Below are 288,358 nucleotides of genomic sequence, written 5' to 3' on the forward strand. Positions count from 1 at the left end.
CCTTAGGCATTAATCCTGCATGTACACATCATCACAGTCATAATCTTATGTGATGTGAATGCACTCAAGAAGAGAAGAGATGTGTTTCAGATGCCTTTCTACAGGGATAGCAGCATAGTTCTCTATTTAAAAGAAGATTTTCAATATAGAGATAGTCGTTGTTAATGGATCAGAACAGCATCTAGTTCAATGGAAACCTGCTCTCCATTAAGGCAATAGGCACTGCTGAAAAAATAAAATAAAATGACAAAAAAATCACAGAGTTACTTTTCAAGTTCCATTTCTAGCTTGTAGACTATTATGAGATGATGCATTATTGTAAAAATGTGGGAAAACATGGTCTTAAGCCCTGTTTGTGGTTGGGGAGTAAGTTGTGTTTCCAGCTAGGAGTCAGCTATGTATACATCTATGGTATGAATAAGCATAGAGAAGTTTTAAGTAACCTTCCACAGGGTTTGCATTGATTTTCAGAGGTTATTGTGCACTCACTGCTGAGAAATGTTGCATTTGATGTTTGTCATCTTGATGCTTTATTGGCATTACCGAGAAAATAATAGGAATGAATAATAAAATTAATAAAAGGCTTGGGAGAGGGTGACAGTTATAAGGACTATTTGTAAGTGATGGGTATATTGGTCTGTTGCTTTGTGACAGGTTAGTACCTTCATTCTGTTTCCAGGCTCTGTTAGCTGGAGGACTTTTGCTGGGAAGGGGCATGCTCTGCAAATGTGTGGATGTCAGCCAGGCAAGGATGAGCTCTTTCATTGGATGGGATCAGAAATATACTAGGTATACTCAGAACGCAAGTATTCAGGCCATTATGGCTTCCAGATATCAGTAGAAGGAAGGGCTGGGTAGTAGCGTAACAGGACCGTCTCCCAGGGTGAGTATACCTGGTCCAAGACTAGGGATTCAAAGAGCTGCCATGCTGCAACTAATTTAAAAATTAAATGTAACATCTGAAAGCCACATGCTTGCAATGGAGCCCCATGGTATGGAAGTCACCAACACAGCTGATGCTTGGCTCAGTTTTGAGAGATACGGATAACTGAATGGGCATATATAGACTGACTCTAAGATCTTCCCACCCTTACTGGTAATACAGAGGGATGGGATAAGGCATGTTAGAGGCTGTGTAACATACTGCCTCTGCCTGTTGTGTACCAGTCCTGTGAGCTTGGTCTTTTTACAAAAGGACTTCTGTCTGGATAGTGCACAGTGTTTCACCATAGCATATAAATTTATTAGGTTGTTTACTGTCTTCACTATATGCTCTGTATATGGTAGGCAGCCATACTTATACTTTTAATTACACTTCCAAGGATTTTCCATTTACACAGCTTGACTTGGGTTTCTGGCACCTCTTTGTATCTCTCTCATTATTCAGTTCCTAATCCAAGGAGCCAGCTGATGTGGAACCTTGTCATTTTGTTCGTTATAAATCTATCTGTAAGAATACAATGTGCATACGACTCCTTCTTGTCTAGCATGGCAGTGCTCTCCTCAGATAGTTTCAAAAGCTCACTGAAGCATGGCCCGCCTTTGCTCAAAGCTTGTGGGCTGTCTTTAATTAGCCGGTGCCTTTCCAAACACTATTTTGCCGTTTCCACAGAAGTGTTTATAGACTCTTGCAGAATGCCAACCAACAGTTTGCAAGAGTCCTCAGCTGCACTTCACAATTAGGAGGCATTAAGTTTTTCCTTAACTGTGTCAGTGAGGAGTATCTGCCTCCATTTCATTTTCTATGCTCTACATATGGAAGCAGTAGTCTGCAGCTAATGCAATACGCATCTATTACAGATTCGTTTTCATGTGTCAGGGGGTTTAGGAATGACGCAGAGTATTATTGGGATACAGCCTCCTAACTCCAAGGAGGAAAGGCCTTATCAGGGGCATTGTAAAATATTTAATTGCTCTGCCAACTCTCTCTCGCCCTGAAAATAATGGGCCTGGTTCTATTTGTGGGAGGTTGGCTACTAAAAGGACTGTGTCCAGTATTTATGCCAGGAGGAAAAAAGTGTGAGTTGAGACATCTCAGGCTATTTGGCACCCTGCAATAAGGTGATAATGGAATTACTGAGGTGTGTCACTACAATCCACCCCTCTCCGTCTCTCTTTCATAAGGATTTTTTACAAAATGGAAAGAATCTAATTTAATCATTTCCAGAGTCACAGGGTCTCCCAAAGCATGTTTAAAGAGGTCGCAGATAGGAACAAGTCAAAAAGGGCACAGAGAAGTACATGTCCTTAAAGCTGCAAAACCTCCAAGAGGGGCAGCCCAACTTTCCCACCCTATGGGTCACAGGTTGCTTTAGCACAGCTATCCACCAGTGTCCAGCTCTTCTCAAGAGCATTTGAATCCAACTTGCCTTGCAACATCCTTTTAATACATGACTAACCTAAGAGAGCCGGGTGTTACAGAGAAAGGTTTCAAAATACGAGGTACTGCACATCCTGGGAGAAACTGTAGTTGCAACAAAATGTTGTCTTTGCTCATTGAATGTCATTGCCCCAGGAGGACCATGGGACAACTATGGCAAGTGATCTGTACTCATTTGATTTAGGTCTTCTCTTCTGATAGGGTGGCAGTTGTGGTCAGTCAAGGAATCCAGCTAGAACCTGAGGTTAACTGGAAGGGCTGGCAGGGAGTCCTCTGGCTGCATCTGCCTCAGGAGGGAAGGCAACTTCCACAGTGACCACTACGCAGTTCCAGCCGAACCATAGAGAAGGCTAATATGTTTGTAGCCCTAGCCTTGCGTGCTCTCTCTCTAGCCAAACTCCATCTTCATTGATACACCAAAATGCACTCAATAGTACTCATGTAAGAAAGAACTGGATTAGCTGAAACCCATTATACAAGAGCAGATACACCTCTTCAGGGAACCTAACTTAGAGAACAGGTGGACCTTCAACTACAACCCCACAAGGCAATAGGTTGGGAAAATGTAGTTTAATGTTTTCCTTGCGTGCTCTCTCGGGAAAAAGCTTTGGGTCACTTGAGCAAAATATGATGCTGTGATTTCGGTTGAGCCACTCAAAAACATTTTGACAAAACTGGAGTCTTCCCCATGGGAAATTTCAGTTTTCCAGGAACTATATTTTCCAGTAGACAGTCAGTTTAATGAAGTCCCCAACCAGTTCTACCCCAGTGCATGCATTCAGACTGGCAGGATCTGAATTGTCCATGTTTCATCATATAATAAAATCAATTGTGCGGCATTTAAATAGAAGTAAATCTGGAAATGGACTTTTTGGCGAACTATTTGTGGTTTTCAAGCATCGTTTACAAGATGGGGAATGAGGAAGGAAGTAGGATAAAGCAGGGCATTCATCAAACAATCTCATTTTAATCAAATCACAACTATATCAGATATGGGCTCTGATGGACTGCTCCCTGTTTAACACATGAAGTAAATAATTCTATTACGTCTTCATGAGAGAGACACAAAATTCAAAATCAGATCACTGCAGAGAGAGACAAATCTACCAAAACAGGAAATTGAATCAAAAACAGTCACCAGCAACAAACAGGAAGTGTATGTATACATATATATTGGAATTAACAGTCAGGACATTTGTGTAAGCAGATACTACTGCATTGTTTCTTTTTCATTCAGCGCTGGTCCGGCTCCAAATAACACAGCTCTGCTGTGGAAGCCAACAGTATGAATGACTTTGTGTTAAATGTTCAGCCAACATTTTCAAAGCAAGAAGATGCCTAAAATTAGGTTCCTACACTTATTACTGGGAAGCTATATAAGGATCTGATTACTATTAGTCCTAGGAGCCAATAAACCGCATCAACCCCAATACAACCTGCAAGTGCTCGGTGTCTCTGACGAATCTATCCCCTTTCATTTTGGTACACAGAATGGGTGGACAGTTGCTTAATTATGAATTTGGATGTCTAATGTTAGGTACCCAAAGTTCATCTTTATTTCTTCTGGACTAGATTTGAGCCCCACTAATAAACATTCCTATTCAACTCCAGGGTACTAATATTCAGTACTTTAGTTTAAAGGTCACAACCTCATTAATGACATTAATAGACACATGCAATCAGGTTTTGTTTTGGGGTTTTTTGCTGACATGAAACTTTGAAAATGTGCAGCTTCAGCTTTTGGTATCGTACAATTAGTTAGATGACTCCTTTGACTTTAGTGGATGAGTGACTATAACCTATCAGGTTTGTACAACGGGTGTAGTTGACAAAGAATTGACTGCAAAATAGTTGTAATAAGTATCACGGTTCAATAAAGCGCCACATCCAAGAATAATCAAATAAGACTATCATCAGCGTGAAGTTAGAATTTTTTACGCAATAACACAGGGTGCTATCCTTTTTAGATGGAATGAAACATCATGAAGGTCAAGGCGAAAGCCTAGGGCAGGTATAATGCAGATAAAAAGGCTGACAAATGTCTCTCCCCCACCCTTATTCGCACCAATATTTTTCTGATAATAATGGAAATAATGTTTTTCAGTGTTAGAATGAATATGTCTGATTTTAATATAATATACCTCAATATTAGTCTGTGCGTGCTACATTGTTATGTTTTAATATATGACTCTGTGGGCACTTCTACACGAGACACTTAATGTGCAGTAGCTTAATAATACTGCGCAGTAGCGTGCTGGGCAAAAACCATGTTAATACACTACTGCACGGCAAGTGTCACTAAAAACCCGTGTGCTGGCGCAACTGCATAGTAACCTTAGTTACTGCACATTTAGTTAGTGCTTCATTAAGCAAGTACTAAACTAAATGCACAGTAACTACTGTGTGTTAATAAATGTGTAGATGTACCTGGTGACTGGAAAGCAAATACAAGGGCCTTGTTGCATGGGACAACTAATACAACTAGTCTTAAATCTGTGTAGATGTAAAGTTAGAACATGGTCTGAGCAGCTGCACAGTGAAAGAAGAGGCAGTGAAACCAGGCCTAAAAGGTGGCATTCTTCAATACAAGCTAGCTCCCACCACCTAGTAGTTAGGTGATATAATGGCGCACATTGCAGGGAGCTGCCTGAGGAGAGCAGGCCAGGTGTTTCCGTGCCACATTGCCCAAAAGCCTGGCAAAAGCTGGAGGAGCAGTAGCAGAGTTGGCATAGAGGATTATAGGGCAGTATTAATTGCAGGGCAGTGATGGGGGTAAGAAATCCTGCAGTGAAGGCCAAACGCTCACTTTGCACAGTAGCGCAATTTGGTAGTCTTGTCTCCTACAGACACCAGAGGGGTGGGGCAGCAGCAGCACAGATCAAAAGACACAGGTTTTAGAGTCTCACAACTTTGGTAGAAACGTTGTGGTTTTCTAGCATCTAACCTAGGGTCCTTTTAGCCCTTAGGGTAGGAAACTGCCAGGCCTTGACCCTAGAAAGGTGTCTTGCTTGTCTGTAAAGCTATAGAGCTATATACCAGTCCAATGCCAGGATCATAGGAAAGTACAGCTGAAGGGACCTCACAAAGTCATCTAGTCCAGCCTCCCCCTCCCACCCACTCAATATAGGGTCATCCCAGCCAAAAATATGTTGAATCTGCTCTTGAAAATGTCCAGGTTTGGAGAATACACAGCTTCTCTAGGTAGCCTCTTCCAATGCTTGACAGCCAGAAAGTTGTTCCTAATTTCCAACCTGAATTTCTCCTGCTGCAGCTTGAGGTCATTGCTCCCAGCCCTGTCCCCTATAGCCTCCAGATATTCTCCAGACCAAATCACTCTGGTTCTTTCGGCCTTTCCTCATAAATCCTGATTTTCAGGCCTCTAATCATTTTGTTGCTTTCTACCAGAGCCTTTCCAATCTCTCCACATCTTCCTTGAAGTGCAGTACCCAAAACTGGATATAGTACTGCTGTTGAGGCCTCCACCATGTTGAATAAAGCAAAAGAATCACTTCCCTTGATTCGCAGATGGCATGTCTGTTAGTACAGCGCAGTTTACTCAGTAGTGTAATGTGGGTTGGGCAAGTGGGGCACACATCCCTGGTAGTGTGCATCCTATGGATGGGAGCACCTCGCCTTGGGGCTACTGCTTGCCTTGGTGCCTGATAGCTTCCTGTTCACCTATATGCCACACGTGGCCAGCCCGGGGAACGTGTTCAACAGAGTGTAAGACTTTTTGAAAACTTTTGTATTCTGAATTACTTTGAGTGTAATTTTGTAGAGCAGCAGCAGAGCAGAGCTGCTGCTTGGAAGAGAAGTGAACCTCACTTCTTGCTGCTAAATTCAGCATTTGTGATGCCCTCTGGGCTTGGGCTTCAGTGACAAAAAATAGGGTGAACGTTCCCTTCCCCCAGCTGCAGCAGCAAACTCCAGTGCCTGTCTAGAGAACTATGATTCCCCCAACACCTTGCACTCCGTGAAACTGCCTGGCCTCTGCTCTCTCCACTTCCTGCACCTCTAACCAGGAAGGTGAGCACGGGGAGGAGAAAGGGTGAGAGATGACTGCTCAGGGTGCATTTTTCCCATGCAATGCCTCTGAGTCTATAGTTGGTTTTTTTTGCAACACAAGCCTACTGTAAGCCATAGGTTCCACAGGCAAAGGTTACACAAAGCACCTTTCAGCTTAAAAAAGGTGGCATCTGGCTCAAAGTATACCAAAGCCAATCAAAGATGAACACTCAAGAACCAGCAGCAAGTACTCCTCAGCCCCTGATGAAAACTTGGTCTCTAATTTCACCACTTTGCATTGACAACAGAATTATCCTGACACGCAGCTGTATTTCATTTTACAGCTCTAATGGTACAAAACAAACAAACAAAAAACCCTTCACATCTTCTATTCATACTCTAACCGCCGACCTTCAATAGAGAAATGACCTTATATTGAGTGGTATATGCTATTCCGTTTGTTTAACTTGAAACCCTATGGTTCTGGCTTGTCCTTGGAAAGCAAACAAAAGAAAATAACTTCTCTAAGCCAGAAGTGTTTTCCTAGAATTACAGTAACTAGATTTTTAAAAGTCCACACAGTGAGATGAGTCACTAAAAAGTGAATAATCAAGGTGTTGGTGACTCATGAAATGATTCCTTTGATCTCGGTTAATAACAGGTATACAATGCAAGAAGCAAGTATTTCTGTGGGTGGCATATTTCATTGGATCCACATGCATGGCTGGAATAAAAAATAGACAAGCTTTCAAAGGCAAGGCGTTCTTCATCAGGTCAGCTTGCATTCAAAACTTGTCTAACTAAATCCCCACGATGTAGTTGGTCAAATAAACAACATTACCCGCAAAGATCCTTGACTCCCCCTCAGCTCCCTGGACCCTCATGGCTACAGCCCCATTCTAGCATGACCATGTATATAATTTGGTATTTATACGGAGTGACACAGAATAGAAGAGAAGCTTTGCAGGTTATATTGAAACTGCCTTTCAAGTTTTGTTAGATCCTCAGGATCTGCAGAAGAGATCATAACAGAGCGAGCTGTCAAAATTACAGCAGCACTATGGGTGCAAAGGGATGGGACTGCAATCCACATAGCAAACCTATGCAACTCCACAATGGCATCCTCAAGCTGGGCTGCTGCTTCTCCAAGAACTGTGGGGTGCTTTGGGCCAACTCGTTGGCCCTGCTGACTGGTCACACCAGTGGACTCATTTATCCTTGCTAATTAACCCACTTACGGCACTGAAGCAGTGGAGCCAAGGACACTGAGCTGCTTCAGAGGCCGAGGACATGGGTTTGAAGCTGTTTACCATATAGATACGGCCTCAGAATACTCAATAGATGGGTTTTCAACCTCTTGGAAAGTGCCAGCTGTTAGTTTTCATTTATTTTTTGCTACAGAAAAAAAAAAAAAGCAATAAAGCAACTCATACGTGGCAAAGAGTTCATAATGTTAAAAATGTCCTGGCTTGTTGTGGTCTTTCTGTTTGAAATCTCTGGGTTTATCTTGTGAATCAGGTTTAACACCTCACAGTGCTAACATCCTGTGGCACCCTGCAGCACTCTTGAAAGGATCTCAAGGCACCCAAAGGTGCTATAGCACCGTGGTTGAGAATCACTGATCTAATCAGGCAAGGCTTACATCTCAATGCCATATGTGACACAAATAAGATTGTCAAGTTCTAGTCTGGCCAACAGAATGATTGCAACATGGTACTATATATAGTCCCCGTATATCTTCAGCAGATCTCTCTGTATTGATACAAACGTACTAACGTTATAGTGCCAAATACAGTTGCAAAGACAGAGTGGGAATCCGTTCTGTCCAATTCAGAAAACTACAAGTTAAGTTGTTCCAAGTTCAGAGCCTTTTATTTCTGAGATGAGGCGAAAGCAAAGACTGCCGGTACTGGCTTTCATCGTCCAGGCTGAAGCTGGAAGCTGTCCTTTTGGACAGTCTCTAAAGTGGAAAGAGAATACATTTGGTGTGAACACTGAAGGAACACAGAAGTGAGGCTTCATGAAATTCACCTGACAGTCACTTTTCTGACTAAGATTAGGAGGGGAAAAAAGAATTGTTAATCACACCCTACTATTAAAAGGTGGAGGATGCAACATCCACATTGAAGACCTTAGGACATATCCACCAGTCCTTATTTTATGTTTATCCAGCCCATATTAAGGATTCACTCCACCTGAAGTCAGGAAGCCTTTTGTCAGAGGTAAATGTAGTGGGGATGGAGTTGTCTACACCTTGCAGGGACTCAGCACTGCCCCTGGGGCCATGCAGTAATATTTTGTTAAGTACACCACTCACTGAAGTCAGATTCTACTTTAAAATGGATGGGATGCCTTGGCATAAAGCCTCAGTTGAAGCAGGGACAGGAGAACCTCAGCCAGCTCCGAGGGGCTTGTTCAAATAAGAAGCATTCTCATCTGAACATAACTTCAGCGTCTCAGGCCTGGGAACCAGGACTCAGCTTGCAGCTGGCAGAAGCTGGTACAGAATCATTGTCCTCAATTGACCAAGCCCCATAAACAATGAAACCTATTATAAGCCATCACTTAAAAAAAAAAAACCAGAAAACTTTTATTGCTTGGGGATGGGAGGCCTTCAAATACAGGCCAAATAACATTGTAACACCAATCTAAGGGATATTTTGAGGCACTCAGGCAAGTCAGGGACTGCCATTTGGAGATGGTATTTCAGCATAGCTTTTATGAAGCCTCTATGTCCTCTAGTGAAGAATGATTCTTGTAGCAGCTTCTGTTGTGATATTAGGTTACATTCACATCAAGCTTTGTTGGTAACCATAAACTCAGAATAAAAGATAAAGGACACATCTACATGTACCATAATTATGGTGCATTAAGTTTAGTACCTGGAATAACAAGTACTAAATGCACCTTAATTTGCACTACTGCGCATTAGTGCAGATGAATGCCTTTTGTGTGATGCTTAATGCCCACTGGACTAAAGCTACTGTGTATGAGCGCAGATGAAAATGTTTTGCATGATACTTAATGTCCACTGGACTTATCTACTGCACATTCGTGCATTTGCATGGTATTTGCCAGCTGCACTAATGTGCAGTAGAATTAGTCCAATGGCAGAAAACTGACTTTTGGTTAACAGGTGTTGATGTCTTAGCCAGCAATGCTTCATTTTTGACAAAACAATGATATTTCCTATTAAATATGGGAAGTTGACAATTTTTCAAAATACTGTCCCAAAGAAATAGTTTCTACAGTATTTCTTGACCAGTCCGATCAAGAAGGTTGGTTTGAACTGGTTGGTTCAAGTCTTAAAGAGCAGCAACAAGGTTTGAACTAGTTGGTCCCAGTCTTGAATAGCAGCAACTAATGGATAGGAGAAAGTATTTGGAAAAGGAAAAACAAAAAAAAAGTCAAGCTCTACTGTTTTCATAAAGGTTGTAGCAGTACAGCTTATATTGGTATAATAACGGATTGACTTTTATTAGTAATAATAAAATACATAATACAATAATCCATGTAAAACTAAGCCAAAAACTGTCTAGATTCTCTGTCCCAGATAACTTAAGCTTCTGTAATGCATTGTGTGAGCACCTTGGTGTTGTGCTGATAGAAACAACTAGTAATCTAAGGAAATACCTAGCTGGTACCAGATGGGGCTGTTTCACTCTATGCCACTATGATGGGTTTTTTTAAATAGACCATGGGTACTTATGGGGCAAAGGAATTAAAAGTCTCTGGGTCTAACTCACGTGGTTCCTTCCACATTCATTCATAATTCCTAGAGTTTTTCACTAGTCAGCCTATTTTTAAGCAGCTGTCAAGCAGCACAGGGGAAGCACCGCTTAGCACCATCATCCTCTCTACTGTCGATGCAACTAGAGTAATCCTCATGTATTGGAAGTCACACAGCTGGGAGGCTTTGGAGGAGATTGCACATCCCCAGTTTGTTTTTGCCTGGCTCCCTCCTCTACTTCCTCTCTGCAAAAGCAGGCTGGGGACATACAATCTCATTCAAAACCACCCAGCTGCACAATTGCCAATGTGTTGTATGCATAAACTGCTCTTTGACCAACTACCCTTGGAAAACTGCTGCTTCTGGGCTCAGCTAGCCAGCATGGACTAGTACAACAGGACAGTGCCTGGAACAATCAGTCTTAGTTCCAGAGCAGAGTTTAAAAAGTTACATACAAGGGGTGCCTACACGAGCTTTAATTAAAAATGTGCTATTTAGTCAATGTGCATGGAGACAAGCTAATGCACATTTTCCTAGTACAGCAAAAGCTGTGTTAACCAGTGCTTTATTAGTCAGAAAACTCTATTAACTGGCATCTGAGGGACATGGCAAAAGTGAAACTGGAAGTACCACTTCTGGGTTTTGCTGCCGCTGCAAGCAGAGTTCTTGCAGTTTCTGTGGCCCACAGCCCAGGGCAAAGCAAGCTGCGCAATGCCCCCCTCCCTGTCCCCCGGCATACTGACACCGAGGAGTGCATCAGACGATGCACATTTGACTAACTGGAATATTTGATTAACCGGCATCCCCCATTCCCGGGCGATGCCAGATAACAGAGCTTTTACTGTACCTCACAATGGGAGGTGCCCGTATACAAGCAGGGAGGCTGCTCCTATGTGCTGTAATTCCACTCTAGCAGCCTCCCACATCTCCTGTGTTAGAATCTGTGCTTCAAGATGTTGGTGAGGAGCACTTCATCTAAAGCTCGCTCGACAAGCTTTAGATAATGCACCCCCACCAACATTTTGAAGTGCTGGGACACTGCTATATGAGATGCTCTGGGTGCTTTAATCAGAGTGGCTCTAAGAGCCACTGATTAAAGCACCCCTTGCCCCCCCACCCCCAGAGCACATGTGTAAACACCCTGAGGTACTAAATTTAATGTGCATTAACTAAAGCGCATTAATGTGTGTGTAGACATGCCCACAGAATCCAATCCTGACTGCTTTGCATCACCAGAATTTCTGTTGGTGTTGATGACAGTAGAGAGGGGAAATGCAAACTGGGGACTTGAACCAGTTCAGAGAATGAGCTAAATTGAAATAAATGTGCATAGAGCTAAGGTGGTTTGGTTCATAAAAAAGATATTCGCACTCACCAGTAATGGTGAATGTTGAGGTTTACCCATCATGCATGTTCATAGTTTGCTATTTGGTCTGAGAAACTGCGAATTATGCAAATCGTCTCTAAGTGGGTAGTGCTAATCTCATAAAATATTATGCTCCATGTGCAACATCCAAGGGTATCTTTATTGGGTTGGGTAGCCTACTGTTTTAATGGGATAACCAAACCCACAGCATCAAAATTGCACACAATTTCAGTAATACCACACAGCTTCCTGCCAGATTTTCAAGTGGATTTTTTTCCTGATAGACTGAAGCAAGTGCTTCTTTATGGGTTTTTGTTTGTTTGGTTGGTTGGTTGGTTTTGTTTTCAGCAATGTACGATTGAAACAAACTTCAATAACTCTAGCAAAGCTGTTACTGCTTTCATGCTAATTTGACTCTGTGTAGCTTCACTAAATGGCGCCGGGGACTTAAGCACGTAACTTCCATTAGAGTTAGTGGGAGTTACGTCTGACAGTCTCCTCACGGAGCACAATCAGCTTCATGGAGGTTTAGGCACTTAAAAATAGTTATACTCAGGGAAGGGAAATATTGAGTCGCATGAACAGAAAGCCTCCTGGATTCTAGCTTTGTTTTGTTGGCTGAGTTTTAATTTCACAACAATGTTCTCAAAGCACCGATACGCTGTACCACTCTAGGCACTTGCAACTGCGAGTCAACACTGAATAAGAATGGAAATGGACAGTAAATAGTTAAGCAAGCAAGCAAACCAAAAAACCCCCCGAAAAACAACAAAGCAAAAAAAAGAAGAAGAAAACTACCCTCATTCTTAACAAACTTTATTCAATCCCAGGCGTGGTTCTGAGGGAGTGCTGCCTAGACTCCTGGTAGACTTGCTAAGAGAGCCTGCTGAGAAATAAGTTGGAGAGAAAAACTAAAACAGACAATATTTAGAGGGTAAGGATGCAGCACTTCAGAGAACTCTGTAAAGACTCTTCTTGATAGCTGATTGGGGGAAAAAGGACTATCAAACACAGTCTTTCACAATGTCTCTTTCTCTCCAGAAATATGAGGGATACATCAAGTGTCCTTATTGTCGCTTCCAAACTTCTTAAAATAACTCCCCCCCCCCGCAAACATATTTTTAAGAAGGTTGAATTCAATTTATTTCTAAATTCTTCATTTTAACGTTGTAACTGTGGGAGAAAAAAATAAATCCCAGGCTCTGCAACAGAAGTAGAAATGAGTGACTCTCAGACCATGCTGTAGAGGAAACAGCAGGCATTGGGGATACTCTTTTGGAGAATAACGCTGCCAGATGCTAGGTGCATACCACTGCTGCTGACTTCCACGAGCACTGAAGGCAGTTTTTAAAATCAAGTGCTCTCTGGGCAATCAGGAATCCATGTGGGCTACCTCGGGAAAACAGGATGACCTGAACCCTTTGGGATCCACTCAATTCTTTTATCTCATCAGCTCAGTTTGCTTGCTTTTCACACTTGTTTAAACACACAGTCATATCTCCTAAATACTTGAGGGTCAAGCTATGAAGAGGGGGAGGAGGCTTTTTCCATAGTGTTTCAGGTGATTATCATAAAGTCCGTTTCCTTCATTACCATGGAAATGGGAACCAAAAGGCAGCCCTCTGACTGCTGCCTTCACAGTTATCAAACTCATGTAACTTGTGTCACTTGAGGTCCTACCGTGTCCTTAAGCCCCTTTAACAGGCAAAACAATGAGGATGACAAAAATGGTGCTTTAAGATGTAGGCATTTTGGACTGAGGAGCCTATTCCCTTTAAAAACTGTGTAGTACTTAGCACAATCAAGTGTCCAATCGTGGCCTCTGTGGGCTATTACAGTTCTAGTAATCTCCTTCCTTATTTTTCTATGCATAGTGATTTCCTGCGGTAATTTGTCTCAGTTCGAATCTTTGATTTCCACTCAGTTCTTATTTGATCTGAACTTACTTATCCTTAATGGCAAGCTATAAATACCATATGCAGTTTTGTAGAACCACATCCAAAAGGGCCTACTGAGGCAGATTTGATCGTTGCCATCTTTAAAAGGCAAAAAGTATCACACGCTTCAAATCTGAAAACTGAACTTGCAACCATTACCATAAGGCTTCTGAAATCAAATGGCTGCATTAACAGCAAATAAAATGTAGGTCTCCTCAAGTTTTAAATAGCCAACAAAGGATCTTTGTCTGCTGAATATTCTACATTTAATACATTTCATGCCATGCCTTACAACAAATTGAGCTACCTTTCCTTTAACAGTGGAAGAGCAATAATTTTCTGGTACACTAGTACACTTTTTTCACAACAGGGACTGCTCTGTGCCTTCTGCAGGGCCCAACACAATGTCAATTCAAAGTGTTACTTTTTTGTCCAGAAGAGCTGAAGCCATCTATAACTGGTTTTCATTAGGTTTATGCATGGATGTCAGGGCATGTCAGTATTTTTTGTTTGATTGTTTTTTCTTATGGCTCATCTCAAGACTGTGCCCTTGAACTTGTTCCACTACCACTGATCTCAGTGGGAATCAACCATGCTCAACACCATTTCACAAGAGACCTTTACCATTGGCAGGATCAAGCCTGGTATACACCGCTAGTAGCACAGGATGAGAAGAAAAAAACAGACATGCAAATATTACTTTGGATTTAAATGTCAAAATACCACAGTTTGATTAGTGATACAAAGAACAGCTACCTGGCTCTAAAGCCAGTCCCTAGAGCCCGTTCTCAAATTTAATCCTGCCATCTGTCCACAGGCACCATCACCGTGCTTCCACCATATCACGAGAGCTTTAGCTTTGCAAGCTACAGATTGCCCAGCCAGCTTATAACCTCTGAAAATAAATTGGAGGAATCCCAAATACATGTTACTAAAATGTCCAGGCATTTTCAATCCAGTCTTACCAGTCTGTCTCCACTCTCAGGTTTACTTTTGGGATACTGGACTCTGAAACTTTTAATGACTGCTGCTAGGTTTAAACCAAAATAACTGTAGACTTCTGGGCATCACAAGTAGGTGCTTCCTTACGCTAAACACATAGGCCACATCCCTACGAGTGGGAACATGTGTTCTGCAGTGCCTCAAAGCTGTTTGAGCATTCAGCACTTGTGATTCTGTTTGCTGTGCTGCATATTTGCAGCATGGTAGCAAAATTAGCTAAAAAAACAGGCCAGAAAAAAAACAGGGCAGTACACATGGCTGCAGCATGTGCCACTTGCAACTGGAGCTTGGCCAGCCAGAGCCACACTGACTGCCAGCCAGGCTGCGTATGCCCAGATCACTGCTGCTGCAGCCCTGGGAGACCCCCATGTCCCCAGGTAAAGCTGTTGCGACCAGCTCAGGTGCTGGCCCCAGCTTCCTCTAGAGTCTACCCCATCTGGTGCAATTTGCCGTGTGCTAGAGAACACATGCAGGGATGTGCTTGGGAACAACCAGAAGCGGCACAAATATGTGCCATTGCTATTTGTCCCTGGAGAAATGCATGTTCTTGCTCATGCGGATATACCCATACAGTTTAACTGAAACCCAGTCTAGTCTATTAACCCAGCGTAAAACAGTTTGCCCATATGCGAACCACTGGGCATAACCAAATCCCAACCAAGCCACTTATCCAATTGGCTTTTGCATGGCTTTGGGAATCCTAGGAAGGAGCCCCTACCACTAGGAAAAGGGATAAGCTGTTATTTACAGGATGAAAGTTGCCTCTTCATTAGCATGAAAAGAAGGGTTCACCCCCTTCCGTAAGCACTAACTCCAGCAAATTATCCAGATCTACCATAAACAGCGACAAGCCTGGCAGAAGAACAAAAAATCTCACCCATCTCTATCAGGACTGAAGGTATTTGCATTTTCTTCCCGAGTCCCATAAGTCTTTCCTTGACTATCTCCCCTTCATCAGAAGAGAGCTTTTGGTTTCAACTCCATTGCAGCTTGTGCTTAGCGTACCCGACCTTTTGAAGTACGTCACTGTTTGTATGCAACCGTGCAGTTCCAGATTATTAAATGATACCAATAAGAGTGAATGAGAAGGAAAGGGGCATGGTGAGGAAATTATGCTTTCAGTTCTGCAGCCTAGCACCATGATTTTTGTTTGTAGCCATGAAGTAGTGCACCTTCCTTTTAGATAAAATACACACGATTCTCTTTGCCCTTCAGCTACTTCTCAATCCAATAAAGCAGTTTTTTCATTTACTCAGCAAGTTTGTAGCCTAGGTATTAACTTCAAATATGGATCCTCCCCATTTCCTAACTACTAAGTAAAATTTATAAGGTTAATTCTTAACAACACGGTATTTTGAGCTATATTCTCCAAAGAAATCCGAAGTGAATATCCTTTGTTGAAACGAAACAGGCTGTCCTCCAAATCCTGCTGAGTTTTTCGAGGGGTTCCCATATTTGATCTCTTAATATAGTTTCTAAGCATTTTTTCCCCAGAGCTAAAGTTAAACTAACTGATCTGTAATTTCTCATTGTGTCCCTTGGTTCTTTTTCACATGGTAAAATTACCTTGGCCACTTTCCAGTCTTCAGGGCATTTCTTTCCTGTGTTGACTGATCTTACAAAAATGCATGTTACAGTTTATTTCACCTGTTTCTACCCTTATTTCTTTCACCAACTGGTAACTTCTGTTTGCTCCCAGTGCTTAGATTTTTTTTCCCCCCATAGCATTTTTTTAAAATTTATTTCAATTTGAGAACCATTTCAAATGTTATTTTTATGATCCTTAATTCCTACTTCTCTGTCGCTAGATGCCTCATTTTTTTATTTAATCCTGTTAACTCCAATAGAAAAAACACATAAGTATGTGCCATTTCAGCTTACCTCTAAGTGTATAAGGTGCAACCCCAAAATATGTATATATTTTTCTTCATTCTATACTATAGAAATGAGGGTAAGAGCCACAGGAATAAATCCAGACCAAGTTATAAGTTGTTGCAAGGTTCTATATATGGATTACTAGGCATCATAGGCAGAGATGAATACATGAGCTAGATTCATTCATCTCACATGCTCCATTTAACAGACTACATTTATTTGGGTCATGACATTATACTTTTTTCCTGTTTTAGTCTAAAAATTCTAGCATTTTGAAAAACTACCTGTTGCCAGTGATGAAGTACACCCAGGACTCAATGCGATTAACTACTGACTGTATATTTTGATCTGCTCAGGGACATTTCCTCTTCACAATTTAGGGAGTGCTATTCCCAATACACGGTTCTTATCAATGCAGAATACACAGCATGAAGCAATAAATGCCTCTGGAGGTTGCTTTCACACCAAAGTGCAGCTGAGCCATTTGATAAAATCAATAGTAATTTACTGCTACCGTAAGTCAATGTTATGAACATTATTCTTCCCGCACAAGAGAGAAGACATCTTAAAAAAGAAAGAGAGAGAAAAAAGAAAAATTAAGAAAAATAAGAAAAAAATATTGCTCATTTCCCTCTCAAAGTGTTGAAAGGACTCATGGGAATTTTCCCCTGCGATACTCTATAGGGTACCATTAGGGTAAATATATTTCCTAACAAAGCTGTCTACATACAACAGCACCTGGCCCACAGACTTACTGGCCACGTCTACATGAGACGCAGACTGTGCAGTAGCTCATTACTATTGCCCAGTAGCACTGTGTGGCACAAAGCATGACCTGATGCTACTAATGAGCTACTACACAGTCAACATCACCAAAACGCCATTTGGAGAAGCTATTTCGCAGTAATTCCAGTTACTGCGCAGTCATTTGGTACTTGTGTATAGAGCCAAGCACAGAAGGCCTCTAGTCCGAGTAGGGAAAGAAGAACCGTAGATTTATGTAGATCCAGAGAGCCAGTGTAACCAGTATAAAAATTAAAATATCTCCCTGGCTTTGAGTAGGGAAGTTAGATAATACCTCTCCATTTCCACTCCCCGTATATGCCATCTATACAGACACTTAATAATTACAAGTTATGTGGGGGGTGATTTGAGTCTTATGTACACCACCTAATAAAGAGACATGTGATGAAATGATTGGTACGATGTTATTGACATCGCCATTATCACACCCCGTACCCCTCCGTTGCAGCCTGTCCCCTCTAGGAAAGGCTAGACAAGGACCACACAGACCACAGGATAGGTCTAGTGGAAAGGGAACAAGAAGCAGAAATAAATCCTAATGCTGAGTTTTCTCCACTTCTTAACCCTAGTCCCCAAGAGAACACATCAATGGACCGTTTGATCAAGCTCCATCAGATAGTATCAACTACCATGGCCAAAAGGGACAAAGATACACAAGATCCAACCATTAAAGGCTTCCTAAGTGAAAAGCTGTACCTCTTGCACAAAGTCAGAGCCAGAAGTCACAAAATTAGCCTCAAAGAAATGAAAACTCATGTGTTTCAGCTTCTACTGCACAGAACTGGTTTTGTCAGAGGACGGCACAAGGCACTGTAAGTACAGATAAGTATGATGAGGGGTTCTCTTGTCCTTTCATCTATTGCCACCAAATGCACTGAGAATTCGTGGCAGCAGCTCTAAATCAGCGTTCACCCCTTGTCGTATGTATGCATTCAGGAATATAGCATCAACCACTTTCCATTACACTTTAGATGAGCACAGAATTGTTTCTCTGCAGTGAAATCATATTTTTGCTTTCTAAAGTCCTACCCATCCTTTCTTGTTTTATCCATGGAGTGCAGTGTGGGGTCTGACCGCTTTGCAGGATCTAATAGCAGCAGTGTAGGTGCCTCTATAGTCCAATAACCATAGTTCTCAACTGGCTCACGTACATTTGAAATCAAAATTAATACATGCTCTCTCTTCCCTTGTAGCCAGTAGAGAAATAAATCATTTCTAGTTGTTGTACATGTGTGAGGGGCAAGGGTGTTGTATATCTGTCCTTTAAGCAGTTGCTGAGAAAAACTAGGCAAAAGAAGTGAGTTCTGTATTCAGCTCTGAGTGCAACACAGTTAGTGATAATAAATCCTTTCTCCTTTGATAGCAAGGTTTGTTTCCTAGAGGTTCGTCTTCCACGCAGGTGGGGAACTGTGGTCACAACAGAGAAGACTCAGGTGGCCGAATGCACAAAAGATCACGCTACGTACATTCAGAACTCAATACTGCACAGTTTTCTCAAGTAAAGTAGAGTTAGGTGGAAACAAAATTTTGTTTTAAAGGAAATTTTTAAATAAGAATCTTTCCCTGCCCCTCTTGTTTTTCTTTTAAAATACAATGGAAATTCCAAAACAGAAAAATCCATTTTATTGCCTTTTATGTAAATCCAATGAAAAACGTTGCGTTCCAATTCTGACTTTCTACAACACTGAAATGAGCAGTCATTTTGAAACAGAAAAACATGTTCAGTATGCTGTTCTGTGAAGGGAGGGAAGAAAAGGTTTCATCCTTATCAGAATGCACTGATCTGATATTTCCGCAGGACTGACATTTCTGCCAAATGTTTTGCTTTTGAGAAATTTGCATTGTCCAACAGGAAAAAAAATATTACATTGGAATATTTCTGACCACCGTTTCTACTACTACCACCACACACACACACGCATGCACACACGCACACACACAGGAATCTCTCTGGCAAAGCCACAATGGAGGTTCACTTATTTTGCTGGGCTTTGCTTAACATTTGCCCAGATCATGTCAGGTTGGAATTCAGTCCAGGCAATGAGGACTTGGAAATCTGCATTGTACTGCATAAACCCACCTATAGGGACTGAAGTGGAGCTTAAAGAAGATCAAAGCAGCTGGGACCCTCTTTGAACTTCCCTGGAGCTTAAACTCAAGAAAATTTCATTATAAGAATTTAAGGACCTGACTGGAAGGGAATATCTTTTGTGCTCTGAGGATCTGATAACAAGCACTGCCCAAACTCTGAGAGAGCTCTAAGTGGATTTTGGAGACTAGTAATTCTGCAGAGGTCAGCGAGTCACTTCTTGTTTTTTACTGAAGATTACATCTACAGAGAAATATGCTGGGTAGCTAACATCCCAATTACTTTCTTTATTACTTAGAAAAATGTCTAATGAATGCATTCATTAAATATTCTTCTAAGCCCAGAAGGCTGGAACAAGCCTGCTTCAAGGTGAAAGGACCCAATCCTTTTCTGATGAGCAAAATAAGAAAAGGATGATATTGGGTATCAAATCAGTTAGGGAAGTGAATATTCAGTAGTCTCATGAGAACTGCAATGAACTTTTAATAACCAGTAGCAGACATGGCTGTTCTTTACAATACAGGTAACAAACACATGCCACAGTAAATGCTATAAACAGACCCCAACCATCATTTATTCAGTCAGGACCAGGACTTCTCGCTTTGTATCTTGACCTTTTTAATTGCTTCTTTATTGGAGAAAAATAGCAGAACAACCATCATGCTGCCAACAGCTCTCATCAAAAGGCAATAGCTGGAAAAACACACTGAAGAAAATCTCCATTTCCTTATGCCTATTTCCCCAACCCCGCAACTGGATTTAGAAAAAAAGGGGATTAGATCCAAAGATTGGAAGGGTAGAAGGAAAATTATGAACATAATTGTGTCAAGCCCACAATTTGAAATATACTTATGGGAGGTTGCATCTTCAAGTTTTTTATCATTACTTGTAGACTCTCATCTTTTAGACACGTCATGGATCATGTAAAGCCATCTCGTAAACGTATCCAGCATTATTTAGCAAGATAAATATAGATACCTTTTAAAAATATCTATCTATCTATCTATCTAATCTCAATTTTTTCCATTGTACTACAAGATGTCCAGAATTTTCTGAAAATATGTGGCATGAATAATTGGAAACGTCAGGCTTATGAAGCCCCCAAACTCCGCAGGAGTACAGCTGCTTTGCAATATCTACTGAGTTTAACTTCAAACCTGTTGAGCTTATGCAGAGATTTTACTGCAGTCGGAGTAACTACATCAGGAGATTTCTCAAAATAGTGTAACAAGATTCAGTAGCTAGAAATTGGAGCTAAACAAGTTCAGCCTAGAAATAAAAGTGCACCTTTTTTTAACCTTGAGGATAAATTAACCACCAGAAAAACTTAACTAGACATCACTCGATGTCTCAAAACAAAGACTAAATGTCTTACTGAGACAAAAAAATTCTCTGGCTCAATTGGAAGTTCTGGGCTTGATGCAAGAACTACACAATGAAATTCTATAAATGTGCAATGCCAGAGGTCAGACTGGAGATCCTTTCTGTCTTGAAATCTATGAGCACTTCAGTGCAACCCTGTATTTTTCCTTCTGCAAAGTGTAGGCTAGAACTCCAGTCAATGCCATCTTGGGGGGACACATTCAATTTAGTTAGCATGGAAACTTAGCATTTACGTGCCTGGCAGCACTGATGTACTATGCATGCAGCTGAACTTTTCACGTAATCTTAGATAGTTGGAATTGGAAGACAGCCTGGTAAAGCCAATGACAACTGGCAGATTCCCTGCTGTGCACCACCCGCTCTAGTCTTGCATGTGAAAAAATGTATTAATTGTGTTAATTAACTTTAAACTAACACATTGGATAAAGACACTTTTAACCTTCAGATATTTACAAATATGGGAACTTCTGTCAAATGGATTGCAATAAGATGTGAATCAATGCATAAGCATAAAAATACAGTAATTACTTGCAAAGGTGCACAAAGTCGTGTCTTATTATGTTAACTCCTTGGAAAGGTAAAGGCCTCTTGTTGTACCTGTACTTCTGAGGCCCTGTATTACTTGGCTGACAATTATGCATCTACTTTTGGAATCTGACATGAGAGAGAGACCATATGTAGTGGTAATATTGGGCAAGATCTAATCTTTGTATCCAGGAATTTTCAATGAACACCAGCCGTTGATGATAGATTTTTAAGTGTTCTTCAATTTAAGTTAAAGAAAGTTTTACTCTGCAATCTCTTCCATATTTAGGTAAGGGATTATATCAGGGGTGGGCAAAACGATGGATCTACTCAGGGGTAGACTCCATTTCCCAGCAGCCCCTGCCTGTGTCGCTGTGGCTGGTTTCTATGGAGACCCTAGCAGTGGTGGCACCGTGACAGAGTTGGGCCAGGGTTTCCATGGAGACTGGCCCCAGAAGCACTGGCAGGGTTCATGGCTGTGCGGGGAGCTGCTCCAGCTGCTCCAGGGCTTGCAATGGTGACAGCATGGGCGGAGCTGTGATCTGCTGCCTGCGTCTCCTTGTATAAGGACCTTACAGACTGCAGACTTTTCTGAAGTCTTGTGCCTTCAGAAAGTGAGTAGTTCTCATGGGTGTAAGGACTGCAAGATCACATCAGTACTAAACTGTTACCAAAAGCACTCACTTTTCTGAGGATCTTGAAATGGATTCGGTCACACATTCAATTTAAGGCATGATACAAATGAACCACAAAGTAATTCCACATTAAGTCCGTTGCAAGTGTAGCCAACTACTGTTTGAGGCATGATTAACTTGTCAATCGCACCTTAAATGTAATGTGCGTCGGCAGCCTTAGTTATCTGAAGACCTATCCCTACCTTGGTTTCACATTCTCCACCAAATCCCATCTAATCTCATTGTAAGCAAAACTCAAATTAGAATATATTTAGTTTTATATATAAATCAATAGGAAGGATACATTTCTAGTGGATTCATCTCCACTGTCGGGAGGAACAGAGTTTGATAGAACAGCAGTAAGTCATAAGGATTACTGTATTTCTGCTCCCTTGAACCTGATTTATGGGCAAAGTAGCTCTACTAGGGTTTATGTATGTGGGATAAACATTACATACCTCATGGCCTCAACTACGTTTTACAGACAGTAGGGTGTTTTAGGAGTGAAGAGGCTCTGTTTGGCTCTAAAGGAGCTCCAGAGAGAGAGATGGACCCTCAGGACCATGGAATTGCTTTGAGTTCCTGATTTTGTGAAGGAACAGTTCTAGCAATTAGCACTTCTGAGATTTCAAGCACACAGGCATGTGTACTTCTTCCAGATATATTCTCTGAATGACATTCAAAGGGATAACATTCAGAGCAGCAGAAGCTCAAGTTTTGCTCTTTAGGATGTATAATCAAATCCTACTAATACCAATGTTATACGTATGGCTGAAGGGATGAGGGTGGTAGTGGAGGCATTGGCTCTTTAGGTCTTAATGTTCCTTTTCCTTTTCTAAAAGCTAGCATCAGCCAATAACAGAATGAGCCAATTGAATGTCCAGAGCAATTCCCAATGTATGAGCTCTCTTTGATGAAACTATTATTTATCCATCCAGGGTTCTTATCATCTTCATCATTCTTGCAGTCCTGCATAAGTTATATGTGTACTTATATATATTGGCTAAGTCCGGACATTCAAAAAGCCCCTGATGGAAGTGCTCTATCATGTTTTACTTAAAGTGCTATAAATTAGAGTGCAAGTGAGCTGATCAGATCTTCACTGTTCAATGGGGAGGGAGCTCAAAGCCTGCCTGCAATGGTCACTGGGGGTGCTCCTGCATGCCTCCCAGGAGACTGCCAGAGTGGCCTCTCTCCCTAGCCTGGGCCCCCACCCCCAGCTTTCTCATGGATCATGGTGACTGTCGGCAGCAACTGAGGGGGGACCCACTTCCCTGGAGCGCACTCAGCTGGGCAGCAGTGCACCATGGGGGCACAGCTGCCGCAGGAAGAGAGAGACCCTGGACTGCTTCCCATGCATCTCCCCTAGCTAGACAGGTGCACACACCATGGGGCCAGGGCTGCTGCGGGAAAGGAGACCTCAGACCTCCTCCCCCGTGGCCTCCTCCAGCTGGCTGCAGCTCACAGCTAGCCAGAGGGAGGAGACAGGGCCAGCCTGGTGCTCAGGCAAAGCAAACAAGCTCTGCCCGTGGCTAGAGTGCAGCCCTGTGCAACGCCATCTGGGATAGCAGCGATCATGCTTTAAGCACTTTAATGTAATACCTCATCCATCCATCCATCTGTGGGGAGGGGAATCTAGCTGCGGGCCAAGAGCCTGCAACCAGGTTCCCACAGCAATGGACAGGCACTCTGCCAGTGCACCCTGTTTTCAGAATAGCAGGGGGGAAAGCAGAAGAGAAAGTTCATTCTTGGGGCTTCCCAGCTGGTGCGAAATGGTGGCATGGGTGAATTGGAGCCCCCCCCCACCCCAGGGGGGGTCCAAAACACCCACCCCATCATTTCGGGGGGCTGACCCCCCCCCCAACTGAACTCTCTTTGCTCCCTTCCCCCCTCCCATCCTGAAAACAGTGACAGGCTGGGAAGTCCACGGACACAAGTTACAAAAGATGCTACATTTTGAAATGTCTGTATCTGATACCTCATGCAATGAAGAGTCAAATTTTCATCCTATCAGCCAGTTTTGAAGCCATTTGCAGTCATGCACCTGTGTTTGGTCACAGCTATAAGCTGCTTTCTGTGGCCAGATTGGGCAAAAATTGTCACTTCTTTCTGTACCCCTAAAGCACAATCTGCAATGTTTAAAGCACTCTAAAAGCCATGCATGTCTGTTTAGTTATGGCTTTAGAGCACTTTCTGCCTGCTTAAAGCATGGTAGGTGTAACACCTGTACCTCACCGTTATTTTCAATGCAGCTAGCCCCCCAAGGAAATGTGGTGCAGTGCTTCTAATGCAAGATTTACTTTGTCTCTTTTTCTAAAAAGAAAACTATCTTCAGAGAAACAAGACATCGAATTAAGTTGGTTCACTAAAATGAGAGCAGGTTGAAAGAGATGGACACATCATTTTCTGATTTTAAAATTTCCTGTTTTATATGAAGGTAATATTAATGCTCTAAACTAAAGTTAGGCTAAGAGCACTTTCCCTGCATTTATACAAACACCAGAAAAGAAATAGTATTTGAAAGTATTATATGAAGTCTCTCTCATCAATTTTGTAGTCTTTCCAAGTATGGGAGTTCCACTGAAATGAAGGTATAGTAGCTACATGCATGGGAACTTTAAGCTGAATTCCTTTGTGGATTTGAACAGGATTTTAAGGAAGAATTGGATCATGTTCTGTATGATTGATAAAAGTCATGCCATTAAATTACACGAAGATCTGGACTCCAGGGAAGTACTCACATAACTAAGGATTTAGAGCTAAACCATAGCACACACAAAAACCATATTAAAAAGATGTCATGTTACATTTATGGAGCAATTTAGAGATAAAAAACGCTAAACAGTCTCCCATTCTTCGTACTTTATTAAGCAAATAAAGTATGCTGAAAGTGAGATGTGATGCTGTTCAAATTCTGCATGCAGAAGAAATGAAGAAATGTCCTTAATTGAAGTTTATAGCTCTCTCTTTCTCATTCAGATGATTCTTCTTTAAAAAGCAGTTAAAAGTATGTTAGAAGATAAATAATGATGTGATCTAAAAAGTGCTGCATCAAGGGAATTTCTTAGTGTTGGAAGATGGCCTCAAATATAAGTCATAAAGAGAAAGTGTATTATATCCTGGTTCTTTGTTAGCTTTTTCCATGCTAAACTGTGATTAGCTGACTACCATCCAGCAGTGATACAGAAAAAATACTATGGAATACACTCTATCCTCATTACTTAGAATAGACTTGCTAGTTATTAGAAAAAAACTCAGAAAAATGTGTTGGTGTAATTGCACTGTGCCTTTTGGCCAATGCTTCAACTGGATCCACTTAGGCAGATCCCTGTGCTTGCAAAGAACCCCGTTACAGTCAGTATGATCAGACTATAAGCATTCAAAGGTGGAATCATTTAATTTTCCAATTCTGCCTAATTATTTTGTTTTTCTAGGGGAATTTAATAATTTAGCCCTAAAGTATGAGCCAGTATTTTGCTTTAGAGACAGTTTACAAAAGAGAAACTGGGCAAAAAGTGAACTCTTACCCTAACTTGTCCTATTTTTGACTTGGAGCTGGGTGTGCTTGTTAAGTTGACTCTCTAGTAAGGCATCCCCATAATCCCTTAATAACCACTTGGACTGTTGAATCTCCATACAAAACTTTCCTATTAAGGTGCATTTAGACATGTGTTTGTCATTTGGACATCTGTCTACTGAGAATAAGATTGAGGCAGACCCATTTCAGGTGGGATGCCTAATGGCCCGCAGATGGTGGGAATATTTGTTCACTATAAGTAAGTTTTTTTCTTAAAGTCAGCAACAAGACAGTTAAAGTCCCTGTGCCCATGTTGCTAATCTTCAAGGCATGCAAATCTCAATTTTAATGCATTTTTAATTGCAAAGAGGCTTCTCTGTGTGTGTGTGCATGTGTTTGACCCACAAACCATAAAGATTTTACACGCGATCAAGTACATTAACTTTAATGGCATCCTTTCCAAATTACCCCATTGTAAATAACAGAATCAGGCCTTCCGTTTAAAACTTTGCTTTGTAATTAGGTAGTCACATGAATGTAGCCAAAAACAAGATCATAATACTTCATGCTGAAACATATAATTGAGACTCGTACTGTTATGTATTCAAAGTATCCTTTTGGGGGGGTTTTGTACAAGTATTTTTAGATTTTTTAGTATGCAAATATACAGATGCACTTACATTGTTGCACTCTGCTGAATGAGTTATGTCAGATTTAACAAGTGTTGCATCTTTGTTAATTACAATATTTAGAAGAAAATTGTAAAGCATGCTGTCACACAGTTAATAGATGGGTAGAGAGCTCGTATTTGCACTAGAAGGATTGACTGTACTGACAAGACCAGTACCGCATGCATAAAGGGAATCGAGTGGCAAACCCTGGCCTTTCATGATAGTTTAGGACACTGGTGCATTAGCAACAGTAGAGAGAGAAGGAGACTCACATCTCTATTCAGGAGACCTGTTCCTCTTCTGACACCTGTTCTCCATCCTTTCCCACAATAGCACAGGAACGTAGCCGGGCACCCGGGACACAAGCAGTTGCGTTGTTCAACCTACTGTAGTTATGCCACTACTTTTGCCGTGGGCTCCAAAGCCAAGGCAACATTTATTGCTCCTTTCATCTTGGCTGCAGAGTTCCTCAAACGCTCAACCCAGATGTCTTCAGCTTTACCAGCCTGGTGATCCAAACACCGCTGGCAAGGGACTCCATTGTGCTCCGTCGGAATAGCTAAATGCCTTTAGAAGCCAGGGAGAGTTGGGGAGTGCAAAGAAGGCAGGGTTATTCTTACAGGTCTACCCGCTAAGTTGAGTTAGTCTATGAGAGTTTTACATTGTTGGGGCTTCCGTGCCTGTTTTCGTTTAGGTCTTCTCAGCTTCTTGTGGGATAAGATCAAGTTACCACCATGAAAAATAAGGACATTTTTTGTGCTGAAGTCGAGTCTCATTTTCCTGGTATACATTCTGGGTAGTAACACTGGCTTAAAAATGCCCATACGGCGAGATTTAGATGTTTAAACTAGTAACATGAAGTAATTCCATTCTTTTCAGTGGGATTACTTCTGATCCCTACAGTTGAAAGTTATTAGATCACCATATGCCCCTACATGCACCTGAACGCTAGCACTAATGAGCCTCAAGAGCCGTGCTTCTGAAATAAGGCGTCGGAGGGACACCATTCAGTTTGGAGAAACACAATTCAGTTTGCTCTTTGGTTTCCAAAGCTCTCTGCAGCATCACTCCCTGCCCTGCTCCTCTAACACTCCCCTGTTACCTTTCTTGAATACTGACTTCTCTGCATCTCCACACAAGTTCTCATCCAGGTAATGGAGCAAGAGTCCTCTCTGCTTCTTCCTCCATCTGGAAGCAGCCTTCCTCTTTCTTTTTACCTCATTGACTCTCCAGCCCACTTCTCAACCTTCAATCCTTTCTCCCTTGCCTACAGCTCTTAATTTCTTTCTCCTTCCATTATTCATTATTTAACTGTGTCAATGTATTATTTACAGTGGCTCCATCGAGTGATTTAGGCTGCAGCTGTGCAAAACTGAAGACCTGCTTTCTGCTGTTTTCAGGTGAAACTCTTTGAAGCCAGCTGAAGCTTTGCCTGAGTGAGGACTTCAGGTCTGAGCCCTAGAAGTCTATTGATTTTATTGCAACTCCACAGAGTATACTTATTTTGCATTATATTCAAGCTCCCCTTTCATAAGCACATGACCATTTGTAAAAATCAACCGCTGAAGAGATGTCTGCCAAGAGTATTAGCTAATTTTAGTAAATTACTTTCCTTATTGACTATCATATCATATTGAGGTTTCTTTAACATGGATTTTTGAATCCAGCTCCTTCATTTTTAATTGAAATGAGATATTTGGACATAATATCATTTCTGGGAAATATGTCTCTATATTAAACTTTAATAGCTTTAGGCTGAAAAAGAGTGGATTGTGTTGACTAGCGCTCCAACGAGCAGTTCATCAGGAATGCAGTCTCCAGCAAATGAATCCCACTAGGCTTCCTTAGATCAGGTTGTAAACTCAATGCTGTTCTCCTTAGGCATGGGATAAAATGCAAACGTGAAAGCTATCAATATGTTTATTTAACAGAGTTGTTTTATTTTAGACACAGAGGAAGAGAGACAGCTTTTGCATGAGGATGTATGTGCCCCTCACTCGTTAAGGTTTTAAAAGGTTATATAGCCTCATGGGTTTGGAAAACTATATATCTTTTTAAATAGTTGTTGTTTTCTCCTCTAGTATCTCAATGACATAGACACTGCCTTTGCAACATAATCATCTGCAACTTTAGAGCATGGTCCTTTAAAAAAAATACTAAAAGATGACGAAATAGCGGAGGTTAATCTGTTGAAGGAGTTCAACATCGGGTTAATTTGAGGGGTCTGAGGGGCACCTGTACTGATAACTTTGGGATAAGCAAGGTATTAAGCCAGAGCTGCTCAAACCTTGCTCTAGGTTATGCTAAAATCCTTTATTCAGGCTGCAAGTAGCTCACACAGGTTATAGGCAATGGAAGGCATTAACTATTATTATGGGATGACCAACAATAGTGTGCTAACTTTCTGATTACTCAGGACATAGTCAAGTAGCCCTGGACAGGTTCTCATTTTACTACCAATTATCCTACACGCAGTGGGCACATCTATGCATGCATATTAATGTGATGCAATAAATTCTGGTGCATATTGTACCGGAGTTTATTGCAACCAGGTGCTGCATTTATACGTTCACCAAGAACCATAGCACATTGAGCCAGGATGGAGCTGACTTAGCTGGTAGGGGGCCTGGGGTGGGGGATAAGCCTGCCAGCCTGGGGCTGCTCTGACCTGGCTCAGTGTGCTGTGGAGGGGCTGGCTGGGACAGGAGGGTGCTTCAGTGCAGGGATTAGCCAACAGGCAGCCCGTGTCCCCGCTAGTTGGGTCAGCATGTACATGCGTGTAGCTGCGAAGAAAAAACTCCACAGCAGGACAGTATATGTATTTACAAGTCCTACCCTGCTGCAGAGGTTATTGATTTACTGTAGCCTAACAGTTCTGCACATGTAGATGCTGAGACGTTTGACCGCAAAGCTAACTCCATGGTCAACGGCTTGTGTAGATGTGTCCGGTAAATACCAAGATGTGTTGGTCGTAAAACGAGGCATTAGGATGGGAGGCCACAGTAGTTTTTCTGGTTTTCTTCAGCCAGAAACTTGAAACAGATTCCTCCTTCCACCATACAATGCCTCAGCTGGCATTGTGCAAAAGCGAAGGGTCAAATGTGTATTCAACTACTCTGTTTTCTTCTAACTGGGCTCCAGCATCAGACTGCAGAAAACAATAAGCAGGATCTCATAGATTGGGTGTACAGCTGCTAAGCATGTGCTCGAGGGAGGAAACAGCACTCAGGAAAAATATAACCAATGTCCCTTTTAATTTGCCTGCCATGAGACCAAACTCTGCAGATCATCTTGGCTTCATTAAGTGATAAAACTAGCTGTTCTAATCACCATTTTTTTAGAGTATTAAATAACCCTTACTCTTCATGCTGTTTAGCATGGGGCAGTCAAAACCAGCTCTAAATAAGTAATTTGCTCCATCCAAACAAGCGAGGGAGGAATTATGACTGAGCCACAATTCACTTTTTATTCTGCTCCTGGGGTAGTTCAGCTATGAGTAAACTGTAATGTTGACTGTCTGAGGATGTTACAACAAAATCATTATTTTTTCCCCCTGAATGAGGAAATGCACTGCTATAGAGATTAATCAGAACAATCTGACAAAACCCCATAACAAGTAAGAACATTGTATTAGTCAGCAGCAATTTGAAAGGTTTCTTCTAGCATTTTTTTTCAGTCGATAGCCTGCATGGGAGCTTTGCTGTAACTTAGCTTTCATTTTAAAACAGGCATGTGTACAAGCAATACGAAGTCAGGTGCTACTGGGTATCAAGAGCCACATGAAATCTAAGGGATACTGTACTTTGATTCTTGCCAAAATCCTTCTGAATAAATTAAGTCATTCATCATGACTGGCAGTCGAAGAGGTTGCTGCGGCCAGATAAATGCTTTTTACAGACACTAAAATAGGTTTGCTATTAAGTTAATCATTTTTGTTCTCTGAAAATATGGCATTTAGAGGATGACAGTCACATTTTGGAAGCAGAAGAACTGAAGGGATAAATCGTAAAGCCTCTTCATATCTTTCATTCATCCTGTATTTTTGCTGTAAGTTATAATGATTATTACTATTAAATAAAAAAAGGCATGTCTGTTGATTCAAGTTGGAAAAAGTCCACAAGTATTTGTGATTGATTTGCATATATCAACTATGAGTCAATTAGAGAGCCCTTTTGGATATTCCTCAAGAACAGTAAAATATCTGGGGGAGACGGGACAACATCAGCTATTCTTTCCTACTCATATATAGAGTTACATCATCAGGTGTCATTTTAATCAAGATATCAGGAACTAGCTACCCTAAAGCAGCACAACAATCAGTTAGACACCCTGGATTTATTACAGGAAGAGGCACACATCCAACCCCTCTGTTGCTATAGGACAGATTAATCACTTAATATGTGTGTTTTCAGTTCTCAGAAACCAAGAACACGGGAGATAGACAAAATAAAAATTTTAGGCATTTCCTTCCGAAAGTGTGTTGAAAATGTAGCTTGGGACACAAGATAACTCATCTGCAGCAATAAGATTAAGAGAAAGTCTGGACTGGGGAGGAAGCTGGGATCAGACAACAGACAAAAAACATTCTCTTGAACATTTTAAAATAAAGGGGGAAAAAAGGAATTCCATGTTCATTCCTAGTAAATTTTGATTTGACCTCAGGATTTGACTTGTTAGGAAAGGGCAGGGAACAAGGTGTAGAGTTCAAAGCCTGCTTGTTAAAGACCCTAATACACATTACTCCATGGGTCACTCATCCTACGCACTCAAGGCATGTGTGCTATAGAGGCTTGATAACAAGGCAATACATCACTGGTGGGCACAGTGCAGCCCACGGGCCGGATGCAGCCCACCAGGCCAGTCTATCTACAGGGCCCCTAAAAATTTAGAAAATTAATATATATCTGCCCCTGGCTGCCTATCATGCAGCCCTCGATGGTTTGCCAAAACTCAGTAAGCGGTCCTCTGCCCGAAATAATTGTCTGCCCCTGCAATATGTACTGTTTTGAGCACTTCTCCTATTGTATCTTCTACCTTCAACAGCAGCTAAGATGCCATATTACTAGCACATCTGAATCAGTATTTGCTACTTTATTTAGATTAACTAACAGAAAACTGATGCAGATGATTTCTCCCACACAGTCTAATGGTAATCGCATCAGGCATCTGCTTGCATCTCTGTTCTGAAACATAAGCTGTCATCTAGTTGCAGCTGAGAAAGAGGACCTACCTACAAGTGTTATTCTCCATTCAGAGCAAGTTGACCAGACCAGTTTCCTACCCTGGGGGTGCATCTCCACAAGATGCTAACTGTGCAGTAGCCTAATACTGTGCAGTAGCATGCGGGGCAAAAACCCATGCATGCTAATGCACAGTAGTATTAGGCTACTACGCAGTTTGCATCATTAAAAAGCTATGCGCCGGCGCTACTTTGCAGTAGCTCCAGTTACTGTACACTGATTTAGTACTTGGTTAAACTTAATGCACAGTAACTACAGCACATTACTGTACATGTAGACCCACCCTGTGTCATCATTTTAGATCAAGCTGTGCAAAAAAAGTTAAACCATAGCTACACATAGGAACTGCGCAGCTATCATATAGATACTTAAAACAGCTAGATCAATTTTCAATTCTTTTAGGTAAAAAAATATATTTCCTGGATCATATGGATACTATGTTTCAGAAAGTAGGGTCATCCTCCAAACATGCATATAAATCTCAAACCTCATCTAACAACATTTACTGGAGAATATTTACTGTAAAACCTTGGTGCTAAAGAAAAAGTCAAAGAATCGAATTGGTAACTCACTTGTGTGATTTTTTCCTACAAGTGGATGAGGCTTTTCACGCAGGCATGTTTAGAAGATCCTGCAAAGTTAAACAAGCAAATCATTTATCCATAGTCAGGCACAAGCTGTCAACTATGACATGAACTCTCTGGCTAAGGCTCTGAACTGGTTCTGCTACAAGGGCAGTGTACGGGACTTGTTTGTCTGCACTTTTCTTTCTGGCCACTTAGTTGGTAACTTGACTATAAAGAAAGAAAGGACTCTCATAAAATTCTTCTTTCCCTAAAAGCTCCTGAATTATGATTTGTGCTCTGACCAAAGTAACACTGCAGGTCTGTCACTTTTCAGACATGCAAGGGTAAGATTTTCTTTTCCTGGTTTATCGAAAAAGTTGTTATATATATATACACTACCATCAAGCCCCAGTTCTGAGGTAATGTGATCTCTCTTTGGTTTAAGTTCAAAGGACCTGATCCAAAGCAGAGGCAGTGACGTCTCTGGACTCCATGGACATTTCGGGGAGCATTGCATGTCACTTCCCAGTTCCAGTTACCTCTGTCCTTCCAGGGCCTTCAGGCTAATAACATTAAGCTCCTAAATGCCATCTGAGGCCCTGAGCTTCTTTACATTTCTACTGGCTACTGCAGTGGCTGAACACCTCATAGAACAGGCTCTTTGATCACCACCACTGATTTTAAGTGTCCTGGCAGGCATACTCTTCTTCCGTCAAGTCTGCTTCTTTTCCGTTGTTTCCAGATTCGATGCCACTATTCTGAAAAGATGCTCCTTTCCCCTCAAGATAAAGTTAATTTTATATGCCAAAAACAACACACTTAGAAGTACTTTTGGATTTGTTTTTTACTAGAAATCCTAATATAAAGAGTTCCAGTACCTTGCTTGCAAGCGGGGGGGTGGGGGGGGGGGGGGAATCAAAACCCAGTTTACTAGCATGTTCCTTTCTTTTTGTCTACTTAACTATGCTCATATATTCAAGAGACATATTAATCACAAATATGCACAGAATATGGTGGAAGTCAGATGAAATAAAACACTAGGGAAATAGAGAGTGAATGTGCCTAGTCCATTCCTAACACTCTCCAGCGTGAATAGGGAGGGAACTGCTATAGGCTGCAAAAGCATCTGCAGCTCTCAGTGCCAATTTGGGCTAAGCAGCTGAGCCCAGAGCCAGGGAAAAAAAAAAAAGAAAGAAAAAGAAAAATCAAGAAAAAAGGGTGCAAGGGCCAGGGCAATTATTCTGCCCAGTTCCAAAATTCACTAAAGCTTTTTCCTAGCTTTATGGTAGATGGAACAGACAAGAAAAATAGATTTGTCCACATTGCTGCTCAAAACATTTGCAGAGTTTCCCAGTTCCAAGCAGTTAGCTAATGCCAGAGGGTTAGTATCCATGCAAGTGGTGGCCCTGTTAGAGCTGCCACCAGATGCTAGTCTAGTTTGAGTACATAGCATGAGACCAGTTGTGCCCACTGACCAGGGCTTACTTCCCAGGCCTCTGGAAAAATTAACATCCAATCCACTTCTCTTGGACATACTTTGCACATCGCCCAGGAAGTTCAAATAGCAGGCTTCATTCAGAGATTCTGGGCCTCTGCACCATGTCCTAGAAATGCAGAAAGCAGTGTGTGCAGTACATCAGTGCACAAAGCAGATTGTGCATTCACCTGCTAGTTCTTAATCCAAGAATTGAGCCTTTAAGGACCAAAGGGAGATTCCTCCCTGTAGAATTGACAACTCAACTTTTCTTTGGATGGATCATGGAAGTTCATTTACTTTTTTCTCCTTTTGGCACCAACACCTGGCAGCATTTAAGCACTTATTGAGCTTCAAGAAACTTGTGTGCGCCAAAAGACCTGACTCCAGAAAAAAATAAGGGCATTCAGGAAATTGCTTAAGTGAGCGTTAAAGTTTAAGTACGTTGGGTGTGACTACAAATACAATTAATCTGAAGCAATAAACTCCAGTGCTTACTGTGCTGGAGTGTATTGCTCCCAGGCATGCCGCTTGAACGTGTACTTGGGATGGCAGCATGTTGAGCCAGAGTAGAGCAGCCCCAGCTATCAGGGGGGCCTCAGGGTTCAGCCTGCCAGCTGGGGGCTACTCCAACCCACCACAACGTGCTGTGGAGGGGCTGGCTGGGGCATTAGGGTGCTCCAGTACAGGGGTAGCCAGCAGGCTGGAGGGTGCTTTGAAGGTGATGGATGAGGGCTTGGAGTTTGGGGGTGGTTCTTGGCTTGGGATGTCTCTGGGGCCTAGCTTGGGGGTGGACAACTTTGCACGCTGGGCTAGCTAGGTGCTGCGGTTGTAGCCAATGCTGATTGATTCCCCATGCAGCCCAGCAGTTGACCAAGAGGGCGAGGGCACTGTGCTGTGCACAAGGCATGACTGGTGTCAATCAGGGCCATGGCCATGAATTGAGTGGCCAGCCAGCTAAGCCTGTTCAAGGGTTAAGGATTTCATTCCAGGGCCATCTCCACCCCTGCCCACCATCCCCTGGCTACAGCCCCATGTGACCTAACCCCTCCAACACAGTAAGCCATGCCTGTGGACCCCATTCTGCCTTGCTCTGGATCCCAGCCTTGTTCCCCCACAATTCCCCCAGCCCTCCCCTCTCAGATTGGCCTATGCCAGTGGTCTCCAACCTTTTTAAGTAGGAGGACACCTTTGGCATTTAAAAGCAAACCAATATCTACTATGCTCCACTGCCACCCCCTCTCCCCCATCCAGAAGGTAAGTCTGTGGGGGAGGGAAGGGGGGGCAGATAGAGGCAGAGGGAGAAAACATTATTTGGGGGGCACACCTCCCCAGCAGGCAAGTCCCACCCAGCCGCAGCCCCACTCACCTTACCCCTGTTCTTGAATCAGAGGCATTGTCCCTCACTGCGGGGGCCTCATTCTAGCCCCCATCCCTTCTCTCCCCCACAGACTGACCTGCTGGGCTGGGGAGCATGCATGCATGCACACAAGCAACTCAGCCCCCCACCCCAGCCTCAGATTGACTCCAAGAGGCTCTGAGATCTACCTCAAGAGGCTCCAAGATCTACTGGTAGATTGAGATCCACTGGTTGGTGACCACTGGTCTATGCCCTGTGAACTAACTGGCCAGTTGCCATGCTGCCTGGAATGGCAATGGGAAAATTTCAATTAACTGAGGGTAATGGCAGTTCATTAAAACTGGCAAAGCTGTGTGCCAGCTTAGAGCACAGGGCTTGTTGGAGCCTGGACAGGTCTGGGGGCTTTCTGGGGCCAGCTGTGGCTCTCCTCTTCTCTCTGGGGCTCAGGGGGAGCGGGCTGGGCAGTGACCCCTGGGCAGTGGGCTTAGCACTAGTGTGGAAAGGTATCTATGCCCAGACAGGTTGCAGAGCACAGATCCAGGAGGAGCAAGGCTGAGGGCCAGATTAGGTCCCCATGAGCTGGAGCTTTCTTCCAGGGCAGGGGCAGTAGCTCCCCCACAAAGTGCCTTCCCTCACTGCTCCCAGCTACCCCAGGAAGCATGACCAGCACTTTCCATACCCCAAACCCAAATCTCATGAGAACTTTAGTTTACTACTTCTTCATTTCTTTTAAAATTCTTTTTTCTTACTACTTTTTATTTTATCCTTCAGTGGCTGGCTGATTTCCTTTCACTGCCCTTCCTTTACTCCCATTTCCTTTCTACCTCCTATTTCATTACCCACCCTGTTAACTCTTCACCACCCAGTTTCATGTTCCTGTCCCCCCACCAAGCCAAAACACCCCTACCTAAAGCAGGGATAAAGCCTGTCCTGGCTCACCAGCCCTATAGTGGCAACTCACAGCTACAGCTCCTAGTCAGGCCCAATCTCACCAGCCCTCTAGTAGCAAGTCACAGCTGTGCAGAGTCAAGGACAGTCAGAGAAGGTTTTTAGCTTTAATGTAGGACTGCTCCAGACTTGAGCTAGCACTAACACCAATCAACATTTGTGTGGCTCAAAGTACCACATGCAACAAGGCCCTGAGAAAGGTCACAAACTACCCATCTTACTTATAACAGAACCTCTCCTCTTCTCCAGACCACCTTCACACACCAAGAATTGTCCAAATTCCTGATCCTCTTCTGTGTGACATAAGATTTTGGTGAAACTCACTAGATCTTGGGAGGGACAACAGTGGGGAGCTGCGTGCATGGTGGGGAGCAAGGAGAGACATAACTGAAAGGAGTTGCAAGAGCCCCTATATTGGCCTGAAGTGGAGTGGGAATTCCTTGGTCTTTGATGTAATTGGATTCTGATAACTGAAGTTACCAATTCACATGTGTTTGTTCTTTTTTTTCATATAGTACCAAGTAAAGCACCAAGGAGGGGAGAAGAAAAAAATACACACAGAATTTAAAGGATCCGATAAATTTTTCAGCTGAAATTCTCTGTACGGCAGCACAACATGCCCTTAGAGTCTCAGTGACTGAGCACTGAACAAATCATTGAGACAAGGGCTCTTTCAAAGTTCATAGCAAGGCACGCTTTGGAAACTTTTAATAAACATGCCTCTACATGCAGATGAACTGTGCCCTGAATGTCATTGGGGTATTTCTGAATGAAATTAATTGCTAGGCAAGTGCAGTGGTAGTTATTTTCCCTCAGTCATTTTGGTTTTTGTTTTTTTGAATAACAAAGTCCAAAATAACTGACTGTAAATTTCATTTGGGAAATTAAGCCTTTTTAATATGACAGTACCACAAGGAACCTCTGACACCAACATCTTTTTTTGTTGGTGGTATCTTCCCATCAAAAAGAATAATAAAGAAGCAAACTGACAAAAAGCCAATACATTTTCAAGTCTAACTCATGGTCTTGGGTGCCCAGATTAAGGACCTTAATATTAGTTTAATTTTGGAAATGGCAAGACACACACCTCTAAAATTCATGCCCAATTTAAGGTGGCCTCAGGTTGGACTTCAAAGTCTTTTGAAAATCTTGGCCATTTTTTCTAAGTAAATCTAGAGAGGTTCTGCTCTTGTGATAAGGTCCTGTTACAGCTTTTCTTTTCAGAGTGTATTACAGGCAACTTATAAACCAACAGAGATAGATTCATAACTGAAAGGATGACAGACCTTTAATTACACACAGCATGAAAAGCAGTGCTATAATAAAAATTAGCAGAAAAATTCTCATGTGATTTGATCTAGTCTATGCTTCAAACCATCCCCATTATAGATGAACAAATTTGTTTGGTTATAGAAGTTCAAAGTAAACCCTCTTGAAATCTTCTGAAAGTGCAAATGGGTTGTAATGATGATAATGCACTGCACTTTGATGGCATCTTTCATCCAAGGATCACAACGTGTTTTATAAATCTGGAGTAGTTAAGTTTCATAATGACCCTGAGAGAAAGGTAAAGGATTTGGTAGGTATATTCTTTCACTCACCACTAAGTAGACCGTGTGCGTAGGTGGAAAGTAGCAGCTGTTTTTTAAGCAAAGTACACAAGGTTAGCAGTTTAGAAAAGGAAATGAAGAAAAAATATTTTAAGCAGAGGAAATGGCAAACAGGATTTAGAAGACAGATGGTGCTAGAGCTGGAACTGGCCAGAAAGAACACTTTTTGCCCTTGTAGAAATGGCAACTCATACCTAAAAATGGTATTTAGACTTTTGCTTTTCGGAAATGGCTTCCAGGTAAAGTAGATATGCATTAGATTACAGGGGTGGGCAAAATGCAGCCCAGGGGCCCAGGCCATTCTACCCAGCCCGTGGGGCCCCTAAAAAATTTAGAAAATTAATATTAATCTGCCTTGGGCTGCTTGTCATGTGACCCTCAATGGCTTGCCAAAACTCAGTAAGCTTCCCTCTGTCCAAAATAATTGTCCGCCCCTGCATTAGAACAATGGTCCAGGGCAACAACAAGAGTTAATAGATTTCTAAAAGCCTGTTTCTACAACGTTTCCTTCAAGGCCCACAGTGTCTGACACAGACACACAGGCTAGGAAATACAGACATGTACCACACTGTACAGACAATGTACCAAATGTACAGACAATACCACACTGTTCCATAACAGAGATAAAGGGACTCTGCAGCATTGGCTCCAGGTCACAATGCCCAAGTGCAGAGCCCTTGGGATTTCTGCTTTTGGTAGATGGACCAAATGAGGAGAAACCAGTAAAGAACCAGATTAAGACGTGTTAGTGTGATGGGTTTGTGAAACAAAGGAATATGCTGACAAGACAGAATGTGGACAGGGAGAACAATCAGTGATGCCCAGAGATGAAGAGTCATCAAAGGAGGAAAAGAATACAAAAGGAGGGATTTCAGAACAGAAAAGGGTCCCTGGGAGGGGAACCCAAGGCCACCATAGTCAGAGGGCACATCACCGGTCTATCTTACCCACCCCATGGGTCAAGAGAGAACCTAACATTCTCTTGAGAGGGTCTGACATTCAAGAGAGAACCTCAGTGTGAAGCTCGTGTACTGGCCAGACATACCTTGACTCTGTGAACCCTGGGCCTGGAGATATAGAATTGTTTGTATTATTCCTATCTGCTATCTCTGAGTATCAATAAAATTAGCCTATTATTGAATGGAGAGGTTGTAATCAGTCTGAGAGGTTGGGTCTGCCCAAAACAAAGTATCTGGATCATAAATCCAGTACCAGCAGCAACCAGAGTTTCAAAGACTGTACTTGATTAGGAACTCAATTGCATTGTGTCCAAATCTACAAAAAGGATCTTTAAGAGAAGGCTGGACAGGCATCTGACTGGGGTCTCTAGCACTCTTTCCTGCCCAGGGCAGGGGGCTGGACTCGATCTGCTGAGGTCTGTTCTGACACAAACATCTATTAATCTATAAAAACAAATTACATTTAGGATGAAAAGAGAAACAAAATGACACTGGAATCATAATTCCTTTTCTTTCTCTTTCCACTGTGGATGTATGTTTAAGAAGAAGGTGGCTTAAATGTTGTTAGGTTTCTTGGCATAACTAGTCTTCTTGGACATTTTTACGTATGCTCTGGCATGTGGTGCCGGGTGCTTTAGTTAGTGAGCCACACTAATTAAAAGTGCCTGCTCATCCCCACACTGAAAAAATGCTATCAGGGTGCTTTGAACTAAAGCTCATTGAATGTGTTTTATTTCAAAGCGCCCCACTGCCATTTTTTCAGAGTGGGGACACGTGTGGATGCTGACACACGTGACATGGAAGGCTGCTGGAGAGCATCAATTTCCATGCTTCAGCAGATGCAGTTAATCAAGTCTTCTCCAATACACTGGATTTCCAGCATGTTGGAGCAAGCTCCCAGTATGTCTATAGGAGCCCCTTGTTATCCTTTTTGGAAATGCCATGACCAAAAGAATACTTTCACAAAGGGTGGACCTGCCACCAGATCATGAGGAGAGCTTTACCCAGCAGCTCTGATGTTTGGCTCTGGAGTTTTGACCTAGTTATCATGAGGAAAGTACTCTACTGTACACTGTGACCTGGATTTGAATTTCTCCAAGCCAATACTATTTAACCAGGGGATTTGGGTTTTGCGTCTCTATCTGCCTCCAGGAATCATATCATATAGCCACAGAGATGCTGGTGCAGAGACTTTTACAGCTGGAAAGCTCAGAGAAGGCAATGGCCTTGAGAATCCTATTCATGTGCTGCAAGAATAGCCATAGTTATCAGGTAATGAAGTATGTGCTTCTCTCCTAATAATTGCTATGAAGTGCTGCATATAGAGACATTTAGAAGAGTTGATCACATAATTTTATGGCAGCTTTCTGTTGAGAGGGTCTTTTTATAGGCTTGTCAAGGTCACTGTTACCTAGTAACTGAAATCTCCATTCTTCAGTTGCAGTACTGAAATAAAACTACAGAATAAAAGCAGAGGGGACCCTGACATACCACCCACCCACAGGCCAGAGGGAAAAAAAGCCAGGAAATAATTTGGGATAAAGTTTTCAATCCTGCTCAGGAATTTAATCAAGTAATTTAGAGCTGCTTTCTTACCAAACAAATTTTGACACACGAGAGGAAGAAAATAAGGTCTATGATTTCCAAAGAGAAACTTCAGGTTTGCAAGAGAGCACGGAGCAGTTATTTGGTCCTTATTCTCCCCACTCTAGCTTTAACAATCTGAAACACCTTTTAATTGTATTTTAATGAAGCCTTTTAATTGCAGAACAGAGGGTTTCAACACATGTCAAAGACACTCCTAGATACCTAAAAGGTTTTGTCATCCACAATGTTTTAAGCCTTCAGGCAAAACCTACCAAGTGCCTAACCTCACGAAGACAGACATAATATTTCGAAGAAATATTATAAATGTCTTAAAACTTTGTCTCTATTCTTTTCTTTAAGGGTCTTTTGCAACAGGAGATTCCCAACTGCATTTTTCTACTCAAGTCAGAGATGAATATGTCTTTTACATGAATCATCATTTCTATATTCCCATTTCCCTTTGCCCCCCCACCTATTCTACTACTTCCAGTGGCTTGATTCACAACATCAAATAGTTCAGAAGTATCTAGAGTCTACTGAATATTGTCTAATGTTACACTTTGGATGTATTTATTTGTCTAACTGCCCCAATTCCTAGAGCCAAATGCGATTTTCTTTAAAGCAAGAACTTCAATAACCTTCACTCCAAAATTGTTTAGTCTCTCTTGAGTTCTGGGATAATGTTTTGGGGGTGGTAGAGGGATGGGGAGAAGGAGATGGGAGGTTGTCTAACTCATGATTTTAATTTTGAACGCTTGGGCTTGTGCTACTGCCATTGTGACATATTAAATCCAAGTGAATATGGACCCCAGTATATTTATGGCAACAATCAGTAAACGTTTATTGCTCATGTCATCTACTTCTTTTTAAAAGAAGGACTTTGCTCCATAGATCAAATCTAGGGCCCTTAAAGCTGCAACATAAAGTTGAGAGATTTATTACTCAGGGAATTATCAGTCGGTGTTAGGTAATTTGTAACAGTAATATGCAGTCCATGTAGGGCATGACGGAGACAGGTCCAGAGCACTAAAGGCGTTTTCCTCGAGTCACTCTCCAAAAGATCCTAACATTATATTTAATGCTGAAACACATGGGAAAAAAATAAACAGCTAGAGTGGGAGACAACCAAGTCATTTCTTCTTTTAGTCTGCATTTGTAACATCTACTTATTTAACACCTGGAACGTTTACCGAGGCAAGTACCTATAAAATAAAACCTAAAAGTATTATTGCAAATTCATTATAATCACAAGAATCAATATCATGACATTTTGTGTCTTCTGAGACTTTTCCAGCCATTTTATTACCATTTTAATGCCATATTCTTTAACTGATTTAATATGAATGTAGAAGGACAATAATAATGCACAGAGTTATCAATACCTTATAATGCTTATCAGCTGATAGACAAGATTACATATTTACACACTAACACAGGAGTTTAGTCCCTTTGATAAATCACTATGGACTAGACTGAATATGCCCCCTCCCCTAATACCTTTAGTTTGGATGGCTTTCTACAGCACAAAGAGTCTTCCTGAAAAATCATTGGGTCTGTATGTGGAGTAGGTACTCAATATTGGTCAAGATATCAGAAAATGCCCAACTGATATTTAAGAGAAATTCAGCTACCCTTAAGTCAAAGTGAATGATACCTTAAATTTCCAGTCCCAGTTGAAATCATTCACTGGAAATTATGCGGTTAGGTTACACAACCTCAGTCTGGCACATGAGTACCATAACCACTGAGCGACTCTAGAATTGAACCCAAAAGGTCAAAACCCTGCCCCGATTTGGCAGCAGAGCTGGCAGCTTCAGGAGATGCTAGGATTTCTGGAACAGGCAATTATGGAATAATAACCTGCCCACAGGGAAATTTCTTATTAGGAGAGAGAAAGCTAGGATTTAGGATGGGTGACATAAAGTAGCCTACAGCATGTGTTTGCACAGCGGCTGATGTGAGCAAGATGTGTCCTTGTGTGACCAAGCATCTAGGACAGTTCGGCCCCCAAGACACTGTTTATAAATATCCCCCCCGCCCCTGTAGACCTTGTCTGCCCTGGGTTTGGGGTTTTGGGGGTTTCTTTTTTGCTCCCAAACAACTTATTTTCTTTCTACGTTAAGGACCAGCTTGTTAAAAACAAATCAGTTCTGTGTGTATTTCAAAATGATCTTCAGGCTTTTCACAACATCAAGTACTGTCATGGTGCCGGAAGATATAATAGTATCTTCATAAAAATGCAAATTATTCCAATTATAATAGCAATCAGAGTCACAGAGAGTGAGGGACTCCTCAATTATGGCTCTTGTGCTGCACTCAACATTCCCACTGAGGCACAGCAGAGGAAAACACAACAATTTAAATAACCTAATACCAGTGTCCATTCCCTTTACAATTCCTAATAGCATGAATATTATTTAAAGACTTTGAAGTGAATATCCTATAACAAATTTAGCCTCACTTGTAACTGAAGCTGGGGGGCCTAATAGAGAGACTGCTGTTCACGTTTCAGCCACATTTGCCAGGATAGACACAGATGTTAGAAATTACCACAAGTACCAGATGACAGCTATGTCCCAACCTCCACTGCTCATTCCAACACAGTAAAAGAGACTGCTGGCTATAGGACAGCTTTAAGCAAAAGGGGCAATTACCCAAACAAATGGAGACAACCCCAAAACTGGAGATGCTATGTGAAAACTTGGGTCTAAAGAGACAACTTTCCTGGCACCACCAACCTTTACACAGCAGGTACACAAGTCTATTCCAATACAGGTTTCAGGAGATGCAAACCATTATAGAAAACTTTTAATGCTTGGTTTGGCCCTATCCCAGTGACGGCTGCAACAGCAACAAGCAGAGACGTGCTTTCTGCTGAAGTGCCCGTGTTCTGATTCTGCACCTCCAAAGACACCTGGAGTTGAAGTCAAGGCAATGCCAGGACTGACCTACGGTTCAGCTGTACTTGCAAAGCATAGAATTTACTTTTCAAAAGCATTGAATGCCTCTGAGATATTTCTCTCTGGATTTCAAAGATAAGTCTTTCTATCCACGGGACCACCACGTTGGCTTGGCACTGTCATGAAATTAGTCATAGGTAATTGTGCAGCAGCTGCAGGAAACACAAACTAACGTGTACAAGTCCCAACTTATATATCTGAATCCAGAACAAAAATAGCTGATTATTAATGTTAGCAGCTAGAATCCTATCCTTCAAGGTCATTTTGTTTGCTTAGTACCGTGTTCCTAATGGGCACAGTTTTCTCCTGGATTATACTGGAATGACTCAATGCAGAACTTACGATTAAAGTCTTAGTGCATATATATAGGGAAGTTCCACAAAGCCACCGTTGCTATGGATGAATCAAGGCATTGCATCTGTTCTGGTATTTCGGTCCATCAGAAAAGCTTCCGTACTAATGGTCAAAAGGCACAAACTTGGTAATAAGCTGAAATGCCTACCGAGAGTGCTGTACAGACTCCCCTTTCCTACCCACTTCTCTTCCTTTGGCTGGGCTGAAGCTAATCTTTTACATCTAGCAAGTGATTTCTTCCAAGCATATTGACAACATCTATCAGCCCTCTTGGCGGCTGTGGCAGACAGTTCAAAATGTTCAATGTACCGGAGATCAGGGGGATCCAGTGGCTTCCCTAAGCAGTCCCATTGCAGAGTTCCTCTGCTGTTTGCACCGCTTGATGGCTGTGCTTCTAAACCTCTCTCTAAATGTTGCAAATGTGAAGGAAAAAAACACAGTTCCCAGATAATTACCCTTTTCCATCATTTTCCTTCATGGATCCAAAGTGTGGCATACAGCATCAGAGAAAGGAACCAAAAACATGCCTTTGGGAAGGGAGGGAGTGCAGAATGAAATCAGCTGCATAGCATTGCAACTAGAAATGCTACTGACTTTCAGTAAGGCTAATGTTTACTGGTGTTCATTTGCTGACAGTCAATAAGTGTAATGCTACTCAATTAGTTTCGGTAGAGCTTACTGACTTCCTATTCCATTTTTCTTAAATTTGGGCAGCTCTGTTCATCACCAGCCCCTTGCAGATATGTGACTGCCCCCCATCCCCTCCCCCTTTATATTGTAATAGGAAAAGCAGAAAAGCCTCTCAGCAATGATAAACCAAGCCACTAGAAGTAGTAGAGTGGGGAGGCAAGTTAACATCCCGGTCTAGTTAGAAAGACAGGGCATGAGAAAAAAAAAACTCTCTTGAAAAGGGAAAATGAGAATGATTTTTTTTTCTTTTTTCGGTAGGTATAATGGTGAAAAGAAAAGAAACAAAACAGAACAAGCCCACCATGCATAGAGCCCCTGGATCGCTTATTTTACATCCTTTTTCTCTTTAATGGATTTCAGAGTCTTGGCAGAGGGTCTGGGTGCCTGGGTTATAACTCAGAATGTTTTATTGCTGCATCTTTCTCAGACTTATCTGTCCATTTGCTCTCAATGCACTCTTATTCTGCAGATCTCTATAATAAATAATTCCCTTGGTCTTCTTCCCAAGACTCCTTCAGCTCCAAAGAACTTTAATCCTTTACTCTCAGATAGCTGTATATAAAACTTTTGAGAAAAATTTGGAAAAGTCAACTTCCTTTCCCTTTTATTTTAAAGAAACAGCTCTCTTCATAATTCCCAGCAACACTGGGACTCTTAGACTGCTTCTGTCTAACCCCTTTTTGACCTCTCCTTTTGCCCAGTGCATGCAAAATCAGCAATACTGGATACTCAGGTACTGGAGAGATGTTGATAGCTATTGACCCATTTTTTTTCCCAGTGGAAATATAAGCAGAATGCCTATTTAGAAAGAATTGGGATCAGGAATGTTTGGAGGAGGAAGAATATAAAACAAATCAGGCATTGCAGCAAATGTTAACAGTCAACGGTTTCATGCGCAGTTGTGGTTTATCTGAAATGGAAACATTTCCTGACGCATCAATTCTGCTTAAAATTTAGTACTATTGAGCTGATACATAATGGTAGATATGCTAGTTGCTATTTCAATCTAAATTTAAAAGTACACCGAGAATTTCTCAACGATTCTAAGTACATTGGGAGAACAGTTCTTTGCAGCAGGTTTGGGGTTACATTCCCTTTCACAAGTGCTTCTCCCGACCGAGGCCAGAATGTCTCATGGGAAAAAAGATCTGGTTCACAAGCAGTTCTAGACCTGTATCGACCTAGAAAATAATATATGCATGGTATCTGGAAGAGGAAAAAGGATACACAAATATTTGTTTATGATAGGCTGCCCACCTAACCTCACAGAAGCGCTGTGAAGATGAATGCTCTTAATTTTGGTAAAGCACTCATGCTTCATTGATAAGAGCGAGAAAAAAAGCTGGCAGGAAAATTAAATAAATAGTTTCCTTAGATTAGGATTTTAAAACTATGCCGCAAATAACGCATAGACATAAGTGAAACAGCTGCTCACTGAGTACTGTTCAGCCTGTGCACACAATGAAGCTGGGGGGAGGGAAGGGAAGGGGGTGGGAAATGCAACATCCAAATCAAAATATTCTGTTTTGTCAAAGCCACAATATTTTGTAGAGATTTCTTACTCTTCAGCTTTGACAGTCGGGCTCCTAAGGTCCAGGCTGTACTAGACAGTCACTTTTGGCTCTAGGCAGCAGACCCAGATCAAAAGCCACAGGCTTTTAAACTAGAAAAAAGACAAGATGACAATCCTTTTGCAAAAACATTTGAAAGGTCTTTTGTTCCTATGCAACAAGAGTTATAAAATATCAAAAGTTGCCACAAACCAGCAAGTTCCACTGCATTGTTGATGGTATATTGTGCAATGCTGTAATCCATTGGCAGACTCAGGAAAGAGAAGGAGGTCTGCAGGAAGGCTGAGCAGGTCCCTTCCATTTCCTAATTGATTTTTGCAGCCTTTGTTTTCTAATGTTGCCTCTTTTATTTTTTGAAGTGTAAACAACTGGTGGTTTTACTGAGGAAAGCTGAATGGTATCACTTGGAACTGTGATTACGAAAAATGTCAATACTTGAATTTTGATTATAAAGACATTTCATACTTGTTTATACAAGCTACAAGTACATATAAATTGTCCCTGTTCCTAGGTTGTCATCATTTGCCCATTTCGTTTTTATTATATATAAATATATTTGGTATTATATGTAAATATACTATATATAATAAAATAAAATGGGCAAATGGTGACACCCTGGGAGCAGGGACAATCGGTATCCACTTGTAGCATGTACTGACAAGTATCACACACACACACACACACACACACACACAAATATAGTACATTATATTAGGTTATGCTAATAAAACTTTGTTGCACTGTATAGAAATGCATCTTCTGCAGAATATTATGCCATTTTTCTATCCAGTTCATGCAATATTCACACCCAAGGTTTTTCTCATAAATCTGAACTGAGTTTCTGGAGAGGGGAGGAGTTCCTTTCTTCTATGGCCACATTAGCACTCTCTTGCTAATGTGGCCATAAGCCTGATCTTTGATCACAAGCTTTTACATAGGTCTAAATCTGCTTTAGCAGTTTTGGAAAGAAAAAAGAGAAGCTCTGAACAAAGTCATATCAGAGAAAAACCTGTGCTTAGTGGTGTTCCAAGAAAACATTTACTTCCATCAGTCTTTTCCCCCATATATAAATTTGCTCTTTAAGTCTACATTTGCATTGATATATACTGTCCTTACAACTTGGGCTAGGTACAGACATTACCCCTATTATGCTATAAGCATGCAGAAAGAACAGACATTCATGCTATAGCCGTAACAGAATAGACATTCATGGCTTATAGACCACTTTAAAAATGGTGGATCACACTTTAAATTAATTCTCAATGGAGGTGCTATCAGATTAAAGTGCTTTAGGTTGGAGTGCTTTTTTGAACATCCATGCCACATCCCAGTGGGGATTAAGCTAGGTTGCATTTGCTGACATCCCAGGGGCCTCCTGAAGGGTGCGTGCTTGCCTTGGGCAGAGCTTGCCTGCTTTATCCAAGCAGCAGGCTAGCCCTACCCCCTGGCTGTCACTGACCCAAGTCAGTGACAGCCTCTGATCCCAGTCCCACATCCTCCCTCTGGCCAGCTGTGAGCTGCAGCCTGGTCAGGGGACAGAAGAAGTGGGTAGAGACAGGAACAGGAGGGTGATTTTCTGTGCCTGCAGCTGACCCAGCCCCATGTTGGGCTGCAGCTCAGCCACGGGGGGCCTCCTTCCCCCAGCTGTAGCCAGGAGCTACAGGGTGGTGCCACTTTGTGCCATGCTGAAAACTCTGGTGGGAAGGGACGGGGTGGAAAAGGAGCTTCCCACCTTGAGTCTTGGTTGGTCAAAGGGCCACATATGGGTGAAATAAATTTGAGCAGGCAGCCATTTTTTCTGCAAAGTTGTGTACAGTTCAGTACTTAAAATTGATCTGTCAGTCTAAGGTCAATGTAAGTTTAACATGTTTATATATCCTTCGTACTTAAAAAAAAATAAAAATAAAAGCTGTTAGAAGCCCTCAAGTCTGCTAGCTCTCAACATTTTTTTCCATATCCCACTAGATCGTAGAAAGTGAAGCAAAAAATGTCCTAGTAGGACATACATAACTTAGCATACGCACACAAACACACACACACACATGCAGAAAAATGTGAAAGACAACAGTTTTTGCCCACTAAGAAGCACTGAATATTCAGTGCAGGCACCCTTGTGCAAACTGCAGTGTCTGCTCTCATTTGTCATCTCTCTCATTTCTAGCATAAAAATACAGAAGAAGAAAATACAGCAGAGTGGTTTGCCATTCAATTCAATGTTAAGACTCATTAATTTCAACAGACTCTGAATCAGTGCCTTCTCCTTAGACACTGCCATTTCCAGCAGTTACACAAAACCATCTCAGAAGATTTGAACATGTGCATAACTGTTTTCTAAACTTTGTTGACACGACTAGTTTAATCAAATTCAGTAAAACAAACACTGTGATTAAAACTAGGTACATAAATGTTTATAGAACTCAGTTTAATCATCTTTTACACATATTTACTCTCAAAATCCTGCCTTCCCCACCTTTTAAATATCTGATTGTCCATCTCCTAGTCCTGCAAAAATTAATTGTGAGAAGGTCTAATGGGTTATAGCAATAACTGATGGGTTATAGCAATAACTGATTGCAACATCATTAAATGTGTTTGTTCTAAAGCACATTATAAGTTAAAGCAAAATAATTTTTACAGAGGACGTGGTCTGGCACTACTCTTTCAATCTCTCCAATCTCAAAATCTTCCTAGTGCCATACGTTTTCTTAAGAAAATCTGTTTAAAAAAATGCATTCAATGAAAACCTAGTGAAGTCAAATGCAAGAATGTAGTAACACATGGAAGAAGTGTGTCCTGGTCTGAGACAGTAAAGTTAAACAGTAAAATGTTTAAACAATTTTTCACAGGATATAAATGCCAATAAGGATGAAAAATGGGTTAGAGTGATACAAGGAGAAAACTATGAGGAATGGAATGAAACAGAGGAATGAGAAAATATAGAATGAGAATGAGGAAAGAGACTGGAAATAAGATGCACCATCACGTTAGGGTGCTACTTACACCACGCAAGTAAGTCAGCCTAACAAATGCTGGGAGAGCAAATGTCAGGGAGAAGTAGATATAATTATTTTTGGTCAGCTTGGAGTGGTTTAAAATGGTGTTGGGGTGTTAGGAGATAAAAGTAGAGAAGCTTCCACACTTTCCTCTTCCCAGTGAAGTTTTGGAAAGCTAAACTTGTCTAAACATTGTGGACACATCTGTGTGCATACACACACACACACACACAACACACACACAAACACACACACACTGTGGGCACGTCTACACATGCGCTTTACAGTAGACTAATTTGTTGCACAGTAAAGCATCGCCATCTACACGTGCATGGCAATTAGGCTAGTGTAGACTAATTTACTTCACTGTCAGGTAGTCCTAACACAAGTACTATCTGAATGTGGAGTAAATTACTGTGCTTAAGCCCATGTGTAGATGGTGACATCTGGATGGGTTTACTCCAGCTAAAATTGCACCAGAGTTTATTCAGTCTCATTAACTGCAGGTGTAGACACACCTACAGTGTATTTCATTTAAGTACACAGCCTCAGAACTGAAGAAAGACTATTAACTAACCTGAACCCAAAATAAACAGCTGTCATTAAACTGCAAAATACACCTGCACAAAGCTTATTGTGCCTCATTAAGTCTCCTTATCTTGTTCTTGAGTGGGCCTTATACCTCTAACAGTCTCAAAATTGACAGAACCCACTCAGTTGCAATTATTCAGTTATAAAGAGTACAAAGAGGTCACACAAAGTAGACTGTGGGACAAAAAGATGCTGTGCACTTAGCTGGCATGCTGATAACATACATTTGTTAGGAGGGGAGCAATAGGTAACTAATTGAGACAGATACTCTGTTATGTAATTAAGCACACTGAGCATTTGTCAAATATGCACATACTGGAGCACACTGTATATAGTACAGGAACAAAGACCTCATTGGTTCCAAAGTTTTGCAGTACCAGTCACTGTAGAGATACCCTCTCTTCTAAAGCTTTTGTCATTCTGTTAATTTAAATAAAAGCAGGAAGACAAAAAGACAGGATAAATTGGCAGGGGTGGGATAAGGCCATAGTTATATGACAGTTACACAATTCATAGACTTTAGCCATATACACAGTGCAACCCATCTGTCTGGCCATTAGGGGTGCAGACAGAAGTTACATTTGTTATGATCAGCCCCCTGAAAGCACTTTACAGCCATGCCATGAAATGTGCACAGCTGCAGAGCACTTTTAAAGTGGCTGATTGTGGGTCCAATTAGCCCTCATTATATGAGGGGTCAAAGGAAGGTGCTCTGCTTTTGAGTGCCTTAGGAAAGTTGTGTTCCCTTGAATTAATCTGGCACACAAAGAGGGCTGGGCTGATGCAGACAGCACCGGAGCTGGGAGGGCAGTGCCCTAGAAAATCGGCGGTGTATAGTAGGAATTAACGGTGCATGTGCACAATGTGCTTTGGATACCAAACTGCTTAACTGAAAAACACACAACCCCTCCCCCCCCCCCCAAAAAAACAAAACAAAACAAGCCAAGCCACCTGCTGACAGAGGTGACATCAGTTTAGGAGCTTCAGGTGCATGCTGTCACCCAAATTTATGATTCTGGGTTTGGCCAAGACTCAAAGTTGTTTAAAACAATGTCTGCCCTCATGGTAAATAGGAATGTGGTATCCACATCTCCCAGATGGCTTAAGAAAACTTAGTGTTAGAATTTCAACTCACAGCAATATTTCTAACCTATAAAACCTTTTACTAACAGTGCTATAGGTTTAAAAGCATAATGTTCACTCCAATGTTACCACACTCCAGATCCTGCTAGCATTCATGGCAAAAAGACTCAGTCTTATTAAAAAGGTGAAAAAGAAGAAATAGCCCTAAGGAACACAGTTGCAGTCCTGAGCATTAGTTGCATTTTCTAACATTAAGTAACTTAGCAGATTTCCAGGCACATTGCAGTTCTGCGTCCGCCGGGTTATTATCCTGATATAATGGAACCGACTCGTCCCCTAAACCTTGGAAAGCCTGGATGACAACAGGGTTATATTTCAATAAACAAACTTCACTTAGCCATAGGAAACAAGTATTTGACTATCAGGCTTTTGCACAGTGCCTCAAAAGCATCATGTAGACCAGCTCATCAATTTGTATAACTAAAAAAAAAAAGAAGAACAAACTGGCTGAACTCTGTTCTGTTAAAACAGTGTATTAAAGATATTTAACTGCCTCAATCAGCCAAGCATCAAGGCTACAGAGCAATGTTTTTTGGGTTTTTTTTAAGATTTTGAAGGCCTATCATTCCTTTTTCTTGTGACAAGGTATTTAGCAGAAGTTGCAGATTCACGGGGATCTGACAGGGCCATGCCACAAGCGCTTCTGCTGTGACCTCAAACTTGTGACCTCTGGGCTGTCATCCATGCACCTTGCTGTCCATGCCACCCCAGCCCCCATTTTAAAGGCAAAAATGCCAGAATTCAAGCAGACCTTTGCACTATGTTCCAGAGAGACCGCTTTACCAGCAGAAAGGTTCAACTGTCAAATGGCTGTCCTATTTGACTATTTGGCTATCAGTATAATTCGCTGTCACGGGAGTTGTAGTTTGTTATCAAAGTGGATTTTGAGAGTGCCAGAGCATTTTCTTTCATAGCAAATTGCAATTGTACAGTAACTTTTGCCTTTGGAATATTGCACAGGTTGTAATCTTTTGTATTACCCCTCTTATTTTCAGAAGGGATACAAAGCTACATGACCCATCGAGGAAGGGAGAGGATAAAAGAGCCACATTATTTGAAGAGGTTGTATAAATCAGGAGTTAAGGGAATTAAAAAAAAGAAAGCTCATACATTCCAACCCCTCCAATGTTATGCTTAAAGTTTTGAACTAGAAAAAATTATGACGTTCTTAAAACTCTGGATATTTTTGCAGCCAGAATATGGTAATCTTCCTTGGATCTTTTGAACATATATTGACCAGTTAGTTCTCTTCTATTGGAAGGCAGAATATTGCCAGTACCCTCATTTCCCTTGCTTTTAGTATGCTGTACAGTGCCCTTGGGCTTTCCTAGTAGTTTTGGTATGTGAAGATTTGAAGTGGACACATTTTAGGAAACGTTTAGGCAAAATACCCCCAAAACCCAAATTTAATCTGTAATCCAAAGGCAGCTACTGCAAACTGACTTAAGGTGTTACGCAGACACTAAAATGCTTTGTTATGACGATATGTAGAAAAGCCAAAGTGGACACAGAGATTATTCATCATATATTTTGATCCATGTGAGGTATGCTTGGCCGGGGTGACGGGGTGGGGAAGAAGAGAGTTCAGTTCAGGTTTGTCAGTTCTGAGCCCTTTAACTGACACTAAAGGGTTATAGCAATGTGAAGTTAATGCTGAATTTCTAACCCAGATTGTTTTAATGAGTTTTACCCACTAATCACTGACCATTCTGACTCTAAAACGTATCTGTTTAAGCATAATATAGAATGAAATTGAGCTTTTTTCTTTGACAGGAAGTGGTGAAAAGTATTAAAGGCAATTCAGTGTTACAGAACAACAAAACCTAATAAATTATCTAGCATCAGTTCTTGCAAAGTAAACCAGTGAACTCATGGACTATATGGATTTTTGGTCTGATTTCACCACAATGATTCATAGTATTGGGGTTTTAATATGTCTGAGACAATGAACAGATTTTAGAAACACGCTAAAAGTAGCTCGTTGACATGCTACCTTTGTTCCTTACATTATTTTGTTAACACTCTGGAGAGGTTTCAGTGTGTGAAATTCAACAGGTACTAATAGGATTGATGTACTTCAGTTGAGAAGAAAGGTCACTTACAAGCAAGGTCTCTGGACTTTAAAGTGTTTGATCCCAGGGCAAAATGCATCAAGGTTGGATATATTCTCTTCCAATTTTAGGGAAACTTCACATGGAATGATGCTTTCAAATATGGACATCACATTCTCAGGAAATAACATATGGATGGGGGTCCAGGAACCTTCAATATTAGCTGATGGTACAACTTTGCTCCCAGATGGTGCTAAATGAAAGTCCAAAATGTCTTAATTGCAGAAAACAGTTTAGACTCATCATTGCTAGGACCTGCCCAAATCCAGGTTGCATTAGAGAGACACTGTCTTTTTGGAAGAGAAAATAGCTTCCTGTTCTGTGGGAGGTAGCCAGCAGTTCAAGCCCACTGTGGAAGACATTATTAATACTCCTATCCTCTTCCAGTGCTTTGTCAGCAGACTGATCTGAACTAGAGTATCAATAGCCTCAGGCAAGCATAACATGTATGGACATGCAAACATGTGACCTCATTACAGAATGCATACCTACCCATACCGCTGTGCTTGGGTGCAATCTCATAGCATTCAGTCATGACCAAAGAAAGACCAGTGTGTTCTGTGGCTAAATCCCATACAATGCATCTGACCCAACTATATAAGGGGGCATCTCTACCCATGAAAAGAAACTAAGTGATAACATCTTCATGAAGAAAAAGGGGGAAAAAAATAGAAGCTATTTGATAAGCACCTGATGCCATCTGGCGTCCCCTCTTACTGCCTTGGGCCATTGTTGAAAACCAAGGGTGGGTCATGACTGCTCTACCCATTCTTCTCTTAGAGGAGCATGAGGCCATAGAGGGCATGTTCACAATCTTGGTGAATGCTGTTATTCTGAACTGCCCAAGCTCACAAAAAAATTACATCTGCAGTGGTATCCATGCTGAACATCCTCAAGCAAATATGTATGGAGGCAAGGTTATATTATTCATTCTTTCATCTAGATATCCAGAGAGAAGGGGGGAGAGAGAGAGAGAGAGAGAACCAAGCATACTTCTAACAACTATTGAATGCAATGAAGACTTTAAAGCATCTTTAGGTATGAATACCAGATAGGAGAGAATTTAGGCTAATGCATCAGCATAATGATACCATCAAATGTAAGGTGACCAGTCCCTGGGTAATGACGGAAGCCCAGTTGCTCAGGACTTCTGAAAAAAAGACATAGGTAAAGTTACTAGCAACTGTGCTGTAGGTAATAAAGATCCAGAGAGAGATGGATAAAGAAGATATGGCCTGGGCATGTTGTTTTTAAAAACAGTAATGGAATGATCCATTGCCAGGTCTTCCTACATAGCTACTGTAACATGTTCTCCCTGGCCTGTATTTCTGGATGCTTACTTAAGCCAACTTTCCTATTTTTTACTCCCTTCTCTTACAGCAATACCCCTGCCTTTGCCACCCAAAATCTTCCCCTCCCCCTGACTACTCAAATGCCTGCCTTTTAGATGTATCAGCCAAATCCAAGCTCTTTTCCCCACTTGGCCCCACAAGTCCACCTCTTAGCACCTAACCTTTTGCAGCTACCCCAACTCTTGGTATGCTCACAAACATTGCTGAAGAAGGAAAGTGTCGACAGAGTGAACCAATGTGGGATAGGATCCAAACTCCAGTAAGAGTGTTTTGATAAATTGTAACAAGCTTGGATTCAGGTCCTTAATGAACATAGCAAGGTTAAATCACTCTTCAGGAGAGTATTCAAAGAAGTACCATGTACTTCAGGCTATTCAGCATAGATCTTGTTCTTTCAAAAGGGCCACTTTAACTGGATTTTTCAGGCATGTTTAAGAGACATGGATATTGGGGAAAGAACAAGAATACCAGACAACTTGGCAGCTATTAATAATGCCATAGTACTATTTATACCTAACGGGAGTACAGCATGTCAATGGCAATTTGTACTTGAACGTATTTCTGTTCATTTCTATAGTAGGCGTGTGCTTTACATCTTTGCATTCACACATGCAGTATTAAATTATCCTTCTCTTGTAAAAACATATTATCCTTTAGTGGATAAAACCAGAACAGTGTTTGACAAGAGCTGGGTATTAGTAGGAGTAGTGATGGTCGTGGTAATTTTTGTTAATTTATACTTGGAGCGACTACACATTCATTAAAGTGCAGTAATTACTGCACATTTAATTTAGTACCTGCTTAATGAAGTAATCACTAAATGAGCAGTAACTACAGTTACTGTGCAGTAGTGCCAGTGTACATTTTTTTAAGTGATGCTTACTGTGCAGTAGGCTAATACTACTGCACAGTAGCGTATTAGCACAGGTTTTACCTGGCAGGCTACTGCACAGTGTTGTTAGGCTACCGTGCATTAAGCATCTCATGTAGACACACCCACTGACTTGTTACGGGCCAGCTTAGGGCGGTATAATATTACAGAACAACAACAAAAAGGAGGTTGAACTGTGAAAACATTTCAACTCCAGTTTCATTTTTCATAGGCGCACCTAACTCCTTTGGGCATAGTTGTTTGCACTCTGTTGGATCCACAGGTCTTTGGAAAACACCACAAACACAATCCCGATCTTGCATCTAATGTCACATGCCATGTCAAGACCTACTGGCTTCTAAGAAACAGCTCAGGATTTATGAAGTTAAGCAAACGTATATCTTTGCAGGATTGGGCTTAAGACACTGCAAAAGGGACAACATTGTCCAACAGACCGGGATAAACGCTTTTTCCTGAACTAACAGACCAAACCTCTTAAGAAGTAATTCTCCATCTGGAGATCAAAACCCTGCCTATGTTATAGGCACCAGTGCAGCTGTGACCTCCATCCCCCTTTCATGCTACTGTATTGGGTAAAAGTTGTATTTCCGGTTGTATGTCATACAGCATCCATTAAACAGCCACAACAGGGTTCTTGATTTTTCCTCAAGTATTTTGACACTTTCAAAAAGTCCCTGAGACAAAGGTCTGTTACTATCAGGGGAATTGTTAAGGGATATTCTATAGGTCACCTCTCGTGTCAAATGTTTTGTAACATCCCCAGTGAGAATAAAGGTAACACACAAGGATAATAGTCCTAAAGGTTTTGCAGACTCTTTTGTAAACTTCAGGGGGTTTATCTTCCATGAGCTACTGGAACATCTGAACTGATGAACCTGATTTACAGAACTTTTTTAGACACATCTTGGGAGGGAATTTTGCTCCAAAAAGCCTATAAACAACCTGCAAAGATTAGTTGCGTTAACACAATTGATTTCACATCTCTGTCACATGTCTCAAACTTCCCAATCCACTTCAGTTGGTTTTCTGAGCAAACCTGGACTTGTTTCTATAATATAATGATCTGAAACACAATGAAGACTTACGATTGTATAACTTAGAGTTGCATGCAACTTATTTTACGAAGTGAAGCTTTATTTTGGGGTTTTGTTTATTGTTTTTTTACTTAGGGGAATATGAAAATGTGTGAACCCCCCCCCCCAAATGTACATCCACAAAAGGGAAGGGAAGCCATCTCTATACAGCTCATTTTTTCATTGGATTTCAGATTATGCACAATATGCTTCTATGCCTTTAGAAATAGGATGTATGATTAAAATATTGACCTTCAAGGTGCTTGCAGCTACCACTTCAATGGTAACTCAGGCCCAGTCAACCTTCCAAAACGTGTGCATCATCTCTCCTGTGTTTTCTGACTGCTGTGGCAACCTGACTGTAGATTTCCAGTGCAGCGGCAACAGAGCTTTCAGCAGCAGGTACCATACTAAAGGCTACTGAACCTATGCCATGACTACAGCTGGTACTTGGCTGGCATTAACTGACAGATGGTCAGGATCACACCCAGGTAATGAAGCAGTTTGCAAAAAAGAGAGACATATGTCAATTGACTACGTCTTTGAACTTTGCTCAGTACAAAAGGCTGTAGGTTTCAGACCCCATCCCAGAAACTTGTTCCTAATCAAACCTTTACAAATGTAAATTGCAAAAAAGCTCAAAAGGCCCCCGCAGGCCAAAGTATTTAATTAAATTCCACCTCAAAGTAGAGCAGTCAGCCAAAACACACACACACAGAATGAGAGGGATGATGACTGGGTCAAGTTTTTTAGGAAGTCTTTAAAAAAAATAAATGAAGATAAGAACCCTTGGGGTGAATTCTAGGCACGCAATAGCATGACTGGCAACCACGCTTGGCCACTTCATCTCCTCACTGCTCACTTTCTCAGGGTTTTATCAGGTAGGTGTTCAAGAGTGTGGCCCATCCCACCACCCTGCCTGCTCCTGCTCATACATGTCAAACCCAGAAATATGGTGGTGAAGCTGATGTTGGGATACCCCTGCCACCACTCCCAGCCACACTGGAGAGGATTCTTGAGAGTGGCGGTGGGGGACATGCATGATGCTACCCTCACCACCTGCTTTTTGGGATGATACAGATGGGGGTGGTCCTGTTTTGAGCAGGGGGTTGGACTAGATGTGACCTCCTGAGGTTCCTTCCAACCCTCATTTTCTTTGATACTATGATTCTGAGAGTCCTTCCAACTTTGGTATGTCCAAGCAGAGGAGCAAATGAGCAGGGCATGGATCTGGGCATCCCTCCCTAAGACCACCGGGGATGTGACATAGGTGGCTATGCCATAAAGTCCCAGAGAACTTCAGATGGCTATTGCTTATTTAAAATGGAGCCTGAGAGCTCCCTGTATCCTCTACACAGAGAAATCTACGCTGCCACATTGCAAATAAAGTAGGTAAATACTAGTGCTTAGTGAGAGAGCCAGAATAGGCAAGTGCCAGTCTTCCCTACGTGTGCAATCTGTACACCTGAAATTCCAGGGGGTGGCTGCATCTTGCTGAGACAGTCTCACACTAGCATTCAGTGACCTTGCTTGTTTGCTGAGAGCAGGATAACTGTGGCGGGATGGAGTTCAACACAGGTGAATGGCCCAAGTTAGTAACCGGGGTCCCAGGTAATGTTTGCAGCTAATGTTTGTGTGGCTACAAAGCTATTGGTACTCAGGATGCCTAGTTTCAAAACCTGCTTAGGTAGGTCTACATGAGCTGAAAACACCCCTTTGCCTAGCATAAATGTGCCCACAGCTTCACCATTTTAACATCTGATATTCTGGGCAAGGCTACTACTGGGCAATTGCATACAGGCAACTGCTTTCATTTGGCAAGGGAACTTGTGTCTAAACACAAGATACGGAGAGGGTTTTACGCAGGGGTGGGCAATATGCGGCCCACAGGCTAACTGCAGCCTGCCAGGCTGTTCTATCCGGCCCATGGGGCCCCTAAAATATTTAGAAAATTAATATTTATCTCCCCCTGACTGCCTGTCATGCAGCCCTTGATGGCTTGCCAAAACTCAGTAAGCGGCCCACCGCCTGAAATAATTGCCCACCCCTGGTTTTAAGGTTCTTTGACCTTGTTTGGTTTGACTTACAGTAACTAGGGCACTTCTTCAATGGCTAGATTTTTTTAAAAATTGAAGCTAAAAGTTGCCATGTAACTTCAGGATCTGGAGCATGGTCATGAGTTGACAACACTTTTAAAAAGACATTGCTGCATCATACAAGGCATATCCAGAATACAAGTAGTACAAGTCAGCGTGAGTTTATCAACACTGACTTGGGATTATCTATGTCACTCTTCCATGGCTTTATCATTCCTGAATAATGTGAACTTATTAAAGTCTTGACAGTAAAACAAAACACATTCTCCCTGTAGATTAAATGTACCAGAAGCAAATGTGTTAGGTGAAAATAAGTGTCCTAATGCCTAGTGTCTGCTGTAATAGCCCCAAACAGTCCATATCAGCTTGGATTCCTACATTAGAGAGCGCACAGTGGACACCCTCCACCCCAAAAACCACAATCAGCCCAATTATGCATTACAAATGGAAAGTTAGACTAAGAAAATACAGTACCCTGATCCTTCAAACTTACATTTTTAACAAATCAATAGGAGTACTGTGTACAACTGTAATCATCAGGTGATTAAGCTTCTGCCAGATGCATTACAATGTGAAAGTGAAATCTAGATCTCAGGAAAAGAAAGCATTCCTTAGGACTGTCTCATCAAAAGATCTCGTCCATTTTCTTTTATCTTGTTTCTTGTTTAAGTGTTCAGACTGAGCAAGTAATAAATGCAGCAACAAAGGAAGGGTGAGAGATTACAAATAAACCACTATAGATCAGGGGTGGGCAAAGGATACGGCCAGCCAGGCCATTCTATCCAGCCCATGGGGCCCCTAAAAAATTTAGAAAACTAAAATTTATCTGCCCCTGGCTGCTTATCATGCGGCCCTCGATGGCTTGCCAAAACTCAGTAAGCGGTCTTCTACCCAAAATAATTGCCCGCCCCTGCTATAGATACTTAAACTGTTTCCCTTCTCTAGGTAAAAGACAAAAAAGGGACAATCCCCTCTGGTACATGTCACAGCTCTCTACCCTCTAGTCATTGCCCTACAGCATTTTCCCCGCAAATGCTTTCTTAGCATTAAATGTCTGGTTTACCGCGTATACAACAATGATATATATTTACTTTGTCCCCACGCTCTCTAACTTGGCCTTTGGTGCTGAAAAGGACTGACCAGCTGCCTCAATATGGTGTTATTTTTCTGGCTTCCTGGGATGTCTGTCTATATTCTGCAGCTATTACTTGTGCTGTGCCTTAAATATGCTGTTGCAGTTCTTAGAGAAAGAGCAGTTTCACATGGGAAACTCAGTACCACAAATGGAGGCCCTTTCATAAAACTGCCAGCATCGCTGGTCCTCCTTTTACTCCAATTTTATTACCAGTTGTCATTCGCATTTTGCAACAGTATTTGTTCCATAAACTCTTTGCCTGTAATTTCTCTCAGGTCTCTGCGGCTTTTTCCACTATCACTTCCAGGAGATTGCCCTCAAACACTCCTGATCAGCCTCCCTGGGTGAGAAGAGAAGCATGTTTCCTAGGGGCATGGCAAGGACTGCAACAGCAGTACCTTGCTTCTTTTCATAGGTGTTACACTTTTGCCCTGGGTAACCTCTAGGGAGACCATACACTGTTGAGTTTCAGGAGTGAGACTCCTTGTTCCTGTCTATTCAGACAAGGTGTCACAGCTGGTGCTTTAGCTCATGGTAATAGAAGCTCATGCGTTTTGGTGCTTGGGTCCATTCCAAGTTGAGTACATCTTCATGGAGGCTCCAGGCCATGGCCTTCCTACAGGTCCTCAAACTCACAGTGCTCCCAATGAAGGTTCCCTGTGAGTTTGTCTCCCACTTACATCATACTCTTTGAACCCCTTTTGTGGGGTTAGCCCAGAACACGTCACTTCCCAGAAAGGGCCCTACAGCAGAGGAATGCATGACCTTGCCCACACACCTGTACAGGGTACTACAACTTTTAAATCTGTGTTCTGCAGTCAAACTCAAAGGATGTAGCAAGCTGTTGGTCTATGGCAGGGGTGCTCAACCTCTGGCCTGTGGGCCAAATGTGACTGGTGGACAAATTGAAGATAGCCCAGCGGAGGCCCCCCAAAATGGTGAGCAAGCTGGGGCACATCTGAGGGAAGACTGAGGACACTAGGCTTATTTAGTCTAGAGATGAGGAGACAAAGGGGACTTAATAGCAGCCTTCAACTACCTGAAGGGGTGTTCAAAAGAGGATGGAGCTGAGCTGTTCTCAGCGGAGGCAGATGACAGAACAAGGAGCAACGGTCTAAAGTTGCAGCGAGGGAAGTTGAGGTTAGTTATTGGGGAAAATGTTATAACTAGGAGGGTAGTAAAAACTGGAACAAGTTGACCCTAAGAGATGGTGGAAGCTCCAACCTTGGGAGTTTTTAGGACCGGCTAGACAAAGCCTTCTCTGGGATGATGTAGTTGGGGCTGGTCCTGCTTTGAGCAGGGGCTTGGATTACATGCGACCTCCTGAGGTCCTTCCAACTTCAACTTTCTATAGGTATCCAGCTTGTGGGGCTTCCCACAGATCAGGAAATTTGAGTGTAGGGGAGCAGTGGGAATAAATGTGGTCAACCTCCGCCAATGCCAAATTCTCAAACCTGGAGTGCCACGTAGCAGGTTGGGGCCAGGTCATACTCCCTCCCCCACCCTCACAGCTGTATAAAGCCAGGCCATGTCCCTAGATCCAGGGCTGGATGGTGTTGGGCCATGCCCCCTCTCCCCTGTGGCTGGATCAAGCCCCTTCCCACACTCTGCCAGGCCGGGCCAATTCCCTTTCCCCCCATGGGGCTGGGTTGGAGCTGGGTCACTCCCCTTTCTCCCCACAGGACCAGGCTGGAGGCAGGATACCCTCTTCCCTCCTCTGTGCTGCTAGATGGGGCTCTGCTGCAACCACCCCCAGCCTGATCTGGACCACTAGCCAGATCCGGCCCATGGACAGCATAGGAACTTCTCATCTGGCCTGCAGGCCAAAAAGGTTGAGCACCACTGGTTTAAGGTCAAGGAGACTTTTATGGGAGTGACCTATCTGTCCTCCATGCCAGATATATACACATGCATGGAAAGTGCCCTCTGTATGAAGGTCTAGGGATAAGAGCCAGTCCACAGTACCAGAGTATGCAATCGCCGTTTCCTTTTCAGGGTGACTGAGCCGCAGAACAATTGTATTTGTCAAAAAATTCTTATGCATGACACTTGGCGATCTTAGACATTGTACTTTTAGATTACTTCATGTAGCAATTTCACTGCAGTCATTGCTGAAAATTGACATGATCAAGATCAGGTTGGGGAATCGCCAAACACCAAGTTTGGAAGCATCGCTGTTTGTTTTTCTGCCCTTTGCTCTGTTAGAAAGACTGCCCAACAAAAAGGCTTGCAAAGAAACACTGTCAGAATCACTGGAGCAGAGAATATCACAAGCAACTTTTGGTTAATAAGGAAAAGCTGAGAGACAACTTGCATCACGCAGTGAGAGAAAGTTGCCACAGCAACCAGACCACCTGGTTAAAAGAAATTAAGACATTTAGTAGAAATAGCAAAATTGAGAAGAGGCAAGCTATATGTTCAGTTGATAGTTTTAATGGATGCAGGCTGCCTGTTGACATAATTTAATACATACGTATCATTCTCTCTATATGTATTTATAGGTAAATTTCTCTTTAGAAGCAATTCATTCCTTTATACCTGAGAACAAGGTCTCAGCTCACACCCCTTTGAAAATGATATATACTAAAATAATACCGGCACCTGAAAACTCGCATGTCAGCATGAATAGCAATCGCAAAAGGTGCTCAAACACATACCGTGTCAAAGAATGCACAGGTAAGATAATACACGTCAGTTGAACTGCAAACGGTGATGGATTTCAGAGTTTGCAAAAGCCTGGCTGCTTTCTGCAAACTGTCACGACAGCTATTTTTAGAATACAAAAGCAAAGTAGTTCAACTGAGGAGAAGGTAAACAGCTCAGAAAAGAAGAGCCAGATTAAATGTTTTGAAGAAAAAAAAAATCTTACCGTGTTCATGCTTCTGCAGTTATTTTACTGTAAAAGAAGGTCTCCAAGTGTGATCGAGATGGTAGGAAATCATCACAGTGCCTTCTGCCAGTAAGCAATAAGCCATCAAATTAAATATGAAGTTGAAATGAAAAGGTCAGGACTCCCAAGCACATTTCAAATGAAGACAGAACATAAGCTGCCCAAGGACTGAAACCACTACAGTGTCACTAGACAAAGCGCGAGCCATTTAGAGAGAGGATTAATTTGAAGGTCTAATTCACATTACTGCAGTGACAACCTGCAAAAGAGTAGAGTAACACTTCTTCATCTATTAGTTTCAGCCCTAGCTCATTTTGCCCAGTCTCACCTGGCAATTTTTTTTTCGTAGGACATTCTACTTGCCTCTCTCCTGCACGCTTTGGCCTTGAAGCATAAAGGAGGGAAGTCAAAATGTCCACGGTATTGCTAGCAAAAAGGCTAAAGACCTTTAAAAAAAATGAGACATATGGAGAAGAATCATAAAATGGATCCCCTTTGCCCCATTCCCTTATTCTCTACCATAAAACAAGACTGGCTTTATTATATTTGTAACATATATTCTGCTGCATCTCAGAAGATAGGTAGGATTTGTTTCTGTATGTACAGAAGGACTCTTTTGAGGATGTTACGAAAGATTTAATAAATGAAGAGTTGACCCAAATCCTCTAGAATTTGAGTCAGACCCCATTATTAGCCTTCTTCAAAAGGTTTAATATTGTTAACTTTATGTTGGCCTCTCTGCTCCCTTATGCTTTGGAGGTGTGTGAGCATCCTTCAAGCTGGGAAGCAATGATGCTGAAATAGCAAGAGAGGGCTATGTTGATGGGTGCTTAGGCAGAGCTCTCACCTGGCAACACAACCTGTAATAGTTACATACATGGAAAAGCATATTGCTGTTGCTGACAAGGGCTATGGACAGCATTTACACATAGACTGGTACAAGTGATTGGAAGCTAGTTCACATTTGTAACACAACAGAAGTTCAGCGCACATAAACTACTTTCAACATGGCTGAAATCAGTTTAACTGGATGGATGCAATAGCAGATGTAACTGATTTAGGTTAAACTGATTTATTGAACTTCCGTCCTAGATCCCCTCCAGATTCAAGTTAACTCACAGCTTGTCTGCTTTCAGAGCTATGAGAAACTTTGTGCGTGAGCCCCAAGCTTCTTAGAAATCAGTTAACCCCTGCTGCCCATCTTGACCCCTTTTCATTCATTTTTTATACCTGTAAGTCGATTACCAAAACAACCCACCCTTTAAATACCACTTCTAAGCCAGCATTCACTTGCTTATTGGTTCAATTTATGCAGCTTAAGCTTAACCTGCAAAGATTGAATCGATTCAGCCTCGGGCTTTTTGACTGTCTGTACTTAGCCAAGGTGACATTTCTGGGGCTCTGCTGAAGAAAACCTCCCCTCAACACCATATGTGAGTTAATAATAATTTCAGTCCATCTAACTTCCATTGGCCATTTAACTTCACTCTGTACCTTTTCTTTGAAATGTGCAGGCATGAGCCACAGAACATTTACAAAGAGCATATCTTTATGGGTACTCACTGGATAGCAATATTACAAGTGGAAAAAGATACATAAGAGAGGGATAAAAGGAATATAATGATCACTCCTGTTTTATTTTGTTTTTTTGTGGGAGGGGGCAGGGGCAGTGGGGGTTAGTTATCTTCTCTGTGCTCCAGGAAATGTTGTTTGAGGCATATGCCTGCAATAGCTCTAAAGTAATACTAATTCATATTCTACTTCTTCTCCACTCTAGACATACCTGTCTACTATTGCAAAAATTAAAACCAATGAGACAACCACGATCTGCTGGATTTGAGTAGTCATGTTCAAGTACAGTCCACTATTAAGAAGATTCAGCGAGATGCTAATGAAGAGGAAGGTGGCTTGTAATGATTTTCTCTTTGTTTCAACAGGGTTCTTGCTTTATCAGCATGGCCAAATGCAGGGAATCGTACAATATAGTAAGCTGAAATTCGATTTCTAATAGCTTTCTAATCGGATGTTCAAGAGTAGGGTCGTTGCATACTGCAGTAGTATTTCAGAGCTACTTCGGTTTATTGGAAGACTGAGACAGATTCAATCCTTCTTAAAGGGCCATGGATAAACGCTTTTTCTTGTGCGTAGCTGGGCATCTTCCCAAGCCCATCTGATCAACTATGGGATTAACTCGTTAAGCTAAGTCTGCTTCCATCCAAACCTTCCCACACTAAAGTAATACTAGAAGAAGCCCCTTCCTTGGACTACAACAAATAGGGTTTTAGAGAACCACGTACCTCTCTATGAGGTGGAACAAACTGCAATTTATAGCATACCTCTGAATTCTTAGAACTAAAACAGATGTCTTCACAAGGGAAAGAGGCCACACTGCCACTGACTCTTTGGTCTTTTGTGTAGCACCAGTAGCGGGTGACCAAACACTTGAACACTGTCACACCATCACTTCTCTAGGAGCCAAGTTGGACCAGATCCTTCCCTCCTGCTAGCATCTGGAAGAGGTCGTTGATAAGAGCTAAGTTAATTGCAGAGGATCTTTTATCTGTTGCCTTGCTGGCACCACCTGTGGTCCAAACACTCCATACCTCCACTTTGGCACTTACATATGCTGCTGCTGAGTACTGTACACCAGTATGAAGCCAGAACATGCACACTAAGTTAGTGGTTTCCAGCCTTAACAGCATCATGAGGACCATGACTGGACGCCTTATGCCAGCTCCAGTTGATAGCTTACCATTTATTTCAGGCATTTTCCCTCCTCCTCCCCTCAACATCTGGAGACAAGCTGCTACCCTGACCCTAAGCCTCAAAGCCCAAGATCCAACCATCCTTTGCACTCCAACCTAGTAGCTGCATTGCAGAAAACCAGCTACTACCTGAAGTCTTGGAACCCGTTCTCCACTCAAGCCAATAAGCTCATCAAATCTGCAAATGGCATGTTGTCCACAGCATGGACCTCCCATCAGGGGAGCAGGCAATATATTGCACAAGAACCGCAGCTAAAGAACACCGACATCCTCTCCTCAGGCTGGCAGCTGCCCCACAGGGCCTGGTCTGCTCTTTACCATCTCAGAACAGGCATTGGACAGTTTAAGGCAAGCATGCAGTCTTGGGGCTTGTCCAGCAATGCTGACTGTAGCTGTGGTGCTCAAGCTCAGACAGCCGATGACATCATCTATGAATGCCCTTGCAGGACCTACCTTGGGTGCCCAAAGTCTTATTGACATTGACCATTCTGTCTGTTGCTGGCTTTCTGGCCCTCGTGCTTCTGACAGACAAGTGTGGTGACACTCGCTTCATCGCCACCAGTAGAGGAAGGAGAAGGAGCCAGGGGCAGTGAATGACTTCTCCAACACTTCATCTCTCCTCATCTCCACCCTATTCCCAGGATGTTTTTTGGCCAGGAGGCTTTTGGGCCAGCTGTAGTAAGGGAGTGAACAACTGGCAATGGCTTTTCTCAATTCTCATGTAGCTCTGGAAGACAAAGCAAACTGACAGGCCAGGGGGTCCTTCCAGTTTTCAGGCAGCATGGAAGAGTGTGTGTATTTCACACCAAATTATCCTGTAAAAAAAAACGTGATTTAATGCTAGAATTTCTCTGCTAGAAACTAGAAGTTGAGAAATAACTCCGAATGCTTTCTCCATTGGGAAGCCTGGCCAAATATTAGCCCACTAGGATTTACTGCAGAGATCCTTGATAATGGCAAACATCAAGTGAGACAACAAAAAAGCTTTAATAAAAACCATTGGCTATGGTGGATCACTGCCAACATGTCAACATTCAGAGCCAATGTCATGTAACCTGCGGATACCTTTTGTCAGGGAAAATTTAACACACACACATTTGGGGTTTAGTTTTCATATGTAGATGTTCTTGCAGTCACCTTTCTACTATATATTTTACATGTCAATCCATATATCCTTGGAGTTCCACCTGACAGCTTGACATATCCCCAAGATAAAATTGAGTGCAAGAGGTTAATATTCACTGTGTCCTACTGAATTTTGTTAGGGAGGTGAGAGAGTATACAGTGTGAGTCTAGACTGAAGGATTATGTTTACGTGAATGGGTCTCCTGTCCTTTATACCGTATATTTTCCACCCTTTAAGAATTTAGTGAAAGTGTTCCCCATTCATTACAATAGGATGATACTGTTTAGCCGTCCATGACATCTTAACATTGTACATACCTCATATAATTTAATGAACCTTCTAGTGAACCATTTACAGAATTGTTCATTGACCTGACCTGCATATGAAATCCAGCCCATCAGTATTAATGAGGATAAGCTAGCAAATAAATCTATTCAGCACAAGTTATATCTAAAAAGAAAGATGTTGTCTGTGCTAAGAGTTCACATGGATAGATCTTTGACCATAACAGGGCTCAGCACTGGAGAATTCAACTCTGAAGTAGTGTGTTGGTATTATGTAATCTTACATTAGATTGATATGATAGATTGACTGATATGAACTACCACTGGAGCAAATGGGCCAACTCCAGGATAACTCCACAAGCGGTGCAGTTTACACCACATCTAAATTTGGCCTCCAGCCTAGAGTTCCAATTGGGTCAGTTAACTAAAGGGAATAGCTGCAAGTTATTGTTGAATTTGTCCATTGATCAGTCTTTACAATAGAACAACAGCTTATGCAAATAGCGCAAATGCTCCCTGTACAGCATCTTGCCATTTTTTTCCAAGAAAAATTGAGCAAACACAACATCTTGTCCTTCTCCTTTCCTTTTCCTCCTCCCACAAATGCATGTCCACCTTCCTTTTAACTGCATGCCATGTCTGAATCTCCTTCAAGCTCTTATCTTTTTTGTAGCCTTATTTCTCACAATGCAAACATACTTTAATTCTCTCTGACCTTAAAAAAAAATCCAAGTGCCTCTCCAACAGCTACACCCTTCACCTCTCTTCTCCTTTTCATCCATTGAACTTGCTGAATGTGGCAATTATAGCCAATGTCTGGTGCTCCTCTCTAATTCCATCCTGCACCCTCTCAAAATGAACTACCAACCCCTTGAGAAGGACTGAAGTGCAGTGAAAAGACTAATGACTTCTAGGCTTTAGTTAGGAATTACTACACTCCATCCTCCACTTCAGCAGCCTTTGACACTTCCATGCCTTTCCTCTTGCACTTAACACTTTGTTTGCGTGACGCTCACTGAAAAAGTTAACAATTGTCTCATGGCATGAGTTGCTTGACTGCTGTCATCATGCTGAACTGAAAGAGCTGGAAAACCAGTACCATTTCATGCAAGTTGGAAGCTTGACATTTGATTCCATTCTCTATCAGAATAAAACTGACTCATCTAATTCTCCCTTGTCTCCTCCAGCACACATGGAAACAGATGGAAATAAAGGAGACTAGCCAATACTCAACTGGTTAGGGTACTCTGCTGAATAGAGAGCTGGAGTCATTGTGGTTTTGTCTAGGAACTGAATCCCGGGGAGGGAGAATTATTCTCAATGAAAGTTTAAATAAAACAAGCATTTTTTTGTGTAAAAAATTCTGGTCGGGCATTTTTTGCCTTCAAAAAATTCCGTTGAAAACATTTCTGACACTTCCCCCAGTGCTGCCAGATATCACTTCACGGTTCCCTTGTGCTCTCTGCTCTGCTATTTTTCTCTTTGGGGCAGGATCTGGTTTTGTTCTCTGTTGATGTTATACCTATTGCAATGACACTCTGGTCCCTCACTAGGGTTCCTGGACAGATAGGAATATATTAAGTATCTGCCATATGGAATACTAACCCTTTCTTCATGTGGAATAATTTGGCATATGAGAAATTTATAATCTATCGAACAACAGTGTGGGACATGATGGAGGAAAACTTCATTAAGAGTATGTGGAAGATCAGACACACATTCCAGAAACAGGACAGAAAGATAAGCAATATGCTTGGCAAAGAAAAAGAGAAGATGCAATCAGAGATGTAAGGAGGGTAATATTATATAGACCTCTGATTGACAAGACCCAAGGAGTTCAAGGAGGAAGGTGACTTTTGCAATGATAATTGAGATACCCTGGACGCAGTAACACTGAGGCTATAAATTTCCTCTTCCTAGAAACAAATTGAAGGAATGGACACTGAAGCATATACATATACCATACAAAGCTGTTGTATTTTTGGTAACATCAATGCTGAGAGTGACCCAACATGGAGAAAGTAGCAACACATTTAATTCCATTTTTTTCTTTAGGTACAGGAAAGAAGATGAAGTGCAAAAAAAACCCAACAACCCCCCCCCCAAAATAACAAAAACAAAAACAAAACCCAACAAAACACACCACATACTAATGACCAGACAAATTATAGTTCACTGAGTCTAGAAACCATCCATTTTTAGGCACCAGTTCTGAATATTTTATTGGAGGAAAGCTAACCTTAATGATTAAATGCAGAGAAAGGGACGTGCTTATTTAAAGCAGGCAATATCAGAATTATTTGTCACTGGGAAGATGGAAGAGCCTATTACTCATGGTACCTCTAAACACCTGCATGAGAATGTGCTACATGAGCAGCTAATATATATAGCAGAGTTTCCTAGTCAAGACATAGCTATGATCTGGAGAAAATGTGTGTTTGTGTTTTCAAAGCTGAGTAAATGAATTTGGCTAGGGCGCGAATAGGCCTTTGCTGATGGGGAAGGAATCTGCCCTTCTGTCTTTACGTCTGCGGGCTGCAGCACACGTGTAGCATCATTTCAGAAAGGAAGCATCAACAGAGTTAGCTTCACAGACCGGAGGTAGAGAGAGATGGGGTGGAACCCAAAGCCCAGGTAGCCAAAGGTAGTTTGGGACAAGCAGTTCATCCTTATTTCAGGCATTAAATTTTGCAACAAAGCAAAGAGTTCTATGCTTGGGCATAACACCACTTTGAGTCATTTAAAGAAATTACCTGGCTCTGAATAATATTTCTCTTGAAGGTAAAGGGAAGGGGCTTTTCCTTCACATCTACAGCAACAGAGTTAAGCAAAAGCCAGAAACCCTTCACACTCCTACCTTAAGTAACCACCTCAAAGCAAAGAGACATTTCTGAAAACTGTCTCAAATGCTACGAAGTCTGAAAACATAGCGTTATAGCCGAAACTACAGTAAGTTTAAACTAGCATCTAGTACAAATCGTATATAATTTGTCTTAAGTTTGTATCCTTCATTACAGCTGTATGCGACTGAGCTCTGTTTCAGTCAGTCTAAAACACAAGCACCCAATGACATACAAACTAGTACAATTCCTAGGTAATGCTATATTGTGATGCTTATGAATAGTGGAATTTCATTTGTGTTTGTATTTATGGGTTATTTCTCGTATGCACATATAACAGTGACTTCCGTGGTGTATGGTTTTGTGTCTAAGTGTTCTTGGAGAGGCAGACTCCCCCTTGTTTTTAAAGTTGAAGAGTTCACTTGTATTTAATTTTGCATGTTGTCGTAATCCACATTGTAACACAATTATTTTACTCCCTATATAGTGGAAATGGCAGCTTGAAGCACAGGAAGCACAAGATGCCTATTCCAGGTGGAATCTCTAAGACATTGGGTCACTGTCCTGAGATGTAGTCAAATTCTCCACATCAACCTGTGCAAGTACCTGACCCTGGGTCTGCTACCCCCCAACTCCATGCTTGGAGCTAGCTGGCAGGTGGGCTAGGGTAACCTGTTTCTACCCTTCTCCCTCCTCCTAAATGCCTCCTCAAGAGTTTTAAAAAAAAGTCTTGGCTACATCCCAAAGCATAACAAGGTTTTTTGTTTTTTTTTTTAATTAAGAAGCTACGCTAGATGGGAGCAGTTTCCAACCCAGGTTTTTTTTGTTTTGTTTTGTTTTGGGGGGGGGAGGGTTGTAGGAACTACTGCACAGATCCCAAGAGACTTAGCATGCAGAAATTCAGATCTGGAGCCTTCATTTGCATTACCAAACACAAGTCAGTGTTGCACATGATCCCTAAAGAAGTGCCTTTTTGCTCATTTCAAGAGATCCTAGAGCTTTTCCTCTGTTTCATGTCTGTGCTTAAGAAATGAATACATCTTCATTTCACATCCGTTGGTGAAGTCATACCAATATTTCCAATATAGAATAGATGGATCAAGAAGATATATAAAACCAGTATCCTTTTCTCTAGCTTGATAAGTTACATTATTCCTCAGTCCTGGAATTTTCTCCTGACTTTCTAAGTACCTCAACCACATGTAAAATGGTGTTCCTAGACAATCACACTTGCTGACAAGTCAGTATCTCTTTAAAAAACCCCAAACAAACCCATGAAATAACTAAATAGCCGAAAGTTCAAACCTTCAGAAAATAGAGAATAATGTTTATCACTGTGGCAGTGTTTTATTTGTGGCTCCTGGACCATTACTCAAAAATTATAGATTATGCATGCTGCAAATTGGAAAAAATGACAGATATGAATGCTTCTACCCTCTCTGCTCTAAAGTGATTGTTTTAATGGAAGTGCTGATATGAAGTAAGATTAGTCTGCTCAGATGGAAGATGGGAATGTCATATTGTCACTTCTGTGAGTGCCTACAAGGAGATATTTATTATCCCATGTGGTTATGGATCATCCTATTGATAATTATACATTCAGCACCTTGGAAAGAATCCATAATGTGACCACACACACACATATATACATATATGTGTGTGTAATCCGATTTGTACCACCACATATGTATAGGCTGATATCAGATTATGTCTGTTTTATTAAAAGTTTATTAAAAGTTGTCTGGACTGAGAGAATGGCACTGAAAGGGCAGGTCTGTTATGCTTGACTGAATTCAAATTCTTTTTCCCACCTTCAATTCTCTTTCAAGAGAAGCACAGATCTTGTTTAAGAATCAAGGAAACAATCTGCAAATGGGTGCTTAAAGAGTAATTTGAAGTATATCATTCATTTTCAGGTCTACTCAAAATTTGAAGTTGTGAAATTACCACTGCCCCATACTCCAATACTTGACATATAGTTATAAGTTAATATAGCATATGCCAACTCTGACATGCTAAAAGGTTAGACAGGCCCCCAGAAAGTTTCAAAACATCCTTTAGCTGTCATGAGGGCTAGAAATTTACTCTTTTTAAGAAGAGCTGAGATTTCCAGGTAATAACAGGGCTCAAGGGTTAGAGCTTGAAGGAAAACATGACCAGAGGTGTAACAAGTAGGGTTTGTGCTTTGGGGAGAGGAGCACAGCAGCAAGAGGTGGAGGGTGCAGGAGTCTTACCCATACCGAGACCTCCAGGAGAGTCCCTGGCTGCACTGCTGCTGCCATGAGCTCTGCCCATCCAAGCTCTTGCTCTTAAACCAACAGCAGCAGCAGCAGGGAGTCCACGTACCTGGTTGCTGCTACAAAAGCAACACTAGGAAGCTGCTTTTGCTGCTGGGGCATGGCCTCTTTTGGTGATAGGAAAGACACCAGAATTGTCCCCCAAGACGGCACACAGGGCTGGCCCCTCCCACCCACCCCTAGTTGCCTTACTGAACATGACTTACGTGATGCACACAATTTGTGATCATTGGCTGTGTCATGAGTGTAATTTATATTGTAGTATGGTAGCAGCACATTATGAACAAGAGAACTGCTATGTTGGGCAATTGCACACACACACACACACACACACACACACAAATAAAGCAATAAGGTTGTTTCTGCACACAAACATGATAATGTTGCCTCTGCTGGAGACCTCCTAAAATAAATAAATGATTTAATTAATTAATTAAAAAACCCCAAAAACTGGACACAAACCCAACAGAGCCCTTTGGAACAACAATAAGCATCATTTTATCACAGCATTTTCCAATTTACATTAAGAACTTTCGACATCCCTTTGGCCACCTTGGTTTAAATAACAATTAGGCTCGATCCTTTGCTGCGATGTACCATTGAGAAGTGATTTACAAAAATCCCCATTGACACAAACGTACGCAAGCCAATTTCTACCAGCCCCAAATCTATTTAATAGCATTTGCATTTTTTGATGATGGACTCGAATAAAAGCACAATGGCTTCCTGGCTGATGAACTGAGCATAAAATGATTGCATAGTCATTTAAAATAGAAACTACTTCACTGAATTGTAATAAAAGTATTAAGCTTCCAAGCCTATACATTTAATCCTCATTTAAAGTGAAATTTGTGCAAATTTTACACACAATATTTAATATTTTGAAAGAGCAATAAGCATAGCTCAGTTACTGCAAGGGAAGCTTTTAGACATTAATCAAAAAATAAAATCTTGGTAGAGCAGTTAAACATTTTTTCCTAAAACCTTATTATTGGATGCAATTTCTAATAAAGGCACTGAATGACATATTGGGTCATTTATTTTGAATTAACACCCGAAGTGTGAGGATGGCTGTCCATTAAATCCTAGATGCCCTTGATGATCATTTTGGATCACTATAAAATCTCGCTAACTAAACTGTTGAGGACTTTGTCCTCTTTCCCCACACGACTTTTGCTTTAACCCTTCCCACTGTTCCTCCCAAAGATAGATAACCCACTCCTCATAGCTCCTGGATGACTTCTTTCTGCCCTAGCCATCCCTGGTTTACCACTGGAGACCTCTTTGAAACCACAGACTAGCAAACTCCTCATTCCTCTGCTGGCCATTCATCCAAAATAAAAAGAAGAAATCGAACCAGTTACTACAGGAATAACTGTCCCAGCCACTAAACAACCATCAGAGAAACAACACCAATACCGCACGATGCTCCAACCAACCATCTGATGAAACTGAAGGAACCAGTCACCCCTCAAGTATTATCACTCTCTCCATGCACACACTTACCAAAGTGGAAAAATCTATTTTCTCTAAACGCCTTCATTTCGGTCTGTAAAAAAAACAAAACCCTCTAATAAGATGCTACAATGTGGAGAGCTAGCAATTTTTTTCCCACCACCTCCATCTCAAGGAATATTTCCACAACCAAAACAAATCCACTTTCAACAGCACTTCATCCTGAGACAACATTAAGGAAAGGATTAACACCAAAAAATCCAACCCCCCCCCCCCCCCCCCCATCAGATTGGATATCTCACAGTGGATGAAAGTCAAACCTCCACTCCTATATTGACTGCTTCAGGGAAAGAATGAACACGGAAATAATCAACAAAAAACACCCCATAACAACCTCTCCCACGCCGAGAGAGAAGCCACTGAATATCTGAGATTCAATGCTACATCTCTAAAGGCCTTAGTCCATCTGTCCGTGTGCTTGTGTCTGTGTTTGTCTGTGTGTCTGTCTGTCCGTAATGCTCGAGGGGCAGGGCTCCAGCCAGTGCTGCACCAAGAATGGGGGCCAGGGTGTGGTTCCAGGGGAGCAGGCCAGGGGGAGAGGGCCAGTCAGACGTGGAGCCGGGGGGAGAGGAGGGTGGCTGGTGCACGGCGGGACGTGGAGTGGGAGGGGTGTAGTGCAGGGCCAGATACAGAGCGGCGGCCTCACAGGGCGGTGGGTGGCAGCAGTGGCTGTTGCGTGAAGCCTTCCCACCCCCTGCTCCTGGGAGGTGCCAGTGGCGCAGGGTGGTGGGTGGTGGCACTCCATCCCTGCCCCCCCGCCGTCATTCTTGAAGGGCAATTTGCTAGTTAGTAATAAAACCAACAGATAAAGGAAGAGCTACAGTTATCCTATTGTGAAGCCCAAAGCATGGGAAGATATCGACCCATTCCTATGCTGAATTTTTCTCCCGCTTGGCTTTCGGTCTTGTTCCAAACATGGGTGTGTGAGGCTACAGCATAGTGCAAGTGCCTTCACCCCCCAAATCTACTCAGGCCAGGGGCTGAGGGTCCTAGTAAACAGCCCCTCTCCCCTATAGCTCCATTCTTTAGTGCTATTTGAACGGATGTGGAAATCACTGTCATCTTGCTCGTCTACACATTGTGGTGTTAGGCAGAAGCAAGGTATGTCCCTCAAAGGACTGGTGTCTGCTTGCAAAAGTCAGGGAGAAGCAATTGAACTGGTTTTGCCTTTTGGCAGCCTGCCATCCCACTAGGCAAAGATTTCAGACTCCTGGTTATATTCAAGTAATACCAAAGGAGTCATGAGAATAAGTCCAAATTGTTTCATTCACAGAAGTATATACTGGTTTGCAAACTAAAAGCGGGGAGCGGCCAGTATGGCTGTATGCCAGCCCTAGCAAAAAGTGTAGCATATAGACAATACCAAGCACTTGAAAAATGATGGGAGGCCAAAGTTTAGTTTGCTGGTGCACTTTTAATTCTGTACCTATTGCCTATACATTATAATATGCTCTTATCACATAACCACATACGATGTTCCCTGTCTCTTTCAGTGGGCTGCATTGTAAGAATGAATCAAGGAAGTATAAATGAGTGAGACTGCACTCTGCTGGACTCCTGTCTTGTTTGCTACAGACGCTGGAAAGTGCATAATGAATGAGGCAGGGAACTGCAAAAAGAACCAGGAGACCATCCTTTCTAAGACAGTTGAATGCTATCCAGAATTGAATTCTACCCCTGTCTTCTCCATAGAGTTCCTATGGGATGCGGAGAAGTTACTTAAACCATATTTTGGTACACACAGAATAATAAATGCGAACCCTCTCCAGCAAACTGCTTACCTATGCTGCTGCAGCTGCATGGAGAAAAGCTGACATTTAATTGTTTTGCTTTAATGCCAAGGTATGAAAAAAATTCTGTAATGTACTCTCGCCAGTAGTTGGGAAGAGGAAAGGGAAGGAAAAAAAAAACCTTTTTTTTTTTTGGAATGCAGTTCCAAAGCATTAATAAAAAGCAGTTTCTGAACTGCTTCTGGTAGGGAGGGAATTGTAATAGGTCAACCCTGCTCCACAGATTTTTGCAGCCATGCTTGCCTACCTTTAAGTTGTTACTTTCATGGAAGTAAGTGGAGCCCACAACTTAATTTGAACTGGAATCACTGGCAGCAAATTGGACTAAAATATTTCTTCCCCACCCCCAGAACACGGCAACTTGGAAACCAGCCAGACTGCTGATGTCACCCCTCCCCTCCCCTGCCTCTGTCTTTGACACGAGGATGACGTCAGCTATGCATTATGGCTACGCTAAGAGATGGCTTACCCTCATTAGCATGAAGAAAAATGAATCACATTGATGTGACTTTACTTTGCTAAATTACACTAGAGGGTTTTCAGGGCAGACCAGATCAGAGCTGCCTGCAGTTACATTGCTCTGAATCCAACTTGCAGCATAAGACAATAAGCTTCGTGTATCTGGTGTCTCAGTTCCAGGTGTCAGCCACCATCACCTTAACCCACTTCAAAATAACTTGATACCTGCTTATGCTTTGAGCAATTTAAGAGCCGTGATGTCATGAGTTTTCATCCATCCTCTTCCCTCCACGAGGGAATCTTAGCAAGTCTAAAGAGGAAATAATTTCTTGTCTACGCGCACACACACACACACACACACACACACACACACACACACACACACACACAGAGAGTATGTGGGTATGAATTAAGACTGGTGGCTGTGTAATTATTGCCTTAGGCAGCTGCAGTAGCATAGATAGCAGGCAAAGGAAAACATGCTCCTTCGACAAGCTTCCATATTTCCCCCGATGTACATGTAACGTGCTCTCCTGCAAGCCCCTGTAATCCTTTACAGGTAGAGCACCTATGTCCACTGTTTAAAACATGAGAGAAGGCATTGAGTCCTTGTTGCTTATGTAAAGCTGATTAGCAAACATTTACAGCTGCAATAGCATAATGTTTGCAGCTCTCTGCAGAATGTGCAGCTTGAACAATTGTATCCACATACAGTTTTCCCCTACTGTAAATATTCTCTTAGTAATGAGTTTTCTATAGCTAGTTATAAATATTTACAGCTGAAAAACCTTCTCAAAGACGACAGGGCTGTGGGTGAAATGTATATACTGCAGCCTTTGAAAGGAAGTGATTGACACCAGCAAATGTAGGCAGTTAACAATTACGAAAGGAATAATCTTGCTGCACTCTGTGGGTCCAGTCCAGCATAGAGCTCAGACATAAGCTTATCTTTTTTTTTTCTTTTGCTTTCCCCCCAGTGTGACTGCTTAATGACTTAGATTTAATCACATGCTTAAGTGCCATACCACACCGAAATTAATCAGAGGTTGAGGTCTGATAAGACTCCAGAATCAGGCTTTTACACTTGTAAAGTAGGTAGCCTTCCAAAACAAGTGTACTTAAGGTGTGGAGTGACTAGAGGCTTTTTTTTCTGTGGCTTGTGCTTTAAAGACATTTGTTATTTCTACCATTTATCTGAGCTGGAGTTGAAGTAATAGCATTTAAAGATGCATTAGGATGCATGGGATAACAGAATTCAGCAGAGTTTTGCAGCAAGTTAATAGCTAACCTGTACTCAAGAGACCTCTTCACAAGTCACTTAAGCAGACTATGTGGAGTCTGGATTAAACATAGTATTCACTTTGGAGGCTTTAGAGCATCTCTTGACTGCAGAGCTGGTATTTTATACTATTTCCTAATCTATAGCCAGTAGATCCCTGAAGCTGTAGGTCCCATAAGGGTTATGTGGAGCGGACTGAAAGCATGGGCGACCATCCAAACAGCTTTCCGACTCCAAGTCCAAGCATATGCAGAATAGCGGAAGAGTAGAGGAATAAGGGTAAGCAATGTCACGAAGTATTTGCCAAGTGTTGACAGTTTCAAGCTATCAGTGAACCAGAAAACACTTTTATACGTTTCTGGTTTGTCATATGATGCCTCATATATATTGCTAGGTAAGTCAATAAGATTTAAACACAGGATAGACTTACACTGCAGTCCACACGAGCCCTGTGGCAATGCCTGTCTATCACTGGTGGTGACAAGAGAAGTTGTGTGTCTAGATCCTATTCCTGCTTCCTTCTGCAGGATCTCTACTCTACTCTCCTGAAGGTAGATTGCTGGTCTGAAAGGGATGTGTAAGTTGCAGGGATACAGCGGGTGGAGATGGAGAAAGCAGCCCAAGTGTGCTATGCCATTCTGAGCCTTTTGGTTAGGGAAAGATATCAGATCTAATACATACATGCACTCATACATGCATAGATAGGTACCACTTCAGCAAGCTCTCCAAATCTGAAACAATACAAAACTCACAGTCAAAACTAAGCTGCTTGAGTACAAAGTATGCATCCTCAATGTCCTTATGTATAGCAGTGAGATATGGTAAACATGTGCACAGCAAGAAAAGAAGGTGAACGGCTTCGACCTATGCTGTTTATGGCGCATCCTTGACATCAAGGGGCAAGACAGAGTCATCAACACATCAACAAAGCCAACCTGCCAATCATCACTACACTACTCAAACAGCAGCACCCGTGTTGGCTTGGTCATCTTCGCAGGATGGAAGATGGGTGCATTCCAAAAGACAACCTGTATCGGCAAATGATAGGGGTGGAGGCTGGGGAGAGAAGAGTGGGGCACCCAAAATTGCACTTCAAAGATGCCTGCAAGCAGGGCTGGAATTGAACCAAACCTTTGCTTTGGCAAGCCTTAGCAAGAGACAGGAGAATGTGACACTCCTTCTCAATCATGGAGTCCAACATCACAACAAGAAATGGTCACTCAAATTACAACAGACACATGACCAAAGAAAACAGCCGGCCCCTAACAACATGTACACCTGTGACCACTGTGGCAGGGCCTGCAAGTCTAACATTGGTCTTTACAGCCACAAGATAAAATGCACCACCAGTCAATAGAGTAGCTGCAATATCCACCAACTCTTGCTGACGAATGGATGCCATATGACATACATGCATATATACATCATCCCCTGAAAAATATCATGAGCAATGGCTCCAAAGGAAAGGGGGCTCCTAATACAGAGCTAACAGAACCAATTTTGCAGGGACTGGCAAGAAGATTTTGGATTAGCCTAGCAGACAAGGGACCTCTACCACATGCAGCATGCAATGGGAAAGCCTCTGGGAGTGGTTGATGAATACTTGCAACAAGAGAGGGAAACCCGGGGCCATCTTGGTAGCTGGCCAGCTTCACCACAGAAATAAAAACTGACTAACAACAGCTTGCAGGAGTGTAGTTTTGGCATGGTGATTGATCTTTTGTGGTCTCTGCCTCTCTCATCTGCTTCCACCTGAACATCCAACACTTTGATAACTGCCGTTACTCCTTCATCATTTTCACTGCTACAATTTGGTCCATGATCTGGTCAGTTTTGGTCTCAATTCCCATAAACTTCATCAAGGCTTTCCTGCCATCTAATCCAAAACTTGATGCTTCAACATACTCTTTCCTGCTATCCCAACCATGGGACCCCTTAAGTTTTCAGTTTGGCATTAATAGGCTCAAAATCCTAAATCTCTCATTGCAAGGCACTATACAATATTCACCTGTAGCCCGGCCTCTATGGATTCTTTCTGAACCCTGTCCTCCTGGTCGCACAACTTCACCTCCAACTTTGCCTGTATCTCTATGCAGAAACTTGCATGAGATAAAGGTCACTAAAATGTCTTCTTAAGTTTTAACATTTACTCCTATGCAAAATTTAAACACCAAGAAGAATGTGACAATACAACAGGTTTTAAAAAAGGCCAAATGGAAAGTTTTACAAAACTCAATCCCAAAACAAAATAGCAGGGGTGGAAGGGAGGAGGAGGGGTGGCCCACATTTCCCAAAATACTCTATAGAAGTAAATGTTAAGTTCACCCATGAACTCAAGCTATTTCAGTTTTTGAACTCCCAAATGGCTGACATGCCTCACATGTTCCACCCTGACTTTAAATCATATCTATGGGATTCCAGGCTGCATCCATGCAAAAAAAAAAAAAAGGAGAGAGAAACATGGGGGTAGCTATAAATACAAACACCATTAGGATATAGGCCTAGGTTGTCAGAGTTCATAACCTCCATTCTCAATTTTAGCAGTTGTAAATAAAGCATGTATCTGTAAATAATGATGCATCTGTCCTTCATATGGGTAAATAAAAACCTGATTTACTTATACCAGACAGTTACCTGATAACCATCTGAGTCTGTAGACAGCTTGAAATAATGGCTCCAAGGGGTGGAAGCTACTCACACATCATCATTGAAACCTTCTGACAACGAGATGGGAAAGATGGTTGGGAGGAGGGAGAAAAGCCATGGTCTAGGTTTGGGAGGCCCAGAAACTTAAAAAAAAACAAACCTGACCTGTCTGGACAAAAAGGAGAGAAGAGGCATTTCCAGTGGTCTTCAACTCAAAGGAGTTTTCCTCTCCTGAAAGTAAATTTCCTCAATTGTATGAGTGTAACAAAATTGTTAGATGAGATACTGTCAAGCGTGTGCCTATGCTGAGGGACGCCAGAGTTAGATTACTGAACAGCAGCGCAAAAGATGAATGACAAAAATGTGTTTGCTGGAAGAACTGTAAAGCGTTTTTATGAACTAGTTGCAGCACTCATGTTCTAAAAACAATACTCTGGAGGACGTCTTTTGAATATCTTTCATCACATCTCCTTAAACCTTTTAGGGTTTTGAACGTTAAGTCCTTTGCAGCACATCTCACCAGTGGTGCAAGTTTTAGTTACAATTTTCATTGGAAATTTAGGACTCTCCTGAGGTTACAGATGCAAACCCAAATCCTTTCCCCTCACTTGTGTAATATCGCTGAGACTGCCCTCTTGTACTAATGTAAATCTAAAATAAGTCCACTTCTTCCAGTGCCACAACAGAGCTCACTAGGACAATTCAAAGTAGCATCTGCTTTGCAAAGCAATTATTTTAAAAATCACCTTTAAAGGCAGTTTAGCCATTAAATCACAAATGTCAGAATGGGCAATGGGAGTCGAATGTAGCTGCTAGATTTGGCACTCAGGAAGAGATGTCTTTAAACAAGCCTGGCAAAAGACCTCATCCCTTTCCACTCCCCCTGAAGCTTGAGGCATATACAGGCACACTTCAACAAGGTTTTCTGACACTTCAAAAGAGAATAAGCTCGTAAGATAAGCTGTTTTAAACACAAGTCCTGTTTTAGTTCATACTCGCAGGCTCTTGAAAGGGGTTAGAGGGAAGAGTGTGACTGATTACTAGAAACTGAATCATAAAGGCCTTTTACTTTTGCTTACAAAAAGGATTGAAAAATGGATCAGAATTGAGCTGTAGCCTGCACACTAACATTGTGGAGAAGGGACCAATCTACAGCATCTGTGAGGATGTTCAAATGATACACAGAATACAGTTTGTTCCTACTAAGGGTGTTTTTTGTCGTTGCGGGGTTTTTTAGAACAGATGTTTCTGAACGCGTTATGTGATACATATCTAGATATGAGAGGGCTTCTTAAGGGTTACAGTTTTCTCGCTTCTTCACTCTGGTAGAAAATATCAGAAACAAAAAGGAACAGAAAGGAAAAAGCATTACCCTCCCTTCAACTCACAGCTCTTCGTACCGGATTACTTCCACCCCTGGTGTCCCATACCTGTTGTGGGTCCAGTTACTTCCATCTCTTATTGTGGAAGACGAGTGTCCAAGAAAACTTTTCAGTTCCACGCCTGCAGCTCATGCCTTTTTTGCACTTTTGTTCCATCTTCAGGGACCAGCTCTCAACTCCTCAGTGTCCTCCGGGCTTGGGAGCTGCCAAGTCCCTGGAGACTCAGGGTCTCGACATATTCTGCTTCATCTTTTTCTGCCACCACCAGGCAAGTGCAACCCCAACCCCCCATTCCTGCCAGTCACTCCCTGAAGGTCTCAAACTATCCACTTGAGCACTCGACCTCTTATAAGTCTTTTTTTGGTTCCTATAATGTGGCACTTGATTTCCTGATCCCTTCTCTCCCCCAAGTTGCCCTTTCAAATGCTGCCTGAGAGGCTAGTAAGTTGGCACTGGGAGGGCAGAACACCCATCAACCTTTCATAGGCAAATACCTGGGTGGAAGAAGATGAAGAGGAGGTCCTATCTGGCATAACACTCCAGATATTGCCCCAGGGGAAAAAAAAGACTCTTTTTTGCATTTCATTAAATCTGACGGAAATATTGTTAACCCCCTAGGAGGGGTGGAAGGCAATGGTAAATCAGAGCAACACTACCACAAAGAGAATAATACAGGCAGGCTAGCCCTTCACAGATGCACTGAAGCCCCCAGATCTTGTCTGCACAGCATAAGACAAAAATGATTAACCGGGTCAGTCTGGCAAAAAGCATGGCCTACCTTATGACACAAAGAGTTTGGAGCGATAAAGTTCCCAGGAAAGGGGACAATAGAAGTCCACAGGCTGCTGCCTGTCTCCCTTAGTCGAGGTGCAAGCGACTTTACACCACACCAAGTCTGGATCCGAATTTCCTCCTTGGGACTGAATTCATTATACAGATGCAGAGCAAAGCCATATGGCGACCAAAGCTTATTTCAGACACTTCTCCGGAGTCTGCCACAAAACCCTCCCTTGCTTTCTGTAGCTTTCCTTTCCAGGTGGCATCTATAAACCACTTGATCAGTCTGTGCAGAAAGGTAGCTGATCAGATGCAGGTGATACTTGTTCAGGCTTCCTAAAGGAGCCAGACATGCAGTGACAATGCCCAGAAAAAAATGGTGTGCAGCATCTCAGGTCCTTTCGTTTGGCAGCTAAGCGTATTATTGCTATTGGCAATAATACAATTAAAACACCTGTCCTTCACCTTAAACCAGTTTTCACAAAAGAAGAGCAGACCTACTTGTAAATATTTCAGGATTAAAAAAAGAGAGAGAAATCCTGATGAAAAACAGCTCAAGCTTTTATACACACTTTACATACTCTTGATGAAAATATGACTGCTTCACGAAAACATGTACACATCAGAGCAGTATCAGGCCAGCAGTAAGTTACACACTATAATGATTTGTGTATTTTATGTTGTTTCAATATTTTAAAACAGTTACCATAGTGACTACCTATTTAAGGAGCTATTTCTGCTACCTCTGAAGGGAACACAAACAGGGCATTTTCTGGGAAACCACGAAAACCTGTTTACCAACAACTTCTTGGGGGACATTTCCAGCACGACATGTGGCGAATTCACCACCTGACATTCTCTACCGTTAAAAGGAAGTTTCGTTTTCAGCATGGCACATGGGGATTTAGCTATGTGGCGCCTGTTAAGGTTAATGGGCATCAGTGACAAATCTCCGTGCATAGCTGCGAACATTAATACCGTGAGCTAAATTCCACCAAAGCACGAGACGGGAGAGTTTCAGCTGAAACAGCATGGTTCATCCAACTGACAGTAGCTAGCAATGCAGAGCACCCTAGTACAATTAAATAGGAAGAGAGAATGAGAAAAAAATGGATGGTCACGAGGATGCTACACCTATGGGTGTCATTTTTTATTTTTTGGAATCAGAGTGTTTCACAGACGCGTGTTATTTAGCCAAATCTTCCAAATGAACACAGGTGGGGGTTGCTGGAACCAAGCTCAATCTCTTGTATGCCTCCGACTGATGGACATTGTCTCAAAGACAAACTCTTAGGGCCTTCGGGGTCCCTGCCGCAGAGCTAGGACCCTGGCAGACAGGTGCCCAAATTCTAGCTGTGACTCTAAGGGGCAAGCTCTGCAGCAGGAGACTGTCCCAAAGGAGGCAGGGACTTCAACACTTCAAATGATCAACAACAAGTTATGGCTTTGATTTTTTTTTTAATGAATAAAAGAAACATTTAAAAGATTTTTTTTTTTAATTTTCCTTCCATGGGCAGTTTCAAAAAGTTTATTTCTGAACCTGAATGAATATTTTGAAGTGTTCACATTTCCCTTATAAACTTCTAACTTCCAGCTGTAACAGGTACATCCTCTCTGTATCACTGTGAGCACCACCACTGCCCAGCCTACATCTCCAGCCTATATAGCGGGTGTCATCTTTGACTCAGACCTCTTTCCAGGTTCTCACATTCAAGTGCCTTTGTGCTTTCTCCCACGCTAACCTTCATGTTCAGAAGGAGTGCAACATCCACAAAGATCCCTCAATGTCCTTCAAAATCCTCACTTACAACTCTCCTTTTCATAAACACCTACAAAAAAACCCTGGCAACTAGGCTGATGGTACATCGGGAACAAAGCTTACCACACTGACCCACACTGTCTCATTTTCCTGTATGCTCCCCCGCTTCTACCATCTATTGTCTGTTGCCTTACACCTCGGCTTGTAAACTTTCCTGGGCAGAGACTCTTTGTTCTATGAACACACTGAGGCTGTGGCATATGATGTGATATATCCCATGGCAATACAAACACATAATCATGGTTTTGCCATTATTGCAATTGCCCTCGCACTGCCTATCCAAAATGAATAGCACCATGATGCTACAGACTCAGCCTCAGCCTTGGGGATTAGGGTTGGATAGAGCAGTGTCACCACTGTACGCCTTGCAACTGCTACATTTATTTTCCTGACAAGCTGGGAGAAAGTAGGAGCAACCTAAAAATGTTGCAGAGAAACAGCGCAAAAGTCTTTCAGGCTGAATTCCTAACACATACTGCCTAACAGAAACCCCTATGAGGATCAATTATAAGCATGAAAAGTGGACTCTTTAGTATATTCAATCTTTACAAAATTAAAAAGAAACGTCTTTTTAAGTATGGCCTTCAGAAATAACTTTTAAATAAAATATTCACTGATTGATACCTGACAAAATTCTGGTTTGGATAATTGGGAGCAGGGGGTAAAGGGCTGCAGAAAGGAGATTTTTGGAGCAGCCAGGAGTGGTTAAGTGTTCATGCCAAAGCGAGCAACTGATCCCAGATCAGAATTCAAGGGGCCCACATTCCTCCCCAAAACCCATATACTGGTTTTGGCTGCTGGTACAATGCTGAGGTTTAAAAAAAATACTAAAAATTGCTCATGAGCATAGAACTGGTTTGCCACAGTTTTAAACACAGGCCACAATCCTACGGCTCAAATTACTGTATGAAATCATGGCAACAATCACGTTTAATGAGGACTCTAGGAATCTAAGCTGTAGCAATCCCGCTAAGGGCTCTTATATCGTGCTAAAGGAAAATGTGTGTGTTGGTAAGTGTACCATTTCCTGGCCTTTAAGGTTAATTTTGTATAAATTGGTTTTATTTTAAAATAATCCTCTCTAACGCTGGTTTTTCCTAAAGGCAGCATGTGGCATAAGAAGGTGAAGCTATTCATTGTCTACTTTGTTTTTGTCTTTGTGTGAAGAAAAAGACCCGGTAATGAAAGGGGTAGCAGAATGAACATAAGCTGGGGAGAGGAAGGGCTGCAGATCATGGGGAGGAAAAAGCACATCAGAGAGCTTTGAAAAAGTTGAATGAATTGAAGTCAGCCGTGCCAGGAGGCTGAAAGAACTAGTTGAAGAAATCTTGGGGCTATTGGCAATAATGTTTGCAAAGTCGCGGATGACAGGTGAGGTCCTGGAGGACTGGCAGGCTCATTCTGTATACTCATCTTAAAAACAGGAGAACCTGGAGAAATAGAGACAACCAGCCATATTGACTTCAGTACTTAGGAGGGTGTTAAAACACATTATATAAGAGGTCAATTTGTAAACACTTGGAGTCTGAAGGAGTGAATGTTAGCAGCCAACATAAAGCCAAGAACAAATTATGCCAAACCAACTTGATTTCTTTCTTTGACAGTGTAACTGGTGTGATGAATGAGGAGAATGTGCTGGACATAATGTGCCCAGACTTTAGTAGGGTTTTTGATGCAGTCCCATACAACAATCTCATAAGCAAGCATAGAAATACAAGCCAGACAGAATGACCTTTCTGCGGCTACAGAATTGGTGGAATAACTCTAAGCAAAGAGCAAGTAATAATGGATTGATGTTTGATTAGCAGAAGGTCTCAGGTGAGCCAGAGGAGCCTATTCTAGGTCCAACATTGTTTAACATTTTTTTAATTACGTGGGTGGAGGAATAGAGACCCTACTAATGAAATGTACAGATCATGTGATGTGTGAAAGGTAGGATTAAAATCCTGATAAACTGGAGAACTGTGTTATAGCAATCAAAATGACATTCAACCAGAATAAATAGAATTGTTACATATAGGGTGCATCTACCATGTGTGCTTTACTGTGGAGCAGACTAATTAGCTCCACAGTAAAGCGTCACAGTCTACACATGCGCCAGTATTAAGGTGCAGTAAACTAATTAATTCTGCTGTAGGATAGTACTGTCAGGGACAGTGCTATCTTATGGAGGAGTATTTTACTGTGCTGAAATACATGTGTAGATGCTTACTGGGAGCATAAATTATGTCCAGTCAGCCTAGCCAGCCAGAGGCCTGCTTCGCCTCAGCTCACATTGCTGCTGTCCCGCAAGCACATATAGATTCTGTGCCTGGGAGCAGTTTACTTCAGCTTAAACTGCTCCAGAGTTTATTGCATCACATTAATTGCATGTGTAGTTGCACCCATAAGGAAGAAAAATCAGATGGACAGATACAGAACAGGGAATAACTGATTTTGTAGTTCACTGCAGAGAAGAATATGGGGTTATGGTGAATCTCAAACTCAGCATGACTCATCAACATGACGCGGTTGAAAAAAAAATGTTGGGTTCAAGTAACAGAAGCACTATATATAGTGACAGCCTATTCAACTACTAGATGGCTTTAGTCTGGAGAAAAGGAGACTAAAGGAAGTATTATAGCAGTTTTCAAATACTTGAAAGGCTGCCATAAAGAAGGAAGGAAAAAGATGTTCTTCCTTGCCAAAGAAGGCAGGAAAAGCAGCAATGGATTTAAACTACAGGAAAGCAAAATTAGACTAAATCCAAAAGGAAATTCTGTAACTGTGAATGAGACATGCGACAGTCAAACAAGCTGCTTGGGGAAGTTGTGAAATCTCCTGCATCCAGGAGGTTTCCAATATGTGGCTAGAGAAGCATCTCTCTGGGGTGGTCTAGGAATAAAGAGTCCTATGTCTGTGTCAGGGATTGGATTAGATAAAACTCTGAGGTCCTCGTAACCTTCTGATTCTCTGAATTTCTGCAAGAGAGAGACAGGATACATCCCATTGTGCCAGCAAGTGCAGAAACTCTGTGTCCAGAAGGAGAAAGCAGAAGCATGGTGAAATGGAGCCACTGGCTTCTGCCAAGCACATCTTTCATTTCAGGATCCTTTGAAGTTGTTAGCTCCATTTTAAGGGTCTTATAAACTCACTCCAGAGGCTTTTCATTCTGTGTCTTCCACTGTTCATTCAGCACCATCCTCTTACCTGTATCTTCTGATTAATCCCCCTCTTTGGGCGAGAGCTTCTCTTTCTCAGCTCTTACTTTCTTGAACAGCTCTCTCCTTTATCTTCTGTTAATTCAGTTCTTCCTTGCCTGTACCTCTCACTTTCTCTGCTGCTCTTTTTGCTGGCTCATAGGACCATAGTAAAGGCAGGTTCATCCTGGACTAACCCATCCCAGCCACGTGTCTGTCTGACCTGCTCTTGAAAATTTGCAACATCTCTAGGGAGCCTGTCCCAATGCTTAACCACCCTCCTAGTGAGAAAGCGCCTTCTAATCTCCAGTCTAAATGCCCTCTTCTGCACTGGGAGGCCATTGCTCCTAGCACTGTCCCCTTCAGCCACCAAAAAAATCTATTGCCAGTTTTTTCATAATCTTCCTGCAGGTGTTTGAAAATGGTAATAAAATCCCCTCTCAATCTTATCTTCTTCTGACTAAATAATACTAGCTTTTTTCAGTCTTGTTTTGATCTTGTAAAATCTAGTGTGTAGAGGTAACTTCATGCATCTTACTCATCTTTGTATAGCCACTTACTATAGTAAGTTAATATTTCTGGGTTATGGGACCTTTTTCAATGATAGTTATGCAGGCCCCTTTTACCAAAGCAGTAGTGTTATTTCAATGTTCAAACACTTAGGTTCCTTCCTGTCTATACCCATTTCCACTATTTATTTTGCTCTTGGTGCAGTACAAACTACATCTCTACATAGGCATAGTAGTCCGTTCAACAGGACAGGCACCATGGCCTTTATAATTTAACACCGTGAAGCATTACTAACAGCTTTACCTCAGCCTCATAATAGTTGTGAAAAAAATACATTATGGGAAGGTAAGATAGCCACTAGCAAGCAGATTTGGAATCAGGTGCTCCTACACACTACCTTTGTGACTTTGTTATCATAATCATTTTCCCTCAGTTTCCCCAACTGTAAAACGAGGATACAAAGTCCCTGTAATACAGAGTTGTTGGGATAAGCCATAACTGATCAGGAGTGGGGTAGGTATTGTCCTAATATATTGGAATATAAATGCCTAGACAGATAGAAGCAAGGAGAGTAAATTCTGCTGCTAAAGTAACTCTCAGCTATACCAGATAAGGGAGTTATCTTTTCCCTGCTTCCTTTTCCCTTTTTGAGAGTCCATAGACCCTTCGGTACCCCCAGTGAAGAAAATGTGAGAATTACAACATGTTCTGGCATACACCACATACTTTACCCCCCACCCCCACCCCCCTGCTCCGAAACCAGCTTCTGGAAAGTGCAGCGTGCATTATATGTAGGGGAAAATGGTAATAACCAGTTACTGCTGGTTTTAGGGAAAAGTGAAAATAAAATCTGAACTTGACTCACAGGGAACAGAACAAAGAGCAGGCTCTGCCCCTAGCTGCTGCTACTCAGTTACTTATTACAAAGGAAGATCTTTTTTCTCTATTCTGCCTTCGAAAAACAAGGCATGTATTATATTCTGGGTTGTGTTGATACAAGAAAATACAGTACTTACCAGCTTCAGGGGAAGAGACAAGAGCAGGCCTCACCCAGCACACTGCCAGATGATGCTCAAGAACATGGGTAAAGCTGTAAAATAGGATTCCTCTCCAGAATACTGGAGAGACAGGATAAACCCTGGGCTGCCCTTTTCTGTTTTTCCAAATGAGAATCTCATAATTTGCACAGTCAGAGCACAGGTAGGTAATGATGGCTAATTTCAACTTTTTAGAATTACAGTGCTTACTTCAGCAATCAGGATGCATAGTTGAGGTGATACCTTTTATTAGACCAGCAAGATTTTTGCACCAAAAAAAATAAATTATTTAATTACAAGCTTTTAGGCACAAACACCCAACATTAGGTATTGGAGGAAAGGTTCTAAAAGTTCTTATTTAGTTCTTATTACTTGTTATTCAATATAAGTGTGGCTAACTAGTGTGCTAGAAAGCAAAATCAGCCTCTCACAGCCGATCAGGGGAGCAGCTTTGCAACAAGGCAGTTTTCACACATTTCCAGAGATAGAGATGGGGAGTTTGGGGAGTAGAGAGCATCTAACAAACCTCAAGAAGTGGTGTCATCTGCCATGCATTCAAAAGATAAGATTAACCTGTCCTGGTACCTACTCCCCAGTTACAGGGATTAACCTGTCCTGGAACCTAAAACTCCCAATTCGGGATGGATAGATTCCAACTATATGAATACCTGACACCTGCTGCATGAAACACATGTAAATAGTGCCTCCATTGGCTGGACAAGGTACATCTGGCCAGACCACCAATGAATGAGCACCGGGTAGGTACTCAATAAATGGACAAAAAGTATAACACTTGAGAGAAACAAAGAAAAGGTGCAACATCACTTGGCAACTTCCTCCAGGTGATACCACCACACACTGAAGCAGTAAACCTGCGCAAGATGATTACGTGCTGGCCACATGTCTGACTTCCCGTGTGCATCCCTGGGGCACAGTGGATGGTGAGAGCCCGTGCTTCCTTGGCGTCATATGCTGCTACCGTGTATCAATAAAGATCTCTAAGTTATCGACCGGATGTGCTGTGATCAGTCATTTTAGGGATATTGCCTCCTGCTCACAATTGAGTATCGGCAGCTGATTCTTAAACTCACGCCAGCAGGTACTAGGTTTGTTGCAAGAAAATCCTAAAAGGCCCGTTTACCACTACAGCACGTAGACTGATATTCTGAAATTCCTATGCTCAATGCCTGAACTCTTCAGCAATGTTTGAACTCATTTAACTGAAATACAGTAATCAAATTGTAAACTCAAAAGTACCCGACTGCATTTTAAAAATTTCATTTCTATTTTATAAGCAGCAGAAAAGGTGGGGCAAATTATAGTCCTGACATTTCAGCATATTAAATCAAGTTGCTACTGTCAAGTAACCTTATTAGTCACAGCACTAAAAATAAAGTGAATTCTTCACAATGATTCATCATGTTGCTTCCTAATCAATGGTAAATAAGCCTTGAAGAACTGTAATGACTGTAGACATTTAATAAAAGCACAAGCAGCATTTTTGCTGCTTGCAGAAAAGTAATGCATTCAGGCCCACAGACTCTTAACTTCAATAATTTGTAAAAATTAGAATGACATCAACATATTCATCCATATTCTACACACTCCAAGTTTTCACTCTATTTTTTATAACATATCTCCATGAAGCCACTTCATTAGTTTCCATTGTCTTTTTATAAGTGAGCATCTTTATTGTTGCTTGTGACACTTCCCTCCCTGGAATTCTTGGTAGTTCTTTTGGAAATTCAGGCCCTGTATAATTTAAACACCAATTCAGAAACCAATTTTCTCCTATCTTTACACAGGCATGTCAACTAAACCTTTATCTCAGAAGGCACAACACAGTATTTAAAAGGTAAATTGACTATTAAATTAGTTAAGCTCAGACTCCATATTGTAAATATGGCCCACTATGCAAAGCAAAATTTAGATTTAGGCATCACTAACTATTTTTTCCAACTGGGACAGAGAAATTAAAATATCCTGACATTTTTCTGGCACAGGGACTTCTTGGGGTTCTTTTTTCATATATCCCATTTTAAATTGCTGTAAAAGTGTATTGATAAATGGAATCCCTTTTAAAACACTGTGTGAGAACTGAGATGTTACCTTTGCAAGCATATTCTTATGTACCGTGACAAACATCCTTTTAATAATAGAACTGCCCCATTTTGTAAAAAGAGAGACAAAAAAAGGGTACTTATGTTACTCTCACTCAGCAAAAATGACAAGCGTACTATATTTTCACTGGTACCATAAACAAAACTCCATTTCCCAGCTGTTATGGGTTGGCAACTTCTCCAATCACATATTTATTTCTTCTTCAGTGTAATACATGCAAGGCACAAATCTCACTTGTACGTTGCTAGTTAGAATTTTTTACTGGTAAGCAATCTGAGGGCCAAATGTCTCATCATTTTTTTGCAGCAAAACTCCAGTTTGCTTCAGTGGGAAAAGCATTGTGACCTAAAGGGCAATTCACCCTAATATTGGCTGAGGCATACAAAGTTTAATCATGACTGAATTGCAGAGTCTAATGATTCAATTATACTCTCAATTCACCTCCTTCCCTAGAGAAGGTCTTGGAGATCAAGCTGAAGCCTTGTTTATATTGGAGTATTATGGTGCTGGGACCTTGGCCAGAAATTCCAAATTCAGAGTCGGATCCAATAAAGGACTTAGGTAGTACATACAAGTGCAAAGCTTTTAAGGCCTTTGGCCCCTGGAATGGAATCCAGAACCCCAAGTTAAGGTGCTGCTTAAATTCATGGTATGGGAAGAGTCAGGTATTTTGCTTTGGATGACTTAGGCATGCTTGGGGGTGGGCAGATGATCTCCTGAGGTCCCTTCCAGCCCTATGATTCAGAACAGGATCCAGAACAGCCCATGCATGAAACAAGGAGCCCCCTAAAGGCTGCACTCCCATCACATAGCCACTCAAGACATTAGGAAATACGGAAAACCGGAGCAAGTCTTAGATTCCACCCTAAACAGGCTTTACTCGAGGTTACAGGAAGGTATCTCCATTCTCATATTCATAGGCATAAACCATCTCGTGAGGGCAAGTGGCTGCCCATCACTACTTTCAAAGTAATGATTGCCCCAAAACAGACTAGTGGTTAGAGCACTCGCTGTGAACATGGGGTTGTTTCTGGGAGGACTATGATAAGCCAGGCCCCCTGGAACGTCACTGTGCTTGGCTCACGTATGATCCTATTAATATAATGTGTTGAGGGGCTCATGAGAAAGACCAAAAGGACTTCTGCCTACAGGAAAAAAGTTGGTGAAACAGATACTTATGGTGCTTCCCAGACAGACCTCAGACCTGAAGGCTCTTAAACAGCTTAAATATGTGTGATATGAAATCTAGATACATAGGTTTCAAAATAGGAACTTGTTAAAAATTTTAATTGAGTTGGCCCATTCTATGAACAGCTTATTTCAACAGCTAATAATATCAAGGAAATTTCAAAAGATATAATTGTGTAAAGCCAGTAAAAGAGTAATATGTATATATTTTATCCACCTCGAGTAACTATTAAGTTCTTCCCACTGAGAAATACTGCATGTACCAATAAAATCTATTTTAAGGGCTGAAAATCTCACAAATTGGTAGAATTCTCAAAATGAAGCAAGCATTAAATTGAGACTGTAGTAGACATTAAAGCAACACAGCAATCATAATCTTAAAATGAAATGATGTTTATTAGAACACACTTCTGAGCATAAGATGTGGGATATCACCCAGGACAATGATTCAGACTTCACAGCTTAAGAACTAAATCCTAGAATTCCAAAGTTTTCAGCAAACTTTCCAAAACAAATGCTATTACAGCTTTAATTCCAGTTTACTGCCATCTACATTTGGTGTGCAAAGGTTCGGTGCTATTAAATAGAGACATTCTACTTAAGCTAATGGGGGAAAAAATCTCCATATCAGTAGAAAAAACAAAGGGCTTTCTTTTTGCAGCTCTCAGTATCTTCCACATTCATGATTTGTATTAAGGCAGCTATCTAATTGAGTTAAGTGCTGAGACTTGACGCAGGAAAACCTATCAGTTCATACCGTCTCCACGCCACATGGGGATCCTTTCATAGTTTCATAGTTTTTAGGGTCCGAAGGGACCTCAATAGATCACTGAATCTGACCCCCTCCCCCGGGCAGAAAAGAGCACTGGGGTCATGTTACCCCCAGCCAGGTCGTACAACCCCATCCTTAATTCATATCATGATTATAATGGCAGTGGAAGTGGCCCTACAGGTAGCAGTTCTCAACTTTGTTAGACTCAAAGCAGCCCGTGGAAAATGCCCGCTCTTAGTTTTCACTTGTTTCTTGACTACACAAAAATAATATAATGACTCTGCTGCAACAAACTCAGACCACAACAGGCCAGAATATTTTTGATGCTATGGTTTCCTACTTGAAATTTCTCTGCTTATCTTGTGAATCATGTAACAGTGCTAATCGTATGCATCAGCTTTAAATGGATCTGGTGGCAACCCCAACAATCACTGAACCAGAGTCTGAAGGAGAGAGATATGCTCTATGAAATCCTAGGAGTGGCTTGCCTTATGGAGGAAGAGAGTGTACGCAGAAGTTTATGAAGTACAATTGCTTTTCAAGTTGCCAATAAAAGAACCACTCTAGGGAAACTGGAGAGTTTGGGCACTAACCCAATGTACCTGTGGCCTTTGCTGGAATAGGACAACATTTCAGCCTATTCACTGGGGCTGAAGTTTCAAAGTTCTGAATCACAACATGAAAATAACAAGATTATATCTAATTAACAATTAATTCCCTACCATCATTAGCTCAGAGACCATTCAAATATTTTTCAGTAGGCATAAACAAGTCACACTTTACTAATTAACCACATCTACTACTCATCCAAACTTCCTATTTAATGAGCACTTGCCTCTTTAGATTCAGAGATAAAAGATTAATATTTTAAGCAGCATATACTAGAGATATGTTGACACAGGGAATCTGCTATACTTCAACATTTTCACTCTATTACTCGCAGGGCACTTCCTGGATTAATAACCTGGGAAAGAGAGTGACTTGTTACAGTAGTGTTCTATGGAGATACCTAAGAATAATTTGTTTCTGATTGGAAACATTATTTTGAAGTGGACAATTAACATGCTAAATTTCACAGGCACGTGTCTGAGCAAGATTTGTAATTAAGACTTGCATTCTCCAAAAGGCACGGGGCAGATGCATTGATTTCACTGCAAATTGAAACTATGGGTCCCTTATAAAATAAGGTCTAAACATCATCAATTATATATATTTTAAGTGCAAAAAAAATAAAAATAAAAGTAAGGTACCTCTATGGCCCATCATTGCCAGAGGATCTGAGGACCTCACAGTCTGAACATGTATTTGCCTCCCTACCTCACAAAAGTCCTGTTAGTCCCATTTTACACTTGGGGAACTGAGCCACGGAGAGGCTGAGGCCCAGATCTGCAAAAGGATGGAGGTGCCTATAGTGGGAAACTTTCCAAATGTTTTGAGTTCCCTTGTTTCCTTTTGAAGCTGTCTTGAAGGCTTTTGTTTCATTTTGATTTCAGTGTTTTGAGCTCAAAATGCATTGAAACAACTTCAAAATGAAATGCCGGGTGAAATTTTGCACAGCCCTAATGCAAGACTGTTTCAGGCTGGACAGAAGGAAGAATTTCTTTACTGTCTGAGGCCCCAAGGTCTGGAACAGCCTGCCATCGGAGGTGGTTCAAGCACCTACACTGAACACCTTCAAGAGTAAATTGGATGCTTATCTTGCTGGGATCCTATGACCCCAGCTGACTTCCTGCCCTTTGGGCAGGGGGCTGGACTCGATGATCTCCCGAGGTCCCTTCCAGCCCTGATGTCTATGAAATCTATGAAATCTATGAAATTTATTGGGGGTGGTATGTTATATGCTAGAATATATGGTATATTATTTTGTGTGGATTAAAAAAGAAAACCCTTCCAGAATCAAGCATACCATCCAGTAAGCCTAAATGTTAATCAGGTCAATAACAGATGGGATTGATAAAGGTCAGGCTGTCGTTTTGCTAGGCTTTATTTTTACTTTCGCAATCCAAGAGGCCTTCATCTGTCGATCTTTAAGCAAACATTGAATATGGCTTTAATCTTTGCTTCATCATTACAGTGAGTGAGGCAGAGATCAAAGACACGGCTGCTTTTCCATGAGTTCCCTAGCTGTCAGTTAGCAAATCACAAGAAGTTTTGAACCATCTGGCATAACCACCTCCATGGCTCATGGTGCCCTATTTCTGGCTTCAAATCATAAGGGTTCTAATTTGTTTTTCATTTGACGCATCTTAAAAAGTTGCCACTGACTAATCTCATTTAAGTACCCACTCTGCTCCTGCTCCTGCTCCTTTCACCCCAGAAGTTTTCTGCGTTTGATCCCATTAGAATATCTGGGTGATATTCCAGTCCCACTGAAATTAATATTCCCATTGATTTTCATGGATGCAGGTGATCCCTCCTAGGGAAGATCTTGAGTGAATTCTGGAAGCACACAACAAATATTTTAATAATGATCCCTGATACCTTCACTCACCTTAAGCAGTACTTTACTCCTTATGGGGCACATTTACATGAAACGCTTTACTAAAGATCTGACTAATTAGCTCTGCAGTAAAGCATCACCATATACATGTGTGGCGCTATTAGGCCACTAATTACCTCTGCTGTAGGACAGTACTGCCCAACACAAGTACTAACCTACAGTGAAGTAAACATGTACAACCAAGTGCATGTGTAAATGGTGATGGGGCTGGCTGGGGCACATATTCCAGCCAGCCCCTCTGCAGCACGTTAAATTGTTTTGGAGCAGCTTTGCTCAGGCAGGCTGACCTCTGGGACCCCCCTGCCAGCTGGGGCTCCTCCACCCCAGCTCACTGTGCTGCAGTCCTGGGCACACATGTAAATGCTGTGCTCAGAAGCAATAAACTCCCATTCAAACTGCAGTGGAGTTTATTGCTTCATATTAACTGCACATGTAAATGTGCCCATATAGTATCAGAGAAATTAGCAGAGGGGAGTTGACAACTGAAAGACGATGTTTAAGGTACATACCACTGACAAGGCATTACTATTTATTATTGTTTTCCCTTGTACGCATCTCGGCTTTATTTCTGAAGTCTTGTTTTCCAGTTAGCAGCTCAAATCAATTGACAGAACCATAACTTTCACTTTACATGTAGACTGCTTGGCTTTCTGCATTGCAGGGATCCAGACTAAGAAATCAAGGTTGCTGGTCATTCTTAAAAAAGAGTCAAACTGAAATAGCTGTCTGGGGGCCCATTCCTATCAGATGTTCATCATCTTCATAGAGGAGTGCTGTCCTTGCTATGACAGGGCCTTCCATTTTTAGACATCATAAGTATATTTAAGCCTCCAGAAATTAGGGTGGCCTACCTTTCAAATAAAAGTGGCACTGGCAACAGATGTTGGAATAGATTGGAAATTTGAAGATTAGGGAAATATGTATGGGAGGCACCCAAAGGCACTGGCAAGTTTTCAATCCATTCTGTACTCTAGATCTCAAAGTGGGCAATAGGAGACCTTTGAAAACCATGCTTGAAGCATGACAGGAAAGTAATATTAATGCATAGTTCAAAACTTATAGACCAAGGTCTCCCTCTGTGTCCTTAGATGAGTCTACACTATATGTTGCCTCTATTAGGGAGGAAAGAATTTGATTTTATATGGCAGTATGTGGAATAGCTTTCCCACAAAATATGGATTCAACACAGAGCAGTTACAAAATGTGTACCTTAATACTACTTGGATGAATATGCTGAAGTTTTGTGGGAAGCTAGGAGACTAATTGTTCATTGTTAGTTTTTTTAATTTGCTGTTTCTAAACAGTGATTAGTCTGAGGTTGGTACTCACAGCATCTGAGAGCATTCTTAGAGTGCCTACATTTATTGCAGTGCAGTTGCCCTATACACACAATTGTCTCCAAATTTAGGGCTCATCTCTAAAGAGGAGCAGGCATGCTTAGGAGTACGTGGGAGTACCATGAAAGCAGTGAAGATATTCCCTTAAAAATGAACAGTTTACCAGTTGCTTAAAGAACTGCACGTGACTGCAGAGATGCAAGAGGAGATGGGACTGTCTCATGATCAGTCTATAGGCTGCTGAGAGTACTCGTCTGATGCTATAATTGTATGCTGGTGCATTGCACAGTATCTGTGAGAACCACAAAAGGGCCTTTTTTGGTGCTCTTGTTTTAGAACATTACAGATAGCCAGCAAGAGCCTCTCCAATATGACAACTAGCAGGGCCACAGGATTAAGATTGCCTTGTGGTGCTACATGAGCAAGCCTGGGTTTTGAAGTGTGTTTTCCATTTTCATTCTTGAATGCCTTTGCACATGCAGCTATGGATGTTATACTTTGGGCACATTTCCTTAATAGTTTAAGGGAGTTCTTCCTGAAATATTTTATGAGCATTGCCTGAACACTGGGTGCTCTTTCCTGAGTTGTCTTTCCTGAACACAAGAGCTATTAATAAGGCTCAAAAAGCTGGAACATTTTTTGTCATAGATTCATAGATTATAAGTGCTGGAAGAGACCTCACAAGATCGTAGGGAAAGACAACTGGGAGTTTGCGTTGGAGTTAGCTGCTCTTGGATACAGCATCTTCAGACTTGCCCAGGACCACAGCAGTTTGAGCCATGATGGAGCAGCCCTGGGGTAGGTCAGCCCTGGGCTCAGGGTGGTGGTATTGGGCAGCAGAGGGACTGGCCAGGGCATGGCAGTGCCAGAAATGTGGAGCCATGCAGCTGACCCCCTGAGCCTGCTGCCAGCCTGCCCCAGCTCAACCTGCAGCTCTGGTTGGCCTTATGTCCCTAGGCGCTCTGCAACAAAGTGGAGGCTTGATGTGGGCATCATCATATGGACAAAAACTTGCCTGGCTCCTTGTGCTATGGAGAGCTGGCACGAGCCCTTCTGGAGGTCCCATCATTGTCTTTGACTTCAATATAAGTCAGTTTGAGCTCCTTATTCTTATGCTACCACATGTCCTAATTGTGACTCCACTCAGCCATCCCTTTTGCAATGATTTCCTATACATAATTTATGTGATGGTTCTTTTCAAGGGCTTCCTGCACCTTTATCCATTGCCAGAGGATAGATAAGGAAGTCTGGGGATCTCAGCATGTCTACAGGTGGGTGCACAAAACATGGTATGTCAGCATCTTGTTTAGTGCTATAGGCTACATCATTACATAAGTGATGGAAGCCACTGGTGAAAGCAGAGGAGACAAGGGCACTGCCAATACCTTGCCACTGCAGCAACAGGGAAGTATACAGATGGTTAATATATACTCAGAAGATCCTAGGCAAAGGACGCATGCCCTACACTCTAGAGGAAGGCAAAAAAAAAAAACACCCCCAAACCCACCCTATAGCCTGTGCCAATCACATTTAAAAGAAAAAACTCCTTATGATCTCTATTTGGTAAGCAGTGAGCACACCTACAGTACAATAAGCATGATATAATAAACTCTTATGCAATTTGCACCAGAGTTTATTATTTCTGGGTGCCTCGTTTGCAAGTGCCTGGAACCGCAGCACATTGAGACAGGTTGGAGCAGCCTATGCTGGCAGGCCCTGTGTTTACAAGTACTAACCTATGGCAGCATTTATTAATTTACTACGGTCTAAAATTTTACGGTGAGATTTTACTGCCGAGCTAATTAGGGAATCCCCACAGCAAATGTCTTGTGTAGATGCACCCAGTATGAGTCTAAGCAGAAGAGCAGCATCAGCTTATCCCAGTCAAAACCCTGCCAGCCTTAGCTCTACCCAGTGTCCTAATGGTGAGTTTAGGTAGCTTCCTCTTCAGGATGCTGGTTTCTATAAACCACATTTTTAGGTACCAAGTCCAACCTATGCATAGCACAGGCCTAGATGCCTAGCTCACATCTGTGGATGTCAGAAGGCACTGAAAAATTACTGGTAAGTGCTACCACCTGGAGTGTGGTAGCATCTAGGTCTTTTGCAGAGCTTGCCCGAATAAGCAGTTTAGTGGTTTTATTTTCAACTTAATTCAATTGTAGCAGTGCATCCCAACACACTCTTCTGCAAGAAAAAATGTCACTAAGCAAAAGCACTTGGAGAAAAAAGAAAGGGAAAACTTTTTTAATAAAAAGCAAACATAGTGCAAAAGCTAACAAATCCCCATTTAGAGCATAAGTGTTTAGTGAACTGGGAATGCCAAATTAAAATTGTTTGTAGCAAGCATTAATATTAGAGGGCATTTTATTCAAAGGGATTTCACTGAGTAATGTCAACAATTCAGCACAAATTATTGGTAAACACAACTGTGCCAAAACTGATATATATTAATTCCCCCTTGCAAGTCTATGAATATGGATTGGAAGAATGGTGGGATGGTTTAAATAGTCTATTTAATCTTTGAATGTGCAGAGAAAATATTCCACTCCCTTTTCTAAAATAACCCCATGAAAATGTGAAAAATAAGGATGTTTCCTGAAGAACTGTATTGAATATTTAGATGCCAAGGCATTTTGAATCTCATAGTTGTATGCTACAGCCTATCCATTCTGTTTTATCTTTACAATCACCAGGGTTTGAGGAGTAGTTCTTAGCAACTCTAGGTTTGCTTGTCAGGTTTCTCTTACTTAGCAAAAGCTGCAGTTGATGTATCTATCTGTTATAATGATGCAGCATAACTAGAAAAGGAAAGCTTAATGGTGATAAGACTCACCTTTTCTGGATTGTTTGATCTTTCAAGCCAATTCTCAAGAAAAAAAGTGAAATTCAGGAGTTAAGAAAAATGCAGTAGAAAGGAATAAGGTAGTGTATCAGTAGCCATCAATATAAAGACAAGAAATCTAGAAAAAAATGCCTAAAAACTAACTGCAGGGCTCTACTAGAATAGTGAACCATTTGAGGTTTCCCCCAGACTGCTGCAGCTCTTCAAGCCTGAAAGGCATTTGAGCTGCTTGTGCTGTAGCAAAGGAGCTGGAGATACAGTGACATCTGCTGCTGCCTTTGTTTCTTTCACACTGTCTTTACGGACATCGTCCTTCTTGTTTTGTTCACGGTTTCTTTGCTGGCAGAACTGAGGTGGGGTCTGGGAGGTGGGCAGCAGGCTCTCCAGCGATGGCAAGGATGCCTGAATACAACAACTCTGTTTTCTTTTATACCCTTAACAGCTGCTACTCTTATTTTCTGGGAGCAAAATTAAAGTTTGGAGGCTTCTCTAGGAATTTGGTTCCATTCCCTTTTGTTTTAATAATTCTCCATGACTGTTAGCATTTCTTAAAAAAAACAGTAATACAACCTTGCTCTTTGGAGTCATCCACAGCCTACTCCCCTAGCTGAGCCATTGTAAGAAAATGATTATTCATTGCAATGATTATTCCTTGCCAGGAAATAATGATTGTTATCAAGGAAAGTGATTATTCTCTTCTATTTGGTACCGGTGAGGCCACATCTGGAGTCCTGTGTCCAGTTCTGGGCCCCCCACTACAGAAAGGATTTGGATACATTGGAGAAAGTCCAGCAAAGGGCAACACAAATGGTACGGGGGACTGTGGGACGTGATTTCTGAGGAGAGGCTGAGGGAACTGGGGCTATTTAGTCTGGAGAAAATAAGACTGAAGGGGGGATTTAATAGCAATCTTCAACTCCCTGCAGGGGGGTTGCAAAGAGTTACTGGACTCGTCTCAGTGAGGGCAGATGGCAAGACAAGGAGCAATGGGCTCAAGTTGCAGAAAGGGAAGCTTAGGTTGGATATTAGGAAAAACTCTCATGAGTAGGATAGTAAAATGCTGAAACAGGTTATCCAGAGAGGTTGTGGACTCTCCATCCTTGGAGGTTTTTAAGACCCGGGTAGACAAAGCCTTGGTTGGGATGATCTAGTTGGGGATGGTCCTGCTTGGAGCAGAGGGTTGAACTGGAAGCCTTCAAACCGTAATTTGGAAGGATTAGAAGGTCCCTTCCAACCCTAATTTCCTATGATTCTATGAAATAGGCCCGAGCCTACAAGCACTTACCATCATGTTTACATTGATTCGCATGGGCAGAGTTAAGAAAAACTGAAGTGCTTACAGGACAAAACAGAGGAGATTGGGGAAACAATTATCTGAAAAATAAATGAGGAGGAGTAAAAACTTAAGTCACATTATCCATTTGCTCTTATGCAGTTCTAATGTGCCTTCCTCCAGCATATAGCTTTTGCTTGGCAGGCTGGCTTTCCAATAGAAGCAAGGTGAGTCATGAAGAAATTGTTTATTTTATTTATGCTTAATCGCCTCCCATGAGCTAGTCAAATAACATGCACAGGTTTGGGGAATCCTAGCCCAATCGATGCCCAGTTTCTAGGGAACCACCTCATTTCAAAGACAAGATTACTGCACTGCTCCTGGTCTGGGTCATTCAGATACTTCTCCTTTGTTCCTTCACTTCACTCCTCCTCCACACCTCCAAAAAAGTCAACACATACAGGGAGTGCTTTAAAATCCCCTCCTATCTTGTGTGGGAGCATAGGCTAGTTCACAATTGATCCTGTTGGCACATCCCCATGAGTGAAAACATGCATTCCCTGGGGAGAAACAGCAGCAGCACATATTTGCTGCTGCTTGTCCCTGGGAAATATCCATTCACGTGTGCTCTGGCACATGGCACGTTGCCCTGGGTGGGATAAGGGAAGGTGGGGCCAGCGGCCTTACCTGGGATGCTGAGGGCCTCCAGGGGCTGCAGCCATGGCAATCCGACAGCACAAAGCCTACTGGCAAAAGCATGGCTCCAGCTGGCGAGGCTCCGGTTTCCAGTAGCTCATGCTGCTGCCATGTGTCTCGCTCCACTTTTTTAAAGCTGCAGAGTTTTTCTGACACTGGGATCTCCCAGTGTCAACACTCCCCCACAGTACTGCAAATTAGTAGCATGGGGTATGCCTGAATGTGCAGTGTGTACAACACCACAGATGGATCCGTGGTGCCACATGCTGCACACCCATGCTCATCTGGATGTGCCCATTATGTCCAAGGTTTATATTGTGCTTTAAGGAGACATCTAATCATACTTACCCTTAGAAAATAGGAGACAGGATGTTAAGACTGACAGGGATCCATAGCAGCAGGAGTCAAATTCACACTTTCCCAAGTTTAGGACTGTTTGTTTTGGAGATTCATTATAGGCCACTCTCTTAAGTGATCTGTGCAAGATGGCAGAGTCCTGATTCTAACCACCGAGAATAATAGTCTTCCAAAACTGACTGGTACTTGTGGTACATGTTACTTTGTTGTATGCTTCATTACAACCATAGCGTCTGGATGAAGCTAACATCTTAAATGTGAACACAAGCTGCTCCCGGTACTGGGATTACCCCAGTAACCAGGGACAGTTACCTTGAGATTCAAAATAAGTAAAGGACTGCAGGGTACATCAATTAGAATTTCACACAATTGACCTATTTAAGCCTGATTGCCAGACTTAGGGATAATGCATTTGTTTCAGAGAGATAAACTTCCTCAGTAAATCATTTCCTTTCAATTCTATGTAGGTCATACATGGACTCAACAGACAAAAATGTTGCCAAAGTACGTAGCGGGTATATAGAAGTTGGTATATTTATAACTGTTGTTGGTCAGATACTTTCTCATATAAGCTGTGTAGGGTACAATGTATCTAAATTGTTTCTTTTAATTAATGAAATCTTACATGATAATCACTTAATCTATTTTGAGCTCCCTGAGATAGCAGTGCAGGTTTATCTAATCTATATAACTGTCATGAGTTTAATTGACTAATAGTTAATAGGGATTTCTAAACAGATTAAATTAATGGCATTAAGCAAAAAGACAGCTTTCTAATGAGACCCATTGATTTGGTGGCTGATTTCTAATGATTCCAGAATGCGCAAGCAATGTCATACAGAAGAGAGCTACAGCACCCCAGGAGAGCTGTATTGCACTTCTTTAACGTGCTGTATGATGTTTTCAATAAGGGATAATGGATCCCTAAATGAACCTCTGAAAGTATCTTGCGGCATGCCTACACTACTAGATAGTTCAGCAAAGAGTGTGCCATTGAGGCAGGCATGTCACTTCCTTGACCAGAAACACTATGGCTAGGTACAAATGGTCAAAAATCCCAAGGAGGAATCAAGCTAACCTATGCAGGTTTCTGTAAGCGGCCAAGGTTAGACTGGGAGTGAACAGGACACACATTCACCCTCAATGGAAGGGGCATGGAGGCTGTGTGCATTGGCCAAGGCCAACGGGTTGGGGGCATTTCTGCATGCTTCCCAGCATGCCCTGTGGGCTCCCCATGGTGCCAGAGGCTGCTAAGCAAAGCTGAACACTTAGACCACCCCCGATTGCTTGCTAGATGTGAACAAGCATGCCGCCAACCCCTTGCCATGTCACTGCAGACCCTCCCTCTTGCCCAGCCCTAGGCCTCCAGAATAGCCCCAGAGTGGATCGCCATGGCATGCTGGGAAGCCTGGCCAATGGTGGCAGTAGTGGTGGCGGTGGGCAGGGGGGATGCAGAAGAAAGGATCAGGCCCCTCAGAGCTCTAGCACAAGTGACAATGGGCAGCAAGAAGCATGCAGCAGGCAGGGAAAAGGGGGCTCCTTGACTTCGTAATACCACCTGCCATTCGCTGGAGCTGCAAGGGGCCCAATCCTTCCTTCTGCAGAGCGTCTGCTCCCCCCCTGCTGCCACTGGACAGCCTGCCCAAGTCACATTGCAGCCACCGCAAACCATCCTTCCACCCAGTAGTTTCTCAAGTGCTCAGAGGCCTAGAGGCAGTGTATAAAGATGGAATGGCTTTGCATCTATCCCTTTACCAGTGTCTACGAAAGTTGCATGCTATAGATGCTATAAGACAAATATTTTTCTGGATTGCAGAGACTGAACTCATCATTATTCAGCTATTTTATATTTGTAATTTTTGGTGATAAAAACTGGAGACGATTATACCACTGCTGATTTTTCTGTATCTGCATTTCTGTTTGTTCTGTATCTGCATTTGTTTGGTATCTCTATTCTGCCAGTGAAATGTAAATGCAGTTTGTTCACAGACACACAGATGAATATGTATCACTTCCTACTTTCTAACGTATGACCATGTCATACAACATAGAAATGAATGTGTCAGAACAATTTCATATGAAACAGTTATCTTTTTATTTTCCACTTGTTTTCACTGCATTACTGAATACCATGTGCTATAGATAAAAACGTAGGCATGTTAAAGTAATGGTAAAGACTATTTTATAGATATTTTGTGTATGATGCTGTTTGTTCCTTAATTTCATGGGGCCATGGGTGTCCCTGGCTGGGTGTGTGGGTGCCAGGGCCGGGTCTGTGGGGCTGCACCCAAGCATGGGAGTTCTCCTGAGCTTCATGTCAGGTCTGTGCATACATCATGGAGTGCTTCATGACAGGGTATAGGGGCACACCTTGGGGTAACAGGTGCCCAGGTCCTGGAGTTCATGTAGGGGACACAGATGCCTCCCTTCCATCGCCCTACTTCCTGCCTGAGGCTGATAGCTAGCCAGAGGTAGGAGATGGGGTTGGGGAGATTGGGTTTGCTGGCTGGGCTTTGTGAGAGCTTGGTGGTGGGGTCTGCTGGGCATTCAGCCAGAGCAGCCAAGTGTGGGCCAACCGCTAGCATGCCTCCCTGTGAGAGGGAAGGTCATGGGCGGGGTGGCGGGCAAGGGCTCAAGAAGACCCTAGGATGCTGGTTGACAGTGATGTAACTTGAAGTGTCCAGGGATCTGGTATAGATGTTCAATGCACCGATCTAAACTAAATTGATTAAGTTTGAGTGTATGCTGCTTCTATCTTAGACCAGGTTCCACCATTTTTAGACCAGCCTACATGCACCAAACTTCTGTATGGTTATGGGTTTAGTTTAATCTCTGAGCACTTAGACCAGTTTATGTGTAACTTCTGTATCTGGCCTATACATGTTTTAATATCGAGCTGGATATATAAAGAGCTGAAACTATAAACCTTCTAAGCTTAGTCATGCAAAACTAGCACCAAATCAAAGGCTTAGAAGTATGACACATCATGTCTGAGATAACTTACCTTAGTTTTCTACACTAAAGCAAGTTGCAGTAGTGTCTGGAGTGGAAAGATGACCAGCTCTGTCAGTAGGAACAGCTACAATAGGCAGATAATAGTATTAAAGAAAGAGGTACCTTAAGATTGAAGTAGAGACATGACACCTACACTTAGTCCGGTGTAGCTTTACCTCCAATTTTTCCCCAGGGTAACTCTATACTAGATTCTAATAAATTACACATGATGCTATGTATCAGCTCCTTTTCTATACAGGTATCAGAGCAGGTCATACCAGTGTAAACATGTTATGTATCTAGGCCCTTAGGCATCTGCATTACTTCCATTCTGGGAGATAGTAGCTGAGGAGCCTCTATGTTGCACCTCAGTGTAATACTCCCCGACACAGTACTGAGGTGATGCCCCTAGTGCCTCACTCCACTGAGTGACAATTTGAGATCATATGAGTCCAACAAGGCTAATATGCTATTGACCACTAACAGGTAGAAATAAGTGGATAAGTAGTAAAGAAGAGAGAATGTTTTTTTTGTTGGGGCACCGAACTGGATTCAATATATCTCCGTTCTGTTTCCTGCTCTTCTCCAACCTTATGGTGTGACCCTCATTTCTCATATTAAAATAGCACCAGATCTTCCTTTCTTCCACACTTTCTGTCTTTTTTATTACAATTCATCTTAGTCACTGTCCCAATAACTTTTCTTTTTCCTTTAGAAGCTCTCAGCCAATAACGTTGAAAGGAGGGTGCGCACTCAAATCTATGCCAATTTTCTTATTCTGAACCAAAGAGTCGTCTTCTTGCTTTCACCACAGAGTTGACCCATCATCCTCTAATGTGGGGCCCGCAAGCACTTGGATCACCAAACCTCTATCAGGAATCTCTTTTATTGCCTCTTGAAGCTAATTTCTTTCTAGCTCTTTCTAGGCTGCATCATAGGCCTATAAACGTAGGAAACCATTTTGGGTCTTGCATTTTCCTTGTTTTCTTTTCTGTGACTCAACAGAAGACCTCATTCAATTCTAAAGGAAGACTGTTTCATAGATATTCTGAAATTCCTTCCCAGGATGCTTTGCTTCAACATACAATTCCCATCGTACCTCTGAGAACTACATCTCTTAAAGTCCACCTGTTTTGTCCTGACCCAGAACTTGACCTATAATCTCACTTATTACGCGATATAGTGTCATTCACATCTTTCAAATATACTGCCAGATGTCAAAACCTATCATTAAATTATTATTCAGGCAATTCTTTCTTCCACTGAAGGGCATCCAAGTAATTTCTCTCTTCTTAAAGGAGGAATACTATGACAGTAGAAGTGTCTACATGAGATACTAAATGCGCAGTAGGCTACTTCTACTGTGCATTAGCAGAGCAGGCAAAAACCATGCTATTGCTCTAATGAGCAGTAGAATGAGTCTACTGCATATTAGTGTCACAAAAAAGCATGCGCTGGCACTACTGCACAGTAGTGCCTAATTAAAGTGCATTAAGTTAGTACCTATTATTACGGATACTAAACTTAAAGTGCTGTAATTATGGTTCATTAATCAATATGTAATCATGCCCAGTTTATAGCAAACAGGACACAGGCTTTAGAACTACGATGTAAAGGCACAAAAAGCCATGCATTTAGTCATTTCACTGGGGCTGTGATCCCGTAAAGAAAAAAAATCATGACATTTTTCTACTTATTTTGTGAAGAACATGTCAAAATGTGGCAAATCTGGAAAAATTATGACCAAGCTCCACTTTGGAATAATAGACCTAAGGGCACAAAAAGCCAGGACATCAAATAGTAAAAGCGATACAAAACAAAAAGAATCAGGCACTGCACTTCGTACACTTCCTTCATATTGCAGATGAAATATAAAAAAAGCATTTAGCACTCCTAGCTACCAATTACAGAGTGAAAGAAAAGCAAGGTCTAAATCTTATGTCAAATTCTATCTCAGATTGCTTGCTGGCTAGGTTCTCTGTGCTGTTTCAAGAGGATATAGCATTCTTCAGTCCCTGTGCTGTGTGTTATGAGTGCTGTTGTGCTAAATAGTGTTGTTACTCAGGAAATTGCATCTTAGTGAAGAGTCAAATGATCCTGAGACTCTATTTTGGTATACACTAGCACTGACCTCCAAGGGCAGGAGGATTCATACTGGCTTCAATAGAAGTTTACTCAAATGCAGAAGTCCTCAGAGACAGAATCCAATAGAAGAATCGGGGCTAGGTTGGAATATCATTTTGGTGATCTAGTAAAAGACTCTGCCGAGTCATAAAAGGGGAGTTATGAATTATTATCCAAAAAATCTAATGTACAGAGAGAATAAGCAGCTAGAGGGATAAGATACAAGACAGAAATAGAAGCAGAAGAAATTCAGAATGCATACACAGACACTTGCAAATGCAACAGATGCCCAATCCAATTCCAGCTGACTTCAGTTGGAGTTGGATCAAGGCCTGCAATAATTTTCCAAGAGTTTTGCTTCATATCAGAAGACAGGACTGAGCTTATATTACCAGCTACTCACACCTGCTAGCACTTCAACAAATCTATTTCCTTCTTTTAAGTATTGCATACAATGAATTCATATTTATACCAAACTTGGACACAACATGGGAAGATGTATCTTTTAATTAGCTAGGCCAAATGCTAACTAGCTGCAAGGTGGGAACAGTTAAGATAATACCTGTTCCAAGTTAGCCTTGATTCTCTCATTCCTCCCTTATGTCCTATTGTACCAAACAACAATTACTAAGGTTTATGTTTCTTTGATTTCACGATAAAAGATGATGTATAGAACCATTTCTCAAAGCATATCTTTTCAGCTAGAGAAGATTTTACTTTGTGAGGCACACGTTTACTTGTATTAATTCCCATTATTAACCTAAGTGAATTATGCATTTCATTAGGTACCCATTAATCTGTTACAGTTAAAATGAATCATAGTGTTAATTCTGAGGAAAGACGAGGTATAGTCAAATAAAATATATGATCATTAGAGTTGATGCTATGCATAAATAACAGTAATGGGCCAGATGTGTATTAAAATGTAGACATTAATGGTCCCAGAAGTTAAACAACCAAAAATGTCAACTTGGAAGTATTTTACTACCTTAGAAACCCACAAGTTCAAAAGGACTAAGCAAAGGCAAACTTCATTATATTGTAAGTATCTACATATTCATAGCCATGATCTTTATTTATACACAATATTCTTAAGTTGTCTGAGAGAGGAGTACTAAGAAACAGGTCAAATGCATGGACAAAAAAGGATGCAAAAAATTACATGACAAATATAATGACTGACACCTTCAGAGGTGACAAGTGATTTTTGAGTGCCTTAATTTTTGGTTGCCAAAACTAAGACAGATATTGAGCATGTGGCTTACCAGCAGTCTGAAAATTGGACTGGTGTGTTAGCTGTTATGACTCAGGAAAGAGACCCGAGACTTATTATCGATAGCTGTCTAAAAAACATCAGCTCAGTGTGCAGTGGTAACCAAAAAAAGCCATCAAAGTGTTGGGCCTCATTAAGAAGGGAATTGAAAACAAAATGAAAAACATCATCACTCCACTATAGAAATCAATTGTGCGCCAGTGTCTTGAATATTGTGTGCAGTTCTGGTCTCAGCATCTCAGAAAAGTTAGGTGCAGCAATCATTTAGAATTCACACTGAAGCACAGAGTAACCACAAGGATTTTTAGCCAGCATCTGCCCAAGTGATTGTGGCGGCAACAGGGGAAAGACGCTGGGCCTTTGTAGAGATTTGGTGAGGTTCAATACTGGTTTCAGTTCTAACCCTGTTAGGAGTAAAAGGGGAAAAAAAACCAAGGGGATGAACGAGTGAGAAATATAAAGTGAGCAGGGTTTGGGACTGCAGCTAAGTGGAGATGATAGATAAGAGGCACATGCAGAAGGTGGGAGAGAATAGGACTTTGATCAGGGAAGTAAGTGTTCAACCCTCTAATAGACTGCAGCAATGGAATATGCCAGGTAGCAAAAGGCAATGTTTTAATTTACTGAAGTTGTCTACCACTCTACTGCCTTAATGGGACAAAAAACAAAGACTCATCTGAAAGTACCAGGGGAAATTCTAGTGCAAAGAATGGAAGGGGAAGGAGCTGAAGAAGGAGAGAGACAGTCCAGCTTTCTCTCTTAAAGTAACAACCATGTATTCAAACATTCAAGATTTGGGGTCCCAGACACTTGAAACATCTCAAGATGTAAGCATTACCCTATGTCCACTGGAGGTCAAGTTGTGTGGGCACTATGTGAAGTATTCGGTTCCTAGTTTTCAGAAGTCTGAGTGCTCAGATTCTGCCATTGCCTACTTGGTAACTTGAGCAAATGAGTTCAACTCCATGTGCCTTTGTTTCACCACCTGTAAAATGGAGATAATGATGTCAAGTGCTTTGAGATCAGTCAATCCTCAACTCAGCTTTAATGAAGACAGTGGGGTTTTTGTTAGTGGTTATAAATAGTCTGATGTGCATGTTTTTTCAACTGCCCTCCCTCAAGTCTCAACTGCAATTTTTGCTTTGTGTCTTGATTTTGAATTGCCCACCAAATCTTCATAGTGTGTGACATTGGTTTCTCCCAGACAGCTTCAATAGGCCTTTCTGAAACACTTTTCTGTATGAGTTCAGTGACAGCATTATGAAGTGGTGCTAGTTGCTAGAAATGGGATCAGCTGTGAAAGAGAAAATTTGATTTCTACTAGTGTTACTACCCCCCACCACTCCATAGGCATTCCTGGTTATTCAGATCTGGTATATAGCTGGGTTTTTTGTTCTTTATATTGGTCTTGATAGTGTATTGAAAATACAATAGCTATTGTTACTCTCTTCTCTACAGCTTCAAAAGAGTAGCCTTGACAAAACACTTTGGACAGCACTGCAGCAGAACATAACCAGAATGCTCTTCACCTTTTCCTTTTATAAGATGAGGAGTTTTTTTAGAAGAATAATAGCTACTGAGATACTCTGAAGCTCTTAATGACCTATAGATGCTTTCAAATGCCTGGATGTCAAATAAGCTTGGAGGCAGTTGTTCAAAGTAAACAGATTATCCCAGAAACTTTAATTTAGATACTGTTTGGTTTCACTTATTTCATTTATGTTTAGTCTACCCTATATTGTAGTTTGTTTCATGACGGTGAATGTCACAAGTCCAGGAAAGTCTTCCTTGACACAGGGCAAAAAAAGTTATAAGCCAGTGAACAAGTAGCCAGACACTATAAATATCAAACCTGGAGTGATTTTAGACATAGCACTGTAAAATGTGCCAAATGGTTGGATAATCTGCCAGATCAAACAATACATCGCAAATGATCTAGATGATTTTCCCCCCACCCCTATTGTACCTTTTTTGATGGAAGACTGGGCATTTGTTTGAAACTAAATTTTAATTGAAATGGGGGAAAAGTCGTATTTCTGCGAATAATTTTATTTCTTGTGAAGAAGCTAAGCAGGTGGAAGTGGCGTTGTTTAAGCTAACCCCTCCTCCCCAAATATGTATTTAATATATATAATTCAGAAATCCTTTTCCCCCTCACAGGACTTTTATTTCAGACATCTCATTTCCTCATTCTTCTTGACAACCTGTGCTCCCTACCTGCATGCAGTCTGTGATGCATTTGGTGGTTCAGGAGTCAATAAATGGGAAAAGCAGGGTGCTTCATGAAAGGGGTAATCTCACCCGTAGAGAAGGAGGCAGCAGACAGGAGGCAGCAGAATAATAAACCCCATGAGGCATCTCTATGGCATTTCAAAATTGAAATGTCTAATGTTCAACTAAAAGCTTTCAATATTTTCTCAAGATATTTTTGTAGGGAGAATTTTAAGAAAGCATTTCTGACCAGCTTCAGAAGTAATGCACTCTTATTCCAGGGTAGAGCTACCTTTAAAGTGCATTAAAAAATAATGCCATACTTCTGATTACTTTGGCAATACTATTAAGATGCCAGCTGCTTGCCTAGCACACAGCAAGGAGAACTAGCTGAAGGGAAAAAAAGGAAAAAAGAAATAAGCTTAGCTTTAATAAAATGTGCTTTATTCACATGAAGATCTGCTCACATCCAACTTGGAATGTTTTGTATCCTTTTTCTCTTACCAGTGAAGGACTATGCTCCCTGCAAAAATGAGAAACAAATGAATTCATGCCACCAGTTCTGCATTTATGGTTTATTTAAAGGGACACGTGGTTGAATACAAGAACAGAACAAAAAAGATCTAATGAATAGCACAACTATCTAGCACCATCTGATAAGGAGCCATTTAGGGCCCAAATGAGCTCCTATTGACTGTAGTAAGACAAGGCCAAGGCCATTAATTTTCTTGTAAACAGAGAAACAAACAATCCATTAGAAATGGCCCCTATATATATTTGTACACAAGGCTCTATCTATTTTTAGTCATAACCTATGGTATCTCTCTAATTGTTTAATTGATTGTTAAGAGGAGCAGATTTCTATTATTCCTCCTGTTCTTTTCATTGGGTTGGGGCCTAACATAAGTGCTGTGTTTACTTATTTATAAGTTATAGAAAACCTTTATTTGACTTTCATGCATTTCATATGCAATAAAAATATGACCTGATAGCCTCTGCAAATGAAATCCAATTAAACTGGATTTACATTGAATATTTTTTTCATCTCTGTGTTGCCTTGGCCTAACTGAAGAGCTCATAATCAATTCATAGACGGTTGTTGAATGCTCTTCTGGTCTATTCTCTGCTGCTGAACAATGAATGCAAAATAGATAATTAAATCAAATATCAGGATTTCAAAGAAAAAAATACCTAGGCTGGAAAAAGTAATCTTTTACATTGTGATAAGAGGGTATATGTGGAACCTTCCCACACATACACAAGGGCCAGAAGCTATTTAATCTATTAGGCACATAAATCCACTTATGTGTCTAAGTGAAATTCTACTCCATCACACTCAACTCCTTGAAACATCATTAATGCCAGAAGTGGGTGAATCCTCCTCTTCCTCATTGTTTTTTCCATGACTTGGTCTTAAAGAGAAGATGGTGGTGCATTATAAATTACATGACTAGATTTTCGAGGACTTGAACAGGGTGCAATGGAATCACGCTCAAGTTCCTAAGTCCACCCAGATGCCCTGTAGGAGAAGCAGAATCTGCCTGCTCCTATAACACTCTCTTAAAAACAAGAACTAGGATTATTTGTCTGTTAGATTAAAAGAAACCCATCTGTCTGTCTAGCTATTCCACACAAGATACTTGTTTTATCGTTCTTTTATGTACGTAAATTTTGTGCGTGATATTGATCACGTGCAAAGAAGAATAATGGTACAAAAGCAAACAATGGCGGAAAAGAAATATGAAAGGATAACTAGGTAAATAAAAAAAGGAAAAACCTGACTCAGATCAAGTTTGACTGGAATGTAAGCTTTGTTCTGTTATTCTGTTACAGAATCTGTGTGGCAAACGTAGGATGGAAATAATATTCTCTCAGTCAGTCCATCTAAAGAAAGCACACTAGCAGCACAGGAACATAAGAAACAGCTTGGCAAAGAGTACTGGCATTTAGAGAGTACTGGTGGGAGAAGAGAAGTTGATAGCCAAATTATTTCCAGCTTAAATATCAATGGTTTTAAAACTATTCTAAGAATAAAATATCTGCAGATATTTAACATGCCACCAATTGGAAATAAAAGAATGCAGCTTTATAGTTTGATTTTACGTGAGGTGCTTGCATGAAGTACATAATGGATCTAGATCACCAGTTCCCAACGTTGGGTCGTGACCCAAATGAGGGTTGCAGGAGCAATGCCAGTGGCACCGCACACAAAGGATGAGCCACACCGTGTGCCAGGGTCTCTTCTGCCCCTGGGGCACTGCCACCGCCACATTTCACTCCCAGCAGTGAGTCAAGGCAGAAAAAGACTGGAAACCACTGATCTAGATCATACTCCTGTTGAAATCAATAAAATAACCAGTCCCCAAATAGAGATGACTTAACACTGGGGACACAGAAATTATATTCCCAAATCAACACTATTGCTGACTGTGAATCTGATATTTCATCTGAGACTGAAGGATTTTCAAAGTCTAACCCATGCATCTAGTGTACTTTTTTCAGAGCCTGACTTTGCAGAGTCTGTCCCAAGCAACCACACACAGGGTGCATCTACGCGAGATGCTTAATGCACAGTAGCCTAATAACACTGTGCAGCAGCATGCCGGGCAAAAAACATGTTAATATGCTACTGCACAGTAGTATTAGGCCACTCCACAGCAAGTATCACTAAAAAACCATGTGGCAGTGCTACTGAGCAGTAACTGTAGTTACTGTGCATTCAATTAGTACTTCATTAAGCAAGTACTAAAATAAATGCACAGTAACTACTGTGTATTAATGAATACACAGATGTGCCAACAGAGAATATGACTAAACCCAAAATAGCTACTGTAACAGTGGCTTTTGCCATCCAACAAAGGTTGCAGAAGTAGGAAACCACCTACAAATGGAGTCAAGCCTATATTAATTTTAGTCAATGAAATTTTCATAGAAGAACTCCATTAATATTGGCATGTTATAATAGAAAGGAAATAGCATCCTGCAATGTATAAGTTTCAATAACAAAGGTTAAGCTAAAGAATAGACACATCAATCCAACAGGGATTGAAAGACTGTGTTAAACTTAAATTGACTGTAAGTGGAGCACTGGGGTCAACTGGTATTTGATTTAGCTGGAGGAGCGGTGTTTTAAGAGCATTCCATAAAATTCAAGGAAAGAGAAACTTAGGCTGCTGAGAGGTGAGGAATGCAGTAGGCTTTAGAGTGATACTGATGCAAAAAGCTTCTTCACTAGTAAAGTCCATAAGCTGGAAGTCAATTCATTTATAAAACCACAAAAATGCATCTGCCTTTCCAAAGGGCCAAACACTTAAGCGCGTGTTTTGTCTATGCTCCAAGTGGAGAATGGAAATGCCTAATTCAGCAGGCAGAACCTCACTGAGTGTAGGGAAAGCTCATGAGAAATGATAACATAATCTTTCTTTTCAATGTCTCATTCACTGACGTTAGTTAGGAAGTTCAGAACTACTCAGGGCCAAGTGGTCTGTGTTAAGCAGGTGGTCAGTTTATAATGATTCTGTTTTGGTTTTTAAATTTGTGAATCAGAATCCTAATGAAGTATCCCTCTTTGACTGTCTCTTCCAAAGCTATGGGCATTTATAGAGGTGGTCCAGGAGACAGGGGAGGGAGGGGTGCTTTAATTAGCGCAGCTCCAAGAGCCACACTAATTAAGGCACCTAACGCGTCACATGTATCAGTGTCTCTGCACTGAAAAATGGCATTAGGCACTGTAGTTAAAGCACCCCCACCGCCATTTTTCATTGTGGGGAAGCTGAAACACGTGATGCTGAAGTCTGCTGGAGTGAGGTACTTACCAAGATTAATCGAGTTTGCTCCAATGTGCTGTAATTACAGCATCTGTAGCCCAGTTGGAGCAACCCTGGTCTGGCAGGCTGATCCCCTGGCTCCCCTGCCAAACCAGGCTTCTCCCACTGGGCTGCACATGCAGTAGAGCAGTTGGCTGAGACATAAAGGTGCATTAATAAGCTCCAGAGTTTATGTGTGTGCATTAAATGCACATGTAGACATGACCAGCTTGTGACAAGGACACAAACAAGGAAGGAAAGGAAGGACCATATTAAGGTCATAGGGAAAGGTGAAAAGACAGAAAACCAGATCTTGTATTGATATTTGAATAGTTTCTGGAGCAAATAACCCTTGAAATAAACATCACAAAGAAACAATTTTCAGTTATTTAATCAAACATTATTACTTATTATTTGGTTGTATAAACTATGGGAGATTTCATAATCCCAGTTATCATAAAGAATAGAATGTTATATACTGTCAATAGGCTCCATGGTAAATATTTTCTTTTCCATGTATATCAGCCCATTATTATTGTTATTATTGATGAAAAGTGACATATTTATTAGCCACACCAGCTTTCTCCCAATTAATGTACAGAAAAAAGATAATTACTGATTCATATAGTTGATTCTCTCCTGTGCAAAACTGCAGTCGTGGAAAACAAAAGAGAGTAAATGAAAACTCCTAATTAAGCTGAGTTTAGCAGGATAGCTTGAACATGGCACATTAGTCCTGCTATACAGGAGCACTTCATTAGCCTAAGTACTATGTACTCTCCTAATCAAAGGCATGAAATATGGCTGACATGAAATAAAATCTTATAGTTTTAGCACGCAATAGATTGACATGCAAAGCTAAGGAGTTTTCCAAAGACATTTCACAAGCAGCAGACTACTTTGAGGGCCAGATTCACATCTGCTTCAAAGATTACAGATGACAAAGTACGTTCACACATTGAGTTTCAGCAAATCACTATCTGACAGGATAACCCTGGGGCTAGTGATATTTCCCATACAGATTATTGTATTGGGGAGTTTGAAAGGTTTTCTTCATTTGTTTTGTGTTTGTTTGTTTGTTCTTTTCACTTTGTTTTTGACAAATCCATATAATTGAGGACATTTTAAACACAGGTCTGATATTAGAAGATAAAGAAGGAATAAAAGGGGCAGTATAATCCAGCAGCTGGAAACCTGAGCTGTGAGTCCTATTCCTGGCTCTTGCACTTACTTTGGGCAAGTCCTTCACCTCTCAGTTCTTTTTCCTCACCCACTTCACCCACCCATTTTGGGCTCTGAGCTCCGGTGGGCCAAAGTTGGATTGTTCTGTGCCTACCTACATGCTGTCACTATCTTGCAGGTGCTATTATACTACAAACAAATGCATAATAAAAAACACAAACACAGTACAATTCAGAATTTCATCCCTCAGGAAATTCTCCTATTTTAAAATTCATCCTAATCCCAAATTACATCAACATTTCACATTCTTTCTGCTACCACCTGACCTTCACAAAGATGCATGTACACTCTGAGCAAGGCAAACACTGATGGCTAGACCCAACAAAGTCAATGGAGGGTGAATTTGTTCCATGTACTCACTATGACCCAGACTTTATTAACACAAATGAGTTACACTGAGCTCATTTAGGATTTATTATGAACATAACATGATGTAGCAACTCCATTCATTTCAAAATACTTTCTTCTTGCTCTGTACACTCTTCTTAGAAACTTACTGTCCATAATATTTTTTTTTTCAAATCATTTGATTTTATTCTGTACCAATCTTTCTGACATCACAGTTCAAATTAATGGCAATTCTAATTATTAGAAATCGTATCAGGGATCCACAGAAGAACAGAATCATTGACACTGTGCTCTTATTGTTATAATGATGCAATCAGAGGACCTAATTACTTCAAATGATGAGGAATTCACTTGTGTGGATCTCAGGGTAGAATTGGGACCTAAAATAGCAATCGCATCAACTACCATTGATTTGAGATGTAACATGCTACAATACAACATACTACAATACTGTAACATACTATAAGATGGAACTACAATACTTCTTATGTCACCTTTTTTCTTCTCTCCCAAACTAAGGCCCAGTCCTCCTGTCCCATTATTGACAAACATAACTTTCCATACACAAGAAGACTTATTGGACACCTCTGTGTCCAACTCTACTTCTCCTATATATCTGTCAGTACTTAACCAATATCCTGAAACTATGCACAAACTGGTGAACTTAGAAAAGACAGATAAGCATTTAATAGTTATTTGAATGAAAACGTGGAGTTGGGCCCCTGCCCGCCCCCCCTTTTTTTTTAAGTTCACCATTTTGCTGTGTTTGCTGTTTTAAATTAAAGTTTCTAAATAAAAAGTTGTTTGTGCAACTTTTGTAAATGTGAAAAGAGGATATATTGATAATCTCAAAAACATTTTTCTCTAAGTAACTCTAGTCAGGAGGTTTCTCAAAAGCATTCTCCTTCACAAACAGTTTGCATTTCAGAGCAGGCATTTTGCCTTGCCCCCCAAAAATGTGGATCATCAAGAATGATGAGTTCTAGAGTGATAGGTACTTATGGTTTAATGACTGCCTAGAACATGCATTTAAAAAACCAAACACAAATATGTATATTTTAGGACAATGGAGACAATCAACACTGCCACCACGATCACAGCCTTCCTTTAGCTCAAATATTTACAATCTCTTTGTTCTGACCCTAGAAGAATGGTAATTCCTCTGTATTCTAGACAGCAAACCTGACTGTCATTTAAGAAAACGTCAAAGTAATCACATGAGATCCATAGCGGTTGATTTGAACATTTGATATTTAGAAATAAAAAAAATTCTCTTGCCTTGTTTTAAGCTAAGCATATTGGATAATCAATACTCATATCCCACATATTGCTTCTTGAACTTATGTTGTTTATAACTCGGATATTACTTTCTATGACCTGCTGTCACCATTACTTTCTTTTGTAAAAAGGGGGATTTGGTGTAACATATTCATAAATCTCCCACCACAATATGCAATCTTTGTTTGGGAAATACATCAAGCAATCAATCATCTCAGCTTTATCTTTTGAAAAGACATTTGTGTCTGGCATTTGATTTAATTATCATGACATAAAGCAATTTATACTAAGTCTTTAACAATTAAAATGCCCAAAACATCTTACATTCATTTTTCTTATATACTTGTGTTATCACATGGCCCAAATTGAGGGGCAGGAGTTTATTATGCTGAGCCCTATTTGAGCAAGGAACAAGACAGACAGTGTCTGCCCCAGAAGATTTAACATATTAAACCCCTGTTTATCCACAGGCATAGGCCCAGCTGAAGCCATTTCATTTAGTCAAAATTTGGTATCTTGGTTTAAGCCCTCAACATTGGAGTAAGAGACTCAATGTGCATGTAAAGGAAGTTGACATGGAGTCTGGGGTTTACCTCAATGTACTTGCCCAATGGTTGGGAAAGAGCACACTGCAGTCTTTGACCAGGAAAAGAAGAAAGATCTCACCTCAACCTCAAAAGCTCAGTTGTTCTGTCTTGATGCGGAAAAAGTAAATCCCTGGTATAAGAAAGCCTCACAAAACTCTCTTCTAGCTGTTCACACAGGCCTTGAGTCATGCCGATGCAGGTCTGCCTTGCAATGAATTCCAACCAGTCTGGAAGAAAACATGCTTAAATTTAAACAATAGCGCATACAGAGAAATTTCATTTCAGAAGATTTCTGTTTAATGGTCTAGAAGAATAAGACATGCAACAAGAAGTTAAAAAAGAAAAAGAAGATAAGACCAGCTCTTTCTGTGCCAGGAAAAAAGCTAGTGAAATGTGTTGCTGTTTAGAACAATATTATGGAACTTGTATATATGGCCACAGTATTTAAAATTAATATTAAAAAAAAGAGAAAGTTTGAGACTCTGGAGGCAACAAAATTTGTGGTGAGCAATTAATTAGAATGAAGAAGCACATGATAGCTAACCATCTGCCATCAAGGGAACAAGTGTACCTGGTATTACTTTTGTAGATAAACACAGAGATGAAACACCAGCTTGCACATGGCAAATTCTGGGAACGCACTTGTTCACCATGCAATAGGAAGTAGGGTTGAGTAGAACATTTACTTTCTACCTATTTTCAAATAGCACCATTTTGTGACAGTCAGAATTAGGTCACAACCAGTCATGAACGTGTTGCTCATTAGCCATAGGCATTCATACAATATCTTTAAATTGTCAGCTGTTCATAATATAGTCTATATTTTTGTTCTGGGTTCATACAGAGCCTCGTACAATGGCTTGATTGGGTTTCCAGCCACATACAAATATTCAGTTTCTCCTGGGAGAGTTACTGCTCTGTGTGTTACCAAACACAAATAATACTACTATGTAATCCTCAGTTCTTCTGGTTGAATTAGGAGGGGGCTTCACTTTATAAATCAAAATATTATTTAACTTAACTTTGTAAGGGAGGAAATGCTAATGGTAAAATGTAATTTGTAACAGATCCCAGATGTTAAAACCAATAGAATGACAAAGCTGTAAGACTTACTAGACTATGCAAAACAGCATGCAGAAACTATAATTGCTACAGCTTTCCAATAGCCAGAAGTTCAGCAAAAATACTGTGAGCTCTTAACAGTGAAAGGTCTTTGTTTTAGTTCCAACATTGGTATAAAAATAATGGATTTTTTGCATGTGATTCATGCAGGCTCTTATTGTGGCATAGTGACTGAGGTTGTGTGAAATGTTCACTATCATATTCAATAATATATGCAATTTTGATGCTAGAAAGATGCTCTAAAAAGGGCAAGCCTGTGCAAAATTTCATGTTTTGTGATTCTGTGATTTTAAAAAGAAATGCTAGTTTTCTTTCATTTACTTATTTGTCTTGAAAATGTCTCCTTAAAACTAATAAATAATAGCCATCAAGGCATTTATGCAACGTATTCCACCTGCATGCAGAATTATTTTTAGAGCCAGGGTAGGAGGTGAAAGGGAAATTTTTAAGGACAACATGTAGCCAAAAAACAGGTGAATGTCTTTAAGCTAATTGCTGGCCTATAATTTAGTATACAGAAAGAGAGAGAGAGAGGCCATACAGGAATAAAATGTCTAAAAGCCTGTAATCTTGGCTGAGTTTTTGAACTCTGTATTTTAAGCTCTCTTTTTTCCATTTTTGAGACAAGACAGATAAGACCTGGCTCTCATTTACATCCAGGTATTTAAGGGAGCTTTAAAGTAGGTGCAAAGGTAAGCTACAAAATTAGTGAAAAGGACTAGAATATATCTATATCTGAATCTATATCTATATATATTCAAAAGCAGCTATTTTTCTCTCTTTTGTATAGGCTTAGATTATGAAAACTTTTTTAAAAAATTGATGAATGACAAGACAATCTCTGGAAACATTTATTATATAAATAAAAATGTAATATATAATGTCCAATAACATCGTTCATGGTGCAGTGAATAGTCTGAGATCAATATTTAAGTAGTGCAAGAGTGATGTTGTAGCCATGATGGTCCAGAAAATATGCAAGAGGCAAGGATTTCTAAGAGTGAGATATTTTATTGGACTAGTTATGTAGTTGGGATAAATTTCATAGGCATTAGGGTCTGGAAGGGACCTCAAGAAATCATAAAGTTAGAGATACTTTTCAATGCAAGACAGTCTTCCTCAGGTCACTCCTTCCATTTATCTTTTGGTCATGTCTTACATTCAAAAGCTTGTCTAACTTTACCCGACTACATAGTTGAGCCAATAAAATATATCACCTTAAGAAATCCTTGCCTCTTGCATGTTTTCTGGACCATCACAGCTACAACATCACTCTTGCACTATTTAAATATTGATCTCAGGCCATTCACTCTACAGTGAATGATGTTATTGGACATTATATATTACATGTATATTTATATAATATGAATTTAGATTTCCAGAGACTGCCTGTCTTCCATTTCACTCTATTTAGCTGTTAGCTCTAGGTAGACCTGAAATATGTTTGTCACTTAGATATTGATTTGTAAGCATTTAGAGTATTAAAATGAATACGTCTTCTCTCTTTCCCTATGTCATTGTTACACAACCAGGAGCAAAGATAGCTGTACTCACTTCTATATAACATTCTATTAAATATGATGGATTTTTTCAGCAGCAACAGGAGTATAAAAAGGCTGAAACTCACAGTCTATGTTTAGTTCAAATCATATTACACTGCATTCCCTTTGAAGTATGTCTTGGCAGAACCCTTCGCAAGGGAGAATATTTCCATTCTCCTCCTCCCCCCAGCCCCTTCCCCCTGCATTCTTTTTAACTCTAATTTGTAACAAATATTTAAGAATGCCTGTAGGTTAAGATGTGTAAGATATGCTATAGTATCCCGAGGCTGGTTTGGATCCAGTAAGACATATGCAGTTACTAAGGGAAAATAATATTCAGGGAGCAGAATTTTGCTCGTTTGGTTCGGCTTCTTCCACCATAAATAATGCACGTCTTGAGAAGGTCTGCACAGTAATTAAAAAGTGATCTCAAGTATTTTTTGGTATCATCCCAATTTCCTTACCATAGGCCTTTCATTACAGATATCAGTGGTAGAATTTTTCAACTCACTTAGCCTCCTGTCCTGCAAAGAGCCTTATGCACAATACCATGCACAGAGCCAGGATTTACACAAATCTGGTGTGACATATCTCCCCTCAGGGATGGGGCAAGACATCGCTGGGTTCCTTGGTTTGGTGGGGCACACTGGGGAGCCATCCTCCCCCCACTCCAAAGCCAACACCACTGTCACTGTCCCTGGCTGACATGAAGGCAGTGGGAACCTCAGAGCTGCTCTTGCCCTGCTCTAGTTGGATGCTGCGGGGAGCAAGAGTGCTGGGTTCAGGTGGGGACAGCAGCAGTGGTACAGTTTCCTCCTTCCAGCCCCTGCTTTGTCCCCACCCACTAGTGTCTCTTGCTGGCCAGAAGCAGGCACTGGAAGGAGGAACCTTTGGGCACCTATACACATGCCTAACACCTGCTCTGACACTTTTTAATTAAAATGCATCAGAACAGACTTGATTGAGTCTGCTGGAGCGTGCTAATTAGAACACTCCACCAGGCTCCGTGTTGCTTGTATTCAGAGTCCCCATGTTTCAAAATGGTGGTGGGGGAGCTTTAACTAAAACTTGTAGAATGAACTTTAATTAAAGCCCCCCCCCCCCCCGCCCCCCACTCCCTGCTCCCATTTTGAAGCACAGGATGATGAATATACAAGATGGCAAGATGCTGTGGGCATTTTAATTAGAGTGGCTCCCAAGAACCACTCTAACTAAAACACTTCCCAGCCCCAACCCGGAGCACATGTAAAGACGCCCTTTGTGCCGCCACCACCGTCCCTGGCTTAGCCCGTTCATGGCTTGAGCAGGGCAGAAACAGCTCTGGGGCTGTGTGTCCAGATTAGCCAGGGAAAGTGGCAGAAGGGGGATGCAACTGCACCACCCCACCCTCCCTGGACACACCCCTGTACATGACCAGTCTCCTGAGCTAAGGGGGTATATAAACACATACTAAGTCAACTTAAGTTAAGTCACATCGGCGTGTACACACATACAGCTCCTTGACACGGTGACAGTCATCTTGTGAGATAAGCTGACTTAACTAATGTGAATCAAGATAATACATGGTATAGTATCTTGTGCTGGATTTAAGTGAACTCTGCTCCACATATGTGCATCCACTCTGACAGTTAAGTCAACTTAAAGGAGTTAAGTCAGCTTAACTGTTAGAAAGTTAGTGTGTGTATATACACTCCAAGGTGTTTGTAGGTATGAAATGTTTACAGGGTCAAAACCTAATTTCTAGTCACTGATTTCAGTCCAAACATTTTTATTTTTTTTTGCACACACACGCTTTAAATTAGAAAACAAATCAATTGCTATAAGAAGAAAGGGGACTTCCATAGGAGCCCTGTCTTTTTTTCCCTCAATCAGAGGCATTGTTATAGTAATGCCTGATTTGTTTCATTTTGCTTCAGGTTTACAGAATTTATGAATGAAGTTTTGAGCACTTTTGTCAAAAAAAAAAAATCAAAAATCACAGAGATACCTAGTAGAGCCATTTTCATGGGCTAGCATCACAATTCATATCATTCTCCTGAGAACACAGTGATGGAGACAGAAAATGCCACCAGTCTATGCAAAGAGCAAGGGGAGTACAGCAAAGCCAGCCCATTTCTGTAGACATTGTAATTCTGTGCTACTTCAAATTGCTAGGCTGATTGAGATAAATATGGTGGTCATAATGCTAGTCATAAAGCGGTAGGAAGCCAAGGAAAAATATATATATTGACAAAATGAAAAATAACCAGCTGAAGCTTCTGTATATCTAAATAAACTATAACCATTATGTATATAATTACAGATTGGTTATTTTCATATTGCATGGTGTGTGCATACTGGTATTTAATTTTGTGTTTGCATGTGCATTTGCATGTGCATATACACACGCACGTGCAATCAGGGACATGCACGCACAGAGGTGCATGTACGTATATAGGCCCAGAGAACAATCAGAAAAGTTCTACAGAGATTCTCTTTGACAGACCTCAAAGAATTACTGACTCACCTTCCTCAGAAACTGTCATGGTTTTGAGTTCTGTAATATTATATGCATACATCTTTGCTAGGAGAGAGCAAACTGTCTTTCTACCGCTGCCCGGATTCAGCAACAATATTTCACAGATTTTGCTGATCTTCTAAAATACAGGCTCACCAGTGTGTTCAATTCTGCTCCCGTTTATAGTAGTGCACGTCTAGAACAACTCTATTGTTTTAAAAGGAGGGTTTATTAATTCTGCCCTGTTAATACAGCTATGTCAAGAATTCAAATACGCAGTGGGATAATCTTTTATTGTACATGTGAAATGCCTGTAGTTCTGATAATAAGAAAATAATAAATCTTATCTTCAGCAACTAGATAGTACTCCTGTGTTTCATGCCTGGGAGTACAGGGACTGAAACTTCACTTTCTCAAACACCACATTTCTTGTTTCTTAATTTTAAGAGATGATCTAGAAAAATGAATTAGATTTATTGGCCTTTTGAGAGCACAACACAAAACGCATCAGTTTCACTTGAAAGAGACAAATCTGTCACCTGTTTCAAGACCATAAGCTGAAATAATTATTTTGCTAGGAGTTTAATCAGACCTACCTTGCATTTACCCCAGGTAATAATGGGTTGAATGTTACTGAATTCCCCATTTCCAAGGAAGCCGGTGCTACTCCAGTTAGGGTCTATTTACAATTAAATATTTAAGTTTTATTTCTGACATCTTCACATTTTCACTCAGTTCCCTTACAGGCTGGCTGTGAACACCTAGCAATGCAGTTATGCCAGGTATGTTTTAGTCCAGCATATTCAAGAATAGTATCTGGTTATCTTTACATTTCCTAGCAACATGGACCAAATTAATACGTGGTGTAAATTGCTGTTACTCCACCAAATCAAAAGAATTGGCCCTATCCTCTTTATTTACTTAGTACCCACACCTTCGTTTCACAGAAGGTCAAAGTGGAAAACCTGTGACACAGGTGAAAGTGGTGTATTATACTTCACCGTCTTGCAAATTAATGCAATGAGCTCTGCAAATCCTACCCCCGCTCTCCCATCAAACTGGCTGAACTTCAAACTTCTGAATGTTCCATGTCTCACACATGCAAACACCCACATGCTGTCTGTCTCTATTTTTTCTTGAAAACTAAATGTTAATAAGATATTATTTTTAGTTATTAGTGTTTGTGCTGACAGCAGATGATCTTATAGTTTCATGCAGGATGTGCATGGCTCCAGTAAACATGGCATACTGGCCAGGGGCCAGTATATTCCAATGCCCTAATCACAGAGCAAATAATGTCTTCAAAAAAAGTGGGCCCACTGATTTTAGTGGAGCTGGTCCTTGCCTAGACCATGGTGGCACAGGCTCGGGGCAGAAATTACACACAAACCAGTATAAGTGATTGGAAGCTAGTTAAATCTGTAACCAAACCAGAGTTCAGTGCACATAAAACCCTCCCAAAATGGTTGAAACCAGTTTAAGATAAACCTGGATGGATGTAGCATCAAACTTAGCTGATTTCAGTTAAATCAGTTTATTGAGTTTCTGTCCCAAATCCCCTCCAGATTCAAGTTAACTCACAGTCCCCCAGCATCCCAGGATGAAAGCTCCAGCTGAGCAGAGAGGTGTGCTCTAGTGCCTCCTGATTTCTGGCCTGGGCCACTCCAGGCATGTTGCTGCATTTCAGCAATCAAAAGTGAATATCTGTTCACTTGCTTATCAGTTCAATATACACAGCTTATACTAACTTGTGAAGACTGAATCAATTCAACCTCAGGCTTTTTGAGCATCTCTACTTAACCCAAAGGTTCAGTGCACATAAACTGCTTTCAAAATGGCCAAAACCAGATTAAGATAAATCAGTTAAGTCTGATAGTGCATCTACCCAGGTTTAAGTTAATTTGGTGTATTGAACTTCTGTCCCAGATCCCCTCCAGATTCAAGTTAACGCTCAGTCCTCCAGCATCCCAGGATGCTTTGCGCCACCTCTGCAACCCCCTACCCCCCATCCTTGCAAGGTGGGTAGGCTAGCTTCAACTCAAGCTAAGCAGAGAAGCATGATTTAGCACCCCCTGGCTTCTGGCCTGGGCCACTGCAGGCATGTGGCTTCATTTCTGGAATCCAAAGTGAATGTCTGTTTACTTGCTTATCAGTTCAATCCACACAACTCAGACTAACCTGTGAAGATTGAATAAATTCAGCCTCAGGCTTTTTGAATGTCTTTACTTAGCTAGAGTGACTAAAAGTATCACATTACATCTCCAAAGGGAATTCAAGCCTCACTCCAGAGCTTAGAAAACCACCTGCAAACAGTCATTGAGGCTAAAGGATCAAAAAGCGGCAATGTGTGATGCCAGAGGTGTCAGACCCTTGTGTGCTCTTGACTTTAGAAACTGAAGTGCCCAAACCCTTCTAGTCCACTGGGCTGCCAGCTTAGGTGGACCACTGACCCCTCATGGAGCGATGCACTAATTTCAGTGTAAGGGAGCAGTAAGTGGCCCTATTTAAACACATGGGACTTGCTTCTGTGTGAAAACCCTTTGGTGTCATCATGCCATTCCGACATATGCAAAACGCCTACTGACTGCAGGGAACTAAGGGCTGCACAAGTATCTGAACAACTGTCATGACCCTATGTGGAATCAGTTACAAAATAAGCACACAAACTTTTGAGCATTTATATAAGCTGATGCTGCAGGGTCACATACTCCTACACAGCATCTCAGATGCTCTAGACCTCATTAGTCAAGCTATGCTGTAAAGATATGAAGAGGAGGGAAAGTTCTCTGAAAGCTCTTGGGCTGGGAGTTCACACCTCGGAGCAAACAAGGAACTATGTTTTCAACTAAAAATGGCTGCTATTAGAAAAAGACTCCATGCTTTGAAACATGCAGTTCTTTTAAAATGTCATTAGCCTTCCTAAACTAAGTGAACCCCAAAGGCAACTTTCTTCCTATAGGAAATCAAAAAGGTCAGCAATCGCTGAGGAAAATGGAGGCCAAATCAAATGCATCTGGAATTAAGTCAGTTTTCAAGTGCTATTCTGAATATCATAACCAACAGCACTGCTTATTCTCAGTAGTTCCCCACAGTTGGTTTCATGGCTCTGAGCAGTACTTTTGACTCTACTGTAGCTGCAATTACTTTTTTGGGACCCAAACCTTCAAAGTTGTGAGAATCTGCAACTTTCAAAATTATAGTCTGGCAAACCCCAAACATGCAAAAATCATGACTTGAAACCCCTTCCCCTTCTGTCCCCATCCCCCCGCATTAACATGATATTTAAAAAAAAGACAAACACCCTCTTTTACCTTCTGACTTTAAATAGTTTTCATTGTCTTCTGCTTTTCTCTGCATCTGGGAGCACTAGAAACCTACTTAAAAATGCAGATATTCTGATGCAATCACATGGTTCCAGAAGCCGGGACTTTTTTCACTGAATAACGTGAGGGTGATACTAAAATCAAGACATGGTGACTACAACAAAATTAATTGGCTTCAGTGAAGGTGAGGACCTATTATGCTAGTAGATGGGCAAATACATAGTAAGAAATAGAGCTGCTGCTTTACTTAACAGGCTAAACACCGGGAAAGTGAAGCAGTACATCCTGCAGTTCACAAATGTGGAAACTAAAGCACAAAGCCATAAAATCACAGAGTCGGAGACAATTAGGGTTGGAAGGGACCTCAGGATGTCATCTAGTCCAACCCCCTGCTTAATGCAAGAATATCCCCACGTATGTCATTCCAGCCAATGCTTTGTCTAGCCAGGTCTTAAAAAACCTCCAAGGACGCAGATTCCACAACCTCTCTGGGTAACCTGTACTAGCGCTTTACTACTCTTCTAGTGAGAGAGTTTCCCCTAATATCTAATCGAAACTTCCCTTGCTGCAACTTGAGATCATTGAACCTTGTTCTGTCATCTGTCACCACTGAGAACAATCTAGCTCCATCCTCTTTGGATCAACCCTTCAGGTAGCTGAAGGCTGCTATGAAATCTCTCCTTCAGTCTTCTCTTCTCCAGACTAAATACGACAAGTTCCCTCAGCCTCTCCACATAAATCATGTGTCCCAGACCCCAAACCATTTTTGTTGCCCTTTGCTGGACTCTCTCCAATTTGTCCCCATCCTTTCTGTAGTGGGGATTGAGAACTACTATTATAAACTTGTGCATTTCTGAAGTCAAAGAGTTTTTCCGTCAGCTTCAGTGGAAGCAGGAGTGGGGACCAGGAGTATTTCCCTGTGAAATCAGTGGGTTGCAAGGAGTTAAGCACATGCATGAAGGATTGCAAGACACAGGTCTAAGCTTGGTCTTGTGGGGGGAAAAAAAAGATCAGTCAGGCAGTATGTTATTGGGTCACAAGTCCTTTACTCCTCAGCTAGGATTTACTTCTGCCGCTCAGAGGCAGCCTGATGAGTTAAGTACATCTCCCATGAGATGGCTGCACAGCCTATTTTCTGATCAATTTTATCTCATGTCTAATTTACACCAGCAAACACATTGCACTAAACTTCACCTGCTGAATATGAGTTGCCCAAGGGAATTTTTGCTCAGGCAAAATAATAGACTTCAAAGCATACTGTAGACAAAAGTGAGTAATTCTACAGCATTTCTATTTTAAAAGTGTGACATTTGAACAAAGCATCTCAGGCTGCCTAATTACATTTCCTTTCTTCTTCCATGATAGTTTCCAGATTACATCTAATTGATAAAAGCAATCTAATCATTTGCAAGTTAAGCTGTGCAAAGCCACATTGATTACCAATATTATTATTGTTCACCTATTACAATATTATTTCTAATAAAGGTGTCAAAATGGGAAGACGCCATTAATCTTGTGTGTAGGTTAACCATTTAAAACTAGACAAGGATGTTACTTGAAATGAATTAAATGATAAACATCTCATTTCCATGCCATCTCACCACTCTTATACCTGCAAAAGAAAACTCGTTTTTGTTTTTTCTTGAACATTTTTATTTGCATCTAACAATGGTCACTTTAGAGTCCAAGAAAGGTACTTTTAGACAATGTAAAATGAAGCAAAAAACTTGAAAAACAAATTTGATAGCAGGCTGTGCAGCCAGGGATAGGATCAGCTGTCAAGGGGCTGTCCAAGCAGAAAAGTGACCTCAGATTTCAAATTGGCTCATGGCTTTAGGTACTTTCATTTTTTTGGATGGCCCACTTGAGACAGTGCTCAGTTTTCACAGAGCAGATACTTGGCACCTTTTGAAAAATGACTACATAAAAAAACCCTCAGGCAGCAGAAAACCAGTAATCACCCCAAACATGAAAAAAGCTGTAATCTACAGTGAGACCCTCAGAAACCACTGCATCTGCTTTGACACCCACCTTGTCAGACTGAAAACTGTTGCTCTGCTGGAATGTCCTTGCTGGGTAAAGGCAGAGTACATCTTCGAAAGAGCCAGCCAAACTACCTGCACGAAAGTACTGCGAGAAAACCTCCATTGACTGCACAGCCTTGGTTCTTACTTAGCAGTTCACACATGAACCAATAAGAAGGATCATCTGTTACAGACTGTACTCAGAATGGACGAGCCCTTGGGTGAAATATTCCCAGCACCCCACCGCCCTTCAACCCCACTCTTGACTTTCAGACTTCCCCAAAACCTCAGCCAGTTCATCATTAGAAGCTACCCCTCTTCAGATCAACAGGCACTTAATGGTACCCAATCCTGCCTTCATAAGACATGCAAAACCTGTCAACTCTTCTCTACTGCCGCACTAATCAACATCCCCCAGGATGGACTCATCTGAACCTACATGTAACCCTTCTTCCAGGCACCGGTTGGTAGCAACAAAAGCCAAGGTAAAATATATTTAGGCCCCAAAATTGAACCAGAGGCTCGTTGCTGCCGACTGGTGTGTGCGTGTTACACACAGATCCTCTGCACATCTATCCCAAAATGTGCTATACCTCATAAAGTCCTCTAAATGTCCTCTGGGAAACTCTGTGGGTGAAACTTGACAAAAGTAAAAACAAAACTGTGCACCAGAAGGAACAATCATAGTAAAAAGATAAAGGGCAGAGCCACCAGAACACTGGTAAAGAACTTTCTTTGCAGAATAACACTCCCTTTCTGACCTCACAGTCCTCATGCTCAAGAGAGATTTACAAAACACCTGCAAAAGCTGAACCTAGGAACAAAAAGTAGTTAGTGTATTGGACACTAAGAACCATAGACTTAATGTAGACGTTTACCTAATGGCCCACTATAACCCACTAGTCATGGGTCCTCTTGAATGGTCTTGTTCTTCCACTTGTCAGGTTATCCTCTCTCCTCCATTTCCCTGGTCTATTAGCCACTTGACAGCCTTTCTTATATCCTGTTTTTATTTACATATGAAGCTTTGCACAAGCCTTTGTTATTTTTATTATTTAGTGCAGCTATGTCTGCTTTATTCTTTTCCTTAGAGACTTAAGGGTACAGTGGTACTCAAAAGCTTGTCTATGCCCCTTTCAACTATACAGTATGTCCAATAGAAGGTGTCCCTTACACAATGCCTTGTCTTCTGAAAATCAGAATTTTTTTAAGACATCTCAGATTGGATACTTTTGAGTGACTTTTAGAAATAAATGCTATGGCATTCAAAAAAATACAAATGGCCTTTGGTGCCGTTAACTCCAAATTATCTCATGCTCAAACATTCAGCAAGGACCCACAAGTTCCAAGTTAGACAGCACAAGTTCCATCTCATACACACAATTATTTTTGAAAATGTCATAAAAGGAGGAAGGGAGGTTGCAAACATGCACAAGCCTACTCAAGGGGTATATTAGCAAAGATGAAGTCCATTTGAGAGGGCACAGTATAGAGTAGGGCCATGCCTGAATTAGCTAGTTCAATTGTGGGGGCATGGATGTCGTCTCCAGTAGAACCCCAAAATACTGCACTTATTTTTACTGCCACCTCCATCTGGAATACTCTATTTTTTAAAGCCCAGTCACCTAATAAACATTCTTAATTTTACAGTTAGGTGTATGACCCCTGAATTCAAATACCAGCCATGTGCACATTATCAAATGTGTATTGTGAAGACGGAGTTGGGTCCCATTAATTACCTATTGATTTTCATGGAGTTTTGTTTCTGATGGTTGTAGGATAGAGGCTTTTTATCACTTTAACTTCCGTATAAAGCACTGGGTTGGGATTCAAGAATTAAGTTTTGGATTTTACTCTTGGCCTTCCTATTTTATCCATCCTGGCTTTACTGTACCCATCTATAAAATGAGAATAACAATGCTTTGTAAAGCTCTTTGAGTTCCTTGGAAAAGACTCACTAGGTAATAGCTAAGAACTATTAAACTTCCTTTTTTCTGGTTAGACAATAAACAATTCCCTGTAAAGCACTGCACCGGGCTCTTTATAATATAGTATTTACATGTAAATTATATTTTGGAATTATCCTGTTTGGTATTTTTAGAATGTTGATTTTTTTTTTTTTAGGGAAAAGAAATTCAGTAATAGTTACTGAAAATATAAAAATATATCTGAATGGTAATAAATATTAAAAAGTATCAGGAGAGACCTTGAGCTTATGGCAGTGCTGAGTAACTATTAGTAAGGATCACTTTTCACCAAAGGTGCAACCTCTATAATTTCCCCTAATCCTGTACTGAGCCCTGTCTCTAAATGTGTTGCCACTATATATATATTATAAATTACATATGTTTGACTTTGGTCAACTTAAACTTTCATTTGAAATCAATGGAAACACTCCTAGAAGAAATGTCGTGTATATGCTTAATATACTGAGCTCAGATCATGGCCCAGGGTCCATCCAGTCCCATTCTAATGATCAGAGCAATCCTTCCTCTAAGGCTTCAGGAAAATAGGTCGCACTGGCAGCAGACTCTTCCTCCATCTGAGGTGGTCATGGGTGATAACTTCCCATGAGTTGACATCAGTGTTGTATTTTTTTCAGTTGGCTTTGAGGATGTTCCTGAAGTATTTTCTCTGACCTCCTCTTGAGCATACACCTTGGGTGAGCTGGGAGAATAAAACTTGCTTCTGGAGTCGGGAATCCAGATGACATAGCTGGCCCAATAAAATTGATATTGCATGATCATCAACTCAGTACTCATGGTGGTTGTTTACAGGAGGAAGGTACCATTGATGCATCTGTCTTCCCACTGAATTCAGAAGATCTTCCACAAGCAATGTTGATGGTACTTCTCAAACAACTTTAGATTACTCTTATAGGTTGTCCGTGTTTAAGCTCCATTTAATCATGATTGCTTTCTTCAATGTCAGCCTTCTGTGAGAAATGGCTTCCGAGGTATGGGAAATATTTAACACTGTCCAGAGTCTCACCATGAATTTGGATTACTGGAGATGGCGATTGTTCATTAGGAGCTTGTTGGTGGACGACCTTAGTCTTCTGAATGTTAAGTGTCAGTCCCATTTTCTTGTATGCCTCAGTGAAGATGTGGACCATTGCTCGAAGGTCTACTTCCAAGTGAGCATGCACTAGAGCATCATCAGCATACTGGAGCTCAATGCTTAAGGTCTGTCTGCTCCATGACGGTATGTGACCAGGGGTTCTCAGTAATGGATCTATCACAGATCCTTCTGAAGTTAGAACAGGAGTTAAACAAGGCTGTAGCATTGCTTCAACACTCTTCTCAATATTCCTTGCTGCAATGCCACCTCTGACCACCAACAAGCTTTTAGCACAAGTGGAGTTAAACGGAATGGAGTTAAACTCAGCCAACTCTGAGCCAAAACCAAGACCACCCAGACCTCAATCATCAGAGCAACCAGTCTCAGAGGAAACAAACCTTACCAGCTCCAGCTTTTAAAAGCTAGGCTCATGGTGCTCCCTGACTTCAACTGGCTCCTCGCTTCCAGTAGATATAATTCCTGAACTTCACCCAATTATCAGGTGACACTCCTTCAACTACCCATAACCCAGTTTGTAACACCCAAGTGATTGAAGAGTCAAGGTCTTAGAGTATCAGGGGATTGTAAGGAACCATCCATTGACTTCAGGGAAGGAGTAGAGAATTTTCCATTCAGCCTTTGCTCTAACAACTCCTTGAATTACATTTATAATTGAACTGTGGGCCTTTGGAGCTGCAAGTGTACATCTTTTTATCTTACTGTAGTTAAAAACATGCAAGGAACAAGATGAGGTTCAGAGAAGAGCAGTAAGCAAATTCAAAGCAGGAAGAAAACACTCATCTGAAGAGAAGCCGGCATGATTTACCTTGGAAAAGAGAGGGAAAAAGGGGGAATATCCATCCAATATAATGAGTGATCTGGGGAAGATTGTTAAGGTACAAGAGCAAGGGGATGGTCAGTGACCTCACCACATGAGAAATTCAAAAGCTAAAAACAGATTATTTTCACACAATGTGCAACTAGACTAACTAGACCAGCAAGATAAGACTTGATATCAGGGATAGATTATCCAGGCATTTGCCTTTTGTGGGATTCTTACCATTTTCCTCTGAAGCATCTGCTGCTGAACAGTGCCAGACAAACTACTGCACTAGATGGAGCTGAGCTCTAATTCATAGGAATTGCCGCACTGGATCAAAGCGCAAGGTACCAGAACTGAGATATGCAAGACACTTTCATCCTTTGTGTGGCAGGTGTAGAAAATAATTGTGGGTTACATATACCTCCTGGACAATGGAACAGTCCAGGAGGTATATGTACAGTCATCTGAGGCCCAGAACAACTGGAATCTGTGATTACTGCCACCTTGGTCAACCCTAGGTACTGGATCAGGTACTTCTAGAGCTAAAAGTTTGAACCATGACAGTTGAGGTTAGTGTTTCAAGCTGAGACATGTACTAGAACCATATTATCCTGCTCTTCGTGAATCGGGCCCACGAATGTATACATAACCAGTGGGTTACAGCTGTATAGGCCTACAGTTGGCAACCTTGTAAGGCTACAGGCTGAATCAACCCAGTGCAAGTCAGAAGGTTACTGACCCCTGGTATGGGATTTTGATTGTCTGTTGAAATGCAAGCTGGAAGCCAGGAGATACCTGGATATTTTCTCTACTGAAAAATGGAAGAATAGTTACCTTGCTCAGAAGGATTTTTTATAATTACCTTTAATATGGTGATAATAGTTTTTATTTGTATTACAATAGTGGCTAGATTCCCCTAGGAATATCAGGACCCAGATGTGTAACACAGTTGATAAACACATAGTGAGAAAGTCCCTTCCGAGACAGATTAGAATCTTAATGCAGCTTTGAGGACTTGAAACTTTATTAATTTCTGTAAAATGCTTTGAGATCTATTAATGAAAGATATTTTTTAAGTGTAAAATGTCATTTATATTCAATGAAAGTTTTTAATAAGCTAAATTCTTTTAATATTAACCACAGTGTAGGATTTTTTTGCCTTTGCAGTAATATGAGCTTTTCTTTCTGTGCAATGTTATAGCGTCTAGTGCAGCCTGGATATACTTATACAGTATTTCATTTCTTGGCTTTAATTCAGGAAGATTATTTTACCAAAGCATATTCCTCTGGAAATAATATGTTTTTAATTTTGTGCCTTGTGATTCTTCTCTCAGAATGGTTAATCAATGTTTATAATTAACTTTTATAATATGCAAATAAATTATAACTTGCAAGTTTCCATTTCATTGCCTCTGTTCTAGAAAACAAAATATTAAAATTTCCAGAGGCAGTAAGAATTGCCTTAAAAAAACCACAATAAGAATTGCATGGCTTTTCTTTGGAAGATTCACCTGGGTAATGCTAGTAAAAGATGCTCTATTAAGAGTAGCTCAACTATAAAGTTACGTGCTACTTTTGCTTTCAGAGTGGCAACAAATTTGCCATGCTCCTAAGTTTCCCACAACGCAAAGTAAGAGGAATTAATCATTTCTTCCAACTGGTTTTCTAGTCTTCACCAGGCTGTATCAATTTATTAAATTTGGGAGCCTGTAGACAAAGAAGGTTCTCAGTCAAGCGCTGCTGAAGCATCCTACCTTCTAAACTAGTCAATTAGTTTTTGAAGAGCCAAATTAACCCCTTGGGGTAGCACTTATTTTAGCAAAATGACACGGAGGTACCTGATTGGTAAACTAAGGAAATCCAAGTGGGTGCTTCCAGCTGCTCAGGACACAAGAGGGAGAAAATTAAAATACATTATGAGTATAATATGCCAACCTTGTACTAATTTACATTCGTGCTAACTCGATTTGAGGATTGGATAGGTGACATTTTTACCATAAGATGCTTCTCTTGGGTAAAATGCAGAAGTTCATTTTAAAAATATTTGTACTGAGGGAGCTGTTACTATTCACTTACTAGTCTACCGTTATTCATCATTCTGCAGTAAGTTTCCAGCCATATTAATCATGTTACCAGCGCAATCATATACTATGTGCAACATTTTGTTCAAACAATACAGTATTGTGTGGTTTCTAGTGTATATACAATATAAACAGGTCACAAAAGTAAGCTTGTAAATCCTGTTACCTGCTCTAAATGGAGGTTTATCAATGCAATGAAATCACAGCTTTCAGCATATCACACACAAAAAACTGATGCTAGAGAATATAAAGGTTGCAAAGTCAAGCACTCAGAAGTTAGGAAATGCCAGAAGTAAGTTTGTCTGTGTCACCTCAATTCAAATCCTTTGGGCACATGCATTTAGATACTACAGTGACAAGTGCCATAGAAGAGCCCTTGAGGAAATTTAATAATTCTCTCTTCAGTGCGAGGTTTGAATAGTGTGCTGAGAGCCACGTTCAGAACAACAAGAACAAAAGTTGAATATTTTGTTGTTAAATGAAAATTGTCCTTCCTGTGTGCCGAAAGAGGCAGATGTCTTGTGGGGAGGCGTGGGGAAATGAACACACATGTCATCATGCCATTAAAAGAGTATACTGTAATGTGTATCTGGATCTGAACTCAGTCTTCCTCTCCCCTGGCTTCCTATCCCTGTCTGGTTCATATCCCATACCCATTTAAGTATGCATTTTCCCCATATCCTGCAGGTAACCATTCAAAACAGAGGAGAAACCATCCTCTTCAGCCCCTGTTGTCCCATACATTGTAAACTATAGCTTCAGAAAAATGCCAGCTAAATCCTCTATCAAACAGATTATTTTTTTCTCTAAAAAACTGAACTCAGGCAAATATATATATATATATATATATATATTTTTTTTACAAGAACAACAAAGATGGTATCTCTGCCAAACTTCAAGTGACTGTTCCTGAGCACAAAGGCACTGACTTTTTTTTTTTTTTTAATATGGGCAAAACAACCTATTTTCTACCAATCTCATTCTCTGAAATGATTGACATTGTCCTGAAAAATGCCACTTAATGCATTTCCTAAAATGGAAAATTTCAGGCTAAACAATTCAATTTTTACAAACCTATCAGCAAGTAAAAAACAGGATTAAGTGTAGGTTGAACTACTAGCTCCTTTTATACTACACAGTATAAAAGGGAGGTGATTCTTACAGGGGAAAGTGACACCTCAATAACACACTTCTCACATCTACTACATGAAACACTGCTACCTGGAGCCTTAATCCTACACATCAGAGGTGCTGAGTATGTGGGTCCCGAAGACCATGGCCCCCCTCAGGAAAACCTTCCACATGTCCATCTCCATCATCTTAAGTGCTCCCCCCTTCCCCCTCCCCCCACCAGCCAGCAAATATAAAAGTCAGCACCTATGCTACATATTGCTCAGCACTGATGGACCCTTTTCTGGGGCTCTGTACAAACGTCCCCTCACACCGAGCCTTCATTATGAAACCAAACTCCCACTTTCCCCAAAATATCTTTCCTTGTAATATCTTGCTTAAAACTTGCCTTATCATCACTGACATTTCAAACTGTTGCTCAAAGGCAACTAAAACTGGCAAAACAAAGAAGAAACATATGCTACCTTTGATGTTGTTGTTGTCCCTCTGGTTTCTGCTAATATATTGGGGAAAACATCTTTGATAACTAAGCAGAGAGAGAGAGAAAAGTTCATCTTCAGATAAAGCCAGAAGGCACCAGATAAAAGCTGATAAAAAGTAGGTCAGCTAATGATTCACAGCATCCAGTGCTCACAGAATCCAGCTAATGACAGCGGGGAAAATGCAAATGCAGAAGCTGATGTCAAATCCTATGATATATAGGAAGGGATAGATTGAAGAAATCAGGTATGCACACCTGTGACTGGAGATTTCTGTCATGGAGGGCGGGTCGAGTTTAATCTTCCAGACTGCAGTTTTTCCCTGACCTGGGATTCTGTCTTCTGCCTTTGAACAGCCCTCTCCCCACTATACTTGAGCTAAGATTGATTAAACGAGCCTGGTAGATACCTACCGACTGTACATGATAGATGGCCAAGGCAGGGAAATACATCAGTCAGTATGGGTCTGCTTTCAGAAACAGCAGCTACATTTCTAACCAATGTCAGCGAGAGCTGTGGTTTCTCTGTTCTTACGGCGAAGATAAGTCCACTGTGCATCGCTCAGGTCCTGATCCTGTAGTGATCTCACTGATGATAGAGGTGGGAGTGGAGCTTCACTGAAGTCAATGAATGCACTATGCAGATGCTGTTTTCAAACTGCAGCTTTCTATGTACAGTTTCTTCAACTGAAAGGGGAGTCCATGAGTTCCTAAGAATTTTCTCCCCCCCACCCCCCATCTGAGATACAGTTCATCACAGAGATTAGCTCAGAGATGCTTCTTCTTCCTCTGCTTCATAGCTTCATAGTTGTTAGGGGCTGGAAGGGACCTCACAGATCATTGGGTCTAGCCCCACTGCAGTTGGGCAGGAAAGACTGCTGGGGTTTGTAGCTATTTAATAACCCCTATTGCAATTGCAGCAATTGCTTAAGTGGAAAGGAAACATTTATTTTAGCTAGGGCTATCATATTATTTTTAAGGAAATCTGGGACACCGCCGCCTCCCCCAGCTGATCCCCTCCCCCAGCTGTGCCCACCCCACACCCTGCCTCGAGTCACTGCGCAGGAGGAGATGGGCAGGGCAGTGCAAGTGTGGTGTTGCCAAGCTGGGACTTTTGTTTCCATTTTCACCAACCAGCTGAGATGCCCTATAAAATCCAGGACTGTCCCAACTAAACCTGGACCTATGGTCAACTTAATTTTAGCTGCTTTTTAGTTGCTTGTCAGCTAGAAAATAAGTGTGCTGGCTCCTTGTCTACTAGACAGTGTTGCACAGACCACAAGCAAGCACTCCATGGACTACAGTTTGAGAACAACAGAGGTAGACTATATTGATTGTGGGGTTTCGCTCACACTGAAAATGAAGTCAGTGACATTTCTTTAACAGTACTCCTGGGCCAACCTCATTTTTTGACAGATTATATATATTTTTGTGAATTATTATTGACCATTTTGTGATAAACAGCCCCAAACCCAGCAGTTTGCACTGTTTATCACAAAATGGTCAATGATAATTCACACAAAAAAAATGATTAAAAAAAATCGAAAGTCTGATTGCCTTAGTAGTGACTTTTAGTTTCACGTTACAGGTACTCATGGGAGGCATCACAAGAAGGTAGTCACTGCCAGACCTGCTACTATAGTGTTTTATACCAGCATCAAATAAGTCCCCCATTATGCACGACCTTGACGGAGAAGCATAGGTCAGGCTGAACAGAGTAAGATCTGGATACAGATGCTTTGAAACAACACATCACAGGATGAATGTTTTGGACAACCCCCTGTGTAAATGCCATGTTGAACAAACAGCACAGCACTCAATCTGCAAGTGCCCAGACAGGATGGATTGAATTGACATAGTGGGTGTGTCTATTCAAGACATAATAGCTCATTGCTAACACATAGTAGCGTTGCTGGGTACTAACTGTGGCGCAATGCTACTGCACAGTAGTAACAAGCTACTGCACCGTAGTGTTAGAAAAAACCATGGAGGGATACTACTGTACAGTAATGCCAGTTACTGTGCAGTCATTTAGTACTTGCTTATGCATTTTTGTATGCTTCCTATATTTGCTATGCATAAGCAAGTACTAAATCTGCCACTCATGTAGATGTGGCCATTGAGTGATAATACCAGACAGTGGCTCATAAATCTGAAAGTTGATACCTGACGCCACACTAAAGGAAGCCCAAAATGTATCAGCATTTGGCTGAAGATGCAGAAGCCCAACAAGTAATCCTAAAGAACACTGACTTCAATTTTATTACATCTGTTGACATCATTTGAAGACTGCCCATTACCTGAGAGAGATTCTTGAATGAGGTTCCCAAAACTTTTGTCCTACTGCCATCAATATATTGTAGGATTGGGTTGGTTCTGATTTCTTTTTTTAAAGACAAAAACTGATCAACTGATTTTTTTTTTTCTGGACGAAGCATTTCATTTTTTTAAAACTATACTCATTTAAAAAATACAAAACACATGTTTAAATATACGGTTTAAAAGGACAGAATTAGGGTAAAATAGTCTGATGATATTGTAGCAAAATATTTAAATGGACAAAAACTTTGTTTTCTAGAATTCTGAAATCCATCTTTTTTTGTTTCCTTTCTATTTCAGAGGGGAAACATTAAATTGTGGGGGTTTTTAATGGAAAATCCATTTTTCCTTCAACTCTTCTTAAAACAAGTCTAGTAGGATACTCTTTTTGAATACTTTCATTGCCCCCTGAGGACACACTGGGGCAGATAAATCTTGTTAGTTAATCAATGGGATTTCCGTGTATCCTCTAGAGAAGAATGTGATATTTGTTTTTAGATGGCTGAGTGAATCATTCAGCTTTTGTCTTCAATATATTTTCTAAGAAAGTATAATCTATTTACAAACAAAAGAAAAGAAAGCCTCCAGAAAAACATACTGTATTTTTCTCCCATTTAGTGAAAAGATAAAGTTACTCAGTGTTCTATCCAAATTAGACCTTGGCCTAACCTCTGCTTAGTTTTTGATAAAAAACATATTGATTGGTGCATTTTAATTAGTGGGGATTTTTAGATAGAACAGTGTGCCTTATTATCAGCTAACAATCAGCTACTCCAGCCTCCAAACCCTTACCCAGCCCAGGAGGCAGGACTGTTGTGATAGGAGTAATAAAGTTCTGCCTCATATTAGCACAGCACCCTTATGCTATTTGTTACTCTGATAAAAATAAGGCAGGCTTAACAGTTCAAAGTCAAACAAGTTCAGGGCTTTGCATTGACATAACCATACAGTGTAATGGTCCCATTCCTGAAAACACACACATGAATATATTTAGGAATGTAAGCAGTTCCACAGAGCACAAAGAGGGACTGTACACATGTCGGGAGACTGCTCTGATGCGCTTTAATTACAGCACGTCTGAGCAGACTTGATTGAGTCTTCTGGAGTGTGCTAATTAGCGCGCTCCAGCCAGGCCTGTGCCTCACATATCAGCATCCCTGTACTTCAAAATGGCAGTGAGGTTGCTTTAAATAAAGCTCATTCCACGAGCTTTAGATAAAGTGGCCCTGCTGCCATTTTGAAGTGCAGACACAATGATACACAAGGTGCTCTGAGCGCTTTATTTAAAGCAGCTCTGGGAGCCACTCTAATTAAAGCATCCTGCCTCTCCCCAACACCTAGAGCATGTGTAAAAATGTCCAAAGAGACTACAGCTGTGTTTGCAGCTAAGCATGGATGTTCAGGGATTATTTTGTACTCTTAAGCTACATACAGACATTGAAAAAGCCTGACATGGAATTGACATAAGTTACGTGGTTTTCTGTAAGTGGCATAATTTATATTGGTAGCAAATAGAGCATACATTGGCCCTTTGGGTAGGTGGGGAGGGCAAATCTTAAACCGGGTTCCACCATTTTTAAACCAGTTTTGTGTGCTGAACTTCTGTTATGGATATAGACCAGTTTCTGATCACTTGTATGGGCTAAAGCATAATGCCTGTCCCAGGTCCTGGCCTCCAATATTTTATCAACTCCTGCTAGCCACTGCAACTAACCCTGACATACTGGACTCTGATGTCTCTATATCACACTGCTGAATTTTAAATTTTGGGATCGTGTTGTATTAGCAAATTATATAAAGAGTTTGTTTATGGACAGATATACAATAGCAGTTTAAAAGGGGCAGGAGCTTAGAGCTGGAGAGAGACTGTCAGTGAACTAATGTAATTGTTTTCTTGTCCCTTCCTACAATGACACTAGATGGTACCACAAAACAGTTATATTGCTTTAAGCATTATCTGTGATAAACCAGTATAATTTAAAACTTGCATAATTGCTTTGCCTGTCCACACCCTTAGGTTAGCCCATCTGATCTTCTTTTAACTTTATTGATTGCTAATTAAGACCAGTGAAGTTCTTTTCTGCATGCAAAAGCTGTATAGCATATTTAAAGAGGTATAACTTCTCTTTCATGAAAGTAGTCACAGCATAGCTTATTCTGACACTAGAATGCAAGTAGTTTATTTTGATATAGGACTCTTATCTACCAATAAACCTCCTACCACACTAAATGATCCAGTAATGTACAATTAAAGTCCTGACTGAAATAGCAATACTAATAATTAGTAATAAGTATAGCATTATGAATTTGTGTGCAGGACACACTATTCTAGTCACTCCATAACTGTCTGTGGGTCTCAAAATGCCTAAAGGTTACATACCTATTAGGCCTATGCAAATAGGGAAGTATTTGGTTTGGATTCGGAATTGGATTAGGCCAACTCAGAGGACAGTGATTCAATTTGGAGATTTGAATCACTGTCCTGAATTGATTTGGCCAAATCAGCTTTGGAAGATTTGGCGCTGATTCGGAGAGGTTCAGTGATTTAGCCATAGGCTATAACGGGGAATCACTGAAATACCTATAACTTTGTCATGTTTTGGCAGCTTTGGATGGAAACAGCAGGGATGATACCCCTTCTGAGGGAATGACACCTGCCAAGTTTCAAGGAGATAGGTACAGGGGGTTTTGGGAACTATACCTCAAATTACTAAAGCAAAACTCATGTCACGTGTGTGTGTTAAGGCAGATTTGGATGAAAACAACAAGGAAGGTAGCCTGTAACAGGGGGCCAGTTAGCTCTCTGCCCACCCACCTGTTTCTGGGCAGGCTGCCCGCCCCTCTTTTGCTCAGACAGGAACAGCTCACAAAGGGACAAAGCCTGCAGACAGAGGCTTATATGCTGTTTCTACATCCCTCCCCCAGAGCATTGTGACTGGAAGGGGACGCAGGGAAAGATCACAGTCACTGGCCAGCTACAGATGTCAGTCTCTCCACACCCCTACTCCACCCCGACTCCCTCTTCTTAGTTTCTGTTCTCCTGAAAGACTGCCTTCTGAATCTCCAAATTTTTTTCCAAACCTTTTCCAAATTCATTTGGAGGCTCCAAATCGATTCAGAAGGTTTTTTTGGTCTCCCAATTTGATTTGGATTCAGTGATTCGGCCTCCAACTCGGGCCAAATCTTCTCCAAATCAAATCTGTGACCAAAGCTTCACACACCTCTAATACCTATACTGTATGTAATATAATATATGCAGTATAGGTATAAACTATGATTGATAGATAGATAGATAATATGAATATACTATATTAAATTTAACATACATGTGTAATAAAGAAAATCCCAACTGAAAGACTTGACTTTTTACAAGCAGACATGGTAAATGCTTTTGGTCACTGATGTGAACTACTAGTTAGTTTTTAAATTCAATTTCATGTGACTGTATAAGTTTACAGAGATCATATAAAATTAAGCTGTAAACAATCACAAAATAAATATTCCCTGTGTTCAAATGGATTTTTCAGGGATAATTGCACACACTGTTGTATTGATTAAGAGTTAATTGATCAATGACCAAAAAGAGACCTGAGGTCTGATTTTCCATTGCCTTGTCCTTTTTATACTGGCTCGATGGAGAGATTGCAAATGTAACATTTCATATCAATTTGACATTCAGTTTGCACTGTATGGCTGTGTCCCCATGAGTAGAGGCACGTGGTTGCAGCAGCACAAACAGTAGGGGCACAAATTTGTGCCACTTTGTGCCCCAATGCATGCGCCTACCTGTGTGCATGTACCGCAGACACAGGGTGAATCACCACAGAGTTACCAACAGGAAGAGCTACTGTGTACCTTCCTGGCTGGCTGAGGTGCAAGTGGCCTTGAGACTGGGGCTCCACATGCCTCAATACAGAGGCTCCACAGCAAGGACCCTGCACTGAAGCATGAGGAGGCAGGGGAGCTGCCAGCCCAGGGCTGCCTGCTTCCCTATCTTGAGGCACTCTGCACCCCAGCCAGTTGGGAAGGCTGGCTAGGGTGCAGGGTGCCTCAGTACAGGGGGCTTCACAGCATGGCCTGAGCTGCCTGCTCTTCCACCTCTGCACCACTTTGGTGTGTTTTGCACTGCTTCTTTATTTCAGGGGGCTTTTTTTGCTACCGGGAAATCCCAGTAGCATATTTTGCCCAGCATTGTAAATCAGCAGTGCTACACATGGTTGAACAAGCCAGGTGTGTGGTTAGTGGTGACACAAATAGATTTGTGGCATCACAAACTGTATGTGCCTGCACATCTGGATCCACCAGCCTATATGTTCATTCATACCTGTCTTGGACAGAGGAGAAGCAGCCCCAATGTAGGCAGACAAAAAAGCCTGAAGAGTCAAAGACAGGATTATAGTAACAATGTAATAAAGGTAATAATGTAATCTCAGCTTGATTTGTTTATCAGTCTTTCTGATTTTTCAAAGAAACAAGAAAAATGTTCATTTTACAGATCATTTTTCCCCCATGAGGCTACACATTTTTCACATGGCTCCACATCCAAGAGCAAAGGACATAAACTTAACTGAGAAGGATAGATGGTCAAAGTTTCTAGTGTTCAACCATCTCTCTCTCCCTCCAGCACCTAGTAATACCACATTGTACAGTATATAGACAAGCAGCAGAGAAATGAGAGGGATGGAAATGAAGAAGAGTGCTGAACCCTCCTAAACAGAGCATAAGCATAAATTGGAGGCAAAATGCTGGGGTTAACACACCCTGGATCATGTCTTCTAAATGGTAAATTGAAAAATTAAGATGAGAAAGTTCAGAAAAGCTAGCGGTAACAAATATTTGTGACTGTTAGCAACCTCACCTCAGAAACAGATTAATTTATGTCCTGCTAGTTTTCCCTTCCTTCGCCTCATTCACCCACCCTTCTCCCTCCCATTAATCAAGGCTTATTTTCCCTTGTGGTAAAGTGCTTGGAGGTCACTGGATAAAAACTCTATATACAGACAAAGTATTAATGTTAATGGCAGTGCAATATCATTAATATTTTCAGATGACTTTGAACAAGAGCATTTATCTCTCAGCAGTTTCAGAGGTTGAAATGCACTCTCTAAATATTTTAAGAACTTTGGAAAGCAAACCAATGCGACTTTTGCTAAGTGCTTGTACTGTGTCTAGCACAACAGGATCTGGTTTAGGATCCATCCCTACATGCAACAGCAATATGAATAATTAATTATATTAATAATTATGGGACCCAGACCTACAAAAGGTTGAGGACTGATGAGCACTCTCGTTTGACATGGATTGCAATACCAGTTGAGTGCCCTCAGACTACCAGGCAATGCTGTCCCTCTTTTAGTATGGAGCACAGACCTATTAAGAGTTATGTGCAGAAACCTGAACAATGCAAGGAGATGGCTTTGCTTAAATTACGTTGCCTGTTATTTGTTATGTAAAACCTAGAAACCAAACAAACACAGTTGACCTCAGCGAGAAAATGCTTGTACTTTATCTGTTATACATTTAAACCAATATCATGAACTGTATTTTAATATGCTAGAACTTAATAGAGGCAATTTGAGGTTTTATGTGTACAGAGTAAAATGGCCAGAATGTGTACGCTGGGTGCCATTAGTTAATTTTTGCAAAATGTCACAGGAATATAATGCCATGGGGATAAAATTTAGCACTACAAGACCCAATAAACAGAGACATGGATTCAATTCCTTTCTTCTTCACTGGAGATTAGTAAACTAATTCCCATACCATAGCTGTAAGAGTTCTGAGAACACAGAGCTAATGAATAGAAGAAATAGGCACTGCTTAGCTTTGTTAAGGTCATAGGTGTCAAGATGAAGCTACAATAAAGCATCAAGAAGAAACGTTATAAAAATGACAAGTTCAAACTTTGCATCCTCAAAGCTTGGCCTACGAGACCTCTCAAATTCTCTCAGGAGAGACTTTATTTGTTGTTGTTTTCACAATAATTGGTAAGGATCGGTTTGGTTGTGATCCCACCCCACATTTACCAGAGAAAGAAATAGGAATTACTGATTTCAATTGGTTTTATTTAAAATTGTCCAATTCCATATTCCTTTAGAGAATCAGATATCAAGTGAGCACTGACAGCAGTAGTGATCAAACACTTCTGGGCTCAAGCCATCCATAATCTTACACTACATGTCCATTATCATCAACTGCCCCTCAGATAAGCTTTTCACATCCATGTTCCTGCATGTGGAATGGTGCATCTTCTGCCTGTCTTCTCACACACCAGCACTAAAGATGTTAGACCAGAATGGAATACATATAAGTCATTAGCAACAGGAAGGAAGAGAGTCACACATTCAAATTTGAATGTCTCTGCAGCAGGTACAGGACTGACAAACTATACTGATCTGGAGAGTTTCCTATGCACCAAGCAAAGATGTTTGGCATGTAGGACTGAGGTGCCTGAACCAGAACTGGTTCAACTAGCTCAGTGATTTTCTCAAGGGGAGTCTTGAGGGCTTCCTGGCATTCTGTTGTGGCCTAGAGTTGGGCATGAAGGGGGCATGGTTAGGGTGGTCTCCGATCATAAACTTCAACCACGATTGAAATGCATCCAGGATTTTGCTTGGAAGCAGCAAGTAGAGTGGCTGCATCCTCTGCTTCTGGTATCTATTCCCAGAAGTGAGGCACCCAAAGTCTGCACTTTTTATGCTTCGGCTTAAAAATTTTTCCTCAAAATTAACCCAGTCCGTCAAACAAGTCACTTTATTCATGCTTCCATACCCAAGTAGTTATTTAATAGGGGTGTGTGAAGCAGGCAGTATTCAATTCAGATTTGGGGGACAGTGATTCGATTCGCTGATTCAGATCACTGTCCTGATTCGATTCAGTTGAATATGAATCTGAACATTCAATTCTGATTCGGAGAATCAGTGATTCAGCCATAGACACAGCTTTATATTTTTTCTACGTACCTCAAGGTACCAGGTGCAGCTCATGAACGCTGAGATGGTGGGATGGATCATCCTATGGGAGTGCAGGGGGTTTCCCGTGTGCTCGGTGGCAGACCACCCTGCTGTGCCTCCCTGGCTCAGCGATCTGCTGCAGGGGGACCCTGTATCCCCCCCCAGAACCAGAAAGCACCAGTCACCAAACTGGGGGCTGGGCTGTCCCTCCCCCACCTTGTGTTCTGCAGCAGGCCCAGAAGTGGACCGGAAGTACGAGAAAGCATATAAAGCTGTGTCTATGGCTGAACTGTCAAATCTCTCTGAATCGAACTGGAGGCTCTGATTTGATTTGGAAAGATTAATGGGTCTCCTGATTCACTTCAGATTCAGAGATTCAGCTGCCGAATTGCACCAAATTTCCTCCAAATCGAATCAGGGACCGAAGCTTTGCACAGGCCTATTATTTAACTATTTAGAGGAGTATTTATTTCCAAGCTCTGCTCCTACACTCGCATTCACTCACTTTTTATCTTAGTAACCTTGCCAAAAGCAGAGTTTGTCAGGTAAAGTAATTTCCATCACATTAGAGAGATTAGCTGAGTTGATGAGAGTTGCTCACAAGAGGCTCAAACACGCACTTGTAGGCTTGTCTGACAAATGCAGGCTTAAATTCTGCTGTTACCCCAGCTGGGTAGAGCAAAGAGCCAGCCAACTGCTTACGAAGCATTCCAATCCAGCCAGCTACGAAGCAATCCATTCAAATAAATGCAGCTTGGGGAGGAATAAAAGACACTGAAAGGTTAATATTTTTTCTGCAGTCTGGTGCAGAAATTGAACTCACACTAAAAAGTTTATAGCTGTGTTTGGGTGAGCAAAAATTTTTTAAAAATTTCTCCCGACACCTTCCCCCTGCCCCAAAAGGGTGTTGACACAAATTAATTGATGTGGTTTCAATGACAGTGATGCAGAGGCAGTGGCTACTATTTCTGCAAAATATAAGTTCTCCCATGATAATATAAGGATTCGATTCAATATCATCTAAGAAGTCAACTTGACCGAGAAGCAAGAAATAGCTAGAGCTAAAAAATTCTACCACTGGACTTTTTAATTCTCTCCACATTCGACTCAAAAACGGGGGGGAAAGTGCACACTAAGAGATTTTTGGGAGTGCCGCAGATTTCACAGCTCTGTGAAATAAAAGGCTTATTTTGAACGCTTCATTCCCACCACATGCCAAGTTGCTCAGTCCATCATTCATATTTAAAAGCATCAAATATCCTAAAATATTATAATGTAGATAGCAAAAATTCACTGTGCAGATAAGGATGCATGAAACTGTCCAAAGACAACACTGCTCATCTCACTTTGGGTTCTATACAGATTTGAAGCTAACATCCAGTTACAAATTAAGCTGGCTCATCTTGTGATCTTGGCACCAATACCATGTCAATTTGCCTTTTTTCAAGGTTCTGAAACAAATCCAGGTGGGGTTCAGTGGTTAAATCGGTTTTGCTTTGTGATTTTATGTCCATTCATTCTCGAAACTCAAAGGGAACAAGAAACCATTTGCACTGAAATGAAGAACAAGATCTGCATCATCTCAGTCTCATATAACATTTCTTAGATTTTTTGCATAGTTCCCCACACAGTTCCCAGAACTCTGTAAATTTAAATCATATATTATACCTGACTTTCTTTAGCCTAAAACAATAACAGCACCTGAGATTATTATAAGTGAAAGCACATAAAAAAAAAACCTGAACAATTTGTTTGTGCAGGTTCTCTGTTGGCTGCATTCACTTCCCTTGGCACAGACAATGAAAATAAAATGAAATGAGTGCAAGACAGCAGGGAGGGCTAGGCAGGCAGCAGGTAGCTTCAGCACTGCAGCCTTGCAGTTCAGGGGCAGAGAAATGCATGAAGCAAGAGGATACAAGTGAGATTCCCAAGATATGCTACTTCATGTGGCCAAGAATGTTCGTTGAAACTTCAGAGCCGGATAGACTTGTTCCAACAATATGCCCATGTAAATGCAGCTCCTCCGAAACATGGAATCACATCTGACAGATATGCAATAAATAGCTGCAATAGGCCCACTAAAACAGACACTTAGAAAAGCTTTACAATAAAAGAATCAATCTGCCCCCCCAATTCCTTTAAATAAATAAATAAATAAAAATTTATACACACACACACACGTGTGTGTGTATATGTATATATATATATATATGCTATCCTTTTTTTATCATGGAAAAGATACAAGAGGTCAAGATTCTGGTTAATGCTTCCCTAGAAATAAAAAAAAACAAACAACCCCCCCCCAACCCAAAGTTCCTTCTCATGTTGCATTTTTTCTTCATCTGCCTCAGTTAAAAATCAAAGGAAGCCAGTTTCCAGTACACCAATCAGAACAGTTTTGGCATGGGTTTAATTTTAAGCACATGCTTATATGTCCCTTGGTATCAACTGAATGCATAAACTTGTACTCACAAGCTTTGCTGGGGGATGAGGAAAGAGGGAAGAGGTATATGGGGTTTACGGAGGAGGACTGGGGCTAGTTTCTATTTGGAAATCCCCCAGGGTAGCTGAAATCAGACTATACTCCTAAAACCCTCAGTGTTTCTGTGGACATGTCTACAAGAGACACATTAACCTTCATTAGCTTAATTTTATGCCTATTATGGGCATCCATCTACATGTACACACCCTTAGAGCACATTCAAAATGGAGAAATTAGGCTAATTGCACCTAAATTTGCTATGTGCAAATGCATATATCAGATTTAAGTGCAGTTAGTTGAAGCACTTTAACACACATGTAGACGCGACCGGGCACTAACTTTAGTGCTGGCTTTGCCCAGTCACTAAGGGCACATACCAGTGCTACAGGGATTTACCACTAACTTTAGTGTCAAGGCCCTGTACATGCAGACACCTGCCAAAACCACTTAATGCGCATTAGCTTAATGTGCATTAAATTTAGTCACACTTAAATGCATATGTAGACGTGCCTTGTATCAAATAACCAAGGCAATAGATTATGAAGAAGTAGTTTTGCTTTTTCACAGTAATTCAGGCTTATCTTTTATTGCCTTTTTTTTTGTGCTTCTTTTTGTATCTTCCCAGTTTGGAACAGCTGGTAGAAGTCCCTAATTCTATACCAACAGGGAGTGGCAGGGAGAAAAGCAATTACACACTCTACTTATGAGTGGTTATTTCTTATTTGGTAGTGGTTTCTACTCACAATTTATTCCAAACTGTTTGTCATCTACTTATGCTTGTGATTATGTAATTGCAGCATGGTGATTTTTTGTTTTTAAATAGAAAAATGCTTCCTGATGTTTGCTTCCAAATTAGGTTTCTGCCTTTCCGTACAACAAAATGGTACTTTTGTTTTTTTTTTTTAAGTGAAAATATACTATTCTTAAAGGTTGTTTTTAATTTCTACAATTATAATAATTATACTAAACATGTCTAAATGCTAAGAAGAGTGGGAGGTAAATATGCAGGGATATTCATATCACTTATAAATTAAAATGGTCCAAATCCCCAGTTCATGTGTGCTGAAAGCTGGCTTTTTGGCCAGACTTTCATTGCACATATCATATTCCAAACATAAATTGAATAATAGTTCCTTTAAATTTAAAGAGCAATCATTTTAAGTACATTGCAATGCCCTCGTTATTCTATCTTGCTGCCAGAATTTCCTTTGATTTTGTTTTCCCTTGTGAATATAGCATAACTCTCCTTCCTACTATGTGGTTCTATCTGTTGGAAACTAGGGCTGTGTGAAACACCATCATTTCATTTCGATATCTGTTTTGCTGTTTCAAAGGGACAGTGTTTCCTTTTGTCATTTCATTTCATTTTGAAGCCCTGTCCCATTTTGTTTTGTCGAAACTGTTTCACTGTTTCAATTCATTTCGCCGTTTTGCCCGTAGGTAATAATGGGGAATCATGAAAATGCCTAAACCATTGTCATTTGTTGCCTGACTCAGATGCAAATTGCAGGGGTGGTAGCTTCTTCAGGGGACATGAAACCTGCCAAGTTTCAAGGAGATAGATGCAGAGGTTTATGGGAAACTGCACCTCAAATTCTTGAAAGCAAAATTTGTTTCACTTCCTGGCAGCAGCAGCCTCCTGCCACCCAGCATTTAGCATGCAGCCCTGGCACCCCCCTGCCTCCATTTTGTGCCCGCTAGATCCAAACTCCAAATGGCCATGTAGGACCTCTGGAGATTTGCTGATTGCAATAGGGAGGTGGAGGAGAGAGAGAGAGTTGTGTATTCCACACTCTCTGAAAGGAAGTAGGCAGAAAATGACAGGAAGTGGGATAGAGCAGCCAATCCAATACTTAGAGTCAACTCTAGAAACCAGACTTTAGAATCAAGCCAGGTAGGAAAAATAAAATTAGAGATCATACCCCAGAAACAGATTGCAGGAGTGCTAGAACCAGGAGAAAGGGCAAGAACCGTACCCGGGACAAGCTATTAAAGGTTGATAGACAAAGTCTGTGGTGCAGGTGGCATGCGACTGTCATCACTGCTGGTTTAAAGGGCTGTGTTGGAGGTGAGAGCAGCTTCCTGCATATACAGCTGTGACTGATGTCTGGGCATTGTGGACATGAAAAGCTTGCTAGAGGGAAGATGCATTTCCACCTACAGTATCTATTGTAGGCCATGTCTGCAGGAAAAGGCAGGTTGTCTCCAACAAAGACTAAAGAATGGTCCACATACCAGGTAGAGGGTGGCGCCTCCCAGGTACCAAAGTGCAGGCATCATACCATGCTTGTCTCCTCTGTCCTAGCCATTGACAGGGGTACATTGTGTTTCTACATTGACGTTCCTTTCCAATGCTACTCTCTCAACACAATGCCAGGCTGCAATGTTATTTAAGCCTCATTTTACAAAACAGCCTGGGCAGTTATTTAGTTGTGTGCACCTGTTATTCCAAATGTCATATTTCATTCAAGAAATCAGACACATTTAGATACACTGATACAAAGTCTTTTGAAGGCAGCAGGGGGTCTTTCCAAGGGCTTTGGATCAAGTGCCTAATGAGCAATTTCACACACACTAATTTGGTCACTTTTTCCAGACATGCAGAAGAAACCCTTGATTTTATATCCCAAGCAGAGTTAAAGTCTTGAATCTTCTGATGGACATCAAAACACTTAATTTTACTCTGGGGCTGCTAGAAACATATTTTTCCCTGTTTGTACAAATTTCATAAAGGTTAATAATTAATTATATCAGGTTGACCTTCAGCCATATATCAAACCCAGCTTCAGAACAGATTAAGGAGCAGTTGTTGACCTTTAGTTAGAGATACAAATTTGGTGATTTGGGAAATCTGCCCTCGCAAAATTTATGAAATCTGTGTGAGATTGGAGACTTGCTCTGTGCATCAGAGCCAGACCGCAAACTCTGCATTGAATGAGGAACTTGTTTGCTTCTCTCTAGCATCTTGGGATGATATTCCAAAGTGTGGAGACACAAGGCTAATAATCACTCTAAAACTTCAGTGACTGTCTGATCAAATGGAGCACACCTTTAGATAAAACCTAAGGGCATTTTTTTTTATACCAGAGGTATAATACTAATAAAGATGCTCATGCAGAGACTATAGAGAAGCCAATAATTAGCCAGTGGATCATCTTACATAGGGGACTTCAATCAGTGAGGCCTGACCAAGTATACTGGAAGTTGCAAGAGTTATAAGGGGTCCTTCATTTTAGGCTGAGTGAGAGAGGAGACAAACTGAAAGCAGAAAGTTAGCTGCTAGAGTTAAAGCAGTGAGCATGTGTGGGGTGGGATGTCCTGTATTTCTTAAACAGCTCTGACCAAAGATGCTCAAGCGCAATGATGAAACTGGGGCAGGGAAGTGTGGGCAAGTGTTTTGTTTAGAGATATATATTTCTTGTATAGAAGGCGATTGTTTTTGGAATACTTAGGGCCTGCCTGTCTGTCCTATAATATATATAGCCTTGTGATGCGGAAACATCTCTTATTTACAACAATTTATATACAATGATTTATATTACAGTAGTAACTGTTTCACTACTGACTTTGCAAGGGTCTTGCAGCTAGCCTGTTCCTGTTCTAGAAGTTACACCTAGAAGTTACTGCTGAACTTGCCCAGTCTTGTGGGATACGAGACTTCCTGAACACTCTGTCCATCCATGAGGACTTACTTGATGTCACATATCCCTGAGGTGGCCATCCATCCCAGTCTGGCCAGGAGACTCCTGGATTTCATAGGCCAGTCCCTGCCGGTTAGCAAAAATTTAAACGGAAGTCATGGAATCGCAGGGGTGCAGGGCTCAGTCAGGCTGGGACAAAGAGTGGTATGATGCACCAGCAGCTCTGCCTCTCCACCAGACTGCCCGCTGGCCTCTGTCACTACCTGCAGCAATGCTGCCAACTTGGGATGGGAGGGGAAGGCAGCCTCCCAGATGTCCCAGATTTCTTTATGGTCACCTTACATATCCTGTGTCCTTTAAAAGGTGGATTGTAAACTCATGTTTGCATGGCTGGAGGCCCAAATTCACAAATTCATTGCTAATCATCAAAATTATTAAGCACATGTTTAGATTGAAGTAAGTGTTTAAATCCCATTGAATTCAGGAACGCTGAAGCATGTTTATAAAGTTAGATTCAAACCAGCATTTGAACAGAGGCAAGGGTCCCTAGGACAGGAGAATGATAAGTAGGTGACCATTTCACCAAAACACATGCACAGGTCATTAGTCTTAACTAATGCCACCAAGTCTGTACAGAAGTATGGGCTTCCCCCACCTTCAGCTATTCCCAAATACATTCACCCACATACACGAAAGCGGTTGCAGCAGGATCTATTACTAAGTGAGACCTGGGTGATGGTCTAGTACCATTCAGTCTATCAGCACAGAGGTGAATCTTTCCTATTATGATTGTCCTACTCAATAACTCTCTACAAACACCTAAGAAAAAAACCAGTCAGGCAGTTAATTTTGAAACAGAAAACATACTACACATTTTCCAAAGGGCGGTGGCTCACAACAATTATCTGATGTCAACAGCTTTAAAAAACTTGAGCAACTGCAGGCTAACTAGCTCTGTCATAAGTCCTGAAATTTGTGTATGCTTGAGATGCCATCAAGCCAGTTCCTTGGACTTCTTAAACCCCCACCAAATCATGGAGGGTAGCAGCGGCCTTTTTATTTCTAAAAAATCTCCCTCAAAAACCCCACATAAAACACATTCATCTGAAAATACCACTCTCTCTGCCTGTCTGCCTGTACTCCATCAATGTACTGTTTCTTACGTGACACACTGAAATAGCCTAACAGTTCTGATTCCAACACAGAAAAAGTGAAAACTGAGACACGGGTCTGACATCCAAAAATGATGACCAAATTCCCTCTTGCAGTTTTCAGGACAGGTGGCATCAGTAACTAGCAATAAAAAGGAAGAAAATAGAAAGGCTAAAGAAAATGGAAATATCACCCATTACAGGCATAAAACGCAACACCTTTCAAATTTTAAAGCACTTTTACAATAGTTTCCATGGGAACAGAAATTTGGCACGAGAGCTGTTATGAAAAACTGTTAGGAGGCAGCCTGTACCAAGCCAGATGGTTAATATGTAACAAGGGAATATCACAAGATGGAAAGTAGGTTGGTATAACCCCTACAACCTTGGTAATAGGTCCAAATGGACGTAATCACAGGAGTGCCTTCCAAGAACATGTCAGCACCACTGTCATCGGTGACAATGCCTAGGTGCAGATGTTACATTTAATGTACGTTGAACACACAAAAAGTCCTTTAAAGCCATAACAGGACAGACATTTTCAGCACTTAGAGTGGGATCCACCAGTTCTAAAGCACTTTAAGTTAGCCCTCGATGGATGTGGTATTAGAGTAAAGCGCTTTAGGTGACAGCACTTTTTTGAATGTCTGTACCACGTACATCACACTTTGATGTAGGCTGCATTCTGATGCCAGCCCAAGGGCCCTTGCTGGGTGGCTTGCTAGTCTTAGCTGGTGCTGGTCTGCTTCACAGAGAGGAGACAAAAAAGGCTGAATCTCCTCCCTGTGCAGTTGGGTGGGGTGGGGGATGGGGAAACAGCCTGTCTGCCATGCAGACACCCTTCCCACAACCCCCCAGGCTGTGGGATCCCATTTTGGTGGGGGCTGGGCCAGGCTGGGCTGGGTCCAAGCAGTAGAGAGCTGTGAAAAGATGAGCCAAGCAGTCCTATGCTGCATCTTATTGCTGCCATTGTGAGGAGGCTTAGATGGGGTGGGGGTGAGGGAAAGGAGCCCCACTTCTGCAAGCCCTGCCCCCTCACAGCTTGCTGGTGGCTGGGGTCTTGGAGAGTCTGGGCTAGGTCTGTGCAACAGGGAGGCTCCCTTTCCCCCACCTTCCTCCCCGCAATCCCAGCCTCTTCACAGCTGCAGCCAAGAGTAGTTGCCCTGCTTGGCTTTTTGCTGCACTGGGAACTTGAGCCAGGAGTGTGGGTGGGGGGAGGGTCCCCTTGGCACAAGGACCTGGCCTGGTCTCCTCCTAAGACCCCAGCCAGGAAACTGTAAGAGGGGCCCCTCACGGTCGGGGGGGAACTCCTTTTGCCCCAGAAACCTAGTGCTTAGCATGGTAAAAAGCTGGGCCACTACAGCTCCAGGCTGCAGCTCTCAAGAGGCTACGGTAGGGGGTGGGCGAGGCGGTGTCTGTTCAGTTTATTCCCATTCTAACTTAAAGCACTTTAAGTAAAGTGCAATAGAGCACTTCTACCCAGGGCTTTTTGGACGTCTGTACTTAGCCAATATGATCAACCACAAGTAAAAACTCCACTGATTAGATGGAGAATGAAAGGGCACATCTTTCAACAATGCAGTCACTGTGAGAGAATAAGGAATGAGTGGATGTTGACATGAAATACAGCAATTGTTCCAAGACTGCTTCAATTAAGAAGGGAAAAACATTTATGTTATTGGCTGCAATAAATGTGCATCTAATAACTCTACATTTGCCTTGGTGCATCTTTAGAATGAATAAGTAGAACCAAAATGAGCTTTCCCTTTGCAGCCCACTTTCAAGTGAAGACTGCATCCAATATGAAACATTTCCAGTGGCAGCACAGGACAGCTCTGTGACATACAGCAGTCCTACATCTTAGCCAGAGAAGCTACAAAATCCATTCCCACTGCACAGACTAGCCAGAGTCAGCAGTTCAGCTCATATAAATCAGTGCAGTCCAATTCTAGCTACAGAAGATATTCTGTGGATCCAAGCACTGGAGCATCTGAGCACTTCACATTGATACATATATTAATTGCTTCAACACACCTCGGACATAGGGTAGGACACGCACAGATGGGGAGTGGAGATAAAGTGAGGCATTTAGGCATCTAAATCTAATTGATTTTAGTGCTTAAATAGCTTTGGGGACCTGGACCTAATTGATTGGCCTGTGGTCACTTTGGAAAACAGCACAGCGGGCAAGTTAAATGAGTCTCCAAAATCGAATCTACCACCTAACTGCAGGATTAGCATTGAATTGCTGGGACCCATCTGCATAGACCTTGCTAGAGTGCCTTAGGACTCCAGTTTAAGGGAACTGTTATCCATCTCCATGAAAGGATGAACCCGATGCTATAACAGAAGTCAGAGAGATAATCATAATGTACTTAAGTGACAGGACAATGTGGGGGATAGATTCCTTCCTGAGCACTGCAGCAATAAGTGTCTGCTCTGAACATGAGGTTTATTTTCCCTCCCTTTGAGTTCTATATTCTGTGACTTTCAGTGGAAAGACACAGAATAGCTGCAAGACATTTGTGAAAACACAGTGGGCATCTTTACATGTACTCCGGGGATCAGGGGAAGGGTGTGCACTTTCATTACAGCTGTTCTCTACACTCTAATTAAAGCACCCACAGTGTATCCTGCATTCAGCATCCTGCACTTCAAAATGGCGGTGGGGGTGCTTTAACTAAAGCTTGTTCAACAAGTTTTAGTTAAAGCACCCCCATTGAATACAGGAAGCTGGCTGAAGCATGATAATTAGCATACTCCAGTGGACTCAGTTAACTGAGTCTGCTCTGATGTGCTGTAATTATAATGAGTTGGAGCAGCATCTCCTCATGTCCACAGGTACCCCGTGTGGCTTGATCCTCTGAGGTCTGGCAGCTGATGCAGTCATTTAATCTGCACAAAAAGGATGGAAAATCACAGCAGTGGTGTTTCTTACTGAGCAATGGAGGGCCATGGAGAAACAAGCCCACAAAATCCATGGGACACTATCAAGCATTATTATTTTTTATTTTTTTATTTTTTTTACTTTGAGCTAAAATTATGAGTTAAACGTGTGTGTCACCTGGTGGCCATAATGGGACAATTAAAAAAGTGATTGGATTTTCCCATTCCTTGTTTGTGGCCATCTTTACCTTTATAATTGTATTATGCGATCTTGGTGCATAAATCTCCCACTGCAAAAAGGAGAATGCTGTCATGGCAACCAAGCAGCACACCTTCCATCGAAACCTGGACAGCAAGTGCCTCCATCACTCTTGAGAACAGGGTTTTGAGATGTTATTGAAATTTTAATTCAAGATGGTGCTCAAAGATACTTGAAAACAGTATTTGGTCTTTTTCTCACCTGTGTTTTAAATGATATATACTACAACACAGTCCCTTAAAAAAAAAAAAGGAAGAGAGGGGCACAGTCTTGAAGGCTTCAGAGTACTTTCGAGAGAAAGTTTCATCCTACATCACCTTTGAAGACAGGTCTAAGGGCCAGAGCCTCAGCACTTAAAACTGAAAGCCCTGATTAACACCAACTGAATATCTGGCTTTGTACATTTATAATTAGCACAGGTAGTTTAAAAGAGAGGACAGTCAAGGCTCATTTGGAGAAGAGACACCTGGTTGCAAAGCAGAGATGGTCAATATTGAAAATATTGCATCGTTTTGGCCTGCAAAGAACAGCTGCTATTACCTATCAGGTCAAATGTTGTCATTCTGCAGGGCTAAATGTGAAGAGAAACCTAAAATTGCCTTTGGGAATGGTATTTTTTACCATCATTAGATTTTGAAGAATTGACATTTTGTTTTCCTGCGCACACTCTCAATAGAGTCATTTATAAATGTCATCAAGTTAACAGACCACATTATCTTACCCTTTTGATAACTAATCTATAACACACTAGGAAATACCCAGTGTGCAGGCACAGGCTAGCTATTAAGACTGGTGATTATATTGATAAAATCCTCTGTGTATATTCATCAAGCAAGATTTTGAATTACTCTCTACTCATTGGAATGCACCAACTAATGCCACTTCTTGCACTCTGTTTATAACCCTCTGAAAATGCCCATCTAGACAGGAGGAAATTGTTTTTGTGTAATCACTAGAGAAATATTTAAAGAGCCCCTGATGCCTCCTGGGAAAGATCCTATTTATAAACAGCCCTGCTGCCATTTACACTCAATTCAGCTGAAGCTACAATCCATATAAAGGGAGGCTCAAGGGTGGTATATTCAGATGTGTTTAGTAATAGTCTAACTTCACTCCCATTGATCTTGCTTCCGGTTACGGTGGGAGAAGTGTCTGGCCAGTTCTCAACACCTGAAAATAACACCCCCCTACAGCTCTTCTTAAGTTAAACCCATCCCTCTCTCCCCTGCCCCTCCTCCCCCCCACCAAAAAGTTAATCACCTGAAACCTAATCATACACTGTCATATCCTTGGGAGCACTACGAAGCTGACATTCTTCAGCCCACTTCTTTGCCCACCTACACTTCCATATTAAGAATCTTAATTGCTCTCATTCTTTCTCACCTTTTATAACAAACTGATCCAGAATACTACCACACTTTAGCTCTCCAGCGATTCCTTGTGATTTATTTTGAAGTCTCCCTACATTACTCCATGGACTGAAATGATAATTGTATCTCCCCCTTTTCTCCTCCTTCACCCATTTCACTTTCATATGTGTGTGTGTGCATGCACACGCACACTCCTGTGTTATAACAGCTTACCTTTAATATTTTTTATACCATGGTTTTTACTGCTGTGGCACTTGGAAGCTACAACAGAGATGAGGAACCTATTGCATTACAGTGTGAAGTGACAGACAATCTCTGCCCTGAAGAACTTAACTTTTGATTAAACAAGGCAGGCAAATGAATCAGCAGGGAAGAAAAAGGAAGCAGATGCAGCGAGAGGGGAAGTGACTAATATCTCACAGGGCATCACTGACAGAGCGAGTCTTTCCACTCTTAGGACAATTCTTTCCTCACTAGATTCCAAGGCCTCTTTTCTTATTCCTTTAATTGAGGTCTGTTGGTGCTCCTTTAGATTTTTTTAAAATATATATGTAGCTTATTGCAGAACTGGCTGGATTTGGGGGAGAAAGCACTAGAAATAAGAAAAAGTTGTAACATATTTTCAGCCAAAGGGAGTGCTGGTGAAAGACCGGATCCCAACCGTCTGCCCAGATGAGTATAGGCTAAGTACCTCATTCAGTCTACATGTTTCTTTGGACTCTTCTGTTCTTTTGTTGGGTAGCTTTGAGGTGATTGACTCCTGCTATTTCAGGAAACACACCTTTTTGTAGACCCCGTTCCTTAATGATCTGGGGGTGGGGAGGTTGGAGAGGGGGATGAGCATGTTTTTATTTTTTTTAGTTGAAGGCCTTCTGGTCTTGATGGAACTTTCCTAGTTTATTTAAAAGTCTAGAAAGTGTCATAGCTCCAGATACATCAGGAGGCCAATGGCAGGCAAGCAGGAATGTAGTATGGGTAGAGAGCCAAGGCCGACAGGACAGAGGAGTGTATGAAGAAGGGTCTTGACACACAATTGCTGCTAGCCAAAGTCATCACTTATAGCTAAGGACATCCAGAAACTGTGTCAAGCACAACTACTTAAAGGCCAACTCCAGCTTTCTTCAGTCCATCCCTAGAGCTCAGCTTTCTTCTGACAGCTCCTGTAGAGCCTCAAAGACAAGTGTACTCTTCTTTCTCTGTGTTTGACCTGCCTTCTAGTTTTCTGAAATCTCCTGCCCAGTAAGTAGAAAACTGCATGTATGAATAAGCATTTGCTTCCTTACCCTTCCATAGATGCACGTTATACTCCTTATTTTCCCCTTCCAGTGATTTTGTGGTATAGAGGCTGTATTAGGAAGAACTCCTCTGTTGTCCTATGTGGCCAGTTAGAAAGTTTTCCTGGGATTGTCCTCTCTCTGCAAGCCTCAGCAGGAACCTTATACCTAGACCCATGCAAATAGCTGCTTTTCTGGAGTGCTGGCTGAATTGGGAAAAAAAAAAAATCAGTAAGATAATTGGTTTGTATTAACCTGAAAGAAAAAGGTTTGTTTTCTGGCTGACATGCAGCCCACCCTGAATTTCTTTCCAGATAGAAGGAATATTTTGCTTAACCTAAAACAGAAAGTTTCAATGAGTGTGGGGTTTGAGGGTCTTCTTTTAATTTAAAATATTCTAAAATTCAGTTAGTTAAATTTGGCCCAGAAATGCCACTTCAAAATGTAAAATTGAAATATTTCATTTAGAAAATATCCACATCAAATATCACCAACTTGCTTTTTCCTTTTTTGGATCCAAGTCTCAGTTGAGTTTGAACTGAACATTAAGTATTTTCAGCTGCCTGTAACCACACTTTTGGTCAAACAAACTATTTTTGTTTGCTCATCTCTCCAACCTTTGCCTGCCAGAATCTGGAAACTGAAGTTAAAATGCATCCAAACAGAATCCTATGTCTGCAAGTACTTGCCTTCCTGTACATAAATCCAAAAGGCAGAGGTGAAAGTTTCTTAAATACAGTTTAAAAGAAAAAAAGGACTAGGTGAAAGTCCCAAGTACTGTAGGGATGGAACAATTTAAATTGATTATACATCAGGTAGTGATGTCAGCAAAATGCACAACTCCAAACAAAACTACCTAAGCTGTTTGTAGTTAATCCATTCAGAGTAAGCAATCAACTACTTACTAGTCTATGAAGTCAGCATAATGTGGACCATAATCAGTAAATATTCTGGAAGGCTAAAATTAGATACCAAGAGTCCATCCTCAGGCCCATGTATTTATATTTGATAATGACTTCAGTAATACATTTTCTTTGGTTAAACCCTCCTGTGGCTCTCAGGCTTTCTGTAATATATTTCTGCCCCAACAACAGACCTTGGATTTTATTTGCATTTATTAATAATTTAGCTCTACTTGCAAGTTTTATCAAGCTCTGACTAGAAAAGAAGAAATACAATAATAGCGGGATCCAAAAGGGAAAATCCTGCCCTCTGCTGAGTGGGGAAGGGGGTGTTCAAGACTTGCCCTTTGTGTTGATCCACTGGTGACAGAAGAAAGCTGGGGTGGGGGGCAACTGGGGTGGGAGGCAACATGTGTAGACAGTGCACATGTGACTGCAAAGCTGAGGTGGGGGCAACAGCATGGTAGCTGGAGCACAGGGGTTTCTACAAAGGAAGTCTTGCTAACTCCTTGCTTCATGGGTTCAGTTGTATCAGAGGAATGACAGTGGGCAAGCATAGATATAAATTATTAAGGGCAGACTGTCTTCATCCACTATTGTAGCTACACAGATGAAGGCATTAGATGACTCATTTGTGGACGATCCTAACTGCAATGACTTTACAGCTCATAGGACTATTTAATGCCAACTCTACTAAGAACTTGGAAGGGAAAGCAGCAAAGGTGCATGCTATGGCCATGTTTCCTTGCCCTGTAGCCTAATAGCTATGCAGGCTGAGAGTCCAACCATATCACTGCAATCTCTCCAGTACCTCTCATGTGCTTTGCTTCCCAAGGGAGCTTGTGTGCGGGATAGCCAAAATATCACATGTAATATCACAGGGGGGGCAGGGGAGTGAACCCACACACAACTCAAGCACATGAAGATGCAAGAGCAATAAAAACACCCAGATGGCAGCACCAGGGCTGTGTCACATCATCTAAGATACGTTGCATATGCAGGAAGAAGTAAAGTAACCCTAAAACTGTCAATCCTTCACAGCTCTGCACCCTATTAAACTCATCGTCAGTGTTATGAAACCATATGGTGTATGTCTATTAAATGTGCTCCTGTAATTGCAATGTGTTTGCATCATCCTTATGTTTGAACCACACTGTTGATATAGTTGTGGAGCTGTCAGCTCTGAAACCCGGAGCACTAATTAAAGATGAGCACGTTAGAAAAGGGTGAGTCGTTTAAACTGTCAAGAAAAACAAGACACAGGCAGAGCTGTTGTAGCAGAGTCTGCTTCCGAGGGAATCCCCTGGTTGTGGGGGAGCATGAGCAGCAGAAGTCATGGATTCATGAATACACTAAATACCACATCTCCCCCAAACATCTGGCCAGACATGAAGTATCCTCTCACCATCTCCCCTTTGTCCCCAGGGGAGTAGCAGAGGGTCTGGTTCACCATGGTGGTACCATGAAGCTGGGCCCTCATTGTGGTCCTTCTGAGTAGCTCAGGCATGTAAATGAATTGGCCCTCAAAACATCCCATTTCACAGATGGGAAACTGAGGTGCAGGGAGATTCTGTGCCACAATTTTCAAAATGGGTCAGCAAAAAGCAGGTGGCACCAAAATGTCCATCTCGGTTGCCACTTCAGAGACAGGTTTTCAGAACCGTTCAGCACTTTGGGTGCTCAACATGGTGTGAAAATCTGGCCGCAGCTGCCACCCTGGGGGGGTTTCAGCACTGAGTGCTTCTGCAAGCCTTGGTGCCAGACTCTTCAGATTCATTTCTTGTAAAAATTAGGATAACTAAGAAAATGGGAGTTCCTAAATGAGTCCTACGTACCTGCACCAAATTTCCATCCTAAGCTAGTTAGGTTTGGCCCCTACTATCGCTTATGGTCTTTTTGTGACTCGTCCTCTTTTGGGCACTTGGCTTGGAGCTTATTCCTGGGTCTCTTCAGTGTATTAGGAGTTTTCCATATCTCTGGTTTGATATCACCACAGGGTTTTTTTTACATTAAATGTAAAATTTAAAAAACTGTTGTTCGTCGCAGTTATGGAACCCTGCAGGCTCATTTGTACATATTCTGTCGTACAGAAATTATTTCACTTAACAAACAAAAGGCTATTTTTTTATGCAGACTTCTTCCCAAACAAATGGTGTCCTACTCATGCTATCTTAAAGGATGTTCTGATGCACTGTATCAAAAGCTCATTAGCACTCTTTTCATCCACGGCAAGAAAAAAAAATGTCATTGCAAATGTTTGTTGTGGTAGAGTCACTGTTGTGTACTGAGCAAAAGCTTGTTTGGGGAGGATTTGAATGCTATATCTGGCAGTTTAGCTATGGCAATATTTTTGTTCTTATCAATCTTTAAAAAAATCTTCCACTTCTGATGCGGACACCTGTGGCTACAGAGATGACACAGGAACCACCTGTCAAGAGCAGGAAGCTAGAGTCTGCCACTATTTTTCAGTCTGAAGCAGCTCGGTGGAAGACAAAGATCCATCAAACGTAGTGGCTGCCTGATGAAATACTTCAGTAGTTATTCCTCACAAACATACATCAGCAAACATCTGCCTCATGACTAAAAGCTTTCCTGTTTCAGCTGAATAAATTGTGACTCTCTCCCTGGAATACGAAAGTCTCCCATCTATCATGTAGCCGTCACCCACTCCCCCATCACCCTCTACCACAAAACTGTGGGTACCCCCCCATGCGATCCAATTTCCAAACATTTTTCTGAAATCCATATTATTTTGTTGTGCTGGTTGTTGCTACTAAAACACACCGCAAAAACACATCCATGCAAAATATTAAGAAATGTGCTGGTATATTTTTGCAGGCCATTCTAATTGTAATAAACGCCTCATTATGAATTTTGTTGAGAAACAGTGGCCCTTAATACCATTGCACACTCCTACCTTTGGCTCAAAATGTACAATTTGAGCCAAGGGTAGGAGTGTGACATCGTTACCTCCAGCACAGGTTGTCATGTCATGTAATAGTAAGTTCAGCTGCTAATGTAGGGAGGAGTCCTGACCAAAGAAACCTAGGACATATTTGTGTGGGGGAGGGGGGAAGGGAAGTAATAAGTTTATAACATTTCACCTCTGTATTACCCATAATGCACATGTTAAGACAAAGGGCACTGGCCTTGCAATTGTCATCAATGGGAGTTTTGTCACTGACTTCAATAGTGTGGGAGCAGGCCATATGTTGCTAACATTGGTACAACTGAGGGCTTCTCACATCCTTTATATTTGAGGGCTTGACTGAATGTTCTGGCCTACTGTCCTGAATAACACTACTTTTAAGCCCAGAAGTTCATAGAGTGACAGAAAATTAGGGTTTGAAGTCATCTCAGAAGGTCACATCCAGTCCAAATCCTGCTCCAAGCAGGACCAGCCCCAACTAGCTCATCCGAGCCAAGGCTTTGTCTAGCCAGGTCTTAAAACCCACCAAGGATGGAGATTCCACAAGGTCTCTGGGTAACCTGTTGCAGTGTTTTATTACCCTCCTAGTGAGAAAAGTCTTCCTCCTATCTAAGCTAAATTTCTCTTACTGCAACTTCAGCAGTTGTCCCAAGTTGTCTCCTTGGAGTTGAAAGAATTACCAACTGCCTTAACGTAAAACACGTGCAGAAGCAAGGGGCTATCAGCACATGTACTTGTGTATAGGTGCTACAACAAATTCAGTATTCAGTGCTGCCGTTACATATTATACCAGTGATTAGCAATCTGGCTTTGTGAGAGTGCCAGGGCCATGTGTGAGTAGCTGTCATGCCTTGATTGAATGCTAGTCAAGTAGCAATAACAAAGCACTATTAAACACTAGTCGTCCAGAATTGTTGTCTCATTGAGAAGTGCTGCCTTCCCATGCAACATTAAATACGAATCTCATTTTCCTCCATCTCAAGAAACCTTTAACCTCTTAAAAAGAGTAATATCCACAGTTGCATGACCAATTTCTTCTCTGTCAGATAAAACTACTGAAGATGAAATTGATACAATTCAGAGCTGCATACAAAATGGTGCAGGATAGATATGACTGTCTACAAAGCTATCCTCATTATAGCCTGAATATATTTTTCTGTCATTGGAGACATTCCTGGAATACAGTTTATTATGTGTCAATCCATGTCACATTAATTACCATAGTTATAATATTACACCACCAATAAATATGTTAACTAATTAGTGTACTTTGTCTATTGTTTTTAAAGCAAGAGGCACTGTTCTAAGACAGTAAAATTCACTTCTTTTCTTTTTCTTTAAACTATTTTGCTTGACTACTCCAAAAGCTTTAACAATTGATCTATGCTTACATCTTGCAAGAATGTATAATAGCATCATTGCTGATAAAAAATTACAGGAGTTCCTAGCCTGTCTCTGTTTCTATTACAACAAAATACTGAATAGAGGTGTGACACTTGGTACAACAGAACTTCATTTGTTTCGTGCAGGCCCTATTGCAAAATGCTTCAGTGAATATAATGACTCAGAATCAAACAAAAAGGCAAAGGAGTGGAGGGAGAGTGGAATGTAAAGGTACAGAGGGAAAAAGAAATGTTTTCAGGTGAGATTTTGAATACGATGTACAGTCAAACAAGTAGACAAGGACGCCTATTCCAGATAGCAGTATTCATAGAGAAGACAACACCTCCAGCGGTAATATTTACTTAGCCACATGGATGAAGTCAGCAAAGCTGGTGAAATGAAATCTAGCCCACATCCAGGGTAGAGGATGTCACTATGGGCTGATGTAGGGGTTTAGACCATACCAAGACCTGCGGCCCTCTACTATAATCCTGGAATGATCTTCTCAGCCCAGAGACCCTTTTCACAGTGAGCAGATGATGAAGAGCCAACTCCACTTGTTGTGATCCCAGTGCAGACTTTATGTGACACTTCCAGGTTGAGGAAAGACTTTTTTTGGCTCTCTCCACCACAGACCTATTTGACCCCCAATGAGGTTACTATACACAGCCTGACTGCTCCTGAAGACAGCTTAAGACTGCAACACTATGGATAGATAGTGTAACAAGTGGGAGTCCTGGGGCCGGTCAGTCGTTGGCCTGCCTGCTCGCCTTAGGGCTAACCACCCGCCTTCCTCATCTGCCATGCCTTGATGTTAGTAATTATATGATGTTAAACAGGTGGGAGACTGCCCATTTACTGGCCTTGGTGACACGGGCCTATGTACATAGCTCCGACCATCCCTTACTATGTCCCATGTCTCACAGAGGTTCCTCCAGTGCTTCACACTGGGACCCAAGCTCCAGAGTCCCACACGGTACTCTAACTCCCCTCTGGAGCTCATAGTCGCAGTGTCTTGCAGATGTGCCATGGCCCGACACCTGGCCAAGTTATCTGGCCACCCAGCCACTCACTCACTTGGGTTCCCAGCTCAGTTCCTCTCAGGGCTCCCAGTCCTTACTAGTTCAGGCTCCAAGCCCCATCTACTCTCGGGGCTCCAACCCCTCTCAACTCAGGGCTCCAAGCCCCATTCTGGGCTCTACGCCCCACTCTCATACTACTGGGATTAGGGCTCCAAGCACGATCCCCTTGCCCTCCCTGGGCTATAATCCCTTATCCCCTTGCCCCAGGAGCTCTACTCATAGTTCCCCAGGGCTCAGGGCCCCACCCCCTGAAGCCTCACCTCTGGCTCTTATGTGCAGCCTCAGAACTCATCTGTGAGTCTGGGCCCTGCTTGCTCGGTCTTGCTACCCACCAGAGATGTGGGGCTTGGGTTAGAAGTCACCCTATACTTGCCTTTCACTGGGGAGGTGACTGGACTTACATTTTCAGGGACTACCCTACCACAGGCAGCCCCTGCAGGCCATCCTCCCCCAACAGGGTATAGTTTTCTGCCATCCCCATAGTTCCTCCCTTACCTCCAAGGTGTTCTGAGCAGCATCTTAGCCAGTGGTGTCTCTCTGGCTGCTGGCAGCCTTTGCTGTTCAGGGCCCAGCTTGTATAGGGCACAGCTGGGTGCCCTTCCCCAAACAGGGAGTAGTGCCGATTGCAGCTAGCTGCAAGATGCCTTGCTGCTGCTCAGGCCTCTGCAAGTAATAGAGCACACCTTGTGCTCTGTTACAGATACTAATAAACTCTAAAGGAAACTATTACCAGTATTGAAAATCCTCTGAAACATACCTTCATGGTAGTTTTAATAGCTTTGCTCTTCTGTAACCAGGGTTCCACACCATAATTTTACAAGGTTACTAGCATACCTCTATTCAGTAGCCTAGTACTAGACCCTAAATCGGGTATACTTTATAGAACTGTGGATAATGATCAAATATTTTGATATATGTACCATTGTCTTTTTCTTCTGTGGGGCCTTTCATGGAACAAATAGTCCAATTTAACAGGTGGGCTTGAAAATTTGGTATGTTCCCCAGTTTATATTTGTATCATAAACCAAGTGGATAAGCAACACTATAAAGGATGGAGTTTCTTAGTTTTAAAGCTCTTCTTATAAAGTCAGACATCTGTGAGTTTAGGAAGACATGACAAGGCTACCTTATAGGAAAATAGTGCAGCTTCTAATTAGAAATGGTAAGTCTGACTCAGAGAAAAGACCTCAATTTCTCAGTCCAGAGCCTCAATCCCTCAAAAACCTATAAATGCACTTAACTGTAATTATGTACCTACTTGATGGGAGTTAAACATGCAGCATTTGAGCCCAAGTTCCACTGTTATATAAAGACCTACAGTATCAAGAACTGGCAGAAATTCTTCTGTCATAAATGGATATGAAAAAAATGTTTTAATTCCTCAATAAATTGTTTCAATAATGCAAATATATCTATTTACACAAAGGGTAGAGATGTACCTTGCAGAGTAACTGAATCAGAGATGCCTGAGCTTTTGTGAGCAAGAGCTCACTTCACTGGATGAATCTGATTGAAAGCTTATACATTTCCAATTCAGTTAGTCTCCAGTGCATCTCTACCCTGCCTTTTATCTGACTTTGGACTAACATAGCTAACTACCTATTTATACAAAGTACTTGTAAAAAAACCAGCTGGGAAATCAATCTTCTGGGCCTGAAAAATTGAACTTCCCTCAATTCTCCCTTGCAACATCTGTAGTAAATAGACTGTCTCTGTGTGAATCCAAATGCAGATGAAAATGTTACTTTTGCTTATTTCAAAACACAAAGAACCGTAACCAAACAGATCAGCCCAGACTTCAATACGAACCGACTGTGACGTTTCCAAATTGCAACCTAATAAAATAATGAAAAATCTTGTGTCTTTATTGTTTGGAGTAATTTAATAGACATAGAGAAGAATCGTGGAGACCCAGAACTTTCCTAGAATGGGAAAGAAATGCACCTCGTTAGGATGCTACAAAAGACATCCCCTGCCAACCCCCACAAGAATGCAGTAATTCCCTAGCCCCTCAACTTCTGCTTTAAACAGTGAAATACTCACTGTAGTTTTTACTTCCCCTATAATGAGGAAAGGGCCCATATTAGGGATAGAGAAAGGTTGCAATTCAAAGAATAAAGCTAATAGGCACACCAAATGTTAATATTTTCTCTGCAGCTTTTATTTATGCTTATATATTAAGAGATATGTACAGGAAATGGTAAGTCTTAACTTACTTCTACCCAGAGATAGAAATGACAATATCTGATATTAGAAGAATACAGTGCTAAGAGTGACAGCAAAACTGATTAAGTATTGCTACCAGAGACTAGGATTAGCACAAGAGGAAAGAAAAGGAGGAAATGCTGGGGAATAACCCATATCATCAATCTTAAGAATCCTTCATCCCATCAATCAGCTCTGCTAGGATTATTACACAGAGTAGGGGAGAAATTGGACTGAAATGTTAATGATCTCATGATTTACATCCTGCCAGAATACCTTCTCTTTCATCTGCTGCTGCTGTTGAAATAGTAGCAACCTAAGATTTGGACTGAGTGGAAACAGGAGGAGGGGAATTCACAATATTTTTTAATGTAGTATTTTTAACAGTGTGACCTGTTGTTCTTTTACATCTGCCAGAGGAGAGGGTTGAGGCTTTTCTGCTGAGGCTTAGCAAGTGTTTACAAAATGAATGACACTGTTGAAAGCTCTGTTAGCTTATTGTGCCACTCACTTTTGCTTTTCTCTCCTAGCAGTCCTCAAATGAAATCCTTAGGACACAAAGCTCAAGGAGGAATTTTAGGCTGTGTGGGTCATGGGCCAACTCCTAGAGGGATTTGATCCCACCTTAATTTGTCTTGGGCTAGGTGTGGCAGGAGGGTTAAGTTAAACCAAACTGACCAGCAATGCTGGAATCCCCTTGAGCACTGCTGGTTGGGATGCCTGCCTTGGCTTTCTCAGTATTTTAGACATTTATTAAGAACAACGGGAAATAAACATGGACGAAGAAAACAACAAAAACAAAATCGGAAAACTCCATGAGACACACAGGCAAAATGATACAGAACAAGTCTGAGAACCAATCTGTTAGCAAACACAACTGTTGTAAAATGTCTGGAAGCAAACGGCACCAAGCCAAAGAACTGGTCCATCTCAGAGGTAAACTCCAGTTAGGCAGGGAGGTCACCACAGGAACCAAATACCTCTTCAGCGCTGCTCCTCACCCTCCACCGAGAGCCACAGTACTGCATGCAGCAGGCAACTTTCTCACTTGGAGGGTGGTGAAACATTGGAACAGATGACCCACAGGGGTGGTGGAGTCTCCATCCTCGGAGGTTTTTAAGCCCAACTATCCAAAGCCCTGGCTGGGATGGCCTAGCTGGGGATGGTCCTGCTTTGAGCAGGGGGTCAGACTAGATGTGATCGCCAACACCGCTGCCAAAACTGTCATGCCTACAAAGGTATTTGTTGGTAAATGTTAGTTTCCATCAAAGCCAAACATGAAGGGAAACAGTTCATATTGCACCACAGCTGGTTGGAAAGACTCTGATAGATTTTTTTTTTCCTAACCAAAAGATACACATCTGTACAAACTGAAACACTTGGCAAGCTCGTGTTGATTTTGCCAAAATTTCAGTCTGGGGGGCAGGAGGAAAGGTTCAGAAAGGATTTTTTCCCTATGTCATATTACTTTAATTAGTTTTGCATTATTTCTTGCCATACCAACAATTACAGTACATAATGCATGATATTGGGACATAATATAAAAAAGGTAAAATATTGTAAGGGCAGCTACTACTTTGTGCTGATTTATACTGTTTTCTAGATCATAGTATTTTCTGTTCTTTTCATATTGAAAATGAAAGTGTTCCCCACCCCCAAAAAATGTCACTTGGTAATAACTAGAGAAGCAGCTGTTTTCAATTACCCTACAATAATTTTACTAGGATACTTGAAAATGGTGCCATCAAATTTAGTATAGGGTATACTTATCTTCTTTTGAGTTTAATAAAATAGGGTATGGAAAATCAGAGAGTGTGAGAAGGGTGAGAGCTACTCAGGCAATGGGAGGAATGACATGGAGAAAAGAGGAAAGGATAATTTAAAATAATAGGGGGAGAACGGAGAAGAGATGGAAAGAAAGGCAAATGTAGAGAGAGAAAGCAATCAGAAAGGGAGCAGAAAAGATTTACGTTATGGGTGCAGAAGGAAAAAAGATGCAATGAAAGAACATTACAAAGGTAAAAGGATGGATCAAGAGATAAAGTAAAAGATAAGAAAAATGTGGGTTGAATGTATAGACAATACAAAAGAAAGGACAATAATTGGAGGAATTTATAAACATGAACAAATCTCCAAGCAGAGAGTAATAGGAAGAGGCCTATAGTATTTTGCATGGTTTTTTTTTTCTTTTTAATTGGGTGCTGGCACACAATTCCTTTAGGCCCCTCTGAACATCCAATGCAAACTGTTGTTGATTGCTATCTATAAAAGATTTGTTAATTGACTTTATGTTTGGAAGGGTTTTGATACCTTCTAAAATGCAGTAAACTGCACCTGGCACCTTATAATTTTCTCAGGACAGCTGGACCATCTCCACATCACTAGCTGCTCTTCCTTTTCATATTTTGACTGGTCATTGCTAAAGCAAACTGTAGCCGTTAAGTCCAAAGATAAAATTCTGCATTTGGAAAGCAATTCCTCAAAGACCTTTCTTTTCATCATTAGAGAAAACTGAATAAAATTTTCATGGGCAGAACAAAAAAAACCCAACAAAGCCAAACCCAAATATGTGTCACTGTCACTTTTCTGAATCAAGAGGAATAGCAGGAAATGGACTAAATACTTATTATCTGGAACTAATGCAATATTGAAAAAAAAGAAACCCTTAGCTGGCAACCTTGATTAGAGATGCTGGTTCCTGACCCAGCCTATGTTAATGAGGAAAGCCAACAATATATCAGAATCTATTTGATATATCACAGTAAGTATCTAAATGCGAAAATAAGAGTAATGTTTTTGGAAGCCAAACTTCTGAGTCAGCAAGAGAAGCTGTAATTCTGAGACATCATATAAAATAAACTGACTGATCCATACAGAACTAAACATCCCTGTACTTTAAATAATTAATCCAAGCTCTCAAAGACAGGGCAACACAGAGGAAGGAAGACTTGCAAAATGAGATCACTGTTTAAAACAGCAGTTCTCAACTTACTAACACTCTAGCTACCCCTTGATAAACTCAAAGCACCCCATGGAAAACAGTGACTTGTATTTTTCACTCACTATTTGACTATGGAAAAATAATAGAGCAATTCTTTTGTTGCATACATCTCAGAAAGACCACAACAGGTTAGAAAGTTTTTGACACTATGAATTCCTATTTGAAATCTCTGGGTTTATCTTGTGTATTATGTTTGAACACCTAACAGTGCTAACAGTATAGTGTACCTGTAGCACCCTTGAAAGGATCTCAAGGCATCCCAGTATGCCATTGGACTCTGACTGAGAATCACCGGCTTAAAATATGTCACAATCACCTGTACACAAGCTCAACATACTTCAGTACCTCATCTGGGTCTTCACAATTTCTCCCCACACAATTTTGATTTTAATTTTACTTACAACCAGCCCAAGGTGAGCAGCTCCTTTTGTTTTAGACTTTTGCCACATTTGTTAAAAATGCATAACTGTGTGTGCAAACATTGAACACTGTACCTTGAGCAAGTGTTTTCTGCAAATGTACATGCAGTTGTAGTTACTATAAAAATACCAGCATCTGTGTGCAATTGTATGCATAGAAATATGAAAACATGAGTTCATATTTTGTTTCTATGGGTGCCTATGCATGAGCAGTGAGGCTGCTCCAACGTGCTGTTGTTACAACATGTTAGAGATGGCTCAGCATCTTGTGTATCAGCATCCCGATATTTAAAAATGATCGTGGGGAGGAGAGGGGGGACATTTTAAAGCAACCTTGCTGACATTTTTAAGTGCAGGGACGCTGATACACAAGATGCTGCAAACACTTTAATTAGTGTGGCTCTGGGAGGTGCTCTAATTAACTCACCCTACTCCCAAGGCATGTGTATAAGTGCTCTATGTTGTGTTAGGGTTAGTCTCTCTCCTTTGTTTCCTTATGTAATTATCACTCAACTCAAAAATTTCCAAAGATCATACTTCAGAAACATTACCAGCCTGATATTATAGCTTGCATGAAAATTTACAAATTATATGCAGTGTAAAATCCTACCAGACCATTTTACACTCATTTTGCACATGGGAAAATATCAACATATGGCAGAATCAAGCCCTCTGTCTTTTAAATCAGGATTTATTATCCTATTATTCTCATCTGAGTAAGTGTGCACATTAAGTCTAACTAAATTGTTAGATTTAACTCTGAATAAATGCACGAGCATCTATCATACACCAACATGCAGACCTCCACATGCCACATTGAGTCTAGTCTTAATGGACAGCATTAATAATACCTTAACAGAAGATCTCAGGAACACTGGCTAATTATGTTTCTACACCTGAGCAAACAAGCCTCTCTGTCCTATCTGACCAGACTTCAAAGCCAGCATCTAATTTATATTTTAAATGTGACAGAAGGGTTTTCTCTGTCATACATTGTAGAAATACTTGCTTCTGAATAGTGGATTCTGTGCAACTGAGTTGCTCTGTTGGAGCACTAACAAAAAGGCACCCTACTGCTTTTCACATCATTTGTTTTCATTGGTACCTAAAGGAAAGCCTCTGAGCACTTGCTAATTCATAAGCCTGGTCAATGACCAATCGGTGGAAGAAATTATCTCACAGAATACTGAAGTTTGAGCAGAACCGAGCTGCCAGCAAAACTGTATTTCTTGGCATGAGATACAGGGGTGGCAACTGTACCAGCACATGACTAACAAAAGAAAATCAGTCACCAAGAAGGAACATCTATTAAAATCTATAACTGATAGATTGCTTTAGAAGAGCTTGCTGGTTCTCGGCTGTCTTCCACCCCTTATTAGGTCAGCAGGTTTTCACTTGGGCGCAAGAAGGCAAGGAAAGCAGGAATGTTTGACTATTAGGCAGGCTGAACACCATCTTCTCTAACAAAACCCAAGGCATTTCATCTGTGTTTCAGATGCATGTTCCTTTTCCTGAGAGGCAAAAGCCCGTGAAGGTTTTGCTTGGGACCCTTAGCAAGAGAGATGACTCATGAAAAATAGACATTCAATGACTTAACATAAGAGAAGCAGTCTCCAGGCATCCATACAATAGAGGGACTGAGTACATGGACATTCATTATGGATCCTAATCCTTGTGATATCAGTGAGAAACCCCATTGACTTTAGTAGCTTTGGAACAGGCCCATTAAAATATTCAGACACAAATATTGGTTGCAAGTTTGAGATCCATTAAGCATGCTGCTTTAAGATGCTGGTGGCAATAAATAGATTTGCTTTGTAGTTCCAGTTGAAAGAAATGCAGCCAATTTCTACAGAAATACAGGGTTTGGAATGCCTTTCACAGTGTTGGGGGTTTTTTTTGCAATGTTGCCTGTCCCGACCCTGGTTAGATTTCAGTTGAGGTGTAGGAACTGAATTGCTGTCTGGCTAAAATATCATCTGACCTCAGTTTCTGCCTACCTAGGTAGCAGATTACCAAATTCTGATCAAGGGCTAAATTCTTGAATTTGAGAAACTCAGATGCATTCAAGCTGATCACATATGCTTGCTGACTTCTCAAACATATGTTACAACCTCAGTCTATGCAGGACTCTTGCAGCAGAATTTTGCATTCATACCAATAGAAATTGTTCATGAATGTGCAGCTTGCTATTCACCTGTAACCTAATGGGACTTTGGAGAATCTTGGGCAAAGATAAACCTCTGGTCATCACACATCTGGCTCTTTTCTTTTTTTCAGTCCTGCTGAAAGAAATCCATTTGTCTTGAGTGATTTACCAAGGATATGAAAGTGATTTTATACCTTTTCCCCATTGACCTTGTAGCCATGGTAGCAGCTGATGGTGAGTGTCCTAACAATGAAAAATATTCCTCACCATGTTTCACTTCTATACCCTTTTCACCTCTGGATCTCCAAGCTTTTTATAATTACAGATCACAATGTTCCAGGAGAGGCAAATAACTACTAAACCTTCTTCACAGAAGGAAAACAGTAGGACACAGGTTAAGTGACTCCTTCAATGTCATACAATAATTGAGGTGTATAGGTAGGACACCTACTCCCTAGCTCCAGTTCAGAGATATACAGCTTTTTTGTCACCCTTGTTACTCTTGAGTAACTGTACAGTCAAAGCCTCTGGAGATCCTTATGGCTAACACGAACAGCCATTAGGGCTGTGTACAGACTTTGCACTTTTACTGGTATAAGTGATCGGAAACCAGTCTATATCCATAACAGAAAAGAAGTTTGGCACACTAAACTGGTTTAAAAATGGTGGCACCTGGTCTGAGATTTGCACCCCATCCCCTTCTCCCCGCAGAGTGAATGTGTGTTCTGTTCAGTTCATCCCAATCTAAATTATTCCATTTATAGAAAACTGTGCAACTTAGATTGATTTTGCCTTGGGCTGTTTGAATGTCTGCACCTAACCTAAGTCATACAAACAACACAAGCCATTTGTCACCTCCCGTTGATCTCAATAGGAAAAGGACCACGTTGACTGCGTTACAGCTGTGGCTAGTTCACAGAGACATCTGGATACTCCTCATGATGGAGAGATTACCTTCCTATCCATGCCAGTGCAGTGAATCAAAATTCAGCTACCAGTTAAGTTCACAGCTTCAAAGAGGAACTCTGAATTGACAGCTGCTACTCACCTTCACTATTAGCCATCAGCTTCAGTGCTTTTCTCTTCCCAGCCGTATCTAACATAAAGATAAATTACTGCACAGCACAGAGCAGTTGAGAAGGGATGAAAGGTTTAACTGTCCACAAATATTGGATAAATAGCTGCTGGCCAAATGAGCCAACTGTAAGCAACTTAGACAGTCTTGCATTACCCAAACGGTGATAACAGGAGTAATTGTGTAAACGTACATAAAATCAATATAAAGCAGCTACATTTAGGATCCAGTTCAAAACCTATTGATGCCAATCGACTTTAAGCCTGTCAAAATCTTTGCTATTTATATTAGTGGAGCACAAATGAGCTCTTACCAAAATGCGGGGCCCTTTGCAACGTACATGCATGCAGTCCCTGCATTGATGAGCTTCCATTTTTAACAAACTGGGCAGGCAAAGTATCATTATCCTAATTTGACACACAGTGAACTGAGGCATTGTAGTCACAGAGAAAGGAGGATTTCAATCCATGTCTCTTGGGTCCCAGGGCTGTAGCTACAAGGCTGCCTTCTCCTATGAACTCTACATTCCCAAAAGGGGAAAAAACACTTTCTACAGAAGAAGCCTTCAAGGCAACATTTTTTTTTTAATTGGCTCCAGAATCAAGTTTGAAATTAGGTAAGCATCCTTATCGATGTTTAGGAATAGAAAGACTTCAAACAAAATGGAGGCAAAACGCACCTTGAATGTCTAAGCACTCCGGTAGACATTGAAGGACTAACTGCACATTCAAAAGACCAGCCTCAAGTGGCCCTAGTTTAAATGTTGTACATGGAATTTGCTGGCTGGCAACTATGACTATTTCTTGTTGCCTCATTTTTGGTGAAATCACCTGTAAAGTAGTTTGCGTTGTGTTTATCTGTCTCAAAAAGCTTGGGTAATAGGTCTTTTAAATAAAGTTCTGCTTTTCAATGGTTTTTATTTCATGGCATTTGTTTTGGATATAAATTGTTAGTACTCTTTTACCTGTAAGTTTTTAAATAAAAATGGTAAAGGTCGCTTCATAGTAGTTTTATACTATATCCCAGATACTCAAGCTCTGTTCTCACATCATAGCTTTCATCCACACTAAAAGCACCCTTGAATTGAATGAATGGATGACACTAATGTTTCACAAGTGATAGTAGACCGTCAGTTGAAGGTGTTTTATTGCATTATCTCCAAGATGAAAACTACCTTATCTTTAATTCAAGGGCCTGCCTGGCTAAAATGTGACAATTGAGGAACTTTTTGTGCTGTGCCAGATGTCAGATTGAGACCAACTAACTTATCTGCTTTCTGGTGAGAGAGAAGAAAGGAAAATGTTTAAAGGAAAACTTGGTTGTTTATGATTCTACCACACACAGTACAGTAATCTTGTCTCCATAGAGACAGCAGCATAGTTTGCTGTTACTCAACACAATTACTGAGAAAACAGCATACCAACAATTCTGTTACAAGACCTTCGAGGATGCGGCAGAGAGCTCTCCCATTTGTCAGCCCTGCAAATGTATATTCTGAGCCAGATTATTAAATTCAATATGTTGAAGTGGTTGTTGTCTCTAAATAGGTCTCCACAAAAATGAGAATGTACTACTTCTCTGCCAGTCCATCTACCCACATTCTGTTCAATAGCTTTTGTCTCCCATAAAACTGATAATGCCTGAGTTTATTGTAGCCAGTGTGTGACTGAGAGACTGCAACTGAAATTCAGTCCAATAAGCAGGTCACAGAAAGTACAAGCAATATCCTAAAGAGCTCATGATGAAACAGTCACTAAAACATTCCCGAAGAAAGGAAAACTCATCAATACCCCTAATTACATAGTGCAAACGTCTAGACAGAGCCAGTCCTACCTTCTGTCTTCCTGATTGCCTTCTTTCTGTGGTTTTCTTTTCCATTTTCTTAGGATGCGTCGTAGGTTATTAAAGGGAAACTTTGATGCTAACAGTTAGATGTTAGAAGGTGCAGAAGTTTTTATATACTATAAGGGGAAGGATTTCTCCATATTTCAACCATTTCCTAGAGTGGAACTGTAAGACTGCCAAACCTTGTGATATAAATATGAAAACAATATGAAAAAAAGAGGAGGGAGAGACTACAGCAGAAGGGGGAGAATCTTTTTTGACAGGAACTTTGTAGCTACAAATCTCCTTCTGCCTAACCTAATGCAGTAAAGATAATATAGTCCCTTGTATTATTTAGCATTAAATAACATAATCAAGGAAACAAAACAATGACGCAGAAAAAAAATGTGCAGGCTGGAAAAGCATCATTCATCTTTCTCTTTTTTCCTCACTATTAAAAGTTGCTGTAATGTGCCTTACATTTAAAAAAAAATAATAATTTGTATGTTCACTTCGTGTTCTTTGCTAAATAATCTATATAGTCATGCACACTCCACCGCTGCGCGATCTAACGAGACTGCTTATTCACCATTGGCCAGAGCAGTCCTCTCCAGGAATTTCAAATACAACAGCGACACCGTGCAAACAATACAACCGGATAAGGCTATGACAAAATCTGGAGACAATGGGAACTAGCCCAATGGACACAGGATTACCACACCGTTGTGTGCGGGGTTGTTTACTGGTTTAACTGCTGGCTGTATAATTTCAATAATTAGAATCTGACTGGCTGTGCAACATTGCAATGCAGCTGTAACACCCTAAAGAAATTTTAGACAGGCTATTAAAGAATGATTTATGAAGCAGGCTTTTGTTCAACCAAGTGATTAGAATTTAATAGTGTTTCCTACTTAGTTTTGAACTGGACAAAACCAAGCTAAGCAACAACAAACAGGGGAGAGAGAGAGGAGAAAAGGAAGTGTTAGAGTATCTCCCCGCTTACCTGAGAAGTGACAAGTGGAGAATGTGAAATTGAGGGAAAGCTTCAGCATTGTTTCACTCTTGGTTTGGACAATATCTCACCCCTAAAATTGTACTGAAATCTTGAAATAGCGGTTATTTCTCCAGTGCCATGCAAGAGAAAACCTGCCAAGAACAACACAAAACACTTTTTGGTAAAAATTCCATAAATGCTACATTTTGAGAGGAACCACTGAAGTGGCCATCTTGGAGATGTGTTTTGTGTGCTCTCTAGGCAAAAACAGAGGATGCAAGACAGATGAAAATATTTTTTAGGTTTCAGGTGGCTAATGCAGACATTCTTCCTTCTATATAAACTCCCTTATTTAATGATGTGGCAGATTCCCAGTAACTACAATAGGACCTGGATTATGTTTGTCATTATTATTTTACCACCAGTTCACATGGCTATTGGGAAGCAAATAGTCTCCTTCAGAGGCTCCTCAAGCTGATGCATGAGAACGATGACAAGTCTAGATTGACGGGTTTTTGTCAGCTATATATTCAGCAAGAGTAATGTGAAGAGTATCCCCCCCCCCAAAACAGGCTAAGCAGGCAAGACATGAATCAGTAAATGGCAAATGGATATGAAGAACAGCATGAAGACAAGATAGCATACATAAGTTGCATGCAAAGAACAGCATCATCTGCTGTCCTCTATTTATTTAATCTGTGAAAAAGTCACAGTCTGAGCTGTATTCTGAGCAAAACAGAACTGGAAATGAACAGAGGGCATTTCTAACAATGTACAATGCCTGAGACATGGTCAAATTTCTTATCCATGCCTGTTTCTCTATGATGCTATATTCAAGGGGAAGCCAATAGTAGAGCAATGCAAAGATGGGGCAGGGCATAATGTAAATAGTGAGCGGAGTGGATAATCTTGGAGCTGTCTTTCTGAAGAACTGGAGGGATGGTGTGGATATCAGGAGTCTTAGAAATTTGAAGACTGAAGTAATCAAGTGGGAGATGAGCAATTTCAGCATCAAGGTAAGGATCAAATTATTGTTATGTTCTCAATGCAGAAGCAAAGAGATTTAGATATAATGTAGAAGAAAGAAGAAGGACACCCGTTTCAAAACTTTTGCAACAAAACGGAGGCAGACATTGGTACTGATAGAAAGAATTGTAAGTTTTGGTAAAGTTTCAATAAACTTTCAGAGAGAAAAGGGAGATGGGTGGTGGGAAAAGACTACAAAGATTATTCTGGTAGTCAAACAGAAGCTGAAAAGGGGTTGATGAATGGTTTGTGTATCATTTCTGAAAAATGCCAATAAATAAATATCTAGTGTGCATTTTTGTCTAAGGCAGAACACATTTCCTTCCCCACAGCAGAAGCTGAGAGATGTTTTTTTCTTGCAGGAACCACTGTAGGTAGTAGCAGAAGACTAATTCACTGACTGTTGTTCTATTCTCAGTAGGAGTACTTTATATTAGGAGTTCTTCTAGGAATAACTTCATAATATAGCACTTGGAGTATGTCGAACTCCCTGCAGGGAGGTGAGGATTCTACATTAAAGTAACAAAACATGTCAATATGGTAGAGGTAAAGTAATAAAGTCTTTTATTTAAGGTCTGTAATCAAATAACCTGCTTCTCTTGTTCGGGAGGGTGCGGGGGAAAGCATATAAAAGATAATGTCAACTCCTGTTGGGGAACTTGGAGTTAGAGGGTGAATAAACCCATCATACAAATTTTTGATAAACTGCCTTTTGGAATTGTAGATCTGTTTGTCAAAATACCTTTGGGATCACTCTATTTTCTCTTTTCTGGGTAATTTTTTTCAGTGCAACCATATAACATTTTTTTTGCTGTCTTCTGGATTTCTTCAACTTAACATCAAATGAAAGACAAACACTTCAGTTCTGAAAGGCTTTGAAAAGCCCCTCCAACATAAATATATAACTTTTCAATTAAATAAGATCCATCATAGAATGAGGACCCATATTATTTTGGGTTCTCATGCATCTTATACCAAACATGTTAAAACTGACATATATTTAAGTGTCTGAACATAGGTCTATACATCACATAACGACAGTCTAAATCTGAGAACACTGCCTAGTAACTTTAATCATCTCACTTGTCAGACACTGCTATCCCAAAAGTTATAAAGAGATAGCTGTGACATTCATTTTGGTTTTCTTCCATATTTTGGTAAAATTAGATCATGAGGAAGAAAAATTGAAAAAGAAAACTGATGTAAAAGCAGTGATACTTAATCTGCATCTCTTTAATCTTAACTTTTGAGTTATGTGATGTCTTAGATGACAGCAATATTTAGCTAAGGCTGAAAAGCAGATTCATGCCCAAGCTGATTCATACTGAAAGGAACCTCTTCCTAGTCATCTCTTCCAAGGTTCCTGGATGGGTCTGAATGAAGCCAGTGATGGAATCCCATAAATATGGGTGGTTAACTGAGGATGTGCTATACTACACTCCTTGATGCACTTCTTCCGATGACTTGTAACAATGTTGTAAGAGATGACAGGACAAAAAGATGTTTTAGGTCTTCTAGCCAGTGATGTGCTGCCCTTTTATCAAGGTTTTCTCACAAATGTTTCCCCTTTAGTCTGAAATAAAAGCTAGGGTGCATTCCTTTCTGAGAGGAGGGCTTAGAATCTGGGAATGTATTCATATGTTTAACTATTTAAATTAAAATACTCTGTCATAATCACAACCAAGCCAAGGTAAAGGCATTCCTTGTTAAGTAGAATGGGTGATACTTCATTGTAGACATGAGACTGACTCTGTTATGACACATCACAGCAGGAGTCTTGGTTAGTCATGGGGTATCGTTCCCTTGAGAAATAGTTTGAAAACATCTACTTTGATTACTTTGGGTCCATCCCAAGAAGCAAACTTTGCTTTCAGAAATATTGTCTGTGCCCAAGGACTAATCATCCTAGAAAGGAATCCAAACTGCATTCATCTCCACTATCTTTACAAGTGAGCCATAGAATAATTATACTTCTCCTATTGCTCACTGAGACTGGGGCTAGGTACTCATAACATAGTAGGCACTATAAGAATAGATGAGGGCAGACAGCTGATACCACAAGGAACTTCAAACATACATAGACACACAAACGGACAAGTCAGACAAGAAGTAGAAGCAGGAACTTTCAGATGCACAAATTATGCTCCATGGAAATTCATAGAAATAGAGAAGTAGAGCTGCAAGGGACCTCCAGAAGTCATTTTGTCCAACTCCCTGCCTGAGGCAGGATTGCACTATCTGAATTATCCTATGCAATCTGTTATCTAAACTCTTTACAAAACTGTCACCAACCCTGACACAACACAAGACCCAAAACACTACTGAAAATACCCCCAGGCCTCTATCAGCACCTTTAGGTACTTAAATACACTTGAAATCTTGCCCAAAGTTGTAGGTCCGGCAGTTCAATGGTGGAGCCAGAAATTGAATTGAGGTTGCTTGCCTCACAGCCCAGCACATGTTCCTCAGATCCCTAACAAGACTGCCCAGCTCATCGCAGATTAGACTAACTGTCCAATACAAGCAGGAGGAATGCCTGTCCCTGACTTAAATTACTTTAACAGAGACAAAAGTACCTTAAGTAAATTGACGTATTACTAATGTCACAAAAATCATAATAATGACTTAATTCTAGGTTATTTCACAACAGATGTGTAAAATGCCTTTAGCTCTGTTTAAATAATGCAAAACATAAAGAAACAAGCCATTTTGCCTAAGGGCATGAGGAACACTTCCCAAGATTTTCTGCTGTTTTCTAAGATCTGTATAAGAATGAGGGAGGAAGGGAAATTGCTACTGGAAAGAACAGATCAATGGGATCACAGTAACGGCCTGCATAATACAGTAATAACCTTAATACACCATGTGCATAAGAATATAAAAACTGCCATTTACTGAGTCAGACCATAGGTCCATCTTGCCTCATGGGGAAGGGGGAAAATTAAGGGAGTCTGGGGGAGGGGAGGGAAGCAGGGAACAGAAGGGGAGCACTCCCGCCACAATTTTGAGGTGTGGAACACTAAATACACGCGATGCTGCAAATGCTTTAATTAGAGAGGCTCTTAGATCCACTCTAATTAAAGTGCTCCCCCTGCCTCCTCACCCCCACCTTCCACCCCAGAGCATGTGTAAAGATCCCCATGGAGTCCAATGATACATGCAATTTAGGATAAACTTTCTCTCTTGCTGGTTTTGGTTCTGTCCTCTGGGAAAGCAGTTATCAGTGATGCTTTAATTTCTTAACTTGATGGCTCCCATACCAGCTGAAGCTACAGGACTCTTCTTTTTTTTGGTCTAGGCAGGATTTTAACTCTTTGTTTGCCAGGTTTTGTGTGGTATTTTTCCCAGTCTTTGAAAAATAAGTATCTTGCTCTCCTATCAAGAGAAGTTTCTCATAGCTTTTACAGCGACTTACTCTGTTTTCAAGAAAACTTTTCAATGGAAAAGTTTTTGAATGGAAGAGATTTTGAATATTTATTATGAACAGCCCAGAAGCTAGCAAATGGGTTACCACTGAACCATACTAACACAGGTCTAGAGGGAAGATAACATTTATGTGCCATGTTCCTTCAGACTGCAATATTAAAAAAAGCCAAATGAAGCAAGGCAACATCTGATGATTCCTTTGAAAACACCAGCCAAAACGACACTGTTAATTTATGTGCTATTACAGAGGTATAGCTGAATGCTGAATTTGAGTCCCAATCTGATGTTTACCTTTACTCTCTGCCTTGGGACTCTTCGGCGTTAAAAGAACAGGAGAGACAATTTTATACAAGGTAGCCAAATGGTGCCCATTCTCTTCATCCAAGAAATGCGAAATTAAAACACCAAAAGATTTTCTGACCTGCTCTTGAGCTTATTCATGTTGACAAGTACTTTTTTTTCCCTGGCATTTGAGCAGGCTTCTCTGACAAAAATAGTTCAGTTTCCTTATAAATAGCATGAAATATACAGGTGACAGATTACATTAAGCCCTAATTACTTCAATTAAGTTCTTTATTGGAGACACATCATAGATCAGATAATATAATTTGGCCATAAGAAATGATTTTTTTAGATACTGACAAGACCAAATAGTGTAGAACAAAACAACTTAAATACAGTAGTTATTTTCCTTTTTCAAATGAGGAGAAGAAATGATCAGGCACTGTTGATCTACCAGAAATGTCCTTTACCAGTGTGTGCATCAACCAGCCTTACCATGTTCTCCCGGAAAGTTCAGCCTTCTGAGGTCAATAATTTTAAAGGTGACATGAGTGAGTCAGCCAATGAACATTCCCAACCATGTGATGGAAGGGCCAGAAAGACCATTTTTAATGATTGTACAACTAGGAATACTCTGCATGTCCTACATTTTAATTGCATTTTATGTGCAGGAATAGAACATTGAGTTGTACAATGCACAGCAGGGAACTTTAAGATATCTCCTTTATAAACCTTATAAATAAAGAACAACAAGAACCATAACTTGTTCACATTAGTGATTTTTACCACAACTGTTTTGGTTCAGGGATAGGAATATTTTCATTTTTCTCTCTAGATCTTTATCTATGTCCTTACTGGAGAGATGCCTGGATTCTGAGAGAAAGAATCCAGACAGGCACTCCTGTAACACATTATACAACCCAAGATGCCAAACTTAAAGTGTCACTTAATAAACTAAGCATAGCAATAGAGAAAAGTTAGAATGATTGCATCATTATTCATAGCAATAATGCTTAGTATTTGCTATATTTACAGCATGCATGCAATTAACAGTTAATCTCCAATGTGCTCCTGTGAGTGAAATGTGATTATCCCCATTTTTACAAATTAAAAAAACAGATGTGAGATCAAGTCATTTGTCAGAGGTCAATATGCAAGTCTTTGTGAGAACCAGAATCAGACTTCTTAGGATTTCCCATTCAGAGCTCAATCTTTTGGGCTACTATGTTCTCTAATAGGCTTATACCAAAACTAGATAGCTTGTGTGACTGAAAACCTTCTCTTTTGTTTGATGTCCTCGGCCTAACATATGTGCACACACTATTCCCAAAGCATTTACGCTATTTTTCTATCTCGTGTGCTTGAGGGGTACCATATGTCTTCTAGACGTGCCTATTAACCGTGACAAGTCCTGAATAAATGATGCTGGAATCCTGATGGCTAGAAAGTAGGAGACTTACGAACCAAGCAAGGATGTGGCAAGTCATTCAAGAAGGGAAAAGCACTCTGGCATGTTCTGAAGGAAGGCTTGATAACACCTTTTAAAGTTCCTTAGGAGGTAAAGAATCTGACTTAGTTGTGAAACTGGATTGTAGCTTATTTGCTCACATTAGAGACTTTGCTGAGTACAAAATGGAAACTTTCTCTCCAGAATGCCTTTACCTTCCCTGTACAGTGGGGTCCTGTCCTCCTATTGATCTTGAGGTGGTCCACTGTTCTAGTATCTGAGTACTTGCCATGTAAAAAGATACCCATTGGAGACTTTGTTATTGTGATTCAGTGGGCACATCTACATGTGCTATTAGGGCAAAGAAATAAACTCTGGCACAGTTTATTTCTCCCAGGAGCAGTATGCTGAGCTTCAGCAAAGCAGCCCCAGGCTGGCAAGGGGCCTGGGTGATCAGGCCTGGGCTCCAGGTGGTGGCATTGGGTGGCAGAGGGGCAGGCTGGGGCACAAGTGGGCCACAGTGTGGGGCTAGGTGACAGGAAGCCCCTACACTGTAGCACCCTCATCCCCCAGTCAGCCCCAGTTACCATCTACATGGGCATTGTAGTGGGGTGAATTATTCTGCCATAGGATAGTACTTATCCTGGATAGTACTATCCTACAACGAAGTTTATTCATTTACTATGCACTAACATGGGAGCACATGTAGATGGTGATGCTTTACTGAGGAGCTAATTAGTCAACTGCTGTAAAGCATGTGTGTAAATGCACCCACTGAGTTTAAATAAATACAGTCCACTGAAATTTTCTACAGTTTTTCTTGTCCCAAATAGAAACATTAGGGGTACTTGCCCCCATTTTCTTTGTTTCAGAGTAGCTAGTCAGATGATGTTAGGAAAACAGACTACAACAACCTACTATTTATCTATATCCAGCCTGGTTGACTTGGGTGTCATTCATTCCATCACAAGGTCAAATCATGTTTGATTCACTCATCAGAGTTGCTGTATCGATTTTAGTCGGACTCCCTGCTGGTAGTGGTGGAAAAATGTCTGGAGTTAACCGGAGCAATGACATCAATCCCTCTCTTCTATGGATTGCTGAAATGTATTTGCTGAAAAATACAGTCAGTTATTTGGGTGGTTTTTTTTTTTATGATATCTCTTTCTTTTTCCTTTCCCAGATGAATTTGATGAATTGTTCCTCAAATAATAACATGCTCAGTATTTAACCCTTCTCTGAGACCTTTTTCATTGGGGTTTGGGGCTGGGTTTTTTTTTTCATAATTAGTTTCAAATTGAACTTTACTTGACCCTCAGATGTTCCATGATTGAAGCTTCTAGAAATTGAATATGATGTTTAATTTAGTTTTATTTCAACTGGTTTATTTCTTCAAAGGATACTTAAGTGAAAGTTACAGACCTGACACATGTTATCTTCCAGTTTAGTAGCTTGCTGTGCGTAATTCTGAATGCTAGCTTAGAAGCATCAGAAGCAACTGGGAGACATTACATTTGTCTTGGGTTTTAGTAAATCCTCTGATTTTAGTGGTTTCTAAAGAATACAGTGCTGACTGGAATAGATCAGTTCTTGCAAGAGAAAACTTTGTTTAGAGTAGATTTTATGAAACAGAAGCATAGTTTAACTCACATGCTTCATTTTACAGAAAAGTCTTTCTACTACTCTCAGTGGGATCACTCACATGTATAAAATAGTGTTGGAGGACCAGTCCCCTAGTTAATAACTATTATTAATGTATTTTCCCAGTATGGGATCTAATAGAAACATGTTTCAGACTTATTTAAAAAAAAAAAGGAAGTTCCTTGGAAGGTTTTAAAGATCTTTATAAGCATTTAATCTTTTAATACTGGGTTTAGCAAGGCATTTGGTTCTGTGTCCATGAATTGTTACTTGAAAATAATTATTCAAATCAGCTCAGAAAGCTGCACTATACAGTCAAATGAAAACTGGCTACAAGTCAATAAATAAATTGACTTCAATTAAGATTTCTTTTAAAAGCACAAAAAATCCTATTCATTTCAATAGTAGCTTGGTGCTTTGCAGGATGATAACATAAATAAATCTGAATTATATCAAGTATGACAAATATATAGTGCATCCATGCATACACACACAAACCCTATTGATAGCCATCAGCAATATAAATAAAGTCAAAATTATAAGTAGGCTAATATAAAATGGTTGACATAATTGTGAGGAAAGAAAAAAGAAGAAAAGACAGTCATTATTTTTTGTTTGTTTGCTTGTTGTCATAGTCTCAGTTCAGTAAAGGATTTAGGCAAGTACTTTCCTGCCTTGGAGTTTTAATGATGGGACCTATGAGGCTTGTTCCAACTCTTAATGAAGTCAACAAGAGTCTTTCCATTGAGTTTAGCTGGTGTAAGTTGGGCAACTTTCTCCATAAATTCTTACCCTGCAATGAATAAGGATCTTGCCCTGCTCCCAGTGCCTGCATAGTGAAAGACTTGATCTACATATATTGCATGATCTCTTGCTCTGGATGGCTTAGTAAGGGACCTTCAGACATTCAGCAGATGAAACAATGATTTAGAAAATGTTTGCATATTGTGGTTCTTGAAGACTACTAAATTGACCTACACAGTCTTCCTGTCAATCTGCACTGGGATGTTTGGGGTTTTTTTCTTCCTAAAATGAAGATAGTCAATGGGCATGGGAAATGGAGCCCACAGAAACAACCATAATGTCATTGGTTTTTTAACCCCCACTAGAGAAGGTAAGACTGATTTAAAAGCAAGAGCTGTTGAAGGTAGTACCCAACATCTCCAAGGAATATGCCAGCCCTCATCTGGTGACCAAGCCCAAGCAGGAAAGAAGCAGGACATAAAGAAGAGGTGAAGGATTTTGGTGGCACATTGTACAGGGACCTGGCATCAGTTTTGCAACTGAAGCTTGTAATATTAGCATATACTGTAAATATGAATCTTGACTATACTTTGCAGAAGCTGCTTCAAGATTCTTTATTTTTATTCTTTTTTTTAAATCACTGGAATCAAAATGCAAAGGATCATGGAAGGTATTTGCAAGTTAGTACCATGGGATAGGAAATTAACCTTTTGTTCCCCATAAAGCTTTACTAGATTTCTGTTAGTGCATCAGCTAATTAAAAGTAGGTCTTTAAAATCTTTTTTTTTTTTAAATAAAATTGACATAACAATATTTCTATGCTATGGAAATTACATCTGCTTGTGTAAGGAAATGAAGTGACAGCTTCCATTCAATAAAGCTGCTTAAAATTACTAATGGAAAACACTTCTATTTACAAGGACTGAAATAAAAATATTGGTATTTTTGAGACTGTCAATAGCTGCTGAACCCATGTGAATGTTTAATTAAAATCTATTGGGCTTTCTTAACTGCATCTGGGAAAGTGCTTTATCAACAATTTATTTTTTTTCAAATATCTTCAAAAAACTCATTTGCAGTATCTATGATAATCTAGTAGCAGTATCTTAGCTGAATAGGTACCAACGAGTTGGACTTTGTGAGTGTTCATACGTTGTAGATTTTTTTCTAATTCTCTGGGCTTCTAGCTTTACTTTACACCATGTGAACTGACCTGTGATGTCCCATAGAAAATTCCCTCCATGTACTGGAAATATCTGTCATCACACCTGCTTCCTGCATTAACCACTCTTGTACCACTCCTGTATTAAACACTCTCTACCTCTCTGTCATCAGGCGAATGTGCTAGGACAGAGATCACCTGCACTGAATCCTACAATGAAGCAAGGTCCCTTGTGATAATGAGTAGCACTGGAGCTGGCAGCTTGGCATCAGTAGGATTAGCTAGATCCTTGACAGCATCCCCTTGAGAATCTGGCTCCAAGAGTTTAACATATATAAAAGCAAGAAGCACACAATGCAAAATGCAAACAGTGTTAACAGCTGTGGTGTATTTCTAGTTGGACAGCTATGAATAAACGTAGAGGGACCCTGATCCAAAGCCCCTTGAATCAGGCTTTGGATAATGCCAAAATGGAAAAGCAATAACAGAAATGCGATAGTCGTGCTACCATGCATACTGAAGGTTTGCAAATTACATGTGAAATGTATCTTGTGTATAATTTTATTTCTCTGGTTTGCATCTGGCATTTATGTCTGATTCTAAATGCTTTATGTTCATTTCATACAAACATAACAAAAATAAATGTTAATTAAGAAAAGTAGTTTTTCTTTCATAAATAAACTAATTAGGCCAAAATTACCCTGATGTAACTCCACTGATTTCACTGGAGATACACAAGGGATACATTTAGCATGGAGTGTCAACTTGATAGCTATTTACAAATTACTTTCACTGATTTTGTTCAGTATTATCACTCATCTCATGATCTGCAATGTCTGTCTGTGGCATTTCTGCCATTATTGGAAGAGTTTATCATAGATAATTCATCTGGCTTTGAAGACAAAATTCCATACCTCTTGATCTACAAAGCAAAGTTTTGTTTTCAAATGAACATGTGAAAATTGCAGCCATGTCTCCTATTTTTCAAGTCAAAATATGAATCTTTTACTCCTATCAATAAGCATCTATGCACACAACCCCTTTGCTTCAATAGCTTTCAATGCCACAGCTTGCTACGGCAGATAAACCTTTCATAGTCCACCCCTAGCTATCACTGCAACTAGGAGTGCTGCATTAAAAAACACAATTTTTCAGTACCACCCTACTCCTGGATTATGTAGGTTGGGTTATAGAAAGCATATCTTTACTGCTTCCACTCCACCAAGGATACAAGTAAGAGATGCCATAAGCTCTCATGATTCTCATTTATTTTAGCAGCCTTTTTTTAAAAATAGGAACAAACTTAATCTCCAATGTAACTGCATTAAGTAAAAATGTTACAATTCCAAAGACGTGGGTTCCCTTATGGTACAATTTGTACCGACAAATTGCATGATTCTGGCTGCAGCAGGGACAGATGCAGAAAGATGGAAAGAAATGTCGATGCCCTCTCTACACTTCTACAAGGCTTTCTAAAGGAAGCTGGAACGAAGAAGTGTATAAATAACTGTATGATTTATAATACAATTCCTGTTATTGTAATAGCATTATCTCCATTCCCACACAGGTGATCTTTCTAAGCTGTGGCCAAAACTATAAACCCAGGTTGTGTAACAGGGGTCTACAGAAGATCCAATCTATGTGACTGGGCACAGAGAAGGATCGCTGGGTTACAGTACTGACTAGGAGTTGTGTATGTTGGTCTGTCCTGAAGCATCTTATGCTGTTCTGCCATGTTCTCTCTCTCCTACCTGGGTTTTCACTAACCTTTTGGGACGTGCCGTTGAGAAAGTAGAGTTGCTAAGTGGTTAGATCACTGGATGATTTTGCCACTGTCCTGACAGATGACCTTGGCACATCCCTTCACTTCTTTCGCAGTCTCAGTTTCTCCCTATGTAAAAATGATAGATAGATAGATAGATAAATAGATAGATAGATAGATAGATAGATGAAGTATCACTATATATTAGTGATACATATGTATAGAAAGATATGAAATAAATAACACTGTAATAATGTATGGCTCTGACAGCATTTTTAATCAAAGTAGATTCCAATATATGGGTACAGAGGAAGCTAGTATCGATAGATAGATAGACAGATAGATACATAGATAGATAGATAGATAGATTTAGATATAGCTTTAGATGGATATATATATGAATATATCTATAGATGTTTAGCTATATATATATATATATATATAAATATATATATATATATCTACTGATACTGGCTTCCGCCATACCATATATAGGAATTTACTTTGATTAAAAATGCTGTCAAAGTCATACGTTTTTACAATGTTATTCACTTCTTATTTGTACAGTGGCTAGAACAAAACAGCTGTGAATTGGTAGAGGTATTAAGGTGCTACTGAAAAAAAAAAAGAGTTCTGCTTCTAGTAGATACTTTGATAAATTATTGCTAGCATGACAGCGATTTTTCTAAATGAAGTGCCTCCATCATTCTTTTTAAAAAATACCAAAAGTAATTAGTTTAAAATAGAGACTTATTATTATACCTACAATACTTCATTTCTGAGAGGTGATTAAGATATAAGAATCATGGAAGTCTTGGGCTTTGTGTTTCTGTAATTTAAAAACAGCATATCTAATTTATTTCCCAAAAAAACATTAGTCAGACACACAGACTTTTTGTGCCAGTTTTCAGGCTGCAGTTATTTTTTCCTAGCCAAAAAACTTTTATTTTAGAAGTTTATAAAAGATATATTGATAGGCCCTTGATTATAGGATCATAAATAGCCATGAAATGAAGCTAATGACTGGAGACAGATAAGTGTTAGAGACATGAGAAGATGGGAATTATATGAATAAATATCTCATCTGTAGAAGCAGAATATGTTTAAAATAGTAATAATAAAAATTCAACTAACTCTCCTTTCCCCTCCCCCAAAAATGTTCCATATGCACAGACCAATTTCATATGTAGACTGAAGGATTTCTTAAAAGGCTAAGGAGATCAAACAGAATATGCCAGAAAAGAAATAAAATACATTAATCTTTCAAAGGAAACATAAAGCAAAGAATGCTAAACAAAGTAAAGAAAGTGATGTTCTAAGATAATGGGTTGCTGAGGAAAAGATTAATTTTATCCTCTATACACAGCATGAAAAAAAAGAAAAAGACTACCCTCCAAACTACTAGCAAATGGCACTGACAGGCAAGGGTGCTAACCTGAGAGGATGTAGTGGAAGTCCATCATAAGCTCCTTTTATAAACGATCACTCAATTTTGATTGCCACTTACAAGTTCACAGACATTGTATTTGGGCCATAATGACTTTCACAGGGTCACAGATTCACAGAAGTTTAGGGCTGGAAGGGACATAGTGAGATCATCGGGTCCAGCCCCCCGCTCTGGGCAGGAAAGACCACTGGGGTCAAATAATCCCAGCAAGTTATGCGTCTAGTCCCCTTCTGAAGATCTCGTTAGGTGCCTGCACCACCCCTGCTGGAGGTCTATCCCAGAGTCTGGTCACATGAACCGTAAAGAATTTTTTTCCTTATATCCAGTCTGAAACCTTTTTTTAAGACATTCATAGATTGTAAGGGGCTGTAAGGGACATCACAAAATCATTGGGTTCAGCCCCCTTACACTAGGCAGGAAAGACAGCTGGGGTCAGGTGAGTTTATGACCTTCTAGGAGTTTATGACCATTGCTCCTGGTTTTCCCTGGGACACTTTGGTGAATGGTTGTTTGCCTAGTCCCTGATGCTCTCCCCTCATATATTTGTAAGCTGCCACCAACCCCCCCCAAAGTCTTCTCTTTTCACGGCTGAACAGACCCATATCTGTCAGCCTGTCCTCATATGGCTTGCTCTTCAGGCTTCTAATCATATGAGTAGCTCTTCTCTGGACTCTCTCCAGCTTCTCCACATCCTTCTTGAAGTGGAGTGCCCAGAACGGTATTCAGTACTCCAGCTGTGGCCTCACCAATGCTGGGAGAATCACTTCCTTAGTTTTGCTTGAGATGCATCTGTGGATGCATACTAGTATATTGTTTGCTCTGCTAATTGTAGCATCACACTGGTAATGGGTCAAAGCATTATGATCTATAGACCCAATAAGTTGTGCTCATGAGCACCTTCCATCAATGTACTTCCTATGGGGCAACTGGACCCTTTTAACTTCATACTTCTAGTTAATCCTCTGGGTGATCAAAATGAAATTAAAAGGACTACACAAAATTTGGCACGTGTTGAAACAGAACCAGAGAGAAGTAGGGCTAGAAGGGACCTCCAGAGTTCATCTAGTCCAACCCTTTCCTTGGGTAGGATTATCCCTATTCAACCCATCTCATACAAATCCATAATATAAACTTTTGATCATCTTGGTGAACCTTAAGCATCCTGGCCCTAGATTTTTAAGGGTATTTAAACAGCTAAGTACTTTTAAAAGGCTTGTCCTGGGTCTCTAAATCTGAGCTGTGCTGGACATACCTCCAGAAAGCTTTTAATGTACACCCCTATTTCCAAAATTGCCTTAGGTATATATAGTATATACCTATATACTATATAGTAGGCACATATATTAATTCATAGAGCTTTATTGTTTTAAAAGCCGCAATAGACGAGTCCCTAGAAGCTCTCTCTCAAGAAGGAAGGCAATGGGCTTCCAAGGTTATATCACAGGATTGCCTATATGTGGATAAAAGAAGTGACTTCAAAATCCATCCAAAAACAGGGGTAAATGAATGCACTCTGAGCTAGGGTTTAAGAAACCCATAAAGAAAGAAGTTAGGGCCCAAGCTAGCTAGTTTAGAGGTAGCTCAGGCAGCTCTACACCACCTGGAATCACTACTTTGACTGACATTCACTAAAAACCTGTTCCATTACTAAATCTATGTGGGGTTTTTTTCCTTCTTTTTTTCCCCTGTTTGCTGCATTGAACTTTATGGAGTTTCTTGGAAAGTTTCACACATTTAATGGGTCTTTTGCTTCACTTTGTATCTGGATGGACCCAGCATTCATCCCTTTAATTTTTAATCCTTCGTCTCAACATACATATCTTATGTTGCTCCTCAGGAACCAATTATACTCTTCCCAACATCACTCACTCCACCCCCTTTGCTGCTATTTTTCATCATTATGAGCTAGAACTCACTGAAATATGGATAGCAGAGATGCACAGGCTCAGTGCTGTGTTTTCATATCATCAAATGTCACAGACATTGAGGCCAAAACATTACTTAGGATTATGTTCTCCCACTGTCTTGTTCCGATTCTGCTCTGTGGCCTTCCAATAATGCATTTGTGATTTCCTGCTCCCCACTTACTGCCAAATCTATCAAGTTACATACCTCCTTCCTCCTGAGTCTTCCTTGAACCTGATTTTCCCCTACTTTTAAATGCCTAAAATAAACATATTGAACAAGCTACAGCTGCCATTTTTTTCCAATTCCACCTAGAAGCAATATAATCCAGGGCAGGATGTATTCTAGAGTATACACTATTTAAACAGACTGGTGGATTTGTCTATTAGGATACTCCTGCAATGGGATTCTCCTGTGGGTGGGATGAATATTGAAGGCTAATGCTGGGGAAATAGAATTTTAATTACCTGAAATTCTGATGGATTTGGTGATACAGTTTTACTTACATCACACTTAAATGGGGTAAACAGCCAAAGAAACTGGTTTCTAATTTTTTTCTTTATTTATTTTGAATTAAGAAAGGGTTAAAGATTACTTTTTCCAACAAAAAGTTTTGGTTTTCTTGAAATGATGTTTTCTGATGAAAAATGTATTTCCCCTGAAACTTCTTAAACAGCTCTATCAAAATCATACTGGCAGTCTGAATTCTTAGTTTTTGTCCTCTCAAACTAAGTTATTTCATTCAGTGTCCCACTAAGAGTAGGAAATAAATGCATGTAGTATATTTTACAGATCTTTTTCAATCATGTGGGATTTGGAATATTAAAAAAAACATATCAAATGTATTAGACAAAAAGCCCAAATAATTACATTAGAGGAGAATTTGGAGACTATTTCATTCACTATCTCTTGAGAGATATGACTATTTCCTATAGACTTATGTATAAGGTTTGAAAAATTTAATGAAGGCAACACATAGCTTCCATATATCTGGATTATCAAAAAGCTGTTGATCCAGAAAAACACAATTTTCTTCAAACATAAAAGATAAATGCCCAAGAGTAAAATGTAATTGCTTCATATTTCATCAAAACTTCTAGAAAAGGAAACAAAAGGGAATTCAAAAAGCAGGAGGGATGCCTTATACACTAGGGTATTAGTAAGACAGAGAAAGATAAATAGAGGAGTAAAGCCAATGGCGGCATTGGCCAACCTTTTCAGATGCATGAAGTCAGGGTTTTACATGTATGTGTTTATGCAAAAATCCCCAGCAGGTGTGCACACAAAAGTGCATCTGCATTCTTGTAACATGTCCAAACGAGTGATGATAACAGATACGGTCCCAAAGATAACTTTTTCAATACTACAGTGGACCATAGAGTCTACCACCTGTTCATAAATGTGGGGAAATTCACAAGCTTTCTGCCACAAAATGTCATTTTCTAAAATAGGAACCCAGCTGAATTCAATGTCTTATTCAAAAGGACTCAGGATGGGAAAAATAAAATTGTCATTGGTACCATAATCCTTTCCAAGAGATGAAAAGAATATGACCATCTAAATTACTTGGGTAGAGACTAATGAAGTTCTAAAAGTTAATTAAATTAGTTAGTGATACATTGATAGAATAGTGAAACAAAGCTTGGAGCAAGTAACCTTTCATGAAGATTTGGATCTCATACATATCAGTTAACACAAATTAATTTACTGGTAAATGTGAAATAATAAACTTCAACCTAAAATAATAAACATTTAATAACATTAAAACTATCTAAAATCTAGGCACTACTTGTTTTTCATTTCACAGCACAGTAATTTTGTATTAATAAAATAAAATATACAGTAAGTTGCTTGCACTATCTTTTTAATTACTAGTTAAATAAGAACATGTTTCACAAGATGAAATGTATTAATAATGTAATGGACCACTAAAAATGGTTCAATGAGGAATCAACAGCAGAAAGATAAAAGGAAGCTGTGCTTTAAAGAATTCTATGATGGTTCCTATAAACAACCTTTTCTTCAAGCCTAACTTTTCTGATCAGTTTACAATCCATTGTGCAATCACGTGTTAGTCCCATGAAGTTAACGACGATACAGGTACACAAGCAATTAAGGTGAAGCAATACACTCTGGAGCACTTTGAGCTGAAGTAAACTGCTCCCAGGTGCAGCATCTACACATGTGCCTTGTGCAGCAGTAATTTCAGCCAGCATGGAGCAGCCTTGGGCTGGCAGGAGGCACAGGGGGTCAGCCCAGGCTCTGGGTGGCAGTGTCAGGCAACACAGGGGCTGGCTGGGGCAAGAGGGTCATGAAGGAGTCTTATGCCCACAGTCACAGTCTACATGTGTGTTTAATCACATATCATTACTCCTCTATAAGATAATACTGTCCTCTACAGTACCATCTTATGGCAGAGTTAAGTAGTTTACTACCTCCTAAAACTGGTGCTTATGTAGACAGTGACACTTTACTGTGGAGATAATCTACTCTGTAGTAAAGTGCATATGTAGATGCACCCAGTGGGCATGTCTACACAAGATGTTTACTGTGAAGCTGCCTAATTAGCTCCGCATTAAAGTCTGCATGTGTGGCCTTATTAGACTGCAGTAAACTAACTCTGCTGCAGGTTATTACTTCTAAATACAAGTACTATCCTGCAGCAACATTATTTATCATGAAGCACCACATGTGTAGATGCTGACAGGGCTGGCTGGGGCACAAGGGTGCTTTAGTGTGGGGACTACTTACTTACCAGCCCTGCAGTGGAGCACCCTTGCACTCCAACTAGCCCTTCTGTAGCATGTTGAACCAGAGCAGAGCAGCCCCCAGATCACAGGCTGACCCTCTAAGCCCCCTGCCAGCTGCTCCAACCCAACTCAGCATACTATGGTCCTGGGCACACATGTAAATGCAGTGCCCAGGAGCAATATATCACACAAAAGTTTATTGAATACCATTAATTGCACATGCAGATATGCCCAGAGAAAACAAAACTACACAGGTAACTAGAGGGGTACCACTTAAATAAAAGGTCTTAGGGCAAGATCCAGCAAGGTTCTTGAACAGAGGAGTACTTAGCTTTAAGAATGCAAGTAGCTGTAATGACTTCATTTGGACATTTGAGATGGTTTAAGTAAATATTTGAGGGTTTTTTCCTGAATCATGGTTTCGATACAGAACTACACATCTGCTCTCTCAATGTTCTCAAGATGTTCTAGGATGTCTTATAATCTGTAGTTTGCTTACCTCAAATTACAATGGAGTTTATAAAAATAAGCATATGTTGTGAACTCAAAGGTAACCTGTTGTTTGTCTCCTAGACCAGTCTTCCCTCTCATATGTTCACAGGAAGACATGTCAAGCTTCAAGGAAATGTCAGCTGCATAAACTGTCTGACAAGTGAATAAACCAATGATTTCAAAAGGATATGTCTGTTAAAAATCTAATTTGTGTGGAATAAACATTCTATGTATATTGTGAAAACACAAAACATTTATATTGCTGTGAAAAATATAGATCAAAGTAAAGATGGTTTGTACACGAATTCAAAATATTTGCCACAAATACACTAGGTTCAATAAACCTTTGATGAAGGACAGGCAAGTTCCTTGACTAATCACCAGGAAGTTTCCTGGCAGAAAGCTGAAGAATATGGGCATTCTAGATAGCCCTAACATATGGGCTGTGCCATAGCTGGGTCATGGCTCTAACAGAGGTTTATGTCTGATCTATAAAGCCTGGACAGCCAGGGATTGGCAACCAGACCCCATCAGTCCAGGAGAGACCCACCACTCATACATGTCTGTCTAGACTGAAAGAATGGTACTGGCTTGGTACCATGAGATTGGTGAACAAAGTTTCTAATGGGCTGTGCAACTTAAGTTATATCCAATGGAGTATACTTGCTGCCAGCCACATATACACATGTATAAATATATATGTATACCAAATGTATATTAAAAAACAACATCGTCTTTCATTCTCTTAGAATGCAAGCCATGCTCCGTGGCTGCATACTACTGAACACCATATGACCCTGAACCTGACAGAGTCTACTGGATGTTACAAAAAGATAAATAATAATAATTTAGGGACACAACAAACTGCTTGTTTTTTCATCTATGATTTTACTTCCAGGTTTCCCCTGGATATTCAAACCTGTCTTTATTTTCTTTTTCTTTTCCTCTGCAATAAAAAAAAAACAAGCCATAGACTGAGAGGCCACTGTTATGTTCAGGTTCTAAAACTTCCCAGGCCAGCACTATAACCCAACTTAAGTGAAAGGCTATTTAAGACAATAATTCTGCATATCCGTATAACCTAAACAGACTTTGAAATTGTTTATAGCCAGCTGACATTGAAATAAGAAAAGATGTCAGTAAGCCAGAAGTCTTCTGCCAATCTGTCAACATCTGTGATTGCTACAGACTAGCTGGATACCCAAGGGGGAAAGAGAAGGATAAAGAACAATAGGACTTGGCCAACAACCAGAGATAAAGTTCATTTCATTGTCCCTGCTTTCTCTTTTTTGTTTCCTTTTTCTATTTTTTTGTTTCTCTGTCTTTGTTCAAAAATTAATCTTTGTAACTGCTGCAAACAGGCTGAATGAAGGAGCCTTTATTTTAATTAAAACAGCAAAAGGATAATGTAACTGTGTTTACAATCTCTCCTTGCCCTTGGAAATGAACAGTTGATTTAAAACCAAACAAGCTGCATTCAGAGTAAATTAAATCCTAAGCTCATTGAACCCACTGTTTCAAAGTGAAGATTTAGCCTACTATTGAGATAAAATAGGGTTATTCCTCTATAGGTAACCCCAGCATTCCCCCTTTTAATTTGGAACACATGGAGTGATTGTCTGAGTAAACCAGGCAAATATAAGCTAGTAGCTGGGAAAACACGAGTGATGCTTGGATTTACATTTTCAGAAGGCTTGAGAAGGTTGTAGGTGCCTCAACTTCCAGGACCTAACCTCAGGAGCCTGATTTTCAAAGAGCCCTACCAATTAGGCCCCACTACATTCCCTCAAATTAGGCACACAGAACTCAGCAACCAATGTAAAAAAATGTAAGCTTGCATGCTTTGCAGATGGCTAATGATTAAGTTTGGCATGGGTAGGGGCATACAGACACCACCCTCCTATGTGCCTGATATGGTCAGATATTGCATGTCAGATACTTTTTCATACCCATTCATCTTACAAAATTTGTATCCAAAACGTGAATATCCATGCAAGCGTTTGGATACTCATCTGGATGAATTGTGGATTACTGACTATTTGAGATTTGCCCTAATTAGGTGATCTCATAGATGCTTAAACACACTGCACTTAGAAACAAGGAGAAAATGGTTTCAGCTAATTAACAGCAGGGCTGCAGGTCTACTCTGAGAAGGTCTAGCTGGAGAAGTGTAAAAATGGCCCTTTTGAACTCTACAGAGCTCCATCTGGTACAATCAGTGACAGAAGTGTTTGCTGCTTTTTTTACTCAGTCTCTTCTTGAACATGAGGTGCAGTTCAGAGAGGAGTTGTTGACATTATTCTAGCATCAGAGGAGCCTTTTGCTAACTCAACTTCCCATCTATTAGAACAGTTCAGGTCTCAGTGCAACCTGTGGGTTTTGAGGAGAGGTCAATGAGAGGCTCATTTGAAGTCAAGAGGATCAGTAGACCTATTTCTGAGGGCTGAATCTCCGTACAGAACTGCCCTATTGGCAATGGTACATGAAATGAAAGGATCTAGGGTAATTTTGCATGGCTGAGAGTCAGATTTTGGTAGGCAGATCCCTTAAGACACTATAAAAATTAAGCCCTAATACCAGCATCCCTTTCTGAGTAGAACCATATTTATGTTATAGATTAAGGCCATGGGGGAATGATAGGTCGGAGATCTCCCTGAGTAGGTTGCATGGCCCTGTTAGAGCTCACACCTTCCCCTTGTTCCAGGTGCCATGCTGCCTGCTCCACCCTGGCTGGCCCTTCTCTCCAGTTGCCCCTGCTTATCTCACCTTTTCTCTTCCCGCTCCAGCCAGAGAGCTTTTGCCTTCTCCCCAGCCACAGCAGCTCTGCCGCCTTTATACTGCTGTCATGGGCATGCCTTCCAGCCTGTCTGGTTTCTCCTTTAAGGGTCTTGTCCTTTCTTTCTTTCTTGTAATGGGGACTGAATGTGCTCAGTTGCACTCTCTTTTTATTAAGCCACCCTGTGTCACAGCGTCTCCCCTATTCCTGCTCTCCCTCTGGGGACAGGTTATTATTTAAGAACTATTTTCTACTATAGCAGCCCTTAACTCTGCTATGATATTGTAGAGTAACATTTCCCAAGGGGGAGATTTAGAATTAAATTCAGATGACAGCAAGAACAAGTAGAGATAGGGGACCATGCTAGTTGGGGAAGACTCTGAAAGAACAAGTTAGGGAAAAAAAGACACTGTAGACTTACAAAAAATATTAGTAAAAGAAGTTTTAGATAATCTCTTCTCAGTAAATATCTTTCCACTCTCCATTACTGCCTCTATAGTTTTTTGGGTTTTTTTGGCCTTTCCATGTTCATTTTTTCCTCTCCTTTTTTTTTTCTTTTGCTTGAATTATACTGCTATTTATAGCCATAAATCATTTCATTGTGGAGGGTTTCCCCCCGCCCTTTTTTTAATAATTGTAAAGTGACTTAGCCAAAGGCATTTTGTTAAATGAAGTATCACTAAAGTAAGAGTGAATCATAGATGCCACAGGCCCAATCCCATGCAAATCCCGTTGACTTCAATGAGAATAGTACTGGGTCCAAAGGCACTTTTTTGTAAAAATTCAACGCGAGCTGAAAGAACTAGGCCATGAAGTATTATGTAGGTTTGCATTCATTCAAGGACAAAGGCCCCATAATTAAAGAAAAAGAAGAAAGAGAGCACCAAAACCTTTACTAATTCAGGGTCAACATTATTCCAGTGCCTAGCAGAATTACGTCTGAAGAGGCACAGAGAGACACAACATCCCATAGAGGAATCCCAAAAGCACTACGTAAAGTGAAGCACCCTTCCAAATGTCTTCCAAATGCAAAAGTAAGGCTCTGTGGTCAGAGCATTTAAGGAGGGAGAGGCAGTTTTCTCAGATCTTGACACAGATGCAGAAAAGAAGAATAAAAACCAGACTAAGATGAAACAGAACTGATAGCAGAAGCCTCGTGGCAACTGGCCAAACCTAAGAGACTATGCACAGAGAGGGAAAGATGGCTCCTGCAAATCCTCAGTGGGTGTGGAGGAGAGAGGAAAGAAGGAGATTGTGAAGTTGGCAAAGATGTCTGATTATAATAGAAAAAAACAGGTAAGGCATTTGGCGTTAACAGGCACTGTAAGTCCCTCAGGTAGGAACTCTGATTCATATCTGCAGAAAGTGAATTCACTTTAGAGACGTCAGGGATGCCAGTCACTGTAGAGAGCTAAGTTACATCTCCCCTCAGCTACGGCCTCCGATTTTCGTTTCTTAAAAGTAATTTTATTTGGCTCTCAATGAAAGATCACTGACTGGGACAGTGGTAGAATGCAAGAAGTCTTAAAATGTTGCTTCCTATCTATTTTCTGTTGTGGACTGAATTTATCCTGCAGAAGTAGGGTGACCAGATGTTCTGTTTTAGCTGGGACAGTCCTGAATTTCAGAGGCTGGTCCCAGCTGCATATTGGGAATTATAATAGGTGTAGGGGCATGGCGCACAGTCTGACCAGAAGTCAGATGTTGTCCTGGATTTCCAGGATTTCCATGTGGTCAGTCTAAGCAAAGGATAATAAGTGCATCATTTAACATACCCCAAATAAAACCACACATCTCTCTTGTAGCTGACAAGAAAGGGGTTGATACTCAGCAGTGCTGAACGCCCAGATGTGCCACTGAAATCAATGGATTGCAAGCAGACAGATTACATCAGTACAGACTTAAGAGTTATCTCAATCAGCCTTGTGTCAGCCAATTGTGATTAAACTGGTGGTAGCAAAGTTTAATTGCAATTAGGTGACATGACGCGCTGTGTGATTTACCTGCTTTAGGCAGAAGGCAGGTTCTCAAGAAATGCTCATAACCTCTGAAAACCAGACTTACTTTGTTTGCATTTCAAAGGATCATCCCATGGGTTAACCACTATGAGACATTAGCTACTGGGGAACTGGTACCACATGCTGACACCAGACATCAAGCTGTGATGTTTTATCTACCACTGAAATATCTAAATGCCACCATGATGGCACAAAGGAAATAGCTACTAACCAGCTTCTTACATTCAAATTGCATGCAAGGTTTCAGTTTGAAAGACATTTTTTTTTGGCTTGTATTAAATATGACCTATAGATTGTTTTCTTTGCAACAGTGAATGCTGAGGGGAGGGATGCTGCTAAAACAAGGCTTTTCAGACTCTTCTTTGTTTGGCTAAGTTATAACCCTACATTTTACATCTTCATCATTTGTGTAGTTATTTTTGTCTTGACGTCTGTTCGTTCCACTGTATTTACTTTGGATCATGAATGACTGGTGCCTACCAAAACTGGGGAGGGGGCCACAAGTTGTGGGTGGCATCATCGGCACCATTGGTGGCAGGGTGGTGAGTGGTGACTGCCTGCAGAAGCTGGGGGGGGTAGGGGAGAAAGGGTTGCGAGAGGTGATCTGCAACTGCCCACAGAAGCCAGCAGCAGTGGCGGCGGGAGTGAGCGGCAAGTGACTGCAGAAACTGGCGGTGGCATTGGTGGCTGTCCTCATTTCAGGGGAGTGGGGGCACATGCCCTACCTCATACCCTCCCTATGATTTACCTGTGCTTTGGATATATGGAATTTCTCAGAGTTTTCTGTTGTGCTATTTTTTCCAGATTAGAAAATAATAAAATAGCATATGTAATTTAACAGATTACTCCAAATGGAAGTTATGTGTATATCAATAATAAAATTAAACTGTGTTCTTTTGTCACTTTCACTGGGACAAGGTAAAGTTTTAGCAGCAAGTAGTTGTATGTTCTCCCAGTTTTAGATGGTGGACAATAACTTAATAGAAATACTATCTCATCACTTCTGTTTACATTCAGGTTGAATATAATGTCCCTGGACTGTGATTTTACAGCTGTCCATTATTTCCCAGTAAATATCAATACAATAATGAGCAATTTTCAGCTGTTTTAAATACTGGTATATGTGAGGGGAGTTTAGTGGGGTGGGGCGGGGATCCAAAAATGAAACAACCCAGTGATTTACATTGTCTGCTTTTGGTCCTACCTCCTAACATCCTTTGATGTTGGTTTGGTTTCTCCTCCACTGTGTAATGGTGGGTCTGTATCATGGAAACTGAGCATACTACTTTTCACATGTTTTCATTATGGGAGACTGTGCATGAGAAGAAAAAATAAAATAAAGTTTTATGTGTAAAATTTGGAGACTGCCATCTGGATCTTTGAAACACATCATGGTATGCTATGCCACCATTTGGGCCAATTTAATGTCAGACAAGAGCTGTGCTATATTATTTGTGGTCCTCCAAATTCCTTGTAAACGGTTATAAATAATCCAAAAATAAACCTATCAAATCATGACACGTCTCACCATAAAAAATTTAAATTTGTCCAGAGATATGCAGAATGAATAATTCAACCAGCACCATTCATCTGCACAGTAGTGTATAAAATTTAATTTAAGAATTTAAGTATTTGCCTCTTGTGAGTTTTATTCCTCTAATTTAATACAATTTCCCTTTCTCAGAGAAATTACTGCATCTCATTTTGACATCTGTTCTTCAAAGAATTACAGAGAAGGTTCTTAAAAATATACTTTACAGTGTTTTATATAAACCTTCCCACTTCTATCAGGCTCTATAATAATTATTTTAAGTTATGAATGATTGCTTTTCATTTCATTCATATTCATTAGAAGTGGGCAGATATGAGGAGTATGTGGGTGACTGAAGGTAGCTCTGAAAGTGAAAATTAAGGTCTACTATAAAGTGCTGCAGGTAGCAGAAATCTAAGCAAAAAAAAAGCCCATGCTGTAGCCAATAGTACTTGGACAAATGAACAATAGCTCTAAAGTAGTTTGGAACTGCATACCTACTCTAGAGGACACCACAATGCAGCCTAAACGTAGATGGAAAATTAAGAACGTCTCTTCAGGAGAATAAGCAAAGGGAATCTACCTTACCACCATCACCATCACATAGTTCTCAGTAGGTCCTACAAATACTTAACAGAATAGGTCTTTAGGATTATATCCTATTTTACTAGTGGGAAAACTGAGTCAGAGAACACCCAACAGCATGACAATACCCAGAGAATAACCAACAGCACTACACAAATTTTAAATCCACAATTTAAACAGTTTTGGGGAGGAAGGATGAAGGAAAAGGAGAAAATAATTCAACAAATCCTAATTTGCTCACAAAGAAGATAAAGGCCAACTAGTTAAACAGAATAAAGAGAGAGCTTCATGTACATACTACAATAGGTTGGACCAAATTCAAAATATGGATGAAAAAGGGGCAGCTGTAGTTTAGCATTATGAGGTCAAAGCAAGGGGGTTGTTGCACCCATGTTGGTCTAAGGACAAAGGCAGACATGACTCTTTGGGTAAATCTGATATCTTTTACTAGACCAACTAAAATAGTTGGACAAATTCTTCTTTGTAAGCTTTTGGGTACAAACATCCTTCTTCAGGCAGAGGATGCTTCTACCTGTAGAAGGGTATTTGCACCCAAAAGCTTGCAAAAAGGAATGTGTATATTTTAATTGGTCTAATAAAAGATATCATACTTACCCAAAGAGCTCAAATCAATACATCTGTATAAACTCTATTGTGCAAACAATATGAATGGTAAGTATGAGCCTTAATTATCATGATTTGAAATGTATAGGGTCCCAGAATTTTCACTGGAATTGCTCAAAAATATGTACTCTTTTTAAATACAGTAATCACAATTTCTCTTTACATGAATGGAAACATTTCTGATTACTTTGACAATAAGCTATGAGAAGACTGTCACCTGTATTTCAAACCTCAGTAGGTTTATTCATAAACCCTCTTGATATATTTTCATTTCCGAAAAACTGTAATTGAAGGTTACATGCATGGAAGGAGAATACCAGTAGAACTCAGATTTTTCTAACTCAAATACAGAATAGCATTTTAAAAAATGATCCCAATCTGCTATACAGAAAACAAACAACTCTATTCAAGATAACAGATTTCTTAAGCATCATGTTGAACCTCATGCAAAATGAATAGATTGCAGGTACCTATAATAATACTCACAGCAGCAAATATTACATTTGAGAGTAACTGCTTGCAGAAACTAATGCTATACCACTCAATTTCTACATCATAACCCCAATAAGTGGCAAAAGGTCCCATAGCTACACTCTTCTTATATATCTTAAGACTCTTACATATCTAGGGTCTTATATAATGCTCAGCACCATCATACCTAATAACCTGGTTTTTCATGTATTACTAAATAATGGCTGTAGACTGCCAGGAAAAGCATGGAAAGATTGAAAACTACCCTAGATAAAGGGACTTGTTGCTCTAAATAACAATCCATCCCATTTACATACAAAATAAAAGTGTATATGAAATAAAATGGACTGTTTACGACACAGTAATAATAATTAATGGTACAGTAACATTTGCTTACTCCAAACCTCAGGAAAGCATTAAAAGAAATTTAGAGTAACTGGTTCACAAATTAGACATTCTGTGAACAAGGGTTTTTTAGCCAAAGGAAAAATATGTAATGATCCAGAAACAACAGAGATAGGTTGATATAATTGACTTTTAACATTCAGGAAACCAGAGGGGCAAAGTGATCTTCTCTTCTACAAACCCACATGCCTGCAATGTTTTATAGTGTTTCTATTTATACATGACATTTTTGGGAGGAGTACTCAGGTTATGCTTCAGTAGAGATATAATCATTGAATATGCCCAATAGTCAGGCAGTTCAGTATATGGCAGCAATATTTTAAGGTGGAAAGCTCTCTCTTGCAATAGAATTAGATGCAAGCAAACAGAGACGCTAGGTACCTCTGGGAATTCCTCAGCAAAAGCGCTGATGGACTCAGTTTTGCCTTCTTGGTGGACCTCCTGTTTTAGAAGATTATGGTCCAGCCCAGCCCTGGAGGGTGCTAGTGGAAGGTGTTGGAAAACCCTGGATGTGTGGCTCTATCACAGGGATACTCCCACCAGATAAGGGCCAGGTACAGACATTACACTAAGTAATCATAAATCAGTCTAAACCTATAACTGTACAGAAGTTCAATGCACATACACTGGTCTAAAAATGGCGGAACCTGGTCTAAGGTAGTCCTGGATTGATCCATGTGCAATCAAATCTAATTGTTTTGGGTTAGACCAGTGAATCAAACTTCTGTACCAGATCTCTTATAAGTTCAAATTAAGTTGCTGTCCTTCGGTATCTCAGCCTCCTTTGCAGCCCCCTGCTACCCTCCCCACACCTCACAGGGGGGCATACTAGCCCTCAGCTCATGCTCAGCCGCTCCAGCGAAGTGTCTAGTATACCTCATCCCTGAGCGGTCCCAAGTTTCAGCCAGCAGAATCCCTCTCCCCAACCCTGTCCCCTGCTTCCAGCCTTGTCAGCTACAGGAAGGTGGTGGGCAGAAAGGGGCTTCTGTTTCCCCTGCACAAGCCCCAGGACCTGGGCACCTGAATCCCAAGGCTGTGCTCCTGCATCCAATCATGAAGCACCCCACGCTGTACACACAGACTTGCCACTGACCCCAGGAGAACCCCCATGCTTGGGCACAGCCCCACAGGGCCCAGTTCTAGCTGCCACACACCCAGATATGAACCCCCAATGCCCCATGTTGGGTACAGCCCCATGGACCTGGTCTGGGCTGCGGCACACCCACTAACTGGTAGGTTATCTCAGAAGCTTTACCATGGCAGAGGGCCATCTTATGGGCAATTCTGTTTTCCAGTGGTTTTGGCCTGTCACTGGAGTTTGACTATTAAGCCATATGCCTATTCCATGAGAGGAAAGACAGAAGACTACAACAGCCCCCTTGTTTCTCCAGGTCTAGAGCTGAAAACATTGTATAAAAGGAACGTCAGTATATCTCTTCCTAAAGCACTTTTCCTTTTATTCTGAGGACAGCCTGGCCCATGTAGCCACACTTTGAGATGCCTTTAGATTTGGCATCCTTAAATTGCAAGGTGATGATTTTCTGGTCTGGGACTTGAACCAAAAAATGGTTTTGATTATTTAAGAATAAATCTCTTTCAGTATTTCATTTCAGAAAATGATTATTCCTTAAAGCATTCACTGAGCTAGGAAGAAAAAGAGAAGGAAATCTCACTTCTCAGATGAAAGTTACTGTGGTCCATATCTTCTCTCCAGTTTGAAAATGTGCCCTTCTGACTAACAGGAGAGGACCCCGACTACCAGGCTATAGGACAACATCCGTTCCACTGATGATGTATGTAGCCTATGCAACATGGAGCACAGCATTAGGAGCAGAGACTAAAACTTCCTCTAACTACCTCGGTGCCAGTGGCTGGGACAGTCTCATGAAAGTTCGAAGGCTTTCTGGCAAAGAAGGTCATTAAAACCAAGGTCTTGTAGACTGTGGGAAACAGGATATGTGGCAGCAGCTCTGCTTCCTCAGACAACATTTGCTAAATCTAAACTTGTTTTTCCTTAATGTTTCATTTCAACATTTCTTAAATGAACTGCTTAGACATTTCAGAAATGTTCATTTCTTCTTAGCATGGGCAAAACTAGCCAGGAATTTGACCTGAATACACAAATAGTTGTGGTCACCCTGGGAAAAAAAAAAATTCCCCGGGGAGATTCACACCAAAAATTCCCAGTTCTGATGTAGAACATTTTAACACCAAAAATTCCCAGTTCTGATGTAGAACATTTTTTGTTAATCGATTTGTATTAAGAACGGTCTGTGAACTGGACCAGTTTAACCCTACCCTCTTTCTGCTGAACATTTCCAAATAACCTTTGTAAGGTAAGGTGTGCCAGAATGAAAGAAGAAAGCTAAATGCATTGCTGCAAAATGCAGAAGTACCAGTAACAGGCTAGCGTGAGACTTAGACACCAAGTCTTCATAAAGGCATGGGCAAAGGTATGTGCACTTTTCTCAGGAGTACTTAATGTCAATACAGGAACCTCCGATGTACCTATGTATATAAAGAGTCAAGTTTACCTAACTATATGCAGACTCAGTTCTGGCTTTTAAACCTGGTGGTGAGATTCATGTATTCAATATGCAGAAGTAAATAGATACTTTGAGCAGCATGTGTGAGCGGTGTCAAAGATGTGTGTGGAAGGAAGTCTTTAGGATTGTTATTCAGGCTGTAGCATTACTGCCCTTTCAGAAGGGGAAAAAAAGACATGTGGTATCCTTTGGGATCTTGTAAAGAACAGTAAATTCCACTTGTTGAGTGAAATGGTAAACAATACTTCTAGAAATGCATGCCGCTATATTAGGCTACTGTGTACTTGCTAATTATGGTCAAAGGGAATTTCAAGTATAAAAGCAATATTCTACAGTGGCATCTTTCAGGACAAGGGAGATGTATTTTTAAAATGGAGGAATATGTTTTGTTACATTGCAAATCTTCTTACAAGAAAAGAAAAAAAAAAGAGAAGAACTAAAAGATTCTATCTGTGAATGTCCTGCTGTGTAATTAAATATTGATAAGACGTTATCGCTAATATTTCCTCCTACCCTTTCTGGTAGCAGGAAAAATGTTTTTCCCCTCCCTCCTCCCCTCTTCCCAAAAAAAATCAGTGTGTTGAAAGCAGGCTCTGATTTTTCCTTTGTTATTTTTCCTTTATTTACTTTCATTACATGAGTTTTTTGGAGTGCTCTCCCTCCTTCTGATCTGTTCCTTTCTGTGTTGCAGTTTTCCTTGTGAGTGTATATCTTCATGCTGCAGAGGATTGCTCTGGAGATGTGGTATCAAGGAACTGGCTGACACAGAAGATTAATGTAGAAGACTGTTTGAACTGTTATTGCATACCAAACAGTCTTCTTTGCCCTCCTTTCATCACTAATTCCAAGGCGCAGAACTCTTTTACTCACGGGCAATTTTAATCTTCATATAAACGTCTCCTTTTGCTTTCTTCCTAGAGAATCGCCTCAGTAGGTTTTACTGGGATTCTTATGGCACCAGTGTGTGGTTTTATCTATCTTTTCACCACTCGTTCTCTCATAACACACTTTCCTCCAGCCACTTATTTTAATTTCATATAGACATTCATTGTTCTGATCTAATTTACATGTGACAAAAAGACTTGCAGTTAGACAAAGAAGATGTATATAAAGATTGGACTGCAAGGCACTTGGAAGTATAGAACAATACATGTTTTGCCATGACATTCTGTTCCTTACCAAGGATAAGGGATCCTAAAGATATTGAAATAGAAGGATGTTTATGTCTACTGTTAATTACCGTTGTGTCAATACCACAAGAACAATCTGGAGATCAGAATACCTGCATTACTGTCACTTAAAAGCAATGAAGCAGAAAACCTCCCTTTTGATTAATGATTTCCGTTCTTAGCCCTCCTGAGTCATTCAGCAATGCATGTCTCATTATAATATACTCTTTCAATTCCTGAGCAGTTTATTGTGGTTTAGACACATCACTCTTCGTTGTTTCGTTGACCTTGATTTGCTCTTGCTTTCAGAGATCTCAATACCAGATTAAAACAGTTTAGTGCATTTAGAGAAACAACAGACTTTCAATTTCTAACCCGTTTGCTCAAACTTAGACATATTTTCTATCCCCACAATGCATATTTATTCATCTTGGTTTATACCAGTTTTCTAAGATCTCAGGGCCAAATTAAAACAGTTCTAATATGTTCCAAAGAACAGCAAGCTTGCTGCTTAAAATAAATATATTAAATAAGCTTGATGTTGAACCTAACATGTTTCCAAGTAGGTTTGGGAAGGTCTTACTTTAAAGATACTGCAACACTGATTTTGAAATGATGGAAGTTATTCTCTGTCCACTTCTAGTAGAGCTTCTGCAGTGCTTCAAAGATCCCTTGATAGCCTTCCATAATTTTTAACCAAACTAGGTTGGAAATTTAAATGTCCCATGTGAAAGCTTATCCCCCCATACTATTAGAATACCTATCCTCTCCTCTTTACAGCCACTCTGAACTTTAAAACTGGTCGATAGTTTAAATGTCCCCATATGCACAACTGACCTAATTACATATTCTGCAATTCATTAGTCTCTTCACATGATCACCTCATAGTCTCTTAGCTAATTAAATTGTTTTATGTCTTGAGCTCATTGGTCTCAGATCTTTTCAAAACTCAGTTCAAATTGTCCAACACCCAGACATTAAGGCATTAAAAAAGGGATGCTTCTAAGCCAATATTTGTCCATTTGTACTCCTTTTAACATTAATGTCTTATTTTGTAATGCATCTTTGAGGGCCCTGCAAGTTAACACACATTCCACTATCCAGGTGGGCTTACATGGCCCTCCAACATCTTGGCAGATGAAAGAAAACACAATGAAGTCAGTCAGGTCAATGGTGCTTAGCAGCAGTATGGGAAGAGAGTCCAATACATGAGTGGCAAGCCTTCCTACAGTGGCTACAGGTCCACTCATCAGATAGAGGTTGATGCGTACACTGCTTCCTGGTTCACCTGCAGGCCTCAGCCCAGGCTTTCTGCTGGCTCTCTGCGGTGACTGCACTACCTTTGACTGGCTTCTCCAGACTGAGCAGTTGTGGGCAGGGTTCTCCCATTTTTCGGTAGAAATACTGATTTCACGAGACCTTGCTTGACCTTGTCATAGTATTGGAGCTTTGGCGTTCTTTTGTACCACAGGCAGTTCTTGTGTTGACCACAGAGCACAGCCTTCAGCAGCTGGTTATGAGGCACGCACTCCATGTGTCCCAGCCAGCAAAGCCTGAAAATTTCCAGCACATTCTGCATAGACTGTAGACCGGTCCTCTCAAGGATCTTGTTGTTGGTGATCCATTGGTCCCAAGTGACTCCAAGAATTTTTTCTGAGACCGCAAATGGAAGCTGTTCAGTCTCCACTCCTGCTTGGAGTATGTGACTCAGCTTTCACAGCCATAAAGAAGGGTACTGAGGACATAAGCCTGATAGATGGACACATTTGTGTTCAGGGTTAACAGCTTGTTCCAGACACATGAGGTAAGTTTGCCAAAGGTGACAGAGGCTTTGACAAGTCTTACATCAAGGTTTCTATCAAGACTATGTGAGCTGGTAAGAGTTGAGCTGAGATAATAGAAGTGGTCTACACTGTCCAGAACTTCATTATTAACATAGTTTTTGGGTGGGATGTTGGTACCCTGTCAGGCCGTGTGAAATTTTGCTGGCTGTTTCAAGGTGCAGTTTCCCAGAAACCTTTACATCTATCTCCTTGAAACTTGGCAGGCTTCATGGTCTTGTCAGGGGCTACCATCCCTACAGTTTTCACCCCACTGCACCTTAACACACACACACAGTCACACATGTCACGAGTTTTGCTTGTCAGCAGCTTATGGTACAGTTTCCCAGAAACGCCAGCTCCTATCTCCTTAAAACATTGCAAGCTTCATACCCTCAGGAGGGGCTACTATCTCTGCTGTTTTCTTTCAAATCTGCTGAAAAATTACAAATTTATAGGCAGTTTAGTGTTTCCCCACTATAGCCTATGGGCAAAACATCAAAACAGTGCTGAAACAGTGAAACAGACAAAGCGAAACGGAAGAGTGCTTTCAAACCAAAATGAAATTCAAAATGAAACACTGTCCCATTAAAATGACAAAATGGAAGTTGAAACAAAATGATACTGTTTTGCACAGCCCTAGTGCTCTGTAACATAACAACTGTTTTCTTGATAGGGATTGCCATGCCATGCAGCATGGTACTGACTACTCCCACATTTTTGCCTTTACATTAGGTGTAGCATCACTATCTGTTATTGTCCATATAGCTCAGAGATAGGAAAAGTCCAGCCTGACTGGGCCTAAGGCAGACATTTTTCCACCAGCCCCTGCCTGTGCCACTCAGGTCAGTCTCCATGGAGACCCCAGGAGCAGGGGACCCAAGACAGCATGGGGCCATGACAGCCATGTGCTCACAGGGCCACCATGGTGACTGGCCCAAGAGGTGTGTGGCTGGGTGGGAAGCTGTTCCACGATTGGGGCCGGGACCATGGCTGGCATCTTGTGGCGATGACAGCACAGGCCAGAGCTGGGGCAAAGCCGTGATCTGCAGCCTGCGTGCCCCTGCCCGCAGAACCCATGCCCATCACAGGGTCGCGCAGGCAGCGGATCATGGCTTTGCCTCAGGATCTTGTTCCAGTGACAGCATGGGCCAGAGCTGTTTCCATCCCTGGCCCTGGAGCAGCTTCCCACACACCTGTGCACCCTGCCAGTGCTGCTCAGACCAGTCTTCATGGAGACCCTGGGAGCATGGAGCCATCATGGCCTTGCTGCTTCTAGAGTCTCCATGGAGACTGGACCGAGTGGAGGAGCTGGAAAATGGAGTCCACTGTAGGCCAGATCCACTATTTTGCCCACCCCGATATAGTTGAAGTTTTCCAACTTTGCAACCCTCTACTGTTTGCACTGGAGAAAAGTCTCTGCCAAACCTCAGCTATAGGAATACATTTTTCTTTCTATTTTGCTATTAGCCAAAATTAGGATGCAGACAGAAGTGACAATTTTCATTCAATCTAGCCAGAGAAAGTAGTTTATAGCTGTGGCCAAACACAAGTGCATGGCTGCAGATAGCTTCAAAAATGGCCAATCAGGTGAAAATCTGACCCCTTATTGCATCAGGTATCAGATAAAGACATTTCAAAATGTAGTGTCTTTTGTAACTCATGTCTGCAGAGCTTCCAGCCTGTCACTGTTTTCAGAATGGGAGAGGAGAAAGGGAGGAGAGGGAGTTTGGTATCAGTTTTTTTTAGCTTCCCCTGGAGGGTGAGGCCTATATTGGATCCCCCTATGAGGTGGTGGGCCTCCAATTCACCCATCCCACCCATCAGCACCAGCTGCGGAGCCCCAAGAACAAGTTCCCTCCTCTGCCTTTCCCGTTCCTATTCTGAAAAGAGCAAGCGCTCATAGACAGCCCTGGTCATTGCTATGAGAACCAGCCTGCAGCTTGATACCCTTCCTCCCTGTAACCAACAGTGAACTTCTGTTTGGTTTGGGGTAACGTTGTAACTCAGAACACTTTGCAAACATCATTCTGAGTTATAGCTAGGAGCTGCACTTCTGTCTGCACCCTTAGTGCCTGGATCTTTCCTAGTGGCACAAGTGTGGGTTAGACTAGACACATACTTCCTGCTGGAATTGATAATGTCAGGTTTTACATGCACATGCAGACATGCATGTATACATCTGTAAACATGTCCGCTTTGCCAAATAACAATCTTATGCCTTCAACAATAGTGAGTATATTAGTTACTCAGGTAGATTTAACTGCCTAGAAAAGCTGGAGATGTCATAACAAATCCGTCTTTACCCAGAAGGGAAGGAATTAACAATAGAAAAGAAAAGTTTAAATCAGGGAAGTCCTTTAATGAGTTTGCTTCTCAAAACCAATACATTTTCTTCATGTTTTGCAGAACTCTACCTTGAATTTGCAATAAATATGGCATATTTCAGATCAACCATATTTCCCAAACCACAGCTATAAGAATTATCACCTTAGTAATAGGAACACAAAATGAGGAAAATTGTTCAGCAGTATTTCTAACTTGAATAAGGATTCAATTGCAATTCTAAAGAGTTTCAGGTCAGCATATATTTTATCTTAGAACCTTTCCCACTATTTTATCTTTTCTGGATTAGTGATCTTCCATCTACAGCAGAAGGATTATTTATCTTAGCGCAGTAGTTGAAGGAATTGAAGAGGCACTGAACAGTTTGGGCAGTTTATGCTGATTATTCATCTGAATAATGCAGATATTCTCCCAAGTCATCTCCTTTCATCTTGCCTGAGAAATCTGACCAAGGTAGCAGGGAGTTAGAATTGTAGAACTCTACAGAAACAGAGGAATGTTGTATGTGATTCCTGGGATAAAAAATAGCACATAAAAAAGGAAGAGCTAAAAAAACACAATCATTTGCCTATGCAAACATATTGCCTGCAGAGGGGTGATATTTGAACATGCAGAAATATGCACAGGAGAGCTTCAAAATTTGATCGGCTCAGAAGGGAGATTTAAAGAAGTAGAATTTATTTCTGTTTTAATTTGTTTTCTCATGCTGAAAACATTTAACCAATTTCCTACTCTAGCATGGTGGAGTTCAGGGTATAAGAAGGGCTTGATTCTAATGAGAGATATGCACGCTTAGTTCCTATAAGGTGAATGATCGAGAACATTTACAATACATTTCAGTGCTGCAGTCATTTTCAGACATCAGTGTCAGGAATGTGTTTAGTTATTGATCTTGTTTGAAAGTTGAGAAATGAAAAAGCAGGTTGAAACACCAAAATGCCCATTTATCTGATTAGTCAGATAAATGGACATGATTATGGTGTTTTTTCTTTGAACTTATAGAGCACACCCTGGTTCAGTCTCATCACTTTAGAATCTGTATCATGAGCTAAATAGGAGATGTAAACTGCACTGTTCAGAAGAGACACGTCTTGCCAGTTATCATTAAGTTAACTAGTACAAGAGGGTGTGTGTAGACAAAACTGAGCCCAAAATTGAAGCGGTGGGTTTTTAAAAACACTGCTTCAGTTTAGGACCCATTAAACCCCCTATGCTGTGTACACAACCAAACTTATCTGCCTCTCTGTTAGTGGGGAGCGGAGGTTGAGTTGCCAGTGGCTGGAGCAGTCCCTGGGCTGCAGGGGAGAAGTGGTGCTTCCCTCCATGGCAGCTGTACCCCACGCTCCAACAGGTGGCACACACCCACAGGCTCTGGCAGTCCCAGGGGGCACTGCAGCCATGGAAGGAAGCACCGGGCCCCCTTGCAGCTCAGGCAGGCAGGCAGGCTCCAGGGGGGGAAAAAATCAGGCTTGCTGCTTTTCTTGGGCAAAGCATGCCTTCATGGGCTGCTGCCAGGCTACCTGCATGGGCTTCCTGCAGAGCCCCAGAGCTGCATGGAGCCCAGTGCTTCGCTGCATGGCTGTAGGGCAGCAAACTAAAACTCCTTAAAGGAGTTTTAGTTTGCTGTGCCCCAAGTCATTTAAGGCACATTATGCTGCCAAATTTTCTACAGCAGCTGGAATTACTGCACAATATGCCACCAACACATGTAAACACTGATGCCATTAAAGCAGTGCAAAAGCATTTAACCTGCTTTAAAGTTCCATGTCATGCACATATGCCATGCACACATGCCCCTTGTTTTGTCTTGCCTTAGGCTTCCTGATGTTGAAACCACAGTGGTGAAGTAAAATTTGTTAGCTGCCTTGTATTGGTCAACAGAACCGCCTAAGAATTTCTGTATTTTTGCATCTTGTTAGAATTTAAGCCTTAGCAGCAGGAAAGCCAAGACTCACAAAAATGGGGGTTTTGAAGAGATGCCCTTCAGTCACTATGACTAATTACTTACAGTCAGAAAGCCTGAGGCAGAATTTATTCAATCTTCCCAGGTTTCTCTACGTAGCATAAATTGGAGTAATAATGAACTGAACTGATGTTCAGTTTTCAGTTGGGAAAGGCAAACAGAGGCCTGCATTGGCCCAGGCCAAAAGACTGGGGGTGGGGTGGGGGAAGGGGAGGGAGTGGGTGGTGCTACAGCAGCCTTCCATCCTGCTGGCCATTGTGAGCCCAGCTGAGGAGGGACATCCCTGATTGGCTGCCCAACACACACCCCTAACCTCTGCTAACCAGCCCACATGGGGTTGAGGAGCCCCATCCAGATGCCAGCCCACAAGGGGGGAGCCTCTGCCTCAGAAGGTTTTCCCTAGCCAAGATTCCCCTGAGCCCTGGTCTATCCTGTTCTGGGGAGCCAAAGGGTCATTGGTTCTCTAGAGATTTTTACTCTTGCCTTGGCAACATTTATTCTTAATCTTTATTTCATCTTCATGACACTTCAACATTTGTCCTCAACCTTACCACTCAATATTTTCCTCTTCTTTTTGTGCATACTCAGATGTGAACTTTAATACATGCCCACATTGGTGTAACATCACGTCTACCCTCCTGGTAAACAAGGAATCAGTTTATCTTGAATATAAATTTGTAGGAATGAGGGAGAAAACATCTAAAAAAAAACAGCAGGAGGAAGTTATTTCTTCTTCCAAAGACTCATTTTAATAGTCCGTCTGATCTCATGATGTACTGCTGTTATTCTCTTTAACCCACTCTTTTATGCATTCTTCTAAACCCCCAAAACAATCGTTCTTTTTTAACCAGGGATGGCTGAACTTCAAAATCTTCAGAGATGCATACAAACATCTGAATATTTTTCTGAGCCCTTTAAACTTGCATCAAAATGAGGAAACAGGCAGAGATGGAAGAATTCAGGGCTGATGTTAATCTCATGCTAGCATGCATCAGGAACAAAGACACTGAAGTCAATGGAGTTACAGAGGCATAAAAGCCAGCCACTATCATCAGAATCAGAACTGTGATTTTCAAGAGACCAGAAACATAGTAATTGACTGAAGTCTTTCTCATCCAAACTGAAACACAAAATGGCAGTTGCCTCAGAGCAGCTTTGGAGCTTACCTCAGAAGGTACAGAATACAAAAACCAAAATGACATCTCCTTTCAGCTCAGGTGCATTTATTTTAGCTGAATTCACTGATTCAGAAAGATCTGATTCTCTCTGACCTGATGACATCTCATACAATACAGGTCATAAGAATCCTATTATACACTACAGTGACTCAGCTAGAGGTTAGGACTGCAGTGCACCAAAGGAGATAGGGCCCACAAACAGAAAAGGGAGTATGGACATAGTGAAAAATAGTTCCCTTGAGGTAGCTCAGGCAAACAGACTGATAGCTAGAAAATTATATTTAGAGGTTTGCTTTTAGAAATTAGCTTGTAGGTAAAGTAGATGTGTATTAGAACATCGATCTATGGGAACAGCAAGGGTTAATTGGTTTCTAAAAGTCTGTTTGTGACAAAGCTTCTTTCAAGGCAGACACCATGTCTCAGGCCAACAGACAGGTGGACATAAACAAGCTCGGAAATTTGAACAGTGTACCCATAACATGAGATAATGTGGCAATAGGCCACAGTGATTAGCTGCAGAATCCATGAGATTTCTGGTTTTGGCAGATAGACCAAATTAGGAGGCTAGGGCATGCCAAAATTAAGATACCAGTAAATGACCAAATTAAAATGTGTGCCTGTAATGGTTTTGGGAAACAAAGGAATATGCTGACAAGACAGAATGTGGACAGTATGACGACCACAGGGAAACCAATCAATGATGCCCAGGAATGAAGAGTTATCAGAGGAGATGAAGAATACAAAAGGAAGGATTTCAGAGCAGCAAAGGGTCCCCAAGAGGGGAACCCAAAGCCATCATGCACAGAGGGCACACCACCAGCCCATTTCACCCACCCCACTGGAGGGGGTGGGAGGGGGAAGGCTTGGCCTTTGACCTCCAGGCTGCTGACATCTGATATTCAAAAAAGAACCATGGGGTGAAGCTCACATACTGATCAGATGTACCTTCCCTCTGTGAATTCTGGGACTGGTAGATATAGAATTGGGATAGTTACTTTGTTTGCCTTGCTTGCATTATTCCTATCTGTTATTATTGTATAGCAATAAAATTTGGCTTTTAATGAATGGAAGAAGTAGTGGTCAGTCTGAGGCTTTAAGTTCTTCTGGAGCAAGGTATCTGAGTCATAAATCTAGTGCCAACACAGACCTGTGTCAAGTACACCCAGGTGAAATGTTACTGAGGTGGTTTGACAAACCAAATTGCTTTCACTAGGGATGATTTCACCCCAAACCAAAAATTCGTGCATTTGTCTTTTGCTACAGGAAAATTGAAACATGCCAGCAAGCTCTTTCATTGTAACAAGATTTTATACTGAAAAAAACTCGAAACAATCAAACATTTAGACAGAAAATTCCCCACTAGTTCTAAGTATACTCCTTTGGACTCAGTTTTCATATGACAGAGGCCAAATTAACAGTGGCTTATAAAATAACTTCTAGCAATGAATTCTGAAGACAGGGCTCTACCTTAATGCAGTACACAATAGAGAAACCCAAACTATTTTTAATTGCTTTCACAAGATTATAGTTATATTTTATGAGCTACTGAATTTGACTACACAAATCCCTATTGTACTACAAAATGTGATAATGGGAATCTAATACAGTTTTGCCAGCATCATGATTTTATCAAAGTTTTGTATTGTTTGAGGTTTTTCCTAAAACCCCAGAGCCTGCAATCAGGTGATTGTGAGTGAGTTTCATCTTTCATTTTTTAAATACATTTCTAGGCTTTGAAAGTGTAAAGTCCTAAAAGAAAAGAAAAGAAAAGGACCAAAGTTTATTATTACACTTTTTGTTTTTAACCATACTGTTTTTGTGTCTGATTTATGTCTTTTGACATTTTAGAACTGATGCTACCACTGAGTGCTGAAAAAAGAGAGAGAGAGAAACAATACTGCATGGGTTGGACAGCAACTAAAGGGTTAAAAAGAGTAGTGCAGAAACAACTTCATCACATAGAAACCTTGTCAAATAAAAATAATAAGGGAGAAAAAGAAGTCCTCTCTCCATTTATAGTCAGATAAAGTATTCCCACTAGCCTTTAATAGCCAGCCTCTACTATAGCCTACAACGCTGCACCAGCTGCAGCTCCTAAGTGGTTTCCTACCATATCATCCTGGCTGAAGCAGAAGCAGCACTCTGTTCTGTAGTTTGTTCCAGTTTTCTATACAATTTTGCTGACACTGAAACTTTCAGCAACAAAAATTACCTTCCTGCAGCAGCCACATATTGAATATTTTTTACCTATGTTTTATTAATTCTGTATTCATTTCGATCTCATTATTTACTTCATTTTTTTTTCTAAAAGACAAAGGTTTGCTTCCTCCTCCCCTTACATTTTTATCAGAAATTTGGAATAAAAAAAGAAACTAAAACCGTGTGTGTGTGTGTGTGTGTGTGTGTGTGTGTGTATGTGTGTACACACTTTGTTCTGTGGCAAATTCACTGCATTCATGACTTCCTGCTGCTTATCTTCCTTCAAGGAAACATTCACAGATAGGAATAAAATTCTTGACATATGAAGTAAGCCCCCCAGTCTCTTTTTCAAAATAATAAAATATTACTGATATTGCACACTAGGTTCAAAGTAAACTTTCCCTTTTATTTCTTTTTCACTGGACCGGAATATATACCTTCCATTTACCTCATCCATGTCGCAGTAGAAAGTCACCTACTGTTCTATGCAAAGCACATCTTTGCAGTAGTGAAGGTAAAGATTATTTCAGGAGACACTCAAATACACTTGAGGACTCAGTTCTCAAGACCTCTGGGTTAGGAAATCTATAAAGAGTACCCAGATGTCTTACACTATTAGTATAAGCCACCATACATGTACATCTTCCTGTTGAAATAAACACTTTTGTGCTCTGTTTAAAAGTTGCAGCTACACTGGTGTGCTTATCAGACTTATATTCAAAGTCCTTCCAAAGAACTTGACAGGCTGAAAAGTCCTAAGATCTACAGAAGTAGCATACATGATGTCTTAGGGGACAGAATTCATCTTAATAAAAATAATATTCCTTGCAGGTAGTGATCCCGTCAAAAAAGCAGAAGTAGGACTTGATAAGAAATAATGTAAAGTTGCTAAAGGCCCACCTGCCAGCACACAAGCAAGCAAATAAAGACAAAACCAGGATATATGATATTGTTCTACAAAGTCGATTGTGATCCATGTTACATAAACTGTACTGCATTAAATGTCACAAAGAGCTTAGGTATTAGGTATATGCATTAGGTATATATTGAAGACTGTAGCTAAAACATGTACTATTTAAGAAAATATCTTCATATCCATTTCTTTAGCATTGTAGAAATATGAATCTACAGAAAATTATGTTTTGTTGTTTTGATGCAAAAATATACTTCAGCAGATTTCGTCTAGTTTGCCACTTTAAACTGAAAGGCTAGCTCCCAGGTCTCTACGACCACTTTCCTTAGGGCTGTTTGCTCTGACAAGAAGAGAGGCACAATTAGCAACACCCACTTCCCATTTTTAATGTTTATTAGCAGTAAGGAACTGCCTCCCTTCACCATCACTGCAATGAAACCCATGCTCTCTGATGACAGAGTTTCTCCTAGATTTTGAAATGGAAGTAACTACTGCTTCAAACAGCTCTTGTCTGTCCCACTCTAGGATTCAGAAAATGCTATAATGTGTTAATTTTGACGAGAAACTGCAACTTCAATATTTGTAAAATTAGCTGAGATTGAGCCTAAACTCGCCCCAATTCTTTAACCCAATCAGATTAATGACTTCTTTCAAATAAAATCTGCCCCCTTCCCCCCACCTCAGCTGTTAGGCTGTTAACGCATTACCTAAAATCTTTCTAAACCCAGTCTAGACACAGTCATCAGTTTGTTATCTAGGGGAATGGCAGATCTTATGGAACAGCTGTCCAGGGATGTTTTACTCTTTGTTTGAACACTGGGTGGACTCAGCCACAGAAGGCATGGATTTTTGTGAGCAATATCTTTTATTGAACCAACTGTGTAATTGGGAGGGGCATTAACGAGCTTTCAGGCACCACACTATGCTTCCTCAGGTGTCTGAATCTGGATCTGAGCCTATTCAGGATACCAAACTTCCACTATGGAGATAAACAACTCCAAAGTCTAAACATAAATCCGAGCCCTCTTGAAAACTTGGGAAGTTTAAATCCCTGTCTATTGAACTTAATGGTATATTGGACACTGACCTCAGTAGGACTGGGATTTTACCTTGGAAGTTTAAATACAGACACTTTTCTTCAGGCTTGTTTCTATTTGAGGGATAGAGACACCTCAGAAAAGTGATAGCTAAGATCTGACCATGCAGCAGAAACGATGCTAATATAATTCTAAATGACTCCTCTTTTTGAAATCAGAATAGAAAGGGAGTGTCAGAAGTTAACACACTCCTTTTAAATGTTGAGACCCTCTAATTCTTACAGGTACTTAGTTTCTTAACTTCCTATATGCAGATTGGAGGTGCCCAAAAGAAATAGCTATTTCCTCTCTGCACCTTTTTTGGCTATATGTTCTTATGCAATGTTAATAAAAAGTGCCACTGGCTAGAAAGAAAAAAAAATGGTTGAGGAAAGTATGTTTGATACCATTAAAGAAAAATGATGGGATAATATTATATCTAGTACTAGCACAGAGCAAAAGAATATTCCACAGCATTTATACTCATAGTTATATTTTCTCATTACCATCTACCATATGCCTAGAATATCTATTTAATACAAAACAGTAATTATTTTACCTAATTAACTGACATATTAAATCAAAGGCAGAATCCTTAAAGTAAGTTAAACTATACTAATTATGGACAGAAATACTTTATTTTCATTCTTACAATCATCAGTGGAGTTTTCTTATAACTATGATGAATAAAATCTGATTAAGTTTCTCTTTTTTAATCTTCCTAAAATATGTACATAAATTTTAGTGCTAGCTAAAAGTTCTGGAATGACATTCCTAGGGAATTAATTCCTTTATTTATGTATTGGATGTAAATACCCTCAACACTGTGCCACCAATGTTTCTACAACCGTGAAATATTTCTTTCTAAAAATGAAGAAGAAAATCAACTTCTCAATCTCACTGCTGGTTCTGCCTACCTGAATATGAGTTAGCATACATCATACAAGCTATCTACAGTATAGGTGTCTGTCCAGTAAGGTCCAGAGCCACTTTTTACATAGACTACTAAACAAATTTCAGACTAATGGGGCATAGCCTAGTCTGGATTCATATTCCTAAGAAATGAGAGTTTCCATTGCCCTTTTATGTCATCCAGTAGCTCATTAATCAAATATTTTAAAAGAAGCTATAAGTGTACATTTTTGCTATGATACATAATCAGGGGTGTGTGAAACATATATAACTTCATCTACATAAAGTCACTCAGTTGTGTTTCATCATACATTCGCCTTTGCACCAAGCCGAATTAATTCTTCTTTTTCTTTGACGTTATTTCCCAGTCATGTCCATAGGTTTCAAAATAACGACTAACTCTTACAAGGAAAATGGCTGATTTTTTGCTCTACTACATTCTTCTGTCCATCTTGAGTATCCCCATGAAGAAAGCTGAATCCATTCCTTTCATGCAACTATTTTCCATGGCCCCATTGCTAGGCAAACCTCCAGAATGTCCAATCCCCACTGTCACCATCATAAGATAATAATAGGAATGGAAATTCAAGGATTCCTGTGAGGGAGAAGAGGCTGCCTGTCCTGGTTTCTCTGTTTTTGTCATTCAGGTTTGTCACATTCCAGCTGCCAACCTCTGAGGCCTAGCAAAGCTTTCATTTGATTAATCCACAAATGGCTTTGAACAGCCACAACCATGACACCACGTTGACCTGAAGACACAAAGTATGGCTACCTCCCTGAAACAAAGCAGAAGATGGCATATCTCGTGTCATCACTTTCAATTTTTTCTGCATCTCTTCCATAGCTCTTAACACCCTAGAGATACATGAATCCATTCTGAAATTTTGCACTAAGTCAGTTGACGTCTAGCTGAGTGCTCTCAGATCTCTGTGTACCTAAAAGTCAGATGCAGCAACACAATAACCAGGAAATGTGTCAAGTCAGTAGATCATGTGCAAGTTTTGAAGAATATTTTGCAAACTTTGAAAAAACAAAACCCTCCCTCAAACAGAATGACCCTTTTCTATCTATCTCTAAGACCAAAATTACTCTTTATTGCACAGATTTTAAAACGTCCTCCCTCCCGCACCGCTCCCATTCCATAGTACCCTGTGGCTGTGGCACTCTTCTTACAATTCCATATTCAAACAGATACAGAAGAGTACAATTTCCTTGCAGGACTACATTTTCAAAGGATGACAACCTTATTTTGCATTACCAGCTCATACCCATTTTGTTCAATTTGCTGTCCATGGCATGCCACATCAATAGGAAAAATGGTTGATATAGGAACTGTGTAGCTTTCTGTTATGCTCATTGCCAGATATTGTAAATGTGCTATTGCACGTGTAATTGCAACCTCTATGAAAATTAGTGGGCTTGATTCTCTTCCTCCTTCTCCTTTCAGAACAGTGTACATCAGAAGTAACAGCACTCAAGTTAACTGGGTGAAACCAATGAAAGCCTGCAGAAGTGAAAAGAGAATCAAGGCTGATTTTATTTTCACTTCTGTGCAGATAATCTAGTAGTTAATAGTACTGGATGACATCTGACTTAAAATAGGTCTCAGAAACAAATTCCATTTAATTCCTTTTCATACTTTGTCATGTTGGATTATTTTATAAATTTCCTAAGAGACACGCAGATGTGACCAACAACAAGACATTTCAGTAGAATTACAACTGTCTGAACAAGCGCATCAAAGCAAAACCAAACAGATAATACAAATCCTCTCCCGTACTATATGTTCTGCCAAAAAACTAACACAAATATGATCATTTCTTCTAGCACATGACTGAGCTTACAAACAGGGAATTCTCATGAAGCACTCACCTCAAGATGTGTACTTGAACATGATCCCCAATCAGGTAAGGGCTAAATTAAACTTGTATTTCAGAAGTTAGATCCTATACAAGTTTTTTTGTTACCCCCATTCCTTTGATAGGTTTGTTCATTTTAGATTCAAATAACAGGCAATGGGGTTTGGATTCAAGTTCCCTGAAAGAATATATTACATTCTAGACTTAGATTCTCGTTTATTGAAAATGTTTATGGCCTATCTGAATTCTGGACTTGGAGCTGAGTAGTTTGAAAACCCCATTCCAAAATAACTGGCCAGGTGTTCAGGCGAGACTAGGATCTTGGTCAAAAGGAGCACAAAGGGACCTGACCTTTGCCAAATCTGGCCATTTTATCCAGACATCCAAGCAAGAAAGAAGCTCTTTTTAAAAATGTAGCCCAAATTCTGGGTTGTCTACACTTGATAATCTAAAACATACGGCTCTGTGAAACTCTTTGGGAAATGTTATATGTATAGCACTGTGGACAAGGATGTGTTGCAACTTTAAAAGGCAAGACTCAAAAGTCACAATCCAGGAGGCAAGGCTAAGTATCTGCGCATCAGCTGTGGCTTTCTGGAGGGGTGGGACACAGCATGCTCCGTTCCACCTACCGAAGTCCGCTGATGCACTGAGGCTGCTCCAGACTTGTCCTCAGTGTCTAATCATGGGCCTTCAGTGCAGAGAAGTAGTGATCTCTCCCAGTACCCAGGGGAAAGGGGAGAGTTGGGGATTAGTCTGGCCACTGGATAGGATAAGTGGGGGGGGGGGTGTAGTGTCGTACCTGTAGTTCTCCTTGGGCAGCAGCTGAGGCTGCTCATGTAGCAATGTGGGCCTAGGGCAGCTGAGAAAGAGGGACAAGCATGGGTTCCCTGGGGGGCCCTCCTGGAGCCCTATGTTCTTCTGCCTCGCACTCCCTGACTATGGCTCCCATGGCTGATGTGAGATAGACAAATCCCTTGTGACCTCAGGATTTTAGCCAACACCATGGGTGCCTGTCCAAATCAGGACAGTTGTTTCAGGACTGCATGCCCTAAGCCTGCTGCTTCAAGACATAATTCTAGTACGTCCCTTCTAGTAGGACTTCTGAAGAGAGCCCTAGAAGGCTACCACCGCAAACATGCCAGGGTAATCCCTGCTGGGCTGTTGCAATCTTTCCGGCCTGCTCTAGTCCTTTTGCAAAAATGAAGCTGGGATAACTGTACCCACAAAAGAAAAGAGAGCAAAGTATTAATGTGGCATTTGTCCCAAGAAGGAGTTCTGACCTACCAGAGTTGCAAATACCAAAGCTAACAAATAAATTTTGCTAGGCATGATTTGGTAGGCCTGAGGTTTTTTGGTTTTTAATAAGTAGTAACAAACAAAACAACGTGACAAGAGACACTGTACTTTGTTTCCTATGGTTCAAGCTTGTTTGTTTGTTTTTTGCTTTACACATTAAATTATTAAAGCTAGTCTCTGTCCTGCAAAGAGAACAGGGTAGGGAAATGGGGAAGTGACAGAACTCGATTTGGGTACACTTTCACTTTCATTTACTGTCTCCCTACATTGCATGCCACTGTGTTGTGCACAAGCTGCCTTTGCAATTCTTTGTCTATATTTTTGTTACTTAGGCTTCACATTTATCTATGGACTCAGCACTTTTCCAGTGGGTGACATGTCCTGTAGTGAAAAGAAAAGAGGGCACTTCTTTTTCTGTTTTAATACATTTGATGTGAGCTAAATGATTTTTTTCAGGTCATGATACATCTCACTGATTGATGGTAACTGGCAGCCTCCACACGGAGTATAGTAGACATTGTTTGCTAGCTCTTTAGTGTAAACTGTTCCTGACCATTGGTTCCCATAAGATATTTTCATGAGAGGTTTCTGCAAGGGGCTTGAAAAGGGCTATCTTACAAGTATTTAGAGCTGAGACCTTAAAATACATTACAAAATGTCTCTTTTACCCAACTTTACAGTGTTTTCCTAAAAATAAAACATTCCAACCACTTGTTTGAAGAAATTATAGCATATGATGGGACTGGTTCATTGCAATTTCATCCAATTCCATTTCTTTTGCAGAACTAGGAAGTTTAATTCGGTAATTCCAGCACAAGTCCTGCATATTTTTCCATCCTTTTATCCATTGCTCTGCCCATACACACAGACATGGACATATGCATATGCCCTTTTTGACTTGTGACCTTTGCCATTATTTAATCACGTTCAGTGAAACACATACTAAAAGTAGGGTTTACTTGGATGTCAAAAGCTTTTCCACTTTGTTAGCACCTTTATGAACCTCCCATTGTTTCAGACTTTTCCCATTGCTGGGATGTGGTCCATTTATAATATTTTGGCCTATGTTTCTCTGAAATCCACTAAGCCAATTTGTTGCTACTTCTTTCTTGGCTGCTTTTCACCATAACATTTAACAATAAGCCTTAATTAGAGCTTTCAATCGGGGTAATGATATGAGTTTGCTCTTTTTTTTTCAGTAGAAACAGTCCATCCTCATTTGTTGTGTATCCAGAATGTAACAGCATGACCACTTGATCTGGCTGTCAGATTCAAAGTTTTACCAGAGGAAACCTCACTTACTGGTTTTGGTTGAATTAGAAATGGAAACATACCAAAATAACCTTTCTTTTGGAAAGTCTAAAAAGTAGCATGATGCACAGCTAAATCTTTAGGTTTGCCAGAAACTGAAAAGAACATAGTCATGTTCGTAGTTTGAGTAATCAGAACCTGGGGGAGCTGTTCGTAAGGTATTAGGCCACCAGACTCTCAGCAATGTTAGCTACAGTGAATGCTGCCAAGAAATACCAGCTTGAAATAAACATTTTTCAGTAGGTAACATTTGGAGAACAGTGCATTTGGCTTCAAATACAGTCTCAAAGCACTGACCTCTTTTGAGATCTGATAGCACAAATACATTGCCATATGGAAAAGCACATCATCATCAAAAGCACAAAGTGATGTGTCCAGGATCTGCAAAAGTGACTAGTGACTTGGGATGCCTCCATTTTTGGAAGCCTAAGTTGACGTATTTCAAAGGGGCTTGGTTTTCAAAGGGCTCAGCTATTGCCTAAAGAATCAGATCCCATTTAAAGGTCTAAATGTGTGTACCTGAAAATAGAGACATGCAAAAAGCATAGTAGCTTTTGAAAGTCTTAGCTTTTGCCACACATAGTAGTTGATGGGTCAGCACACTATCTGCCTTACATACAGGATACATCTTTATAGTACAAAGCGGTGTCATGAAGACATTCCTGAGTTAGCTAGGCAAGGTTCTTTGGGTAGATATGATATCTTTTATTAGACCAACTAAACAGTTGGAAAAAATGTTCTTTGCAAGCTTTCAGGCACTAACACCCTTCTTCAGGCATAGGGAGATTCTGCTGGTATTATGAGTTCTCCAAAGTAGGCAAGAAGCTAATTTACAATAAGTAGGTCTGTGAAAATGTGAGTGAGTGGTAGTTTGGAATACAATAGGTAGAGATAGGAGGGGAGGGGAGGAGAAGCAAGGGAAATGTGTGCAGGAATGTAAGTGGTCTGCTGTAGGCAGGTACCTGGGGTCATCAGATGACCTGCAGGTTGTAATATGTCATAAATCCAATGTCTGTATTTAGTCCATTAACTTTTGCATCCGGTGGATTTATGAAGTGACGTTCCTGGGTTTTTGGTTGTAGCCATGTTGGTCTAGCTGTGATGTCTTTTATTAGACCAACTACTCAGTCGGTCTAATAAAAGATAACACATCTACTTAAAGAACCTTCCCTTTGTATTTCTACACAAGGCAAGGTTGCATCATGAAGATCCTAGCCTGTAAACTCGTACATCCTCAGCTAGTTTGGGCCCCTCTGAAAGAATTATGTCATGTCATATAGCCATATCCATATTTTCCCTAGCATAATTCTCAAGTTAAAAATTTAGCTTTAATGTGGGACTTTGAATCTCACTTATGGGATTTCTGTTCCCTTTTTATCCTAAAGCTAGTCCTTTTTCAGCCACGCTAAGCAAGGTGGATTATCAGTTAATGCACAATACCTTAAAGGAATTACCTTTTAAACAATCCCAAAAATATGTATTGAAGCTCTGAAGTATTTCAGCTCTCATCTGCATGTAGGAAGTGAAGCAGGAGGCCCTAAAGAACTAATCAGATGTATTAAAAATGAAAGAAAATATCAGGCAGGGGAAATGATTATAATTAAAATTTGAACAAACACAACTGCCTCAATGTTACTAAATGGAAGTCAAACAATAGAATTTGTGTTTGGGGAGTGTACAATCCTGGGCTTAATCACCTTCATCTGCTCTGCTTTATATGTGCTTTCTACAATATCATATTTATCGCTGCCCTTGAAGAGTTAATTCTTTCACAATTTATGCAAGAGAGTTCAGCTCTGAATGGCTTCAAATATGAACAATCTATTATGCATAAAATTACTGAAATACCACACTGCAAACACCTGGAAAAGGGGGTGGGAGGGTTTGTGTGTTTCTAATTTTTTTTTCAAAATGTTAACATTGTGTCAGATTTAGGAGTTTGGTTTTGAACATTAGTTCAGTTTAGGGGATAGTGCTCTTAATATTTTTTTACATGATTTCATGATGTGTCAGCAGTAGTGCTGCACTTCTTTTACAACATAATAGGGCAGGTTAAATATTCTGACATGGTCTGACACAGCATTTTCAGGATCAGGGCTTTTCTCCATTTCTATATTCATATTTATTTTGATTAGTCTAAAAAAATAGTCCTCCTCCCCCTGCCCCATGTCCAGAAGGGACCAAAACCCTTGGACACATGGGGGTACTTTTGAATGCACACTTACATTAAGACTTTTAACTGGCTAGAGATGCCAATAAACAATGCAGCAAACATTAACTTGTACCTGTGCTTAGGTAAGTACTTTGGAATATGATGCAGAGATTTCTTCTGACAGATGTGAGAAGTTTTGAGTTTAAAGTCAGTAAAACACTTGTTTTTACTTACTTTCCCCTTTTCTTTTCTATTCAGAATAGGTATTTGTTAAAGAAGTCCTAAGGGGTTGCTTTATTATTTTTCAGTTTACAATACTGTTAATTTACCCACACTATTCTATCAATTCTCCCCCACACTTTTGACCAGTATGTGCCTGGGGGAACACATAGAGGGAGCCTTTCTTGCCCTTCACTGCATTGAGATGGACACACAACAAGTCTTGTGGAGTAATATACCCTCCGTTCTGGAGTCAGGAGCAGAAGTATGACCAGTTCTCCCAGGCTAGCTGTCCTCAGTAGACAACAACTAAGTGGTAGGGGTGTCAGTTTGCACTGAGCAAACATTTACACTGGAATGAAAAAGACTTGGAAAGCTGATACACAAGTGTTACACCAGTGTAACTCACACCAGTGTCTAGTTACTCCTCACTTTCTGAGGGTAATTTTACCCTAGAGTAGAAGACCTTTGCAACAGTTTCATACAATCACTCCATTCTTCCCAGACTGTGGTAATGTATTAACTATATATTTTCTCTTCCTTCATACCAGTACATAACCATTTATCCCGCAAACAATGTGTTTTGTTTCTCTTGGAGATTTTCCTTCTGTTATTTGAATTGGCCTACAAACAGAGCTGTACCCTTGTTATTTTACAGGAACCAATGTTTCCACTATCCACTATTTTTTAGTGACCACATAACCAGGCAGCACTGGGTGTAAATATCTCGTCTCTAGTGTTCCCAGAGGAACAGACTTGCCACACACCACTTCCATCCAGCATCTGGATCCCCTTATCTCTTCTATACCTTTAATGGCAGGAAGGGGAAGAGGGTTAAAGGAGTCCCAACTCATCCTGTTGGCAATACAAAAACCTACCTCTTTACACATATTAGCTGCAGGGACCACATTATTGTAGGGATGGCAAAAATGTCCATCCACATTATACCAGGAAACTAGAGCAGTTGTTCACTAGGAATACAATAAAACAGAGGGCACATACAGAGGTAGTAGGGATAGGAATTACACAAGTTCCTCAGTAACATCAACCTTTCATTCTCCAGATGAAGCAAACTTCTCTTCTATGCCAGTCTAAAAAGTCCAGTTGTAGGTCATGTGAATCCTGTGTTTTTATGGTCTTGTGAAGCATTCCCTACTTGTAAGACACCTTGCCAAAGAGCCCATAAAGTTCTCTTCTCCCTGACTGAAACTAACACTTAACTGTAGAAGCCTGGCATTCTTCTGGGGCTTGTTTTTCAGAGTCACTGAAAATAGTAGCCAATAAAAAACATCCTGCATTGCACTGCCCTATCCAGAAGCTGCTACTAAGGCTGCATACACACACTTAAGTAATCTGAAAGAATTTCTCCCAAGTTTCTCTTGGCAGAGACATTTTCCCAAAGTCACATGTACTAACTTTCAAATGTTGAGGCCCTAAAGAATGGAGAGCTTCCAGTGCTAACACTGTGCAGCCTTGGAGCTGCAGGGGAGGGGGGTACAGCTCAGTGTGCTCTGTAGGTTCCCTTGGCCTGCCTGCTGACAGATGGCAGCAGTGCACAGCACATCTCTGATTGGCTGATCCAGTCTGCCCATGGTCAGCCAGTTTCCCTGAAGCACAATGTGAACATTGTAAAGGGGCATGTTCCAGAGTTCAGAGTCTTTCTGGACAAAGGGGAGGGGAGCGTGGGGGGTGGGAGGGATGTTGGAGGACTACATTCTCTTCTGAGCAAAGCAACAGTTGTACAGAAATTTGCTCTCCTCCCAGAAGAAACTCTCCTGGACATGATTTAATCTGTTTGTTTTTTCTCCTGGAGTAGCCATTTTCATTCTGGGAGAAAAAAGCCTTAATATCTGTACATTCATGGTTTCTCCTGGGAGAACACTGACTCTTCCAAGAGAAACTGAATGACTGTAAGTGAAGAGAATGAATACCTTTAACTTTTCTATCACCATAACCTCTGAATAGATTTTGGAACATTTTTATCTATCTGGGACAAACTATAACACAGATCATAGTTATTTCCCCCGCTAACCAGAAATCCCAAGTATTTGATTGTTAAAATATCTTTTTTTGTGTGTTTTTTTTTTGGGGGGGGGGGAGTTGTTAGTTTTTTTGGTTTGGTATTCTTTTTAAAACAATATTGAATGACTCCAGCTTTTTTGGTTTCCACAGCCCTTCAAATGACAAATTACCATATACACACTCTTCCGCACCAAGTACAAGAGAACACTTTTCAAGGCTGGCATCCAGTAACTTTGTCTGAGCTAGCACCAAATGAGCACCTTTAACTGCAGTTGATCTCTCTCACTGGACCTCATCAATCAACAGAAATGTACTTTTCTTTCATACCGGCCAAGTGCGGACATTAAAAAAGCCCAGGGAGGAATTTATCTAACCTTCGTGAGTTTCTGTAAGTGGCTTAGGTAATATTGATAGTGAAAAAAGACAGGTTGGCCCTTTGATAGGGGGTGGGGGGCATGTTCCAGCCAGCCTCTGCATCTTGTGTATCAGCATCCCCATGATTCAAAATGGTGGCAAGGAAGGACACTTTAAATAAAAGTCATCCAATGAGCTTTAGTTAAAGTGTTCCTGTTGCCATTTTGAAGCACAGGGATCCTGATAGATGAGATGCTGCAGGCACTTTAGAGTGACTCTTGAAGCCACTCTATTTAAAGTACCTGCCTCCCACCACTGGGGCACATGTAAAAACGCTCTATGCTTTTTAGAGACATGTTTCCTCTGAATTTCTATTAATTGCACAGGAACTATTTGGTAGAAGGATATTGTTAGAATAATGCACATCTGCTCTTGATTTGTGACGCTAAAGAGAAGCATTCCATAACTACACAGATTTCATATAGCTCATCATGAGAAAATTTAGTTTGAATATCCACTTTCCTGGCAAGAAAGGAACAAAAATTAGTTGAAAGTCAGAGGTGTCAAACTCAACCTGGGCCCTGAGCTGAATCAGGACTGTAGGACTCATTTAGACATAAGTCTCAATGAACATTCTGATGTTTTAACTAAGAAGTAGAGCTTTGAGGAATTCAACAACTTAGGGTCACAGGTACTGCTTTCCATGACATTTTACTTAAGTTCACTAAATGCCAAACAAAACAAGCAGAGCTGTTGCATAACTTTCTCATGGCAGCCTCTGGAAATCAAATATTGGCTCAGTCTGGCTTCACTGGAAGGTAACAACCTGACTTGAATTCTGAGTCTTTAATGTAGCTGACTATTGATCCTGAACATTTTATGTCAATTCAGATGCATGGTTTTAGTCCCACTGGCAATAGCACTGGGCAAAATGAGTCAAGTTGGGGGGTGACCGTGGAGCTTTTCCTCACCTACGAGAGCCCATCTCAGTTAACCCTACCTACATCCTTATAAAGCAGTTTAGCCTAATGAAAGCAAGAGTTGTCAGGAACAGTACTGAGTATTTTTTTTCCTGGTTTAGGACTTGGTTATAATACTCAATTAGCAACAAAACATCTTACGGAGGACATTTCTGAGACTGATGTCCCAATGTTAACTAGACAGATGTAGCTATTTTGGCAACACTCCAAAATAGTTACCTTGGGCTTAAGGACTGATGGAGAATCCAGGGGTTATTCAGTCCCAGGTTTTTTTATATACAGTGCTTCAGTAAAATTCATGGATGTATTTTGTTTAATACCTTATGCCTTACTTTTCCACTGAGAATTTCAGGAATAATAACTCTCTGGGTGACTCAGGCAAGAGGTTAGGAGAATGATGAGGTATGGGGACTTAAATGTTTAACTGGACAAATTATGGAGAGCAAGGGGTAGTCAGATTCCTAGGAAAGCCACAAATACCACCAAGAATGGCAGAATGAGCAGCACAGCAGCGAAGGAAATTCTGAATCTAAAACTGAAGTCAAATACAATGCTGTCTAAAGCCAAGCCTGAATATACAATCAAGGGCTTCACAGAGACACGTCATTTGTGAAACTAAAGCTGGGTTTTGACCAAGTATTTCTGTATACGCACAGATATCATAACATGTTGTTTTCTTCCCAGCTCCCAAGCAGCTGAGAATCAAAGGGAAGAATATTTCACATGTATTTGAATGATGCAGTGACCTTTCCATAACAGATCCCTTTTAAATCAATTCTTAATTAAACATATACATAAGCTGGGATCACACTGTACAAAACTACTACGCAGCTCTCAGGTAACATTGTATTAGTTAGAGATGATACCAGGCAATTTGCATTGTATTTTGATATGGGGAAATAGAGCAGAGTTGCTAGAAAGATTGGACAAGCTGCTCAACATGGTAGAGACGTATCTGTACATTCAAAATCCCTGACAGCCACCCCACAAATACCAAAGAAATTACATTTGGCTAAAGTTACTCATTTCAGGCTAAATGTATTGTAGCAACTTATAAGAAGTTATATACATCTGAATACTCTCGTCTTGAGCCCCACAGCGCCACTCAAAGGGAAAACCGTTAAGCATGTCATGAAACCTTTCATGTGTGGGTTGAACTTTGAGGATGGGGATAGATCTCAAGCACACATTAATTTCTAGTGCAGATTCAGGTTTCTGCATGCTCTACTGTCTCATGTTCTTAATTTGTACCTCAAATGAATTGATATTTCTTTCCCTTTCTCTATTTTAATTTTTATCTGGCTAAAGTCCTGCAAATATAACTGACTGCTTTCGCCTTGCTGGAGAAGGGACCAAACATCACCATGGCAACTTGATATTGCTACACCTCCTTGGTAACCAATTTGACATAATTATTTATGATATTCACCTGTATTAAGGCTCCAGGGCTGAATATTTTAAAAGTCTATCATTTTCAATTGCATTAGCTTGTTTTATAAGCAAATGATCCTATGAATATGCACATTTTCCATTGCTCAATGCAATTTCAAATTAATTCCCTTCCGCACATACTATTAAGCTACATTGCCAATTATTAGACAGCTCCTAATCTATTTGTTTACAATGCCCAAAGATAAAAAAGTGAGGCTGGAATATGTGTATGGGAAAGGATTGAAGCTTTTCTAGAGGTCAGATGACAACTCAAGAAACAGAAATATGCATTACATTTTGACCATATATTCATCTTCGCAAACTATGTGCACATCCCAATTTGAAACCATCCCTCTCCTAGCCCAAGAGAAGACCAAAAATAAACACAGTAGATCTTTATTCCACATTCCAAGTCCATCTCTACTACATTACATCTATGTATTTAGTTTTCCTAAGAATAGCCTGAATAAACACCTCATTTCTAAACTAGTTGCAATACAGCAATTCACACATACTGGCTTACCAAAAGCTGGAGTCTACCACCTTAGTGATGACTTCCTTGCAGTTATTCATTGCATGTTTGGAACTTGTGGGAGAGAAAATGGCTCACAACAAAGACATACAAGGTTCTTTTGGTAAATCCGATATTTTTTATTAGACCAACTCAAACAGTTGGAAAATTTGTTCTTAGCAAGCTTTCAGGCAAACACGCTTTGCCAAGCTAAGGAAGCATCTGCAGATGATCTGTGCTCTTCTTGGATGGAGTGGTAAAGCTGCCAGAGGACAGTATGTATGCAAGGAAGCCATAATTTTATTTTATGTACCCGCCTCAGGCTGCCTTACCACTACATCCAGGAAGAGCACAGCCCAACTGCAGATGCTTCCTCAGCCTGACAAAGGGTGTTTGTGCCTGAAAGCTTGCTATGAAGAATTTTTCCAACTATTTCAGTTGGCCTAATAAAAGATATCAGATTTACGCAAAGAACATTTTCTGCCTGTGTCCTTAGACCAATATAATTACAAACAACAGCTCTCCTATGAAACATGGAAGAGATCACAACAAAGACTGCATGTTGCCTCCTCTTTACTTTATAAGCTATCCTCTTGTTGCCTGTTTTTAATTTTTATTTAAGTATATTAAGCTGTTTTAAGGCATGTCATCTTTACCAGAAAAGACTGTGTTTGACTTTTTAACTTGCCTGCATCTTTAGGTTTAGGTATAAAGGTGGTGTGAAAGCAGAGAAAAGAATCCAAGTAAATATGTAACAGGTGCACAAGTACATTTCATTTTTTAATAAACTATGCAAGCATAGGTGTGAAAAAATATGCTAATAGGCCTCATTGTGGCTGTGAGATTGTTATGGGAAAAACCCAGCCAACCACTAACTCTTTACACACAGATAAGAATTTCCCAACTTTACAGTTGGCCCAGGGAAAGATATTACCAAACAAATCTTGCTTCTTTTATGAAAAAAAGAATAAATTCATTTATTCTAAAACAGATTAGTATAAAACAGTTAGCTGGACCTTCAAACTATTTTTATTAAACCTTTCATTCGTTTTTACTCCTTTGTACTTCAATAGAAAATTCAGCAGTTCTCTGAGCGAAGTTGTCTAGTTCTCAGGAACCATTATTACAGTTTCCTCATGTGTTTTTGTCTTCTCCAAGAGCCAAAAACTCCTGAGAAATGCCTTTAGTTCATGAGCAGCCACATTCGTACACATGATCTGTGTTCCATGAGCGCCATTATTATTGGAGAGGATGCAAATAAGTTACTTAAGATAGCAACAATAATTTTCAATAAAGACTGTAGACTCCATTGAAAGAGATGTGAATACTGGCTAGTAGTACAGGCACTGTCTATTGTGGGCTCTGACCACACAGATTTATTTACAAAATGTTTGAAGATAAGATCCATTGCCCAGAGAAGTCGGCAACCTGATCCCATGACAAGAAACACCAGCATTGATTCTTGTTTCTGCATGGTTCTCATTTCAGAGATGGGAATGAGAAAAGAGAGGGATGCTTGTTAGGAAAGGTGTTTTTTGCAAGAGGAAGGGGCAATGCTATGAAAGCTATAAAACCTAAATAGCAGAAAAGAAAACGAAGGGAGCAGTTTCCATAAAGAATGAAGAGGCTGTAGGAAGAAACAGAGAAAGAGATAAAAGCAGTTGCAGAGCTTTGCAAATCCTGCATATCGTAGATCAGAACTGGACCTTAGGAGTCAGAATGCTTGTTAAATAGTTCTGGTCCAAAGCCCATTAAAGTCAATAGAAAGACAATCAATGGCTCTGGGTCAGGCCCATAATCACAAACTAAATGCGTCAATAGGATCCTTAGTTCCCTAACAAAACACAAAAATAAATGAGCAGTGTCAAAAAGCAGGCTTGTAAAGCCTCCTCCCTCCAATGATGCTGCTTCTTTTAAGATGAGGCCGCTAAAGGGTAAAGTGTGTGTATGGCAAGTACAGCTCCTGAGAGTTTTAAATATAATCTTCTTATGGCACCTTATTCAGTTCCTGAAATCTTCTCTGGTGAAAACATAAAGCAAAAGTGAGGTGAACATCTGTTCCATCTGTGGGTTCACTGTACTGTCAACTTCACCGCTAGCTTTTCTTGGCATGGGTGGAGTTCACATATATGTTTGCGCACCCTTCTAAACATGTCTAAGCCCTTTAGTGTAGCATTTATGTAAGTGAATGTGAAACTCAGCAATGCTTCCTCCCTCTGATTGCTTCTTTGTTACGGCTACTGTCTTTTTGCCACCCACAGATACACACTTAATTCGGAAATGTGATTGTCCAATTAAGGACTGTTTAGGGGATGGTAGCCAACCTTTTACTGTTCGTACCAGAGAGGAGCTTTCTGGAGCAAATTGGGGTTTTTTTGGTTTTTTTTAAAGTAATTGTTATCTGAGCAAACAGATGTTTGGTGTTTCAGAAAAACATCACATGTTCAGTCAAACTGAGTTCTGAAGCAAAACACACACATCTATGTGGTCTGTTTGATGCGCCGTGTTAGAAAGTGAATAAGGCAATCATGTGCCAGTACAGGAGACTCATCCATATTTGTATTGGGGGAGCTGAAAAATAAGGACGTGTTTGCATTCTCAACAACTAAAGGTCAATTGCAATGATTTCTCATCAGCTTTCCCTATACTGAAGGCTGTATTATATGGGAAAGCAATTGTGCCAGAACCATAATTGATTTTTTGAATTTCACTTTGATTTTTTTTTTCCAAACAGAAATGGACAGCATGAGAGAAGTTATAGTTGGGGGAGGGGGGAGAGACTGAATTTAGAGGCAGCATCACAGATGACAAAGGAAAGATATCCCTGTGAAAGATGAAAAGCCAACAGGCATACACAATTCCTGTATAAGTAGGCCCTTGATCTCCCAGGGTGATTTGCCCAAGCAAAGAATGCAGGCTCAAAGCCGACATTTCTTTATAGAGCCAGATCCTCACACGCTTGCTCACGATGAATGCCTTACTCAGCAGCTGAGGTCAATAAAAGCAAAGCAGATTTTGTGGTGCATTAAAGGGACCACATACCTATAGGAAATAATCAGAGAAAGGCGATTTGAGAGATTTTGCAAATCAGGAGAAAACAATTAAATGTGGGAAATAGAGACTGGGAAAGTTCAAAAAGCCTTTTGCTGAAAAACCCTCTTGTGTGTTTTTTGTGTTTCTATGCTTTAGAGCAGGGATGTCAAACTCACCTGGCTGTGTAGGCTGGGTGAGTGGTGTAGGGTATGTCCACAGGTCATATGAATGGCACATGGCCAGATTGGGCTGGACTGGGCCCCTGGATCCACCTCCCCCTGACACACCAGATCCAGCACACACAGTGCTTTGTCCAGCTGCTCTGTGATGCACAGTGCATATGGTACCTATCCCACCCAATCTGGGATGCATGCTGCACATCAACCACAGGTCCGGGACTGCTTGGGAAACAGGGCACTGCATATGGCATGCATTCTGGTCCCTGCACTTGGTACTGGTCTGGCACAAGCTGCATGCCACATGTGTGACTACTTTGGACCCAAGAGCAGTGTTGGGGGCCAGATAATAGGTCTCCACAGGCCAGATCCAGCACATGGGCTTCATCTTTGACACCCCTGCTGCAAAGCATGAGCTCCTGGAGAAGACACCTACTTCTATTAGTACTTATTGTCCAAAGTCAACCATATGGTTTGTACTTAAATAATAATAATAAGGAAAACCTAAATGACTAAGTTTGGGATCTATAAGATTCCAAGCCCAATTTTCTGATTCAAGAGGTTCCGACATTTTAAAATAAATATCCAAATAGATCCCAAAGCTCAAATCTTTATTTTGTACTACTCACTATAATTAAAGTACAGTCATTGTGATATGGTACAGCAGGGACTATATCTTTTTCTGCCATACAAACAATAGACAAATCCCGCAGATCTAACAGAATCACAGCATCATAGAAAAAGAGGCTTGGAAGGGACCTCAGGAGGTCATTTACTCCACCCCCCTGCTCACAGCAGAAGCATCCACAACTAGGTCATCCCAGCCAAGATTTTGTCAAGCTGGGCTTAACCTCCAAGGATATAGATTACACGACTTCTCTAGGTAACCTGTTCCAGTGCTTCACCACCTTTCTACTGAGAGTGTTTTTCCAAATATCCAACGTAAACTTTGCTTGCTACAACTGGAGACCATTGCTCCTTGTTCTGTCATCTGCCACCACTGAGAACAGTCCAGCTCCATCCTCTTTACAACCCACCTGCAGCAAGTTAAAGGCTGCTGTTAAATCCCCTCTTAGTCTTCTCTTCTCCAGACTAAATGAACCCAGTTCCCCCAGCCCCTCCTCACAAGTCATGTGTCCCAGCTGCCTCACTATTTTTGTTGCCCTCCACTGGATTCTCTCCAACTTTTCCACATCCTTTCTGTAGTGGGGGGCCCAAAACTGGATGCAGTACCAATGCTGAATAGAGGAGAATAATTACATCCCTCAATCTGCTGGCAATGTTCCTACTATTGCAGCCCAGGATGCCATTAGCCTTCTTGGAAACAAGGGCACACCATTGGCTCATATTCAGTTTATTGTGCACTGTGACCCTCAGGTCCTCTTCTGCAGATCTGCTGCCCAGCCAGGCAGTCCCCAGCCTGTCCCATTGTGCGGGATTGTTCCATACTAAGTACAGCACTTTGCACTTGTCCTTGCTGAACCTAATGAAATTTCTTTTGGCCTAATCTTCCAATTAATCCAGGTCACTCTAAATCCTAGCCCTACCCTCCAGCATATCTACAACTTCCTCCAGCTTGGTGTCATCCACAAACTTGTTGAGGGTGCACTTTATGCCAGCCCATTGATGAAGATATTGAACAAAAACAGCCCCAGGACCAACCCCGGGCACTCCACTTGATACCAGCTGCCAACTGAGCATTGAGCCATTGACTACTACCCTCTGAGCCTGAATGCTCCAGGCATTTTTTAATCCATTTTGCAGTTCATTCATCCGACCCATACTTCTTTAGTTTGCCTGTGAGAATGTTTTGGGAGACCATATCAACAGCCTTGATAAAAATCAAGCAATATACATCCACTGGTCTCCCTGCACCACAGAGCCAGGCATCTCATCATAGAAGGCAATCAGGTTGGTCAGGCTTTTGCCCTTGGTGAACCCATGCTGACTGTTCCTAATCACCTTCTTCTCCTCCAAGTGCTTAGAAATGGATTCCTTGATGATCTGATCCATGATTTTTCCAGGGACTGAGTCAAGGCTGACTGGTCTGTAGTTCCCTGGAACCTCCTTGTTCCCTTTCTTAAATATGGGCACTATGTTTGCCCTTTTCCAAGCATTCAGGACCTCTCCTGATTGCCATGAGTTTTCGAAGATGATGGCCAGTGCCTCTGCAATCACATCAGCCAACTCCCTCAGCACCTTTGGGTGCACCCTGTCTGGCCCCATGGACTCGTATATGTCCAGCTTTTCTAAACAGTCCCTAACCTGTTCTTTCACCACTGTTGACTGCTCATCTCCTCCCCGAATTGTGGTGCCTGGTGCAGTAGTTTGGAAGCTGACCTTGCCTGTAAAGACTAAAACAAAAAAGGCATTGAACACTTCAGCCTTTTCTGCATCCTCAGTCATTAGGTTGCCTCCTTCATTAAGTAAGGGACCCACACTGTCCCTGATCCTCCTCTTGCTATTGACATACTTGTAGAAACCCTTCTCATTACCCTTCACATCCCTTGCTAGCTGTAACTCCAATTGTGCTTTGGCCTTCCTGACTTCATCCCTCCATGCCCGTGCAACATTCTTATACTCCTCCCTAGTTGTTTGTCCAAGCTTCCACTTCATATAAGCTTCCTTTTTGTGATTCAGTCTAGAGTTCCCTGCTAAGCCAAGCTGATCTTCTTCTATACTTGCTAGTCTTCCTGCACATCAGGATGGTTTGTTCCTTCACTCTCTCTAAGATTTCTTTGAAGTACACTCCTGTACTCCTCTACCCCTCTGTCTGACTTCCCAAGGGATCCTTCCCATGGGTTCCCTAAGCGAGCTGAAGTCTGCTTTTCTGAAGTCCAGGGGCCTTGCTTTGCTGCTCTCCATCTTTGCTTCCCTCAGGATCCTAAACTCAATCATCTCATGGTCACTGCTGCCCATGTTGCTATCCACTACTACATTCCCCACCAATTCTTCCCTATTTGTGAGCAGCAGGTCAAGAAGAGTGTAGCCCCTAGTTGGCCACTCCAGCACTTGCACCAGAAGTTGTCCCCAACATTATCCAAAAACTTTCTGGATTGCCTGTTAACTACTGTATTGCCCTCCCAGCAGATGTCAAGGTGATTGAAGACCCTCATGAGACCCAGGGCCTGTGATTGGGAAACATCCACTAGCAGTTTGAAGAAAGCCTCATCCACCACTTCCTCCTAGTCTGGTCTATAGCAGACCCCTGCCACAACATCGCCCTTGTTGCTCTCCCCTCTGACCCTAACCCAGAGCCTCTCAACAGGCCTATCACCAACTTCATACTGGACTCTGAGCAATCATATGACTCTTTTACATAAAGTGCAACTCCTCTTCTTCTCTGCTCCTTGACCTTTCTGAACATTTTATGTCCATCCATGATGATACTAACCATATGCACTTTGGAAACAATAGACATTTTCCCAGAAGATACAGATATTAAGCAGAGATGTGACACAGAACGGGAGAATTTTTCAAGAATCCAGTCTGCACATGTTTAGGAATGAAATGAAATATTAATGAGAACAGTCCACTAACTATATTATTCATCTGTATATGATTTATTTCACATGGGTTAGCAAAATGAGCATTCATCCTGTTGATGACTTGTTAACATATGATATCAAGGCAACACATTTGTTAAGAATCTGTATAAGAAGGAAATGACCATTTAAGAGAGTTCCCATTTGTTTCCCACGAAGCAGCAATAAGACACAGCCATATTGCTATTTGGATCTAGGTTTTTGTAATGCAAAGGCTGGATTATTACCTTACTTTTTGCCTGGCTCTGTACTTGAGAACACTACTAGCATTTCCATGCACAATCAAATTGCTTTTCAATATTGGACTCCATGGAACAGCAATTTGATCTGATCTGGCCTATACTGTATGGCTTCTAGGTCAATTTTTTCAGGCATGTGCATGAAGCATCAAAGGCCAAGCAACTCACAAGAAAGAGAAAGGAAATATGCTATGCTGCTACATGCATGGAACAAGGATTGACAGTATTCATGCATGAGTTTGCAAAACATGTCGAAGGCAGGGGGCCTACATGAATATACATGAGTTCATGTTTAATGTGTTAAAACAAAAAGACTAGGACAAGACATGCATCAGGTTTCCTCAGATCGAGAGAGAACACATCAGTCATTCACCACATCCCAGTTAAGATACGTTAGAAGCTCCCAACCCACCCATATGTTACAAAGAGTTACCCATAATACATACCACATTTCAGCACTTCCTACTTGCTTGAAGAAAGGGGGACACCTAGGGCTGTGAGCATTGAAAGACAAGAACCAGAAAGCTGGTGGACCAAAAGAAGGCTACAACTGAGAGGGAAGCAACATTTTAGAAATAACTGAAGGACTGCCTACAGCAGATTTCACTGTATTGTCTAATCTTTCATTGCCACCTCTTACATCTAAGCCACAAACACAACATGATTAAGTTTATACTTGCTATGCCTGCATATAGCAATATTGGCAACAAAACAGCCATTCAAATTAAACAAAGAAGATAAAAAGCTGATGTACAAAATCATAATTGCTTTACTTACCCTTACCAAAAAAAATTTGATGCTGGGAACAAAAGGGGGGGGGGTATGCTTCAGATTCACAGAACACATTCAAACCTTGCACTTTTTACTTGTCAGCTGAAGCTCTTGCTTCAGTAAACACATTGTACAAAGAAATGAGGCACTACTATGGTAACAGAAACAAAGGCCAATATCTCACAGGCAAACTCAAAATAAGAGAAATATCTGCAAAGGAAGAATATGGATCAGAAGCACTGCCCACTTCCCACTCACCCACTTCTGAAAGAAAACCACAGAGTACTTGTTCATTACAAGGCACGATATTCTAGTTACCCTTCCTAGCGTCAGAAAAAGTTGATTTCTGATTTAGAGTGACCATAAATCCTGGTTTGGCCAGGGCAGCCCCAGATTTCAGATGCCAGTCCTGGCCAGCTGGTGAAAATTGAAGTGGGCATCCCAGGTACAGAAGCAGAGGGGCAGGAGCTGTTAAACAGGAAATGCTAGCAGACAGCAAACTTGCCTTAAAATAGGTTAGCTTGATTAGTGAAATGACCGCTAACACTAATTGTTACTTCATAAATGAAGTAACGCCTATGAAGTAAAGAAAAATGGGCTACTAATGGGCCATTGACTCCCTGCAGCCTTCAGTAATGGCAGGGAGGAGCAGTGTCCCAGATTTCACCTTGTCCCATATGGTCACCTTATTTCTGAAGGGCGACACTTTGTGCAACAAGAAGCACTAGCCAAGTTTGCTCAGTTCTTTATGGAAAGGTTGGTAGGGAGAGAATCCTTTTTTTCTCCCCTCTAATTTGGTCAATCCAAACCATTTGTTGCTCTGACAAAAATGGCACCTGCACTGAATGGGAAAACAAGCTAAGACTTACCTGCCAAAGTAGGTTATCCAGCTGACCTGCAACACTAGAACTTGATGTGGGTCCCTATTATAGGAAATTCTAGGATAACAGAGGCAGACTTATTAAAAAGTCAACACTGCTTTCCTTAATTTTACCAGATAGGCGACATTTACATTCATTATTCATTATCTTCCAAAATGCTAATGAGCATTTGTGAAAATTACCACATTTCCATATTTACTGAAAATTAACGCTCCATTAATAGAGAACTGACGGGTGTTATTTATTATGTATATTGAGGTCTTAATCTGGATCAGTGTCATGATGTGCTAGGTCAGCATGTACACTGAAGATCTGAAAATGTGAAGCTTAGAGAGGAGGTTCCTGGAACTAGAGAAAGAACTAAGGCTGCCATCTTGCAAATACATGTGTGCTTAACCTCGTATGAGCTGCCCGACTGAAAGCTAATGAAATCGACAGAACTATTCATGGATATAAAACTAAGCAACACATGCTTAACTTTTCAGGGCCCAGGACTTGGAAAGCAAGTTATATGAGGAGACACTAAAGGACCTAGGCCTGTTCAACTTGTGGAAAAGGCACTTGAGAAGGGATGTGATAGTAGTCTTCAAATACTTTAAGGGGTGCCAAAAAGAAGAGGTAAAGCACCTTTTCCCTCTTGCTGCAGAGAGGAAGGCATGGAGCAATAGCTGGAAGTTGTAGCAAAGAAAGTTTAGATTGGATATCCAGAAATTGTTCTTCACTGTTAGAACAGTGAGACAGTGGAATAAATGCTTAGGGAAGTTGTGGACTCTCTATCATTAGAAGAATTCAAGATTCATAGAAAATTAGGGTTCTACGGGACCTCAGGAGGTCATCTAATCCAACCCCCTGCTCAAAGTAGAACTATACACAACTAGATCATTCCAGACATGGCTTTGTTGAGCTGGACCTTAAAAAACGCCAAAGATTTTACCTTCTTTCTAGGAAACCACTTCCGGTGCTTCACCAACTTCCTAGTGAGCAAGTTTTTACTAATATCAAATGTAAACTTCCCTTGCTACAACTTGAGCCCACTGCTCCTTGTTCTGTCATTTGCCACCACTGAGAAGTCCAGCTCCATCCTCTTTGGTAACCCACCTGCAGGGAGCTGAAGGCTGCTATTAAATCCCCTCTCAGGCTCTTCTTCAACTAAATATACTGAGTTTCATCAGCTTCTCCTCCTAAGTCATGTGCCCTAGCCCCTTCACCATTGTTGTTATCCTCCACTAGACTTTCTCCAGCTTCTCCACATCCTTTCTTGAGTGGTGGTCCCAAAACTAGACAACTCCAGATGTGGCCTCACCAGTCCTGACTAGAGGGGAATAATTACTTTCCTCAATCTGCTCGCAATACTCCTAGTAATGCAGTCTGGTATGCTATTAGTCGTCCTGGCAACAAAGTCACACTGTTGACTCATATCCAGTTTACTGTCCACTGTAACCCCCAGGTCCTTTTCTGAAGAGCTGCTGCTTTGCCAGTTGGTCCAAAACCATCAGTGGTGCATGGGATTGCTCCATCCTAAGTGCAGGACTTTGCACTTGTCCTTGTTGAACCTAATGAGATTTCTTTTCACCCAATTTTCCAATTCGTCCAGGTTGCTCCAAATTCTAGCCCTACCTGGGCTGGACAGCCACTGATCGGGGGTGATCTACACATAACTATGCCTGTTCTACCAGAAGTATTTCTCATGTTTCTCAGCTTTGCTGGTTGCTTCCTCCCACCTCTTTCTGCTATGTGTGTCATGTAAGTCACAATGTTTTAAAGCCTTCCCAGAGATATTGGGTGTTGGCTCCAGCCAAGGCTGGGGATTTTGACTGGAGTATACCAATGCTCCTGCTGAGACCAAAGCCAGAGTATCCTGGCTAGAGGTCTTGCCTCTCTGCTCAGGGTCAGACCAATCATCACATCTGGGGTCAGGAAGGAATTTTACCCCATGGCTAGATTAGTATGGGGTGTGAAGGGGAGGGTTGTCTTCTTCTATAGCAGGGAGCATAATCCATTAACTGGGACCTCTTGATTGTATATTGACAACATTTTATAGAAACAGAACATTGGCTGCTGTGATTCCCTTGTTTTACCTGTGGCAGGTTAGGGTGTTAGATCTATGTTTTATGAGGTCTGATTGTAGTCTTAGACAGAGTTAAGAGTATAGTTTGTATGGGATGGTTTGGGCAGGGGTTGTCCAAACTCAGGCAGGGGGTTGGACTAGATGACCTCTGGCAGTCCTGTCCAGCCCTACTTCTTTATGACTTTACAGGTTACTATCTTTGTCTTCCAATGCTTTACATTAAAGACAAGTGAGCAGAAAAACAAAGTGCAACATGATGTAATACTAATATGTATGACAGTAGATAGCCCTGTAAATAGGACTGAGTTTAAAAGTAGAAAAATGGGAGATAGGCCCAAAGAATTCTTTATATTTATCATCCAACTGGCTGTGTTTCTTTCTGCAACAGAAGGTCAGAAATGGCTATGGTGTATTTTAGGTGGTTAGTCTCAAAAACAAAATGTCACATGCATAGAGATTTATCAGTTTTTGGTTATAACCATATTATTTTAAGGACACAGGAAGACAAGGTTCCTTGGGTAGATGTGATATCTTTTATTAGACCAGCTAAATAGTTGGGGAAAAGTTGTTTGAAAGCTTTTGGGCACAAACAAATAACTTTTTTCCAACTACTTAGTTGGTCTTATAAAAGATATCACTTCTACCCAAAAACCTTGGCTGCCTAGAGATTTATCAGCAATTTACCTTTGCAATTTTATGTTTGCATCCTGGTTTTTCTGCAGGTTGCCATTTTATCTTTTGTCATTTACATTTTCTGGTTATAGTGCATTCCAAAAGCATCAAACACTGAAGGACGGATATGATAGAGTTATTTATGACAATGACTTTTATAAGGATTTGATTGCTTTAGATGTGAAGATAATATTAAGAGAGCAAGGACCAAAACAAGCTGCAGAGATTTTCTTCAAAAGGATTTTATTTTTTGAAAACTGAAAATTTTCTCAGAATTCATCTAGCATCTTCAAAAGGAGCAGTTTTCACATGTGGAAAAAGCAACAAAGCAACAATTATGAAGAAAATTAAAGACAGAATGAATAAAGGAGTGTGCATTTGGCCTTATGCTCTATTCTTGCAGCTAGAAAGTAGAAGAAACTAAAGTATCCACATGTGCAATCAGCATGAAATCTCTGGAGAAATGTGACAGACTCCTCTGTATAAAGAACAGGTAATAACCAAGGTATTTACCATATGTACACTTCAAGTATATAGATATCCTTCTTAGATATCCCTCCACAATTTGCGTTTCATAACATTGGGCCACTTCAGTCCCCAAGGGAAATCAGCCTTCTTCTGTATTCTGGTATTAGAAAGTGGCATAGGGAATGGTGACCTACACATAGATCAAATCCCACTGCAGGTAGAAAACAAGTGCTGGCATCTTCTGTTCTGGCTGATTTGGGATATCATTTGAGCATTTTTAAAACAGATAGTCTACAAGCTTATAGGTCAATCTATTATCAAGAAACTTGGAACCTTCATATTTGTCAGGGTATATAAAACTACAGGCACAGCTGTACCATTAGAAGAATGCTGTTCTGATTTAACAGCAGGCTTTTGCTCTCAGATCATATGCAAAACCAGGATGCATCAGGATCCTAAATAACTTAAACCCTTCACCGTCAGGCTAAGTCTGGACTAGGCTAGGGGGAAAAGCTCTCTCCAGCGATAATTTTCAAGTGTGGGTCACTCTCTCACAAAAAGTCTGCCAAGGTCTTTGCACATAAAACACACATAAATGTATTTTATTCATGCACTGAAACTGCTGCTTTTGTCACTGCAGGATCCCAGTTTCTATACAATCATTACTAGAATTCATCCCCATAAGTCCTGGGAAACAGAAAGTAGTTATTCATATTGCACAGACAGGCTCAGGGCAGATGTGCTGGTGGTCACAAAGGAAGCTTATGTCAGACTGGGAGATAAATACAGATCTTTGGAACAGTTCTGTTTCTTATACCTTCCTTCTGCTTAGGATGAGCCACAGCCTCCTCCTACACATTGGGCTTGTCTACACATGCATTTACGTTGGCTTAAATTTACTGCACAGTAAATTACTGCACAATAAGTGGGAATAGGCTGGCATCTATATATACAGGCATTAAAGCGCACTAATGCTCTGTATGGAATAACTTGGGATTAAAATTAGCCCCAAGTCAATCCACACACACAATGTTGTTACGCAGTAAGGGTGTCTACATGTGAATAACTGCATTAACCAATCAGGCATAAATTTGATATCTGCATGGTGCAGGTAACAAGCTTACGCTTTAGTCAGCAAAAGTTGTGATATTTACTGTGCAGTATGGGCATGCACATATAGACTCATTTCTATACTATGCAGTCATTTTGGTTACCACGTGGTAAAAATACATGTGTAGACGTGCCCATTGTGTAGCATTCTCAGTTCCTTCTGATGCTGTCAAGGCTTCAGTAAGCTCATCATTGCACTGGAAGTGCAGTACTTTGTGGGATTGGGCCTCAACTACAACTCATTTCAATTTAGCTATTTCTTTCTCTTTTTTTCTAATCATCTTTGGGAAGCCCAACCCCTTGCCTGGTTCCCCATCTCTCCCCCTTACTGGATATGTCCCCCTAAGTGGGACAGTTTATCAGGTGTCACTTTGGTTTGTCAGAGTGCCAGTTTTATTTGGCTAGAATTTAGCTGGTTGATTTTTCCAGGTTGTCCTTTATAATTTTCTCCTTGCTTTTTGACATGTAGTAGGTAAGTGATCACATAACAAGCCTCTTATACCACAGCCAAAAAATAACCAACAACAGAATAGGTCTGGATAACAGCAGCAGGTATATTTGAAGCCAACTCCTATGTAGGATGCAGGCAGATTGTATGAAATGACACATAGTAAATTAAGCAAAGATAGGAATCTCCTTTATGTTACCAGATGATGTCAAAGATTACTTAGATGATGATGTAGAATGCTTTTACAATAAACTAGTCATCAGTATAAATACTTCTTTGGTGTAAGTTAAACTATAGTATATGGTGATTTACAAAGAAATCAAATTAAATCAGCAAAAGCTATTCCAAAGGTTATATAATGACTCTATAAGTATGTACTTTGTACTACACATGGTAAATGAAACAAAATATTGGCATCTTATTTTTGTACTACATAATTATCCTGTATATTTCCAAGGATGAGGCTGAAAGCTCCTTAATTCTATAGGTGAACAGTTATTTATGCAATTGGAATCATATTCAATGGGATTAAGAATCCAAATAATTGGCTACAAAAAAGTGGGGTTCTTTTGTAGTTTATGAATACAAGAACTCAAGTTGGTTGTTCCCTTGCACAAGCTAAAAAACATTCCAATCCTGCAGCAAGTTATGATAGGTACAGCAGTCACCATTAAAAATATATACATTTTGCTGAAAGATACCATATACTCTCCAATTATTTCCAACATTATGAAGAATGCAAATAGAATACAAGATGCTACTTATATGGTAATGACTGTCAAATACTACATTTTAGGAGTAATCCCTGTGTTCTATATTGATCATCGAAATTAAAACACAAAATGTTCCAGGATATTATAGTAAAATAAATAATTCTGCTGGTAAATATAAATATTTAAAGTCACTGCTTCTAAAGTCTTAGCACTCCATTTGGTTGCTCCATTTGTTTGCCTGTATGCTCTAAATCAATACCAAGAGACAATTAATCCCAAAGGAAATAACTACAATCTAAAAAAAAAAAAATCATGTCTGCTCCCACTAATCCATTGCAAACAACAGATGCATCCAAACCTGTATTTCAAATAACATATGCTAGATTTACCCTTGCATTTTTTAAAGTTTTGGTTACAAAGAAACCATTAGCTTTTTTTAGTGCAAGACTTGCATTTTAGTTCATTAATACGAGATATGCTTTGTGCATTAAAGAAAAACAAAATAAATTAAGATAACACCTTACAGTGCCATCTACTGCTAAATTCTTGAGATACAGATTAGTTTAATTTACATGCACTCAGCTATGTTGTAGTCTACAAAGCACTGAGAAAAAATAATTCAAAAGTGAAAAAAAGAGATGGTATACCTTAGTTAATTATGTGATGTAACACAAATTATTGCCAAATCAATAGCTACATGGATTAGCCAAAATTAATTCAACAAGGTAATTATTAACCTTGGATAAAGTTAGAACAGATTAATTCTCTCATATTTCTTTCTGCATCATCTTCTTATTCTAATTTTATCTTTATAGGATTTTATACAGCAAAACTACACTCTTATCTTATTGTGCTTATATGTGCAAAACCAGTAGTTACAGCAAGGTGCTAATTGGCATGCTGATATCTTTGCAAAAAGACTATATAGTGAAAATATAATGATGTATTTGACCACATTTCGTGCCCTTTTCCCTCCCCATCAGAGAGGGAGATATATGTCCCAAAGAAAAACACCTGTTTTGTCAAAGGATTTGTTCCTGCCAACAGTTTTGCTAGAACAGAACCTTACACATGCAGAGTCCTACTGAGTACTACAAGGACATTAGGCCACTAGTTTGTGAACCAAATCTGACATTTGAGAAATACATGAGCGTAAGGTAGGCTTGAAACAGACATTGGATTTCTCCCAGAGCAAAGCTTTTATCCTGGGATCCTACAGAGGTAGAATCTCATTGTACCACTAAATGCCAGTGAAGTTCCTTGACACAATCCTGGCTAAATCAAATTAATCGTCATACAAGCCGAACGTGTAAATAACTATGTGAGCTATGCAAATGTGTTGAATCTGCATGTGCGAATCTTAAGTTACTGCTAATGCCACTGCATGTTTAGTGTTACTGTATGTTTACAATATATTCTTTATCTTCCCCACATTTGTGGCTGGAGTAATTTATTTTTGAATGTCATGGACAAACATAACAGACTAACCCCCACCTGTTTTAATGTGAGTCAAAGCTTGGGACAATCAGACCCAGGATAAATCCGGCACCTGGTTTTAGCCCTTGATAATATCCGGCATAATCATATTACTACCAGGTCTAACCATGGAGTCAAGCTAGGTAGTAACAAGATGTGATACATGGTGTTTCAGAAATTAAGGCCAACTTTTCATGTGATGATCAGTTACTGGATCACATGACTTCTCTACACTGTCACTCTTCTTTACAACACAGCTGTTTACAGCAGTGACTCACAAGTCTGATACCATCCTCAAAGAAATGTTTTTGGTTGCTGTGACACCCACTTCTGCACCCCTAACAGACGTGCAGCCATTTTTTAACTTCTCCACCCAGTCATTGACCTTCCATTGAGTCATACAGTTCTCACCGTATTGTACCACAATCCTATGGTGAATGTCACTAGGTGGCATACCTTTGGGCCACAAAAATGCACAAAAATTAGAAGCATGGCTTTATTTGGTGATACTTTTTTACTGGAACAACAAAACAGTTGGGAGAGATGTTAGATACATTTTCCAACATAAAGTACCCTTCTTCAGGTCTGGACACAAAAGACTGTCAAACTTACTATACTATTTCTCTACTCTACTGTTGATCCACTAAAAAGCCTTTCTCCTTACATAGTTTCGAAACTACTCCACCCCCAGTGCAAGTAATGTTGCCGATTCAGTTGGTGGCATTCTTCTGTTTAAATCAATACTTATCAAAAGCCCTAGCATGTTTGTAGAAGTCATTGGACTTGTGGAGATGTCATAACTCAGAAGGAAAGGACAGTTGTGGAGTGTGTAATGTCATCAGCAGAGGTCATCACAGTTCAGAAAGTTCATATCCACACATTAAGTTTGTAACTATTCCCCAAACAAATATTTGATCTCAATAATGGTAGAGAAAGCTGCAATTTGTGCATCTTTCCCAGAATTTGGTTGCGTTACATTTCTTTCTTTCTAGTATTCCCATCTATAATAAGTCCAACATTTTGGAAAAACCAAAAGTTTGCTTTAGATCATAGACGGGACACTAAGTGAGTGCTGTGAGAGTTTAGCTTGTTGTGTATACATGGCTAACTATAACTTATAGTTAAATAAAACAGAATCTTAATACTTTCTGGGACCTAAAGCATCTAGTTAATGTTATACATACACTGAAAATGGAAGAACCTTAAGTAACATGTACACTGCCATACTTTTAAGTAAATACAAATAGTATTTGGTCAGTGTGCAACAAAACTCAACAAGTATATCTGCTGGTACTGAAGGCAAGTGGGTCCATGTGCAGGATTGTCTGAAGGGTCCACCTCTAAAATGCTATCAAAGCTTAAGATAGTTTTCAAAATTATAGATAGATTTTCCATTCACCTGTGCTTATTTATGAGCTCCAAGACATGTTTTCCTTCCATACCTGGTAACCAGAACTTTAAACCCCTAAAATATTCCATATCAGTTTTAGCATTGCCATTACTGGCTATTTATGATTTCATCACCATAAAGTATAAAGTATTACATTAATTATCATTATGTCCCATTATAAGTCTTGGGTTATATAGATACATTTAACATTGGTAATACATTTAACAAGATTATTTTAATAGTTTTATCATTTTATTCATGGATATCCCTTACAGTGTGTCAGAAAATGAAAATAAAAAGTACCACCCTCCCCTCCCCCACCCCAACACACACACACACACACACACACACACACACACACACACACACACACAAAGTTAGACCATGACTGCTACTTCAATAGATAGAACCATAATTTCACAGCTTTATTATGGTTTTGGAATGATGATTATCACTGGCCAATTGTTTTATTTTTGATAGGGTTTTAAATGTGTTTAATGCTGTCATGAATCATTCACTGGATTGACTGTATTGTCAGCATTAATGATTGTTTAGGGAACTATAATCACTTATACTTAATATAATCTTCTCTATCATCAAAAGAAAATATTCAGAAAACGGGTTTTTAATATGTTGCCTTATGACAGCAGTTTCACAGCCAAGGCCCTATAATTTCATAACATTTAGGCTCACAATTTGTGGCACAGTTCCCAAGAGCATGAGCCTTAATATGACAATCCTCACTACAGATTCTGTTTGTGTCTCCCCGCCTGAGTGGACCTGATAAGCATGCACATCATCTTTGCTGTCTCTTGTTCAAATATACATTACACACAGCAGCTCAGTGTCTGCACAATAAACCCCATAAAACTGCAGCACTGCCACATAAAGCTGATCAGGAACTTTTTGACTAAATGGCTCTTGTCACAAAGTGTTGATTCAGCAAAACTGGAACTTATTTGGAACAAAAAGTTTAGATGAATTCTGCACTGGGAAAGGTTTCTCAGGTCTAGGAACTTCTGCTCAGAACTGGAGACAGAGAAATACTGGAATAACAATAGCCTGCTGGTCAGAGCACTCATTTGGGATGAAAGGGCCAAAGTTCAAGTACTCGCTGTACCTGATTCAGACTAAGGCACTGACTCTCAGCCTCTAACATCTTCGCATAATACTGACTTTTCTGAGATGAGGCTGCTGATTTTCTTTGGGAGCAGTACTACTTTACATACATAATTAAGTATTCATTGGAGTCGGGACTAGAAACCATGTCACTCAAATCAAGCAAAAGGAATAAAGAGTTAGTCTCTCATATTTTCTGCTCTATTCCATTCTATTCCAATTAAATATCCATTTAATTAGAATAGCACAGTTCTAATGACAGAGGGAAAGAAAGAGAGACAAAAATGGAATTTGAGTCCAGAACTAACCTTGTACTTAGGGCCCTCATTTTGGATGGGGGAGAACCAAATGCCAGGCCTGACTCTCAACAGGGCAGAGCTGGGAATTGAATATATGATCTCCCAAATTCTAGGTGTGTCCCTGATTCCCAGTCACTTAGCCATCCTTGACAGACATTTGGAAGGCCCTAGTTTTGCACAGATGTGGAACCATGCAACCTTTGGAAATCCCAGTTTTACCATCAGTGCTTCACATCATAGTAGGAAGAGGAAGGAGCTCCCTTCCATTCTGTGGAGAGGAACCAAGAAATAAGATACCTTATGCACCTCCCCACTTCTGAACCTTATGCATCCTTCACACGTTTGAAGCTCTGTAATTTGGTTTGTTTTTTTGGGTGAGAGATGGGTGCAGATCACATGAGATAAAGGGGTTTAGGATTGCCTTATTTTACCTCATATTCTAATCTCATGAAGTGCAGGTACCTGAAAGGACAAAGCCAAGTTGTGTAGGCACATTCAGATAATCTGGGAGAATTCTCTCAGGTTTGTTCTCCAGGTAAAGAAACATAACCACCCAGAACCACTTATATAGGCATTTGAATGTTTATCCCTAAAGAGGAGAGAGCTTGCTGTGCTGACACTGTGCAGCCAGGGGAGACATCTCAGCATGCTTTGCAGGCTTTCTTAGTCTGCCTGGCAAGAGCTCTGACTGAGGCTGCCTATAGTCAGCCTGTGCTTCCCTGCATCGAAATGTAGGGATTGTGAAGGGGACACACCATCTCCCTGGGAGGGAAAAGTGAATGCTGGAGACTATGTTCTCTTCTGAGACAAGCTATGGCATATACAATCATTTGCTCTCTCAGGAGAAACTCTTCTCGGAGTGATTTAACCCTGACTGTTCTCCTGGAGTGGCCATTTTACAGTGGGAGAAAAAGCCTGAACATCTGTACACTAGTGGTTTCTCCTGGGAGAGCAGCAACTCTCCCAGGAGAAACTGAATATCTGGACAAGGCCCCAGATGCAACCCAGGAACCTTGTGGTGGAAGAGGGCAAGTAGCCAATGGGAACACCTCTTCTGAAAGAAAGGGAATATTACCTCAAGATAGGATTGCCTAATACCTAAACCATTTCTGATGAATCTTCATCTACCCTGTTCTTAAAGCCCCCAGTGGGATGGAGATTCCACAACCTCCCTAAGTCACCTAGAAATTAGCTAGCCTTAAAGTTGGAAAGTATTTCCTAATGTCAAACATAAATCTCTCTTGTTGCAATTGAGGCTCATTGGAGTTTTTTTGTCCTTCCCTAGTGGACTTAAGGAATAGTTTATAACATTTCTCTTAGTAACCTTTTAGGTTTCTGTAGATCGCTAAAGTGCCTCCCCTTAGCAACTTTCTTCTTCAGTCTAAATACATTTAACTTCTTTCTCCTTTGTTCTTTTTAAAGGTTCCTCCTCTGTATAGCATATATTGCATTAATCCTATCATGCTGATGACAATCACATCTCTGCATCTAAATCAGTCTCTTCACAGTTCTAATTTCTCTAATTTTAAATGATTTAATACAAGTCATTGGAACTTAGCTTTCAAAAACTATATGTATTTCCTTCCTGTCACTGGCATGCAATATATCAGATAAAACAAAAACAAATGTTTCATGATAGAAAATGCTAGTAGAACAAAGAACAAAGCCTTAAACCTAAGCCAAGAATTCATGTAGTGCTCACTTGCAAAGCAATGTATACAGAGTGACACAATCATTTTATGCTGTCTTTCATGTGGTAGAGATTCCTTCATTTGGATATACTGCATGAAAAATAGATCTTGTGCTTCTGGTGAAATTAAATGTTACTGATGCATGCATTTTTTCCTGAAGTCTATTTCCAATAGACATCTATCACACTGAATCACTCTCTCCCTTTTATCAAGCTCTACATAATTAAATGTTGACAATCAAAAGGATCTTTTAGATAAATATTTTTAGCTGAGAATAAAACAGCAAGGCAAAAATCACTGTACCATCAGAATAATTCAGTTAATCCTCTATAAATAAGTTAGCTGTTTAAAAAAGAGTTATGTATACTTGATCTATGCCTCAAATCTTAAGTAAATGGGCCCATATACCAAGCTATTATCTTTTTTCACCTTGGCTTTGCTACATGGCAAGAACAGTGCCTTGATGGCCTGCTATTCATAAGTAAAAAACATCTAGCTTTGACACTACAGAACTCCCAAAGCCTTCACTGAGCATCTTAAGGAAGGACTTCAAAACTGCTTGGGTAATCCTATCTGCCTTCTGCTCAGGTTTAGCCAACTGCTAAATTAAATAGAGATTGCAGGGCAGAAGAATTGCTCTGTGGTTGAAGCAAAGAACGCCAATGCCATGTTACTACCTCCAAATACTTGTGAACTATGCCCAGCTGCATGAGCCAACAACAGATCGGGGCTAACACTTTCAAAAATGGAAACTCAGTGTACATTTTGGGAGCCTAAGTAGCCATCTGTATGAAGTGCTGAGCATGTGAAACATCACAATAAGTAAGCCTCATGCTCATTGTTCAGCACTTTGGATGTTCTTGCTACTAATTTTGGTGCCTAGATAAGGATTGGCATTCTTGGCCCTGCCTTACTTTGTACTTTTCTTGCTTGCTAATGAAATGAAAAAAGGGTTTGATTAGGATACGTACCTTACCTTTGAAGTGAGTGAGTCACCAAAATCCAACCTTCAGGTGGAGACATATTTGAGACAAATGTTAAGGATGTATAGTTAGAGTTGGACCCACTAAAAAAAAACCTTGAGCACATGCCAGCTAGCCAGGTTGCAGAAGTGGAATCTAGGGCAGGTGGAAGAGGAACAAAGTGGGGGAGCAAATGGGGTCCCCATGGTCTGGGGCTTCTTAGCTAGGGTGACCCTACATCCCAGTTTAGCTGGGACAGTACCAGATTTTGTAGGCTGGTCCTGGCTGGCTGGTGAGAATTAAAATAAGTATCTTGGAAATGCAAGGGCAGAGGGTGCAGTCTGGCAGGGAGGCAGAGTGTCTTGGAGTAGCACGGTGTGCCAGAAAGGCAGGCGCCACACCACACCACCCCTGCCACCAGGAGAGTGGGGAAGGGGGAGGGGGAAAGTGTCTTGGATGTCCCAGATTTCCTTACAGTTGGCCTATTCCCCACAGAGGCACATACAGTGTCTCCCCCAAAAGCACCCTCCCTCTCTCACTGCTCTCACCTCCCAGCTACCCTGGGAAGTATAACAAGCAACCCCCACACCTCAATTCCAAATTACAATTCATTAAAACATTAGCCCTTCTTTAATTTACTCCCTCTTTATTTCTTTTTAATTTCCCCCCCCACTTCCTTTTATCCTTCATTTCCCCACCCCCATTTCCTTTCCATCTCCCATTTCATTACCCACCCCATCCCACTAACGCTCTCTCTCCCCCTCCCCTCCACCCCCATCCCTCCTTCCACATCCCAAACAGGGTTCAAATCCTGTCCTGGCTCTCCAGCCCTGTAGTGGCAATTCACAGCTGTGGGTCCCAGTCTGGCCTCATCCTGCCAGCCCTGTAGCAGCAAGTTAGAGCTGTGCAGGTGGAAGACAGTCAAAGAAGGTTTTTAGCCTTAAGATGCAACTGCTGCAAACTCGAGCTAGTACTGGAACTGATCAACATTTGCACAGCTCAAAATGCAATGTGTAACAAGGCTCTAAATGTAGTCAGGTGTAAACACCAGGACTGAAAGGCATCAAACATTGTATATACTTATTCGGTTGTGATGGCACATCCTAGGAAGCCTATCGGGGGATTGATTGCAAGGTAAAGTTACTTGCAGTGTATTGTCTCAGACACTGCATGAAGCATGCGGTCATTTTTTTTTATTGATTAGATAAATAACACCCTGCTGTTATCTGTTATAGTTGTTTTGTGTCTTTGTATTGCAGACACCAGCTAGCAATGTAAACATGTTTATTGAAAACATCTATAAAAATATTGAAAAGGAGAAAAGATATTGCACATTTTAAAGAGATATTCGCACTCCATTACATAACACTATGAAGCCCTTGATTAAAGAAAACTTGGATCTCTCTCAATTGCTTCCTCTAGCATTAAGGTTTTTAGACAGCCCAAAATTTCAAAGAAACTGAGTGTCTTTAAGTACACAGAATTCAAAACATAACATATCGATATATAGGTAGATAAATAGATAGATATTGATATATCTATCTATATAGATATATCTAGGAGAAGAAAGGAACGTATTTTTATATATATACACATATATAGATAGATAGCTATATCCTGTATGTATATATATAAAACTTATGTCCCTTATATATTTATAGAGATAGATATATTGATAACAAAGTTGTGTGTGTGTATGTGTGTACACACACACATACACAGGATATAACTATCTAGCTATATATATTCTTTATCTATCTATATCCTAGATATACATATAGGATATATCTATCTCTATAGATAGATAGATAGATCCCATATGTATATATATAAAACTTACATTCCTTTCTTTGTTTGTGGTTAGGAGTCTTAACTGGAGTGTGTGGGGACCGGAGGTTGATTTTGTTTGTCTGCTTCATTTTTTTTTGCTTGTTTTAAAAATGGCAAACAATGATTGTAATAGACAATCATTAAAGAAACAAATTTGATGCTTAGTTCTGTTAATGGCAAGGCCTCTGTCTATTTATGGCAATGGATTCTAGTCTAAAAAAACTGTCCCTCGAACTCAAAAATTTTATTCTTGCAATACAACACAATTATTAGGTGGGTCACAGAAAGCAAACAGGTCAGGAACACAGGTGGCTTTGAATAAGGTTGGTTGAAAAGCATCTGTCCAAACAGCAGTTCAATGGAAAATTGGATTTTTCACAAAGCCGAATTTTGGGCAAATTGTTTTTGTTGGAAATTTCAGCAGGAGAATAAACAATCCTAACTGCTCTGAATGGTGGGGCAGACACTATGAGCAGTACTCTCCAATCAATAGAAGAGCTGGGATAGAGATCACAACACAAGTGTGCTCCGCTCATATTGACCTATGGTTAGCAGGTAAACAGCTAGATCCTACATCCATTGCAGCAAAAAGCTTTAGGTTTCTTTCCAAGTTAGAATGAATTAGGGTAATCAAGCTACAAATTGATCATCATTGCCTGGTTTGAATGTGACACAAGGGGCATTAATGGAAAAGACCACTTTTCATACCCATATATATTTCTGCACCCAGTGGCAGTGAGGAGACAAAGGATCTCAGAGCAGCAACTGCTAAACATTTACATCTTCTCCATAGATGAAGAAAGTACGTCTCTTCCATAGAAGAAGGAGGTGTTATACAAAATGTGAAGGTCTTTGAAATGCTTCCCTATTTCTGACTGTTTCCTCATTTTTGCCTGTGTTCATATCCAGTCAGTGGTTTTGGCTGTAGCTGTGCTGGTCTAAGGACATAGGCACACAAGGTTCTTTGGGCAAATGTGATATCTTTTATTAGAGTTGGTCTTTTGTTATTTAGTTATTATTTAGTTGATCTAATAAAAAAATACCCAGTCGGTAGCTACTTTCAGTAAGGCATGCTGGGAGATTTTGCCCTCCACACTTGGACACTGCGGGGTATTCTCAAGGTTGTTCTAACCTATAGGTCTAAGTGAAGCTGAAAGTTTTAAACCACATGAGCTACAAGCTAAAAAAAAAAAAAAAAAAAACCAAGCAAGCAAAGGACTATGAAACATACCAAAGAGAAGAAATTTTATAGAAATGCACTGCAGAGTATTTCAATAAAATGACAGGACCTAAGATACTGTTCACAGTTATCTGATCTCCCCGCAGAAAACACTACACTGTAGCTCAGTAGCAGGACACCACCAAATATTAACACTAATCTCCAGATATAAAACTTGATCTTAGCCTACAAGACAAATCCCATTCTGAGAGCATAGGTACACCAGGAGGTGCTAAGCTGGTGCTAAGCTGGTGTTGAGCTACTATTGTGGTAGCTTTTATTTCCCCCATGTTAGGTAATCAAGAGGGTCAACAGGTTTTTTTGCACAACAGTTCTAGACAGTTTTTGCTGATTTCTAGACTGAAGGTGGGGGAGCGACCCGTATTTGAAAAAGTAATTGGAACAACTGCCATCTATTGGGAAAAGGCATGATTCAGGTTCAATACAGCTAAGCACAAATGCTGTTGGTCTGAAACAAGCTATGCACTGCTTATTTTCCAAACCTCATAGCTATTATTCACTAAAAGGAAAAAAATGGTCTGGAGCTAGCAAACTAAATTTCAGTGTACACTGTAATAAACAGACTGAATCCAAAGCAGAGTGGATGAATACAGAGTAAACTCATCAATGTGAAACCTCTGTAATCTTTATCTTTAAAAATGTCAGGAATGTCAGAGAGAGCATTTCACTGTTCAGTCTAAAAAAAAAGTGATCTCTGATAGGCTCATATGATTGCTAGGACTCTATTCTCTGGACAAACATGAAGGTCTTATTCTCATGAAAAAAAATGAAACAATTGCATGGCTAATAGGAGACATGAGTAACTGATAACTTTCCAACCCAAACTGAATGCAAACAAGGCTCCTGACTTGAAAATTTCCTTCCACAAATTTTACTTTGGAAGTAAGGCTACCTTAAAGATAAAAGCATATCTGAACTGGTCCCCTATATATTCCTTTTAGCAGCTTTTCAACGTCAATATAAATAGCCACAAATAAATCAAACTACTTTTTAAAATGAAAACTGGAAGTGTTCCCTGCATCAGATTATTTCAAAACCAAGACCTGAAAGCTAAATTTTGCCCTTACTTGGATCGCATTAAAAGTCAACAGGGCTGTTTGATGTGTAGATGGAAACAGAATCAGTCCTTTATTAGTACTTGCCTGAAAATTCTCTCTTTTCTGACATGAATGTAATTTATGAACTCCTCCAGAAGACCTTTATCATGCCAAAAAGTTTCTTTTCAAGTCTTAAAAATATCCATCTAACTATGCCATCTCATCTATTACCAAGAAAGAAAAGTTTTTCACTTCTTTTAACAAGACCAATGCACTACTTGCCCAGAGAGAACACAACCTAAGAGAATGTATATACCCCAAGCCCAATTTAGATTAATAAAGACATTTAATAAATTGCAAAATTAGTGAAACAAATGTAGTCATCTCTGCCCACTTAAATAGAAACCTTTGTCATAAAACCAAGACCCCTGGAAAAAAGCCCCCAAATTAGCAAAGCAATAAGCAAACCTTATTTAGCTTTAAAAAAGGAAGGAAGAAAATTAAAACAGCCAACTGCACTACTCACATGCTTGGTGTTAAGCCTGGGTTTAAAGTGAATTGAGGCTAAACTGGCAACTGCATTAGTAGCATTATCAGAGGCACCAGGACAAAAAATAAGCTTGCATCCAAAGTTGCTATCTTCCGTTCCAAGCTAGCACAGTGGAGAGAACACCATGGAAAGTGTTTACAGCCGTGTTGTATTTGTTCAGAAGAAGACTTCCAGGCTTCAAAGATACCAATCGGGGCACTTATACAAGCCCTGAATTTACAGAGGAAAGAAAAGAAAACAGAATGAGCTAACAGATTGCTTACAAACCTTGTGAACTAATTAACAACAGGGATCATAATAATAATTTACCCATTAGTGTAAGATAAAAACACAATTACTTTTGCATCAGCAATAAGCTAGAAAGGTCCTAGTGTGGAAGTAACTGAATTCTAAATGCGTTTGATCAATTATGTAAGTGTCAGTTTGCAGATTGAGAGATAGGGAAAAATAGTTGCAGAAAACAAAGGGAGAGGAAATTAATATATTAATCAAAATGTGCAAAATGGAAATATGAAAAAAAACAAACCATTTTCTTAAATCCATACAATAGGCTTTGGATAAAATACGCACTTTGTAAAGTACTGCTTTGGAATAAGGTTACTCCCCAGAGCCCACAGACATACAGGGAAATTTGCCTGCATGCTGGTAAGCTGCCAACCTAGGCAGGAGGTGGGGTGCAAGGCCTCTAGGCAAGGAGATGAACTGCTTTCCTCTTTGATGTTGATTCCATCTCCATCTCTGACTCTCAACCCACTGAAATCGATGGGAAGGGTTTTTTGTTTGTTTGTTTGTTTTTCACTTCAGCAGATGATAGATCAGGACTCTGCATATTTTGTCATCCTGGTACTTATGGAATATGAGTAGATATTGCAGTGAGCCCCAATAACTCATAAAGCCAGGATCTCCAGACTCCAAGGTCCACAGTTGTTGGTTAACTGAGCTAAAGAATGACAATATTTACTAGAATACAAGATGAGGGTTTTTTCCACCCAGTTGGCATAGGGGAAAAAGCCCCTTGTGTCTTATAATTACATACAACGAAATTTCACTTAAATACTTTGTCTATCATTAAATTGCTGCCAAAAGCAAAGACAGGTTAATGCAGCCCATCTGAATAAGACATTTGGTAGTGCCCATTAAGCACATTCCCACTTTCCTTTGACTTTTTCAAGTCAAGATGAGCCATGACATTGCATACATTTTGACTTCTTCACTCTCACAGAGGAGCTGTGCCTTTCTTTTCCGTTATTCCTATTTCTTCACCATCTTGAAATACTCAGACAATATCACAAAATGGGGCCTCAAACAGTTCACCCAAAATCCATCTGCTGTCCTCTCTCCCAGGCTGGCACATATGATTAGCGTGGCCCTACCCTCCATGAGGTAAAGCTGGACCAGGCTGCCCTGTGCCTCATCTGCATATAAATTTTTGGAGCATCTCTGGACTCAAGACAAGCACGTCCAGTTCCAGTCATGAGTGCAGGCTAATTGCACATGGATCCTTTGGGGGAGGACGGGGGTATCTGGAGTATACACACATACACAGAGCAGTGCTGAGCTGTGGGGTCGCTATGGCTTGAAATGCTGTCGACTCTGGTGGAGTCCAGCCCAATGAACTAATGTGGTAAATCATGAGCCTTGGCTTTGACTTAATATCATGCATAGTTTGTACTACATATACATAGGTACCAAAATGCTGCTCAAAAGTGTGTTAATAGAGCACCTGTGGTAAAACTTACAGTAGTTAAAAAAAAAAGTGCATCATTATCTGGGTGAAATAAGTGCATGGGTCCTATATGCAAATTGCTACAGCCATGTTTTATTTCAAGGTTATTGTTTTCAAACTGGCTCCTGACTTCCATGTGCTCAGCAAAAGCATTAGCTGACAGGAGAGAGGGAAGGGGCTGCCAGGGGAAAAAGTCGGGGGAAGCAAAGAAGCTACCTGATTTATTTTCCTGCTGTAGCAGTGGGAAGGGGGACAGATTCAAGGCAAATGTCCAATAATTAGATTCTAGACATGAAAAATTCTAACACATGTATAATTTTGTATAATTTTTTCCATATATAGAATCTAGTTATTTGGCAGTCATCTTATATCGAATAAATATGGAAACTCTGTGTATTGATAGGAAGCAACAGAGCCAGGGTGTTTGTGTTCCTGCAGGGAACACTTTGCATACAGATTACAACATATAACAGGCACATGCTATATAACACATCATTACATGACCAATGCAAAGAGGGCAATATCTTCATGGCTGGATAACCTGGCAGACCAAGAGAGCTTCCGTGAGTCAGCTTGAACATTACATATGGTACCAGTTCTTGTAAATAATATAATACACAAATAATATTTATATACTACTAGCAAAAAAGACATATATAAATATTTGCAGTAATAATCAAAACAGGACCTGAACGTTCATCCAGTTGGAAAGGACTGTTATTAAGTTGTCATTTAAAAACTACACCATTTACTATATTATATTCAACACACTTGAGTAGAAAAATGTTCATAACTTTAATGAATCACATAATTAAACTCAAAGTGCTGTTTAGGAACAAAATTATTGTTACAGCCATATATTAGGATCAAAACTAAAATAAAACTGTCAGATTTACAATGAAACAGCATCTCTGGAATTTCAGTTTGTACAATTCATGACCATTTTTTCCTTTTATAGATCTTACTCTCAGGCACGTTATTAAACACATTGGTGCCTCACTTGAAAAATGCTATGCTGACCTGCAGTCTTTTCTTGCATGTTCAGAAACCTTGTGACACTCTAGATATATCCTAAAAACCTGAGGCAACCCCTTGATGAAGCAGAAACCCTTGATGAAAGTGCTATAGCTAATAAGAACTGGGATCTTAGAAAACAGTTCATTTGACAATTTCTCAAAATGTAATTAGCAATTTAAAAGTTGGCTTTTTCAAAATCCCTTTTTAAAAAAAAATCCTGCTTTTAGAATTTATTCTTTCTTTTATTTCAAGATTCGTCTCCCTGCCCCCACCATCACCCTTCCCCCAGCTGTCAAATTTCACTTGTCAGTGAAGTCAAAACCCCGACATTTTCAATTCAGGAAACTTCTCACTTTGTAACTGAATGTGTTGCTATTGAAAATATCTCATTCTAAAACACAATTACTTTTCTATATTTTAGTAATGCAAGAAAGATTCAGAAAAAGAAAAAAAAATCAGGGCATGAAAATGAGGTGCAAACTATTTTTCCATTATTTACAAATCCATTTTTTTTCTTTCTACTCTGGTAGTGTTTCATTGTCCATAAGCAATATAATTAGATTTAATTAAATTATGCAAAGTACATGCCTACATAAACTAGATACACAAGCTGCCACATTAAATACACATAAAAGAAACCAAACAAAGGCCTTATCAAACACTATAGTTAAATGTCATACTAGGCAAGTGACCAGCTTATTATAGACAAGGAGTCTACCTGGAACCACTTTTCCAACTTGCTAGTCTGTACTTAATTCTCTGGGCTCTGCACTTAAAAGATACTAGAGTCTAGGATTACACAAAATTAAATACTCTTTAGGCATAAAGTTAAACCAAGAAAAAAAAAAAAGAGATTTCTTGATATAGGAGCAAGTCCTCAGCTGGGGTAAATTTTTACAGCTCCACTGACTTCAGTGGAAGATTTGGTCTCCAGCATATTGCATCCCTAATATTTCCATTTATTTTATTATTCCATAATTTTCCACAAGACATACTTGTAACTAAATCTCTTAAGGTTGCCAATTAATTTAATTCTTAAGCATTGTATGTAGCTAGACCCCCTGTATCAGCTTGGAGCTTGCTGAATTCAAAGGACTTTTTGTGTGCACAGTTAGGTCCATGTGGTTCCAGTAACAGGATTATGGTCTAATTTAACATCTTGTTATAATAAACAGCTTGCTATAGTAATGCAAATATTCAAATCTGTTGACATTAGTGCCATTCAGAGTTGCATAAAGAGCTTGGTCACGTAACAGTGATGTAGCTGTGATGGTCCAGAAATTATGAGAGTCAAGGATTTCTTAAGGTGATATTTTAAATTAGACCTGTAGTTGGGATAAAGTTAGGCAAGCTTTTCGAATAAAAGTCATTCTGCCTCAAATCATAAAGACCTGCAACTTCAAGTGTCACACATACTTGTTACGACTTTCTTTCTGTGTAGGACAATGAGCAGTATATAAGCATCAATGAGCCAAAATGGCCCTTTAGCTCAAGGAGAAGCACATGGTTTAAGATACAAACCCTCCAGGCTGGATAATTGTTATCATCAGCCCACCAGAGGCACCGTGTAACACAAACACGTACTTTGATACATCTCTTTCTATCTAAAGAGCTTCAGTAGCCCCCATCACATTAGTAAGTGAGTGTCTCACAATCTTTAATGCAGAGTGAGTTTCTATGGGACTTTTGCCTGACAGAACAGCGCTGATCTTTGCTTTGGTGCTGATTGAATGAGTCAGTATCTTTGAGTCCCTTATGACGGATTTTAGGAGTACCGCTTTGATCCTTTAGAGTTTTGTTCCAAGTGCCTGGCCTTGATGTAGTGATTGGGCTTTGATTTAAATGAGCTAGCTAATGACACTTAACAGGGAGGTAGGACTAGTTTAGTATACATAGTCTGAGCAGCAACAAGCAGCATGCAGTGAAATTTCTGTGGGAATTTTTAAATAGAATTTGGTGGCTTTGCTTTATAAGTATGGTTCTGCTTCAGCCAGAAATGTGGCAGGGAATCATTCATTTTTGTGACCTTCACCTGTTGTACCATGTTCTGTTACCCACCTGGAGAGGAGGCCTATTTTGCATGCAGTACAAGCTGATAGCCCCAATGAGAGAAAAGTTTCAAGTTTTGAGCACCATGCAAGCACCATGCACTGATCATCTTGCAAAGCTGTTGTGATCCAAGGTAATTTCTTGCATGTCAAAATCCAATCCCTAGTGCAGCAAATCCCAGAGAGGGAAGTAATGGCAATTATTTTAATATGAGAAGTAGGATATTTCAAAGAATACCTTCAAAACTGGAAGCACTGAATTGCTACTAAGTGCTGGGGAATCTTGAAGAGAGAAAACTTGCAAGAACCAGCAGAAGGAAAGCACCTAAAGATGAATGACAGAAAAGTTAGGACAGCACCATAATTAGCCAAAGGAGACTACCTGCTGGGAAATAGCACTGGACTCCATGTAGTGAAAGCAGGATATTATTCAAGGGCCAAACGGATAGCAGGACGGTGTCCTACCTTCTAAGGAACAAAGACAAAGGACATCGCTACAAGAATAAATGAAATTCTGAACTCAACAGGAAAGATTCCTTTGGCGGCAATCCTTATCAGCTCAAATGACACCAAAGGAAATCATAGCAGGGACCTGGGAAGCAAAGAAGACAGAATTCATGAAAATCTTTCCTGTCTCTAGAGTGAGAGATGACAGATAGCAGACTGAGGGGAACAGTTTTATTCACAAATGGGAGGGAGTGTGGGGAGAGTTTGGGTTTTAACAGAGGATTTGGGGACTTACTGTGCAAGCAGGAAAGCATATCATCCTGACAGTTTCCATCTCTGTAGCAGGGCTACCATCTCCAATCTCTTAGGATGGTAGTTGGGAAGTCTTTAAAGCAACCAACAAAGGAGACACAAAGGGACATGTAAGCTCCATACTTTTAAATCATCAATATTGTGCTGTTAGGAGCATAGGTAATAAATGAGAGGAATTAAGAGATGCTTATGAATGAAAATAAACACAATATGGTTGGTACTACTGAAACTTGGTGGGATGGAGGTTGTGAATGGAAAGGTAAAATTGTTGATTAAAACTTGCTTCTGAAGAATAGGATGGAAAAAGGAGAAGGGAGATGGTACTTTACATTAAAGATGGCATTGCAGCAAGGGAAGCTTAGGTTACATATGAAGAAAAGCTCTCTCACCAGGAAGGTAGTAAAGCACTGGAACAGGTTACCCAGAGAGGTGGCGGAGTCTCCATCCTTGGAGGTTTTTAAGACCCAGCTAGGTAAAGCTTTGGCTGGGATGAATGTAGTTGGGGCTGGTCCTGCTTTGAGCAAGGGGTTGGACTAGATGTGACGTCCTGAGGTCCCTTCCAGCCCTCATTTTCTATGATTCTATGTTACCTAATACATACTCAGGAGTTCAGAATCATAGGATTTTGAATGAGTTTTTACTAAATTTCTATTTGGAAAACTAACTATGAGGTAATGGTAAGCCCATACTAAAGACCACCTCATTTAACTGATGAACAGTATGAATTGCTTGGAATATTTTGGAAGAAAATGTAATTATGGGTAACTTCAAGCTAGGACATTTTTTCTTGGAAACCATATCATTATCTACATTTTGTTGCTTCCTGGATTTCTAAATGTAGAAATTCCAGCACTCAGTATGAAGTAACTCAAGGCTGGACCCCATTCAAATGGAAAAAAGAAATATTAATTGATTACTTAAAAGCAATGGTTGCCTAAGCATCAGTAATCATAAACTGGCCAAATTCACCTTGTGCAAACTGAATAGGGCACTAACCAGAAATATGTATATTTGAAAATTAAAAAAGCCAGTTTCATAAAGTTTAAAGTAATTGCTTTCACAAGTAACTAAAGATAATAACAATTTTTAACTGGTAAGTGTTGATAAAAAGACATGTGAATATATTAGGAACAAATAAGCCCTCAGTGAGATGCACATATCTGGCTAGATGTGGTTGGAAAAAAATGTAAATAGTCCTATAGAAAAGCTGAAATAACCAATAAATAGTTCTGTTCTATATTTGGAATGATGCATATTGGAACGATGCATTTGGAGGATGGATACTACCTATATGATGATTAGTGAAAAAGGGACATGTGGCATAGCATCTGTTAAAAATGAATGTTTTGAAATGAATACACCCAGATAACCTTAAAAGAACTAGCTAAGGAGTTCTGTGAACAACTAATGCTTATTTCATATGGTATTGGAAAGGTAAGGAAATGAAGACTCTCAATATCATTCCAGTAGTTAAAAAGGATGCCCCTAGGAACTGTAAACTAGTTAGTCTGACATTGATTTCAGGTAAAATAAAGGAACATTTAATGTGGGAATCTATGAGCAGAGAATTACAACCTAACCATACATTTAATAACAGTCAACACTGTTTCCTGAAAGGTAGGTCTTGCCAAGCAAAGCCAGCCGTATACATGTGATGGATGCCACTTGATGTTTTGATTTTAAAATCTGTTGTTCTGTGGAGTTAAAAGTGTTCAACCAGTAGAGATTTAAAACAAAAAAGTTTCTTCTTGACAGACCTCAGACTGCTGTAGGTAATGAGGATATATCCATGAACAGTTGTTCCTAGTAGGATCCCCACTCCCAGGTTAATTATTGGTCCAACACTAGTTAATATTTTTTAAATTAATGGTCAAGATTGGAGGAAAATCTTTGGAGTCACCTTGAAATTTTGCTAGCAAATTGGGATCCAGGGTGTGGGCTGCATGCCATGCCCCAAACTGCCCCCTCCCCACTCCCCATGTTGCCTATAGTCCAGCCCATATACCACAGGCAGTGCATGCCTCATCCCAGATCCAGGGCTTGTGTGAGCTGTCTTGCACGTGGGCTTGACTGACCTCCTGTTCTGCCTGCAGTGTCCAGCCCGCACACAGCATGTAGCTCTCAGAGCCAGAGTGATGCATGGGCTTGGTCCAATGACCCACAGGCCAGATCATATGGTTCCACCTGTGGGATCTGGCCCACAGGCCATGTTTGACACCCTGGCCCCATAGTTGAGAATCACTGAAGTAGAGAAAGTTCAAAGCTGCCCACAAAGATGATCTAGAGACTCAATACATTGAGACAATAATCTGCAAATCAGAAAGCTGGAGAAGTAGATAGGTTGTTTCAATTAGGAGCACTTGTCCCTAAGGATTTCAAAAATAAAAATAAACTATAACTATCATATTTGTCATGTTATGACATGTCAGTAGTTTAATGCATTACTAAACTCATGAAAGGAGAAGGAGAAGACGTTGATGCCATATATTTAGATTTCAAAAAAGCCTTTGACTTGTTCTCCCATGATGCCCTCATGGTAAAATTGGGGAACTGCAGCCTTGACAACCTTACAGTCCGATGGCTGGGAAACTGGCTCCATGGTCAGACCCAGAGAGTGATACTCCATGGAACCAAGTCAACATGGTGCATGGTGACCAGTGGTCCTCCCAGGGCTCAGTACTCAGACCTGTACTCTTTAATATATTCATAAATGATCTGGATTCAGGTGTCAGAAGCAGACTGGTTAAGTTCACAGACAACACCAAATTATGGGGAAATACAATCACCCTAGAGAATAGCTGGCAATTAAGGCTGACCTGTATAGTCTTGCAAGGTGAGCAGATCAAAACTGCATGACATTTAACACAGAGAAATGCAAGGTTCTGCACCTTGGGAGAAAAAACCCACATCATACTTGTAGGCTTGGCAGTGCTACGCTCACTAGCACCAAGACCAAAAAAGACTTGGGGGTCCTTGACTCACCACAAGATGAACATGTGCCACCAATATGATGCCACAGCAAACTCTGGCTTGCATCTACTAATGCATCTCAAGCAAGACCCAAGAAGTCATCCTCCCACTTTACTCAGCTTTGGGGAGGCCACAGCTGGAGTACTGCATCCATTCTGGGCTCCACATTTTAGAAAGGATGTGGAGAAGCTTGAGAGAGTCCAGAGCAGAGCCACATTCACGATCAGAGGTTAAGAGAACAGGCCTTATGAGGAGAGGCTGAGAGGCATGGGACTGTTCAGCCTGCAGAAGCAAAGGCTCAGGGATGATGTGGTGACAGCCTATAAGTATATAAGGGGTGTGCATAAGGTTCTGAGGAATGTCTATTTACCAGGGTACCCCAAGGGAAGACAAGGTCTAAAAGTCGCAAACTGTTGGAAGACTGTTTTAGACTGGACATAAGGAAAAACTTCTTTACTCGAGTCCCCAGAGTCTGACTTCCTGAGTCCCCAGCTGACTTCCTGTGTGTTGGGCAGGGGGCTGGACATGATGATCTCATGAGGTCCGTTCCAGCCCTAGTGGCTATAAAATCGATGAATGACTAACAACATTATCAAATGAAATATATATTCCAAAACATTTTAAACTGTAATTATATTATATTATATTATATTATTATTTACATTTTAAACACGTTGGGATTATTGAAAGCAGTTTGATTTAATGGGAAATTTAGATAAACGTTTCCCATTAAGCAGAAAATAAATCTCAAAATTCCAAAATTCCTACCACATGGACTTTCAGTCAACACTAGTTCCCATCCTTGTCCCAATCACTCGACCATCCTTCTTCACTGGGCTCAGCTGATTTTATTTTCTTGAAGAAGTATGTGGAGGGTGGTTGTACTACTTAGAAGATCATGTTAAGAAGCAAGCTTAAATCGAGTTAGAAATGATATTTAAAGATGACTAAAAATATAAGGTGACACTTTTCTGTAAAAATGGAGACTCCTGTATCTAAAACTTAATGTACTTTTTTTTTTTTTAAAGCACCCATGTGGTAAATCTTAGAATAAGTCCCTTGAAAGGAAATTCTCACTCTATAAATCTTTGTCTGCTTCAAGCTTTTATCTTAACATTCAATATTAAACAGGGGGAAAAATCTAAAGAAAAATTTATACCTGCTGTTCTTTTTTCTCACTTTCTATAATAATTTGTCCAAGTTTAGCTTTATGAAAGAAGCTGTCAGGTTTGTCAATGCCAATATTCTAACTATTTTTTTAACAGAAAATTCTGTTATCATTCTATGTTGTAGTGAAATTCTGCATTTTTGTAATCAATGTACAACACCTGGGCTCATTCATAATTAACTCATAATAATTTTTTACTATTTGTCTGCCCTGGTATTTCACTTTTACTATCATCTCTCTTCAGTTAGATGGTATCGCTAGAAAGGTTTATGAGCACCTACATCATTATGGGTGATTGCCGCAATTAATCTGTCGGTTTTTTTTTTTTCTTACTGGTATACGACTAATCAGACTGACACAGGAAGTTTGAATTAAATTCTAACAGTGATTTCTAATTATTTTTTTCATAGCGAAAGTCTATGGATATTCGGGACAATATCTGAAATACAGCTTGTAGATGTTTACCATTTGGTATCATTCCTTGATTTTGTTTGATAGGCATAATCTATAGGTCACATATAATAGGCTGAGTTTTAGACTGCAGCAGAAGAGCTGTTATGACTGATATGTCTGCCACATACATGAAAAACAAAAGAAAAAAGGTACCACCGATGACCATGATACACCACAAATGACAATAAGCATTCTCACAAAATCCAACTTCTATGTATACTAACGGAAAGCCAAACTAGAAAGATTAGCCCATAGTAGTACTCTTCAGTGACTCCTGAATTAGTCTACGGTTCTGTTTCCCCCACTATAAATTGCCATCACCCCCGCAACCCCTTATAGTAACATCTAAAAGAAGCAGAAACTAAAATGATGGAGGAATCACCAGCAAAGAAATTCTTATGGGCCTTTTTTTTTTTTTACACTAAAGTAAAAAAAAAATTAACATTAATTTCAAAAGGAACAAGACTGGTCTTGTAGTTTATACCCTGATGTTGCAGGACAATTTTCCTGAGATATCTAAGCTCTGTTGCAGGTAATAAGATTCCTGTGACACTTTGCCAGCATATCCATGTCCCCACGGGTGTGAATGTGTGTTTCCTAAGGGAAAAGTAGCAGTGGCACATGTCGTGCTGCTGCTACTTTTCTCCAAGGTACACCTGTGCCATGCATGTTCCAGTGTGCAGCAGGTTACCCCAGGTGGAGTAGGGAGGCTGGCCCCAGCCGCCTTACTTGGGGTCCTGGGAGCCTCGAGGAGCTGCAAACACAGCGCTCCTGCAGCAGGGAGCCTGGCCAGCAGCCGGAGTGTGGCTCCAGCTAGCTATGCTCTGGTTTTGGGTGGTATGTGTGCTGCCCCCCTTTTTTAGTGTGGGATTTTTAAACGCAGGATCTCCCAGGGTCAAGAAAACTCCCCGTGCTGCAATGTAGCAGCACAGGGAATGTCTGCATGTGCAGCATGGTGCCAAAGATGGGTCTGTGGCACCACACACCACACATCAATGCTTGTCTGGATGCAGCCTATAAGTCTTTTCTTCTTGTACCATGCTCATCAGATGTACTTTGACACCAAAAAGTAAATGTCAGAGTACACTGCTATCAGGAAGTCCATTTCATGAGCATGTACATACAGAAGGGCCACAGAATTAAGCTGAAAAGAGCTACGAAAAAAGTTAATTATTACACTGCTACCAAACCAAATGCACATTGCATAAACATGAAGCTAGAAAGATGTATTTATGTGTACCTAATCTCTTCATCATGAAACAGCTTATGAATCCGAAAGAACAAAATGTCAAGGCTGCATAATATATACGAAACAAGGCATCCATTTCAATGATTCTAGAGTCTTTAACAGTTACAGCAATAATATTTACAAAAGATAAATGAGTGAAACTTGTCAAAGCTTTAATACTGGATCTTCTGCTCAGCATACCTGAACATTGAGGATGGAAGATAAAGGTGCCTTTGACCCACCTTTTGGCCTACTTCTCTGGAGATCGTGCAGCTAGCTGAATTGGCTTCTGCAACAACTTAGAGTCAGTGCATATCACACAAGTCACAACGCTAATGTTAACCGGCCCATTTCTTCTCCTACTGGAGTGAAGTGAGAATTTTGTCATTGACTTTTCAATGCATGATAGGGGCAAAGAGTTAAGTTCAAGTATTATGTTTACAATACAACAATTGTGATTCTTTGTGTGTCCTCTGTTCAGTAAGTAGGACAAATTACCAGTCAATGGTGCATGATGAAACTGATACATGGCTTGATTCCATTTAATTTGCATAGGAATTTGCTGTACCATTATTCATTATTTTTAAAACGCTACACACATTTCCCAAATTGAAAGGTGACTTAAATGCCACAGGAGTTGTTACTAAAGAAATGCTGAACAAAGACATAGAGCCATTAAAAAATGATAAGCTCCTCCCCTTAGAGTTGAGTCAATGCTATTTTATTTAAAATCACAACAGACTACAATCTGACATCTGTTTTACCTTCTTAACCTCTTTGGCTTCATGCGCAACTAAAAGCTGAATATTGCTGGGGCTGTAGAAGCAATTATTTAAATTGTATTTCAAGCTGCAAACAGCTTATAGACTTCTACAGACTTTCAGTGAGTAATGCTATTAAACTTTTTTAATTTGGATGGGAAATATTCAGAGATTGCCAACCCCAAAATGTTCAAATATTGTGACTCAGACACCAAAAGATCATGAGGTTTTAAAATAATCATATTGCAATATTTATTAGGTATTTTTAAATTACTTTCCAGTTTGAGATGTACACAGAGGTCTTTTCTCCACACCTCTGAGGTCTAGACACATCCCCTTTTTCTCTAATAAAGCTGAACATTTTTACTGAGTTTTTTGTTGTTGTTGTTGATTTTGTCCTCTTTCAGTGAGATCTTCATTTTATGCCAACCCACTGCCAGATGTTTAACTCATTATGTGAGAATATTTAAGCGCTTTTACAATCTTTTACAGTCTAAGAACTTTTACAATCTTTTCTCCAATATCTGATGAAGGGTGTTTGTGCCCAAAAGCTTGCAATTAAAGAATTTTTTTTTGCAAAAATCTTGTTGGTTTAATAAAAGATATCATGTCTACTACAGGTCCTGATTGCCTTATGCATCACTTATATACACAAGAGGTCCCTTGACTGGACTTGGGTTTTATGTACTCTCCCTTGCAACATCTGGTCAGCGGTAACACTGCCAAGAACAATTTGATCCAAGCTCTTTGATTGTTCTTCATACAAATGTGGTGAGTGGATCAAATAAAAAAGCCTATTTGAGCAATTCTGATTCCCTTTTTTGAGCTGTCTGCTCCACCTTCCAGTAGGAAGATAAGATGCCAGGTGGAAGTCAGGGATGCATTTCTGGCCAACCCTGAAACCAAATCATGCCTCTGGGTAGAGTCAAGGCTTTTAAAACTTTCCCCACAGAAAAAGGGACAACACATGTTCACAAACCTTTTCATCCATGTTTTTTTCCTAACTTTTAAACTGCTCTGTTTCTAGAGGTAGAAAGCCCACCACATCTCAGCCTACCCTGTAAACTATCAGGATAAGGTCTTCAAGGATACAGCTGACTTCCACAGCGCTACTGCTGACAACAGTAAGACAAAAGAAAATCCTCCACAATAATAAACACTAAGTGATGACTGAAACAAAGATTGCTGTTTATTAACTGCCCATGTTCACATAATCCATTTTATTAACTATGAAGTTTGCTTTAATTGGTTTATGATTATTTTCAGTTGCACAGTTGTTAATGCTTGCTGTCTTCCAAAATGTAGCAGAAGTGGTAGAATGCTGATAAATTATTTTTAAAGACAGTAATGGTTATTAACATTTGCCTGGAAAATTAAGTTCTCTCTTTACCCTGAGGCTGAAAAAACCTGCTGGAATTATGTACCTTGATTCCCCTCTCACTTAACTGGCATTGTTACAAAGGGTGTAAAGGTGGTCCATAGCATGTAAAGAAGTAGGCTGTTGCCTATGAAGGCTTATTCCTCTCTAAAAAAGTTAGTCTCTGAAATGAAAACCTGACCAAACTATTGCCAGCGGTGTAAAGGAGGAGAGTCAGCCAACGCCTCTCCCATTTCATCTACAAGCCCCTCTGCTAAATAATTACAACTTTCAAACGGCCGGAGCATTTGATAAGAAACATGCTGCTCATGAACAATATCTCAGGATCATGATTTACCTGTTTTAAATTCCAATTTGTAATACCTTGACTTCCCAAAAGCCTTTGATTAGGTATCCCACACTGTTCTGACAAGAAAATTGAAGATAGTGGGCTTAACTGCGAGATGGTTAGATGAGTATGAAGCTGGCTGCAGGGTTGAACCCAGAGAGTCCTAATGAATGGATCTGGGTTGTCCTGGCGAGAAGGGTGCAGCGGTGTCCTGCAGGGTTTGATGCTTAGTCCTGGACTTTTCAACATTTTTACCAATGCTTTGAATCAGCGAAGATCTCACTGGCCAAGTTCAGAGATGATACCAAATTATGGGGAAGTGTGGTCACACTTGAAGATAGGCTGCAGATACATGTGGACCTAGACAGGCTGGCAAGTCAGGTGAGTCAGAACCAGATGAAGTTCAATGTCAAGAAATGTAATGTGCTCCACCTGGAGGTGAACAATTTCCTGCACAACTACAGGCTTGGCAACACCAACTTGACCAACACTATGAATGAAAGAGACCTGGTGGTAACAATAGACCACAGCATGAATATGAGCCAGCAGTGCAATGCTGTTGCTGGCAGGGCAAATAATACTCTGGCATGAATCAATCAATGCATCTCCAACAAGACCAAGGACGTGAATCTTCTGCTCTACTCAGCACTGGTGAGACCCCCAACTGGAGTACTGCGTCCAGTTCTGGGCACTGCACTTAAACAAAGATGTGGTAAAACTTGAGAGGGTCCAGGGAAGAGCCACTTGTATGATCAGAGACTTGCATGGCAAGCCACACGAGGAAAGGCTGAAGGAACTGAGACTCTTCAGCCTGAAAAAGAGAAGGCTGAGAGGGGACTTGGTAGCAGCTTACCACTATGTCAGGGGAGCACAACAAGGGCTTGGTGAACAACTGTTCACCAGGGCGCCCTTGGGGAAAACCAGGAACAAAGTCCTGAAAGACCATTTCAGGCTCAACATTAGGAAAAACTTCACAGTTAGGGTGTCCATGCTGTGAAATAAGCTCCCTCTGGGGGTGATGCAATCGCCTACCCTGGAAATCTTCAAGAGGAGACTGGACAGTCACCTTGCTGGTGTCATCTGACCCCACCTGTCATTTTTCCTGCCTGGTGCAGGGGGCTGGACCTGATGATCTTCAGAAATCTCTTCCATCCTTACAATCTAGGAACCAAGTATGGAGCTTATGTAGCAGGTATCCAGGTTGTAGCTGTATTGGTCTAGTGGCAAAAGGAATCAGGACTCGTGGTAGAGATGATATCTTTCATTAGACCAACTAGATTTTTGAAAAAAAAATCTTTAATTGCAAGCTTTTGGGCACAAACACCCTTCTTCAGGCACTGGAGAAAAGACTGTAAAAGTTCTCCTCTGTAGAAATGAAAGTTCATATTTCAAAGAGTTGAGAGTGTGGTAAAATCTCCTGTTTGGAACAGGCAATCGTGAGTCGTAGTAGAGATGGTATCATTTATTAGATCAACAAGACTTAAGCAAAAAAAAAAAACACTTTCAGGCAAATACATTATGAAGATTTCATTTCAATTATATATATATATGTATATATTTTGCAAAAGTCTACTTGGTTTAATAAAAGATACCACCTCTATCATGAGTCCTGATTCCTTTTTCCACTAGACCAATATATCCACAACCTGGATACCTGACACATGGAAGACATCAAATTTTAACCATTTTTAAATTTGAAATCTTCCTAATTTTACAAGGAGGAAGCCAAAAAAAATCTTTAATTGAAATTAACTCTTCATAATTTAATTGCCCAAAAGCTTGAAATTAAAGAATTTCTTTGGCAAAAATCTAGTTGGTCTAATAAAGGATATCACCCTACCACTAGTCCTGATTCCTAAGTTTGTGTAGCGACATGTAATTTTATGGACTGAAAGGCATAAGTGATGTCTTTATGTGAAGGTGAGAAACAGGTGCAGCTAGTTCTTTTCAGGAATACTCTGCTGAAGGGAATGAAGTTATACTGTAAAAAATTATGCACAAGGAAGCCTACACACTTTATTGCACATTTGATTCCTGGAAAAGTATGTACATGTTCATAAGAAAACTGTGTAATCTATAATTACCTTAAAATGAAAGTATATGTGCTTTGCTTGTAAATAATGTCTATGAAACTACAAAAAGTATTTTAGGATGGTATGAAATTTTGGTTTTAGTAAACTTTAAAATTCAGCTTACGCAGCATTTGCATTGTAAAAAGCCATTTCGTTCAACAATAACTCTTTCAAGGAGGGCTTGAAATCTCATTATCTACCTTCGTTGTTATGAAAACACGTATTAAAAAAACACAACTAATTTTCTTAGGTAGTGTTTGCTTATCAGTTAATGGTCTTTAGAGGCGTCAAGGACTGGAGATGGAACTGGGAGCCCAGAAGAAGCTTAATGTGTGATTTAATAACTAATAAGATGAATGAAAGATTTACTCCAACTCCAGTCCTAACCAATGGTATAGCAAGATGCAAAACAAATCCCTCTCTTTGGCAGCCTGCAGATTTAGAAAGAAGAGAAGTAGATGATGAAAACACCTAAGCAGTGACTAGGATTTTTATTCTTGTAGCCATGCAAAGGTCTGACTTAAATGATACTGAATACTTAAAGCATTCACTAGTAAACCAGTGCAGCATTTCCAGAAGCATGGAGTCAAAAGAAACAGAATAAATGGTAGACAGAGGTGAGAGGGTGCCAGGGACTTGTACTGTAAACCTTTAAGAATAGGGGCTGCCGTCATGTCATGTCATGTCATGTCATGTCATGTCATGTCATGTCTGCATACAGGGTCTAACATAATAGGCTCCTTATCTCTGACCCTACCATACAAATCTAATAAAATAAGTAACCTACTATGGCTACATTTGCAAGTTCAGGAACCAGGTAAGCACAATTCAGCCTGGGGAATGTTCAATCATTTGTAGCATAAAATTATCTTTTATCTGTTTAAATGAATCATAATTAAAGCTTATTATGGAATAATTCATTACACAATATTCATCATTACTTCCGCAGCTTTCACAAGATAGTTTTTTATAGCGGATATACTGTGAAACATCCCCCAGACTAATCCACCTCTGAAGAATCCATTATAATGATAACACAAATGTAATAAGTGCACAATTCACTCTTGACAATTCTTTTGATAGAGGTGGACATAAAGTGGAACCACCAAAAAGAACGAATTTATGAGGAAGACATTAGGATTTAATTAAATTCTGAAAGGGAATTTCAGTTAAAAAATAGCAAAGGTATTTTCTATTATTGTGCATGAAAGAAATAATAAAATACATCATCAGAATCCAACATATCTACTCTGTTCGTGTTACTGAATAAGGATAATTTTGATGTTGGCAGGGAGCTTTCTGGTTAAGGAAGCAGACTTCAAGTTAGGTTTCCTGGTTTCTATTCCCTACCCCATCTTTGACCTGCTACAAGACCTGAGGGAAAGTCATTTGCAACCTCATTCAAAAGCCACAGGTTTCTTTCAGTTAGAAATTAGGAATCTAATCTCTTTCTAAAATAACCCTTCCATAAAATGGATCCAAAGAACTCTCAATTATTTTAAAGTGGTAATCCAAAACCTAAATATTATTAATATGCTTCAAAGCTTTGCCTGAAGCATGCTATGCTATTGCAAAATAAGATTGTTCCAACAGGCCCAAGGCAAATGTAAAATTATAAAGTATTACATAGTATTATACTGTATCATTGATCACAGTCTGGGAGATTTAGGAACACGCTGTACTAAAAACACGAGTGCAGGGAGACATGAGTGTAGGAAGCTCCGCAAGATGCCTCTGAGGGCATCTACAAGCAATACACAGCAGTTTGCCTATGAGAGCCAAAGCTACAAGGTATGAGATATGAAGACAGTGTAGATGGTTGTATTGCTTTCCAAGCCAGCAAAAGAAGGGAAATAAAGAGTGGGAAAGTAAAGGGATAGGCCTGTGATAAGGAACAGGAGTATGAGAAGGGCAAAGGCAGTAGCAGAAAAGATACAGAAGACAGAGGACCAGGACTGAGGCAAGTGTTGCCGGAAATGAATGAGCAGAAGCAAAGGCAGAGGTAGGACCTGGATTTGTGCTGGTGGGAGGTAGCAGACTCATTCGAAATAGTGAGGGAAAGGGGAGCAGATATCTGGCAGGACCTGCAGCAGGGTGAAGGTAAAAAGGAACAGTGAATGATGCCTGGGAAAGGAGAGGATGGAGGAGGATAGATGCTGTGATGCAGATGAGAGTCCCATGAGACAGAGATGGACAAGATGACCCAGGAAAAAGGAAAAAAAAAAAAAGAGAGAGAGAAAAATCTGCAAAAGGTATGCTAACAGCAGGACCCTATCCAGCCCCTGAATGTCTCCCATGGAGAAGGCAGCAGCCTGCCTCTGCTACTCTGGGCCACTAGAATGAGAGGAGGTTGGAGAGTGGAAAAGAAGTGCTAATACAAAGACCCCATCCCAGGAGCTGGCTGCCCAGTAGGGTCTTTTTGTGGGGTTTCTGTTTGTTTTTAACAAACCAAATGATTTTTAGAATAGTTGTTATCTGAACCTGGCTTCTTTCCATTCCATCAAATATGAGCACACTTCCAAAACATCAGTGAACTACAGATTGTCCCAGATGAACATACCATTATACAAATATGACACAAGGAGACCTCATCTTCTGCTTACACTAAAGGAAAAGCAAGTGTCTCATGACAAGAAAATGTTTTGCTAAACAGCAGGCAGGAGACAATAGGCCTCTCTGAAGAATAGGATCAGAAAAAAAGTATAGTTCAGCAATCAGCTGCTTACGTCTTCTGATCCCTGCCATGGATGGTTAGCACTGGAGGCTATTTAAAGTCAAAAGGCACAAAGAGAACGAAGGCTCGAGATGACCAGGAAGACAGGCAGTGCTATCAGACATTGCACAAAATGACATTTTTCCCCCTTGATTTCAACAAAGAGCTGGAGGTTGAAATGAAGAAAGCACTTGCTACCTTGTCACACTGTTCAAGCTGACCAGACTTCCTCCAAGGAGTGGGACAGTGCAGATCAAATCAGCTCAGGAAAGAAAAACCATTAGTTTGTGTGACCTTTCCAGAACAGAGGGTTGGATTCATTCATTTTACTGCAGTAATGTTAGCAAAAGGCTGATAGGGGAGTACATAGCTTTCTATTCCAGAGTGCCATTACCTTTGTGGCTGCATAAACAGAGGTGAATCACCAAAACTGGACAAATGGGTCTGTTAAATATTAACAGGGAAAACAGCAATTCAAGATGGCTATCAAGAGAAATAATGCCTTGCCCACTGCTGTGCTTTGGGTAGAAAGCACAGAGAGCAATCTCTGGGAGTCTCAGCCTTCCACCTGTCAGCTACACACCAGATCTGTTAAAAGTGCTTTAGGGAGCAGATCTGTTCACACAAGGTACTTGTACAGCCCCGACCACTGTAGTAACTGAGCACCTCAGTCTAATGGATTCATCCTCCCTACACTCTGGTGAGGAAGAGCAGTGGTGTTGTGAGCGGGGGATCTGAAAACCTGTCTACACCATCTCCAGCTATGCAAGGACTTGCAGGCTGGAAACACATCCTGCTCATTCTTGGCGCACCAGATGCTGATCCTGAAACATCACATAGCTGCTGGTAGAGCGGGGTGGGCAATAAGAGCAAATGAGGTGAGGCTGGTTGGGAGAGCACTCAGGGCATGCACCAAAGAGCAGCTTGTATACACGGCAGAAGCAAGTGAAGGTTGCACTAGGCGGGTGATCGTCTGGATAATGTGGGAGCTGAGGGACATCCAAATTCAGTTCCTACTGCACTTCCATGGCTCCACTCCCTTGCATGGCTGGTGATGGTATAGATATAACCCAAGGCACGAGAAGCAAAGGGACGTGCCCAAGATCACACAGGAAAGCTGCACTGGGAACTGAATTTGGATGTGCCTCTGCTCCCAGTTTATTCAGATGATCATCCTGACTAGTGCAACATGTGCACTAGTGGCCAATGCATGCCCCAACACAGTAGGATAGCATCTCCCCAAGCCTTCTCACACCTCCTCCATCTCTTCTGAGGTTTCTCCTTTCTTCCCTATTTTACTCATACTTATTCCCACTGCCACCCCAGAGTGGGGAGGTGCAGAGAGCTCTTAAATCTCTCCTGCTTTCTGCATTATGCTCCAAGTACAAGAGCTTTGAGTTTGGATCTCCTGAGGCCACCTTTCATTTGGCTATTTACGAGGGGCCACAGGGAACATAATTCATATATTGCACAGAAGCAAATATATCGTGTTATGAAGCGTGTTCTGTTCTTAGTGACACACACGCATCACAGTTTGAGCAGATACAGCCTACTGACACATACATCATACTCTACAGAGCAAAGCAAATATACTGCATGCTGCAAAGATTCATTGGTCACATAACTCTTAGTTGTACAACTACAGGACATTCACATTCAGAAAAAAGATGCCTGCATCCAACATTAAGCACTGTATACTAATCTGTGCATGCTCCCCTTAAAATAACGGGACATAAGTCTTGGTTCACCAGGAGCTTAAAATTAAGCTCATACGTGAAGTTAACAAGTATTTTAACTCTCACTGTATAGCAAGGGTGCCCAACCTGCAGCACAAGTGGCATGGGCTGTCTCTGTGTGTGGCATGGTACACTGGCAGATAGGCAGGGAGCAGAAAACAGAGCAGCAAATCAGGCAAGCAGCATAGGGCAGGAAGCAGAAAGCAGAGCAAACAATCAGGCAGGAGGAGAGGATAGAAGTGGCAGTGAGAGAGGGTGCAGGGCTAATTTGTGACATCCGATCCAAAAAGGTTCACTCCTCTGTAGTAAATGACTCTGCAATTAATCTCCAATTCAGTGAAGCACTTAAGTAGTAGTCAAGCCCAGCTGAAGTCACTTTTCCATCATGGGTGGTGGAACTGGGGAGCCAGACCCAGATCTTTCAATCTTCCCAGGGGCATCAGTGGATTTTTGAATCAGGACCTCATTGTGAAACAGAGTTCAGTGAGAGGAAAGGCTTCAAAATCTGAGCCTCACTTTTTGCTCAGCCAGTTAAAAATCAGATCTGCCCATAAGGTATACAATTGTTGTTCCTCAAGGTAACAGGGCTAAACAGCTTGTGTTTTTATTTGTAGTTTTTATTGATTTGTTTATTTTTTCATTTATTTATTTCTACGAGAAGTGGAATTTAGTAGCACCTGAGGCTGCAAAGTATTTAAAATGAAAAAGGTTAAAGGTACCTAAACTTTCTTGATGGTTCATGTGAGCCTACTGGTTTTATTTTACTCTGACTGCTTTCTCTCAGTGGTTCTCAAACAGGGGGAGGAGGAGGAAAGGAGATTCGCCCCTTTTCCTCTTGCTGTACAGCTCTACACCTCTTGGAGGTTATGTTATGGGCAATGGAAAAAAAAATAACACTATGTCACTACAGCTATCCTGTAAGCTCTTCAAAATTGTAGAGCTGCTTTTCTTTTTCTTCCTCCCGTTTATATTTCCCCTTTTCTTTCTTCTGGTTTGTCTCTTGTAATATACCGTGCAGCTATTTAAGAAAAACGAATGTCTTTGGCTTCAGGAAGAAATGATCAGTCTCCTTGTAGGGACACTTGCAGCTTTCTTTACTGGTAAATGGTTTCAATTCTCTATTTGGGTTGGAACAAACAAGGCATTAGTGTTATTTAGACTTCACTAGTACCACAGGAAGCCAACTGCTGGTGCCACCAAGAACAACTGCTACCAACCAAGCATAAGGGCTTTTGTAGATTATACCAGTAGGGCACTGCAAGCCCTGACTGGCCGTGACTAACACACCCTACCTCCTCCATAAAGCCCATACTGCCATCTCTCCTGCTAAAGGCTCTGCCTTCACTCAAATCATGCAATAGTGTATTTGGCCAGATTTTGTTGAGCATTTCTTTCTGTCCTTTGCAATTTATGCTCAATACCACTAACTGCTTCAATGCTATCCCTAGAGAGAAAACCTTTCTGTCCACCAAACACTAGGACTCTACTCTGACCTCCAATAACTCTGAGCCAACCCCCAAGTAGTAATTTCTCCATGTATATACATAACCTCTACTCTTCTCACCAACAGCTCCCTCAGGAAATATGCTGCGTTTCCTATCTTGAAAGGTTGCCTGCAGGAGTGCATATGTCGGGCACAGCTGGCATCTATTTTAACTTCCGTCTTGTACATCTTTGGCTCTTCATTGATGCTCATTCCCAAGAGTTATTTTAGGTTTAAAGGGAAGATTGCACACATTTGTCTTCCTTTTCCCAGAAGCAGAGGCATTTGCCTGAGGGAAAATATCCAGCACTCTTTGGTGTGTGTGTGGGTGTGTGTGTGCACCTGTATGTGATGAATCTCTCTCTCTCTCTCTCTCACCTTACTACCTATAGTGCCTCCATCCCCCATCAACCACCACCCTGAAACCTCTATCTGCACGCTTCATAAATACAAAGTGTTTTTCAAAGTGGAGAACCAAATTCCTTCCTGGCTGATTAAAATGAAGTCCATGGATTAATTTATCATAGATAAATTAATCCCAATGAATGTTGCTAGGGTACGTGCACCACAATATCAGAGACAGGAAGGTAATTGAGTATCTGGACCCCTGATCTTCTTATTTACAGATCTAACTCACAATGCCACAAACAAATTCAATTCTGACTTCTTATTTGAATTTAATTAAAACATGTTTCTTTCTACTTTATAACAGTAGTATCAACTGATTTTCTTTTCACCCCTCAAAAGCAGAGGGATTGTTACTTCAGCAATAAAAGAGAAAAAGCAGCCTTGACAGCTATATTTAACAAACTTGAGGGATAGAGCCCCACAGGGCAAGAGAGAAGCAGGACCAAAAAATCTGGTAGCTGCCAAAGGAAGCAACAAATGGATGCCTTAGTTGAAGTAATAGGCTCACTGAGACAAAATACAGAAAACATTAACAACAACATGGATAAGATTCAGGTATATCAGAGGGTTTGTGAATTGTAAGAAGGAAACTTGTAAATCAAGATAGGATTCTAAAGCCATTAGGGTAAAATGATACAATTCCTTGTACGTACACCTTGTTTCCTTGACTCTAAACTATATAAGAACATGTGTGCAATACAGAAAGCAATAACACACACACACACACACACACACATGCGTGTTTATACATGTATATAATATGTCATTGCTTTCTGTAGTGCACACATGTTCATATTATATGTATATGATAGCAGATATGATAACAGATCCAGGCAAATAAACATCTTTCCTGAAAGAAATTCTGCCCATTGTAGAAAATAAGATTTACTAAACTCGATACTGAAAAGAAAGTTATTCATCATTTTTAAAGACTAAAGGTACCCTCACGCCAGCCTGCCATTGACAGTTAGTCCCAAACCTTCTATTACTCCCATAACATGGGGCCCTATCTGTTACAAGAGATACTAACTGCTAGGGGCTAGCAGATAGAGATGGGCAAGTGAAAGGGGAAAAAAGGTAGCACCTTCAAAGCTGTGGGCCACTGGAGCAAGATGGAAAAGGGGCTGGCCTATGAGGATAGTGGCAGTGGAGGTGCAGCAGAGCTGAGCAGGTTGCTGATGAGTAGACGAGTAACCTCTGCCATTGACTAGAGGCAAACAACAGGGCTAAGGGGCTGTGAAACAATACAGAACAGCTTACAGAAGAGCTGGTTTGGCTGTAAGGCAGTGAAAAGGGCATCTGATTGTGGGGGGCACCTGACTACAGAGCTGTGAGACAACTCATAGGGAGGCAGGCTGCAAAGAAGCAAGCCTAGATTGGTTAATAGGGATAACTCTGTGCCTGGCCCTGAGAAGCAAGGGGCAGGTGACCAGAAGGGAGTGGAGTTTGTAGATTTATAGGATTGGTTCCAGGATTAGTAGAGTAAAAACAGGACAGGTTGCTAATTTTTCAGATGGCTAAAGTTAGGAAAAAGATTTGGTGGGCTTACAGTTGGCAACTGTGAGGTGACTGGATCCTACTCTAACTGCTAGCAAATACAGTTGGAACCATATAGATAATAAAACACCTCCACATGCTCCTGCAAAATTAATAAAACAAATAAGATCATTAGGAAGTGGAACATTAGTGTACTAGTAATAAGACTACATTAAATATAAGCCCAAATTGTGAAAAGTAGCATTAGTTGTACATACCAGGTAGAGACATGGTTGTCCAGTTAGAGCACTGCAAGTGAAAACAATTGAACATTTTCATCTCCTAATTATAAGATACAAGTATTAGGCTTGAAGAGCCAAAACTTAATGGTACAACAATTTGGTGTTTAAATTCAATTGGGCCCCAAGAATTGTAAAAAGCCATTAGGAAGCATTTCAGTAAAGCAGCCCTAACCACTGAAAGCTTTGCAACTCTGACCAGAAAATAACTTTTACAATAATAGCATACACTACAAAGTGATCACCAAAATGCTCTAGGTATCTGCAGCTTAGACCTATACGTTGTGGTGTAACAATGTCTTAGATAAAATTTGAACATGCATGTCCATAAACTGAATAAAATCACAAGTCTGCTCTCCTCCCCAAGCAGTGAGATGGAAGATTTCACTCATCTCTTCCTCAAGTAGATCCATGGATGGGAACAGTCAACCTGGGAAACCATTTGCTTGGGGGTGTCAAAAGGCCGAATGTTTCATTTCTACTGCATATCTGCTGTAGACACCTATCACCTTCCTGACACAGGGCACTTCAAGATTTTGCCCTTGGTCTAGAGAAACTTCTTTGCACTGCTGAGTGGATCCTAAATGAACACAAAACCAAGTGTTCGTCTTCACGGGGAAGAACAAGACAAAGTCTGGGAAGCACGACACAAACTGCAATGTGCTAAAGAAAAGGTAGTGTGCAGAAATAAACTGCCAATCACACTAATAGGTAAAGTGGGCTTTCTGAAAATGGTGATTCTCCCCCAAACTGCTTCACTTCATGCAGAGCTTGCCATCTGTCACACCCAACCAATCCTTCACGCAAGTGAATTCAATGCTAAATAAACACATTTGGAATGGAAAAATTCCAAGAAAAAGTTGGCTTCACTTCCCTACAGAGAAGCTCATCATTCCTAGTATACAGCAGCAGTAATGAATTTCACAGTTAAAATTTCAGTATATGATACAAACCATTCACCCGTCCTTCTTCCCGTGTGTTATACTGGAGCATAATTAATCATGTAGCTCATACTGCCACGTTAAAAAAGCAAAGTGATATGGAATGGATCCAAGACCTTGCTGTTAATGGAAACTACTTGACCAAAAAACATATACAATTAAATCATAACAGGGTTGCAAAGCAAGTGTTGATTTTTGGTGACCACCTGGTGGGATGAGACAGTTCTCATCAGTTATATGTAGTAAATAAGGGAGTTAAAATGGAACACAGTAAGTAACCCTCTTGTACTTGGCAGATACAAATCAAGTAATTTAACCTGGTTCAAGTTAAATACAATCTGAAGGGGAACCAGCACCTGCAAATCAGGAGCAATCTGTCAAACATGGTATTTGTCTTAGCCAAGCAAAAGAAAGCCTGTTTAAACTATAACATACGGAGGCTTCTCAAAAAACAATGTTGTGATAGATGCTGGGGGGTTTTTTTATTTGTATTTTTTATTATGTAGTATATACCATAGCTTCAGCTTGCTCAACACCTGTCAGTAACTTAGGTGAGATGTCATTTATTGTTTGAATTGGAATACTTCTAGTGCCATCAGATGTTGCTTAGGGCATGGAAAAGGCTTTATCATCCCTTGCTAATTTGAGCTGCCCTTTGCAAGTCCTCTATGCCATTAAATCCCATAAATTTCATTCCTGCAAAGTGTCCATTGAAGATGGAGTGGCTGTCATGTCTGCATAAGTGAGGAAAATCAGCTAAAATTAAATTAGGATGTAATCCCAAATTTTCTATCTCTATTTTAGTATACCAGGAGCTTTACGACGAACTTTAAGAAATATTTTTGTGTCAATTGGGAAATGTACTCCAGCATATAGACTACTTCATTTCTTTGCAAGAGTCTCATGTTAGATTCTTTCTATTTGTAGGATTAATCTATGAATTTTATATCTTTTTAGTTCCAAAATTGCAAACATTCCCTCGTGCTCAGAGTGATACCATGTGAATTAAAAGAGCATCTTATATACCTGAAAGACCATCCATATCCCTACATTAACGGACAGCGTGGACATAAAAGAAACAGCCCAAAACATTAAATAGGTTTAGGTTAATTGATGGGATGGATTCCTGTTATTAGGGGCAGGTTAATATTATGCTTTCAGGAGAAGCATTTTACTTTGGTCCATTCAAGTCAATTCCAGATAAAGGAGACATTTAATCAGTCACAAAGGCATTGCTACTAAAAGCCTTCTGGCAAAACTGCACAACTCTGAGTCTCAGAAAAAGAAGGTAAAAAAACCCCAAATCAACCGAAAATCCCCAAGATGATATATCTGTATCCAAATCTTTGTAAATATTAAAACTTCAGATTTTGTACAAGTTATGGGGTTGGTCCCTAGTTTCAGGCTCACAAAGGGGCATAGATTTTCAAGCTACATAAATAACGGCAATGGGAAGTATGTGGTTTATACAATATATTTCTAGGATTTGAGCAGAGATTTGGAAACACGCTGGCGTACGTGAATATATCCTGCCACTTTTGCAAATCTACCCACTAAAGGGAAGATACAAGACATGTTCATATGTTTATAGACAATATACAAAGTGAACAATAAGTCCTCTCCTCTACATGACTGACCCTCAGCAGTTGCATTTGGGTTCAAAAGATTTTGAATGTCCCCAACCCTTTTGTTACAGTTTTTACATGAAAAGTGGGGACTGGGAGGCACTGAGGTGCATGATGGCTAGCCCAGAGGTCGCAAGTTTGAGGCCATTGTAAAAGTGCTTATAGAGCTACCCTGTCAGATTTCAACAGATCTGTAAAGTCTGCTAAATACTTTGACATACGAAAGAAGGACCTGGAAAGTAATCAACTGCAAGGTTTAATGGTAGCTTTATAAAACCTTATAAGAAAATGCTGATTATAGCCAAGAAAATTGATTCCATCACCCATAAGATGTGCTGCTCAGTTTCTCAGCATGCCTACAAGACTGTTCCTGGGTTCAGAGATTTAGAAAACTTGGTTTCCCACGTGATTTTTTTGGGTAGAATTTAACATTTTAATAAGACTGTAGAAAAACATTGTATTACACAGAATTATCTGCCATGAGTACTTTAGATGAGATTTAGACATGGATGAACATTAACTGCTCCTTCTTGCTCACTTAAGGCTTTCCACAGCCAACAGGTCATTTTAAAGTTATACATAATCATATGCATTACATCATAAGTAAAGTTAATGCTTGGACTTAAAGGCCATTTGCACTAGTCTCTTAGGATTACATGCCAATGATATGTTATTTAACGTTTTAGATTAAAGCTTCTGAAATGAAACAAATTCTATTATCAAGACCAGCACTCAAGCCTTGTGTAGATACTAGTGATATGTCATTACTCAAGTTAATGAAGCATGATAAAAGCCTTAAATCAATGTGCTGCAACACAGAACAGTAAACCAAAACAAAGCCTTTTGTGTAATGCTGAAATCTGAGGAACAATTTGAAGTTATGCCCTTAAACAAAATCTACTTTAAACCACAAGAGTGCTTGAAGGAAATTACATATTAGCCACTATGCAATTTCCCAGTGTTATGATGAAGTCAGTCCATAAACTGGTAAGAGTATTGGCAAAAAGTTAACCATCAGCTAGCCAAAAAAGAGAGTTGCTTTTGGATTGTTCTTGGGCAATATTGTTATAGATGTAATAATACTTGTGTTTAATCCAACCGTACTCCAGTAAAATCAACTTATCAATTTAAAGAATCCATAATCCTTTAATGTCATGACATGTATTAGCAATTGATTGTGATCCTTATCAAAAGCAGATTATTTTAAAGGTTTCCTATATGTACTTTTGAGGCCTAAATTTGTAATAGTGTCACTTTCTTCACTGAACATCATTAAACAATGAGCATCAAAAGGCAAGAGGTAATTCATAATGATTTGTCTAAAAAATAGGTGCATTTTCAAGGGAATAAGGGGACAGGGTAGAAACATTATTGGCCATTTAAAATGGCATTTTTTAAAGTAAAAATGAGCTAGACTCTTCTGAATTTGGTTACTTCTTTACAGAGTATTCAAACATTCTAGTATCTGGGTCAATGCAACTGCACTGAGAGAGATGAAAAGCAACTGTGTGCAAAAGAAACCAATATAAATTATACAGGTTACCAGATTTGACTCCTGCTGAAATCAACAGCAAAAATCTCATTTTTTCTAATGGAATCGTACCTCGGTATGGATAACAGTGCCAGGAATTTGAGCCACATCCAACTCACAAGTTGGCTCCTGGGGGAAAGGGTGGGGGCGGGCAGCAGAATGGCTGCTGTGCATGTGGCTTGAGGAAAGTCAGTCAGTTCATACTGTGTTGGTGGCCTGCACAGGAGGATGTCCACATTGCCCATGCACCAGGGAACAGCAGGGCTGATTTCACTACCAACACAGGCGTGGCAAGCAGGCAATGCTTGAAGGGGGAGGGAGACGGGGGAGTTCCCATGGTGTCTACAGCCCCCCACTGTCCAGGGGATGGTCAGTCCTGCTGTATCACACTGTTATTACTTTTAATATCTCCTTCCATAAGCAATGGCACAATGTAGCTGACGTCAATGGATTCAATGGGAGTGTGCAGTAGAGGTAAAATTCAAATCCTTATTTGATAACTAAGGATTTCGAAATCATCTGAGTTCAGTGCAGGTCCTATAACTCATTCATGTCCTCTCTCCCCTGATGATGTTCTTTGACCAGCTACATGAACACGTTACGTTACATCGCTGCATTTCAGAATTGTGTAAAGAATATGGCTAAATCGACTCTGTTGAGTTACATTCCTTGAGGTCTCTTGGTAAGAGACCTCTCCTTCCTGTCAAGTCATCTGGGAAGATCAGAACAAGTTTCTAATATAAAAAACAGCTCAGTTGACCTAACCATGAAGCACCTTCACTATTTGCACTCCATTTTGACGTGGCAGTGTGAGAGAAAAGAAGAAGCTTGGTTTCAAATAGCATGGATCATTGCCTAATCTCATGTTGCCATCCCCTTTCTCTACAGTTGTGCAGACAATCAATACATAATCCTCAGAATCCTGTTAACTATCCAAAGTCAGGGAGAGTCCATTTCAGTTTGACTTCAGATTTAAATATTGTGATACTAACTATTTTTTGATTTTTCAAGATGCAGTAATGTTTTAAAAGCTAAACGCTGATAGAAACATTTGATTTTTAATATAGAAATATTTGTGTGGTGCTTTCATCACAAATTCTAGAAACCTATAACTGAGACTGATAATAAAGAGAACATTAAAATTGACTCCAATGGTCTTAACTGCTGAGTTTGAAAAAGAGCAAAAATATCATATCAATAGTAAAATCTAAGTTTACTTTTTAAAATTCATTCTGTTTGTGTCACTTATTCTGCTACTGCTAAGAGAAGTAAATAATTTTCAGATAAGTCTACTGTGTTAAATCCTCTGTTTCTCTTTAAGAGAGCATTTAGTGTAGATATAAACCTTGATCATACAAAGTGTGACCATCTATTTATGAAAACTGCTTGATCATTTATATGCGGTATTTACAATCTATTAACAGAGTGTTCCTAATATTTTTCATTCCAAGTACATTAGTGTCACAAATACTGAATGGAAGTTATTCTTATAGACAAACTATAATTGTAAGGTATTTGGAAGGGTTTTTTTAACTATCTTTTATAAGCATATAAATGTTCCACCTATTACACATAATGAGAGCCCGCAGAAAATTGAAAGGCAGGGTAAATATAAGATTTGGGAATAATTATATTCAGGAAAAGATATTATAAGCTAAATGAAGAGTAACACAGAATACTCATTCAGGTCCTATGGCTCATAAGTTTGGAATCAGAAATTCAAGCAATATAACCCTTCCAGTTCATATTCATCTTAATTCTCATCTCTCAGTGCGCTGGGTTCCATGCCTGGGACCTGAGGATGAAATATCTGGGTATAAACAAAAAATGTGTGACTGTAGTGCTGCCATATTGAAACCCAATAATGTGAGCTGTAAGCACTCAGTCCCTCTACAGTGGGAGCCCCTCCTCCCCAACCCATGCACACTCCCAAACCTGGAACTTTTCTTCAATACCTTCCCCTACCATTATTCAAAGTGTTATTTGTAACTTTCTAAAAAAGCAAACATGTTCTAATGATAAATCTATACAGCTACCAAACAAATGGCCCTAGTGGATTTTGGGGGGAGCATTAGCTTTTCCCACTTCCTGGGATACACAAATTACCGAGGACAGAGCACATGCATAAGTGAGCGCACACATAAGTGAGTGCACACATATTTGTTTGCACGTTTGAGTGGGCATTTGACTGATTATAAACAGGAGATGTATGACTTCTGTTGGCTGTTCTTTTTTTTTAAAACCAACAAATAGTTCAGATTCTTCAGAGAGGTCTTTGAAGGAAGCTATATACACTTATATGTATATATAAGTGGGACAAAATATTTTTTTAAGCTCCAATTTAAATGAGAAAACAGATTCTGTACACGTGGGGCTACAGCTTTATCCTACAGAAGCGGCAAATCCAAGTGTCAAATGAAGCAACCCACAAGGAGGATGGGAGTAAAGGGAAAACACAAGGGAGCAGCAGATCGTGTCATTCATATTACAGTTATCTACCGAAGCAGTTGTTACAGAGCTCTTGAATGGGCAGGCTTATCCCTGAAGGAAAATTGGCAGCCACTCCAGGTGAGTTCTTTCCTCTTTTTTTCCCCTCTGAGCCTTACCTTGCAACGTGCAGAGAAACCTTGTCTTGACAAACAGTGACCAGGGGCAGCTCATTCAGGCTCCGAGCTGCCTGTCAGCCAGTGCAAACTCAATTGGGCTTACTCTGGGAAGGAAATGTGTTCACTCCAGCCCTCTTGCGGAGAAGAGGGCCACTCTTGGCTAATTCCTCTTCCAGCTTTAAATGCAATCTCACCCCCACCACACTTAGTTAAGAAGACACTTTCCAAAAGGTTGGGGGGGTTTTTCCTCAAGATTTTAATGTACTATATCCAACGTAAATTAAATGTTTTTTAATCCACCCAGACCTCTAAAAGTCAGATTGGGAAACGGTAACCTCTAGCATAGTGCTACTTGCTAACCCAAACCGTAGTTTTAGGTCAGATTCACCTAGCAGCCCCCCTATATTAGCCTCAGACCCCTACTACTTCTATCTCATCTTTTAGCCAACAGGCAGGAATTCAATTCAAGCTTACCTGGGGACACACACTGACCATCACTGACCTGTCCAAAATAACCACCTATCGGTTACCCTAATGCTTTATGGACTTGTTCTGGCACCCAGGACCAGTAGGTAGCTTTGTGTATTCTGCAGTTTACAGGCAGATGGCGAATGCTCAACAACACTGGCAAATAGTGACTTACATGATTGTCCTGATTGCTCTAATGAGCCTTCCCATGCAATTAAAAACTTGCCAACAACTGTACAAGATCTGCATGCTGGCCCTGAACCCTTGCTTATAATTATTTTATGTGACAAAAGTGCCAAGTCAGAATATGAACTAAATACCTGACAGCTTAAAAAAAGATTAAGAGCAACTCCCTGAAGTCCTGGAGACTTAAACATTCAACTTGTCCTGTTGCTATCTGGTTTATCAAGCTACCTGCTGCTGAGCTGGAGGAAGCCAATTACTTAGTTTACTTTTGGCTCACTAATTTACAGAGAGCAAGTAAACAACATTTCCCAGAGACACAGGGAAATTCCTTATAAAAGCTACTTTCCTCTTTTTTTTCAATATATATGTATGCATTATTAATATAACACAGGCCAAAGACCTGTTTGCCTTTAAAATATTCTGGGTTTTTAAAAGCTTTCTGCACATGAAACCTCCAGTTCTGTTACTTATTTTGCTACCTATATTTCATATAGACTTTGGATGGATTCAATGGATTACATATAGTACCAAACCATTTGTTTCTTCTTCAGAATTTCACCTGAGCAAACAAAGCGTAGCATGATATTGGTCCAGGTACCATTCAAGTTGCCACCTCTCATTTTGGTGCTTTTTATATTCAACTTAAATCTCTTCTTTAGCACTCAAAGGGGAGGGGGGGAAGCATTGCCATCTGATCCTTTAAATTGATAAATTATAAGAAAATGATAAGATCCCTCACTTGAAAAAAAAAAGTTTTAAATACTCCTTAACAAGCCCCAAATATTTCAAAGCTTTAAACTATTAGTTTTCCCCCAGCATATTTGGAAGCACTTTCATTTGCGTAGATTGACCAGCTAAGCAATGGGACTTCCCCAGACAAGGATAACATAGCTCTAAGGCACCACTGCAGCCTAATTGCAGCAAGATGATCCCACTTCCATGCTACAGGGCGAAGGGGAGAACTCTACTGACAACCAACGAAAAAAAAATCTAAAACATATTTGGGCATTATGTAGGGCAGAAAAATTGACCCCAAGGGCCAGATCCATCCTTCAACCTATAACAGATCTATTTGTAAGTTAAATTTATGACTGCCGAGGATCCTTATGGGCTTAAAGCAGTCTTATAACCAATCCAGGATGCCATAAAATCCAATACAGGAATAACTAGATGACATCCATGGCTTCTGTTGTATTCTTCCATGTAAATTAATTCATCCTTGAATCAATAAAAGCATTTTGTTTAGGCACTATGATACTTATCTGTCTTTGAGTGCCTCTGTTCTTATTTCAACCACATGCTGAGCTGCCATATGTTTATTTTGTTTCTAGTGCAGGGACAAAGATTACAGGGTCCATAATTCAGGCAGTCACTCTCGTTCAGGGTGAATAGTATTTTACTTCATAAGTAGTTGCAATCAAGTACTCTTCAGTTGACTATTCATGGAGTTCTCATAGTCACAAATCCCTGTTGTCAAGGATAACGTTGCCAAAGTTGATCTACCGCAAACTTCACTTGTTTTGAGCACTGCCCTTGTGCCACAGAGTATCTATAACTAACAAGTGTGAACATCCCATCCATGTTTGCTGGACTTGCTCTTTTGGACCCCAGGAAGGCAGGAGCAAGCAAAATAGAACAATCCTAACAGTTCAAAGTAAAATATCCATTTATTACATGGCCACACCACAAGCGTAAAAGCTTTGTAAAAAGCTTGTAGACAGCTACACAACTGGACGTGCTAAATAAAGACATCAAAATGCACAGCCAGGCTACTAAAGCCTCCCTGCAGGTACTGGTGATGTTTAAATAAGACGTGTATGAGAACTGGCAGGTAAAATGCATTGGATTGGATTGGAGCTAACTTAACCCAGAACAGTGTAACTGGATGAAATGTAGATCATGGAGCATCCATTAGACT

This window comes from Crocodylus siamensis, chromosome 8 (assembly GCF_052110815.1).
Source record: "Crocodylus siamensis isolate JL-2025a chromosome 8, ASM5211081v1, whole genome shotgun sequence".
NCBI classification, from domain to species: Eukaryota; Metazoa; Chordata; order Crocodylia; family Crocodylidae; genus Crocodylus; species Crocodylus siamensis.